This window comes from Lacerta agilis, chromosome 17, assembly GCF_009819535.1.
Source record: "Lacerta agilis isolate rLacAgi1 chromosome 17, rLacAgi1.pri, whole genome shotgun sequence".
NCBI classification, from domain to species: domain Eukaryota; kingdom Metazoa; phylum Chordata; class Lepidosauria; order Squamata; family Lacertidae; genus Lacerta; species Lacerta agilis.
The window spans coordinates 2,001,230-2,288,782 of record NC_046328.1 but is presented as its reverse complement, the minus strand read 5'-3'; the positions used below and the strand labels follow the sequence as shown (position 1 = coordinate 2,288,782).

Sequence of the window (287,553 nt, the reverse complement as noted above, 5' to 3'; positions counted from 1 at the left end):
TCAGCCAATGGGCTGTTGGCGGGGGAAGGGCCAAATCAACCTTTAGCTACCACCGCCATAACAACTCCTTGCCTCAGGCTCAGCCAATTCCCATTTTAAAACAGTGAGCAACAGACATGGGAGTGTGGAGGTGACGGAACAAATCACAGCACAGGAGTTCAACAGAACAACCCGTGGAGAGCCAGGCGAAACCGGGGGGGGGGGGACCGGAGAGAAGGGAGGTAGGAGATCAACACAGTTTTGGAGTGACCATGGAGAGTGCGGGGGAGGGGAACAAATCATGCCGCGTGAGTGGGAGGAAGACGAAAATGGGGGGGGGGACTGAGAGGAGGCATGCAGAAGTTCATTGGGATAAGCTGTGGGAAACCAGACGAAAACAGGAGAGAAAGACTGAGGGGAGGCAGGCTTCAGTTCATCGGGATAACGTTTGGGAAACCAGGCGAAAACGGGGGGGGGGAGACAGAAATGGGGCACACAGAAGTTCGTGGGGATAAGCTGCGCGAAACCAGGCGAGAACAGGGGGGGGGAGCCACAGCAAGGCGTGGCTGGGCCAGCTAGTATCAAATAAAATCATACTCAACAATCCATTGGAATATAATGGTGCACAATAAAATTAACTCTCACTCTCAACAATTACAACAAATCATTGCTAAATTATTTGCAATAAAAATAACAGCAAAATTAGGACAGATAAAAACCAGGTGAAAAGACTGATTTGTGCAGCAAGGTCACGTCACTTATAAAGTTATTAAAATAATTTTGGTTTTTCTTTCTTCACTGTCGGAATACGTTGCACGGATCCGCCATAGGATCCACATTTATTTATTTGTTTAATGAGGTTTTCGGGAACTACTTTTGGTATTACTACGCACAAAAGCAAAAGTGAAAGTAAGAATGAATAGTTTGGTTCACCAATGAGATTAATCCGCCTTTATTTTGTAGTCCCGGTCATGTTCAAAGTTATTAATGAGTGTTAAACTTGCTTCCCGCCTTTTTGGAGGGCAGCAACAGTGGTTTTATTGGTTGAGGCATCGATCGTGATGTCACATCTGTTCCCTAATAAAAGGCTGAGGCTCCCCGCTTGGGCACGTTTTGTTTTAGTTGGGTTTTAGTTGAAGTCAAGTTTTAGTTTAAGGGTATTGGGAGCGGGCTGGATGGGTTGGATGGGTTTTTCCTTTAGTTAGAGTTAGATCGCGGAAGATCATTCGGTTTAGCCTTAGTTAGGTTTCTTTTAGGTTTAGCCTAGGGCTAGGCTTGCGGAAGATATTTCGGTTTTAGTATTATTTATTTAGCCTCACGGAAGATTGGGCGCGCAGGGACTTTGAGCTTAGGAGAACTTAGCTTAGGGGACGAGCCTACGCGGGTTCTGCCAAAGCCACTAAAGATATAACCGGTGTCTGTCTTTCTTTGGGGTAAAAAGGGGAGTAAAAGGTTTAAGGTAATTTTTTTAATTTCCTTGAGTTGATCTATCTATTCAGATTCAGGGTATCCTCTATTTCTCGAGGCAATATTTTAGATAGAAGGCAATTAAGAACTCATGCACCTTTGGAGTCATCACCCGGCTTACTCAGCTTCCTTCGGATTGTGAGACTTGGCCGGCGCCCGTGCTCAAAAGCACGTGGAACGCTGGCCGCTTTCCCCGCTACTGGTACCTCGTGCATGGGCAGTCCAAGTTTGTGCACGAGGAGCTCCAGCACCCAAACCCCGACACTTCACAATCACTCTGCTGTTCTCCATGTCTTGGCCTGCTAGAGGTGGAGGCTCTTCTGCCCTTCTTTGCACTTCCCAGCCGAGGGAGCTGGCAGGACATTGAGGCAGCAGTAGCTGTTAAAGTGAGGTGCTTGTGGTTTTTTGCATCTCAGTGCCTTCCCCAGCTCCTTTCTCCTCATGCAAACCCCATCAACCTTAACACAAATGTGTGCTGCATCCCAGAACTTCCAACACCCCAGACCTATACCCAAGAAAGAGAGGGGGATCTGTGGCCCTTTAAGATATTGCTGGACCACAACCTTGACCATCCTTGACTGTTGGCCATTCTGTCTGGGGCCGATGGGACCTGGGAGTGCAACAACATCCAGAGAGCTGTGGGTTCCCCCTGCCCTACCTTAAGGAAAACAAGGCGCCCCTTGGTTGCAGTTCCAGTCAGACCTCCTCTTCAGACATCATCATCATCATCATCATCATCATCATCATTATTCCCTACACATCTGACTAGGTTTCCCCAGCCACTCTGGGTGGCTTACAGCATATCTAAAAAAAGAGCAGGCCCTATAAAGCCTTTGCAGCCAAGCGTGCACTTCAGAGAGAACAGCTTGCCTTTGTGTGGGGACTCTGCCTCAGAAAGTGACCACTTCCTGCTTCTGATTTTCTCTCTTAGCCATGGCCAGCCCACCCATGAGGCAAGTGAGGCATATAAAAACTGTTCTGAAAATGCTTTTCAAAAAATACATTTAATTTTCCACAAGGCTCACTATCGCCATCTAGTGTCACATTGTATATTGCACTTAAAACACATTTAAAATGTTTTATTTGCAACTGTCTAGCTGAGTCCCATCAGGTGGCAGGCTCCGGCCAGTCATGAGGGGCAGCAGATCTCTGCCCGCTGCCACCCACTGTGTGCCACTGCCGCCTGCTGATGGAAAAGTCAGCTGCCTCTCTTGTTGCCGTATCTCCCTCTTCCCTGAGAGAGAGATGCAGCTGCTGTGAACCAAATCCGCTCTCAGGGGGTTGGCTCACAGCTGCTGTGTTTCTTCACTCCCCCTTTATTTCTGATGCTGATCTTCACTCCCCACTGCCCTTTCCAATATTTTTCAAGGAAAAATCAATGTTGGGAAAATGGGGGGATAGGGCGGGGTGTGAAGTTCAGCATTGCAAAGAAGGGGGGAGTGAGGATTAGCATCAGAATTTGGGGGGGGGGGTCAGGAGCCCTGGCTGTACATAAAAAGCACCCTTACAATTGAGGAGGGGTGCCAAAATGACTGCCTGGCTGCTACAGTTCCTGGGATATGTGGGTCTGCAGGTCTCCAGCTTGCAGGGAGGCGAGTTAAACTGGTTTGCCTCATGGGCAGCTCTATGTGTGTATACATTTGTGAGGGGCAGGAGCTGGCCATGGGGCAAACCCGTCTGAACCAGTGTACATTTGTGTTTGTTTGTTTTTGTTTTTTGTTTTTATTTTTATTTTTGTTGGAAGTCGACCAGAGTGACTGGGGAACTCGGTCAGATGGGAGTGGAAGAAGAAATTTATTACTATTACTATTATTAGAAGAAGAAGCACGTTACTGTATTTTTATTTTGCTCTTCCCTGGCAGCAATTCCATTACAAAAGTTGAGAGATTGTAGCTCATGTTCCCTGAGTCCTTATCCACAAGCATCAGTTATACCTAAAGAATCATGCATAGGCAACTGAAGACCCGGGGGCCAGATCCAGCCCAATCACCTTCTAAATCCGGCCCGCAGACAGTCCGGGAATCAGTGTGTTTTTACATGAGTAGAATATGTCCTTTATTTTAAATGCATTTCTGGGTTATTTGTAGGGCCTGCCTGGTGTTTTTACATGAGTAGAATGTGTACTTTTATTTAAAATGCATCTCTGGGTTATATGTGGGGCATAGGAATTCGTTCATTTTTCTTCTTCAAAATATAGTTCTGCCCCCCACAAGGTCTGAGGAACAGTGGACCCTGCTGAAAAAGTTTGCTGACCCCTGCCTACGATGATCATAGGAATATGATTAAAAACTCTTTTCTCTTACTTAGGGGGTGTGGGATGGCAGTTGGGGAACAACACACAAAGAATTCCCTCAGTACCACTTCCTTTTCTTTTTTTAAATGTGAAAGTGAGGTTGCTGGAGAAGTGGGAGGAAGGTGGTCTCTGAATCCTTTAGACCGTGAAATTATCACACACACACACACACACACACGGGCAGACTGAATTCTTCGACCTCCGTTCTCTAATGGAATCATTAAGAACAACGCAAACCCATTCCGCTAAATTGTCTCCAATTTCTGACGCTCCCTGGAGAACTTAATCAGGTCCTCCATACTGAGAGTTATGATTAAGTATGCGTCTGTTGCCTCACACTTTGCACTAAACTAACAGCTGAGGTCATGTTTTGTGGGGAAGGGGAGGGTTTCTTTGCACAGAAATTAGATCTGTGAAGAGATGGAGGGGGCAGCTGGGCTCCACCTTTCAAAAGACACACCATCTCAAAATGGCGGCTAACAAGTCCCTCACTCTTCATCCCTGATGCTGCTTCAGAGGCAAGCTACACATGATCCTAGACACCAGGGATCAAATCACCCAATGTTGTAATTCTTTACTCTGAAACAGTCTTGGGGGTGCAGACTAATTTAGTAGCATTTCTAGGGCTATTTCCCATTTCTAGGGCTATTTCCCTAGGGCTATCTAAATAGTCCCCATCACCCCCACCATCCCTAATCTTGCTTTTAGCTCTGCTAAAACTATGGGGAGGATATTATTTAGATCAGGAACTCAGTAAAGGTGGGCAAGTGTCTCTCCAACCCATAAAAATGCTATTTTTTGTTGTTGTTTAGTCGTTTAGTCGTGTCCAACTCTTCGTGACCCCATGGACCAGAACACGCCAGGCACTCCTGTCTTCCACTGCCTCCCGCAGTTTGGTCAGACTCATGTTGGTAGCTTCGAGAACACTGTCCAACCATCTCGTCCCCTTCTCCTTGTGCCCTCCATCTTTCCCAACATCAGGGTCTTTCCCAGGGAGTCTTCTCTTCTCATGAGGTGGCCAAAGTATTGGCGCCTCAGCTTCAGGATCTGTCCTTCCAGTGAGCACTCAGGCCTGATTTCCTTCAGAATGGATAGGTTTGATCTTCTTGCAGTCCATGGACTCTCAAGAGTCTCCTCCAGCACCATAATTCAAAAGCATCAATTCTTCGGTGATCAGTCTTCTTTATGGTCCAGCTCTCACTTCCATACATCACTACTGGGAAAACCATAGCTTTAACTATACAGACCTTTGTCGGCAAGATGATGTCTCTGCTTTTTAAGATGCTGTTTAGGTTTGTCATTGCTTTTCTCCCAAGAAGCAGGCGTCTTTTAATTTCGTGACTGCTGTCACCATCTGCAGTGATCATGGAACCCAAGAAAGTAAAATCTCTCACTTCCTCCATTTCTTCCCCTTCTATTTGCCAGGAGGTGATGGGACCAGTGGCCATGATCTTAGTTTTTTGGATGTTGAGCTTCGGACCATATTTTGCGCTCTCCTCTTTCACCCTCATTAAAAGGTTCTTTAATTGCTCCTCACTTTCTGCCATCTAGGTTGTGTCATCAGCATATCTGAGGTTGTTGATATTTCTTCCGGCAATCTTAATTCTGGTTTGGGATTCATCCAGTCCAGCCTTTCGCATGATGAATTCTGCATATAAGTTAAATAAGCAGGGAGACAATATACAGCCTTGTCGTACTCCTTTCCCAATTTTGAACCAATCAGTTATTCCATATCCAGTTCTAACTGTAGCTTCTTGTCCCACATAGAGATTTCTCAGGAGACGGATGAGGTGATCAGGCACTCCCATTTCTTTAAGAACTTCTAACTTTCTCCATAATCCAGCGCATGTTTGCAATTTGGTCTCTGGTTCCTCTGCCCCTTCGAAATCCAGCTTGCACTTCTGGGAGTTCTCGGTCCACATACTGCTTAAGCCTGCTATGTAAAAATTGTTTTTTCAGTCACCCCGCCCTCCACAGGGGGCCCTATCTGCTCCCCAAGGTCTCTGGTCTATGGGGCATGCAGTTCATTCTCTGAGGCCTCTGTGTCTGGGTCAGGCATGAGGAAAGGTTCACCACTGAACAGACATCTAGGTGGCCAAAACAAGCCTCTACTCTGAAAGCTAGATTTGGGTTTCCTTAAGGCCAGATGCAGCCTCTTTTTCCGTCTCTGTGTTGCAAGTCCTGCATTTTATGTTGTCTCTGAATAGTTGGCTGATTATGAGGGAAGGGAAGGGGGGAACTTACCCGATTCCACAGAGAGCCATTTATTTTCATGTTTCCTGAATGGGTCTGGGGGAATCGCTTTAGCATAATCTTTTCTCATAACAGGACCGCTCATTCTTTCAGCCTGACATGTTTATGAGACTAGTACAGGAGCTGAGGACAAGAAGCCCAATTCTGTTCTAGAGAATCAGAAACTGCAGGGAAACCAGCTGAAACCTTCCCACAAAATCCACACACACACACACACACACACACACCCTGTCAGTCGCCTATTTGTCTATTTTGGCCTGATGCCTTCACATGAGTGAGAATTGGAGTTGCAGGGAGGGGGGAGGTGTTGTGTATTTGTGTGTGTGTGTGTGTCTAAGAGAGAGAGAGAGAGAGAGGCCTTCTTGGCAGCTAGTCAAAGGCTTGACTCAATGGAGAAAAACATTTTTTTTAAAGCCAGCTGCTGTTAAAAGAGGGTTATTTCTGGCACCATTTCCCCCACCCCCAATTTGTGCTTAATGAAATCTTTTCAAACAGATTATTCCTTCGAGGAAGAGAAGGAGGGAGACACAGACGTTTTGGGTTGTGTCTCTGGAGTGAAGCAAGGGGAAGCCATCCAATTCATCTCAGTCACACAAGGCACACCTGCATTTCCGAGCTGCCGCGTTTCACCCAGTGCTTTCTTTCTGGGGATACGCAAGGGTACGCAGTACCAGCACCATTTTCTCTAGAAGAAAAGCACTGAGCATCCCCTAACCCCAACACACCAATACGATTTGTGACTCTAAGCTCACCATTCCAACTCTCAACCTACTGTTTAACACCACTAACAAACAGTGGGAATGTCATTTCTCGCACCCCCTTCCACATAACTCACACAGAGCACTCTTCTGTCTCCATCTGCATATCCACAGCTGGCCTGGACTTCAAGTTTGGACAAGAATAATTTAGTCTTGGCAATCTCCACCTCATTCTGGCATAGGAAGGGAGAAGGAGACAAGCTTGAGTTGGCAAGCTGTGAGTTACAGGTTGCAACCTTCTGGGGCTCAGATCACGCAACCAGTTACTGGTGTGACTAGCAAAGCTAGGAGACTTGAGTCAGATGTTGCCAGACTGCCCATCACACACCAGGCTTCAGTAAGCCCTGCCCACAAACCACCAGGTGCCAACAGGGATCCGTCCTAACCTGCAAAATTCCATACAGACAGGGCTTTTTTTCAGCCAGAACACACTGGAACTTAGATGTGTTCCGGCACCTCTGGTGCGTTTTCAGCAGCTCTTTAGGCTGTGATCATAAGTGCACAAGGTAAACACACATATACATAAATCACATGTCTGAAATAGTACAGGAGAGCAACCCTGAAGCCATATTGACTTAAATGACCCCAAATATTTTCTCTGCAGTAGAAGGATCTTGGGGAAAATAATTTCCCAATAGTTCTTTTCACTTGCAGGTTCCCTCAAACACTGTTGATGGATGAACTTCTCGTATGAGGTCTTGGTACAATGGATTTGAGAGCTGAGGTATTTACCATTTCGAAAGAATGGGCCAGACTGGGCAAGATAAGACAACCAGCAATTATTATTATTATTATTATTATTATTATTATTATTATTATTATTATTAATATCCCACCCATCCAACTGGGTTGCCCCAGCCACTTTGGGTGGCTTCCAACATTAACATAACATAACAATGATACAAGCATCATCAGGTATCTTGAAAGACAGTTCTTCTCCCTCCCTCACTACACTAGAACTCATGGACGTTCAATTAAGTTGAATGCCACAAAATTCAAGACAGAGAAAAGGGAGTACTTCTTCACACACAGTTAAACCATGGAACTCGCTTCCACAGGAGGCAGTGATGGCCACCAACATGGGTGGCTTTAAAAGAGCATTAGACAAATCCATGGATTACTAGGCTACTAGCTGCGATGGCTATGCTCCACCCTCACTGCCAGAGGAGTTGTGCCTTAGAATAACTGTGTGCTCTTGCAGTCATGCCCAGCTTGCAGGCTTCCCCCAGGCACCTGACTGGCCACTGTGGGAACAGACTGTTGCATTAGATGGGCCACTGGCTTGATCCAGCAGGCTTGTCTCGTGTTCTCTTCTGAAAATGCTAGCCAGTGGAGCTTATTTCAGGTCAAGACTTGCAACCCTGTCCATGGAACAAGAAGTATTATCATTATTCTCTTGCCCTATTCTCCTCTGAGGAAATTCTGTCATGATGAAAGAATTTAAAAACTCCCTGTTTCCTCTAAACACAAGAACATACACACCCACCCTATAGCAAAGGAATATTTCTTTTCAAAAGTCTATACTTCATGATTTGCGGTCCCAGAGGGAAGAGCCATTGGTTTCCTTAAGCCTGCATGAGTTATATGTTTAATAAGCCACGTGTGGTTTCTGTGTATTTCAAAGCAAACACAAAACCAGTCACTTTTTTTTTAAGGTTGCACGCTAAGCAAAGATGTCTGTCGGCTCTTAGAACCACCACTTCAGTTTCTCTCTCTTTTCTAATACTGTATTTCCAATCTTAACTTTAGCTCACCACATTTCTGCATTCTGCATTAAAGTTAATGCATTTTCTGCATTCTCCATTTTAAAAATCCTCATGAAAATCTGTCAACATTCTAGTGTGCATTTCTTCTTATACACACATTTTTTGTACACAATTTTGTGGCACTGTGCTCTAAACCACTGAGCCTAGGGCTTGCTGGTTGTAAGGTCGGCGGTTCAAATCCCTGCGACGGGGTGAACTCCCGTTGCTTGGTCCCAGCTCCTGCCAACCTAGCAGTTTGAAAGCACATCAAAATGCAAGTAGATAAATAGGTACCGCTCTGGTGGGAAGGTAAACGGCGTTTCTGTGCTTAATGGTTTCACCAGCAGCTGCTTAGTCATGTTGGCCACATGACCCAGAAAAACTGTCTGCGGACAAACGTTGGCTCCCTCGACCAGTAAAGCGAGATGAGCACTGCAACCCCAGTTGTCCACGACTGGACTTAACTGTCAGGGGTCCTTTATCTTTACCTTTTTATGCAACTTTACCATAATATAATGACCCCCCCATGCTGTTTTCAGGGGCAGAGGGAGGCTCTGTGCTGCCCGGGGCGGCAGCGCGGAGGAGGCACCCCCTGGGGACAGGGCGTCCTGACGTTGTGTCCTGACGTCACGATGCAACGTCAGGACTGAGTGCGCACGCGCAAAATGTCGCGCATGCGCACTCCGACACTGGGCTCCTGCCACTGCTGCCACTTCTGCAGGGATGTTGCGAGCCCTCTGAGTGAAAAGTTCCAACAGAATTGAGTTATTATCTGATAGTGTCCTTTGTACAATCTCACTCTTTAATACCCTTGGGATCAGTTCTTTAGTAACCCACATATAATCAATCCTTCCCAAACTCTGGTTCGGTTCTGAAAAAAACGTAAAGTCTTTTGTGGTTGGATGTTTCAATCTCCAAATATCAACTAATCCAAAGTTATCAATCAAATCAAAAAAAGTCTTTGGTAATTTGCCTTCTTTTATTGTCTTTCTAGATGATGATCTATCCAGATCCGGCATTACCACTCCATTAAAGTCGCCCATCACTATCAGTTTCTGGTCCATAAATTCTAACAGCCTCTCCTCCAGTTTTTTTTTTTAATTCAGCCTTGTTCTCACTTGGGGCATAGATTCCAACCAATATAATTTTTTTGCCTTGCAGAGATATTTGAATTATAAGAATCCTCCCTTCCTCATCTTTTGAGATCAATTTCGGGTCCAATTTCTCTTTTATATACATAACCACTCCTCTCTTTGTGCTAACATCAGAAGAAACAAATTCCCTACCCAACTTTTTTTTAATCAGAATGTCTATGTTTTTTAGCAACATGAGTCTCATGTAAGCAAATTATGTCCAAATTCTATCTTTTTAACACATGTCCAGTTCTATTTCTCTTATTTTTCTTGTTAAGTCCATTAACATTCCAAGAGATCAATTTCAAAGCCATTGTCTTTGTTTCTAACTGTCAATAAAGAAAATTAAAGTTGGGTAGACTTATTATTATCAATATCCTCTTTTTCTTATTCGCCTTCCTCTCCTTCTCCTTCTCCTCCTTCTTCCTCTTCCTCTGCCCCTCCTTGGGCCACCACCACCTCCTCCTCCCCCCCTCCAATTCCAGTCCAGTTGCGCCACTAGGTACTGCCAAACTTGGGCCAATCTTTCCCAAATCATTCTCATATCTTCTAGTAAATTTCTTTACTTCCAGGGCATCCGTTAACTTAAATCTTTTTTCCTTATAGTAAAAGGAGACCCCTTCCAGAAATTCCCATCTATACTGTTTTACATTTTTCTTCAGTAAGGCCACTAGAGGTTTGTATCCATCTCTTCTTCTTAAGAATCTCGTGGGGATCTCCTTAAAAATAATAATTGGTCTTCCATCGATAATTAATCTGTTGGTATAGCTCAATCTTAATATTGAATTTCTTATTTCCAATGAATTAAAAATCCAGGAAATTTCTTCGATTTAGCTTTTGCCAATCTTACTTTTATCTTAAAATCATTTACATCCATCCATTTTGCCAACTCCGTTATTATTTTCAATCTTATATCTTCATTTGGTTCCTCAATTATGCCTCAGAATTTCAAATTCATCTGTTTTTGCCTCACCTCCATCAAAGCCCTATTGTCCCAAATTTATTCTTGTGCTTTATTTAATTCTGTTACCTCCTCTTTAACCTGTTCTGTCTCCTTTCTGGTTATCTTCACTTCTTTCTGAGTCTTCTTAATAGATTCCTCCATTGTTTTGGATCTTACAGTCAAGTCTTGAATTTTTGTTGATAATTCCCCAACTGCTCCCTTTATTTTCTTATCCAAAGTTTCCTGTACTTCCTCCAATTTTTTCTCCATTCGCTGCTCATTTTGTTTGAATTCTTTGATTTTTTTGCCATAAAATGTCTAAATCTTTAATCTCCTCCTGTCTTGATGATCTTCTTTCCACTGGTGTTCCTGTACGTTTTTTTAACCTCCCTTCCAGACATTTTCATATTTTTAGATCGAATTGCAGTTACTTAGCTTCACCACTGGGGGGAGCCCTAATTCCAAAATAAAAAAGAATAAATAGATCCAATGCAGTTACAGGTAGGTAGCCATGTTGGTCTGCCATAGTCAAAACAAAATTAAAAAAATCAAAAAATCCTTAGAGAGATTTAGAGAGATCTTTAGAGAGCCAGCAGTGGTGTAGTGGTTAAGAGCGGTAGACTCATAATCTGGTGAACCGGGTTCGCGTCTCTGCTCCTCCACATGCAGCTGCTGGGTGACCTTGGGCTAGTCACACTTCTTTGAAGTCTCTCAGCCCCACTCACCTCACAGTGTGTTTGTTGTGGGGGAGGAAGGGAAAGGAGAATGTTAGCCGCTTTGAGACTCTTTCGGGTAGTGAAAAGCGGGATATCAAATCCAAACTCTTCTTCTTCTTCTCCATCTCCATGCACACGCCAAATGCTTGGAGATTTCCAGTAGATGTGTTAATAGCCTTCTTTTAGTTTTCATCTTCTTTTTTTAAAAAATGTTTGTTTGTTTGTTTTAAAGGGGAATGGTTGCGGTCCAATTTGCATGCAAAGGAAGAGATTGTTACAGTCATTATAATTATTTGCTTTTAAAGAAGTTCTCTATATAACTTTAATTGCAACATAGTTTGTGCATTCTCTGCTTATCAGCTGTTAGTATGAAGTCTTATTTTTACTGGATCCGAACTCAAGGGAGGGTATTATGGGTATGTAGTATCAAAGGCAGGTCTAGCTTGGCTGCAAAAATGCACTGTACATGTGTTAGCATCCAACATGGGTTCATGTCCTTGGAGTCATTATTGTACCTTGATGGTAAAATGGAATGTTTTCAGGAGAGATCAATGTTGGTTGTGTTGCCTAGTGTAATGGTTTTGGGGTTCTTGTTTTAGTGTGTTTGTATCTGGGACAAAATGCATTTATTTGCTTTGAATGGCACATTGATTGAAAACTGCTTTTGAAAACTCTGGCTATACTTTCTGGATGAGACACATAACTGGTGGTTGGAGACTTGCTTTCCTCTTCCCTTCTCCTGCCTCCCCCAGCAATTTATCACAGCTTCTATAGCCTACATATAGTAAAAAAGGTAAAGGGACCCCTGACCATTAGGTTCACTCATGTCCGACTCTGGGGTTGTGGCGCTCATCTCGCATTACTGGCCGAGGGAGCCGGCTTACAGCTTCCAGGTCATGTGGCCAGCATGACAAAGCCACTTCTGGTGAACCAGAGCAGCACACGGAAACACTGTTTACCATTGATGTTAGGTAAAATAGTAAACTAGAAGCAATGTTTATGGATTGTCTATGTTTATATTTTTAATGTAGTAAGATGTATGAGATAAGTTAGTTATTTGAAATTATAGTAAGAATAATGAAGAATGATAAGAAAATAGTTACAAAGTTACTAAAGTAAATTAGTATTGAATGCAGTCGAGTGAACGGGGGAAGTCACCATTTTAGATTTGAAATAAGATGTAACCAATAAGCATAATGTGTTCCAGTGTTCGTGTGCTAGGTATGTATAAGTTTCCTTTCTTCTTTAATGTTTATTCTTTTTTCTTTTTGGGTTGTGTTTTTTTTAATTGTATTTGCATTATGTATTTGTGTATTTGTTGTTTATTTGTTGTCTATTGTGGAAAAATTAATAAAAACTTTATTTTTTTTAAAAAAAGGAAACACTGTTTACCTTCCTGATGGAGCAGTACCTATTTATCTACTTGCACTTTGACGCAGGGATTTGAACCGCCAACCTTCTGATCAGCAAGTCCTAGGCTCTGTGGTTTAACCCACAGCGCCACCCGTGTATATAGTAGAGGTATTTAAAATGAGAGTCGTCATAGGGTCGTCTTTTTTGCTCTTCAAAATATGGCAACGCTAAGCATGTGCAAATCTGGCTTTATTGTAGCTGCATGGAGTAGAGGTGGAGAATGGTCCCACCAAAGCACCCTCCCCTGCTCCTCCTTCTCAAATCTTGGTGCTTGCTCTGGACTTATCAAGTTCAGCATTATTAGGTGACATTTGAAGATGGATGGTGGAGAAAGAAAAAATACAGTTCCCTTGTGCCATATTCCTTGGGAAATTATGTCTGAATGTAACAGCAGAACTCATTCTATGTGCAGCTTAAGGGTTAATTATGTTATCAGTAAGCCAACTAACCAAGAGGGGAGTGGGTGGAAGTGCTGCTTAGCAACCAGCCAGAGTGGCATGGTCTCAACTGAGGTGGCACATGCTCTGATTGGCTAGGTTGTTCTGAGGAACTTTTCCTTTATATGTTTAGTTGAATGTCTTCCTGCCCTGTTCCAGGCCTGAAATAAGAAATACAAAGCCACCATTCCTTTGTTCTCTCACTGTTTTGTTCAGTTTTCATCAGTAAAGTGCTCCTAGGATTTCTCTTCTCTCTGGACTCCATCTAGTGATTTTGCTAACAAATTATTCACATCATAATTCCACATTCTTCTCTCACAAATGTTGTGAATGTTGCTGCATAGACTTTCTTTTTTAGCTGGTGTGTACAAATTGCCGTACACATTGTGCAGCCAAGAGAGAGATTGCTTTCCCATATGGGCTCACAGGGGCTGTGAATTGGAGACACTCTCAGCCAGATGGCTCAATAGCTCCATGAAGTCAGTTGAAAAGAATCTTAGAACCAAATCCAACTTTTTGTGCAACTGCCACCCAGAGCAGTGGAGCTCCCCAACCAGCACTCCTTCTGATTCACCACACACTGCTTCCGGAAGTTTTTCCAGAAGTGCTACTTGCCAGACTTTTTGATGCCAAGATTCCAACATAGTAACACTAAAACTCTTTCAGTGCCTGGCAATAATTGCCCCTGCTGCAAAACTCTCTTGAGTGTATTCTGAATGTTAGTTGCAGTAGTTGTAGCTTTTAGACATAAGCAAAATACTCTCTATGGGGGGAATGCAAGATAAGTGTAACTTTTTAATATTAATGATTTTTTATTTTTATTTTTTTTGTAAAATAATGAACATTCTCTGAGTGACAATCCTGAGTGGGGGGGGACAATTGGCTTTGCTGCTTTTCAATTTATGATATCAGCATCTTGCTGATATACAAGGTGTGACTGGAAAGTTTGGTGAATGGTCACAGAAATCGAACATCGAGAAATATTTGAACATACATACCTTACAGGCCTTCAAAGTAGGCCCTCTCTGATCCAATGCACCATTGACAATGTTTGTAGAACTGTTGGAAACATCTGGAGAAGTATAGGTGTCAGCAACAGCAATTGTGGGAAGGGCAAGACTGATTATTCCTTTCATGATTAAAAGTTGTTAGGAACTCCCCTATTCCTGTTACAGGTGGGTAGCCGTGTTGGTCTGCCATAGTCGAAACAAAATAGAAAGTTCTTTCCAGTAGCACCATAGAGACCAACTGAGTTTGTTCTTGGTATGAGCTTTCGTGCGCATGCACGAAATCTGAAGAAGTGTGCATGCACACGAAAGCTCATACCAGGAACAAACTCAGTTGGTCTCTAAGGTGCTACTGGAAATAATTTTCTATTTTGTTTCCCCTATTCCTCTCACTGAGCTACAACTCCCAGAGTTCCTCGGCAAGAGGGATTGATTGTTAAACCACTCGGGAAATTATAGCTCAGTGAGAGGAATAGGGGGGTTCCTAACAACTTTCAGCACCCTTAACACTTCCCAGGATTCTTTGGGAAAAGTCACGATTGTTCAGACCCTTGAAGTATTCCTATTTTCTAGGCACATTCCTGGATTTACAGAAGCCATCCCAGTTTCTAACTTAATCCCGGAATGTCCCATTTCCCCTTAGGACATCCCTATTTTCATCAGAGAATTGTTGGAGGATATGGCGTTATCCGACTCCCATATAAGGAAGTTTTTATGTTTAATGTTTTATTATGTTTTTATATATGTTGGAAGCTGCCTAGAGTGGCTGGGGCAACCCAGTCAGATGGGTGGGATATAAACAATGGAGTAGGACGTCCCTATTTTCGTCAGAGAAATGTTGGAGGGTATGTTGTTTAAAGTGGTATGGCACTGCTTTAATTTTTTAGTGAAGATTTGGCATAGATCGGGTGCCTAATTTATAGTCCCTCCAGGTATTTTTGGACTACATTTTCCATCATCCCTGATCTCTGGCTAGGCTGCCTGGGGCTGATGGGAGTTTGAGTTTCACAACATCTGCAAAGCCACAAGTTCCCCACCACCAGATTAGATGAAACCACCAGTTTACAGACACTTGTACAGTCAGGGCCACAGTTTTGTCTTTGAGAAGTCAAGGCCAAAGATTTATCGCTGCAGAGCTGTTTCCACTGACTCATCCTGCCACGTTCTCTTGTGGGTGCAGTGCTCTTCCAAATTCTGGTGTTTTTCTGCCACCTGCATGACATTTTTTTTTTGTTTTATTTAGCATTGTTATGAATCATTAGCACACCAAATGCTCCTCCGAAATGATTCATAGAGAAGGAGGTGAAAGGGGAAGCCAGCAGATCAGCAACAGATTAAAAATCCCACACTAACAATAAGAATACATTGAAACGGGATCATAAATCTGTTTGTTCAGAGCGTGTGGATAAATCTTTTCCCCAGAACACTCAACTTATCTGAAAAGGAAGAAGGCATTAAACACAGAAATAAAAATGCCAGCTTCAAGAGCATTGGAAAGAGTGGGGGGGGGGGTTTGCAGGGCGTTGCCAATGCGCTCAGTGTGTGAGTTTCTAAGTCAAAAAGCTATTCCTTTTCAGAGGCATCAAGTTCGGATTTCAGAAGTGTTGACCCGCTGCCAAAGTCTTGATTTTCATTTAATTTAAAAACATATAACCTACTTCTTGAGGAGCTTTGGGAGGAATTCAACGTATCTCTCAGTTTAAGTCCCTTAGCGGTATGCTAGCTGCAAGTGGAATGGTTTACACAAAGAAATGTGAGTCTGGAATTCGAAATTCTCACTAAAATGCTGACAAATTTTCTTCTGGGAAAATGAATTCACAAATTGATGAGGAAATGTGGAGAGTGATTGTAAGATTAGAGTGATTGTAAGAAACCAAAATGGACAGATTTGCCCACCCCTAGTGCCAGGCACTCACCCCCTTTTAAGAAAGGTTTTTACCTTCCTTACAGGGTACCTGGGTGCAGTATAGAGCACAGTGCTGCAGAGATGCCAGCTCACTAGTCATCTTAATTTGCCCAGAAGCCACTGTCCAGCCAAGGTGTCTACATGCAGTTCAGGCAGATGACAGCATCAGTAAACTGGAGTTTGGCATAGGGCAGGGGCGCTGGGCAAGAGGCTTCACCCCCCTCAATATTTTGAAGCAGGGGGCACAGCTCCCCCAATATTGAGGGGGCCGACACCTCCAGCCGCTGCTAAGCACCCTTCACGCGCCCAATCCTCTGCCCGGCAGCCCAGGAGGGGGCTGGGGTGAGCGAGGGCAAAGACGGCCCTCCGCGCATCCCACCCCTGTCTGGCGCATGCCATGGGGAGAAGGAGGCCGAGCCAGCAGTATAGCTAGCCATGGGGCTGGGTGCACCAGAATCCCAGTGCCCAAGCCACATTCTGCTCGGTGCCCTGCAGGCTGTTATAGGAAAATCCCTGGGGTCACTTGGATTGTCAAACAAAGACACCAGCCAGGAATATAGCAGCAAAAGAAGCAGCCTGTAGGACTGGTCTTTATTCACAAGGCTGTTGCAACAGGACTCCCACCCACCACATGGGAGAAGCAGGAAGAAGCCCTGAACAAAGGAAGGTTCGTTCTTTTATCAGTTTCCAAAAGTTACTAGTAATACCCCTAAAACTACATCACACTTACATCATAAGCACATCAGACGTTGGGAAGGTCTGGGCAAAGTAACCTGAGCATCAGGGCTTGCCCCCACCCTTCCCTTGACCTCCACAATACACCCATCAAGTGATACATTTCCCTGTTTCCTAGCCAAGTACTGTATTTTTCGCTCCATAAGACGCAGTTTTTTCCTCCTAGAAAGTAAGGGGCAATATCTGTGCGTCTTATGGAGCGAATGGTGGTCCCTGGAGCTGAATTGCCCAGGGGCCAAAAGAGGATCATGCTTTTTATTTTACAAAGAGAAAAGGGAGTGTTGAAAGGACCCCGCTGAGCAGCAAGAGATGGGAGAGAGATAAGAGTCCCCGGCTCCCTTTCAGCCCCGCCCTCCTTTGTTGAATGTGCTGCAGAGGGAGGTTGTTTGTTTCCCCAGCGACATGTGACTGGCTGATTAGATTATCTGTCTGGAAACTGTAGAAAAGGCTCCCTTTCCTTTAGAAGCTGCAGAAATGCGAGTCGAACCCCACAAAAACGGGGCTTTTCCTCTTTGCTTTTCCCCCTTTGCAAAAGGAGCTTTGCTTTTTCCCCCTTTGCAAAAAAAGCTGCAAAACTTTTAGCTGATCATCAAAAAAACAGGGCTTTTCCCTTTGCAAAAAAAGCTGCAAAACCTTTAGTTGATCCTCAAAAAAACCAGGGCTTTTCCCTTTGCAAAAAAAGCTGCAAAACCTTTAGCTGATCCTAAAAAAAACAGGGCTTTTAGAGGAGGAAAACCAGAAAAAAAAAATTGTCTCCTCCTCTAAAAACGAGGTGCGCCCTATGGTCCGGTGCGCCCTATGGGGGATGACAGAAGACAAGATGGTTGGACAGTGTTCTCCAAGCTACCAACATGAGTCTGACCAAACTGTGGGAGGCACTGGAAGACAGGAGTGCCTGGCGTGCTCTGGTCCATGGGCTCATGAAGAGTCGGAAACGACTAAACAACTAAACAACAACAACAAAGGTGAAAACACCATGTGTGAAGTACATTCTTTTTCAGCAGGTTTGAGGAACCTTTGACCCTCTGGATGCTGCTGAACTGCAACTCCCATCAGCCTCAGCGAGCATGGTCAATGACCATGAAAGGGGCCGTTGGAAAGGGGAATGTTTGCTGTGCTCACAATTCTAATCAGCCCCAACCAGTATGACCGTGGTCAGGGATGATTGCAGTTCTAGCATGGCCACAGCATCCAGCTTATTTTGCCAAGAAAATGGCAATTGTGCTCTCTCAATTGACTCAACACACCTTTTGCTGCTTGTGTGCCAGGAAGCTAATGTGCGAACCACACGATCAGAAAAATCAGATCTGAAGGACCTGTTTGCAATATAAAGCCCCCATCTGGAAGCAGCCTAAGTATTTTTGTAGTTCTGCAAACCTCAGGGCTCTCCCGAGCCTCTGACTTCTCGATATCAGCATATAGGATTACAGAGCTGTCTTGAATTTCTGGTACTGTGCTCCTCAAAAGGAAATCGATCCTTTAAAAGGACAGAAACTTCCTGCCATTTGGGGAAGTGAAGCGGTTGGGGTGTGGCGGCAGCAGGGGAAACCGCCTCACTTCCCTGCCAACTCTTTGCAACAGAGTAAGCTTAGGCTGGCACCAGCTTCTACAGAGCTCCCCTCTGCAGAAACACACATGCACAACACACTTGCTTTCACATGCACTCCATGGAAGGGCACACATGGGACTCAATTACTCAAAGAGAAAAAGAGCACATCCAATGACGTGCTGTTTGCCAAAGCTCTTGGCAGGCTAGGAATGGAGATTATTATACCATATTTCTTGAGCACAGCTGCTGCTGGCTCAGCTCTGCGCCTATATTTTAGTTGTCTTTTCTTCCAGCGCAATTCTCAGATGTGGCAAAAGAAGGGAAACACAAGAGAGAAATTGTCCCCTCTTGAGAGTTTCCTCTCTTTTGTGGGGAGGGCCTGGTGGAGGGGAGGGCAGGGGAAGCACAGCTGAGGGAGACAGCACAATTCTGGCATTCTGGATGAGTTTCAAGTTGAGTAGCCCTTGTTTCGTGGGGATTTCTTGCAGCAACCTTCCCCTGACCTTTTCCACCTCAAAGAGTTGTTTATTGGTTTTTTTCTGCACCCTCCAGTGGTGTTGACAGGCAGGAAAGGCAATTCTGAGGGGTGGGGGAAGAAAAGGGGGGTCCTCCTTTTTGTTGTTCATTTTACAAATTTACAGGAGGAGGAGGAGGCCTTGATTTCAGAGGGTGCCACTTGAAAGGCCATGGTGGACTGCAGTCTTGGTGGCATCCACAATGGCTGGTGTCAAAGTGACCAGAGTGACACCCCACCCCTGACAAGTGGGGCGGGGGAGGGGCCTAGAACAGCCTTCCTTCCAGACTGTCCCTCCCACCCATTTGTATTACTTTTTTATACTGTGCTTTTCATAAAAAATCAAGCATTAAACCCAACAAAAAACACTTCAAGGAAGCTGGTATCTAAAAATGAGTTTACTGGACCTTCCAGGAGAGATAATTTCACAGCTGTGGTGCCACCGCTGAAAAGGTCCCTATTTTATGTATTTGATTTATTTATTTATTAAACATGCATACCACCCTTCATCTGAAGATCTCAGGTCAGTTCACATGTGGAAGAATTTCATACATCATTTATCGAAATCCAAGAATGCTAGGTTTGTAGCAGGGGTCGTCTAGTCCAACCCCCTGCAATGCAGGACTCTCAGCTAAAGCATCCATGACAGATGGCCATCCAGCCTCTGCTTAAAAACCTCCAATGAAAGAGAGTCCACAACCTCCTGAGGAAGTCCATTTGGCACACACATTTCCACAGCTTTTCTAATTCTCTAAAATTACCGTCTCAATGCTGTATACCGGTAGTTTAAGACAGTAGTAACCTCCTATATAAAACACACTCCTATATAAAACACTGATATTGTGTGAACTTACTTCCTTTGGTGCCCCACCAAGTGTCTGTGGATAGCCCACAAGAAGGACATGAAGCCAACAGCCCTCTCAGTTGTTTGCTTGTTCATTATTTTTATTTACTGCATTTATATCCCCCCTTTTTCACCAAGCAGCTCAAGGTGGCGTACATGGCTCTCTCCTCATTTACTTCTCACAATAATCCTGTGAGGTAGGTTCAGCTGAGAGGCAGTGGCTGGCAAAGGGTCACCCAGGGAGCTTCATGGCGTAGTGGGGATTCGAACCCTGGTCTCCCAGGGTTCCCTACTTGGACGCTCTGACCACTACACCACACTGGTGCTCCTGTTGTCCAAACCAACTGTGAGACACAAGGTTTTGGGGAGGCAGAAATAGAAGTTTATTGTTATTATTACCCACTCTTGACCCTAAGTTGCCAGCACTTTTGCAATTTAAAATGCAACTTTAAAAACAGTTCAAAACAACTTACAATAACAAAAATAGGGTGGTGCTAAAAATATACCGGCACATCTTGTGTGTCAAAGGCCCCGGGGTAAAGAGCATTTGCGGTAAGCTGTGAAGTTGCCAACCGCACCTCTGTGGGTAGGCAGCTCCACAATTTAGGGTATGTGTAGTTATTGGATGCTTTTTACTTGACCTATTGACTTCTGGTTTGCCACAAAAGGGAAGAGGGAGCCGGCAACTTCCTGCGGAGAACGCCATTGCCGTTTGTAGAGGATGAATGGGCTCCATGGAGGTTATGTGACGCCAATTCTCTCTGGGGGAAGGCCAGGGAAACTGGAAGAGACTCGCTATTCCTGAAGTGAGCTCCCTTTCAGGGCAAAATGATCTTGTAAGAGGCTGCACTGCTCTGGAAGAAGAAGAAGAAGAAGAAGAAGAAGAAGAAGAAGAAGAAGAAGAAGAAGAAGAAGAGGAGGAGGAGGAGGAGGAGGAGGAGGAGGAGGAGGAGGAGGAGGAGGAGTTTGGATTTGATATCCCGCTTTATCACTACCTGAAGGAGTCTCAAAGCGGCTAACATTCTCCATTCCCTTCCTCCCCCACAACAAACACTCTGTGAGGTGAGTGGGGCTGAGAGACTTCAGAAAAGTGGGACTAGCCCAAGGTCACCCAGCAGCTGCATGTGGAGGAGTAGGGAAGCGAACCTAGTGCTGTTTTCTTCTCAATACAGTGGGTATTAACAAAAGACTCTTGTCTATTCCAACACTACTTCCAGACCCTCCAAGTGTCCCTATTTTCCAGGGACAGTCTCTGATTTAAAGAAGCCATCCTGGTTTCTGATTTGATCCCAGAATGTCCTGCTTTTCCTTAGGATGTCCCTATTTTCGTTGCAGAAATATTACAGGGTATGGAGCTATGTGAACCCCGAACCAAGGATATAAATAGCTATACAACCTCTAAAAGAAACCTGAAGGTGGCCCTGTACAGGGAAGTCTTTAAAATATGTAATATTTTCTTATGTTCTTATATATGTTGGAAGCTTCCCAGAATGGCTGGGGCAACCCAGTAAGATGGGTGGGGTATTATTATTCATTACAGTGGTGCCTCGCTAGATGAAAAACTCGCTAGACAAAGGCATTCGTCTAGCGGAAGGCAGCCCCGCAAGACGAAAAAGTCTATGGGGCTGCCTCGCAAGATGAAAATTTTTCGTCTTTTTTTTTTTTCATCTAGCGAAAGCGCGGCTTGCATTGCCGCTTCGCTAGACGAAAAACCCGCTAGACGAAAATTTTCGCAGGACGAATTATTTTCGTCTAGCAGGGCACCACTGTATTATTTGAATAGGGCGTCCCTATTTTCATCAGATAAATGTTGGAGGGTATGCACTTCTCAACAAACATATTAATTAACCAACTGGGCTTATTTTGCTTAATAGCTTATGGTGATGTTCCCCTGGTAAAGGTCTTGTTAGGACATCTGCTGTCCTATCTTCTGCAGTAGGACAATATTACAGATCATAAATGCTTGTTCATGTGAATTAAAAAATTTTTAAATGATATTTCACATTTGTATGTTTGGCTCTGGGGTTGGGGTCCCATTTAGCCTCCATTTGAAGAGAGGTTTAGAGCTTGAGCAACTAAGGTAGGTTTAAACACACACACACACACACACACACACACAGGCAATGTGTTGCATGGTATGGCCATAGAATGTTACCAGCAACTGAACTGCCCTGGAGCCAGACCAGGAGGAGAGGTTGGGTCAACTTTCTGGAACTCACTAAGACACATTACAGGCACATTTCTGCAGTACATTTAGAATATTTATCATCCGAGAAGCTTTTAAGGAAGCTCTCATGTCTGGAGTAACACTTGGCACTTAATTACATTAGCGTTGAGCTGCCTGAGCTTTACAGTTAGAGACTAGATGTCTGATGGGGTGAAGCATTATGAAGAATGCTTCTAAAGAGCACCTTATTTCAAGGAGTTCAAGATGTTGTCTCCATCCAGGCTAGGCCAGAGTAGAGAACAGTGACTGTCCAGTAAGTAGAATCTTGCAGGGGACAGGTAAGAGTCTCATACATACCCTCCAAGTGTCCCTATTTTCCAGGGACAGTCCCGGAGTTACAAAACACATCCCAGTTTCTGATTTGATTCTGGAATGTCCCGGTTTTCGTTTTTCCTGCATGTCTTGGAGAACAATTAAAAGTGGGTAGACAGCCCTGAGTGCTCACTAGAAGGACAGATCCTGAAGCTGAGGCTCCAATACTTTGGCCACCTCATGAAAAGAGAAGACTCCCTAGAAAAGACCCTGATGTTGGGAAAGATGGAGGGCACAAGGAGAAGGGGACGACAGAGGATGAGATGGTTGGACAGTGTTCTTGAAGCTACCAACAATGCAGTCCTAAGCATTTTACTAAGTCCCACTGAGTTCAATAGGATTTACTCTCTGGTATGTTCCTGAACATATTCACAGTTTCTATTACTATTATTATCATTATATCATCCTACTTTCCCCCCCAGACATGGACTCAAGGCAGCTTACAGCTACAAATTTAATTTCATTCCACTTATCTGTAGAAGGTATTGTGAGGTAGGTTCAGCTGAGAGGTTGTAATTGGCTCAAGGTGACAGATGTAGATGTGTATATGTTGGAGGGTATGGAGTCTGATGGTCTCTAACCAGCCAAAGTAGCTTTGCTAGGTATGTTTTCAGGTTCGCAGGGCAGGAGTAGCCAATATGGTGCCCACCAGATGTTGATGATCTGCAATATGCCATGCTGGCTACCTCTGACAAGCATTAGTGGTTGGTTGCTCCACCCTGCATTGACCAAAGTTCTTCCTAGACTTTTCTTCTTGGTGGTTCAAGCAGTGCTCAGGGATGTCGGGCAATATTCCACTGATCCACCAAACAAACACAGAAAACATTATCTGCGTGGGACATTATTGCAGTCAAACCAACAATTCATGTTTTGTCAAATAGGCACATGAAGAGGCTGTCACATAGAAGAGGGAACTTGTTTTTTTTCCTCCTGCTCTGGAGGGTAGAACGCAAACCAATGGCTTCAAGTTACAAGAAAGGAGATTCCAGCTAAACATCAGGAAAAACTTTCTGGCAGTAAGAGCTGTTGGACAGTGGAACGATCTCCCTTGGGAGGTGGTGGACTCTCCTTCCTTGGACGTTCTTAAGCGGAGTTTGGATGGCCATCTCTCATGGATACCTTAGCTGAGATTCCTGCATTGCAGGGGGTTGGACTAGATGATCCCGGGATCCCTTCCAATTCTACAATTCTATGATTCTATAGGAAGGAAGAGAACCCAGCATTGAAAAACTTTTTAGTGCATAAAGGGTTGTGCTTTTAGGTTCTATTCAAGCCTGCTTTGTGCAATATTTTGCACAACTCTGAAGGGTTTTCTGTGATGAAGTGACCCGTTCCCTTCCCCAGCCATCGCCATCCCTGCCATACGGATCAGCTTAATGGTTAACTGCTTTTTTCCAATTTACAAACTAATTCATTAAGTGCAAAATGTCATTACTGTTAAGTACTACTCATCAGACTATACTACTCCACTGTCCCAAAAGCTGATGTGACCTTTGGAGGCAATCAGTCTCTTCTCTTAATGTACCCCCCACCTGTCACTTCCTTGTGTGGCATTGCAGTTGCACACTGGCCCAAAACTGACTAAACAGGATTGTGAAATTGACACCTGCATAGGTCATAGCAAAAAACAAGTTGCTTACATACCATGGAATCATAGAATTGTAGAGTTGGAAGATACCCCAAGGGTCATCTAGTCCAACCCACTAAAATGCAGGAATCACAACTAAAGCATCTATGACAGATGGCCATCCAATCTCTGCTTGATCAATTTTGGTAACCCTCCTCTGCATACCTTCCAGCTTGTCAGTATTCTTCATAAATTGTTGTGCCCAGAACTGGACACAGTACTCTAAATGGGGTCGGACCAAAGGCAGAAGACAGTGCACCATTACTTCCCTTGATTGGGATGTTATACTTCTGTTGATGCAGCCGACAACAGCGTTTTTTGTTTGTTTGTTTGTTTTGTTTTTTGCTGTGGCATCACACTATTGACTCATGCGAAGCTTGTGGTCTATTAAGGTCCCTCGGTCTTTTTCACATGTACTACCGGCAAGCCAAGTGTCCCCCCCCCCCCAATCTTATATTTGTGTGACTGGTTCTTCTTGCATAAGTGTAGAACCTGACATTTGTCCCTATTGAAATTCTTTTTGTTAGTTTGGGCCCAGTTCTCCAATCTGTTAAGGTCATATCGAATGCCAATCCTGTCACCTGCAAATTTGATGAATATCCCCTCAATTCCTTCACCCAAGTTGTTTTATGAAGACGTTGAACAACAAGGGGCCCTGGACAGAACCCTGTGGCACCCCACTTGTCACTTTTTTCCAGGATGATGAGGAACCATTTGTGAGCAGTCTTGGGGTTCAGACAGTCAACCAGCTACAAATCCATCTAACTGTTACCTTGTCCAGCCCCATTTTACCAGCTTCTCCACAAGAATGTCATAGGAGACTTTTTCAAAAGCCTTACTGAAACATTATGTCCGCAGCATTTCCCTGAGCCACCATGCTTGTAACACTAATAAAAAGAAAGAAATGAGATTCGTCTGGCATGACTTGTTTTTGAGAAACCCAAGCTGGCTCTTAGTAATCACAGCATCCTTTTCTAAGTGCTCACAGATTGACCGTTTAATTATCTGTTCTACGACCATTCCTGGTCGGTAGTTACCTGGTTCTTCTTTTTACCCCTTTTTGACAATGGGGACAACATTTGTCCACCTCAAGCACTCAGGGACCTCGCCTGTTCTCCAAGAATTCTCAAAGGTTATAGACAGGCTCTGAGATTCCCTCTGCAATCTCCTTTAGCCCCCTTGGATGCAGCTCATCAGGTCCTGGAGATATGAATTCATTTAACATAGCTAGGTGTTCCCTTAGCACCTATTTTCCTGTCTTGGGATGCAGCTCCCTTCTTGCATTGTTTGTTCCGTTATCACCAGGTTTATTCTGTTATCACTGCTTTCCTTTTGAGTGAAGATAAGCAATGTAGGTGTTGAGCAATTCCACCTTCTCTGTCACCCAAAAGCATTTCTCCATCTTCTCCACAAAGAGGACCTATTACTTTCTTGTTCTTCCTCTTCCTTTGAACATAGGCCCAGGTTGTATACATGTGTAAATAAACCGTATATCATAAAGACACCACATTCCAAAGGAAACACAAACCCTGGGTAAGCATTTGGATCCCCTGGAATCTCACACCGCTGTGGAGATTGGGGTGGCATGCAACAGTACTTAAAACTGTAAACTGATCAGGGCAGAGATCTGTCTATTGCTTAAATTATGATGTGAAGTAGCATGTATGTTTACAGTGCTGCTTCATTAATATCCATTTTCCCATTGAGCTGTCTACCGAATTTAAACCTTGTCAGCTGATGGAAAATCTGACTCTCAACCAGTTCGCTGACTGTATTTAAATATTTGTGCATATTGGCAAATCATCACTAGGAGGCAGCCTTTCTAAAGTTGTCAAACGAAGGCAAGATAAAAAAGCCCTTAGAGCCTATAATCCAACCAAAAGCTTTACCACTACAACTGCAAAAATAAAATAAAATACGAGTTCAACTTCTGAATAAAATACTGAGGAGGATGCGAAGAAACAGATGTGCTGTTGCAAGCTGCACATAGGCATTATTATGTTAATACCAAGAGCCCAGTCTGGTGGTAATAATGCCCTTATTCTCTGCTACTTCCTCCATGGAGTAAAAGATCACGGAGCATTAAACACAGCGGATGTGCCCTTTGAACCCCAAACTGTTCCTTGAGCAATAAATCAGAAACCTGCCATGGAAGCACAATGGCTCAGAAATTAATTACCTGATAAGGATGTCTGTCTGGTCTTCCCCACCCCCAACCTCAAAAGAGAAGTGACATTGGTGCATGTACACCCAGACACAAAGAAGGAAAGGAAGAAAATAAAAGAAGAAGAGTCAGCAGAAATCCTTCCTGTAACATTTGCAGTAAAACTCAGAGGGGGGCGGGCACTTGGGGCAATTACTGGCGCCATTAACGCCAGTGGCCTTATGTGAATCTGGAGCATCTTCAGGAGCTGAACTACTCAGAAGTTTGAAGGGGGACATTTGGTTGGGAGGAAGTTATCCGACAGACAGGGTCTGCTACCATGGCAATGCCAGTTCCGCTGTCTGTATATCCCTGACATCCATCTTCATAGGGCTGCAGTTCTTTTGAATTCGCCTTGACAGTAAGACTAAGCTTTGGCAGCAGAGGGGCCATCAGTTAGTTCCCTTTTCACCGCAATCCCGCTTCCTGTTCCCCACAAGAAGTGTGAAAATGGGATCTGCAACTGGGCCTTTAGAAGGAATCAGCAGGCACAGAAGTAAGCACAATCAGGTCTAGTATGAAGAGCACAGGAGCAGGAATGGTAAATAATAATAATAATAATAATAATAATAATAATAATAATAATCCAGCTAAGTTTGCCAAGTGTACATTAGGCTGGTTGCATACCCCTCTGTCATCCATCCAGGCAAGCAGGAAGCATTACCAGACAGATCTAGCCAGGCAAAAACACTACAGGAGGAGTACAAAGGTAGCTGTTTAAATGTTTGGTTTGTAAATAGAACATGTTTTATTAATAATTTTTATAATTTATATAAAATACAGTTACATAAAATGGTAGGAACATAATGAAATATTGTTGAAGCAGAAAAACATAGAATCATGTAATCGTAGAGCTGGAAGGGATGCTGAAGGTCCTCTTTCTGGTGCAACCCCCTGCAATGTAGGAAACTCAGCTAAAGCATCCATGACAGATGGCCATCCCACCTCTGCTTAGAAACCTCCAAGGAAGGAGAGTCCAGAATCTCACAAGGGAGATCCATCTTCCATGTATTATAAAAAGTAAACAACACTTACTTGACCCCAGTTATTTGACACAAAGGGGAAAACCTACAGATACAGTCCAAAAGGTGCACAGGGAGTTCTGTAAATATGGGATAATTTTAAGAAGTGGTCCTCACTGATGTGCTTCCACCAGGCCCAGCACTGGCAGCAACAACAAGCAGATCTGGCTCTCCCAGCCATACCCATTGCCACCCCATCACCACACTTACCTAACCTGGGGGTTCTGGATCATGGGCTCTGTTGGTCAAAACAGGAGCCTGAGCGATCGCCCTCTCCCCTCGGAAAAAAACCAGGACTGCTCCAAGAAAACGCACATGGCAAAATGAGTGCTAGGCCCTGGTGGGCTGCCCCCTTACCCACTTGTGATTGGCTAAGTGGACAGCTAATCGGGATTTTTAAAAAAATAAGTGATTATTTTCCTTCACTTCTCACTTCCCTTTGTGGCCCCCTAGATTTATGCTGTGCCCTCCCTTTACACGATTTTCACCTGTGGCCCCCTTGGAATACACTCTGGGTTAAAACCTAGCTCACTTAGCTAGCTCACTTCTCCTCACCGTGAGAGGAAGGGTTGTCAACTTGTTTGCTCTCCCATTCCACCATGTGAATCCTACCTGTAAGGAGGTCTGAGCTGGTTGCTCTAAGATCAGACTATGTGTTTCCATACAAATAACTTAGAAACATTCACCACTTTGGAACCTAAGTTTTATTGCCTGCATTTTCTGACTGCTGTATGGAATAGCACATGAATCTGACCTCTGAATAATAATAATAATAATAATAATAATAATAATAATAATAATAATAATAGGGTGGCTAACAGATTGAGGTTGAATACTGACAAGACAGAAGTACTGTTTTTGGGAGACGGGGTGGGCGGGTGTGGGGGATGCCCTGGTCCTGAATGGGGTAACTGTGCCCCTGAAGGACCAGGTGCGCAGCCTGGGAGTCATTTTGGACTCACAGCTGTCCATGGAGGCGCAGGTTAATTCTGTGTCCAGGGCGGCTGTCTACCAGCTCCATCTGGTACACAGGCTGAGATCTTACCTGTCCGCAGACTGTCTCACCAGAGTGGTGCACGCTCTGGTTATCTCCCGCTTGGATTACTGCAATGCGCTCTATGAGGGGCTACCTTTGAAGGTGACCCGGAAACTACAACTAATCCAGAATGTGGCAGCTAGACTGGTGACTGGGAGTGGCTGCCGAGACCACATAACACCGGTCCTGAGAGATCTACATTGGCTCCCAGTACGTTTCCGAGCACAATTCAAAGTGTTGGTGCTGACCTTTAAAGCCCTAAACGGCCTCGGTCCCGTATACCTGAAGGAGCATCTCCACCCTCATTCTTCAGCCCGGACACTGAGATCCAGCACTGAGGGCGTTCTGGTGGTTCCCTCACTGCGAGAGGTGAGGTTACAGGGAACCAGACAGAGGGCCTTTTCGGTAGTGGTGCCCGCCCCATGGAACACCCTTCCATTTGATGTCAAAGAAATAAGCAGCTATCCTATTTTTAAGAGACATCTGAAGGCAGCCCTTTTTATGGACGTTTTTAATATTTAATGCTGTATTGTTTTAACATGGGCAGGGTACAAATAAATTATTATTATTATTATTATTATTATTATTATTATTATTATTATTATTATTACTATTATACCCTGCCCATCCACCTAACCCTGAGACCTGTGGGTATAGGGCGGTACTGTATATATATTCAATAAATGATGATAAAATAATAATTGATCTGGACACTAGACGTCTGTTGATGCAGCCTAGAATAACATTAGTCTTTTTTGCTGCTGCACCACACTGTTTACTCATGTGAAGCTTGTGGTCCACTAAGACTTGAAGATCCTTTTCACATGTGCTACTGGCAAGCCAGGTGCGCCCCCCCCCCCCAATATCTTATACTTGTGCATCTGGTTATTTCTGCCTAAGTGCAGAACTTTACATTTGTCCCTTATGAAATTCATTTTGTTAGTTTGGACCCAGTTCCCCAATGACTGCCACCATTCTTGGCCATAGGCCATGCTGGCTGGTTCCCCATCCTTTTCATAGTTGAGTTCAGACTGGGTGCCAGGCAAGAAGTCCCAGGGAGAGAAGCCTCAGGGAATGTTTTGAAGTGTGGGAAAATACGGCCTTGGGTGTGTGAGCCCCATTCAAATATACATTTCTTCTTTTTTTTTCTTTTTCTTTTTTGTAAAGAATTTATTGGTTTTTACAAAACAAAGAACAATATAACACAAAGACAACACAAATCCAAACACAAACCCCACAATCAAACCACAACAAAACAAAACACACCAATAATTCTTATTCTTGTTTACACAAAAAAAAACTTTTCTTGTTCGAATCACTACTTAGTGACTTCCCCCGTTTTCTCCCCTTTGGTTCCAATTCTAATTTACTTTAGTAACTTCTCATCTCTAAAATTAAATCATTCAAAAATCTAAACTAAACATACTTCTTAAAATCTTATTTTTACTCCAAAATGATCTATCACTTCTTATTTTACATCAAATCTATTCCAAATATTACTTCATAATAGTTAATAATACAACTTCATAACACAACATATTACTTCTTATATCAAATCATATCGTACATCTTCTTTCACTTAGACTGCTGCTAATAAAGAAAATTCAAATATCTCTTCTCTAGTTCAAAAACTTAAAATCTTAACACACCGGCTTCAGGGTACCACAATAAACCATCCTAATTTTATCCTTAATGTATTTCACCCTATCCCTTTTCTAACCATTTTCTTACGCCATCTCGGGGCCTCCCCCCCAGATATTCCTCCATCTTACACCCAAACCATTTTTCAGAATGTCCTCTCTTCTTATAAGTCCACAGATCCAGACGTAGTCTACAGCAGTCCTTGCAGGGAGCATCAGGGTACACAAATCATCACTTTCCAGCATCTCCGCTTCAAAATTCCGTTCATCTTTTGATTGTAGATAACTTAATCTTTTCCCCATCATTCCTGGGCTCTCACCCCAGAAATTGGATATAAATTGTCTTCTGATCCTGGGACTCTCACTCCAGCAGGACTTTTCATCTCTTCGGAGTTGCGAAAACATTGTACTTTGTACTTCAATAATTCCCTTAAGCTCCCTGCCAAGGGTCTCTTCCATTTTAACAATGTTCTGAATAGTCTTTCCTGTGAGATATAAATTGTCATCCTGATTCAGCAAAGTTAATTTCTGGTACAGCAATTCTAATTTCAAAAAAATAATCCTTTGTTCGTGAGTCAGTCCAGAGTCTGAAACCAGCTTGAGAACAAAGCCCAACATGGTAGAAATGGGCACAGGGTATCAAGTTTCAATATTTGCCATCTTAGTCACAGTACTTTTCCATCTCCGTCTCAAATCTCCGCAGCCATTTTCCCTGGAGTCAGGGCGAAAAGATTACATTCCATCCACTTTTAAGAAGAAATATTTCCACCAACTTAGATCCCCAAAAGGGGTCTAACCAATCTTACTTGTAAAATTCGAAACATTTGTATCCACCGCTGTAACAGCAGTCGCCATCGATACAGTTACTTTCTCTTTCACACAAAGGGAATCAGAACGGGCTTCCTTTCCGTCATATCTCCCGAAGTGCCAAATGTCAAGATAGATCCAATGTTAACGTACTCACGGCCAACGGGCTTCTTCTGTCTTGCTTCTGCCAGGTAGAACGATATCGCTCATCGCGAGCGGCGGCCGCCGCTTCGCCGGTCCGGTTGGGGCATACCTCCTCAGCCCAGCTCCGTGGTCCCTTCACCCCCACTCCCCCTTTACAGGGGGAGCGAGGGAAGGGTTCGGAGCTATAGCGGGCTCGCCGGAGAGCCCTAGCCGCGGGACGCTCGACCCGCGGTTTACCGGAGCCCCGCTTTGCGGTAGCGGGGCTCCAACTTCCGGGCCGGCCTGGGTCGCCTCGCTGCCGAAGCGACCCACGACCGCCCGCGATGGCGTCCTTGCCGGAAGTCTCAAATATACATTTCATATAGTAAGTGGCATATGTGTAAAGGGAGTGCTTCAAGCAGAGGTCGCCAATGTGGTGCTCGCGGGCACTCAGGGCCACAGGCTATTTGTTTGGGTGTCTTGGGTTGGATGTGTCAATCCTCACTCTCTGCTGCTCCCCTTTCCACGAACCCTACGTCCTCAGTGCTTTGTTTTCTTTTCCAGCCATGCTTGCTGCGATTCCCGGTGCATTTCTGAATGAAGGAGCCTGGTCTTTCAGATACGCAAATGTGTGCACATACATTATTTTATTCCCTCAGTCCTACAAAACCAGAAAACTGTGTGCACTAAAAATTTACAATTGCCCGACTGTGTCAGGTTGCCAGAAAAGCCCCTCTGTCTTTTGTCCGATGCTGTAACCAGGCACAGTGCTTGCAGTAATTAACTTTATTGCTCAGTAATCAAGGAGTCAGTCAGCACACGGCATGTCCATCAGATAAGCAGAATTCAGAATCAGAAGAATCTTTATTTGCATCAGCCACTAGCTAAAGCAATAAAATAAAATGTACCAAAGATAGAGGTAAAAACTTAACTATACAAAATACATTTTGGAGGTTTATGTCAATAATCAAATAACAGATCTTGTTCTAATTGCCTTGCTAAAAATCTTGATCTGCTAAAAGGACACAGTAGCAATGGTTGAGCTACCCTACCAGGCATGGACAATAATAGAGGGGTAATAACCTCACTCCTCAAATCTTTATAAAGAGCTTTCGTGTGAATGACACTCTCAATGCTTCATTTGCATGTTGTGGACCAGAGTGAGAACTGCAGCCACGGTGGCCAGAATGAGTACTGCAGTCAAACTTAATACATAACACCTACCATACCCTCGCAACATTTCTCTGATAAAAATAGGGATGGCCCAAGGAAAAGCAGGACATTCCAGGATCAAATCAGAAACTGTGACGGCTTCTGTAAATCCAGGGGTGTCTCTCCAATTGCTTTACAGAAGCACTCTGATTCAAGGCCACCAAATTGTGTGGTAGGAACCACAAAAACAGTCTGGTAAGACTCCCGGGGTCTTGAGGTCCGCACCCTTGCCTTGAAGCAATTTAACTCCAAAACAAGTGTCAAATTCACACCAAGCACCAGTTCCTATTCTTATAAAATATATTTCTCAAAGTGCTACGCAATGGCCTCATTTCTGAGCAACAGCCATTAATGTTCAGGCTTTTGATTTAAGCTTTCATTAACTTTTAAGTCTGAGGGAATGCTGCAAGAAATCAACTACCTTTACCACAAATCACAATGTTATTATGGTAAGAGTCCAAGGGCGATGGAGATGTTGGAAGAGGCGGGGGAAGGAAGCAGGAAGGGGAAAACATATATTACCACAGGTGTCCCCGTCCCGTCCCCCGATTAAAGAGGACATGAATTTAAACTACTCAAGGTTTACAAACCCCGCCAGCAAAATCATATAAGCTTTTTCGTTTATTGATTCATAGTTGATTTTTTTTTTTTACTTTTTTGATAAGTGGGGTGGGGGGAGTATTTCTTCCTGTATTATCCAGTTGGAAAGTCAGACCCAAATTATTATTATCAGAGAAGCAAACCAATTTAGAAGCGCTTACCAAAAAATGTCTGTAAGAAACCTTGATAGCCGTGACAAAAGAGAAATTATTAATAATCCACGTCAGCCGCTTATAATTGGAGCAACATCCTTTTGTGAATTTAAATAGCTTCCATTGAATTACAGCTTCTGACATTAATCTAGACAGCAGATTTATTGCTCTGTTTCGTAGAACATAGAGGGACTAGAAAACCAGCACCTGTTGCTAATTCACAGGAGCAGTGGCGTAGCTGGGGCTTTTGCCGCCTGGGGCGGTCACTGAATTTGCTGCCCCTCCCCTGTGCCTTATCTGGGAGTCCTGCCGACTTGCCACGGTCCTCCCCTCTGCCCCAACTATCCTTCGTTTCTCCCCCCATCCTGCTTCCCAAGGGGTGGGAGGGAACTCAGTTCCTGTCACCTCAGACTCAACCTCTTCTTCTCTTTACTTATTGCCTCATCATGTTATTTGTTTCTCAAAAATAGTGCAAAGTAGCAGCAATAAGGGAGAGTGTAACCCCTCATACCTGCATGCTGCTTCTGTGGACAGCTATAATACTGCTCAAGTGTGGTGGATTTAGGTGGTGTCATAGGCACCCCCACCCCCCACCCCTGCGACAACCCCCGTTGGGCATTGTCGCGGCCTGCCGCAGGCATGGGAAAGCCCAGTGGGTCTTATTGCAGGTGTGGGAAGGCCCAGCAAGGCCTGGCCCCTCAAGGTTGGAGGTGCCCCATCCCAATTTTTTGGGGGGGAGGGCTGAGGCACTGGCGGAGGAAGAGGAGTGCGGGGGAGCGCACCACCCCCGGCAGCGTCATCCCAACAGGGTGCCATCGCCCGCGCTGGGCGCCCTGCCCCTGCAGACGGCGTGCTCTGCACCCAAGACAGGTGCCAGCCCCACCCCCGCCTGCTCTCTGCGCCCTGGTGCTGGAGCATGAAGCTCCGCCACTGGGCTGAGGTCCTCTCAGCCATAGGAATTTGGCAGCTGTGGGTGGTGTGATCAAATGAGGGATGCCATCTTAAACCTTCCCAGAGAGAAGCAGCTCTGTGCAGCTCAAAAGCACTGGTGGGGAGGCTTGATCTCACTTCTCTCCCCCCCCCCCCGCTTCTGTCTCCGGGCAGGGACTGTTAGGGTGCTGCCTGAGCCTGAGTGGGTTCAAGGGGTGGTGGCACAGGCCCACGCTCTCCCACCACTGCTGCCGTTGCTCCAAAGACAGAGAGGGAAGGTGAGGGGGGGAGGAAGAGCAGTGCAGCAGGGCCCCTCTCACTATGCACCCCCTGCCCCCTTCCTCCGCCAGTGCACAGAAGACCAAAGCGTGGCCAAAGAAATTTGGTGAGCAGTACTGCAGGCCATCTTGACTTGCCAACCCAACAGATTCACTTCCAAGAGCAACAAGGAGGAAAGGAGGTGTACACTTGCTGGCCAAATCATGTAGGCAGAATCGTAAGAATTGGAAAGCAGCCCACTGGCCAATCCAAGTCACATTCTCTGACTACATTTGGGTCCAATAAGCTTGCAATTTACGTGCGTTTAACTTGTGCCCATTTAGCTTTAAGCACTTGGCAAAAAGGGGGGGGGAGGACAGGGGGCGAGCATCCACGAAAAAATACTTTGGTCCCCCTAGCTCATTGTTGTCTACCCTGACTGGCAGGAGCTCCCCAGGACTTTAGGCAGGGTCCCCCATGGAGAGGCCAGGGGTTGAACCTGGAACCTTCTGCATACGGCCCTTCCACTGATTCAGCTGAGCATGCAATACCTCCCACCCTCTTGCTTCTCAGTGGCAGAACTTTCACTCCAATCCTGATGGCAGTCAACCAGCTGAGTTTGCTATTAGAAGGAGTGGTGAGCCTTTAAGAAACAAAAACAAATTTAGGGGTGGGGGAGCCCTGAAATCTCTCTCTTCCTAGATTGGAACCAGAGTTCTCTTGCAATCAGAAGTACACAAGCGTGTTTTCTAGCCCACACACCCTGGATTCAGAGAGGACAAACCAGTTTAAGCCAGTTCTGCAAACGGGTGCCACTTAGTGAGTGTTTCAAGGTGTCTTTGGACAAAGCATCCTAATTTGTCCATCAAAGTCAATTGTCAAGATACAATCCACGTCACGTTTAGGGAGGCTTTACACAATGGAACAGCAAGGCTCACAGAAATAGTAATTCCACAGAGTATTCAGATCTTGCTTTTCCTAAAACTGTATGTAAATAGGTCGGTACTTAGAAACTTACTAATTTCAGGGAAAGTATCTCTCTCAGGGGGAGAAGAGAAAAGCAAATCTTTGATTAAATTATGCTGAAGCTGAGATAGTATATGAGTGAAAAATGAAGCTGATGGGTATACAGGGCTTTTGTCTGCTTAAGAACCATAAAGAACTAAGCTGAGGATTAAGAAAGGGGGCGGGGAGAAAAGGAAATTGTGTGAAAGTCGCTGACTAAAGTGTTCTGAAATACTGTTGTAAGTAGTAAGTATTATTACAGCTATTTTTCTAGAGAAAGAGGTGCCGGAACTCACCATGAATGCCTCCCTTGTTTGTTATCTTAGAATGGTAATGGCACCCACCTGAGAGGTGCCGGAACCAAGTTCTGGAGAGTTCTGGCTGAAAAAAAGCCCTGAGTATCATTATTAACACATGATAAAGTGACCTTTACCCCTCTCACAACCCCCATCTTATTATTCTCTACTACTTTAATGAAATTTCTACATAAAAGCTACTTTAATACACTTCCTGAATGCATAAAACTTGGCTTTTCCCCTGCTCGCCTAGGAAAACCACTGCAAAAAATGTTTACAGTACCAGTGAACGCTCTCCCTGCACTTGCAACCTTATACACGGTTGCCATACCTCTGGAATTTCCTGGACATTCCTGGAATGCTGCTGTCGGAAGCAGAGTCCAAGCAGAAAATCTGGACATATGGCAACCCATGTAAGCAGTGTCGTTTTTGCCGATTACTGTAAAAATAAAAAAAAATAAAAAACCTTCCAAAACATTGCCCCCCCCAAAAAAAGCTCAACACCTTATCCCAAAATCTATGTGCATCCATGATGTTCCCATGGGCCTCTTGGGTGCCCAGGTTGTGCTATCCCTTCACAATGGAAACATCTTGCTGATGTAGAGAGTAGTGTGTGAGTGGATCAGGCCCTATCATTAAAAGAAACAGATGACCTTTTGTGCATGAGAAATCCAGCATGCACACAATGTATCAGGCCTCCTGAAGCTGTAAGAACTATCTGGATTGAAGTGGTAGGTACCCAGGATTGCACAATAATGTACAGAAATAGGATCATACAGTGAGCAATTATTTGCAATGTTGTTGGTGTCCGTCTGTTTCGAAAGACGATGGAGTGTGCTTCAAGGGGTGAAACCAAACTGTTGTGTTAGCAGCACCATGAATGCCAGATTAAACCCTGTGGAGGCCCCTGGGTAGTCGAAATCTCAGGGCGCCTTTCACAAATTATCTCCTAATACGTTTTTGTAATTTTCTTTCAAGATCAAATCAATATTATTTTGATCTGTTGTTGCAAGGCCCTTAAAAAGCCGTGGGGCCCGTAGACTGGTGCCTACTCTGTCTATCTGGCACTGAGCACCATAGTGACCTCTCTGGGACACAAGCCTGGGCAGTGTGCATGGAGGTCCTGGGCTGCCCAAACGACAAGACCCAAATGTGGTATTCCTAAGTAAGTCTGTTTACTAGTAGGCCAAAATTGAGAATTACCAAGATTCCTGGTGGTATGGAAGACTTGGCCTCGGTCCCCGGTGGTAAGATAGGAATCAAAGCCACAAAGACAGCTCAGTCTTTAAAGGTTGTCTCCCTGCTCTTTCTGATGAATAAGAGCCAGAGTCACTCAGTCAGGTCACATCTTCCAAACAGGTTATCTGAGTACGGTGGTACCTCGGGTAACATACACTTCAGGTTACAGACGCTTCAGGTTACAGACTCCGCTAACCTAGAAATAATGCTTCAGGTTAAGAACTTTGCTTCAGGATAAGAACAGAAATTGTGCTCTGGCGGCGCGGCGGCAGCGGGAGGCCCCATTAGCTAAAGTGGTGCTTCAGGTTTAAGAACAGTTTCAGGTTAAGAATGGACCTCCAGAACAAATTAAGTTCTTAACCCGAGGTACCACTGTAAATTTTAATACAACTGGAGGGAGATAAGTGACAGCCTGGCTTAGAGAAATGGTGGGACCAAGAGACCAGAGTCCTGTGTGACAAAGAAATTGGGGGGGGGGGGCACAAATAGAATGGGGCAGTTAAGGTTGCAATTCTAACCATGTCTACTTAGAAGTAGCCTAAGTCCTGTTGAATTCAGCGGGCCTTACTCCCAGGTAACTATGGTTAGTATGCGGTCTTACTCTTTTAATGACCACAAGCACTTTTTGTTTAGAACATACAGTGGTACCTCGCAAGATGAATGCCACGCTAGACGAAAAACTCGCTAGACGAAAGGCATTCATTAACGAAAGGGTGAATCGCAAGACGAATTTCCCTATGGGCACGACTCGCAAGACGAAAAATTTTCGTGTTTTTTTCCCTCGTCAAAGCGCGCTTCCCCCGTCCATGCTTCGCAAGACGAAATTTTCGCTAGACGACAGCACTCACAGAACGAATTAATTTCGTCTTGCGAGGCACCACTGTTTTTGTACAGTTTGCCAGCTAGGAAGGTTATTGTCTCTCTTTGCTTTTTTTAAACATGACCCCCCCTTTTTTATTCCTTTACTCTATATATCACATCCTTTGAATGGTGTGTTTCATGGCAACTGCTTTGTAGCACCAGGCAAAAGTTTGGTGGAGCAGAGAGTTATGAGAACAGCAGAATAAAATGTTCCACTGTTAATCTTACAAGTGATTACATCTTCTTTAAAGGACTGGAGTTAAGATAAAATTCCTGTCAGCGGCAGCAGAGATTAAAGATTTAAAAGACTAGAGAGGTGTTTCTTGAGAAAGTGCAAAGGAAGCTTAAAAGAAATCTCTGACACATCTCCTTTCAGAAGCTGCTATGAACCACAATGCACCTGGTACTATCAGCAAGCTCCAGGGTTGCTGAGGACTCATTCACAGATTCATGCACAGCAGTAAATGATTCAAAACTTGATTTCTCACAGCCAAACATGAGAACACAGACTCTCTTGAGAAGCCATGAATTGAAGGTGAGGTGTGATGATCACCACTTCATAATGTTATGAGTAGGGATGTAAGATGAAATTCTTTTCCATTCTGCTCTGCAGCATTGCTTCTGTTCTTCTGCAGTTCATCTTCTGGCAAAATTGTGTAATTATGCAATTTATGCAAATCATGTTGTCATTATGTTATCCCACATCATTTGTTCCAGTGCAAAGGAAACATAAAACAAATTGCAGGTAGGGGAAACAATAAATTATGAGTGGTTTGTATACTGAAAGCAACAACAACAGTGAACACTGATCATATTCACTGGACAAATAAGCAAACATTGCCAACTTCTGCTCCTGTTCCCTGGAGACTGCTTTGACCTGTCCTGTCAAGGTCCCCTTTGCTAGGAAGATTGGCTGATTGGCCTAAAGTGACTATTAGGAAATAGTTGGATAAATATCTGGATTGTGAGAGTCATATTGGCAAAAAGGGGTTTACCTCTCTCTCCTGCACCTGCAGCTAAAGGTGGTGTTATCCAGGGATTCCACAGTACTTTTGGCTCACAGCCTGTTTCACCTGGCTCTTGGTGTCCTCTCCCACCCACCAGCTGTTCAGTAGAGAACAGCTAAGGGGGGAAATGACTGCTGTTGCGCAATGTGTGCAGTTGTAGCATAAGATCCACTGCAAGAAGGTCAAAGGAGAGGGGGGAAATAACTATCTGCAGAGACAGGATTTGTATATTTGCAAACATACAAAAAGTGTCCATGGAATTTGCAATTGCATGCATGCAATTTTCAGGATGCAATTGCATTTTGAATCTTTTGAATTTTGTGGCTTTTAAAAAGTCTATGGAATGTGAAAGTTTATAATCTGATTCTGCTATATGCACAAGCTACTGTTTCTTGACTTCAGGTGCTTAATTCTGTAACTTATTTTGTGGCTTCCACCCAGCTCTCTCACAATGGGGAGAGGGCCAGGGACTGGGTGTGGTTCTCGACTCCAGGCCACACCCCCTCGTTGGCCATGCTTCACAGCCCAAATGTTTATACTTGTCTGAAGTGAGTCCTTGAGCTCTGAGAATGCCTCTTGCTTGTCTGGATGTGGAATGGAGAGTATAAGAATATGTGTGCAGAAACTAGCCTGTTGTACAAAGATAAAATTCACATTAATTGCTACTCCCACTTTTCCCTCTGGTCCTGACCAGCACTGACACGTGGCCCTCAAAAGGTTGCTGAGACTGAGAAGGGAATGCGCTGAGAAGTGCCCTACTCATGTTCTCCTGTGCATTGCATTAATACTGAAAACAGCATGCAACTCAATCATCCCAGTTTAAGCGGGGCACCACAGAATTACAGAAGCCACCCCAGTTTCTGATTGGATGCTGGAATGTCCAGTTTTTTGGTCCAGTGCTCTGCTTCAGCCAGAGTGCTAAAACGAAAAACAAGCATCCACATTTCAGTCAGTGGGATATTGGAGGGCATTAAATAGAAGACCTATTTTTCTTTCCATTTTTTAAAGACCACAAGTATGAGGCTTCTGACAGGGGAAGAGGTCCTAGTACCCTGTCAGAATAGCAAAGAGTGGTGGCCTTCAACTGGGGAGTGCAACCTTGAAAAGCTTTAGGGATGCTGGTCAGGCCACAGATCATAACCAAAGCATTCTCCAAAGCCTCACAATTTCAATAATACAGACAAGGAAGTCAGGGAGCAGTGACTGGAGTACTAAGTGATGAATATATCAGACTTCACGAGGCTGGTTTTGTCAGAGTGGTAAATGCCATTGTTGCCACAGCCAGTGCTGCAAAGGATGGCAGAGGATTACAAATGAGTTAACTTTTGCAATTAAAGGAATCATAACAGGTCCAGTGCTGAAGTACTCCCACTGCAACATGTTCCCACACAGATATTAAGCTTAGAGGGATCGGCCGCCGTGGTGCGGCGATCCCTCTCCGCCCCCGGCGTGCCGCCTCTCCGCCCGCCTCCCTCCTGCGCTGGCCGCCCCTCGGGAGGGGGGTGGGTGAGCGGGGGATGAGGAGCGTGGTGCTGGAGCGGCGTGGGGCTTTGCACACTTTGCACGCCCTTCCCAGCACTCCAGCTGGGGCTCTGGAGGGCGGCCGGCTTCCACACCACCCGCCGGCGCGCGAGCGCCCACCCGTGAGGGCGAGGGCAGGTTGGGGAGGGGGCACCCGGTATGCCGGCGGGCTTGCGGGGGCGCCCCTGGGGGGCCCGGCGCCCTGGCGCGCCGCGCCACCTAGCCCCTATGGCGAGGCAGCCCTGGGTAGGAGCTGGCTTAGTACAGTGGTTAAGAGACTGAGGATGCTTCCAGACGTTTATTGAACCGCCATCCTGATTTGTGTGCACAAAGTTTGCAGGGAGATTAGGTAACAGCAACTATTTATTGAGCTTTGTTTGTGAGGAGGTTCTATAAAGTTGCTCCTGGTTGGCATCCATCTGCCTTGGGAGACAATGGAGGAATGTGCCTTTGGGGGTGAAGTCAAACTGTTGTTTGTGCCTGCAGTAACTGGAGAGACCAACATGGAAGAGACATGTTTTGTTGCAGCTGGGGCAGATGAAGGTGCCCAGTTGTGCTGCTGCAGATGCACCAGGGCATTTCTTCTCTCTGCACTTCTCCCAGCGGTCTTTCCTTCTCTGGTCACTGTTATGGATGCATCTGTCTCCAGGCACTGCAAAGGATTGTCTGCAATGTTGCCCCAAGCAAAGGTTATTCCACACTCTCCAAGTTGCCCAGAAGGCAATATGACTGAAAAGGTTTTGCCAACCTTGGTGTAGCTGGAATATAGCCTACTGTACAGTCATACGGATCACACCAGTTGTCCACTTTTGCCCCTGGCCATCTCTACCACTCAAGGGCACCGATTTCCTCCCACACTGAGGGGGCTCGGCCACATGACACGTCACCTGATGCTGCCCGGCATGTGCTGGGGGCATGGCACACAGAGGGCGATCTTCACCCTTGTCCGTCCCAGCCCCTGCCCAGCTCCTGGGCTGCTGGGCAGAGGCTGGGGTGCGGGATGGCACCCGGTGACAGCGGGGGATGTTGCCCCCCTCAATGCTTGGGGGGGGCTCAGCCTCTTGCCCAGGGGTCAGCAAACTTTTTCAGCAGGGGGCCAGTCCACTGTCCCTCAGACCTTGGGGGGTGGACTATATTTGGGGGGGGAGGTGAACGAATTCCTAGCCCCACAAATAACCCAGAGATGCATTTTAAATAAAAGCACACATTCTACTCATGTAAAAACACACTGATTCCCAGACCGTCCGCAGGCTGGATTTAGAAGCCGATTGGGCCAGAACCGACCCCCGTGCCTTAGTTTGCCTACCCATGCTCCTGGCCACCGAGAGGGCTGAAGCCCCTTCCTCCTGCTACCACTGGCATGCAATCCCCAGAAGGCTGGTCATGAGAGAAAGTTATCCTGCCCCGCCCTGACAACTACACCTTGCTGTTTCTCATCTGTGGATCCTGCCATGGACAGGGAAATGGCTGCTCTATGCAGCACTGGGAGTGGTTAACATCATGCTGTACACATAAATGTTTTTTAAAAATCCATCACAAGCTGTGCTAGAACAGTTTTTGTTCTCCAGTGAAGGAATGAGAGGTAAACAAGAGAGGCTGGTGGATTAGGCAGACCAGCCAGATGGTCCTCAGCAGGTCTGCATGTTCTACAGCTGAACAATTGAATGGACCTGGCCCTGTGTTTTGGTACGCCAGGCATGACAAAGCATTGCAAAAATTTATGAAGCTATATAAATAGCTTTGCAATAATAGCTGATTGTCATTTAAGAATGTCAAAAGCGTTTAGAGGTAGCCAAGCGGGTTACATACGCTTCAGGTTACAGACTCTGTTAACCCAGAAATAACGCTTCAGGTTAAGAACTTTGCTTCAGGATAAGAACAGAAATTGTGCTCTGGCAGCGCAGCGGCAGCGGGAGGCCCCATTAGCTAAAGTGGTGCTTCAGGTTAAGAAGAGTTTCAGGTTAAGAACGGACCTCCAGAACGAATTAAGTACGTAACCAGAGGTACCACTGTATAGCAATACACTCTAAAAGCCAGTATTTGCATAAAAAACCTAAACTAAATGCATTCCCTTCAAACCTTTGATAAAAGAGAAACAATGCACTTCTCCAGGAGGCCATCTTTCATGTGCTTCATCAAAATGAATGGCACCCACTTCACTTATGTACATTGCTCATGTCCCCCACTCCCCTCAAATGCCAGGAAAAAAATCCAGAAAAAATGAAAAAATGAAATGCAGTTAATTAATTATATTCCAACTGTTACAGCAGAAAACAATGGGGTTGTTTGTTTTTTAAATGAATATAGGGGGCTGCAATCCTTAACACATTTACTCTTGAGTGAACATGGTGGGCCACCATGAATAGACATGTGTGCACAGGATTGTAAAGTAGTATAAATAAGGTTATCTGAGAAGTGTAGCTCAGTGAGGATTTTGTACTGTCTCAGATGCAGTGAATGTCATTATGGACTACAGATGTTATGGATCCTCACCCTCCAGTGAGACAATGGTTCCCTGGGAAGAGACTTACTTAAGTCTGTGATGTAGATATGCTCTCATTTCCCAAGTCAAGTTTGAATCCTAGATTCCTCCATTAGCCTTTCCCATCAGTTTACACCCATTGCCAAAATAATAATAATAATAATAATAATAATAATAATAATAATAGGCCTCATTTCCCACATATTGGGCTCATCTTCACTTCTGTTTCTCCTGTGATTTATAGGCATAGGTTCAAGAGTTTTCTTTTGTCCCACAGCTTTCCCTGGGAAAGCCCGCTGTTTACAGCTGAATTGGAACACGTGTCAGTTGGTGTGTTTTTTTTAACAGAATGCTTATTCCAATTCAGAAGTAAACAGCAGGTTTCCCCAGGGAAGGCAGTGGGACAAAAGAACACATACCCTCCAACATTTCTCTGATGAAAATAGGGATGCCCTATTTAATAACGATAATGATGATGATGATTTATACCTCTCCCATCTGACAGGGTTGCCTCAGCCGCTCTGGGCGGCTTCCAACATATATTAAAACATACTAAAACAGTAAACATTAAACAAAACATCCCTATACAGGACTCCATTCAGATGTCTTCTATAGGTTGTAGTGTTACTTATATCCTTGGCTCAGGGGTTGCATATCTCCATACCTTCCAACATTTTTTTGATGAAAATAGGTATGTCCTAAAAAAAAAAAAAGCTGGACATTCCAGGATCAAATCAGAAATGGGGGCAACTTCTGTAAATCTGGAACTGTCCCTGGAAAATAGGATCACTGGGAGGGCCTGAGAAAAGCCTCTTGGATCTGTGCCTTGAAATCAGGAGTGTCAAAAACCCAAACCCCCTGTTAAAATTAATTTTCACTGAAGCAGCTGACAGGTCCCTATTTTTATAGAGGATACAGATTTCCGCTCTTCACTGCATGATGCAGGACTATAGACATTAGTGTTCCCGGGCATCCTGTGAGGGAAACATTGTAATTTAAATCAATGAGTTATTGATCCATTTTTCATGCTCAGGAAGATAAAAGGGAGCATGTTATTTCAGCTTGTACTTCTAATGACCTCAGAACATATAGCATAAGCCCACTGTAAAATATTTTCTCAGCAAGTAAAGGAGGGATTTCAATAACAGCGGGCCTAGATGAGCAGAAGAGCATCTGCAAAACAGCTTGCTGCAATCCACAGCCTACCTGGATCTGCAGCAGGTCCTGGCAAGATCTTGTGCAGCGCACAAGATCTCGTAAAATTCTGGTGAGATCTTGCCAAAAACTGACACTGCCTCTTCAGCTTCTGCTGCCTGAGGTGGGCCGTCCCTGGTCTAAAGACAAAAGGAGGGGGATAACACTATTCAGCCTAAGCAGGGTGTAAAATGAACGAAATTTACCACTGCTCATAACAATGTAGATTAGATATTAGCCATCTCTGCTCCAGGACAGGGTTGCCCCTAAACTTGTCCAACTAGGGGTTCAGAGCAGGACTGTCTTCCCCAGTAATGTAGCAGACAGCTAATTAACAGGAAAGCCAAATCTCCTGCTTCACCACATTAAACCAGGAGATGGTGAGCCAATAAAGCCTGCCAGTCATCAGTCAAAAGGCATTTCAGAGGCATGTGTTGGGGGCGGGGAAGGGAATGGTGCTTTGACAAAGGTAAATGAGAGGTTCCTACAGACGGGTTGCCCTTCACTACTTGATGGCTCAAAGGGAAATGCCATGTGTCAGCATTTAAGAAATTAAACCCACAACGCGTCGCAGTGCCAACTTGCAATGATGGGGGGCCTCTCTGTCAAGAGGATAAATCCCTCTGAATCACTTTGCTTCAAGTGGGTGGCTCTTTCCAAAATTGCAAATCGCAAAGACCTAGTCTATCCAGATGGGAAATACAAGAAAGCCATCTGTCATGGACAAGGAGTCCCAACAAACCAAAACATGTTTATCTTCTTCTAAATACCTTTGAAGAAAGGTTACGCCTTTGATTCCTTTTTTAAAATAATTTTATTTATGAGTTTCAAATGTTTACAAATTAATATATATTTTCCAAATACACATTCCTGTCACATTCGACTTCCCCTCCACCCCTCCATGGTTTCCCTGTAATTTCTACATGTGCTCTATATTATAGACATTCTATACTTTTATCTTTTCCATACTGTAATCCAATCAATATTCAACTGCTGTTCTTTATTCAAATCCTACCTGCGTTTTTACATGTTTACAATAATTCTTTAAATATTCAACAAAAGGTTTCCACTCCTCCTTAAAATCTGCTTCTCCTTGATCTCTCATTTTCATAGTTAAATTTGCCAATTTGGCATATTCCATCAGTTTTAACTGCCATTCTTATACAGTAGGTATCTCCTGGTTCTGCCATTTTTTATGCATAAAGTACTCTTGCTGCTGTTGTGGCATACAAGAATAAGTTCATCTGTCTTCTTGAAACTCTGACCCAGTTATCCCTAAGAGGAATGCTTCAGGGTTTTTTTTTAATGTCATCTTAAACATTTTTTTTATCTCATTATAAATCACACCCCCTAAAGTCCTTAGCCACTTTGCATGTCCACCACAGGTGGTGGACAACCTTCCTTGGAGGTTTTTTAAGCAGAGGTTGGATGGCCATCTGTCATGGATGCTTTAGCTGAGATTCCTGCATTGCAGGGGGTTGGACTAGATGGCTTCTGGGGTCCCTTCCAACTCTACACTTTATGCTTTATTAATTGCCTTTTAAATAACTGTCTCAAATTGATTTACAGATAATTAAAAATATGAAAACAACAAATACAGTTAAAACAAGACCAAATCTCTAAGAAGTAAATACTCAAAAATGTCTTCAACTGTTTACAGGAAGTGCATGTGTGCCGCATCTTGACAGGAATGCTGTTCCACAGAACAGGGACAGCAACCATGCTAAAAGTCCTGAGGAGTGAGCCTCTGAAAGCTTTGGTGCTTGCAGGAGAGACTTTTCTGCAGACCACGGCAATCTACTGGGTATAAGGCAGTCTCTCAAGTAACCTGGTCCTGAGCTGTATAGGGCCTTATCGACTGGCGCAAACACACTGAACTTGGCCTTGTTGTAGATTGGCAGTCAGTGAGAACCCTGAAAGGAAGCTGACATTTGGATGGAAGCAGCGGTTCCAATGCAGCTTTATGGCTTGTGAGGAGAGAAGGCTGGAGGCTTCGACTTAGAGCAGTCCCCACTTGAGCTTAGCGGTGCAACCTTGAAAAACTCTTGCATATTTTACATTTTCGTCACAAGTGTTGGAAATGGTTTTTAAAAAGAAGATAGCTATGAACACCTATAAACCTATGAAGCACCTGTGAACACCTTTGGAAAACAATTTAACATTGTGCTTTACTTGTGCTGCTTGGGGAGCACGATGACAACAACCAGGTCGTTTTGTGTTCGTCCAGCGGTTAGCACACTTCATGTTGAAATATGCATGCGGTAGGTTGGGGGGCATCCATCAGACGCAGCCGCCACCTGTTGCGACAGGCTAACACAACAACTGTCACAAATCCCCTTTTGCCTGCCAAATCTGTGGTCTGTTGGGAATGGTGGAAGAGCCTTGTTTTTAATGTTTTTGAAAATCAATGCAGCATTTTTAGTAGCAATGAAACAAACCCTGCAGAATCTTAAGATACAGCAGAGGGGAGGGGAGGGCACAGGGTCATTTTAGCCTCTTCATGGTGGTCAGGCTACAAAATACGTGGAGCACCCAGTTAAGAAGTGGGCAATTAGAGCATGAAAGGTGCGCCCTGCCATTGCCAATGTGCCCACGGTACTTCTATGAAAGGTTTCAGGAAATAACCCCTCAAAAGCAGCTGGGATAGCTCAGTTGATGGAGCATGAGACTTTTAATCTCAGGGTCATAGGTTCGATTGCCACCTTGGGCAAATAAATCCTGCATTGCAGGGGGTTGGACTAGATGACCCACGTGGTCCCTTCCAACTTTGCAATTCTATGATTCTATGGAAAATCCTCAGTGCTCTTCCTGCTCAACTCCTGCTTGTGCAGGCTCTGCCTCTCCCACATTGAACATGCCCCCATTTCACTGAATGCCAGGATTGGACACCCACGACATAGCAACACAAACAACATAATGCATACATGTTTTGTGCTGTGCTGTGCACCCACAGCAGCCATTTTGTGACTGGTGCCCATGGATTTGCAGCACAGTGCCCACTCTGAGTGAACACACAGGTAGTGTCAGCTCCAGGCCAGACTCTTGGATAAGGCGTCTTCAGTGGAACCTGCCTTACATAATTAGTATGTATGTAATATGTAGTATGGAACATAATTAGTTGCAGTTCTGCAAAACTGAGAAATAAAATGACTTGCAATTTTGCAAACTTAGGTTTCATTTCCCAGTTTGGCAAAGTCAAATAATATTAAAAAAAACAACAACCAACAGAAGTCTAGCAATTAAAGCACTTCCCCTCCTCAAAAAGCTAACCCATCCTTTTTTATTTTGTGTATGTGTGTGTGATCCATATATTACAGCCCTTTGTAGAGAGTCTACTGCAAATATATATAAGACAATAGTTTTGTTGTGATTTGTCATTCTTCTGAGCTAGTTGTCTTTCACTTTTGAGCTTATAGCAAGAGCCTCTGTGCACTTTGTTGCTGGATGTTGGGAAAAGCAATTAATCAAAAGTCCAACTGAGCCCCATAAAGGAAAGGTTAGCTGAGAATTGGGTGCTGCCACCGAGAAGCAGTTAAATGAACTGCATGCCTGCCATTTCAAATGCTGCAGAAATGCCACTTAGTCCATTAACCCCTTGCAATGGTATTTTGGATGCATTTAAAATGGGTTCACTTTCTAACCAGTGGCCTGCGAAGCTAAATCAGCAAACCAGCCATATAGGGCAGCCTGCTGAGGTTTGGGTAAATCTGCCAGAATTGAGAGGGAGAGGGTCTCACCCACAATACACAGCTTGTGTGCTGCACTGGGCTGGGTGGGATTCCTACTCTGTAGGCGCAAAGAGAGCCAGTAGCCGGTCTCAACTTAGGAACACAAAAACAATCATGCTGGTTCAGGCCAACGGCCCACCTAGTCCATCATCCTGTTCTCACAGTGGCCCCTTGGAAGCCCAGTTGCTGGAAACCATGGGAGGGGAGAGGGCTGCTCTTGGGCTCATGTTCTGCTTGCCGGCTTCCCACAGGCATCTGGTTGGCCACTGGAAGAACAGGAGGCTGGACTAGGTGGGCAACTGACCTGATCCAGCAGGCTACTCACAGGCAGGACCAGAATGCAAGACCCCTCTCCTCACTTGTGATTCCCAACAACTGGTATACAGAGGCCTTCTGCTTCTGACCGTGGAGGTACAACACAGGCATCATGGCTAGTGGCCACTGATAGCTTGGGAAGGAGGTAGCCTCATCTACCTTCGTACTGTACAAACATTGAGGTATAACAGGCAAGCGACTCTCCCCTCTGCTACAGACTGTGAATGCGACTTCACCCTGGGAGTGCAACTGGCACCAATGTTTGTGCTACTTTGGCACCAGGCAAAGACTTACCTGTTTGCCCGGGTCTTTATTAGTGTCCCACTGCAATTAAAGAGCCACTGGGTCACTGTGCATTTTCAGTCTATATTAGTGTGAAGAGATGTGTTGCATTTTACCCCCCTGTGTGTGTGTGTGTGTGTGTGTGTGTGTGTGTTTGGATTGAAGTTGTTTTGTGTTTCTAAATTTGCATTGTACTCTGGGCCTGGGATCACATGATGAAAGGCAGACTAAAAATATATTTAATAAATATAAATAAATGCTGTAGCACTGAGGGTAAAGCTCACTCCCCCTCCACTCTCTCTCCCTTCAGAAGTCAATCGCCATCTGGGAGAGAAGGCGATGCGAACATTTATGGATCTGCTCATCCTGAAGATTTACAATGTGCTTTAACCATCCCCAAATGCGCCAGTCAATAGCACGACAGGAAGAATGTGATCACTCAGGAACACAGCCCACCTCCCAGCATTCCTTCTGACCAAAGTGACACTGCAGTAAACCGATCTATCAGCCAGCACTGGGGGGAAATCAGTTGGCAAAATAGCATACTTGGGGGATTAATGTCTTTGGCTAGGGAAACAATCACCTCTTTGCCTTTTGTCTTTTAACAAGCAGCCTTGATTACTGCATTGACTTCGCCTTGACATTTGGGTAGTAGCAGGAGACCATTATCCCAAGAGGCTGTTTTTCACCACTTTCATTATCTCAAAATATAATGAGAATTATGTAACCAGGAGAAGCTGGAGGAGGAGCAGAAGGAAATAGTGGAATTAGAAATATCTCTTGTTTCAGAGAGCTCGGGTATGGGTGGCGGGGCAGGGAAGAATTCCTTTTTCTCAAAAACTGGATGACAGACTTCAAAATGCAGGGGGATAGTAGATCCAAGAAACCTGAGTATCGCCAGTGGGAGCCAGATCCAAAACAGTGGCATAGGGAACGAAGCTCATTACAAAATGGTGGCTCAGTGGCCGTGGTGCAGGGGTCAAATGTTGACATGCAAGAGCTCATCATGACAGCCGCCACTCCTCCACAAGGAGTATCCAAAACTGCCGGCAGCTATGTTGATACGTATCTATATCTATATCTAGCTATCTATCTATCTATATATTGTGTGTGTGTGTGTGTGTGTGTGTGTGTGTGTGTGCATACACACTAACACAAAAGAGTCACCCACAATCTGGTGTCCTCTAGCTATCTCTGGACTACAATTCTCATCATCCCTGCCTATTGGCCATGTTGGCTGGGGATGCTGGAAGTTGGAGTACCACAGAAGTTTAGGAAAAGCCACTTCATATGTGTGTGTGTAATAATCCAGTAGGTCTAAATTGTTTCCAGACCAGAACTGACAGAAGAACTGAGCCTTTCCTTTGCACTTAAATGCATACAATTGCATACTGAGCTTGTTGGACCCCCTTCCTCATCTGTTCCCCCAGTCAGAAAGCACCAGGCGGGTGGAGGCAAAAATATAAAAGGGCAGCGGAGACCCTTTGAGGCTGCTGGCATTGTCTTTCGACAAACCTGTGGCCTGCTCCAATGATTTACAGGCCTGCACCAGCACCTTCGGCCAGCTGCGCTTTTCCAGGGTTGCTTAATGCATGACTTGAAGGCCAAGTGCATGTGGGTGGCACTGAGATGCCAGCTGCAAGCAGCTGTGCCAGGCTGGTTTGAGCTATTAGCTTTCATGCCAAAGCTTTTGAGATTGGGGGCAGAGAGATTAGAGGACAACTTTCTTTTGTCCGTATCACAAGAAGAAACAAAACAAAACAAAGAAGTGTTTACATCTTATTAATAACTGGCGTTTCATGAATAGTCATGATTCAAACAGTACCCTGGCCATGGTCCATTGGCAGGACCCCAGGAGAAAGGAACGGCTGTGTCCCTTGGGCCAGAGAGAGCATGGGAGGAGGAATGCAGAGAAGTGCAGCTCCAGGAGTTTTTCCAGACCAGGAGCAATGACGTCATCTGCCTGGGTGGCAGCCAGCGTAACTGCTGGGCTCTGCTTGCCCTGGCAAGTGAATGAGGGGAAGGCTTTCAAGTCGGGATGACAAACTTGGGCCAGTTAACTTCAATGGGTCTAGACCTAGTAGAACTCAGTTGGTACAAGTTAACCCTCAATAAATAAAATAAAAAAACTACTCCAGGGTTATTTTGGAGCTAAATTGGGGTTGCTGGGGAGGGCGAGAACCAATTTCTACATCACACCATGAGTTCATTAAAAGGAGTGGCAAAATATTCTAATATTGTGAAGCTTTCTGGAACAAAAAAGACAGGATCTTCAGCTTTCTGCTTGGCAGCCTGACAGCCATTGCCTTTAAGTAGAGATAAATAAAGATAAACAACAATATACCGGTACTCTGTACTTCTAGTTCATGGTTTGCTAACACTATGCAATTATGCACGAAGAACATAGCTGCTGGAGGATACTTCTCAGTGTGATACACTAGTTGGGAGTGTTAGGCTAGGGCGACATCCGTCTGGGCATGACTTCCCCCAAAGAATTCTGGGAGCTATAGTTTGGTAAACATTGTTAGGAGATCCCTATTCCCCTCACAGAGCTACAATTTCCAGAGTAGTATATAGTACGCAATTAATTATTTGCAGAATATATCCAGTTTATTATTTGCAATGTTCTAAGTGGCCAACAATTCAGAGACAGGTTGACTTCAAAGCAGGTGGTTGATCACAGCAGGTTAAAGTGACCTGACTTCCTCTGCAAAACACACACACACAAACTGAGGCTGGATCCTTTTCAAATCACACAGGGGAAATCCAGCAATATGCTATTTTCACCGTGCCCAGGTTTATCAAGTGCAGCACTCTTCCCTCACACAGATTAAACATTAAAACTAGGAGGGAGGGGATCTGACTGATGTAACTAAAGCCCCCCTCACTAAACATTTGTTAATTACCATGTGGCAATATCTCCACCCAGTGGCCAAGTGCTAAAGTGCTACTCCCAATGCTCCCAATCCTCTTCCATGGGAATGGGGAATTTGTTGGACTCTAGCTCCCATCAGCCCTGGCCAATGTAGCCAGCAGTCACGCACAATGGGAACTGGAGTCAAACACCACCAGAAGGCCAAGCATAGTAGTCCCCCACATTGCCCCAACACTTTCACTTTGCTTGGCAACGCCACTGCATTCAAGCTGGGTTCCCCCTGAGCCAGGCACTCTCACTCGGCCTCAGCCTAACCCACCTCACAGGATTGATGTGGAGGGTGCAGTGGAGGAAAGGGAGAATGATGGGGGGGTGAATTTAAATGAAAAAATGAACAGTACAATGCATATGAGGACTGAATCTAAACACTTAAGAGTTCACTCATTGAAACTGATGGCCCCCTTATCTATGGCTAACTTAAGTCAGGTTGGTTTCAGCAGGTCTATGTCTGTGACTAAGCAGGGAAGCAAGAGGTTCTCTGGGACCTGCCTGCCAGATGAGGAATACTAATAATGCAGACTTGCCTTACAGGGTAGTTTCAATCCCAACCATTTAATTTATCTCTTCCTTTTTAAAGGAATGGAGTGGTGTTAGTTGTCCCCTATGTAAGAGAAGCCAGACTGGCAGTTTCGTATTGCTGCTTCCATGCTGTGGAAGCCTCTCCTAGCCAAGATTCCCTTCGGCACCCTGGCTACTGAATTTCAGGGGTCCCTTGACTGGCCTGTGCACTTGTTTAAAAACTAGATTAGCCAGTCACACTTTCATTGTTGTTATGGTTCTGTATGGCTTCAAAGTATTTGTTCAAAATTGGGAGAGGAGTACGACAAGGCTGTATATTGTCTCCCTGCTTATTTAACTTATATGCAGAATTCATCATGCGAAAGGCTGGACTGGATGAATCCCAAGCCAGAATTAAGATTGCCGGAAGAAATATCAACAACCTCAGATATGCTGATGACACAACCTTGATGGCAGAAAGTGAGGAGGAATTAAAGAACCTTTCAATGAGGGTGAAAGAGGAGAGCGCAAAATATGGTCTGAAGCTCAACATAAAAAAAACTAAGATCATGGCCACTGGTCCCATCACCTCTTGGCAAATAGAAGGGGAAGAAATGGAGGCAGTGAGAGATTTTACTTTCTTGGGATCCATGATCACTGCAGATGGTGAGAGCAGTCACGAAATTAAAAGACGCCTGCTTCTTGAGAGTCCCATGGACTGCAAGAAGATCAAACCTATCCATTCTTAAGGAAATCAGCCCTGAGTGTTCACTGGAAGGACAGATCCTGAAGCTGAGGCTCCAATACTTTGGCCACCTCATGAGAAGACTCCCTAGAAAATACCCTGATGTTGGGAAAGATGGAGGGCACAAGAAGGGGACAACAGAGGACGAGATGGTTGGACAGTGTTCTCTAAGCCACCAACATGAGTCTGATCAAACTGCGGGAAGCAATGGAAGACAGGTGTGCCCGGCGTGCTCTGGTCCATGGGGTCACGAAGAGTCGGACACAACTAAACGACTAAACAACACCACAAATGGCTTCTATGGTGTTTTATTGTATACACCACTTTGATACATGAGAGTCAGCATATATGTTTTTTTATGAATAAGCAGATACTTTAAAAACCTATAAACGCAGATGATGGTTTGCACCCAGCGGCAGAGTGGCGGGGGAGGGGGAGCAGCCCGAAATCGGGCTTCTCCGCCCCCTCCGCCAGCGGCAGAGTGCTTGATTTCGCTCACAACACATGGATGGGGAAAGAGAGTCCCGCCGACGGGGACCGTACCAAGCCCCGCCGCGGGGGTAGCCTGAGCGCCGCCGCGCGCGCGCTGCAGTTCTTCTCGCTGGGCCAGAGGAGGAGGAGGAGGAGGAGGAGAGCAAGAACGCGCGGGGAGGGGGGCACCTTCCCACCGCTCTTTTCTCTCTCGACTCTCCCCACTCCCAATCCCCTCCTTGGTACGGCCCCCTCCGCGCGCACAACTTGCCGCACTCTTTGAAGAGGAGCGTCACTCGCGGCTCTGCGCAGCCGGAGCGGAGTCGGAGCGGGCAGAGGAGGGAGAGGCGGCCGGCGGGCAGACGCTGCCTTTCACTCCCGAAGCACTCGGGACACCCCTCGCCTGCCCTCCGTCGCCCTATCCTTTCGCCCTAGAAATGTGCTGGAGGCGGAGGGGTTTGCTCTGCAGCGGAGTGGAAGGGAGGGCGCTCTGCATGCGCTCAGAGGCACCCTTGCTCCCCCTCCTGTTGCCCGGGGGCGGGGCGCAGGGGGAAGTGGAGCTGCCAATCGGTGGAAGAAACAAGAGTTGGTTGACCAGTATTCTCCAGATCTCCGATGGGAGCTCATTCAAAAGGGCCTCATCCAAGGATCACAGCAATAAATCCCATCGCGTCTGCCCATTAGCTGTGCTGGTTTGGGCAGATGGGAGTTGTACTCTGAAACATCTGGAGGGCTCCAGGTTGGGGGAAGGCTGCTCCCCTGCATAGGGAGTAACCATTGTAATACCCTTTAGGGGATTGTTTTATTTTATGTATTATTGCATTAATATCCCACCTTGTCTCCAAGGAGCTCAAGTCAGCTTAAATGGTTCTCCCTTTTCTCATTTAATCTCCACAACAACCCTGTGAGGTGGGTCAGGCCAAGAGAGAGTGACTGGCCCAAGATCACTTGGTGAGCTTCAGTGGGGATTCAAACCCGGGTCCTGGTCCTACACTCGTAAGTGCCGTACCACGCTGGCTCCCAATGGACTACAACTCCCATCAGCCCCAGCCAGCAACAGGCCATGGATGGCAGGAGGGGACCAGGTTGGCCAAGACTGGCATATACCAACAGTTCTCAGACTCAGGAGGCAGGAGGAAAAGCGAGAGCGAGACAAGTGGTGTGTGTTTACAGGAAGGAAGCTTTAGTTTAAAATTAGAAAGGGGGGAAAAAAGAATCCTGGGCTCTAATCCAGGGAACTGCTCTGTTATATACAGGTATATGCAAGCTTCAGGCACGCACTGCAGGAGCTTTCTCCTCTGAAGCATCACATTGCGAGCGACTTGCAAGCAGGGGTCTCTGCATGACTCCACAGGCTGAGGATTTCAGCATTTCTTTTAACCAAGAATATATGGGGTGGCCATGGGCCCTACTCTGAGGAGGACTGTTCTCTGTTTGAAGGGCTGTCTGGTCAAAGTCCCATTCAAAGACAAAGCACGGTGATTCCTGCAAGAGGCCTTTGGCGTTGCCCATCAGCTGTGAGCAGAACCTGGAGAACAGGCCAGCATTGCCAGGTCAGGAGAGCCCCAAACCCTGAGATTTCAGGGCCCCAACCTGATGCCTAGGGGTGGCCCCTGGGGTCTGTTCCTGGAGACTCATCCTCTGCATTCCCTTCCACTGCCAAACCCTGGAGATGGAGGTTAATTAGGAGAAGGGTGGAGGGAGCAAAAGAGGGCAGAAGCCCCACCCTTCCCAAGAGACTGCTATAATTTGCTGCTGCCACCTGCCTGCCTGAAGCTTGCCAGTTACACAAATGTGTTTCTCTCTCTCTCTCTCTCTCTCTCTCTCTCTCTCTCTCTCTCTCAGCACTCTTGCCCACCTGAGGAATCAAGCCCTCTCCCTGCCACCTGGAGCGAGCTAGGCAAACCCTGGAGGTCTGGCAAACCTACAGCAAGCATACGGTTCACTTGCTCACTTCCCTGCTATGGCGAGATATTTTGCATTTGTTTGTTTGTTGTTGTTGTTTAGTCGTGTCCGACTCTTTGTGACCCCATGGACCAGGCTTCTCCGCAGGGCTGGTGTTAGGGATTGGCCGGGGGGGGGGCGCCAGGTGATCTCGCCTAGGGCGCAAAAAACCCTAGCACTGGCCCTGTTTGCACCTCACAAGCCTACTCACTGCACACTGTCAGTGTTATCTTCTCAGTCATGTAGAATGCTCTTCCAATGGAGATTCAGCAAGTACTCTCTGTATTAACGTTTAAATATTTGCTGAAAACTTTTTTATACTGTCAGGGTTTATGCAGACAAATAAGAAAAAAATATTCCTGTAATAAGTTGGCTGCTTGATATGTGATTTCAGTTTTTATGAGGTTTTGTATTGTATATATAATAATTGTACGGCAGTTCCCCATCCCAAAACTGCGATTTATAGGCATTTCTATAAATAATCAAACAAATAAAATTTTCTCATCATTTAAAAAATCTTAACCCCACCACACACGCAAAGATTGTTTTGACAGGCCAACACTAAAATGCTTCTCTCCCTCTTCCCCCCTTCACAACCCTGCACTGACACACTAAGAGAAAGACACACTTAATGAAAGACTCAGAGTACTTTAATTTTTCTCTTGAAAAAAGACACACATCTGGAATATTCTCTGTATACTATGGCATGGGAAATATGATGAAATGGTGTTTGGCAACAGTTGCTAAAAACAGGTCCTTTCCAGTAACAAAGCTGGGATAAGGTGGCAAGTCTTAGAAGTCTGAAACTGGAAACACTTTGGTGGTGGTGTGCCGCTTTGGTCCCCAGAATAATCTTAAGTTAAAGGCACTTTCCCTTCTGTCACCCCCAAAATAGCACCAAGTGTTACAACCCTCAGCAGCCCTGATGTGAAGAAGAACTGAGTGTTTCTCCTGTAATGCTCTGCACTGTAAAACAAGTGTAGTTTGTGTGTGCACAAGCAAGGAAGAATGCATCATGTTTCCAGCTGGGTTTAAACATACAAAAATGACAACAGCATTTAATTGCTTGTGGAGTGCAAAATGTTGTGCTTAGGGTAAAATCAGAGGGAGACTCTGACATCTTACCTATGTAGCTTCCACAGATGCAAATTCCATCCTGCTCTCCAAACCCACCCAATTTTAATTCTTACGTGAAACTTTTGATAGGTTGTAATGGGAAGGTGGTGCTGTGGGAGTGAAGGCACTAAAATCTCAGGGCATGGAGATAACCACCTTTACTTTTTCAAAAGGGTGAGCTTTCAGGAAAGCTACTGTAGTGTAAGAAGAGAAGAACCATGTGCACCTATCACTCTTCCAGAGTCAGGTGGAAATACACCTGAGTTTGTTCTGCTGGGCCCACCCACACCCAGGCTACATATATTGGTAAAAGGTCATTAAGGATCCTTGGCAAAGAAGAACAGAGGTATCAAGTATCAGGAAAAAATGCTGGAGTGAACTGTGTTTAAGTCCTTTTGCAGAAGAGGAGCAGTTTCCGAATCCTGAATTTGGCCACTTGGTAGATTTGGCATCTGTGGAGTCTTTGCTTGAGCATCTCTCTGAAACAAGCAAGAAAAGTCTAGTTAAAACCTGGACTATCAGAAAGCAGAGTTTGCATATTCTTCAGTTGGGCTGATCCTTCTTATAAATCCTGGTGTGGAGAGTCAGCTTAAGTCTTATACAGTAGAACCTCGGTTCCCAAGCGTCTCCGTTATTGTACATTTCAGTTCCCGAATGCCGAAAACCCAGAAGTAAATGCTTCTGTTTTCAAACGTTTTTTTGGAACCCAAACTTGCGACGTGGCTTCCGCTGAGTGCAAGAAGCTATTGCAACCAATGGGAAGCCACACCTTCCCATTGGTTTTCAAACGTTTTGGAAGCCGAATGGGCTTCCAGAACAGATTTCGTTCGAGAACCGACATACCACTGTACCACGTCCATTGCAGAAAGTGAACATTTTACCAGCACACCTCCACACAGCAGGAATCTGGCCTGCTTCACATGCAACACTAACAGCACAGCAAACTAAGTGTTTGTGTGCAAGAGCCTCAGGCTTGCGCACTTTCTGTTCCTCTTCAGTGTGGCTGTGAGCTGTCACTTCCATTTTAAACTAACCATAGTTTAGTGTTGTGTCCAGACACTGATTAATTTTAATTCTGTTTTTTAAAAACAACAACAACATGCCAGCTTCAAAGACTACAGTTTTGAAATTTGCTTGTTCAGATGTTCTGAACTACAATTCCAATCATGCCTAGTCAGCACAGTGCGTAGCAAGAGATGATAAGAGTTGACATCCAAAATTTCTGGAGGGCACCAGGGTGGTAAAGGCTGAAGTAAGCCATAGCTGACTAGTCTTGGCTTGCCCAGGTTTGGACATAATGCTAAGCTGCAGCTAAACACAGAAGTGAAAGCTTTCCGTTTCCACCTAGCCATGCTGGAAAAGAAGAAAGGGAAAGAGCAGCCAAGCCTGAGCCCCAGTCACTACACCATAGTTCAGTGTTACATCCAAACACAGCTTCAATCTTTTACCACGCTGAGGTGACTGAAGTTTCCCCTCACATTACCAACCTTTACCACACAAGGGCACATTTGAACAAGATATTGATGAGGCAGAACAGATACATCCCTCCGTCAGGATAATTTCCATTTGTGTAAGAATATGCAAACCGCACAAATATCTAAAGCTCGCATTACCTTCACACCTACAGCAGCTGGTCAGAATAAACCCACAGCTTTATCTGTTTCACTGTCTTATATTTCATCTTTCCAATAACGCTAGAATTTGGGATTGCCTAATAAAGCCAAATGGCGGTAATTCCAGAGAGACCAAGAGTAGGCAACTTCTTAGCACAATACATACCTGATAAGATTCACCACTGTAAGATAATGGGCCTTGTTTAGATGGCATTAAAAACAACAACAGTGAGGCAAATTCCTGGAAGAGAAATCTTAGCAAGGCTGTTGGAAACTAAAACAAAAACCCCATGTCGGAAGGCAGAAAACTCCCAAACATCAGGAGCTGTGTGTAGATAGTTTCAAAAGACACCGTCAAAAACAATGTGGACTAGGATGTCTGATCCGGAATGTATTTCTTACATTGGAATTATAGCAAAGAGTTACTTCCCAAAATCCCAAGCAGGCCTTCATAAACTTGGATCCAGCTTTACCATTATTATTATTTTCAAGAAAAATGGAGTGAGCAATAGCAGGGTATGGGGTGCTGGAGGGAAGGGGTCCCAGGAGGCTGCTGTGAGCAAGAGGGAACTCAAGATGCCCACCATTGCACCTATATCATTTTAAAAGCACCCAACCACTGAAGCAGCTGTTTAAAACCCAGAAGGTTTTGAACAGAACGAAGATACTTTGGTTTTACAATATTTGACATTACCTTTTATTGTCATGTATCCACCTATAGTCTCTCTTCCTTCCGAACTGCTGAGTTGATGTTTTTTTCTTTGGAGATCGGGTCGGTCCCTTTAGGTCCTGACCCCTTATTACTACTCCAAAATAAAAAGAGCTTTCCCTAGAAAACAATCAGTCTGGTTTAAACAGTGTTTTAATGCTCTACAACTAGGTCTGTTTGGTTATTTATCTGAAGAAAGGAGAAGACTATCATTTAAGTGAGGGATGATTTTGTTTTTTAATAAATAATTTCATCTAAAGAATAAGATCAAAGTAATCACTGGAACTAATTTATGGAGTCTAATTTATTCAATGTTTGGTACAAAAGGTTTGGTTTTCTAGATACAAGATGATTTCCATCTTAGATTTATTAAGAGATGTCAAGTTTTGTTTAGGATTTAAAAAAAACAAACGTTGGTTCTCAAGCCAGATTCAAAAATGGTTTGTTCACATCTCTCTCTCTCTTGTTTTTTTAAAGCAATGCTTTAAAAACTCAAATCTTCTCCCTTTGGAAATGTAAGACAAGAGTTATAAGTCTGCAAGCTTCCCCTATGGGTTATACACACCCACACACACACCCTGTATGTTATTTTAATTCACGGGGGGCCTTTTCAATCTGTCTATCCACACAAGCAGCTTACAATACAGGCCACTATTACAGACTGCCAGCCCAACGGCAAGAGAGAGAGAAAGACAGACAGAACTTGGCCATGCATCACGGCTGGCTCAGGCATTTGCACGTCTTGGGGTCTAGGCAAAGTGTTTGGCTCTATTTGTCACTCTGCCACATTCACTTTGCTCAGACTTCCCAATGTGGCAAGAAGCAGCGAGAGAGACAGAGTACTCTGTTTGCATGCCCGGCTTTTTCAGGATAAGGCTTCCCATCTAGGGGGGCTCTTACCTGTGGACCCTGATACTTATAGCCAGGGCCGGATCCAGGATTAGAAAATTTTGTGGCAGACTGGGTCCGCATCTCAGTGGGCCCATCTTTCAATGTCTGTTGAGAGAATGAAGATTTCACGCGAACACCATTCTCAACTGGCTTGAGTGAGATTAGAGCTTCATTTAATTACTATAGTCATATTTTTCACTTGATAATCCAGGCTATGAATCATAGATAGCTGTGCAATTGAGTTGGAAGGAATTATTATTGTTTAAAACAAAGTGGGCTTTAAGGAATCAGGATTCAACCTTCTTATACTTTTATGCCCAACAGTGGCAGCATCTCAGAAGAACTCCAGCTGATAAAAATTAGCATGCTTAAAAAAGTTTAATGAATATTAAAATGACCAGCTAAGGAAATCAAGGAATCCACTCTAGTTGGAGCTGCAAGGCTACTTAACAGCCATTAATAAGCAAACTACCAGCACTATGCCTTCATAGGGGAATTTTGTCCATTGAATCAGTATTGCACAGGATCAAACTGGACACATTATTCACAAATCAGCTAATGCATGACTGTTTAAAACGTAATAGCAGTGGGGTGGGGAGGAAGACAGAAAAACTCTAAATTTAGAGTATAGCCAGGACAGCAGAACATTTAATAACATTCTTGATCAGCAACCAGTAGCTGTTATTACTACTGGAAGGAGGAAGGAAACTGGCTGATTTGTGAACAACAGGAACATCATACGGGTAGAAGGCCACCAGCTTGTTGAAGCTAAGTAGGTTTGGATCTGGTCAGTGCCTGGGATGGGTGCCACCTGGAAATTGCATTTATGGTGCCTTTGGTCACATGTTGGAAGAAAGGTGCAAGCTAAATGTCAACTAAATATTGTTGAACTTAAGAAGCCCCTTCAGCCCCTTCAATGGCCAGATGAGATGTGAGCTGTGGTCCTGCAACTGCTGACGAGTCACAGATTCCCAACCCTGTAAAGAACTATAGTTTGGTCCAAACTTCTATGTCTACTCATCAATCATCTCTTCACATCAAGGATGACATGAATCTAATGGGCCAGCATTTCCCCAAATTTTCAGAGAGGGGAAAGGGAGCTGTGCTGGCTGGGGTTGATGGGCATTGGGGTCAACAACATATGGAGGATGCATTTGTATACCCTATACAAATATCTGTAGATCTATACCTGTAGGGTGGTTCACAACATAAAATTAGAATAAAAAAAATAAAGATGGTATTTTGGATAAAGAATTTGTCAGAAGAGTGAGGGCTGGAGATAAATATAGGGGAAATCCCAGTGTCTTCATGAGAGCATGTTTATTTGGGAATTGCTGAAAGAGGCCATCTCTGACCCCAAGCCAATCATACGTTATGATTAACACACCACTTTTCAAAAACTGTCAGTTTACACATTCAGCTGCCTTTTGTTGAAGACACAGTAATCAAGCGATGAACCTACTTAGAGTTTGTACACCACCACGTAGTTATTTGGAACCAAATTAAGTGTTTTATTCATGAAAAGAGAAGTGGGGGTTGGGGGCAGGTGGAGAGAAATTACTGCCTCCCCCCCCCCCAGCTGCCTGGAAACCCTTCTCCCTGCAAAACAGCCAGGATCACCCTCCGGTGTATTAACTCAAAGGCATGCTGCACATGACCAGAGGCATTCCAAACAAACAATAAAACCACAAGGAATGAGCGAGTTATGTGCTTCTGACTGGTCTCAGTATAATATCTGACCCAGGAATTGAGCACCCTCCTTGTTTCAATAACTCTTCATTCCTCCTCCTACAAAGAAGTTCAGCCTTTTTCATTCTGTTTTTTTTTTTTTACTTTTTTGCCATTCCTGCCTGAAAGTATTTGGGCAGACAACCTGCCCACAAACACATCAAAATCCCAACTCTGATCCTGAGCTGAAATCCTCACCACCACTTCTTGATCTTAAACAAGGAACATATCTACTCACCTATTGCCTGTTCTGACTTCAGTGGCTGCCAAACGTAGGAGGCAACAAAGGGGAAAGACTACAGCACCTGAGATTCTTTTAACCAGAGACTGAACCTGGATCCCTGAGCTATGCACCTTTCCTCTGAATAGTCCTTCCCTATTGCAGCAAGGTGGGCTTCCAACACTGGTCAGGTGGTGGCAGAGTCTGCCAGATTTGATCCTACAGGCCATGCCATACCACACCAGAACCCATGGAGTGAGAATGGATGGGAACACCCAAAGTCTTCAGATGTACCTGAGGGTCGATTTTTACAAATTCCACTAGAAAAGCCCTTATGTCCATGTGGAGATGCCAGTACTGAATCAGTAGCTCATGTGCTTGCATTCTTTATAAAGATTTGAGTTGAGGAGTGAGGTTATTACCCCTCTACTACTACCCATACCAGGTCGCTCAACCATTGCTACTGTGTCTTTTCTTCCAGCAGATCAAGATAACCAGGTGACAGCAAAAACCACAATTTTTTTAGCAGGGGCAATTAGAATAAGATGTATTATTTTATTAACTTCCTAACATTCCTCAGTTGTTTCTTTCTCACATTCAATCCTAGAGTAGTGCCTAGATTCCCTAAATTGGCGAAAACTGGGTAAGATTAAATGAATACAGTTCTGAAGTTTATTTCAGTCGGTAGAGCATGAGGCTCTTAATCTCAGGGTCATGGGTTTGAGCCCCACATTGGGCCAACAGGTTCCTGTATTGCAGGGGGTGGACTAGATGACCCTCAGAGTCCCTTTCGATTCTATGATTCTAACACACTTTCCAACTTCCGAGGAGCATGACCAACTTCAAAGCAAACCTAATGAATAGTAGATACAATGCTATCAATTTAAATGGTTTTAAGAGTCCTGTCAGAACAGGTTGCTTAAGCTTGCCTCCTGCAACATTTTGCAACAATGGGATTTGCAATTGAACAGACTTAAGTCAATTATACAAAGCAGCACAGAACAGACAGGAGCCGGCTCCTTGAGGCAGCTTCAAAGAATGGGGGATGGGCAAGAACAACTTCCTTTCCAACTAGCTCCCCAACCCCCTGGTCACCTCAAATATAGATTGCAATTATTTTTAATTCCACACATGAAAAGGATTCCAAAAGGAAATCCTGGCAACACTGAACTCAACTCAACTGGTAACTGATTTCTCTCATGGCTGTGAACATTTGCAGGCTTTTGAAGGGACAGGTTTTTCTGTTTTCAAAAACAGGAAAATAATTTCTAGTAGCACGGGGCAAGAAAATATACTTGCTTACTAATAGGAATCACATTTGTTGTAAAATTACTCAGTCCGCCATCGCAAGCAGGTAATTTAGTAGCCCCTCTCTCAGTCTTCCCCAATGTGGGGGTGTTTCGGATGGCAACTACCATCAGCCCCAGCCAGTGTGGCTAATGGTCAGGAAAGGGGGCAGTTGCAATTTGATAGCATCTGGAGGGCATCAGGTTGGAGAAAGCTGTCCTATTCCAATAGCCCGTTAACATACTTGTTTGTGTTACCTTCAAAACTCACAGCCAAAAAACATCACTGGAGTACCTTCCAAACAAACTGATTGTGGCACTTCAATCCTGGCATCAGATGGAACATCTAACACACACCTATATCCCTTTGAAAGCAAGAACTCGCATCACTGGTCATCCATCTTTCAACGCTAACAATGTAGCACAACCAACCTTGGCTGATGGTGACCAGGAGATTTGCAGAGTACCTTTAAATCAGGGGTGGGGAGCCGGTGGCCCTCCAGAAGTCATAGAATTGTAAAGTTGGGGTCCTGAGGGTCACCTAGTCCAACCCCTTCAGCCCCAGCAAGCATTGCCAATAACCAGGGGTGGTGGGAGTTATAGTTTGGAAACAATGGGTTCTCTGCCCCATTGCCAGCGAAAAAGGCACCGTTGGGAAAACTCATAGTGACGTCACCCTACTGATTTGGTCACTATTTTGGTACAGCACAAAATTCCAGGTCACATTCTAACAAAGCCACTCAAACTTTGCTCCCTCCAGCGCACTTTAAAAATGTGTGGATGTGCAATTCCCAACTGTGCACGATGTGGGAAATCCAGGAAGTGTGTTGTCAAAAGATCCTTAGAAATGCCTGTGGCCTTTTCAAGTCATGGCATGCACAAGCCTTTTGACAAATCACCTAAGTGCAGATAGGGATTAAAAACTGATGGGCATTTTCTTTAATTTAATTCAATGTTTTTTTAAAAAAAAATACTGCAAATTTCAACTGCAGAATTTGGGCTGAAATGTGTGGTTCTATACCTCCCTTCTCCAGCCTCTGAAAAGTTGAGATCTCATTACTGCCTGTCTAGTGTCATTATATATAGTTTAGTCACAAAGTGGTAATGTATTTGGGTGGAATGAGGAGTATCCTGGGTGTGTGCTTCCTTGTTGGAAAGAGAATAAAGTTCTTTTCAAACATCTCCCTCTAGGCCTTCTACAACAACTACTTTCTGCTTCTCTGCCAGGTGACCTCTTTCATTTTCAAAAGCAAAGCTTTCTATATACAGCTGAACTTCAAGAGTGACAGAATCACATCAGACAGCTGTTCAAGGAATGTACCACCTTTGGCAGCAGGTGTAGAAATAGCATATTTGAATGCACACCATGTTAAATACAAGAAACCTCCCAACTTGTGGAAAACTAGTTTTTTTTGGGGGGGGGAAATATGAGCTTTTTCTTCTTCTTGCCCTTGGATGGCAACCTCAGTTGGTGGTGCAAATCCGTCAAGAGTCACATCATAGAGTTTTTGCAGATTGTATAGCATGGCCCTGAGTTTTGGCCTTTATAAAGTCTGAGAGGATAAAAAAGAAAGTCAAAACCTGCATTCTGAAACAAATATGAATTTTCCAATTTGAAAGCAAGTCAATCATGGGATTTAAGGAGCAAAGATTTCAGGGGTTTAGTTTTGATATGATTTATTATTTAATTGTGATTGTAATTATGCACCAATTTGGATTTTTGTCATAAACTGCTTAGTGCATATTTATATGGAAAAGTGAAATAATAATTTACAAAAATCAATCAATAATGATGTTGTTTTATTCCTACCTTGCTCTTGAGCCCAAGAAGAGTTGCAGGCACAAGCAGGAAAAGTCCCAGGGCGACCAGGATATACTGAACATAGCTCAGCACTGTGGGGAGAGTCACCATAAAGGTACGGTACATTGTGAGTACATCACCTTCGATCTCTCCGCTCTGCGCAAAAAGAAGAAATGGGTGTGCATATTTTAAAATAAATAATGTTATGCATAAACCTAATAAACCAAAGATAAAGAGCATAAAGAAATATGCTATAAGCAGCATAAGGTTGGACTTGCTGCTCCAAAACATTACAAAAAATACTCATTTCCCCATAAACTTGTTCGGCTGGTTTATATGTATTATTTCATAATGTTAGCTTAATCATAGTTACTATGGACCAATTTTTTTCAGTCTATTCATATATAGTAAGATATACACTCCCTCTGCCCCCAGTTTTTAGATATTATAAATTTAGCAGCAGTTATAAGGTTGAGCACTAGTTCTTGGTCATTTTCCAGAATGGCGTCATTTAGATAACCAAGCAGAAATATTTTAGGTTCCAAGGTCAAAAATAAATAAATAAATAAATAAATAAATAAATAAAATCCAGTAGCACCTTAGAGACTGTCAGGTCTGCGTTAGGGTTGCTCATGAGTAATCAGGCATGAGTCTCAACTGTCTTTTCACAGTTTAATTGTGCAGAGAACATGGAAACATGACCGTCCTAGTCACTCGCAGAATCCAGAAGTGCCGGTTTCCGGCTGTGACCCCAACATAAGAATTTTGGCACCCCAAAGCACCGCCTCCCCAGTCTCCTTTTGACCCCTCTGTGCAACTGCGGTGACGGAAGTGGCGTGCTCCCCTCAGAGCGAAACTCATGAGGCGTGCTAGGGCAGCAGCATCTCCAAGCCCTTGTCTCGCCTGGCTGTTTCCAGCCTGCCCCTCCCCGCTGGAGGTGGTGCCGCTTTTCCCGCTTGAGGAGGTTGTTCTTGGTATGAGCTTTCATGTGCATGCACACTTCTTCAGGTATCTGAAGAAGTGTGCATGCACACAAAAGCTCATACTGTACCAAGAACAAACTTAGTTGGTCTCTGAGGTGCTACTGGATTATGTATTTATTTATTTTGTTTTGACTATGGTAGACCAACACAGCTACCTACCTGTAATTAGGTTCCAAGGGTATATGATTTCCTAACATATCAGAGATATTCGCCTGAACTAATTTCTAGAATACTTCTATTTGAGAAGAATTCCAAAAGATACATATGTTACTGGTATATGCTTTATTTGATCCATATGTCCCAACATTTATCCAATCCTAATTTATATATTGAGTTCAATTTAAAAGGCATTACATACCATTGACAGAGGGTTTTAAAATAGTTCTCCTTTAGGTTTGCTGGAATTATATTAGAATGGAAATTGTCGCAAATAAAGTTCCATTGCTTCCTGGTTATTCTTTGATCCAAACCTCACACCCATTTTCTCACATATGTATCCTGGTTCTGATCCAAGTTCAACCAAAGTTTACAGAATCTTGCAGAAGTTTACAGAATTATGCTTTTATCCAAATGAGAGATAAATAGAATTTCCAATTTCCCTCTTTCCTGACTTCCCCATATCAGAGAGGTCACGCCTCTAATTTGAAAATATTGGAAGAGGTTCTTACAGTAGCTAATACTGAGAGAAGAATTTCAAATTTGGATTCCCAATTCTTTACTTTAAAACACAGCATATATTTAAGCATATCTCTTTATTATTAATTCTTCCACCTCCAACAGTGGATCTTCTTTAAAACATTCTTTTAACTTAGTCAGTTTTGTTGTGTACCCTTTCTGCTAGGTACTGTCATACCGCTGCTGCTTGGTTTTTTTTAAATACAGTTTTGGCAGCTACCCTAGGTGATATTTTTCATTCCATATAAAATGCTGTAGCAATCTCTGTCATTTTGACAGTATTTCAGATGGGACAACTAATGGAATGCTAAGCAGTATAATTACAATTTGGGGTAGGGTATTTTCCCACACCATGAGATAGATAAGGAATTCCAGAATTCCAGTTCTTTCTCCAACTCACAAAATAGCTTTTGCTGAATAATCTTTACTATATCAGACTGGAAAACTGAGCCAAAACTAACAAAATGAATTTCAATAGGGACAAATGTCAGGTTCTTCATTTAAGTTGAGAATAACTACTTTTGCTGGCATCCGTCTGTCCTGCAAGACAATGGAGTGTGCCTCTGGGGGTGAAGCGCAAGCCTGGGTATGGAGTTCCTGGGCTGCCCAGACAACAAGATCCCCCCTTGACCTCGTTGATGTGGTCCAAAGGAAAGCAGAGCAATACGTTTGGCACCAGTTTGGCTACAGGAGTTGCCAGAAGGAGGTGTAGAAGGCATTATCCAACCCTGTTAGGGACGCCACCCCAGGTTTTGTAGGGTTTACTCCTTAGCCTTTTCTTCTCCCAAAGAAACGGAGGCTTAGCATCAGAGTTTTCCTTCTCCTAGATGGGGTTGATGAGCCCCATCTGCCCCTCACTTCCCTCTATAGCATGGGCAGAAACTGCCTTCTTGATCTTTGGATCCACTATTGGTCTCGTGTGCTCAATCTGCTGGAGCCTCTTTTCGCAAGCAGGTGAAGTCCTTAACTCACTGAGGGTTTGAGACCCATTGTCTACCCTCACCTGGTATAGGTGTCCAGGCAAAGCCATTCCCGGAATGTGACTGCTGTTGCTGGCTGACAACTTCTAGAGGAGCCACAGGTGATAAGCTGAGTGCAAGGTGGCGACCAAAGGTAGACAAGCTACCCCAGAAGGTGCACAATGCGTCTCCCACAAGAGGTACTACCCATCCCCTAATATAACACAGGGGACACCTGAATTGCCAGCAGTGCATATGAAAAGTCTCTAGTGGGTTAGATCGTAAGTTCAACATGAGTTGATACAGCAGCAAAAAAAGCTAATGCTGCTCTAGGCTGCTTAAAAGCTTTCCTGTGGAGAGCATTATGTAAAGGGGGAGCCATCATTGAAAAAGCCTGTTCTTGTGTTGCCACCCTCTTCAGAGGATGCACACAGGGCTCTGGCCCTGCCCACCACCAGCAGGCAGCCCCTGGAAGGTGGCACAAGAGGAAAGGATTGGAAAAGGTTCCCCTGTCACACGCTGCAGTGCTGGACTCCATGGTCTAGGCAGCATCTCCAAGGGGGGGGCAGATTGGCAGGGGAGGCAATGTTACATGCACATCAGCCTCTTTTGGTTTATTTTGCAGAGCCTAATCTAGACGGTATCAAAAGCAGCAAAAATAGTTGCATTCTCACAACTATTGGGGAGCTTTTTCTAGGAGAGATTACTTTGGACAGAGGCGTGATTCATGGCGAAAAGATTTAAAACTTGAAGCCTAGTGTTGAATAAGCAATTACAAAATTGGCTTATGCAAGACCGACAAATGTTTAAACACCCCCACTTTGAAAAAATAAAAGAGGAAGCAACAGTGTTTGGCCTGATTCAGCCCACTGCAAGCTTCTCACAACTCACCTCTGAGAACCAAATGAGAGGTAACACGACTGTCTTGATTGACCCCGTTTGCCTGAAAGATTAGCGGACAAAAATGAGAACTGCAAGAACATTTGATGGGGTGACCGCTGGTTCAACATTCCTTTCTGGATTTAGGGCCCAGCTGAATGTTACATGCCAAGGCAGAGGTGAGAGGTCTCAGGTCCAGGGCCCAAATGCCTCTGTATTGGGCCCTTGGCACTTTCCCTAGCCACACCCCTTTGCTGTATAGACAAGCTGTAGTTGATCTTATAGATAGTTTTAAGGGAAATGCTCCTCCAGGCATTCATCCCTCCTTGAATGCTGTTACCTGGATGCAGCATGGCCTTGAACTGTGATTAATGCCTCCTGCTTGCGTGAGTAGAGAGGTGTGTGTGTGCGCGCGCGCGCCATGCGCTCATTGAAACCATTGATTTTTGTAAAGGTCATTGGTGGGGAAGCTCAGACCAGGGAGCCAGATATGGCCCTGCATGGCTTGAGAAGTTTTCCCAGGCCATCCCCTCACTCCAGAAACCACCCACTTCAACTGCTCTGCTTTTCACCTCAACTGTTTTTGCATGGCTGGAATATGGTCCCTGAATTCTGATAATGCCTCTTGCTTCTCTGGATGGAGGATACAGGGGTGTGTGTGTGTGTGTGTGTGTGTGTGTGTGTGTGTGTGTGTGTGAAAACTAGCCTAGTGTACTTAGATAAAATTTACATTCACTGCTCTGTCCATTTCTGCCTCTGCTCAACACTGACATATGGCCCCGGAAGGCTGCACAGATTGGAATGTGGCCCTCAGGCTGATAAATGTTATCCATCCAGCAACCTGATCTAGCCAAAGCTGCCTGAGGAAGGGGTGAATCTGGATGAGAAGAACACCCAAGACGGAGGGAGAAGAGGGTCACAGGGTTGAAAATAAGCAAGCTCATGGCACCTTGAGAACTTTGCTACCTACCAAATGCCGGGGACTTTCTTCATAAAAAGATTGAGCTGCAACTTGATGGAGCAATTCATAGGAATGCCAGTCAACTGCATTAGGAGGAAAGAGATGGATTTTATCTTTTAAAAACTTTCCCCCTGTTTAAGTACTTTTACACTGCTCTTCCAGAATTGACAGCCTAAAAAAGCAATTCACAGCAGCAGCACACAAAACCAAATGAAATCCTAAAAAAAGCAATGAAATGAGATAGCAGCAGCAAAACACTAAGTCACTTTTTAAAAGAAGTCACAGCATAGCAAAATAAAAAGTAACCATTAAAAGTTTGATAAAGTCTTTATTTCCAGGGCTGTTGGTTTTATGGCTGGCACAACTGGCATGGAGCGCAGTGGGGGAGAAACACAACACTTTTTATTTCAGCATGACAGAAAGCCCATATACCCTAGATTCTAGCACTTATAAAAACAAGAAAATCTATGAAGTAAGTCAGGCAGAGAGATACTGGCTGGTCCAACATCACTCAGTGAATTTCGTAGCTGAGAAGGAATTTGACCTTGCCTTCTTTGGTCACATTCCTCTACCCCACAGGTAGTAAATGTACAGTGGAAGCCGGTGCCCATGGGGACTGGTAGGGTGAGAGGCAGGGAGCCCAACATTAGGTGGCGCCAAAGCTAATGCTAGGCAAAGCCTGCTATTCTACTTTTGTCCTAATCTTCCTCCCTGCTGAGTACAAGTACAACACTTGGATTAAGCAGGACAAAGCTAATAGGCAGTGCCTCCCTCTGCACTGGGTGGCAGGCAGGTGGGGGCCATTTTGTGGGGCAATGCCCCATTTGCCCTGATAGACCAGCTTCCACTGCCAATGTGGTACCTTCCAGATGTTGTGAACTATTACTCACATTGTACCTGTCCATTGGTCATGCTTGCTGATGGGAGTTAGGAGCGGCTACATCACAGTGGCTCCCTCACTTGTTTGGGGAGAATGGGCCATAAATGAGGAGCCAACACTGAAAAGGCCCCTCCCTGGCTGCCAGACATGTCACCTCTGACAGTGGGGACAGCCAGAGGAAAACCTCTGCCATAGGACTGGCCAAGTTCATTGACCCAGAGTAGTCAAGACACAACTCACCCCCCCCCCCAAAAAAAACATTTTATGCAGAGTAGTTATCTTGTTGAAGCTATATACCTCCTAGCACCAACCACTGAATATCTTATCTCCTTAATTACAGTTACTTCAATAAAGTATTTATTGCTGTGGTGCTTAGTTTTATAGTTGACACAACCAGGGTGTGTGGCAGGGAGAAGCACAATCCTTTTTGTTTTAATATGACAGAAAGTACATATGATTCCAGCACTTGTAAAGATAAGAAAATCCAGCATGTCAAGGGAGGTGCTCCTGATGCTACAATGACGCTCACCTGTGGCCCATCACTATGACTGTGGCTGCAAAAGCTAGAGGGTTTGCAATGAAGCCAGTGGGTTGTGCAAAATGTTAGTCCCACTCTAAGGAGCCCCACTGAAACTAAGGGCCATGACTAACCAGTTTGTTAATTGCAACAGGTCTACTCCAAAGAAAACTCAGTTGGATGCACCTCATTACCTCCATGGGTGAGCAAATTTCCCATAGGCTTCTGGGATTTGTGTGGTGTTTTTCTCAGCTAGAATCCCAAGGTCCACCAACTTGCCAGATGCAAAATGGCAGCCTGGAGGACAAGCCAGAAAGATGGCACAAGGGGTGGAGTCAGTTGCCAGATGGACCCCATGAGTCACACAGCAGCCTTGTTCATGTGACATGCTAAGCCAGGGGTCAGCAACCTTTTTCAGCTGTGGGCCAGTCCACCGTCCCTCAGATGGTGGTGGGCCAGACTATATTGGGGGTGGTGGTGAACAAATTCCTATGCCCCACAAATAACCCAGAGATGCATTTTAAATAAAAGCACACATTCTACTCATGTAAAAACACACTGATTTCCAGACCATCTGTGGGCCAGATTTAGAAGGCAATTGGGGCCGCATCCAGCCCACGGGCCTTAGGTTGCCTACCCCTGTGCTAAGCCAAACCATAACTTCACTGTGAACATGCTTCTTCCCCTCTCCATCTTCCACCCCTTCTCAGGTACCATGTATAACCTGGTTTGTCATGTAACCCCAAATCATGGTTTGTTTCAGACAAGCCGCAACCAGTGAGCTAAGACCTAAGCTTGGCTTTCTTCAGGCTTAGTGTTCATGTGTTGTTTCATACCAATCAGGTCTGCACGACAAACCACACATAAGCTACACAAACGCTTGTTTGTGCTACGCATGGTGGTGGTGAGGAGGAGGAGGCACACTCACAATTAAGCCATGGTATAAAACAAACCATGGCTCAGTTCAGTGTCCTAACCAGGCCACTGAAATGACCTGCATAACAAAGCCCAAACCTAATTCTGATTAAGTACAGATTAAGGATGTAAATACAAAAACTGTCATAAAAAACTGATCAAAGACAACCTATTAATATTCCTATTCTACAGGTATGGAACAATGAGGAAGAGAGAGAAGAAATTAGTACAAGGTGAGCTATGACAAGGATGTAACCCCCCCAAAAAACTCAGAATTGTTGCATACCCTCCAACATTTCTCTGATGAAAATAGACTCCCTAAGCAAAAACCAGACATTCCAGGATCAAATCAGAAACCGGGAATGCTTCTATAAATCCGTGACCACCCCTGGAAAATAGGGACAGACCACTTGGTGGGTCTGTTAAAGCTAAGAGCAAGTCTGAAACCTTTGCCAGCCTACTGCAAAAACCATCTAGACATCTACTCATTGATCCCTGATGGACTTTCAGTCCATGTTTTCTAAATGTTGCTGGGGCAAAGTTGAAACTCCCATAACTCCTCACACTTCCACTTCTGTCCAGGTATAAGAATTACCTGCTGTCAGGGGGAAGCTAGTGCTGGCATTTCTACCTGAGCTGCTTTTCAGGTATCTGCCTTCTTAAAGAGAAGAGGCAAGCAGTGATCAGTGACTCATATATGACAAGAAGCCTCTCCAAAAGGCAGCTACTCTGACTCCATCGGGGCTTTTATTTAACTGAAATATTGCAGCACACTTAGCATACTTTGGCCAATATGCCCTGGCCCATTTTCCTTTTGAGGTGGGGCAACCAGAATGGTACACAATGTTCCAGGTGTGGTTGCATCATCAATTTTTATAATGGCAGTTTGATAATTGGGAGTCTTATTTTCAATCATGAGAGCCAGTGTGGTGTGGTGTAGTGATTAAGAGCGGAGTAACTTCCCAGGTTAGTTTCAAAAGAACAGAAAATATATAAGTTACATAGCATATTTGTTTTAACTTTTCCATTTGTAATTGTTGTAACCTGCCTGCTGGTGAAGGGTGGGTGGTAGTGGTAGCAATAATCATCATCATCATCATAATAACCCTGGTCCACCCATGTAACATAATGTGTTGGTAAATGAACTGTATCACTGCATATTGGGACATTTGAAAATGTGAACACCGCACTCCCTCCTTGCATGTAGAAAACTAGAACAGCAGGAAACAAGTCAGGCTAGAATTCCTCACCCCCACCAACGCTGCTAATTTTCTACTTACAGACCATTACGTTTAACATGATGGTGCATTCAAAGCATGGTATCCCTCCTCGCCTGCCCATAATCTAAAGTGATGCAATCTACTCTTCCATTCAACAGGCCATATTGTGGGTCACAGATGAGGATCCTCATTGTGCTGATAAAATATTATTGTAATCAAGAGGCGACCAGAAGGCTTACATCCAGTGTGGTGTAGTGGTTAAGAGCGGTAGACTCGTAATCGGGTGAACCGGGTTCGCATCTCCGCTCCTCCACATGCAGCTGCTGGGTGACCTTGGGCTAGTCCCACTTTTCTGAAGTCTCTCAGCCCCACTCACCTCACACTGTGTTTGTTGTGGGGGAGGAAGGGAAAGGAGAATGTGAGCCGCTTTGAGACTCCTTCAGGTAGTGATAAAGTGGGATATCAAATCCAAACTCCTCTTCTTCTTTTCCTAATGATCCCTATCATAGAATTCATTCTTTTAATTTAAAACTGTTTTTAATTTAATTTTAACACTGTAATTCCTATATACTTCAACAAGGTGCACAAAGCAGTCAGTATTCAAAGGAAGGAAAAGCCATCAACTAGCAAAGAATAATCTAGGCCTCTCTGTTTTAAAATCTGTATGGTAATTGCGGGTGAGCAAAAATTAGTGGGGGTTTTTGTTTGCTTCTGCTGTATTTATGTTTTGTGTTTTTAAAGGTTTTTCTTATTCGAAACTTGTTCATTATAGCCTCCCAGAGAACCTTATATCATGGGGTAGCATACAAATGTCAAAAATGAATAAACAGTAGCAGCAGCATTTCACCAAAAGAAAGAGAGGGGGAAAGAAAACACAGGTCATTCACCAGAGGGTGTTTTTTGTTTGTTTGTTAGTTATCTTGACACAAGATAACCAAAGAACACTAAGGGCCATGCTGAATCAGACCAAAGTCCCCTGCTGCCCTTCCAGCATTCAGTTCTCACAGCAGCCAACCAGATGCCAGGCACCGACATTTCATAGAATCATAGAACTGTAGAGTTCAGAGGGACCATGAGGGTCATCTAGTCCAACCCCCTGCAATGCAGGATTTTTTTGCCCAACGTGGGGCTCAAACCCATGACCCTGAAGTTAAGAGTCTCGTGCTCTACCAACTGAGTGAAGCCCAAAAGCCGGCCAAGAGCGCAACAGCACTCTCCTCACTTACGCTTCCCAGCAACTATTACTTTTCCTTGTTGCTTATTAACTGCCTTCCACACCTGTCTCAACTGGTATCCAGGAGGATACCACCACAGACACTAGTGTACTGCCATTATAGCTAGAAGCCCCTGAAAGCCTTAACTTCCAGGAGTTTGTCCAACCCCCTTCTAAAGTTGTCCAAGTCTGGGCTTCCTGTTTCCGGTGGTGAGAAATGGCTGACTCCCACACGATCGGACCTCAGCCGTGCCAGTAATTCAGGGTTGATATGGGAGTAACTAGCCCTGGCAGACTACCCAGGGTGGGGGAGGAGTGTCTCATAGACCCGCAAACTGTCCAAGATTGTCAGCTTGCATCAAGGTGCAAGCGGCAGGATGCTGGGTCCCAGAGCAGGACATGGCTGGCACTCTCCGAAGTCACTCTCATAAGCTGGAAATATCTGTTTGATAAAATAATTAGATTTGGACAATAAACAGATAGTCTGGACTGAAGAAGACTGAGAAAAAACCTGCAGAACTGCACAGTCCCTGGTGTTTAAGCTTGGACTTCAAAGCTTGGACTTCATCATGGTGTTTGGATTATGGAGGTGATTGGTACGTTCTTTTTTCTTCTTCTTAATACCTACAATTGTTTTTCTATGCCAAGCCTCATTAAAAAACCTAATTTTTTTGAAAAGTACAGATGGACGTCTATTTATAATTAAGTATTCAATTGTGCAGCTTTACTTAGACTTGAAAGACTTGATAAAGATAAAAGAAGAAACAAGATGGCGCTTCTTAATATGATGCAGCACGGAAAAATGAGAATTCCTCCCTTTTTTGAGGGAAGTGGGAAATACTTGCTAGCTGACTTTATAATGACTTCAGGCAACAATTTGGGATAACATACAATGCATCTGTTTGCAGAATTTCTTCATTATGAGCGAGAGAGAAGGCTAAATGGATGTCCAGCAACCCCCCTTCTAGGGCCCAGAGGCGGGGATTGTGTGGTTTCCAGGAAATGACTTGTATCTCTGGATTGCCAAATGACTTGTATCTCTGGAATATATTGCAATATTGCAAACAGTATGATCAACAATTTAACAATGGAAACAACTGAACAACTTGGAAGTTGCTGTCATTAAACTTCAAACGATAGACTCGGACAACAGCCCAGATTGGAAGATTGGAATTAAGTCAGGAAAAGCTGCGTTGGAAATAGACAGGTGAAAAAATATATATACACAAATAAAGCTGCACTCGATGGATGAAAGGATATATGATTTCTGACATGATTGAGAATCGCATAGCCAGGGACGGAGACCTTTAAAGCATTAAGATCAGAATGTGGAAAATATGAGAACAAGAAGAAGGCAGGAACGAAGATATTGGAGATATACTTCAGAGGTCCAGACTATGGGAAGCCTGGAAAAATTAATAATTTGGATTGTAATTTGGTTGTTTTTTATTTTAGTTTATTGTTTTTAATTGGATTATGACTATGATTTGATGGATATGTTAATTGGCTGTTTTTATTGAAAAATTAATAAAAATGATTAAAAAAAAATAAAGTTGTCCAAGTCTGTGGCCATTATTAAATCTGTGTGATGCGCCAGGTGGAAATGTTTTTCCTTGACCAGGTTTTGATATTTTTTCAAATAAAGAGCTGTCACCTTGTCCAGCTCCGGCTTGAAATACCCTCATTTAGTGCCCAATATATCATGCTGCCTGAGGTGGAACAGCAAAAGCGATGTCCCTCTGCAGGCCTGCCTAATTATTTTGGGATCTGAAACAGACAATCCTGTGAAGCGCCTGTCCTTGGCAGTAGAATACAGCAGTCCATTAACTTAGACGTAATTTACTGCCTCTCTGGAATTCGAAAACCAGCTGCTTGAGGCAACTGCTTCCCTCTGTCTAATGATAGGGCTGGCCGTGGCTGCTTTTATGCTGTTGTATAGTTACTGTTATATCATTGTTCTAAGCTAGCTGTTTTTTAACAATTGTATCCCTTTAGGGGAATCCTCTTGGAGTAGAAGAAAAGAATATAAACGGACATACAAAAGTATGTATTCGTTTGAAATACACATAAAAATACAACTTACTCGACTGACACCACCCCTGATCTTTCTAACCTGACAAAGAACACAAATCTGCCATTTTAGAGCACATGCTCTGAGTGCAGAAGGCCCAGGAAATAGCCCTTACCATTGGCCATGTGCGTTGGAGCTGGTGCAGGGCCGGCCCATGGCATTTCGGAACCTGAGGTGAACTACAAAATGGCGTCCCCTTCCCCGCCAGGGAAGAAGGGGTGAGTGAAGATCTGCCTCGGGAACAAGCAGGGTGCCTCACGGGTGGGCTGTCCCAGGACTAGTGAAAGTTGGAATCCCAACAATATCCGGAAGGCCACAGCTTAGCCACCTCCAGGTAGAGGGGCTGGGAAATACCTTTGGCTTGAGGCCATGGAGAACCACTCACTGCCCAGTTAGACAATACTGTATTGTGAAAGATGGCTAACGGCCTCACTTGGCATAAGTCCACTTGCAATGTTTTACTGTGATGAGGCATATTGTTGTAATAATGTATTTGTACTGTGAAGCTTTCCAAACTATATAGCAGATCCAATGCATGACATTTATATCCTGCCTTTCCTCCAAGGAGCTCAAGGAAGAGTACATGGCCATCCCCAGTTCCTTCATTTTGTCCTCACAACCACCCTGTGAGGTAGGTCAGGCTGAGAGTTGGTGGTCTTTGGTCAGTTACTCTGTGAGCTTTGTGTAACAGGATTTGAACCTGGCTCTTCCTGGTCCTAGTCAGACACTTAACCACACAAAATAGCTGTCCTTCTGCCTCACAAAAGGCCCAGTCCTGCTTTTCTGCAACTGTGAGGTAAAAATTGTTATGAGACTAAAATGCTCTCTCAAGTGCCTTGGGATGCAAAGTGTAATAAATAAGGTAATTTAGTTTTTTAAAAAATCAAACTACTTATCAGAAGCATGTTAAAAATAACCTTTCCTTTAATCTATATTAGTCCAGTGTAAAAGTTCAAAGATCAGGCTTAATGTAGTTCCTCCTGAGACCTGCTATAGCTGCATCAGGCTCTCTGAATGACAAAACTAAATTTAGGCCCCATCTGCACTATACATTTAGTATCATACCACTTTAAACAGCCATGGCTTCTCCCAAACAAGTTCACTAGGAAGAGGGATTAATTGTTCAACTCCTCTGAGAATTGTCGCTCTGTGAGGGGAATAGGGGCCTCCTAACAGCTCTCAGTACCCTCTATAAACGACAGTTTCCAGGATTCTGCATTGCAGGGACAACCATGACTGTTCAAAGCAGTATGATACTACATTAAAATGTATAGTGCAGATGGGGCTTAGAGTAAAAGAAGGAAAGTAAAAATCTAGTATGTAAAATTGGAGACAATGTTTGCTGAAGAAAGCACCATTCTTCTCAAGATCCAACATACCTGACCTGAGATGGTATAATGCAATACCAAATTATGAGTACGGCTATATTGCACTTTCATTTATTTATTGCGATGTTTATACTTCACCTTTCCTCTAGAGAGCTCGGGGGCCAACACAATTCGGGCATAGGTTCAACGCTGTAACCACTAGTAACATTGCCATTTCTTTGTGTTACTTTCTTTTTATGTGGAATTTATATATTGTATTTTTTTAATGGTAATTTCTTTTTTCTTTTTTATGTTTAGAATACTCTTTTGTTCTTCTCTTAATTATGTTGCTTTAAATGTGGGTCTTTACTGTATCACAGAATTGTAGAGGTGGAAGAGAACCTGAGGAACATCTAGTCCAACCCTCTGCAATACAGGAATATGCAGCAGTCCCAGACGGGGATCGAACCTGCAACACTGGAATTATCAACAACATGCTCTAACCAACTAAAGTGATGTTCTAATTGATATTTTAAGATAGATTATATACTTCTTAGAGGTTGGGTTTTTTGTTTTTGTTTTTGTTTTGGAAATGTGAAGCAATCCAAAGCAGCCCAGACCTCTTAATAATCCTCAGACCCTTTGACCTAGTGTGACCTGCTGGGCGAAAGGAAAACTGTTCTTTTGGCTTCTGCTTGAATTTGTGTGTTCAGGCCTTCTTTTTAGCTTCTTTTGAAGTGAGAGATGGCTGATGTAATTATTGTGTGTACAACATGTAGCTGTCTGTTTGTCTTGCGATTGTTCTGTTACTAATAAATAAAAATGATTTGAATAAATAACTTAAGCTAGTTACATAAAACTAAATAAAACTATTGTCGTCTCTGTGTGTGTGTGTTTTTAAAATTGTGTTGCACATAACAGATTTTGTGTTGCAATTGTTTCCCCATTTAGGAAGGTGTTTAGGAGGTTTTCTATTGATTTGTTTTTAACTGTAATCTCTCATCTACACATTTGCTGTTCCAGTTCTCTCCTAACCATCTTATTGCCACACTGGGTGAAATTAAAAATGCTATCACCTTGGTTGCGAAGTAACATTGACAAAGCTGAGTCACACCATTAGTCCCGGGAATGGGAAGCCGTGTTCCTCCAGGTGTAGCAACACTACAACTACAACTCCCATAATCCCTGCTGGTTGGCCATAATGCCTTGGACTGATGGGAGATGGAGTTCAACAACAAAATACACATTTTTGTATGCACTATGTGCACCAGGTGTCAGGAACCTGCCACTCTCCAGATGCTGCTGAACTACAACTCCCCTCTGGCATTGTTGGCTGAGGCTGATGAGAGGCGGAGTACAACAACATCTGGAAGCTATAAGTTCTCCATCCATGTGCCTTTGAAAGCTGTTGCCCATCATAGGCAATCCTGAGCTTGATGGGCTACCTGCCATAGCACTGTCAGCCAAGGAAGGTCCAGAGGAAAGAATTAACTCTTTATTCTCAAAAGTACACTTACACGTTAGGACAAGGTATGTCCCTCAGTCCTTCGTCTCTCAACTGTTCATAGGTGTGCACCCAATGAGGCGTCTCCTGCCTTTGATTCTCGTCTCCTGGCTGTTACAAGCTCCCCCAGATCACTGATCCCTTCTTCCAAGTCAGTCTCCCTTTCTCCTCTGGATCCAGCCTCCACTCCTCAGTGTCCAGCCAGTCCCTGATACCACCTGATGTCCCTTTAACTCAAGAGTAGGGAACATTTGGCCGTCAAAGTGTTGCTAAACTACAACTCCAATCAGCCCTAGGAAGCATGGCCAATGGCTAGGGGTGATGGGAGTTGTAGTTCAGCAACATCTGAAGGACCAAAGGTTCCCCATACTTGTTTTAACTGGACATGCCAAGAAAGCTACAGGTTGGATGACTACAATGCTCAAACCTCTGCCAGGAGGAAGAAAGCAATTCTTGCTCTGTCTGCCACAGATCTTTCTTCCGCCATCCCGTATCTCCACATGCCTCACCTTCAGGTGTCCTGCCCACACTCCCACAAGGAGAGGGAGCCGGCCCCCACCATTTGAGACAAATCACTGCACTAATTGATTTATGATTTTAAAGCTACCTTAATCAGTGCAATAATAAAAAATATCCTTGTACTATGGAATCCATGGCAAGCCATATGCCACAAACAGATGATAGACATGAAGAGCAGATTAGATATAGGTGCAACCGGACGAGATTGTAAAACTGCCTCCTACAGATCAAGGGGAGGCTGTCTGGTTTGTACCAAGAGTAACTTCCCAGGTTAGTTTCAAAAGAACAGAAAATATATAACTTACGTTCATGCCTATTGGAATAGCATATTTGTTTTAACTTTTCCATTTGTTATTGTTGTAACCTGCCTGCTGGTGAAGGGTGGGTGGTAGTGGTAGCAATCATCATCATCATAATAACCCTGGTCCACCCATGTAGCATAATGTGTTGGTAAATGGACTTTATCACTGCATATTGGGACATTTGAAAATGTGAATACCGCACTCCCTTCTTGCATGTAGAAAACTAGAACAGCAGGAAACAAGTCAGGCTAGAATTCCTCACCCCCACCAACGCTGCCACCAATTTTCTATTTACAGACCATTACGTTTAACATGATGGTGCATTCAAAGCATGGTATCCCTCCTCGCCTGCCCATAATCTAAAGTGATGCAATCTACTCTTCCATTCAACAGGCCATATTGTGGGTCACAGATGAGGATCCTCATTGTGCTGATAAAATATTATTGTAATCAAGAGGCGACCAGAAGGCTTACATCCAGTGTGGTGTAGTGGTTAAGAGCGGTAGACTCGTAATTGGGTGAACCGTGTTCGCATCTCCACTCCTCCACATGCAGCTGCTGGGTGACCTTGGGCTAGTCCCACTTTTCTGAAGTCTCTCAGCCCCACTCACCTCACAGAGTGTTTGTTGTGGGGGAGGAAGGGAAAGGAGAATGTGAGCCGCTTTGAGACTCCTTAGGGTAGTGAAATCCAATCCAAACTCTTCTTCTACATCTAAGAGCCTGATAACATTAAATACAGTAGGGTTTGCAAGTTTCATTTCACAAGCCCAATCTGGAGTTCTAGTAAAATGAGAGAGGGAGAAAACCTTCCTTCTGTCCACCTTCTCCACATCGTACATCATTTTATACACCTCTATCATGCCTCCTCTGACTTGCCTGTTCTCTAACCTAAAAAGCCCCCCTCCCCCGTTCCATCACCACAGTGACGCCCACTAGACAAGCAAGCAAGCACCAGAGTTAGTGGATGAATGGTTGACTCACCGAGTGCAGATCCACAAAAAGCCCATGCTGCTCTTCGTTGGGATGCAAGCCATCCACTGTCTCTAACAGTTCTGGGTCAGCATTCAGGAAGTGTGGATGGGACAAGAATACTGGTGCATCTAAAGAAGAAAGACAAGCAGATCAAAACGAAGCTGTTTGAGGCATGGAATCATCTCGCTACCTGTACTCCCCCCATTCCTAATCCTGTGATTATTTTTTTTTTTAAGCCTTTGGAATATTTCAGCCAGTAATGATAAACAGTATTTCACACCATTTATGATCATGAAGATTAGAAATGTCACTTAAAAAACAACCACAACAACTGATCTTCCGCATGCAAAACTGCAAGAAAGGATATTGTGTGACACGCCAGTGGGTGAAAGAAAATATGATTTTGCAGGCAAACAAACATGTAATCAGACATTACCGTGAATAGCATCTTCTGTGCCAAATGCATGCCTTGACCACAGTAAGAAAGTGCCAAAAATCATATTTTGAGAGTAAATACAGAGAGGCAATGTTTTTAGAGCAGTGGGGGCCTTCAGGAAGACAACATAAAATGTAAGAGCAGCCCTGTGGGTTCACACCAAAGGTAAATTCCAGTCCAGCAAACTGTTTTCACAGCAGGGCCATCTGGTGCTGCTGCGTTCTTCTTGTAGGCTTCCCAGAGGCAACAGCCTTCACTGCATTCAATATAGATTGCAACTGTTCCTCCCTGGGGCTGAGCTGGGGCTGGTTTTCCAAGGATGAAGCAAAAAGTGGCTGTGGACAGCAACTTCATTACCAATCCTGGAGCAGCCCCCTCCCCTGCCCCCATTTTTAAGGGAATACATACTCTTTAACCAACTTGGCACCTAACACAGCTGGACTGGGCCACTTCTTAACGACAGCTTGAAAATACTTATCCTAATTCTGAAGAGAATTACAGATTAGGGCAAATAATTGGTGATATTAACACATTTCCAAGAGAGAGGCTGTGAATGGAAAGCCACTGATTAACACAAGTTAACCAAGGATCCATGAACACACACACAAAAAACCCACCATCCAGGTCAGGCTACCAGTATGAATTGTGCAAATGAGAAGTCTATTTTCCTTATGCTAGCTAAGGCAAAAGTGCCAACAGAAGACACACTTGGCCCCTGGAAACCTCATTCTGACATACATGGGGTCAGACCCTAGGTCATCCATCTAGTTCAGAACATTCTACCACTGACTGGCAGAGGTTCTCCAGGGTTTCAGGCAGGGGACATTCCTAGCTCTGCCTCGAGGCACTGTGGACTGAATGTGGCACCGTCTGCATGGAAAGCAGATGCTCTGGGACTCAGCCACTGCCTTTTCTCATGAGATTGCTCCCACAAGAAGCAGAGATGGCCACCAAGTTTGATGGCTTAAATAAAAGGAGGACTAGCTAGCTAGCTATGATGGCTAACTCATCTGTTGGAGGTCGTATGCCTCTGAGTGCCAGTGGCTGCTGGGAGTCTCAAGTGGGTAGATCAGGCATCTGATTTCTACAGGCATACTGTTCTAGGCTGCATCAACAGAAGTCTAGTGTCCAGATCAAGGGAAGACATAGTACCACTTTATTCTGCCTTGGTCAGACTACACTTGGAGTCATTTGTCCAGTTCTGGGCACCACAATTCAAAGAGGATATTGACAAGCCGGAATGTGTGCAAAGGAGGGCAACCAAGATGATAAATGGTCTGCAAACCAAGTCTCAAGAGTAACAGTTGAGGGAATTGGGTATGTTTAGCCTGGTAAGGAGGAGACTGAGAGGAGATATGATAGCCATCGTCAAGTATCTGAATGGGTGTCAGATGGAAGATGCAGCAAACTTGTTTACTTTTGCTTCAGAGGGTAGGATTCGAATCACTGGATTCAAATTACAAGAAAGGTCCTGCCCTTCCTCCAAGGCATCCATGGTGGCAAATATGGCTTTTTCCACTGCATTTTATTTTAACAGCCCCATGGAGGTAAGTTAGGCTGAGAGAGTGAGTAGCCCAAAGTCAGCCTCTGAGCCTGTATGTCCCCAAGAGGTACTAACAATTATATGACATTGAGAGAACATGCCCGCACAATGAAGTCTGCCCAACAGCATTTTAAGTATTACACAATCCCCACAGAGAACAGCACTGCCATTGTTCTCTCCCATAACAGTTTGTGATATTGGGCATTTTGTAAGGCAGAGGAACGATCCAAGTTTTCATCTTGCAGGAAGCTGCTGTTGCACTCACTTGGCTTTTGTAAACTGCTCTGGGGATTTTATTGCAACCAAATCTTGTGAAATTAGAGAAATAAATTAGAAACAAAATGTTAGGGGTTCAAACCCTGGCAAATCCACTTAAAAGCTAGGGCAGGAGGGCTAGAAAAGGAGTCTAGCCAAGATCAACTGGCAAAACGAACCCTGAGCTAGAATGGAAATGCTTCTGACTTCACATCAGGCAAGGCTTTCCACATTCATGTGAGAGGCTATGGCAGCTGTCTCCCAACCTAGCACCCTCCAGCTGTTGCTGGACTACAACTCCCACCGTCCCTGACTGCTAGCCATACTAGAAAGGGCTGGTGGGAGTTGGAATCCCCCAAACACCTGGAGGGAACCAGGCTAGCAAAGGTTGGGTTATAGTACCAGATTTTCCTGCAAAACAAACAGCAACAGAACAATGAAGGAGATGTCTAAACACTTCTAGCCCCCCACCCCAACAAATTGGACAACCCTGATCATTGCTAGGGGGTGGGAACCAAAATACTTTGCAGACGTACTTAATCGACAGCTGCTGACATTCTGGATTCCAGACTGGCGGCACGGACAGAAGCCTTCGTTGGGAGGATAGTCTGTACCATTGTCAAATAAGTTCTTTGGAGCCACGTAACGCAGCGTTGGTATTCCCTTGAAGTCCCCGGATCTACTGTAGTTTAATTTCATGGACCTGAAAACAGGGGTTTCAAGAGATGAGGGGCACCCAAGCACCAGAAGAGATACTTCAGAGATGAAAGCTGAACATGCTGAGGCCCAGTACAACATCTGCTGAAACTGGGGTCCCTTTGCACACCTTCTAAGGTTTCTAGAACTATCTATCTGGCCACTTTTGAACAGAAGTGGGTCGTGGTGTCTGGTGCCCATTTGGACTGGTAGGACTGATAAGGAGGAGGTCAGAGAAGCTAACAGGAAGTGGAGCCAAAGCAAATGCGGGCAGAACTAACAAATTCTAATTTTGTCTGACTGACACACACACACACACACACACACACACACACACCATTTCTCCCCTCCTACTTTATGTTAGATGTTTTGGTATTAGTGATGTAAACTCTAAAGCATCAGACAAATGGGAAGGGAATAAATAATCATATAATAAATATATAAATAAATGCAATAAATGTAATAAAGTGCTTTATGTTCAAAAATAAAAAGAGCAAAGAACTACAAAAAACAGTACTTTGAACTGTGCCTGCAAACAAGCTAGAAGTTGTGTCGTTTACTTTTGCAGAGACAGCCAACCTGGCTTCTAGGATGTTGGCCCATCCCATACAGAGCAGCCTCTAATAGGCCACTGGGAATACCAAGAATCCAGTTTCAACATCCTCAACGGACCACACCTGATTCAACCGTTCACACGGGAGCAGCCTTTTCCGAGTGCAGCTGCAAGAGGGACATTGCCAAGTAAGAACAGGGACTGTACCTTCTCCTGTATGAGACTACAACCTCATCAAAGGATTTCCTCCCCCCCCCAAAAAAAACCATGAAAGCACACGCCGACCTCAAATTTCGGCCAGGAGATGTTTCCACGACTCCGCTTCCCAGCAGAGACTCAGACTTAGCCAACTTTTCCCATGGGCAGCTGCTGACAGGCCTAAAGCCCATTTGCAGATGATTCAAGGCAAGTTTTTAATCAATTTCTGCCTTTTCGGAGAGCATCAAGTTCTGCAATTATGTATGTATTCACCCAGTGCCCAGAACTGTAAGGGTACATCAGGATTGGGGCAGCCAGTGTGTGAGGCAAGGTGAAGCCATTTGCCACAGATGGTGGATCCAATCCCCACCATGCAGCCAACACAGTGCTGCTGCCCTTGCCCTTGCCACTGCTGCTGCGTCATGGTAGCAGCACAGGTGCGGCTGCAGGTGAGGGTACAGTTGCGATGACAAGGCTTGTGGCAGCGTGGGCACGTTGGTGGGTGGGGGCAGCAGCCGGGCATTTTAACTACAGTAGCAAAATGTCTCAAGCCAGCCCTGATCAGGATATATATTCTAAATAAGCTGAGTCAGAGGCAGGGATCTCGCACCAGAGGCCAGAAGCCTCAAGTCAGCCTCTGCACTGCTTCTTCTAAAAGGGGGGAAGTGGTGGTGGGGGGTTGAGATTATAAGATATAATACAGAGATGGGGGATGAAACTCAAGCAGACTAGAGGTGGGTGCAAGGGAGTGTCAAGCCCCCGCAAAAAATAAGCAAACTTTGGTCTCTGTCATCTGACAAACACTGCAATGTGCCTGCACTGACTGGGAATGGCTCTCCAGGCTGGGTCTTTTCCAGGCCTACCGAGAGATGCCAGGGATTGAATCTGGGGCCTTCTGCATGCATGGTAGATGCTCTACCACTGAGTCATGGCCTGTCCTCTTGACAAGTCCATCTCCTGGTAGGGCTAGGAATGTCTCCTGCTTGAAAGCCTGGAGTCCCTGCCAGTCAGTGTGAACAATACTGAGCAAATGGACCAATAGTATGGCTCAGGATATAATGCAGATTCCTATGCTTCCAGTTTAGAACTGGGGGGGGGGATCCTGTGGCTTTCCAGGTATTTGTGGATGACAGCTCCCATAATCTCCAAGGCATGGCTTTGCTGGCTGGAGCTGATGTGAAGTCCAGCAATACCTGGAGACGTATGCACTGTCCCTGCTGTGCAAGCAAGGATTTCTTCTCATCTTACCTGCAGGCATCAGGGCTGTACAATTCCACAGGTGAGGAAGGGGTCATAAATGGAGGCCAGATCTGTCCAGCCGTCCCATTGATCATGTTGCATTGATCAGAGTTCCAGTAGGACACCTAGAGGGAAAAGGGATCCCTAAGAATAACCAGAAGCTAGGCTGAGTCTAGCAAGAAACCCTTCTCTGCCAAAGAGGTTAGCCTGGCTTTCATTACAAACAGTGGCCTCCTCCTCCGCATGCCAAACACTGAAGAATTCCCCAGACCTTTCTGCCACACAATCTTTCCTTCAATTCAGTTACACAACTTGACTTGAAGCTTTCTTTGCCAATCACAAACTGTACCAGGAAACTCTTCAGAGGTCTGAATCACTAGGAAGGAAAAGGTCTCTGCATAAAAGTACCATACAGAAGCTGTAAAAAAAAAAGCGCAGCATTTCTTTTCTTAGCTTGCGTAAAACTAAAGCAGCCACTCTAGATACAGTCTAAAGTTATCTGAGCTGAATACATCCATTTAAGAACCTGCAGTCTTATCAATTCAACGAAGAGAGCAGTTTGCCGTTACCTCTTTCAGTCCATTCCAAGAATCTATCATATGGACTTTGCTGATGTTCTCCATGCCTGTGTACACCGTGAACAGCCCCGTATTTGAATTGTTGAACTGCAGCGAAAGAGAAGATATGTTATTAACATGCCTTGCTCACCTGCTTTTCAGAAGGGTTAGGGTTAGAGCAGAGAACAGGAAGGAAGGCCACTTCATACATTGCCCTCTTAAGAAGGGTTTGCAAGGAAGGCTGGCCATAGCTCAGAGGAAGGGTATATGCTGCACCTCTGAGCTGTGCATAATGTTCCAAATCCCTGACACCGCCAGCTAAAACGATTTCAGGTTGCTGGGCTGGGTGAGATCTTGACCTTAGGCCTTGCCAATATCATTATCATTACATTTACATTTACACTCCACCTTTCCTCTCCATTTTGCCCTCACAGCAATCCTGTGACTCAGGTGAGGCTGACATATGGTGAATGGCCCAAGGTCACCCAGTGTGCTTCATGGCTGAGCAGGGATTTGGACTTCAGTCTCCAAGGTATGAGCACAACACTCTAGCCGCTCTGCCACACTAGCTCCCAATTTGGATGTTGCCTATGTGAACAGAGCAGCCTTCCCCAATCTGGTGCCTTCTAGACATTTTGACCTCATTTCCAAAGGTTGGCCAAGCTGCCTGGGGTTGACGGTAACTGCTATCCAACTTCTGGCAGGGACCGGGTTGAAGAAGTTGGAAGAAACACTGTTAAGCTGGATGCACCAAAAGTCTGATTCTGTACGAGGCGCCCTAGACTGAAACATTGAACCAGTCCCTGCATTGTTGCCACTGATACCCGCCATAGCAGCCAACAGAAGGCGTTAGTAGCTAGGATATGGTTACCAGATTTTTTTCAATGAATCCAGGGACACTTTTTTGTTGTTGTTGAAGCTGAGTAGCAACAGGGAGTCAGTAGTGGGGGCAAAAGACCCTGGGCCCAAGCACACATGCATATTGTATAAAGGTGCAAAGCCCTTCTTTCGCACCCTGTGAAACTTAAATGCCCAGAGTTTTTGAAAAACTGGGCAACGGCTGCCCGCCCGCGACTCGCAAGCCTCCCCTGATCAGTCAAAACAAAGGGTTCCCCGGTTCCCCTTTGGCAGTGGCGATGGCAGAGGCAGTCAGCAGCCCGGAGCCAGCCTGGTAGCGCAGTTGGCTCTGGCTGGCTTCAGGAGCTGCTCGCTGCCATGGCGCGCGCCATTTTACCTCGCCAGAAGTCCCCTTATGATGTGTTGTGACACAGCAGCGAGCAGCTCCTGAAGCCGGCCAGAGCTACCAGGCTGGCTCCGGGCTGCTGAGGCTGCTGCTGCCATGTTTCCCGGAGACAGATTTGCTAATCTGGGGACATTCCGGGGATGGAATTTGTCCGGGGACAGATTTGCAAATCCAGGGACTGTCCCTGGGAACCAGAAACTTCTGGTAACCCTAAGCTGGGACCAAACCCTGCCTTCCAGAAATTCCTTATCTGGAGATGTCTTGCAAAGCCGGCTTTACTTTTGCACACACTGCCATGGACTGCTTCAGGAAGCAATTCTTAAGTCTTCAATTACATGTTACTGGCAAGACCTACAGCCTTCCTCTCATGCTAATTTGTTTTACCACGGGCATGAAACTGTGCCCAATTATATTTTGCCTTAAATTCCTGACACCTCTGCTTGGAAGGATTAGATGGGAGGTGACTGGGGAGAGCTCTCTTCGAGGCTGAGCAGGGCAGGCAAATAGTTTGATCTGGAGCGAGGCAACTTCCCACACCTCTCTTGGCACCTGCTACAGAATTGTTGCACCTATCCTCTTCTCATTTCCGCCTTGCCCTTTATGACTTCCCCCGTGCCCCTCCATCACTAACTTCAGAGACCCAGGCTCCCTCCCAAGGGTTTTACTTACGTCAGCAAACAAGCCAAATTTCCCTTTGAAGGGAAGTAAGCCAGGCTTGATGCTGTTCAGGAAGTCAATGAGCGGCTCATCGTAACCCCACAAGATTTCTCCCACCGTCCGGTTCACAAAAGCACCCTGTCCAAAGGCAGCAAAAGTGGCGCTGACAAACAGCCGAATGCCCCGCGGCATGTCCTCCAACATGACCGCTGCAGCCTGGTTGTGAAAGATGGAAAGAAGAGGGAGCGAGAAGGGCAGACAGGTTATCATGCATTGATGCTTATAAGCAGAGCTCATGTTGTCTGGCACAGATACATATTGCTGGCTAGTATTGGGAACTGATCCCCAGGCAAACTCTCTAATACACAAATCACCTTCTATGTATGTCTCATATTTAAACACACACTGCAACAACAGCTAAACATGCCATGGAAACAGCACAATGTTAACCATCTCTACTTCAGAAGCTAGTCTTACTGAATTCAACAGGGCTTACTTCCAGGTATGGGAAGCTAGGATTGCAGACTTTTGCAATTTGTATGTATATATGAGAACAGTCAATATGGATACAAAATGAACAGGAACTTATAGTCACCAACCCAGGAAATATAAAAATTAAAACAGGTATGAAATCATTTGGGTATGTGGTAAAAATATGTGAGAGGGGATGTTAATTTTGTTTAAGGCAGAGGTTTAATATGTGATAGGAAGTGTCTCTGAATTTGCTGGTGGATCTAAAATGATGTGTTTGTATTGCTTTGTTGTTTTATATGTTATCCTTGGAATGTACAGAATAGTAAGTAATTTAAAATAAAGTAAATGAAAGTAACTGGGAAACCTACCTCAGAAGAGGCAGTTTGTCAGATCTCTGTATGAGTCAGTGTTCTTGGCTCATCTCATTTCAATCAGGAAACCCAGAATAGTGACTCATTCAGATATATTACCTTTAGAGCAGATATGTCTTACTCTTCAACAACCTACAAGTAAATTTTATGGGATGTAAGTCAGGAGTGTGCCTCTGGTATTACCGTATATACTCGAGTATATGCCAACTTTTTCAGCACACTTTTTGTGCTGAAAAAGCCACCCCCGGCTTATACTCGGGTGAGGCGGTCTGCGGTGGAGGTGAGGGCTCCTCCCGCCGCCACTGCTGCCACCCATAAAGCAAAGACACGCACAGGAGCCACAGTTTGAGGCCCCTGTGTGTGCCTTTGCGAGCAGCAGACGCGGTGGAGGGGCTTGCCCCGACGCCGCTGCTGCTGCTCACGTACAGGAGCCGCTGTTTGGAGGGGCGCACCGCAGCGCCCCTCCGAACTGAGGCTCCTGTGCTTGCCTTTGCTGACAGCAGCAGAAGCCGCTTCTCCCTTCCCCCCGCCCTGGTGACAGAGGGGAAAGGCACAGTACCGGGGGATCGGAGAAGCACTGCGCTGCGACTCTCCAATCTTCCGGCCCTGTGCCTTTCGCAGCTGTCGGCGAAGCGGTGGGGAAGGAGAAGCTACCCTCGCCCCGCCAACAGAGATGGTGGCAGCAGGAGCAGGAGCAGGAGGAGCTTCGAGCAGGAACGCGAGCCGGCTCAGCCCCGAGAGCCTGTTGCTTTTGCCCCCATGCCAACTCTGCCCACCCTAGAAACTGCCCACCCTGAAACTACCCACCCCTGAAACCTTCCCAGAATCTGCCCCCTTCCCCCCTTAATCCTTCCCAGAATCTGCCCCTGCCCCTGAGCCCTCCCTGTAAGAGACTCTTTCTTTCCAAGCCTTCCCTCTTAACCCCTGCTCCCATCCCAGCTCTGCCCACCCTAGAAACTGCCCACCCTGAAACTTTCCCAGAATATGCCCCCTTGCCCCTGAAGCCCTCCCTAAATATGTTCCACCCACCCCTGAAAGCTTCCCAGAATCTGCCCCCTTCCCCTTAATCCATCCCAGAATCTGCCCCTTTCCCCCTTAATTCCTTGCTGAATATGCCCCCTCCCCCTGAAACCGTACCAAAATATTCCCCTTTGCCCCCTGAAACGTACACACAATATGCCCCCTTGCCCCCTGAGCCCTCCCTGTAACAGACCCTTTCTTTCCAAGCCTTTTGTTGGTATTTATTTTTATTTCTGAAATTTACCAGTAGCTGCTGCATTATCCACCCTCGGTTTTTCCCCAGTTTTTGTGGTGAAATTAGGTGCCTCGGTTTATATCCGGGTCGGCTTATACTCGAGTATATACAGTAATTCGGGGGGGGGGAGAAAGGTTGAGGGCAGGGAATGGGGAAAGGGGGGGGAATCAATTTTAAGTATGCAATCCATGACTATCCCTTGATTTCCCTACATGTAACTGGTGGCGTTTCTGACTTTTTCCAGTGTAGGATTATCAAAATTCCTGCAGCCCTTAGTAAGCAATAAATCTATTCAACATGCTGCTCTGAATGGGCTACACACTTTCATGCATCTCTTCTCAGCCATATGCACTAGATGTTTGGGTGTTTCTTTTTATTTCTTTTTTTAAAAGACAAAGATGGAAAGCCAGTATTCAGGGAATTGAAAACCTATAACCACATTGTACCCTTTCCGTTTCCTCCCACTGCACAGCATATGTTTAAACCCAGGTAAACAAAAACAATTAGAAACTAGAAATAAATATCACAGCAAGTGTGAGTCGACTTACCGACACCAAGATGTTTGGTATGACAATGTAGTCAGATTCTAACCCAATTGACAGCTCTGGCTGAAAGTAGAAACTCCGATACTCTAAGAAGGAGATTGTATCATTGTCATGGAAAGTTATGTTTGTTTTCTCTCTGTACTCCCTGTAGAAGAGAGAGGCATAAAGAATTTAAGTGATCTTCAGCAGAACAGTCTACTTCACCTTTACAACACCTGTGCTACTGACTCTCAAACTCTGGGATTGTTGAAATATATGCAACAAAAAATTAATCAGTTTGAGTCGTGCAACTCAAACTGGGTCCACTTGACCCAAAATTTAAAAGCAATGTGGACTAAAGTCGCTTCTGGGGCTCCTCTGGGAGCTTCATTACTGATCTGCCCCAGAGGAACAGCCTAGGGCCCACTCCGCAAGGAAGCAAGTGCATGCACAGTAGGACACCCCTGGTTCTCTCTCCTCTCCCCTCTGGACACTTGCACAAACCATGTTCTTTGGTATGTTGTTTGTGGGTACACTTTACAAGCAGCCCAAGGTGGTAGTGGTGTGTGCCTCACTTTGACCGGCAGCAGCGGCGGCTGCCCCTGCCAGTGGAAGCCGGGGGGGGGGTCAGAAAGGAGGCTTGGCAGAGGCTACTGGTGCTAGGCCTGGGTTGATGGCTGAGCGTGGGTCCCACCCCTCCCCTCCCAGTGGCTTGGAGGTGACTGCAGGGAGGGTGCATGTGGCGATGTCACACTTACGTGGACTTTGTAACATAGCAATACAGTACTGCCCAAGTTATGGCTGACTGGGATAAAGGAGTTATCCATATTGTTTTTCTGAATTCTGAAGGGCTTGTGATATAGCTAAGAATGGGATGAAGTCTTGTGTTGTCATAAAACCCTGTTTGCTTTTTGTAAGAATGATGCTTTTGGGGCGGGGGCATTTTCTGGTTTGTCTCAGGCAACAAAATGCTGTGGGCCAGCCCTGATGTTTAGGTACAATGATAATGTTCATGTATTTGTACTTGTATTTGTGTTTATGTTTATTTGTGTCTATTAAGTTTTTGTGGAGGGGGTATGTGTATTGCAAACCACTTTGAGATCTTCTATTAGCAAGCAATTAATGGTAACAGTAACAGCAGCAGCTTCCTGTGTTCATTTAAAAACTGACTCACTATTCATGTCAATCGAATAAAAACCCCTTTAAATCAATTTTTTTAAGTGTCTTCCAATTGGGCAACAGATTTTTTTAAAAAACAACAACATGATTTTTCAATAAAAAGTACTCCTAAAAACTATAGATGGTAAGCACAGTCTTAAGAGGCACCCTTGCTTTTTCTCACATGGTAGAGAATGACACTTCCAGATACAGGTGAAACTCAAAAAATTAGAATATTGTGGAAAGGTTTATTTCTTTCAGTAATTCAACTTAAAAGGTGAAACTAATATATGAGATAGACTCATGACATGCAAAGCAAGTTATATCAAGCCTTTATTTGTTATAATTGTCAAAATTATGGTGTACAGCTGATGAGAACCTCATCAGCAGTGCGCCATAATCATCACAATTATAACAAATAAAGGCTCGACATAACTTGCTTTGCATGTCATGAGTCTATCTCATATATTAAACTCCAGGAGCTAATGAAAACAATTGCTTACATAAATGGACTTTTCCACGATATTCTAATTTTTCGAGTTTCACATGTACAGTGGAACTTTGGCTCCCAAATGCCGCAAACCTGGTTTACAGTTTACAAACGTTCTTTGGAATTCAAACATCCGACATGGCTTACGCAGCTTCCAATTGGCTGCAGGGGCTTCCTGCCAATTGGAAGCTGTGCCTTGGTTTCCAAATGTTTTGGAAGTTGAATGGACTTCTGGAACGGATTCCGTTTCACTTCTGAGGTAGTACGAGTATACAATACTTATTTGCATCTAAAAACTGAGTGTGTTTCTTACTCCAAAACATTTTTTTTCATTATTAAGATTTTATTGAAAGGTTTTTTTAAGAGTTATACACATACAAAGTGTCCTCATTTGCCCCCCAGTCAGGGATTAGGGGAACTGTAGTCCAAAATTTCTGGAGGGAAGACCAGTTTGGGAAAATCTGGCCCAGAACAGAAAAAACCCAGTGAGAAACTCAGTAAAAGTCATTAAATTGTAGAGCTGGAAAGGACCACGAGGGTCATCTACTCTACCCTCCTGCAATGCAGAAATCCTTTGTCCAATGTGGGGATCGAACCCACAATCCTGAGATTAAGAGTGTTGTGTTCTGATCTCCCTGGTTTAGGAGTTACAATGTTTTGAGACAAGAAGGCTGGATAGCACCATTATAACGGACTTCAGCGATTATCATCATTATTCTCACCTCTCCTCCAAGGAGTGCAAGGTGGTTCTTCCCCCACCCTCCCTATGTTATCCTCACAACCACCCTGTGAGGTAAATTAGACTGAGACGCAGTGACTGGCTGAGCGAGGATTTGAACCCTAGTCTCCTAGGTCTTTCCCCAGCACTACAGTTCACTACACTGGTTCTTTAGGGCCATTTTTAATGTTATGTTATCTGCTTTGTAAGTTACAAGGCTTATTTCATAACCGCCCTTGGATGTCAGCATCCATTAATTCTGCCTTTTTCTCACCCTGACACTTCTAAAACAATCATAGGTGTGCTGCAGACATACCTATGGGTGCAGATTTCGCTCACTGGCCTCCCAACACTTTCTATTTCAACAGAGAGACTTATCAACACCTCACACAAAAGCAGCCATTGATACTGAAACAAATGAACAATGATTATGTAACCTTTAATACGTGGTCCAGCCCAATCCACATGCCAAGGGTGGAGAACTAAAAGGGAAAGCCAATTATATATTTCAACCACCAACTTCACAGAGGATGGTGCAAGACTTCTGAAGAAGTGTTCCGTTCAGACCACAACCTATCCTCGGATGCTTCCAATGCTTTTGCACATGAGAGCCACCTGTTAGTTTTAACAGAAAAGTGTGCCAGTCGTGTGCAATTTTTTGCATGCACATGCATACTCACTGCATTGAAAGGCCAATGAGACACATGCAGGGGCTCCACCTGTCAGCATTGGTAAATTGCCAGCTCCTTGCTTGACAGAGGCTCCTGTGCTTTGAACAGTAAAGAGCAATTCAACTGGTGGGGGTTCCTGACCTCACATCATGCAGCTGACAAGCCTGCCAAGAGCTGTCCAGTAGTTCTCAAGAGGAACTGGAGCCTCCGAGAGCAAGGGAAGCTGGCAATCCTAGAAGGGTGACACAAGGATGGTGGATTAGGCAGATCAGCAGAAAACCCTGCTTGCTATGCGCCATTTAAATCCAATCTTGGGGCCTGAGCAGGAGAAGGATAAGACTCTAATCTTGGGCAAAGGAGAAACAAAGACATTTGTGCTAAGAGGCTTTTGCTTCATTCCCTTTGCACAGAGCCACAATGCATACATTCAGCCCCCGCAAGTGCACCAGGGTGCCACTATAGACACAACGTACGCAGAGGACAAGCTTGGCATTATACTGGTAGCTAAACCCAGTGGGGGGAAATTGTGCATGAGATGGCAACAGACCTTGCTGAGTGCTTTGCAAAAGATTTGGATAAGCTTTCAAGAAGGTCTTCCATCACTCCCTCCACTAACCTGTTCCGGTGGGTTTCAAACTCTGTTCTTGGCTTAGAAGGTCGTCAAAGGAACTCCAAATTATAGGAACTTTGAAAGCTGCTTTATGCGGAAAGACCACTAGTCTTTCTTGCTCAGCACTGTCCCCACGAACAGGCAGTGGCTCCAAGGTTTCAGACAAAAGCCTCGCCCAGCCCTACTGGGAGATGGCAGGAATTGAACCTGGATCCTTATGCATGCAAGGCAGGTGCTCTGCCACTGAGCTACGGCCCTTCAATGATCACTCCCCAATGGGAAGCAAAATGCCCCAAGGAGGCAGCCGGGCCACTGCTACCAACCTCCCCCTGTATAAAGGGCAGCTGGTGGGGGCACTAGTAACACCCTAGGCCTAGGACACATATTCTACCACCAAGAGCCAAAAGGCCTGAATTGATTATAAATGGTCTGGACTTGGGGGTGAGCAAGGAGGTGTACTGGGGAACATGCATTAGGGAAGCGCAGTGGATCAGTGGCACAGCATCTCCTTCAAAGGCAGAAGCATCTTTGGGTAGGGCTGGGAGTGCCTCTGGCTTGGAAAAATAGGTTTTTTAATTTCACTCCATTGAGCTAATGCTGGCAGTCAGAATGGGACGGGGGTCAGACCAAAAACAAAATAAATTGGAAATATTTATTTTAAAACAAAGCTCAGAGATGATTAGCATATGCAAGCTTGGCAATAAGTGAAATATAAGAATAAAGGGAATGTTTGAATCAATATATAAACGGGGGGGATTAGACAGACTAATCATTTTTAATTGCTAAGCAGTAAGACCTGGACATCATGTTCCTAAATCTTCCACCAGTCCAAACTATTTAAAAGTTTACTAAATTCCCAGCCTTACAGCAGCTGAAGGCAAAGATTAATATGAAAACTGGATTATCACTACCTGTCCCAGCAGCAACCCAAGGAACTGGCTTCTGTGGACTAAGGGGCAATGGTCAGAAAGGTGAGCCCAGGATCTAGAATGGCCCAAACAGGCAGTAAGTTCAGGCTGAGACTGAGGTGCAGCTGCTTTTTGATCTGGCACCTCCCAATAGACCTGTTTTCTCCTCTGCTCTTATCTCTCTCTCTCTCTCTCTCTCACACACACACACACACACACACACACACACCCTTTTTCTCACTTAAACAATTCTGTTATGGTAAATTATATCAGGGGCAAGCTCCTATAAAATGAGCTTTATTTTCTACTTAATTGTTTTTGTGGATGGACCTATTTTCAAGCTTTAGCAGAGTGAAAGGAGTTTCATGAAGGTTACTCAGAGCTCCCAGCAAGTCTTGTATCTTCTTCATTCACTCTGGCACATGATCTCAGCTGAACTAAAGCCTCTCCAAGCCTCCCAATTTCTCATATTCCAGTAGACAAGAGACACTTCTGCCCTAAAAGCAGACATTCAGGCTGGCTTAAACAATGGACCAGAGTTTTCTTGACCAGCTTGCTTTGCATTGTTTAGTTTCTGGGGTTGTCACCTTAACCCAGTGTTTTTCAACCACTGTTCCGCGGCACACCAGTGTGCCGCGAGATGTTGCCTGGTGTGCCATGGGAAAATTACTTTATGTATAGTCAATATAGGCACAGAGTTAATTTTTTTAATATTTTCTAATGGTGGTGTGCCTCGTGATTTTTTTCATGAAACAAGTGTGCCTTTGCCCAAAAAAGGTTGAAAAACACTGCCTTAACCATGCATGCAGGTTTCGTTGCTCATCAGGGAATGTGGTCTGCAGGCTAAAAATGCTTGTTCACCACCAGTTAGACAAAAATCAGGTGTGGTAAACTTTTGCTCCTCCAAATGTTGCTGAACCACAACTCCCATCAACCCCAGCAAAGATGGCTAATGCCCAGGGATGATGAGAGCTGTAGTTCAGCAAGATGTGGTGGGCCAAAGGTTCCTCATGCCCAACATGCAGGATAATTGACAAGAAAAATATTAAGATATTTACATGGGATGAAGCAGAGAGAAATGAGCTCAAACCTGTATACATAAGGGCCACGTTGGGTCACTACCGGCTTTCCTCCGAGAAGAACTTCCTGTGGATTCAGCACCTCAAATAAATAGACTGAAAAGAAAAATGGCACCGGGAGGTCTTTCCACAAGTTGAATGCCATGCCACTGGGATCAAGGCGCACATTCTGTAATGACAAACATGTGCTCCATCAGAGGTTGTTGTTGTTCATTACTTCCCCTTCTCCCTAGGGTCTCAGGGTGGGTTGCAACCATTTAAAAGACAACATTAAAACCAACTTTTAAAACCTTACAATTACAAAAAAATTACAAACATGAAAAACAACATTTAGTAAAGATAAAAAGTAATAATAAAAAGAAACAAAAATTCATATGGCTGGGGGAGGAAAGCCCTGAGTGTATCTTATGTGCCACGTAGCCAATATAGCGTTTAACCAAAAAGTAGCAGAGAATTAGGCAGATATGCCAGTTTCTGTAAAAGGAGGGCAACTGAGTAATAAAGAAAGGAGGGGATATTAAAACAAAGAAGGACAAATGGGAAGTAAAAGACAATAACAACAAACTTTATTTATTTATTTGCATAGCCCACAGGCCATTGCATAAAAAAAAACATATTACAGATACTGATAAAAACCATATATAACCAATAAAATGAGCTGAATCGGGATTCGGCACAATTAAAACAAGAATAAATGAGATCTTAATTATGAGGGGGCACTGTTATTCAGCTGGCAGCCCTCAATTTCATGGCCCTCTCAACAAATCTGGCTACCTTCTCCGTTGTCTGGGTATTCTGGTCTGCCAGGAGGAAAAACAGTATGTCCTCGGACGAGTGGCCTGGAATGGCGAGTATAAGCGGCGTGACGATCTCTTCCCTCAGGTCTTTATATAAGGGGCAAGACAGGAGTACATGTGTTACAGTCTCCACATTACCGACTCCACAGGGGCAGAGTCGATTCTGGAATGGTGTTTTTGAGAATCGGCCTTCAAGAACAGCGGAAGGTAGCATATCTAATCTGGCCAACATAAAAGCTCGTCTATATTTTGGAATAGTTAGATTGGACAGGTATGCCGCCTGGGAGTCCAGGTAGGAGGGGGGAAGGTGACTGTACCATGCACTGAATTTCTTAATGATGGCCAGGTTATTTTGCTGTTCAATATTCTTCAGGCGCTGGTTTATGAGGAAGTAAAAGAGAATACAGTTGTTTATTTCTCCTGGAACACATCAGCAGAGCATGAGTTGCACCATATTTACATTCTTTGGCACATATTCTGGGAATTTTTGAGCTAGCATCTGATCTAATCCCAAAAATAAGAGGAATGCACTGCCCAAGTTTTGAGATGAGGCAAGCCACAACCCAAAATTTTGTAATTAATGAGTAACTTTGTCTCTGAACCCTGAAGGGCCAGTCCCCCACCCCTGGGAGCTGGTGTTTGTGCCCTGTGTGCAACTCAGGCTAGGCTGCTTGGAACCAGCTGCGAGGAACCAGTGGCCATCCAGATGTTGGGCAGCATGACCAATGTCTAGCAACATCTGGGGGGCATATGTTCCCTATCGCTGAACCAGAATGCAAAATTACATTGATCGCTTATCAGTTCAGTTAAAGTGTATTTCAATCAGTGTTTGAACAACTCTGCAAATGCACAATCCTTTGCTGGAGAGCCATTTTGGCATCAGCTGCCTGCCTAGGTCAGGCCTTACAGGGTGGTCGTAAGTGGCCTGCTGCAAGAAACGTCATGGTGGGGGAGCAAGGAACCATGCTAGAAGAGAGAATAAATGTATAAGGACACAAGGAAAGCCCTTTTGGCTCAGGCCAAAGGCCCATCTTGCCCAACATCCTGGTCTCACAGTTTCCAACCGGGCGCCTCTGGGAAGTCCAAAGGAAGAACCTGCGTGCAACCTCCCCCCACTTGTGATTATTCCCAGCAACTGGCATTTATTGAAAGGAGAAACAGAGCTAAAGGGGAAATACAGAACCCCTAAGTTACTGAATCACTAACAATATCCATATATAATTTTATTTATACATTAAAAAAAAAAAATCAGGGTCTAATTCACATCAGTTATCCTAGTGCCTTTGTAGTAAATGGCTAGAACACTGGGAGAAAAAGTTTACTTCTAAGCAAGTGAGATAAAATATTGCCTGTATCATTCCACTTATTTCTCTGCAAATAAGGCCTACTCTGCAGTATGCATTTAAAGCAGTATTATGCCCCTTTAAAAACAGCCATGGCTTCCATCAAACAATCCTGGGAACTGCCGTCTGTTAAGGGTGCAGAGAGTTGTTGGGACATCCCCTATTCCTCTCACCAAGGGACATCCTCCCCCCACCCCCAGCTATAACCACCTCCACAGAACACTTCTGACTCCCAACTGTGCCAATCACAAGATGTTTTCTGGCATATGTGCCATAATAGCACATGATGTTCTGTCAGGGTTCATAACTATCCAATGCAGGGGATTGAACAAACAGCCTATTGAAAATGGACATGTTACGAGCCCTGAGATGCTACTGCGGGTTTTCTCCACACCAGATTAAATCCTCAGCTTCAAACAAAGTTCCATGTAAAAGGGTGCTTTCTGGGGCGTAACACAACTTGCAAGGACAACTTGAGCAGAAGCCTGATCTTTTGCGGTGGGAGAAGAACTTGGAGAACTCATTATATATGCTCCAGTTAGAACAGAAATTGTTTGTAGTGCCATCAAAATGAGGTTTCTTGAGAGTGTGACAGCTCAGAGAGAGCTTGGAGAGGCAGCTGGTTCCCTTTAGAGCAGGGGTGTCAAACTCAAATTCATCGGGGGCCGCATCAGCAGTTTGGTCACCCTCAAAGGGTCGGTTGTATCTGTTCACTGTTACTTGTACGGGGACCTGCCGCCTTTGCTCCCTCTTTTGTAGCCCTCTGGGAGCTGGAGGGTGTGCAAGGCACAGCTCGCTTCCCCTCGCCTCGGCGGGTGGGGGTGAGAGAAAGGCCAAGCTAGCAACAGGCAATGGCCTGCTCGCCTATCCCCTCTGGGTGGCTCACAACCTTCCCACCGGGAGAGGAAGCAGCCGCCGCCGAGGGGGCATCCAGCGGGCCGCTGGGAGAGACGTTTAAATTGTGGCTGAACTTCGCCAAGAGCAACCCCCACTTGCTCGCCTCTTCATAGGGATCGGCAATGGGGAGCCTGCGGGAAAGGCGCTTCCTCCACAGCAGACGTGCGATCTCGTTGGACAGCCCCGCCCGCGAGCCCCAGCTTCCCCTGCCACGCGTGGCACGGAGGATCGGGGCCGCCGCTTCCCAGCCCCAGCAGAGAGCGCGGACCCGCAAGGCGTGCAGGAGCAGCCGCTGGCATCTCTCTCTCTGGCTGATGGGAGGCATGCTCCTGAAAATCACCCATAACTTGGGAATTCCCTCTTCCCACTCCTGCTCTCCGCCATCCCCTGGCAGGGAGCGAGCGGCACTTTCTCCGCCGCACCGGGCCGATTCTCTCTGAGACACGCGCCAGGCTGAGGTTCGCTTCGCTCGCAGCCTGAGCCCGAGGCTGCCTTGCCAAAGAGAAGCCTGTGCAGCCTATACCGGCTCGGCCAAGCGCCGAGCCGGATTTTCAGGAACAATAACAGCGCTGGGGCTGAGGGAGCCGAGCCGCGCGGCCCCCTCCCTCCCTTGCTTGCCCGCCCCGCCAGCTCGTCGCCAGGCCGCCTCCCCCCCCTACTCGCCCCTCGCTCCCCCCACAATAATGTACGCCTTCGTGCGGTTCCTGGAGGACAACGTGTGCTATGCGCTGCCCGTGTCGTGCCCAAATCCCGGCTCAACTTCAACAACCAGAAGGTCTACACGGCTACACGGGCCACATGAGGTCTGGCGGGCCGGATTCGGCCCGCGGGCCTTGTGTTTGACACCCATGCTTTAGAGTCAGTCATTTGGTTATCAGAAGATACTTGGCTAATTGATCGATCAAAAACCACAGCAGGAATCAAAGCAGTTTAAGAATTGGGCCCAGCGACTGAGTGGGCAGGGAGCCAGAGAGAATGCAGTGGTAAGAGTTGGTATAACAGAGACCAAAGAGACTGAGCTACAAATTATGAATTCCCTGACTTGAAATTTGTCTGCTATGAACTCATTAGGCAGCCCCAGGAAAGCCACTCTCTTAAATTGGTCCTATCTGCAATAGGTTTTAATCTGAGTCACCCCAATGGATGCAGAGCGTGATGTTGCCTTGGACATTTTAATCACAAATGTAGTCTCTGTCTTCCCAACAAGGTATCATTTAAACTTGCAAGAGATTGCATTAGAGGGAGCAAATGTAATATACAAGCGTGATGTTGGGAAAGTATTAATGAAGCTTCAGAAACCAAGGATTACAACAATTTGGTCCTCAGGAAAAGTAATTGTATAAGGTGTCATTTCACGGTTAGGCAACCTAACAAAGCACCTTTTATAAGACTGCTGCACATTGGACTAATAGCAAAAAAAGAAGGGGGGGGCAACACAGCTGAAGAGGTGCAAACTCTTGGCCATGGTGATAAACTCCAGTGCCTTTTGGGTTTTATTTGGAACAGTGCTGCACTGTAAAAACAAATGTTTACAAGATACAAAATTGCTGCTTTTTACAAGACATTCTATTTCTGCAGTAATATCCAACTGTTTTAGGAACTCCACTCTGGATTTGTCAACAGTTTACTCCTTGGTCTTTCTTTTCTACTGAAGATGTCTCACAAGGCAGCGGGCACAGATTGTTCCTCAGGGTTTACTCCCAAAGCCTTTCTCACGAATGAGCATAGCTGCAAAGTAGCGGAGGTTTAGCATCAGAGTTTTTCTTCTGCTAGATGGTTTACCTTCCCAGGTTGATGAGCCCCATCTGCCCCCTCTACAGTAAGTGCAGAAACCACCTTCTTGATCGTTGGACCCACTATTAGTCTTGTCCACTCCATCCGCTGGGGCCTGTCTTCACATGCAGGGGGTGTCCCTAACTCAGTGAGGGTTTGAGACCCATTGGCTACCCTCACCTGGTTTAGCCAGCCAGTCAAAGTTGTTCCTAGGGTGTGGCCACTGTCACATGCTGACAGCTTCTAGGAGCCACAGGTGAGAGCTGAGTGCAGGGTGGGGACCAAAGGTGGACAAACTACCCCAGAAGAAGCATGACATGTCCCCCACCAGAGGTACTACCCCTCCCCTAAGACACACCTGTGACCATGTAGTTGGTGCTTTTAAAAGGCATTGTGCTACTGTTGCTCTTTGGTTTCTTGCCTCTCATAGTTGTAATGCATATGATGTTTTAATACAGGGTTAGATACATGTAGAAGGTGCCAGGCTCAATCCCAAGGTAGAGCAGAGAAAAGCCCAGTTGGAACCCCTGCAGAGTTGCTGTTGCCAGTAAGACCAGTAGACAATGATAAACTAGAGGGAGTCATGGTCTGACTGGGAATAAAGCAGCTTCCCATGTTCTTGGGGTCCTCCAAATATTGCTGGACTCCAGCTGCCATCAGCCCCGGCCAGCATGCCCAATGGTGAGGGATCGTGGGCAAGCGTTCAAAATTAGCTAGGTGCCAGGTGCATTTTGCACCTTGCTTCTGACCACTTGTGAGCAAGTGAAGATGCCTGGGCCCCAAGATGGCACCTGACATTTCCACCACCTGGGGATCATTGGATCTGGACTGTTTGCACACACCAATACCCCATCCTGTAGCAGCAGTCACCATAAAGAAAAAGAGGTCAGAATAGACCAATATATATGTGGCTGTCCCTGGATCAAGTGACTTTCCTTCTCTAAGTTCTCAACCTGGCTCAAGGTTGTCATCTGAACTAGCCACATGTTTATCTGAGAATCAATCACACACAGTCCATCATTTGAAAAATAAGACTTTAGAGCCATCTTGCCCCCAAAAGGCAACTAGACTTTCCGTTTTGGTGACTGTAGCCTTGGTTTAAGGAGCCCTTTGGCGCCTAGCTTATATATTTGAGTTTCTACCACTGATCATGGAAGCTGTAGTCCAACTGTGTCCGAAAGGCCACAGGTCCCCTATCTGAATGGAGGATGTGTCCAAGAGGATTGGAGGAAATTCAAAGACTATTTGAAACAGTATGCAAAGATTGCTATCTAAGAATGGAATCAAAGGACATATAAGGTTACAGTTATGAAATTAGTTAGATTAGGAGATAAGAATTAGGTAATAGAATTATGTTTGTAATGAGAAATAAGATTAGAAGATAATGATGATTATATAATGTTTCGAAATTACTAAAGAGGTTATGCAATGAACGCAGAAAGAGAGGATGTGAGGAGGTCCCCCAATAATGTTAAGGAAGAGTATGAGGATAATCAAATAAGTGTTTTTGTTGAAATTTTTAGTGTTGTATTTTTCTTTGTATTCTTGTATTTGTATTTTTGTTTCTTTTGTAATTTTTGTAGTGTTTTGTTTTTGTTGTATTATTAAAATTTAATAAATTCTTATGGGGAAAAATGAATGGGGGATGTGTTATCTCCCAAGTGTGAGGAACAATTTTTAGATACAAAAGTGGCCAGAATGCAAGGCAAGGAATGTCTACTGCTAAGTGGAGAGAGACTCTGGCAGGCAGAACAAGAGAGAGGTTTTCCTACCGCGAGGCAGGAAAGCACCACCTGCACAAGGCCATTCTTGGATTCCTAGAATATTTGGTTGTGCTTAAATAGACCAAAACTGAAAATATTTGATCAGTCATAATCATGCGGTCACTGCGATAGCTCAGCAGTGCCTTCCAACTCTACAATTCTCTGTTTCTGTGTCCCCAAATTCCCTTCACAGGAATGTTTTTCTCAATGTTGACCAAATTCATTTAGGCTTAGTCCCTTTGCTCATTCTACAGCCTCAGCAGATAAGATCCAGATAACAGAAGGCAGGAAAGGGCGGGAGGAAGCCAACTCCCCCTTCCCTTACCTCTAGGAATATTTTGCAATGAGGCTCCTATTTGTGCATTAGAACAGGAAGTGTTTCTGCTGACGCTTATGTAAGACAATGTCAGCTGCTCAAGCCCAGGCCTCCTGCCTTAACACGAGACTCTGACCACAGCTGGACCCATGGTCTATTGCACCACCTGCCTGAGTCTTGCAGCTTTCCCTATCATTGTACCTCCACTTTTCAGATGTCCCTTAGGCAGTTGCAAAATGCTTTCTCCTAAAAGTCCTCCCTACTGTATTTATTTAGGGCTTGACTAAGGCAGTTCCTGTTTATTTCCTGAAAAGCAGAAGTAAAGGATAGGGTTGCCAATAATTGGACTATAGTTATATTAAATCTACAGCTTATTCCTTCCACAAACAGCATTGCCTTTTCATCAGTAAACCTCATGAGGTTTTCCAAAGGTGAAGGACTGTTCAACTGAAGTCCCCCCAGATTATGGTTTGAGCCAACCCCTTGGCCACGCTGGTGGTGGCTGATGGGAGCTGGCACCCAGGCACCTCTGAAGGGCCACAGGTTCCTCATGCCTGGCTTAGGCATTGGAGTCGGAGTTTCCTTTAATTACAGCTGCCAAACCTCTTTTCTTGGGAAACTGTTGTGGCCATCTTTAAAACAGTAAAAAGTCTAGCTTTGTAATCCAGACATTGCAAGTGTATGGTCTCCCCTCTTTTTATAGGAGCTGGACACATTCATTATTCTGTACCAAACAATGTAATAATAATAATAATAATAATAATAATAATAATAATAATAATAATAATAATAATAATAATAATAATAATAATAATAATTATTATTATTATTATTATTATTATTATTATTATTATTATTTGTACCCCACCCATCTGGCTGGATTTCCCCAGCCACTCTGGGCGGCTTCCAATAAAAATAAAATACATTAAAATATAATCAAATACATTAAAATATAAATAAATTAAAATAAAATGTAGAAAAGCATTATGGCATAAGCTCTTTTTGGAAATAGAAGCAAGAAATGTTATCATGAAGCTGCAGTCTTATAACTTATGTACATTTACCTGGTAGGATTACATTCCACTCTAAAATTGAGTGGGACTTCTTCTCAGTAAAAATGCATAGGGTTGCATTGCCTTCTTTAAGATGTACACATACTCTTATGCCAAGGAATTGTGGCCCTGCAGAGATTGTTGTGTTCCAACTCCCATCAGCCCTAAGCTAACACAGCTGGTGATGAGAGCTGCAGTCCACCAGGGTACCCCGCCCCTGCCCTCCAGAGATCACACGCGCTTGTGGTGGAGTCAGGAGTCCATAAAACACAAGAACAGCCTGTGACATTCCAAGGCAAAGCTCAAGTGTCTACAAGATAAGATGAGTGGCTCCACTCACAGCAGCAGAAACTGGTATCAACAATTTAATACAACTTTGCTTTATAGAACTGTAACATTACAAAGGACCCCAAGGGTCGTCTAGTCCAACCACCTGCAATGCAGGAATCTCAGCTGACATCCATGACAGATGGCCATCCAGCCTCTGCTTAAAAACCTCCATTGAAGGAGAGTCCACAACCTCCTGAACAACTCTTACTGTCAGAAAGTGCTTCTTGATGATTAGTTAGAATCTTCTTTCTTGTAAGTTGAAGCCATTGGGTTTGAGTCCTACCCTCCAGAGCAGGAGAAAACAAGCTTGCTTCATCTTCCATCTGACAACCCTTGAGATATTTGAAGATGGCTTTCATCTCTCCTCTTAGTCTCCTCTTTTCCAGGCTAAGCATATCCAGCTCCTTCAACCATTCCTTTTGTTTCCAGACCCTTGATCATCTTGGTTGCCCTCCTCTGCACACATTCCAGCGTATCAATATCCTTCTTAAATTGTGGTGCCCAGATCCTTCCAGGTGTGGTCTGACCAAGACAGAACAGAGTGGCACTGTTGCTTCCCTTGATCTGGACACTAGACTTCTGTTGATGCAGCCTAGAAGAGCACTAGCTTTTCTTTTCTTTTCTTTTCTTTCTTTTTTGCTGCTGCTGCTGCTGCATCTCATGTGTGACTGTGTGTGGAGTTTTCAAAAAAAATATATATACAAAAGAAAAAGAAACACAACCTTTAAATATCTCCCCAAAATAAGATGGGTATAGGGTCAAGAATAAATCACTACACTGGCACTTTGGCACAAAGAGGAAGAGAAAATAAGTAAAAGGACAAATTCCATTTATAGCGAAGACAAAAAATATATATAATGTAATCCAATCTCTGTTTTACGTAGCTAATGTGTAATTGGCATATGAAAAAAGTTACACCATACAGCTTGAATGTTTGAAGCTTCTCTTTCCCTTGTAATAATTGTAACTTTCTCCAATATTCCAAAGATTGTTATCTCTGTGTATACTTTGTTGGAAGCCGCCCAGAGTGGCTGGGGCAACCCAGTCAGAATGGGAAGGGTACAAGAAATATATTATTATTAGTAGTAGTAGTAGTAGTAGTAGTAGTATAAAATAAAACAACAACAACAAGTTTACCAAAAAGAAATACAAGGTCACTCCCACCAAAGGTGGAAGTATGTGCCTTTAACAGGAGACGAGGTTACAAGCAGGCATAATATCTACCAGCTGTGCCAAAGTTCTGCATCAGCGGTGCAATATTTTCATTGACATTTCACAAATACCTGGTGACACAGATTTAAATGAGTTTTTTATCCACTCGCTCATTCAGACAGACTTCTCTACTGCTATATGCAAGCCATCTTCCCATATTTTCATCAGGCCCAATAAGGAACCTGTTTGACATAGCTTTGCAATGCTAATTTAACATTTTTGAGGGTGGTGCAGGGAATAGCCTGAACTCAAGTGAATCCTACATTAACTGAATGGGTCTTGAGGACAAATAAATGCCAGGCCCTATCTGCACTAAACATTTAAAGCAGCAATCCTACCACTTTAAACAGTCAAGGCTTCCTCCAAAGAATCCTGAGAACTGCAGTTTGTTATGGGTGATGAGTTTTAGGAAACTCCCTATCACAGCTGTAGCTGGGGGGGGGGTGTCTAGCCATGGCTTCTGCCCCCCACCCCCAAGCCTCCAGAGAGGCGCCATTGAGGCTCCGAGCCTCCCAGCATGTCTGGGCTTCAACCAGAGAGAAGGATGGGAAATGGAGGGCAGCCACAAACTCCACCTTTCCCCTTTCCCCAAGAAGCTGAAGAAGGCTCATTTACAACAGAATGCACGCATGGAGAGGGAGAGTTGGGAAATCTGGAGAGGCTGTGTGGTTCTCCCCAGTGAAGAAGAAAATGGGATCCCCTGTGGGTTTTTGCTACATGTGAGAAAGAAATTCTGGAGGAACAGAGGGAGAGACAGGAAGCTGAGAAAGAGAATCAGTTGGGCTAGATGATCCTTGGGGTCCTTTCCAACTCTACAAGTCTATGATCCCTTCAGAACTTTGAATGTGTTTAAATAGCTATGGTTGAGTTATTTCACAGACTATGCATGATCTACACACAGGGAAGTAAGGGGTGTGTGTGCATTTTTCCTGCCAGAAGCAGTTCCCTGGCAAGCTCTGGTCAGCCCGGCTGCATTAGGAATGCAACAGAAAGGCACCTTCTACCTTAGACTTGCAAAAAGCATTTATTCACCTCACATGGAACCTAAAATCATTACAAAATTATCATTTCCTAAAATGAGTAATCAAACAAAAATAAAATTGAAAGGAATCTTGTTGAAGCTTACTCAGGAGTAAATTTACATGTCAAAACTCCTTGCACAGAACCAAGAGGGTTGGGCTTTTTCCTCAAAGAGGGGGGGGGAAACATTTTAAAAGGAAACACCAGAGGGTCTTGGCTGATCTTATGGAAATGCAGTCTTTTAATGATCCTGTGACCAAATAAATCCAATTCAAAACCTGACCAAATAGACAATTGCTGCACGCAGAGTGGGTGGACTTTGACAAACAATTTGCTTTTAGTGGAAGGGATACTCATTTTCCCTTTGTTCATACAGTAATAATACTTCCTAGGATTCCTTTGTATTCAAATGATATATTGCCTACTTTTATGTCCTTTACGAATAAATGTACTGAGGGGTGTGTGTGCTTCTATGGATGGATGGATGGATGGATGTGTATGTACACAAACATGCATCCGGGGGGGGGGGGGTGGAGTGCCAAACTGGGTCTTTGGCCCAGGTGACAGATAGCCTAGTTTCCGCCCTGCTCCCTATTCCCCTTCCAGAGCTACAATGTCCAGATTGGTTAACACTCAATCCCTCTTCTCAGGGAACTCTGGGAATTGTAGCTCTGTGATGGAATAGAGTCTCCTAACACTCACAGCCCCCTTTAAAAACTACAGGTCCCAGGATTTTTGGAGGAAGCCATGACTGTTTAGTGTGATGTGATGATGCTTCAAATGTCTTCACTATATATTTGAAGTAAAACAAACTTTGGCATTGACTCTTCACACATACATAAAAATGAAAGTTCCAAGAGGACAGGAGAGTGTTCAATCTACCTCAGAAAGTTTTTTCACGATTTCTCCCCTTCTCAAAGAACACTGCACAACGCAAGTGTCTTTATGCTCTTCTTCTCTTTTGTGGCACACAGTCATTGCACTTTGCTACTGCATAACATGTTCGGAGGTTATCGGTCAGCTCAACAACTGGTCCCCACCTGCCCTTAAACCTCTTGTAATCCTCAAGAGTAGGAGGAAGAAATGTCAGCTGACACCAGACAAGACTAAACAGTGTCCTAGAGTGCCTTGCATGTGGGTTTTCTGCCTCAGTGACCTGACACAGCAATTTAATTCTTACAGTTCTGCAGTGCAAGTTTGTTGGACCATCAACTGAAAAACGCCCACAGACATAGCACTTCCTGTTTCCAGAAAACGGAGGCTGCAGTGGGAAGAACAGAAGCATGACCTCATATTTTCAAATGTATGTTCAGCGCTATTTCTGCAAATGAGGACCCCAATTCTGCAGCAGAAAGCCAAGATTCTGAAAGTTTTGGATAATCATAGTTACAGGTAGGTAGCCATGTTGGTCTGCCATAGTCAAACGAAAATAAAATAAAAAATTCCTTCCAGTAGCACCTTAGAGACCAATTAAGTTTTTTCTTCGTATGAGCTTTCATGTGCATCACGAAAGCTCATACCAAGAACAAACTTAGTTGGTCTCTAAGGTGCTACTGGAAGTAATTTTTTTATTTTATTTGGATAATCATGTTTTTCCTAATTGTTACTGCTTCCTGCTCCTTCCTGAATTAGCCAATGAGGGATCATGAACACTTTTGCAGAGTGGGTGGACTTCCTTTGAGCAGATATTAACGTGATGAGGGAAGCACGAACAGAAGCTTAGTGAGAGGAAGCTCACAAAGAGCAACACCTGTGGTGCTCTTTGCTAGCTTGCCCTCTGACCTGCATCAGATATTCACGGTAGCCCTCCCTCCGTCACAGCACAGTTGAAATCACAGCATTTGCTGTTTACCAGTTGAGGACCCCAAAGTGATTTGAGAGCTGGTTCTTAGCCTCTCTCTGCCTTGGCCTCAAATCCCAAATACACACACACACACACACACACACACTCCCACCTTTCAGGGATAAATTATAACAGCCCAGCAAAGCATCTTATGATAGGCATTTTAGGTAAGGAACCCTTTCCACATCCCCTCTACTTCTTCAGATTTGCATCGCCTTATTTTATCCTTTTAATTTTAATGGTAGGTGACCTTCCTACCAGTGAGAGCCAGTTTGGTGTAGTGGTTAAGAGCGGCAGACTCGTAATCTGGGGAACCGGGTTCATGTCTGCACTCCTCCACATGCAGCTGCTGGGTGACCTTGGGCTAGTCACACTTCTCTGAAGTCTCTCAGCCCCACTCACCTCACAGAGTGTTTGTTGTGGGGGAGGAAGGGAAAGGAGGATGTGAGCCGCTTTGAGACTCCTTCGGGTAGTAAAAAGCGGGATATCAAATCCAAACTCTTCTTCCTAGCCTGATGCTGATTTGCATCCATGATTTGTTGCTTCATGGAAGATGCCCAAGCTGCGTGCACAGAGCAGAGCAGAAATCACACCCACCCACACTGCTACAGGGTGTGCCTTTCCCCCACAGTTAAAGGAACCATTACATGAGGTATGTGCCAGATTTCCAGAGTGAAGAGGAACTGTCTATTCTATCTGGACAAGCTGTTGAGTACAGAGTGGATAGCATATAGCAGGGGGACCCCACAAGCCAGCATCCCTAATCATTACCGAGGACATCACAGCTCAGCAGTAGAGCATCTCCAGCCAGGGCGAGGAAACTCCTGCCTGAAACCTTGGAGAGTAACCATCAGTCTGTACAGCCAATGCTGAGCCAAATCCTGCCCTCATCACACATCCCAAACAGAAATAAGCACCAGAACTTCTTAGATCTTGGAGAAAGGGTTTTAAGAGGAAGGTTTCATAAGCAGTTCACTTCAAAGGCTATATTACAAATACAGCTGAACTAGAGGTTATGCAAAATGTGCAGTTAAATAACATCCTTCTGGGCCGTCTAGAGGGGCTGGGAGCTGGGGGCACTGTTATACAGTGGTTCCGCTCCTTCCTCCTGGGCCGTGTTCAGAAAGTGGTGTTGGGGGATGAGTGTTCAAACACCTGGGCTCTCACTTGTGGGATACCTCAGGGTTCTGTCCTCTCCCCCATGCTTTTCAACATCTATATGCAGCCGCTGGGAGAGATCATCAGGGGGTTTGGACTGGGTGTTCATCAGTATGTGGATGATACCCAGCTCTACCTCTCTTTCAAATCAGAACCAGTGAAGGCGGTGAAGCTCCTGTGTGAGTGTCTGGAGGCGATTGGAGGATGGATGGTGGCTAACAGATTGAGGTTGAATCCTGACAAGACAGAAGTACTGTTTTGGGGGGACAGGAAGCAGGCAGGTGTGGAGGACTCCCTGGTCCTGAATGGGATAACTGTGCCCCTGAAGGACCAGGTGCGTAGCCTGGGAGTCATTCTGGACTCACAGCTGCCCATGGAGGCGCAGGTTAATTCTGTATCCAGGGCAGCAGTCTACCAGCTCCATCTGGAATACAGGCTGAGACCCTACCTGCCTGCGGTCTGTCTCGCCAGAGTGGTGCATGCTCTGGTTATCTGTCGCTTGGATTACTGCAATGCGCCCTACGTGGGGCTACCCTTGAAGGTGACCCGGAAACTACAACTAATCCAGAATGCGGCAGCTAGACTAGTGACTGGGAGCAGCCGCCGAGACCACATAACACCAGTCTTGAAAGACCTACATTGGCTCCCAGTACGTTTCCGAGCACAAGTCAAAGTGTTGGTGCTGACCTTTAAAGCCCTAAATGGCTTCGGTCCAGTATACCTGAAGGAGCGTCTCCACCCCCACCGTTCTGCCCGGACACTGAGGTCCAGTGCCGAGGGCCTTCTGGCGGTTCCCTCACTATGAGAAGCCAAGTTACAGGGAACCAAGCAGAGGGCCTTTTTGGTAGTGGCACCCACCCGGTGGAACGCCCTCCCATCAGAGGTCAAAGAGAAAAACAAATACCAGACCTTTAGAAGACATCTGAAGGCAGCCCTGTTTCGGGAGGCTTTTAATGTTTAATAGTTTATTGCATTTTAATGTTCTGTTGGAAGCCGCCCAGAGTGGCTGGGGAAACCCAGCCAGATGGGCGGGGTATAAATAATATATTATTATTATTATTATTATTATTATTATTATTACTACTACTACTACATGCCTAAAAAAAATAATACTACTAGATGCCAAGGGAATCAGTTAGCACTGGGCCTGTAGCACATGAGGAAATGAGCTCAATTCCTTCCCTCCTGTGATGGATCTGGGGAAAATTTCACCTATTGGGGGCAATCTTTTTAAAACAGCTCTCTCATATTAAGTGTCATGGACTGGCTGGATGCAGAGGAATGTGGGAGGCACCAACTGGGGAATGTCCAAGAGAAGAAGGCTCAGAGCCAAGGATTGATGGTGGGGTGACAATAAGTGGTCAGAGGGAGAAGAGAGAGCAGACTGGGAGTAGGAGGTGTTGGAAGCTCAAGAGGCAACAGGGATTGGTGAGCAGGGGGACTCTGCAGCATAGAGAAGTCCAGCTGAAGCAGGAGAGGAGTGTGGCCAAGAGGCAAAGATGAGATAGGAGGTCTCCCCCTCCTGCTGCGACCAGCTCCCCTCCTCCCACTTGTGTCTCAGAACCAGAAGAGGTATGAAGAGGCATTGCTTGGGAAGGACCCAGGAAAGGAGATGATTTAGGCAGCTGTGGGAAGGCAGGGACCTTCAGTCTCCACAACTGCCTCATGGGGCAAGACCTATCAGATTTGCTGTGCTCATTACGCCTGGCATTCCTGAGCAGACCTTGTTTCTTCTAATAAAGAGTTAACTTCACTTAGTGATTTATTGCTGGCTGGCTCCTGACAGAAAGAGATCTGCTTGATCTGCTTATAGAGTTCACCACACCTCCGGAGCTGTGATCATAACAGAAATCTCTCCCACAGACACAAACACCAAACATACTCCATTTAGCCTTTGTGGGGAGGAGGCAGTCATTAGGAGCATTTTAAATAAGGCTGATTACAACACTGAATATTAAAATGTTTAACACTCAGGCATAGTCACTAACGTGCATTTACGATAATTAACTATGCTGTCCCAATTTCCATTCAAATGCACAGGATGTATAAGATCAGCATCCTTCCCAGGACAGGTAAACAAGCTACCTCAGGTGCATGCTGGTCAGGCTCTCTTCCCTCTGCAGCCCCAACCCAGACCAGTTGGGAACTCTATTTTGAAGGCAGGAGAAGCATAAAAACATAAAAAGCTGCCTTATACAGTACTGAATTGGATCATTGGATCATATGTAGATAGCTTAGTGCTGTCTACACAGGCAGCTTAGTGCTGTCTACATACGGCCATGACCACTACTCCACGCAAGAAGTTTATCAAGTTATGAACTGAAGAAGACATACCCAGAATGCTGTCTTTGACATGATAAAAGTTTGCTGTATATTATTTGACATTACAAGAAACCTTTTGCCCTATACATTGGTCTACGTGTTGCCTTTTTCATATTCATAGTCTACATGGGCAGGCAGCAGCTCTTTCAGGCAGGAGTTTCTCCCAGCCCTTCCTGGGACCTTCTGCTTGTAAAGGAGCAGCAGCAGAAGAGCAGTTGGGTCAACTTCAAAGCAGGGAAAACTTTTGTTATGATCTTCCTGCTATGCTACTGCTCCCCCCTGAAGGAGAGGAGAGACACTGGGCCATCCCTGGGGGATGCTGGACCCACCAGCCACTGATTTGCAACAGCTGGCCTTGACACCAGACTTCTGGAAAGGGGAAATTGTTGGTTTGATGTGCATGATTTTTGGACTAGGGGGAGGTTGAGGTTTTCTTTATTTGCTAATTAGTGGGACAGAGTAGTACTGCTTTATTATTTGAGTATTGTTAATGTTGTACACTACTATTTATATAGCTGGTGTTTTTTGTCCTCCATGTATGTTATATGAAAAATTAATATATTATATTATTCCCCCATACTATTATGTATTGTACTTTATTATTATTATTTAATGTAAGCTGCTTGGGGACCTTCAGGTGACAAGCAACTAATAAGTATCTAAGAAATTAAATACTAGCCAGGACAAACAGCCAGCATGGCATGACCACGAAAGTATTGGGTCCAGGTTCACATCCCTATTTAAATATGCCCCTCACTGGGTGAAGCACCTTTCTACTGATCACTGCTCTCTGAACCTAACCTACCCTGCAGGATTGTTAGGAAGGAACAAGGTGGACGTGAGCCACTTGGAGGAAGAACACGATACATTCACAAGTATCATAGGTACTGTAATCGTTAAATGGATCCTCCATATTCAGATGCGACAGTTGGCAGAGATAAACAACTGGAGGGGGTTGTTGCTTTCATGCCCCACCTGGGAAGCAGGAGGTTGGAACAGATATTTCCTCTGATCCAGAAGGACTCTTTGGTAGTCAAAAAGAGAGCCTCCATGGTCAGGGTTTGTATACCTCAGAAGACCAGTTGCAGAGAAGCAATATTGAAAGCAGACAGTTGCTTCCATGCCCTGTTAGTGAGGATTTAACAGAAGCACCTGGTTGATCACAATGGGAAACAGGAGGCAGGACAGCAGGACCTCTTGGACTGATCTAGCAGGTCTCTTCTGAGGTCCCTAGAAGAGCCTCCATCTGTCGAGGCAGGGTGTCTCCAAGCGCCATATGCAGGAGGGTCAAACAACGAGGAAGAGCCCTCCATGTCACACCACTGCTGGGACCCTCGACTGAGAGGAGCCTGTTGTCTGCAGCTCTTCCGAGAGAGACACCAAGATGAACCCAAACTCAAGTCCTGCTCGGAGTCTCAATTTGGTGTGTTTGTTTACTAAATGTCTACCCCACCCTTCCTCCCAAATGAACCCAGAGCGACAAGCAAGATGTCGATTCGCATTTTTTAAAGCACCTTCAAGAACATCTAGCATAGTTTTGAAAAGGAGACCCCCTGGCCTCGAGAGGACCAACGTGAAGCCCCTTCTTTCAGCGTGTCTGCTCGAAGCCCAAAGAAGTCGGGAGCCGACGCGCGCCTCCGGTTCGGCCAGCCAGGCGCCACGCGGGAGCGCGCCGTGCCCACCTCGCCAACCCCGCGGGAAGGGGGCTCCCCCTCCAGCGCCCCTACCTTGACCACCTGCTCCTCCATGATGGCAGGCAGCATGACGACCAAGAAGACCCCGAAGCCGAGGCACAGGAGGCCGGTGATGGCCAGCCCCACGGCCGCTCGAAACGCGGTGCAGCAGCGTGCCATGGCGAGAAAGTGCCTCCTGGGGATCCGCCGACAGCCGCACTCCTACTCCGGCAGAAGACGCCGCGGCCGCCTGGCTAGCCCCCATTTACGGTCCCGGATTGAGGCCGGTCCCTCCCTGCGGGACCGCCCCTTCACGCTGAGGAAGACCGGCAAGGGCCGCCCCTTCACGCCGGCAAGTGAGGGGGAGGCGCTTTGGCTTCAGGGACCCGCGGAGGCGGAGGCGGAGGCGCAGACGCGATGGTGGGAAGGGTTGCTCGTGTACGAAGCCGGCCCGGCTCAGTTCCGCGGGGCTGGCGAGCCGCTCGGCGTCTTGACGCCGGGGGTTCGCCTTGTGGGACGTACTTACTCGGGAGTAAACATGCTGCGCGCGCTTTCCGGCGAGTATAGTTCCCTGGAACGCAGTGGCGCTTCTTTCCGAGTGGGCTTCTTCAGGGTGGCAGGTCTGCCGCCACATACCTGAGCGTAAAGCCCCAGTTGAACCCACTTCAACCTGCAGTGGATCGTGTAAAACGCCTTGTAAACACGTAGACAGATTGGTGGTAAACAGAACATGTAACAGGAGTTCTGTAGCCTCTGAAAGCCTGCACGCTTCCAAGTCAAGTTCTGACTCATGAAGCTCTTTAAGGTGAAGGATCCCAGTATCTTCTGGAACCTATCCAGACCCTTAGTTCTTCATCTGACGCCCCGCTTGAGGTCCCAGCTCCTTCAGCCTGCACCTTCTTTGACATAAAAGCCTGCCTACCTCCCCACCCCACTCCTGGTTTTTGGTTGACTAGCGTATCATACATTCCCAACATTTTATGAAAATAGGGAAACATGGGACATTCCGGGATCAAATCGGAAACTGGGATGGCTTTTGTAAATCTGGGACTGTCCCTGGTGAAAAGGGACACTTGGAGGGTCAGGTATTTATCCAATTTGTCTGCTGCCAAAACTTACTGCTGCCTTTATGAGGTGGCTGTTTTGTGTATTTTTGTAGGAGTCCATTACTACATCTATGTTTTTAAATACAGTATGTCAGAAGCTGCTTGTAGGCTTCTAGGTAACAAGCAGCTAACAAGTCAACTTACTATTACTATTATTTTAAGTTAATATGCAACAGAGCAAGTTCCTTCAATGTTACTTTGGACTCTGATGGCAGGGCACAGCACACACAGCTGCTCCTGATTGCAGGCCCCTAGCACAGGTGTGGGGGGACCTTTGGCCCTCAAGGTGTTACTAAACTACAACTCATCAGCCTCAGCAAAGCATGGCCAGTGGCCAGGGATGATGGGAGTTGTAGTTCAGCAACATCTGAAAGGCCAAAGATTCCTCACACCTGGTTTAGAGATCAGCCCTCAACCCTACAATAGAGCAGACTTCACTGGGCAGGGGACTACAACTCCCTGAATGCTTGCTTTTAGAGCCAAAAACTGCCCCTTGCCATTGCAGGGGGAGAGCAGCTGAACCTTGAGAAGCTAAGACAGAGAGATGTGGAAAAAGTGGGTATGAGAGCTGTGGTTTCCCCCACCCGGAGAAAATGGGAACACTGTATACGGAATGCATAAAACCGTTTATTATAGACAAGAGAGGAAGTATCTGTGCTGTGTGCATACATCTACACATAGGAACAGACATACCCCATCAATTCCTGCATTCTACAGAAGAGTGCCTCCTGTCAAAACCATTTGCCATACTGGGCCACTAGGGTGCAAGCAAACTGCCCTTTGGAACTCGGTCCTATTACACATCTAGCAAGTATTGCCTCTGTTGTCTTGTTAGTGCCTAACCCTCCCTGGATTCGGAACATCTAAGTAGCTAATGGCCAGTCTCCCCTTCTTGGGTAAGGTTCTGGAGCACTCTTGGAGGAAACTGAATTTCTAGATTCATTTCAATTGTTTTGGCACAGAAACTGCTTTGATCACCTTGTATGATAACCTCCGTTGAGAGAGACAGGGAAAATGGCACAGTGGCACAGAGTGCCTTCCATCAGGGATAGCCTAACTTCTGTTGTCTATGCTCTGGTAACCTCTGTTAGATTACCGCAACACATTTTCAGCAGAGCTGCCTGTGAACACAGTTCAGAAACTTCAGCTGGTGCAGAATTCAGCGGCCAGGTTGCTCACTGGGAGCATAGAACACCAACCCTGGCCTGACTTCACCAGCTGGACCACCTATCCCCATACAAACCAACCTAGACCCTGTGATCCTTTGTGGCCCTCCTTCGTGTGCCTCCTCCACAAAAGGTCTGGAAGGTGGCAACGCAAGAACGGGCCCTTTCTGCAGTAGATCCATTTGTGGAATGCACTCCCTAGGAAGGCTCGCTTGGCACCTTGGTTATGTATCTTCAGTATCAAGTGAAAACATTTATCTGTAACCAAGCCTTTGGCTGATTTAACATTCTGTGGCCTTTCAAATTATCTTTGTGGGAGGGGGATTGATTTATTTTTATTATGTATTTTATGTATTTTGTATTTTTATGTTGGGATCTATCAATGAAGGTCAGTACACATATTTAATAAAATTTCAACAAGCCTTTCAATTGGCTATCCAAATGTTATCCTTATTACATGTGAAAGTGTTATTACATATTTTAAAGTATATTTTTAATCACTTTTAAGGTATTTATAAATGGAATCAAATGAAATGTTTCTAAATTTGGCTTTAGCTCTCGATCCTAGTCACAGGTCACAAAAGGCTTTAGAGCAGGCATAGGCAAACTTGGCCCTCCAGATGTTTTGCACTAAAACTCCAATCATCCCTAGCTAACAGGACTTGTGGTCAGAGGTGATGGGAGTTGTAGCCACAAAACATCTGGAGGGCCAAGTTTGCCTATGCCTGCTTAAGTTAAAACCAGCACCTTAAATTGAGCAACTGTAACAGTATGTTTTCATAACTCCTAACATAATCAAGAGGGAATTGGCTTCCTATACATCAGCTGAACTTTCTGGGTCTTTTGGATGTAGCTTGCAAAGCCAGTAACGTATTGGTTACCTTTTATGATGGGCCAGGGGCTATCATCACTTTTATCTCTTAAATGCAGTTTACCCTTGAGCCTGTTAAGCAACACATTATTTCACTGGTCCTTTTGATAGCACAAATTAGCTCAGCTACCACCTTTACTGATGTTTTAAGATTTCATTTACTTGACTGGCTACAATGTCTAAAGGTTTCAAGCTCACATGATACTGTGATTGACATATAAAGCTTGAACAAGCCTTATCACAGCCGTATTATCTATTGGTAGATTCATGGGAGATTTGCAGTAAAAAAGGGCTTAGCAGTAACTTTAAGCTGCTAAACTTAAGGTGGCCTCTGACAAGTGACCTTGTGTTGCAAGCCAGAGTAATCAAGAACACAGGCCAGACAGCCAAGGATCCTAACATACCCATTATCTCAAGAGTAGAGCTCTTTTGGCCATTTCTGCAGGCCATTGCTGCAATCTTAAGCAAGTCTCACATAACTGTGTGATTGGTGCAGTAACTCCTCCACTGATTAGTGTTGGGCTCAGAATAGGGCCAGGGACACCAGGGTTCAATTCCTCCCTCCACATAAAGCTCCCAGAGAGACATTGGACCAACCAGGATCCTCTTTCAAGTATTTTTCCCCGATTTTGTTGTTGTAAGCCACTATGTATATTGTTTTAATGGAACTGTACACCACTGAATGTGGCAGCAGCCTGGCTGCAAGGAAATGAAAATTTCCATCTACACATGCTTCACACAATAGAACGCTTGTTAAAAGGTTTTACCTGCAGATTAGTGTCAAACTGTATTAGAGCTCAGCAGCCCACATTACCAAAGAGCTATTTTCCAGCACAAGAAAGAATTGACCTGAGAGATGTTAGCACCTAAACACACAGAGCCAAATTATCACTGTATGATTTTTCAGGCAAGGAACAAAATTTGGACTGCTCATGAGGTATCAAATGTTGAGGTCTGTGGTGCAGGAGATTCCGACTAAATTTCAGCAAGAACTTTGATAGTAAGAATTGTTTTGACACTGGAACAGACTCCCCACGTGACAAGACTCTCCTAGCAGAAATTGGATGGCCATCTGTCATGTATGATTAGTTAGTTGAGATTACTGCATTGGACTAGAATGATCCTGGGATCCCTTCCAACTCTACAGTTCTGATTGTGACTGTAGCAAGAGCTACAATCAGTTCCCTGCATTCTCTTAGGTGGGACAACTGCAGGAAAATTCTACAATCATAGGTAACTTGTGATGTCAGAGTTCTGATAGCAAGACCTCTACTGCATATTGACACTCCTGTATGCTCATTTAGGAAGCTGCAGAGGGTCAGTTATAACAAGTATATCCAGATATCCGCGGAAAAGTATTTGAAAATAGTGTAACTTTGTGGTAAACCAACTTGCTTTGGATAGTCCCCCCCCCCCGCTACCCAAGTGGCTTAGAGACTCCAAACCAATAAAAACTTGTCAACTTGAGAGCTTCTAACAATTCACCTGGTACTGTTTCCAAGCCCAAATTGTCTTGCTTTAGATCGTAAGGCACCATATTCAGCATTTATGCCCAACAGGCATATGAACCAGCTTTCCTGGATTAGCTTACTTTACTGCACTAGTAAGCTCGTAGAAGTTAGCTAAATGAATTACAGACATATGTAATGCACAAGTGACAAACAAGGGAATGAGAACCTACCAACTGGAATAAAAGATACTCCACTTTGAGCTAGTACCTCAAGATTGCAATTGAAAAACCTATTTAGTGTCACTGTTGTTTATTAAATAGACTGAAACAAAAGTTTGGGGCATTTCCCCAAAGGCCATCTTCCAATTTACTTCCATTGAAGCAGGGTTAGAGATTAACCACAACTGTAATTTAACAAGAGATTGATTCCAATTGCTTCCCAGTTTACACCAGCTATTTGTAATCCCATCATAGGAGCCAATAGCTGTTAAATGGCAAGAACCAATGCCAGCTTCAATAGCACTAAATCTCAAATTCAATTTACCTGTTAAGTTCACCAGTTTGGCTGAAATAAAAACACTCCACATAAGCGAGTCATTAGTGAACTCTTAATGCTTGCATGTATGACTTCAGCAATGCAATCTCATTTGCTGAGGCTACCTTAGCTTCTCGTTTAAGGCAATTGTATAAGTTAGTCTACATGATTACCTTCTCCCCCTGCCAAGTATTTGCTAGATATTGTTCAACGGAATATTCAGCACAACCCCCCCCCCCAACACATACTGATGCTAAATCACCAGCCACCAAAAATGATGAAACAAGTACATTTGGGAATGCAACAGCTTTAATGAAACAAAGTGCAGTGAGGTTTACTTGGGTGGTGGTAAGTAGCAAGTTTAAATGCCACCCCTTAAACGTAGAACCAGGTGCAAGGTGGATTCCTTCTGGATGTTGTAGTCAGACAGGGTGCGGCCGTCTTCCAGCTGCTTGCCAGCGAAGATCAGCCTCTGCTGGTCAGGGGGAATGCCTTCTTTGTCCTGAATCTTGGCCTTGACATTCTCAATGGTGTCACTTGGCTCCACCTCCAAGGTGATGGTCTTGCCTGTCAAGGTCTTCACAAATATCTGCATGCCTCCCCTCAGGCGCAGCACAAGATGGAGGGTGGACTCCTTCTGGATGTTGTAGTCAGACAGGGTGCGGCCGTCTTCCAGCTGCTTGCCAGCGAAGATCAGCCTCTGCTGGTCAGGGGGAATGCCTTCTTTGTCCTGAATCTTGGCCTTGACATTCTCAATGGTGTCACTTGGCTCCACCTCCAAGGTGATGGTCTTGCCTGTCAAGGTCTTCACAAATATCTGCATGCCTCCCCTCAGGCGCAGCACAAGATGGAGGGTGGACTCCTTCTGGATGTTGTAGTCAGACAGGGTGCGGCCGTCTTCCAGCTGCTTGCCAGCGAAGATCAGCCTCTGCTGGTCAGGGGGAATGCCTTCTTTGTCCTGAATCTTGGCCTTGACATTCTCAATGGTGTCACTTGGCTCCACCTCCAAGGTGATGGTCTTGCCTGTCAAGGTCTTCACAAATATCTGCATGCCTCCCCTCAGGCGCAGCACAAGATGGAGGGTGGACTCCTTCTGGATGTTGTAGTCAGACAGGGTGCGGCCGTCTTCCAGCTGCTTGCCAGCAAAGATCAGCCTCTGTTGGTCAGGGGGAATGCCTTCTTTGTCCTGAATCTTGGCCTTGACGTTCTCAATGGTGTCACTTGGCTCCACCTCCAAGGTGATGGTCTTGCCTGTCAAGGTCTTCACAAATATCTGCATGCCTCCCCTCAGGCGCAGCACAAGATGGAGGGTGGACTCCTTCTGGATGTTGTAGTCAGACAGGGTGCGGCCGTCTTCCAGCTGCTTGCCAGCAAAGATCAGCCTCTGTTGGTCAGGGGGAATGCCTTCTTTGTCCTGAATCTTGGCCTTGACGTTCTCAATGGTGTCACTTGGCTCCACCTCCAAGGTGATGGTCTTGCCTGTCAAGGTCTTCACAAAGATCTGCATGCCTCCCCTCAGGCGCAGCACAAGATGGAGGGTGGACTCCTTCTGGATGTTGTAGTCAGACAGGGTGCGGCCATCTTCCAGCTGCTTGCCAGCAAAGATCAGCCTCTGCTGGTCAGGGGGAATGCCTTCTTTGTCCTGAATCTTGGCCTTGACATTCTCAATGGTGTCACTTGGCTCCACCTCCAAGGTGATGGTCTTGCCTGTCAAGGTCTTCACAAAGATCTGCATTTTCTCTGCAAAGGGGGGGGGGAGAAGCAGCACAATTCAGATTTGGAAAAGTCTCACTTCATTTAAGATGCCCCCGTCTTAAAACAAGAAGCCAGCATCAACCCACTGACTAAACAATACCAACTCCGCTTGCCTAAGGCAAGGAGCTCCGCCCCCTTCGGACCAACCAGGCAGAAAGAGCGCAAGGATGCGCGCGCAGCCCAAGCCGACGCCTGGCTACGTGACCTCACAGTGCCTGGCTGCGTCACAAGCGCAGGCGCGTTAACGGCCTTCGCCGTGTTGTTTTTCGTCTCTTCCTCGAAGCGGCCATTTTTGGCCGCAGCTCCTTCACGGTTTTTTGGCCATTTCGTACACGAACTGGCATGCGTACACGTCGAAATGACAGCAACTCTTGAGGAATATATTGTAACCCCTCCCTTAAACGCTGATGACCCTTCAAGTACCAACTAAACCGGATTCCCTTCCCGTCCCACCAAACCACGCCCTCCTCTCACCCACCCCGCTCGCCCGACCTCCGCTTTCGCCCCCTCAGCCTCTCCAAAGTATCCCTCACGAGCCCAAACACCCTTCAGTAAACAGCCCTTCCTCCTAGCCTGAAGGTAACTTTAACGAAGAAGCCAAGCGGCGGAGGGGAAAGGAGGAAAACAAACCATATTTCCCAACGAAAAATATCTCACCTCAGAGCTCGAGCCGGTCCAAGCAGACAGCAAATTCTAAGCGAGGAGAGGCGATTTGTTCTAACTGCGCAGCTGGCCGCGACCTCCTTTTATACAGGTTTTTCGCTGAACAATAAGATCACTCCGCCAAAAGAAAAAAAAACCCACCCAACAAGCTGACGTAAGAAGGACTACTTTTCCCGCTCTGCGCGTGCGCTCTGTCAAATCGTATGCCGAGAAGGGAAAAAGCAATAAAGAGGTGACGTCAGGAGCTGTGACCCCGCCTTTTTCGGGGTTTTTTTTTTTAACTAGGAACGCGGAAGGATAAAACTGCCTCAGCTGCGATAAGTTATAATTGGCAGTTGGGGGAGGGGGAAAGAAAATAATGTGTGAGGGAGCTGAGGCAAAGACCCGGACTGGGTTGTTTTTCGCAAGCCTGGAATTGTTTGCAATAAATACTGTATAGAATAATATTGTTCTTGTTATTACATATTCATTTATACCCTGCCTTTTCCCCTGACGGGACTTAAGGCAGCTAACAGGTTAAAAAAAACCCCGCCAAAAACAGAGAAAAATCAGTTCATTTAAAAAACTACACAATTAAACAATGATAAAATTAAAACTATATACTGTACATAAACTTATGCCTGAATGTCAGTAGCACAAGAGTCTGTCTGATCACTTGGAGGAGCGAGGTTGGGCCAAATTATTCATCCCTCGGCCATGGGCCTAGCTAGGATTTTTGTGGTGTGGGGGAGAACCAACGTGATTGGTCAGTTAGATAAGCATTTCTATGGTTATACTTGATGGGGGGCAGCTGCCCCCTGCCCCCGCCCCCCCCCACTAGGCCCATGCCCTCAGCCTAACCTTCCTCGCAGGTTTGTTGTGGAGGAAAAAAGACACAGGAAAGAGACGTGCCTCTCCACCATCTCAATTGTTCCTCTAGGAAAAGTGAGGTAGGAAGGAGGGAGTAGTTGAGGGGACCTCTCTCTCTCTCTCTCTCCTTCTCACTTTCAACGCAAAGTTCAAAATTAATTTCTTTCTCCAGTCACGTCACAGTTGTGAATATAGGTTCACATGAATATCGTATTCTGCTGCACCTCCTCTCTCCCCAAGAAAACCATAGCAAGGGGTAGGGTTGAGACAAATCTGTCTCCACCATAAGCCAAGTGAAGGCCTTCATCCATCTGTCACTTGCTCCAGTGCTTTGCTTTTCCTCCTTCTTCCCAGTTCCTTTTTCCTTTCGTGCAATGAGTGAGCCTGGTTTGCCTTTTAATATATGCACAACACTTAGAAGGGGGGAGTTGCTTAACAGAAATGAACTTATATTTAAGAAAGACGTTTGCACTCTCTTACAATACTAGCTTTCAGGCTGCAGGTGCAGGTGTTGGTTTTTTAAATCATAACCCACACTTGAGAGAGATGGAAAAACAAGCAAGTTTGCATGTAGACCAGCCAAACCAAAGTGAAAAATTTAGCTCAGCACAGCCCTCTCTTCCCGATGTGCAAGCTTTTTAATATACGGTGCTCTTCTTTTTCTCCCATGGGAGAACTTTAAAAAAATAGAACCTCTACCTGCAGTCTCAAGTGATACAGTCTTGAATCCTACCACCAACTGATTATGGCTACTGTGGCTCCTCACTTGCCTCAGAATGGACTTATCCACTCCAGAATGTGGGTTGAGATCATGTTTTTGAATTCTTCCCTTCTGTAAAAACTCCATGCCAACAAAAAACCAGCACAACTGTCTAAAGGCTGAGTCCAGTACACTTTCTCCCTCGGGATGACAAACAGCAAAATGTCATTATGCTCTTCTCCTGATTGTGGGCTTCCCATAGGTGACTTGGACCACTGTGGAAACAGTGTGCTAAACTAGAATGGCTTTTGGTTTGAGCCACAGGGTTCTTCCTTATGTTTTTATGTCCCTAGCACCCTACATTTGTAGTTGCGGGAGCAGACATTCAAAAGCTAATTTTCCTGTTTGTAATTTGAGTGACAGGGATAAGCTTCTCTCCCACTCTCAGGGCCTTCCGATGGAAGCTGAATGTTGGAGGAAGATTGAGGACAGAAATGCAGTGCAGAGTTAAAACTACAGAATTTGACCCCATAAGATGCAGCAATTGACACCAACTTGGATGACTTTGCAAGAGGATTAGACTTATTAATGGAGGATAAGGCTATTGAAAGCTTCTAGCCACAACACTTATGCACTGCTTCCGCTATTGGAGGCAGTGTGCCTCTGAATATAATTTGTTGCAAGTCACAAACGGGGAAACACTGTTGTGTTAATCCCCTGCTTCTGGGCTTGTGGTTGGTATTGGCTGCTATGAAAACAGAATGCTGGAATAGATGAGCCTTTGTTCTGATCCTAGAAGGATCTTCTGTGTCTTGAAAATGTGGGGCTCCAATTTCAACCATTTCATGTTGCTGCACACGTGTAAGACTCAGACATGAAGAACGGAGTCTGGATCCAGAATCTACTCCTCCTCTTATTCATGCATAAGCCATTTCCTCTTGCCTCCTTTTTGTTTATGCCCAAAAGGAAGTAGCTGCCTGAACAGCTGACTAAGCCTGAAAAACAGGATCAGCTGAAAAACAGGATCAGCTGAAAAACAGGATCAGCAGCAGTCCCAGCAACAGCTGTTTGATTGGATTGAGGGCTGGCCAAAGAAAAGTTCACATGACTGGTTGTATTGTTCTCTTTGTAGCTCATTGGGGTTTCCTTTGGAGCCTGTGTGAATTGGAGGCCAGGGCTATATTAACAAAAGCAGATGCAACCTTCCAAAGTTGCAACAAAAAACCCAAAATACTTCTGAGACTAACTGAGATTAACTGAGCTTCACACACATGTCTGGTTTTGAAACTGTTTTCCTGTTGACAGATTCTAGCCATGTTGGCTTGTTGTTGTTTTTTAAATAATTTTTATTGTCAATTCTTTAATCTTTATTCAATCAATATTCAATATTCAATATTCAATCTTTATTCAGTTTATTCAATGTTATGTGTTCTTCCACATTTACCTATATATGCTCTGCAATAAAACCAACATATTTCTGAACAAGATCTACCACACCATCCCATACCCTAATGCAGGAGTAGGAAAAGTTTGCTTGGAATCCATCTTGTACTCTTCAGTTGAATTTCCTGAGAACTGGGTTGGAAAGTGGTAAGGCAGACCAGATAATGGAAATGGATAAGGTGGATTTTGGAAGGGCTGATACTTGCAGCCAGGAGAATCGGGCCACAAAGCAGGATTTGGCTTATAAGGTAGAATGCTTTGGGAAGAATACATGGCAAACTCATCAGGCAGGCTGGCTGGGATCCTGGGCTGACATAATCGACAGCAGGAAAATGAAAGCCAGAAGCCTCAGCGATAGTCTTGTAGCTGTTCATCCTGCAATTCTGGAACCAGTTTTTAACCTGCTCATCCGTCAGTTGCAGCTCCGCGGCCAAGCCTTTCCTTTCCCACTGCTTCAGATAGGTTTGCCGCCGGAAGGTGCTCTTCAACTTGCAGACCTGCTCTATGGTGAACGCTGTGCGCAAACGGGAGTAGTGCCATCGATCCTCCCGGTCCAGGTTCATGTCAGAAGCGGCGCTCTCGCTCGCTTCACTAGCCTAGACTGGCGCGCTTGCGCAGGGTCCTTTGCGGGTCTTGCTTGGCGAGCCATCGGCGGCAGTTTCCCGGGCCTTGCTGCATCCCTCTACTCCACTTCTGACGGCGGTGGCGTCTCCTCTGTGCAATCCTGCAGAGGGCTTTGGCTTCTTGGGCTGGGCCTTCCACAAACTGGGAGCGCTCGGAGCGGACACACAGCTGATATGGGGCTTGCGCTTAATCCCCTGCTGATCGCAGACCCACTGACCCATGTGCGCACGAAACACACCGACCTCCACGCCTCTCCTCACCATGTTGCCTTGTTATAGCAAACATACAAACAGTTTAGTCTTTGAGGTGGCATAAGACTCTCACCACGTTTTTGAGATTTGCTCATTTACAAATACAGGTTTGGGTCTAGGTCTGAACATGCAGCACCAGTTTCCCCAAATGCTAACACCATGTCCCACTGTAGCCTTTTTGCAGACCTTTCCGTTAACCTTGGGTTCTTTGTTGCACCCGGGAGGTGAGGGAGGAAGGAGTCAAAAAAAGACACTGAGGATTTGAAATAGAGAAAGAGTTTATTATTCCTGTCATTTAGAATGGCAGGAAGGCACCCGTGTGATAACTCACAGCGAACTGCAACTAATGGAAAGATACACACAGCTTTTATCCCTTTTCAGGTTCCTCTTCCCCCCCCCTAGGAATCCAGCTTTGTAATGCTTTACAACCTTGTTATTGGGTGAAAATTCCTGTCTCGCACTCTTATCTCAAAGTGGGGGTTAAGCAGCCCCTGGCTGCTCCTGGTACCTCCTGCCTTTCCCTCTAATTGGCAGGACCATCCATCAAAGAATTATCCTGTCTCTGGCTATCTGGCAACATTCACATCCCTCGGCCAGGAATTCCTGTGCCATCCAGGGAAGGGGCGCTCCAGGGAAGGGGCGCTTTTCATTGATTAATGATATGCCAGCGAAGAAAGGTATGCACTAACAGAATAAGTTTCACAAAGAAAAAGCTAAATATTACACCAATAACATAAAAATATAAAAAGGCAAAAGGGGCTAAAGTTTTACAAACTCAGGTAAAGCTAAATATCATTTATAGAGAGGCTAGGAATGCTACACATCAGTAATACAGAGAGGCAAATAATTGTAGAAGCTACATATCAAACAAAAGAACTTATAAAAAAATGTTAGAGAGAGAGAAAGAATATCAGTTTAAAAAGACTTAAAAGGGAGAAGAAGGAAGGTAAAAAAAGGACTTAAGAGACTTGCATAGAGAAAGGAAAGTCAGTTAAAAGGACTTAGTTGCATAGAGAAGAAGGTAAAAGGGGCGACTTACATAGAAGAAAGAAGATCAAACTATCCAGGGGAGGCTTCCAGAACTCCAGAGAAGGCTTTCAGTCTAAATATCAGTTAAAAAGACTGACTTTCAGTTCAGAAAACTGAGAACTCCAGAGAAAGTTTAAAAACTCCTATTCAGAAAAAGGCTTGAGTCTGTATAAAAGACTGTCTTTCAAAGAAAGCTGGAAGTTCCCAGTTATTTAGTCCAGTGCTCCCCTTCCACTCAGAGCCAGGTAAGAGATAAGGAGAAGAGGAGGAGGAGGAGAGGCCCCCTTAGCTGCTCACTTCTTGATTAACAGTATGTTAGTAAAGAATGCATGAGGTACAGTATAGAAAGCTTAAGAAAGCTTGGTTACAAACAGACTTATAAACTTATAAACTAGAGAATTAAAACTCTCCCTCTTCACCACCTGCAAAAGCTCAATACTTTTGTCTCCTTCACTAGCTACAGTCATATCCACGCCATACATTTAAAACATGTTGTTTTGCCAAATAATGGTGAGAACTGTAGTTTAAATGATGCTGGAAATTATAGCTCTGTGAGGGGTAAACTACAGTCTCCCAATATTATTTGGGAGAAGCCATGACTGTTTGGGATAAATCATAGAATCTTCTTGTCCAACCCCCCAGGTGTGGTTGGTTGGTTGGTTGGTTTTAAGTTCCTAAGGGGTTACTGACAAGAAGATCAGAAATGGCAGGCATGCTTTAAATATATGGTGGGTGGGTGTGCGTGCAAGAAATGCATCTTTTTTGCATTTCAGAAGTTTGCAGTCTGCTAGTGCAATTTGTTCTGTATTGTGCCCGAAGAACTGACATTTAAAAAAATCAACACAAAACATTTATGGAAGAGCAAGAAGCCTCACAAATCCACCACTGTAAATATGCTTCAGTAGTGTCCACTTATCAAAACAAATTAATGTTGCCAAACCTGTTTCCTCTAGATAAATTTGTGAATGCAGGAAATCAGGAGCATTTTCTGGAAAGTTTAAAAGAGAGGAAGAAAAACTGGAGATGCCGGGGATTGAACCCGGGGCCTCATACATGCAAAGCATGCGCTCTACCACTGAGCTACATCCCCTGGGCGGCAAAATTGTTTCCTACGAAATGGGATAGCAAAATAATTTAATATCATGAGCTGTAATTTATGACATAATCGCAAAAGCGCCTAGGATTTGGTAGTGGTGAAGAAGATTATGTCGAAAAATGAAGGGGCGGGGGTGAAAGCGGCGGAGGAAATAAAATGTACATACCCGAATTAAAAGTTTAAGCGCTCACTGTGTGCGCCCAAGCTTTGCAACGGTAAAGACAAGCAACGTACTGCAACGCATCTGCAACGCAGTGCAGAACATGCAGCACATTAAATGCACAAAAGCCCTTTTCAAAAAGTGCTACGAAACAGTGCTCATGTTGTGGAAAATAATGCAAGCAAGCTAAGGATTTGCTTGCAATCCTTTGCACCTCACACATGTCACTTCTTTGTGTCCGCGCATGCAAATCGTAGCATTTCATGACTGAGCAATGGAGGCAAAGGAAGAAAGCACGCATTTCAGCAAACAGCATATTTTAACTTTAAAAAGGGCGAAAGCATGCATTTCACCAAATATTGAACACCCCTCCACCCAATTTAATTTTTAAAATGTGACAAATAGTGTTGGGGAAGGAAAAGAAGCACAACCTCCCCGTCGGGGAATTGAACCCCGGTCTCCCGCGTGACAGGCGGGGATACTTACCACTATACTAACGAGGAAGAGCTTCGCTTAGAGTTCAGAAAAACGTCACTTGAGACTACAGTCAGTTCGATCTGTGTGCCACTCCTTGGCAGTGAGAGTTCCTGTTTGCAAAGCAGAGGGGCTTGCAAACACTAGGAGCGACTTAGGAGCCGCGAATGCAAAACCTGTAGTTGCATTCATTCATTCATTCATTCACGCAAACAAAACGTACAGTTAGTTCGTAGCAGAAGAAAGGATGAGACAGTTGCTGGGCTCACAAACCCTCTGCAAAATCTAAATCTCACCAGTCTCTTTGTTAAGCTGCTCACCCCGCCGTCATAGGAAAACATTGCAGGGCGGTGCGAGGGGTGCTTTAATACTCCCGCTCCGGCCAACCTGAAATGCAATGATATTCAATGTGAAAAATATGCAGTTGTAACATTCAGCTCCTTCTTTCTTTCTTTTTTTGCAAGGGGCATGCTTTGCGCTGCACAATACATTTCTGATCTCTGGAAAATGCCAACCGGGTAGGCAAGGAGGTTTTTTAAAAAAGAAAAGCCTGCCGAAACCCGGGATCGAACCAGGGACCTTTAGATCTTCAGTCTAACGCTCTCCCAACTGAGCTATTTCGGCTGATAAAAACCACTTTTACCCGGCTGGTACTACTTCACTATGATGTGTTTATTTTGTTGTTAGTATTAATTGGCCCAATTCTTAACCTCGCCACGAATTTACCGCGCTGCCTGGGGGGGTGGAATATAACTTTGTAAATATTTTGCTGTAAAATGAAAGTCTAAGCCTATTTCTCACATCTCTGTGCAGCTAAGCAAGTCTCAGCTCAGTTGCAAGGGGGGGGGTGGATATGAAAGTAAGATTCAACTGCCTGTTTGTTCAGGTTTTTGTACATGAATGGCAGGAGGAGTCATCCTGCCCCTTGCCTTGGGCAGCAAAAGATCTTGTACAACCCATGTTAAGAAGGGAGGGTGTGGATTCCCTTAATAACACACTGTTACATGCGTGTTTATTCAGAATGAAGTCTCACCTACCCTCCAACATTTCTCCAATGAAAACGGACATCCAAGGGAAAGTAGGACATTCTGGGATCAAATCAGAAACTGGGACGGCTTCTCTAAAACTGGGACATCCTTGGAAAAAAGGGACACTTGTAGGGTGTCTGGTCTCTTTGAATTCAATGGCACATAATCCCAGTTACAGGTAGGTAGCCATGTTGGTCTGCCATAGTCAAAACAAAATAAAAAATAAAAAAATCCTTCCAGTAGCACCTTAGAGACCAACCAAGTTTGTTGCACACGAATGCTCATACCTAGAACAAACTTGGTTGGTCTCTAAGGTGCTACTGGAAGGATTTTTTTATTTATTTACATAATCCCAGGTGAATATCAGACTGCAGCCTTACACAGGAGTAAGTCCCTTTGAGCTCAGTGAGACTTACCTCTGGCAGAGGATATGCATATTCAGTCGTACCTCAGGTTACGTCTGCTTCGGGTTACTTTTTTCGGGTTACATACTCTGGTAACCCAGAAGTGTCCCGTCCCCCGCCCACGGTCTGCGCATGTGCAAAGTGCAAAATTGCATTTTTGTGCGTGCGCGATATCGCCGTTCAGGTTACGTACTTTTCGGGTTGCAGACGGCACCCCGGAACCAATTAAGTATGTAACCCGAGGTACCACTGTAGATAGAGGGCTAGACACACTGCTGTTTTATAGGGAAGGAATTCAAGCATGAGCCATCATACTGCACCATGTTGCACATGTTCTAGTAGAAGGACACAAAAATGTCTGCAAATATGACATGAAGTCGAGCAACATCAACCCGGCTGTGTGGGAATCCCTTTCAGATGACTGCAGTGCCTGGAGACAGACAGTCACCTCATAGCAGTAACCAGAGGAGGAATGATCGCTGGGAGGAGCGCAGAGAGAATAATAGAACCACAGAATCACAGAACTGTAGAATTGGAAGGAAGGGACCACAAGGGTCATCCAGTCCAACTCTCTGCAATGCAGAAGAAACGCCATGGTACGCCTGCAGCAGCACAACTGGATGCCGTCATCTGCCCCAGTTGCAACAAAACTGGTCTCTCCCACATCAGTCCCTAGAGCAGTGGTTTTCACTCAGTGTGCTGTGGCACACTGGGGTGCCTTGAATGATGGTCAGGGGTGCTGTGGGCAACACTGGCCTCTGTCCCAATTTCCTTCTATCCTTCTTCTGTTGCTCTCTCGCATCTCTGCCTCTCAAAGGCTTGCACAGCTGGTTTTTTGTTTGTTTGTTTTTTTGCAGCAGCAGCCCTGGCTACAAGCTCCCCAGGCGAAGGGTGCCTCTGGGGCTGGCCAGGGGGTGCTTCCCAGGCCCCTGTGGAGCAGACAGCAGTGTGAGGAGGCACCTCTCTTTGGGGCAGCTGCGGCTGACCAGAGGACTCCCGATGAGAGGGGAGAGGGGAGGAGAGGAGGCTGAGGGAACCCTTCACAAGGGAGGGTATTAGGAAAAGGGTGAGAGGCTGCTAGATCTGCATGTAAGGGGTGACCTAACTGGGCTCCTGAGCGCCACAGGGGTGCAGCAGAAAGGATGTAGTTGGTCAAGGGAGCCGTGGGCTCCGAGAGGATGAAAACCTCGGTCCTACAGTCACAGCAGTCACTGTAACCTTCCAACAGTTTGACTTCACCCCCAAAGGTGCACTCCTCCATTGTCTCCCAAGACAGACAGACAGACAGACACCAACAAGAGGTATAGATAGATATATGGCCATGTGTGTAGAGGGAGAAAAAACGTAAACACTGGGGTCAAATGAAAATGAAATACATAGAGTCTGTGACAAATTAAAGGTTAAACGTGTGTGAAAGGAGAACAAGGGAATGCTGGGGACGTAGTGTATCTTGATTTCATTATGGCTTTTGACAAAGGCCCCCATGATATTCTTGTGAATAAGCTGGTAAAATGTGGGTTGAATGAGATAACTGTTAGGTGGATTTGTAGCTGGTTAACAGACATAATCTAAAGAGTACTAATTAATGGGGGGGGGGTTATTGGGTTGTTGTTGTTTTGACCACGTATCTTGTGGTTTTACATTGTGGTTTTATTCTGTGACCTGCCCTGAGACTGCCAGGTATTGGGTGACATATCATTTCAATAATTAATCATAATCACAATAATCCTAGGAAAAAGTGATATGTGGGGTGCAGCAGGGTTTTGTCCTGAACCCATTGTTGTTCAATGTCTTCATAAATTACTTGGATGAAGGAATAAAGGGGATACTCATTAAATCTGCAGATGACACCATCTGGGAGGGGTAGCTAATGCCACAGAAAACAGAATCAGGATTCAAAATGACCTTAGCAGGTTGGAGACCTGGGCCTGAACTAACAAAATGAATTTTAATAGGGACAAATATAAAGTTCTGCACTTAGGCAGGAAGAGCCAGATGCACAAATATAAGATGGAGGACACCTGGCTTAATAGCAGAAAAGGATCTTGGCGTCTTGGTGGACCACAAGCTTAATATGAATCAACAGTGTGAGACAGCAGGAAAAAAAGTGAATGCTATTCTAGGCTGAATCAACAGAAGTATACCTGGAATACTGTGTCCAATTCTGGGCACCACAATTTAAGAAGGATGTTGACAAGCTGGAACGTGTGCAGAGGAGGACAACCAAGATGATCAAGGGTCTGGAAACCAAGCCTTATGAGGAACGGTTGAAGGAGCTGGGTATGTTTAGCCTGAAAAATATTCAAATATAATAAGGGCTGTCACATGGAGGAAGGAGCAAGCTTGTTTTCTCCTGCTCTGGAGGGTAGGACTCGAACCAATGGCTTCAAATTACAGGAAAGAAGATTCCAACTAAACATCAGGAAAGAGCTGTTTGACAGTAGAACAGACACCCTTGAGAGGTTGTAGACTTTCCTTCCTTGGAGGTTTTGAAGCAGAGCTAAATTTTCAATTAAGCTTTCAATAAATGACTTCCATTGCTAAATACAATGTTTCGTATTTCTAACATCTGAGATTTCACCTGTCATTTTCTTGCTAACACCAATCTATACATTTTCTAATTCCATCTTCATACATATTCATATCATCACAAAATTATTCTAAACACAACCAATATCTCTCATTTACTCCTTGTCTACCTAAATAATCATTAAAGCATTTCAATTGTTTTTGTACTATCTTTTTTGGCTTTTGTCTTATTAAATCGGTCAACTTTGCGAGTGCCAGATATTCAGATAATTTACTCTGCCACTCTCCTTTCGTTGGAATATGATTTCCCTTCCAATGTTGTGCCACCAAAGTTCTCGCAGCTGTTGTTGCATATAGGAAAATATTTACTTTTTCTTTTGGGATATCACCATTTATTATGCCTAATAAATATGCCTCCGCTCTTTTATTATGTGATGTTTTAATTATTTTTTTAATTTCTTCATGTATCATGTCCCAATAATTCTTAATTTTCGGGCACGTCCACCGCATATGAAACAATGTTCCAAACCTTTTTTATTTCTTGCACAATAATTAAAAGCTGTTAATTTGCAGTAATTATCTTCCTTATAGCTCCCAGGCACGTCCAACAGATAGATCGTGATCTACCGGTAGATCACTGGTTGTCTGTGGTAGATCATGGGTAGATCACTGGCTCCCCCAAAGAAGTCCAACAAGTTTGGCTCCCCTAAAAAACCCTCAAAACTTTTGCCCTGCACCCCCCCCCAAAAACAGGGATTTCCTCCTTCCCTAAAAAAGCTCAACAACTTTGGTCTGAATCCACCAAAAGGGGGGTAGATCACTGCCAGTCTTTACTCTGTGAGTAGATCGCAGTCTCTTGGAAGTTGGCCACCCCATTTGAGGCCTGAGTGCTGGCGCCAAGATCCAGAGCTGCAGTACAAGAGGAAATTTTTCTGATGCTTGAGCACCTTCCCTAGCTCAAATAATTATAGATTAGTTAAAATTAGCGGCTTGCCAGGGCCAAATAAGTAACAATAGCTCTGGAAAGAAATTGCAGCTAAATTCCCCAGGACTAAGCACAAAATGCACACACAAAATAAAACAAACCCAACACACTATGATTTCATGTCCCCATAATCTACTACTTTTATCTTTTTTGCAAATTAAGCAATACTTTTTATTTTATTTTTCAATTTTCCTGCATTTATAATCTGTTTTGCAAGCCAATGCTTCCTATGGAAAATTAGAAGAAAAACATGACTCAATAATATTACTTATGGCCAGCCTGTTTTTTAGTAAGAGAGGAGAAAGATGATAAACGCCATAATTCTTAACCTGTTGCAGGGCAAGGCAGGAAAATTATCAGGAGCCTCCCCGTCGGGGAATCGAACCCCGGTCTCCCGCGTGACAGGCGGGGATACTTACCACTATACTAACGAGGAGCTACACAAGTAAAAGTTTTCACAAACCGCAGATAAAACAAGCAAGAATATTTTCAAGTCCTTTTCTTTGTTTTGGCACCTTTGCAAGTAGAGGAAGTTACCCCAAAGTGCTGGCCGACGTGGCATATAACTGCATACGGTCCATATGCAGTTGTTTGTTTGTTTGTAACATGAAACAACAAACCCTGCAAAGACAGGAAACAATTTGAAAAGCATTGGCATAAATTGCATTAAATGGAGGAGGAGGGGAACTTTGCTGCATCTGCACTGGAGCTTCTGTGCATGAGATGACTTCTGCAGCCTTAGATTCCTTCTTGCTCCTTGAACAAAACTCGGTAGTACCTTCGAGGTTAGAGGACGTAGCGTAAAGCGTCCGGGCCTCTAATTAAAATTGAAATACCAGAAATGAAAAAAGGAAACGAAAAAAGATAAAGAGGAACCTTTTGGAAGAGGGAAACAGACCGGTGGAATAGTCCAGTTTACATTGTAAAACCTTTCTGAGCACAGCTTGCTAGTCATGGGGATGTAGCTCAGTGGTAGAGCGCATGCTTTGCATGTATGAGGCCCCGGGTTCAATCCCCGGCATCTCCACTTTTATTTGCCTTCTATTTGCCACATTTAATTTATGAAATAGAATGTGTCTTCTGCCTTAATTTGCACGCAATTGATTCAATTTCTTTCAGTACTTACTATCTCTCATGTTGGTTTTTTATTTTGTTTTTTTGGCAATGCTCCAAATATGCCATCTCCTAAACCAGGGAAATTAAAATGCAGTCAGAGGCAACCCAAAAGGGTCTTCAAAATACCCACATCATTATAACGATTTAAATCTTTTTTTATTCTTTTATTATTATCAACAAATAATGGGTGTTGGTCACTAGGTAGCACAAAATACAGTCACAATGTGTTAAGGCAGGAAGTAACAGCAGCATGCAAAATGAAATAAGGAAGCCAAGATGCATGGCTTGCAAGGACTCTGGGTTCCTCCAGGTGACAAGTCATAAAATAAAGAAACATAAACCAATCAGCATCAAAAGTATTTTGATTTTTATTAGCTTTGCTACATATTTCTCTACAGCTTGTGTAAGTTTTATCTGTGCAAGCCACAGACCACATCCTAGCATGTGTCAAGGTGTTCTCAGTGGCTCCCAGCTGGTTGCCCAGTAAACTATAAAGACAAGGAAAAGTTTCTTAGTGATTTTTTTATTTCAGACTTTACAGAGAGAAGCTATAGAACCCAGCCTCTTGGATAATGGCGTTGCCCCAAGTGAATCTCCACCCCCCCCTTCTCTCCCACTTCCTCATTCATCATCACCTCCTCTACGGGTGCTGCTATGTGCCCTCTGCCTTTGAGCTCTTTGCTCTCTTACTTTTAAGGCTCGCCGGGTTCTGGGAGATGGAGGGTCTGGAATGCTTTCTAGTGACGTGTCAGCCAGCTGCTGCTCCGGTTCTGCCTGCTCCTCCTCTCCTATCATTTTCCACCTTTTCCCCTCATCTGCCTCTGAGCTGTGACCTCCCGCAAACCCCTGTTGTAAATCTATACTATCTTCCTCTTCCTCCTCCCAGGAAGGGTCAGTCATCCAGGAATGTGCAAGTGACCTTGGAAGGGACAGCACATGGAAGAATCTCAACCAAGCCTATGAGGAGGCATGTAGTGGTGATAGGGGATTCCCTACTGAGGGGTACAGAAGCAGTGATCTGTGGGCCTGGCAAGACGTCTCAAGAGATGTGCTGTCTCCCTGGGGCCAAGATCCAAGATGTAACAGAACGGCTGCAAGGAATCATAAAACCCACTGACAAATACCCCTTCCTTTTAGTCCATGTGGGAACCAATGACACTGCAAGCCATAGCCTCCAGAAGATCGAAAGTGATTATGAGGCTGGGCAGGAAGTTGAAGCAATTAAATGCACAAATTGCCATCTCATCTGTCCTCCCAGTTGAATGACGTGGCCCAGGGAGAGGGAAAAATAGGGGAAGTGAACAACTGGCTTCGCAAATGGTGCCAGCAGGAACGGTATGGATTCTTAGAAAACAGTCTGCGGTTTCTTGAAGATGGACTTCTGGCAAGTGATGGGCTGTACCTCACAAGGGTTGGGAGGAATGTTTTTGCCTAGAATCTCAAAAACCTCATCAGGAGGGCTTTAAACTAACTTATGTGGGGGAGGGAGACAGTGGTCCTGAAGGTAGGAGTTTATCAAGTGCTGAAGATGATCATCCAAATGTCAAGGACCAAATGGAGCAAACAGCACACAGACCTAGTGGCGGGAGGAAAAAAATCTTAAATAAGAAACTAGGGGAAATGATCATGGGAAATCAACAAGATGAACTTGAGCTCTTGGTAAAAGTAAAGGGACCCCTGACCATTAGGTCCAGTCGAGTCCGAGTCTGGGGTTGTGGTGCTCATCTCGCGTTACTGGCCGAGGGAGCCGGCGTACAGCTTCCGGGTCATGTGGCCAGCATGACGCAGCCGCTTCTGGTGAACCAGAGCAGCGCACGGAAATGCCGTTTACCTTCCCACTGGAGCGGTACCTATTTATCTACTTGCACTTTGATGTGCTTTCGAACTGCTAGGTGGGCAGGAGCTGGAACCGAGCAAAGGGAGCTCACCCCGTCGCAGGGATTCTGTATACTAATGCACAGAGCATGGGAAATAAACAAGATGAACTTGAACTCTTGGTACAGCAAACTAAATACGACATAATAGGCATCACTGAAACTTGATGGGATGAGTCTCATGACTGGAATGTAGTAATAGAGGGATACAATCTATTTTAGAGAAATAGACCAAACAGGAAAGGAGGAGGAGTGGCGCTATATGTCAGGGGTGTGTATACCTGTGAAGAGATCCAGGATTTAAAACCAAACTGAGAGTATCTGGGTCAAAATTAAGGGAGAGAAAAATAACAGTGATCTCATTGTGGGAGTTTACTACAGATCCCCAAGCCAAACTGAGGACACAGATGATGCCTTCCTGGAACAGATGGCCAAGCATTCAAAAGGAAGTGGGATAGTAGTAATGGGGGATTTCAGCTATCCTGATATTTGTTGGATGTCAAACTCAGCCAAGAGCATAAGGTCGAACAGATTCCTCACTGGACTTGCAGACAATTTCATTGTCCAGAAAGCGGGAGAAGCAACAAGAGGATCAGCCATTTTAGATCTGGTCCTAACCAATAGTGATGACCTGGTTAGTGGGGTAGAAGTGGCAGGATCATTAGGTGGGAGTGATCATGCTCTTCTGGAGTTTATTATACAGCAGAAAGGAGCAACCAAGCATATTAAGACTCACATTCTAGACTTTTAAGAAAGCCGACTTCAGAAAACCCAGGGAAACGCTGGGTGTGATCCCATGGTCAGTAATACTAAAAGGGAAGGGAGTTCATGATGGATGGGAGTTTGTTAAAAGGGAGATATTAAAAGCACAACTTCAAGCAGTGCCAATGAGAAGAAAACATGGAAGGTGCCTAAAGAAGCCAGGGTGGCTATCTAAAGAACTTTTAACTCAGTTAAGATTTAAAAGGGATATGTACAAAAAAATGGAAAAAGGGGGAAATCACCAGAGAGGAATTCAACAAATAGCCAGCCACGTGTAGAGACAAAGTCAGAAAAGCTAAAGCACAGAATGAACTCAGGCTTGCTAGAGAGGTTAAAGCAATAAAAAGGGCTTTTATGGGTATGTCCGTAGCAAAAGGAAGAACAATGAAACAGTGGGGTCACTTAGAGGAGAAGATGGTGAAATGCGAACAGGAGACAGAGAAAGGGCAGAACTCCTCAATGCCTTCTTGCCTCAGTCTTCTCCAAAAAGAAAACAGTGCCCAATGATTCAGCAGCAGAAACACAGCCCAGAATCAGGTGGGAAAGCCCAGAATAAATAAGGAGGTAGTACAGGAATACTTGGCTAGTCTGGATGTATTCAAGTCTCCAGGGCCAGATGAACTACATCCAAGAGTATTAAAAGAACTGGCAGAGGTGATTTCAGAACCACTGGCAGCAATCTTTGAGAATTCCTGGTGAAGTCCCAGCAGACTGGAGGAGGGCAAATGTTGTCCCTATTTTCAAAAAGGGGAAAAGAGAAGACCCAAACAATTACCGCCCAGTCAGCCTGACATCAATACCAGGAAAGATTCTAGAGCAGATCATTAAGCAAACGGTCTGTGAGCGCCTAGAAAGGAACGCTGTGATCACTAAAAGTCAGCATGGGTTTCTGAAAAATAAGTCATGTCAGACCAATCTGATCTCATTATTTGACAGAATTACAAGCCTGGTAGATGAAGGGAACGCTGTGGATGTAGCCTATCTTGATTTCATCAAGGCCTTTGACAAGGTGCCCCATGGTATTATTGTAAAGAAGCTGGTAAAATGTGGGCTAGACAATGCTACCATTCAGTGAGCTATTATCACCCATAATAAACTACAGTTCCCAGGATTCTTTGGAGAAGCTATGTGTTTTAAAGGTACGGTGCACAGAGAGTACACACTCAGTGGTTTAGACCACAGCTTGTCAATCTTGGGCTTGTCAATCACAAGGTTGGTGGTTCGAATCCCTGTGACAGGGTGAGCTCCCATTGCTCTGTCCCAGCTCCTGCCAACCTAACAGTTCAAAAGCACACTAGTGCAGGTAGATAGTTACTGCTGCGATGGGAAGGTAAGCGGTGTTTCCGTGCGCTCTGGTTTCCATCACGGTCTCCTGTTGTGCCAGAAGTGGTTTAGTCCTGCTGGCTACATGACCTGGAAAGCTGTCTGCAAACGCCAGCTCCCTCTGCCTAAAAGCAATGAGCGCCACACCCCATAGTTGCCTTTGACTGGAATTAACTGTCTAGGGGTCCTTTACCTGAACTACCCAGTTTCTCTTGCTGGGGTTGCCCATAATATTTAGCAGAAAACTTAAGAGGAGACAGGAAATGATGGTTTCAAACAGTTGCACCATAAAAGTTCACAAAACCCAAGCATGAATAAGAGACTTCTTTTTGCTGTGAGCACTCCCTTAATCCACGGATTGGGATTTCTTTAACTCTCCTGATGCCCCAGCCAGGATGGCATACGGTCAGGGATGATGGGAATTGTACTCCTGCAGCATCTGGAAAGCCCATTTCCACATATTTGCCAGCTTCTTTTTCTCCTGACTCTGGTGTTTTATTTATAAAATATTTTTCACCACAATGTGGTTCCAGTGGGTTTCAGCATGCAAAAAACAAGTGTGACATCTTAGCAGAAGCACCATGAGACATCCTGTTAGTGGCTGTACTTCAGCAGCAGAGGACCTGCTTTTCATGCAGGAGGTCCGTCCCTGGGCTCAAGTCTTCCAGGGGAGGCTTCGGGGGAAGGCATCATCATAGGCCTTTTCAGCGTCCTCCTCTCTCCCCTTTGTGAATGCTCTCCCCAGGGAGGCACACATGGCATCACCTTTACATGCTGGTCCCGCCAGCCAAATGCTTGTTATATGAAAATTCACTTATCCAAACCCGAGGATCTAGTGCCCAAACCAGCTGAACAGGCAGACCTGAGCAGAGTAGAGCAGCAGCCTTAAATCAACCTTACTTTTCTGTGTTTTGCTGGTCCACGGCAGTCCTTTCACCAGAAGTTATGGTGAGAGATTAGACAAATAAGAGCATTTTTTACTTCCTTGTTTGCCTTCTGCAGTTTCAGAGGGTTCCCCAAAGTTTCATCATTTGGGGGGTCAAAGTTCCAGTGTCAGCAACACATTAGAAATTTCCCCATAGGAACTGATGGAAATCATTGACTCTTTTCATGAATATTTGTCTAACAAACCATTTCCCGAGAATGCACTTAAGATAGCAGGACCTGCAGGTAAGTACTTCTCCCCCCTCGATGCTGCCCAAACTGTACACCTTTAATTTGAAAGGAACTGCCTTTTAGTGTGACAGGACTTGTACTCCTGCATTTTTGTTTAACTGTGTGAAAAGCTGCTGTTCAGTGTCCCAGCCAGCCACAACCTCCTCCACAATATCCCAATCTCTCTCTCAGCTGTTTCTCCATTTTTCCACTTTCATCACTCAGCATTCTGTGGTAATCAAGAACATTGTTTTGGGGATAAGGGGAACCACCTCCTTTTTCTCCAGGCTGCTCCAGCTACCTCTTGTGTGCTGTTCTGGCCTATGTAAGAAACAGCACTTGCAGACTTGAGAATCAGAAAGAAGAAGAGCAAATAGGGAAACCTACAAGAAAATGTTGTAGCATGGAGCTGAATCCCTGTTCAGTATTTCAGACATTTCATTCCACCACCACCCCACCAGCTTTTCCATTCCAATTCTTCAGTCACTTAGAATTAGGGCCGTCTTTAGCATATGTGGCGCTGGGGTGCAAAGATCCGCCCGGCACCCCTAGGTTGTCCAAAGTTGTTGACCTTTTTGTCTAAGGAAATACTTGTTTTACCTATTCGTCGGGTTTTGTTGCTGCCGTTGGCGCTGTCAGTGCACAGTGGATCCCACCTGGAGATGTTTCCTCTGCTGCTGCTTGCATTCCCCATCGTTCTGTGCTGGCACCCCACGTTGGGCAACAATGGGAGCGTGTACCGACAGCGGAAATGCCAGCAAAGGAACCCACAGCTCAGCGCATGCAACAGGATGCGTCATGCAGCGTCCACGATGTTACTCAGTGCTCCGGGCCCGGTGCCGAAACAGTTAGCCGCCATGCAGCTGGGACAAGAGCCGACAGCCGAGCGGAGCAGAGCTCGTCGGAGCGCCACAGGCTGTTCTGCTGAGGGCAGCTCGGAACAAGTTTGGGGGCGAGCATTGGAGTCCGTGGAAGAGCCGCCCCAAAGCAGAAGAGCCTGTCAGAGGCTCTTCCCCGGACTCCAGTGCTCAGCCCTGGACTCTCGGCCTGGCACCCCTGAGAGCCCGGGTGCCATGCACCCCTAGTGCCAACGGCCCTGCTAAGAATGCTTAATCCTCACTGGGATGGTCTGACGATTGTCCCTCAACCCTTCACACAGGGTTCTCTCCTGCCCACACCTACTCATAACTTATCTTCTTGGATGTGGGTGGTGCCGTTTTGGCTACATGAGCACTCACAGCCTGAACTAGCCTTGCCCTCCAACCTGGTGGCCTCCTTATGTTTTGGATTATTACTCCTATAACCCCTCACCATTGGCTGTGCTGGCTGCGGCTGATGGGAGGTGTATCCACACCTGGAGGGCACCAGGTTGGTGAAGGCTGGTGCCCTCAACATCAGGAAGCAGAGAGGGGAGACAGAGAAGATTTCAGTGATGAAAACATTTTCTGCAGTCAAGAGATGGGAAAACACAGAGTGGAGTAGAAAAACCAATGATGAGGCCAGGCTTTCTCCAGAAAAATTCATTGATATCACTATTGCACAATTATTATTTTTTACATACATGGGGCAATATATAACACATACACACAAAGCTCCCATAACTGTGGCTTCAACAGAAATGAGGCACAGTAATGGTGGCTCAGCAGTTTTCCAGAAATAAGTCATGGAATCATAGAATTGTAAAGTTGGAAAGGACCTTAAGGATCATCTAGTCCAACCCCCTGCAATGCAGGAATATGCCTCTGTCCCATATGGGGATCAAACCTGAAACCTTGGCATTATCAGCACCACCAACCCTCTAACCAAATGAGCTACCCAGGATGGCGGGGGTTGTTGCTATATATTAAATTTCTATACCATCCTTCATCCAAAGATCACAGGACGGTTTATGGTATAAAGCTGTTGGATGTCCAACTCCCACCCACCCCAGCCAGGATGACCAGCAGTCAACGATGATGGGAGATACAAGTCCAGAAACATCTGGATATCTGATTCCCACCATCCCTGGCCACTAGCTTCCTGAAGGATAGGGGAAGGCAACTTGACAAGAGCTAAGCAGGTGGTGTGGGGAGAAGTGACTGGAGGGGGCAGCACTGCCTCTAAAATCCAAATGTGCCTGTGGGCCAAAATAAGTTGGGAATTCCTGTTACAAACACACACCCCCCCACCCATGACAGCTTCACAGTCAATCCAACCCCAACCCCAAATCCTTTGCATGTGGGAGTCAAAATGCAGTGGGCCTGCATGGATCATGGGCGGGGGTGCTCCTTAAAAGGAAGGTGATCCTGTTTGCTGCTCCTTGAGCAAGAACCTTCTCTTTCCATTCAAATACAGACATCGATTTTCCTTGTGTTTTCACAGCCGGTGCTGGTTCCAGGACGGGGTGGATGATTTGAGCTTGCATGGAATATCATGGTGGCAAGGGTGGCCAGATTTTAGATACCTGTTGGTGTGTAACTTCCGGGATCCACTGGCAATATTTGACAACAAATCTTTAAAAGAGAAAGGGGAGGGGGCAACCATCAAGAGTGAACACTTAAAAAACAAAATTTCAGAAATAGAGTGCAATTTTATGGGTCAAGGGAAGTCTGGACAAAAAGAAATGTCTTCACATGACATTTGAAGCAACTAATAGATGATGCTTCATAGGTGTCCGAGTGTTGTTGTGCAGATTATTCTGTTTTTCAAACTTCTATAAACCAATTTGGAATGTTCTGATGGAAGGAGTGGGGGGCTAACAAATATTATAAATAAATCATTAAAAAAACCTGAAGCCAGAGTAAATTGTACTGTACTTTGCAAAATCCAACTGGTGTGCGGCAGGCATAACAATGCTGTTGGCTGGATAGTCACAGCAAGGTCATGCCAGGGTCAAACACCAAGTCTCTGCCCCCACTGTCTAGTATGGTGGCATATATAGCAATAATCTCTACTATTGCCTATAAACAATGAAGGCCTGCTTCTTGTGCTCCAGGCAGACAGGTAACAAATTCCTGTGCTCATCTTCAAAAACCACAAGTAACTGATTGCTACTGCGACGTCACCCGGACTCCAAAACCATAGCAGAGTACTATGGGTGACCTACCTCCATGAGCTGTTCTTAAAAGTTGCTTTAGAAATTATAACACTGGACACAGAAATATTTGGGAGGAAATAGTTTTGGATTGTTTGTTTGGAAGCACCAAAGGGGGGAACCAGTTGCTGTTGGCCTACAACTCCAGAAGCCCTAGTGGGCATGGGTCAATGGTCAAGCACGAGGGGCAGATGTAGTCCCAGCACATCTGCAGGACCACAGGTTTACATTCCTGGGGCTAGAGCCCCAGGCTGTTGCAACATACTTCCAAGGGAGAACCCAACAAATCATCTCTCACACAGAGTTTGGGTAGAAGGTTGACGTGGCTCAAAATAAAGTTAACATAAATCCACAAGAATGGTGAAGGGTGCTCCTTGTACATCTAAACAGCTTACATGTTGGGTTCTTCTTCCAGGCAGCAAGTAAAGCATCCCTGTTATCCACATTTTCAGAGACAAGAGCTTGCAGCAGTGACTCTGTCCTTGGTTGGAGCCTGCAGGGATTCCCAAAGCAGACAGGCAAAAGTTAGCACATAGATTAATTAAACGTATGCTCAAAATTCTGAATAAGCTCAAATGGCTCAGTTCTCAGTAAAACTCTCCCCCTGCTCAGATAAAATATTGGTCCCTGAAGAAATCTGGATTTTATTTATTACTGTCAGCCTCATGTGCCGTGTCGCTCTAGGAGCAACCTGCCTTCCCCCCAAAACAGTGCAGTTTAAATCAGTGCGGTTCTGAAAAGGTCAAGTCTGCTATCTTGATTCAAATGATGTCTAATTGTAGCCAACAGGATAATCTGCACCTTGACCTTGGGAACATCATGCAAATTAGATTATCTTAAGAGGTGTCCAAATGCATAGTAGACTGACAAAGAAATACATTGAAGACTATGTGAAAGTACCCAGCATTGTTTCAGTTATTCTAAGAAACCAAAAAATACTGAGATCTATAAACAGGTAATGCAATTTCTTAGTTTCTATGGTGTGTACGTCCCTGACTCCCCCCACATCTGAGTGACTTCAGGAATTCCTTACGCAGATCCAGCCCCAAATATATTTTTTCAATTCATTATAAATCATTCCCAATATGCTTTTACCTTTTACGTCCACCACATGTGAAAAAGGTTCCCTCCACTTCTTTACATTTCCAAAACATATCTGATTCTGTTTTATAAATCTTAGCCAACCTACTTGGAGTTAGGTACCATCTATGAATCATTTTCAAATAATTCTCTTTCAATGAATTACATGCTGTAAAATTCAGGTCGCTTTCCAGAGATTAAAATCTATATTGTATCCTATATCTATTGCCCATTGTGTCATTGAAGCGTTAACTAGCTCATTTTTTGTTTCTGATTCTAATAAAAATATATACATTTTTAGACAGGAGTTTATCCTTTTGTAAGAGGTTCCCCCCCCCAATTGTGAGTTTTGGTCCAGAAATCCATTCTTTCTATCTAATTTAAACAATATCTGGTGATATTGCAACCAATCCGTAACATGGCTCCTTACGTTTTCCATTGATTTCAGTTTGGGTTCCCCCCTGTAAAATCCAGCAGTTTCTTGGTAAGTTGCCCATTGTCTATCCACATTACTCTCTTAATTGTAATTGCTTCAATGGGAGATAGCCCATAAGGGTGTTTTATTTCCAGCAGATTTTTATATTTCCCCCAGACACTATACAGATTCTTCCTAAGAATGTGGTTCAATAAAACTCTTACAGATTTTTGCCTTCCCATACCAAAGACATGCATGCCAGCCAAATTTTAGATGATGACCTTCTACCATAAATCTAAAATGTCTGCATTGTCCAATACAATCCATTTTTTTCAATCAACACAAACAAGCTGCCTCATAATACAATTGCTAATCTGGCAGGGCAAAGCCTCCTCTCTCTTTTTGTATTATCATAATTTTATATTTAATTATTGGCTCCCCCCCCCCGCCAGATGAATTTAGAGATATCTTCTTTCCATTTTTTGAAGCAGCTTAAATTGTTTATAAACGGGATTGATTGGAATAAAAATAACATCTTTGGGAGTATATTCATCTTAATGACTGAAATTCTACATAACAGGAAAAGTTTCATTCTCCCCCATATCTCCATTTCTTAACTTCTTTCCACAATTTAGTATATTTTTAAGTAAGTTAAGATTTCTTACTGTCAGCCAGATTCCAAAATACTTAAACATTTTTGTCTATTTTTAAACCAGATATCCTCTCTAAAGAAATTTTTGACTGCACATACATTTTGGTTTTATCTGAATTATTTTGAAACCCACCCACTTATCCAAACCTTTTAATTTCTTCTAATGCTTTGGGAACACTCTCCAAAGGTTGTTCTAGGGCAACACCACATTATCAGCAAATGCCCTTAATTTGTAAACTCTATGTCCCACTTCAATACCTTTAATTTCCCTGTTTCTCCTATATTCTAAAGCAGTATTTCTAACATCATAACAGACAACAGTGGAGACAAGGGACAGCCCTTGTTTCGTTCCTTTTTCTATTTGGAATTTGCCTGAAAGAACATTATTTAATAATATATTTGCAGATTGAGCAGTATGGATTGCTTTAATTCCTGCTAGGAAAGAATTAACGTATTTCCATTTGCTCTAAAACCCTGATCATAAATGACCATGAAATATTATCAAAAGCCTTTTCTGCATCTAGAAAGATTACTGCAGCCTGTTTTTGATTTCTTACTTCCAGGTACTCTTATTAAATTAATTACATTTCTTATATTGTATTTCATTTGTCAACCTGGTAAAAACCCGGCCTAGTGTCTGTGTACTGACTCAGTCAATGTCCTTTTCAATCTATTAGCCAATATTGTAGCAAATAGTTTATAGTCATAATTCAATAATGAAACAGGTCTGTAGTTTTTGGTCTTTGTTAAGTCGTCTTGTATGGGGGTCAAAGTAATGAAATACCGCATTTTTGCTCCATAAGACAACACTTTTTTCCTCCTAAAAAGTAAGGGGAAATGTCTGTGCGTTCTTATGGAGTGAGTGCGTGGTCCCTGGAGCTGAATTGGCCTAGGGGCCAAAAGCAGATCATGCTCTCTATTTTTTTTACCAAAGAGAGAAGGGGGTGTTGAAAGGAAGCCGCTGACACAGCTGTTCAGCAAGTGATCAGGAGAGAGATAAGGCTCCCTTTCCAGCCCCGCCCCCTTGCCCAGGCCTCGATTGTTGAATGCATAGGGAGGCTGTTTGTTTCCCCAGCGACATGTGACTGGCTGATTAGATTATCTGTCTGGAAACTGTAGAAATGGCTGTAGGACCAGAAGCTGCAGAACTGTGAGTTGAACCCCATAAAAACGGGGCTTTTCCTCTTTGAAAAAGAAGCTGCACCACTTTCAGCTGATCCTCAACAAAACAGGGCTTTTCCCTTTGCAAAAAAAGCTGCACCACTTCAGCTGATCCTATAAAAAAACAGGGCTTTCCCCCTTCCCTCCTCTAAATACTAGGTGCGTCCTATGGAACGAAAAATATGGTACAACTTTCCATGAAGCTGGGACTACTCTTGTCACCAAGATTCTGTTCATGGTGTCCTTGAGTGGTTCTATAAGTGCATCCTGAAACTTTTTATAATAAATTGCAGTAAGTTCATTTGGCCCCAGTGCTTTTCCCATCTTCATTTGATTTATTGCCATTTGCAGTTCCGATATCAATATGGGTGCATTCAAATTTTCCAGTTTTCCTTAGATACTTGGGGTATGTAAACAGTCACTTAAATAAGAATCCACTTTCTTAAAGTCCTTCTCATAACAGTGTAATAAAGAATAAAAAAATTCCAACATTTTCCTTATCTCTTTGGGCTAGTCAAATGCTAATCCTCATCAAATGCTAACCCTCATCTACAATATTATTTATTCTCCTATTCTTTCTTTCTGTTTGGAGTTGCCATGCTAATAATTTACCAGGTTATTAGAAAATTCAAAAATTTTCTGTTTCATTAATTTAATTTTCATCTCAATCTCTTGTTTAACTAACATCAAAAATTGTGCTTGTAGGAATTTAATTGCCTTGATATACATCTTTATCCTTTGGTTTTGCGATAAACTCTTCCATGCTCAGTAGGGCATCTAACACCTCCTACTTCTTTTTTTCCCTTTTCTCTCTCATTGTCTACAAGCTGCCCCCAAACTCCTAAAACAGCAGCTGGTTCGCTGTGGTAGCAACACCGGTTTCCTTTCCCCCCTTGTGGCAAACCAGGTCCTGTGTTAATTATGTTTGGTTTGAATGTATACTTTGTATTTGACTTTCTTCAGTAATGTTTTATTCTGGATTGTTTTATTCAATGCTTTAATGAGGTGTTTCCCCCCCTGAAAATATAAACAGTATAGAAAACAACAACTTACTTGGACCACATTTTCAGCATTGTCACTGGACTGGACAACAAGCAGGAGCTGTAAGCAGCCAGTTTTTTAACAACCTAAAAGAAGGAAGAGCTTTACATTCAATTTTAGGGCCACCATGCATTCAAGGAAGCTTAAGGCAATGGGCTGTGAAACACCGAGGCTCTGTTGAAAATGGGCATTAGATTCATTGTTTCATTTCAGGTACTCACAGCCTACCCTTCAATAAGATTCACAGGATGTCTTGCAAAATCCTCATTGGACATTTAGGTGCAACTCAGCACCCAGAGGGGTTTGTGTGGGTTTAAGACAGATATCGAGGCAGGGACCTCCAGCTTCCCAAACTATCCCTATACCTTCATCACTATGCTGACTTCTCATTATCTCTTTGATGTTTAGACTGATAGTCTTAGGTTGCAACCTGTTTACAAGTTCCTACACTTGCTCTTCCTCTCACTCTGGACCTCGAGGCGGAGGGTCATCTTGGATCTGTCTTCTGAGAACAAAGAGGCAAGCATGGCTTCTTTGTTTCTCCAACTAGGTTGGAGAAACCTAGCTAGGACTATATAACTGCTTCCTGTCAGTAATGCACTTCCTTTAATAAACGTTAAGTTTTCTATTTTATGCCAAGTCTCAGTCTGAATTACATTTCAACTAAAGGCGTACTCCAAGCAAGGAGTTGTTTAACTAACAAAATCTATACATTAAGAATCATAACAACAGCAATGAAATACTGTAAGATATATAAACACAAGGAATTAGGTGGAGAAAAATGTTCTTACCTTCCCTTCCAATAAGAACTTAGTGAAATATTTGTAGCACTCAAGGCCTTCTGGGTAATCCACTTCTACAGCAGGAAGCGGCCAGCCTACCCGATCTGCAGAGAGGTTATAAGACTTTGTTAAGGCACTAATCCACACTCATTCTCTTCATTTTGTTTCTCAGCAGAAGGCTAAGCAGGAGGGAAGGAGAAGGGTGGGTGAAGTCTCCAGATTGCAAGCTGGCTTTGTTTGCGTGCAGGGCCAGCCTAAGACATTTGGCACCTAAGGCAAACCACAAAATGCCCCCCCCCCCTGCACCGTTGCCAGGGAACAAGGGTAGAGTGAAGATCTACATTGGGAACAAGGGGAGCAATCAAATCAACCTTACCTGATGGCTGAAGTTGGAATCAAAGACCATTGCAGGGAAGGGCCCTACTTTGAATCATGCTAGGTAGGCACAGACGCCAAAGGGCAGTCTTGCCATTTCCTTCCGGGGGGGGGGGGGGAGACAGCAGCGCCTGCTATTTGCTGGGAGGCTGTTATAGAGGAAGGGGGGGGGCTGTTGAGGCAGCGGCAGATCTGGCCTCCAAAGACCACACCGCAGCTCTTGCTGCCCCCGTGGCGGCTGTAGCGGGCGATGCCTTCCTTGGAGGCTGGACCTGCTGCCCCTGTGGATCCTGCTGTTTGAGGCTGCTGCCTCACCTTGCCTCCTGGGTGGGCCAGCCCTGGCACTAACCCCCTCCTGCATATGGGTGAGATAGGAAGGACATGAACGGCAGCCAGAAATACCTAAGTGGGAATCCTCATAGCAGAACTTCTATTTCAAATGTATATTGTTAGCAAAACCTTTGTAGCACAGGTACTTTCTGTGCAACAGCAATAAATTTGGTGAGTGCCAGCCAATTCTTTGTTTTCACAGATGGGAGCTCAAGTATTATTTTGCTTCTTGTTCCTAGCAGGCTGAGATGCAACCCGATCCAGATGCTCTTGGACTCCAACACCCATCATCCCTAACCCCTGTCAATGCTGAATGTGGCTGATGGGAGCTGGAGTACAAGAGCAGTACATTGGCTATCCCTGACCTACCCTGGGAAAGGGTTGTATGCAACTAAGTTTTACTCAAGAGTAGATGCACTGAAATACCGAACCTAAGTTATGCCATGTCCATTATTTTCAGTAGGTTTGCTCTGAGTAGAATTAACCCTGGCTGCAACTCCAATGACTCCTGGAGAATGCAAAAAGCTTGTGATATTGTGGTTGCCATGATGACAGTATTCTCCTAATGCGATTTAGTAACAAATCCGCTTCTTCCCATAAAAGCCAAGCTGTTCTTGAGAAACTTACAGAAGACACTTGGTCTGTGGCATCGAACCCTACCCGTTTCAGGGCAGTAAAAAGGAGGAGGGCTTTCCAGAGGTTTTTCAAAGTGGCAGTATGGAGGCAAAAGGAGCGGGATCCATTCTGGTTCAATGGCTGAGACACCTTAAGGAGAGAAAAAACAACCAGTGAAAGAAGGTTCTGGGGAGCCGTGGGGACCTTAAGTGCTGCAGGTTTACCTGGCAACAATGGTGGGTGGTCCAGGAAGCTGCTGTTAACGTTTCCCACAATGTCCTGGAGAAACACCACCAAACACCCCAGGGCATAGTGGGAAATTTAAAATGGCAGTATCTCAGAGCCAGCCGCCTGGTGTAGGGCCCCCCACATTATTATTGCTTAACCCCTATCCCATTTATTACCTGCCCCAGGGCAGGTTACAACAATTTAAAATACAGTTTAAAACCTTGCTGTTAGAGAAACACGATAATAAAACACAGAAGGCCCCATTAAGGTCCCTGGCTGTTGCCTAACGCTGTAAAGTGCTGAGTCCAGGCCTGTGAGCACTCTCTCACAGCTATGTGCTGGGACTACTGGCAAGGGCATGTGTACTATTCTTGTGTGCCGCTTGTCTGCTCCCACTGATCTCTCTTATTGAAGAGCCCATGATAAAACTTTTAAGGCTCCTCTAAGAGTCTGTAAGGACACTGCACAAAAGCCACTAAGATGTACTTCATACAGTCTCAACTTTAAAAGGAAAAATAATTGTCAGTGCATTTAAGCCACTGCAAAGCTGTCGTCTGCATCTGAGAAGCAAAAGGCAGCTCCTTCGCCTGAATCTCACTGCTCATTTCTGCAGGCATGCCATGTGACACACAAGTAAGGTGATGGGAATCCTTTGGCCCTCCAGATGTTACTTGAACTACAACTCCCATTGGCACCAGGAAGCATGGTCAATGGCCAGGGATGGTGGGAACTGGAGTTTAGAGACACCTGGAGGGCCACAGGCTTCCCACAGCTGCATTAGAGCAACTCCGGGAAGAGGAGGAACCTTTCAATGACTATTGAGCCATGATAGGTAAATAAAACCTCCATTTTCAGAGGCAGTATATCTCCAGAACAAGTTGCTAGGCAGTAACAGCAGGGAGCTTCCTGGTAGAGGCATCTGGTTGACCACTGAGGCAAACAGAGTGCTGGGATAAAGGAACCTTTGGGTTGATCCTTTAGGATTATTCTCAGGAGGAGAGCAAGGGGAAAGGAGTTGATTTCACCTTTCATGTACATTTTGGTGGTTTCAACAATCTCCTGATACACCACAAACTCGGGGAGCTGCTTGAAGAGGACGGAATTGGGGTGGATGAAGACTGGATCGTCCAGAAGAGGAGTCTGGGTTGGCGAGGTGCGGCAAGAGATGGCAGTGTGTGGAGAAGGAAGAAAGCAAAACAAATAAAAACAAGCTCAATACTTTAGAGACCAGGTAGGTTCCAAAAGTAGGAAGGCACAAGGTCCATTAATGGAACAAAGACGTTTTGTTCCTCTGCCCGGACACTGACAGATCGAGCAACTGTGGCCAATGAAACAGCACAGCTTCTCTGGTTGCATCTTTGCATGAGTCGCTGTTTGGCCTCGCCTCTTATCAAATCAAGCACTATTTTGTACTTGGTTCTAAAGTGGCAGACCTTTGGGCTTTAGCAAAAAAAGCCACAAAAGTAGATCTGGTCAGGCAGAGCGCACACAAAATCCCTCGCCAATTCAACACACAAAGCTGACTGGATTAGCTGTTGACTCTTACTCCACCAACAGTTATGGGGTACCTTAAGGGGCACAAAGTATTCTACCCTCTGACAGGGACAACTGTGGAGCTCAGCAATCACAGAACTGTAGAGTTGGGAGGAACCCCAAGGGTCATCTAGTCCAACCGAAAAGAACAGAAGGGGGGATAGTTTTTGCTATCGCCTGCCACCTCAACCCCCCCCCCCCGACAGCACTCTGAAATCCTTAAATTACATAAGTAACATATGTAAAATACCTACAGGGTGCCTTTGAGATTAAACACTTTCAAGGCATTTAAAAAGAAATACAGTTACAAAAAACTCCTCACAAATAAATTACAAGGAGACCAGTGATTAATGAAACAGGCAGTCCACCCAAAATTACTAAGATATGGTTGAAGACAATAGTAAAAGCAGACCAAAAATAAAAATAACTTCACATCATAGGAAAGCCACCAAGACAGAGTCTGAGGTGCTTGGTCAGGTGAAGAACTGACCACCACTGGCCTTGGCCCTCAGACCAAAAAGGGCTCCCAACTCTTGCCATAAATGATCCAAAGGGAATAAACTGAGCTGGGGGACTATTATTAACACTGCACGTACTTTGTAACCATTTTTCCATTTATCATCTAGGAGCTCCTCAGCTTGGATCTTCCGGGCAACGTGGTCTCCCAGGCCGGCCAAGACTATCTGCCTCAAGAAAGTCACCTGTGCTTCTGATGGGGGCTTCATTTTGGGATCGACAAAGAAGCTGGTGTCCGAGCAGACTGAATTCACTTTCCGCAAAAGGAAGAAACAGGTCAAAAATCAGGAGAATATTGGAAAACTGAAGGAGGCCAGGCTGAGTTAACATGGCCTAGGTTGTGGCTGAGGAGAGCCTCTGAACAAAACTCAGAAAAACAACAAATGGGCAAAAGCAAAAGGCAATGGAAGGGAAAGCGACATTACTTCACAACAGCTTATGCAGCAACTCAGCACTGAAGCAAGACCTGTCTTCAAATTTGGAGACTCTCAGGGCAGGAGATATCCCATGGCAAAAATATATTTACTTCATAAAATGTATAGAGAACTTTAAATAAAAGAAACTAGCTTCTTATTTATGAAGCTTATATATTTATAAATACACAGGTACACATGCTGTAAGTACTGGGTTTGACAACATTTATAGAAGGTATTAATAATGTACTGCATTTGCTTTGTGTATATGTGTGTGTGTGTATGTGTGTACACACACACACACACACACACACACACACACCTGATTCTTTGGCTTCCCCCCGACAAAGGCCAAATGTGGATTATTCCGTAGCGGCAGAAAACAACAACTGGCTCCCAGGGGTATTTACCTGCAGTTGTTAGCTGCCCACGCAAGCGCCTGATTTCAACCATGGCTTTGTAGCGCAGGCCATTTGCCTCACAGAACTTAGGCGTGCACCCAGCATACTCACAGGCACCCACAGCTCCTGGAATAGAAGGGCAACATCCTGTGAGGAATTCAGCCAAACCAATGCACAATTAAAGGTAAAGGGAGAGCAAAAGAACATACCTAGCATTACCATGAGGTCTCCCAGTTTCTGAGAGGGCCCTTGTCCAGCCCAGATCCGTTGCATCTGCACCACACGTGCCCCTTTCCCCTTGAGCGTCTCCTGCTCTTCCTCGCTAATGGCAGGCCTGTAGCAAATGTAAGGCACAACCCAGCATGCATCAGGATCCCTCAGCGTAGGCTAATTTCGGAAAACTCATCTCCCATTGCGAGGAGATGTGTGTGAACCTGAACTTATGATACGGTTTATCTCAGTAGATTGTGGCGTAAATGTAAGATTGGCAGAACTCTCATATGACATGAGACACTCTCTGATGAACTCCAGTAACCATGAAACAAGCCTGATTCCAGCCACTTGCTGAAAAGCATTCAGGAATATCCTGAGTTCACACATCTGACTTAAAGGTTTACACATACTAATTTGTTTGTCAAGTACAGGATACTGCTCAATGGTCCTCAATGGTTGTGTGATTTGAGGGCAGGTAACAGGGGTGCCCAGGTTCAGAAGGTCACAAGTCTTTCAGCCTTTGGTTAAGCAAACACAATGGCCCATTTTAACCATTTCTCACATTTCTGAAAGGAATTATGGAAATTGTAGGAATCCCTCAGTCCACAGCCCCCTCCCCTTTCCACTGGCATGCCTTGGCAAAAAGATTCAAAGGTTAGTTAGCTCTCATGCCTTCAGCAGGACAGAACTTACCCAGTGCTCCCAGGACTCAGCACATGTCTGCTTTGCCTTAAGGACAGGTAAACTGCCCCCTCCTTCTAGTGTGGGTTTATGACAACGTTGTCATGCCCATGCTTCTTAGAATAGCTTGGGAATCTTTTACTCTTTATTATTCTTATTTTTGGTAGATCTTGTTTATTGATTTTTCACACAAAAAAAATCCCAAACAAAAAAAAAAGACCATATATTACTTTATCCGTGAACTTCTGTGAACTTCCCACCCTCCCTTCCATGGTTTCAATATTTACCCTTAAAGGGTAAAGGTAAAGGGACCCCTGACCGTTAGGTCCAGTCATGGACGACTCTGGGGTTGTGGCGCTCATCTCGCTTTATAGGCCGAGGGAGCCGGCGTACAGCTTCCGGGACATGTGGCCAGCATGACCAAGCCGCATCTGGCGAACCAGAGCAGCGCACGGAAACGCCGTTTACCTTCCCGCCGGAGCGATACCTTTCGACCTGCTATGTTGGCAGGAGCAGGGACTGAGCAACGGGAGCTCACCCTGCCGCGGGGATTCAAACTGCCAACCTTCTGATCAACAAGCCCTAGGCTCTGTAGTTTAACCCACATCGCCACCCTTAGATGCTGCATGTTTCACATAAACTATTCAATACATCCATTTTAACCTATTTATCTTAACAATTAATGCTGATGCTCATATTTCAAATCCTGCTTGTGTTTTCATCTTGCTATAATAGTTATTTAAATACAGTACTAATAAAAAGGTATCCAGTCCTGGAATCTTTTACTCTTTAAGGTATGCATGTATTTTGCTACCTGTTTAGGCTGTAACACTGCTGTCTAAAGCAGCATTTTTATAGTTTTTCTGCTACTCCTGTTTTATATAATAAACCAAGCTTTCTTCATTTCTTTGTGAGCTTCTTGTGGGCATAAGGTTAAGGGTTAATACACATCCATAACAAGGACATGGCATAACTCCAGCAAAAGACCCTAAGCTTCTGGGCAGTGTGTATATGAACGTACATGAGTGCTGGCTGCGCACATACTTTCTAAGGTTTCAATCCTATACATTCTTTCCTGGGAATAAGCACTTGGTTTCAAATAAGGATGGAGGGCAAATTTGGTAGATATGCATTTGGGAGAAGCAAACTGAGCAATTCAATCGCTCCAGACTTATAAGTGGATTGGAACACAGCTATCAATCAGATCAGTACTTCTACAAATTTTGCAATGCAAAATAATTAGTTCGGCATTCAAAAAATGCATCCGAAAATGAGTATTTTATCAGAAATACATATTTTGGGGAGAAGTGCAATGACAAAGCCCACAAAATGCATTACTTCATGGAAAGAATGCATACAAAGTGTGCACTTTAAGGAAACTGTGTACAATTTAAATGCATGTTTTTCATGCATGCTTTTTAAAAGCTGCAAAAAAAGGACAGAGCTATGCTTGTGTGCATGTAGAACTGACACTGAACAGAAATAGGCTGATATACTGGTATCTTTCCAAATTTATGGGTAGACATGCATAGGATTGCAGTGCAGGATACTGCTGAATCTCTACCACATATACCTGTTTTATTAAATTTGTGACTTGTACTAAAAAAACAGAGAGACAACTTATGTACGAATTATGTGCTCAGCTGGTAAAGGTAAAGGACCCCTCCCAGTTAAGTCCAGTCGCGGATGACTCTGGGGTTGCGCGCTCATCTCGCTTTACTGGCCGAGGGAGCCGGCGTTTGTCCGCAGACAGCTTCTGGGTCATGTGGCCAGCATGACTAAGCCCTTCTGGCGAACCAGAGCAGCGCACAGAAACGCTGTTTACCTTAACACCGGAGCGGTACCTATTTATCTACTTGCACTTTGACGTGCTTTCAAACTGCTAGGTTGGCAGGAGCTGGGACCGAGCAACGGGAGCTCACCCCGTTGCGGGGATTCGAACCGCCAACCTTCTGATCAGCAAGCCCTAGGCTCTGTGGTTTAGACCACAGCGCCACCTGCGTCCCTGTGCTCAGCTGGAGGTTACCATTATTCATCACAAGGTGACCATGGGCTGTGTGTCCTCAGCAGTACGGCGAGAGGAATTGCAACGACTTTCAGAGGTGCAATTCTTTACTGCCAATGAAATACCACCAATGTGACCACACCTTTGGGTCACCAGTTCAGAGAGTGGCAAGTTTATTTATTTATTAATTTCTACCCCACCATTCTTCCCAAAGGAGTCCAGGGCAGCAAACAGCAGACGCAGACATGGAGCCCAGCACTTTGTTGGGGGAACCCTCACCTGTTAAACTCTTCAAAGAGCTCCCGAACCGTCAGGGCTGACACCAAGGTGATGACATATGGGAGGCAGTCCTGCTGTTTGCTCAAGGCAAGCATCTTCGCGTAACGGGGAGCCACAGGAAAGGCCGCCATTGTGGCCCCGAGGGGGCTGATGGGGCACGTCAGCTTTGCTTCTTGCAACTTTTTCAGCCTGGAAGAAAGGAACAGGAGTCAATTCCTAGACCAGGCCTCTCTTGACTTTGTGCCCTTCAAATGTTGGTTTTAGAATTTGTATTTTTGGTATGCTATTTATTTCTTTTATCATGTTGTACACTGCTTTGATGGCCTCAGGCAATGGCATGATTTATACATTAGTGAAACAAAAACAAAAACATTATTTTTCTGCCCTTTCATGGCAGCTCAAAAGAACTGTGCAAGATGGCCACCCCACTCTATCCAATGGTAGGGATGGTTCTACATAGTGAGGAGAAAAGAGAGAAAGCACAGTCCAGTCCACCAACCGGCATAGTTCAACTTGGTTTTTCAAAAAAGCAACAACAATCAGTAAACAGGTCTGTACAGTCTACCTTCCAGATTTGGAGGGTTCCTGCAAGGCTCCAAGTGCTATCAACAGCTCCTCAGCAGCAACTAGCGCTTCCAACGGCGGGGGTGTAGGAAAGGGAAAATTGACCACCTGCGAACACAAAGAGAATGACACACCCAGCATGAACAGGTGAGATGCCAAAGAACTGAGTAAGATGGGCATGGAATAACTTCAAGCTTGTGGCATCTACTCACATCATCAACACCACTAGAACCCAGAGATCCACTGACCAGATCCAGGTGCAAAACACTGCTTAAGAAATGGGGTGCCTCAGTGTGCATGCATGCCCAGTGCATAAATTTGTTTTTAGTACCAGAACTTAGCACAAGCTCCTGCGACACAAAAATGCACCCCTGGTTCTTCCCCCACCCTAACAGACTCCTACCTTAACCTCACTCTAGATTTCTTCTTCCCAGCAGCATAATTCAAAAGGGGAGGGAGGGTAGATGCTGCTATTAATCAACAACTGTCCATCCCCATCTGTTTGCAAGTCTACCTTCCAACTTCAGCAGTGCTGGAATTCACCAAAGAGTTGGGGGCAGGGGCAGGCTGCTGACCAACTTATTTTAGAGGGTGGGCCAATATTACCTGTGGGCTAATTAACAATAGCAATCTTTAGAAAGTTAGCTTGCTTTCTTCTAACAAAAAGAAAATTAAATATTATATACACACAAAATCATTAAATAGGCTTTGTCTCTGAGGCAGTTTCCAGGTTTCAGAATGATGGCCTACATAGAGTCGCAATCTAACATAAATCTGTAGAGGTCTACTTCCTCCTTGACCACTGGTGACGATGGGCTAATTTAACCCTTTGACTTGGTCCTTGCACCTGCAATTTGCATGGTGGGAAAGCTCCCATAGTGGGAACAAAGGGTTAATGCTCCCCATACCTGCAATCTTTTTTTAAAAAAAGAAACTGGGTGACTGGTGGGGAAGGGATGTAGCTCTGAGGCAGAGCATCTGCCTTGCGTTAAGGAGATCCCAAGTTCAACCCCCAATGGCATCTCCTGGCAGGGCTGGGAGAGAACCATGCCTGAAACCCTAGAGAGCTGCTGTCAGTCAGTGTTGACAGTCCTGGGATAGATGGAGCAATGGCCTGATTCAGTATAAGGCAGCTTCCTATGTTGGTGTCTCATTTAGTTTGAAGCTAGATCAGCTCCTCCCCCACCATGCAGCGCCCTCTGGTTTTGAACTACAACTCCCATCAGACCCAGGCGGCACGACCAACTTAGACAGGAATGACATAGGCCATATTGCAGAAGGAAGGCAGCCATAAATTGACTCCCACCTTTTCAATGTTTAGCGCTTTCATTTGCAGGATTAAATCTTCAACAGGTCGCCTGGTAATCTCAGGAGAAGAGAACTTCTCAAAGTCACTGAAGACAGCCGAAGAGTAAAGCCTAGAACAAAACGAGAGGGGGAAGTCGGAGGTGGGGGGTGGCAATTAGCAGCTGCCTAGAAGGCTTCAGAAATACACTAGTGCACAGCTGTTGCTCCCAACTGTCGAGACCAGCTGGAGATGTGAACCTCCTGGATTGCTGCAGGAGTGATATGACTTTCTTGGGGGCTTTTTTTACACAGGGACATAGGAAAGGGCCTTCTACTGAGGCAGACCAAAGGGTCCACCTAGCTCAGGACTGTCTACATGGACTGGCAGAGGCTCTCTGGGGTTTCTGGTAAAGAGTCATTTCCATCCATACCTGGAGATGCCGCTAGGCACTGGACCTGGGATCTTCTGCATTACCCACTGAAATTAAAGCCCTTTTACTTTGGGAAAGGCCCATAGCCCAGTGGCAGAACATCTGCTTTGAGTGCAAAAGGTCCCAGGTTCGATCCTTGGGATCTCTGGACAGGGCTGAGAAGGGCTCCTGTAGAGGAAACCTGCTGCTGAAGAATTTTGTATTCTGAAGAGATAGGTTAATTGGTTGTACAATTATTCCTCCATGCTTATTCTCAAGGGTTTTTGGTTTGCTTTATGCTCTTGATTTGCTGCTTGCGCTCCTGGGATGTGGGAGGATCCACTTGTAGCTGAAGCTTGAGTGCCTGTCAGCAATGGTGCAGCTGCAGGATTAACTAACAACCCTGGCCCTGTATATTTGCCTAGCTTAACAGGTGGGAGGAATTTAGATATTAGGCCAGCCACTAAGGATTTAAGGCAGGCACAGGCAGGCTCGGCCCCTCAGATGTTTTGGGACTACAACTCCCATCATCCCTGACCACTGGTCCTGTTAGCTAGGGATGATGGGAGTTGTAGTCCCAAAACATCTGGAGGGCTGAGTTTGCCTGTGCCTGATCTAAGGGGTATAAATCTCCCTGGGGGGGGGGTCTGATCTTCAATCTTGGATCTTGTTGCATGCTGTGTACTGCGCTGCTGGAGTCTCTCTCTCATCATTCCCTGATAACTGAATGGGGAAGAATTTTAACTTGCATATGCTGTATTATTCTGCTTAAAGACTGTTTCACTGCTTTTTATTCTGCATCCAAGCCTGCTACTTAATAAAAGTGCGGAACTTCTCTCCACTTGTGCTACTGCCACTGAATCCAAAAGAACTTTCCTGGCTGAAACCTTGGAAAGCCACTGCCAGTCAAATCAAATATTTATCGTTACAGTCAATGATCAGCGTTGCCACTGCCAGTCAGTGCAGACAATATTGAGCTTGAGGGCCCAGCAGTTTGACTCAGTAGAAAGCAGCTTCTTACGTTCCTATGGTCCACCTAACAGAGAAAGGAAGTCAGCTGACCTATAACAGTGGCCGGGCTCTGTGCGCCCAGCTCGGCCGGCCCGCTGGTTGGCAGATGCCTGAGACGTCCAGGTGACTCTGAAAGATGAGACTCCAGTGACTTTGTCGTAGAAGCGCTTCTTGACCTTCCCACAGTCCACCACGTACTTGATGCCTGGGATGGTCAGGGATGTTTCAGCCACGTTGGTTGCTACAACACAGAGCCTGGTCCCAGGAGGATGGGGCCTAAAAACCTGGAGCACAGAAATAAAAAGGGGGGGGGAAGATTCTAGAAAAATCACCCAGCAATATGGCAGCTGGTGCCCACAACCTATAAGTTCTGCAAGTGAGGCATGCAACAAAATGGTGCAGCATGCAGTGTTCAGGGCTCTACCCAGCCAAGCCCTCTTTCCAGAATATTCTGTATTATTCCCCTCTCTACCAGCTTCCTGCCAATTCCTTCCACTCAGCATTCTGTGCCCACTGAGCATGCTCAATCCTCACTGGGCTGGTTCTCAGGTGTTTTTTGGGCTTCTGCAAACCTGCCCAAACCACTCACTTGTGTATGGATTTATGGATGTTTTATAAAGGATTTACTGGGAGAATGAGCTCATGGGTACATTTTCTGAGGAGCCCAGTATTGCCAGGGAAATGAATCATTACCTTGGCTTGCTTTTCTGGTGCCAGCAAGGAGTAAAGTGGAAGAACATAAAGTGGGAGGGAGGAATCTGGGTTCTCACCTGTACACAAAATTAAAAACACACACACACAATAGTATTAAGCAACAGTCTACAGGTCTGTTGGCTGTCCAACTGACTTCACCATTTGAATCAACAGCCCCACCTACACTCTACATTTAAAGCAGTATCACACCACTTGTAACAGTCACTGCTTCCTCAAAGGATCCTGGGAACTGTAGTTTGCAAAGTGCTGAGAGCTGTTAGGAGGCCCCTATTCCTCTCACAGAACTACAATTCCCAGAATGGATTAACTGTCAGTTCCTCTTCACAGGGAACCCTGGCAAAACTTTGCTATGATTCATACCATCTTTGCAAAAAGGTTATGATTTATTTGGAGTGAGAGAGAAAACACAACAAACAGAACAGAGATCAGGATGAATTAGGGCACATCAGCAGAGCATGAGACTCTTAATTGAGCCCCACATTGTGAAAAAAAAAAATATTCCTGCACTGCAGGGGGTTGGAACTAGACAACCCTCACAGTCCCTTCCAACTCTCATTCTATGATTCTAAGCGCCATGACAGCTGAATGATAAAGTCTGGTCCCAACATGTATAAACACAAGCCAGTGTCAGGGGTTGATATATTTGGGCATCTTGCCAGCGAGGGACATCTCTGGCAAGGGAACCCCCTAAGCCTGCACCTGTTCCTCATCACTGCAACCCCCTAGCTTGCTCACCAGCCTCTTCCTCTGACCTGAGCAACTGTGTTGGGGAGGAGGAGGAGCAGAAAATGCCAATGCCCACTTGCTCACTGACTTCCTCCCCAGCAAGCTAGTGGCAGGGTGGGGAAATCCACGAGGAAGAAGTGCAGCGGCAGCAGATGATGACAGGAGCAATGAAGGCTCACTGAGGAAGTCTTGCCCTGCAGAAACTAAAGCCAACACTGCCTTAACATATTTTCCAAGAGGCAAACCTTCTTCCAAACCATCGTCTCCATATTCTAGGTCAAGATCTGAGCAAGCAGTGTCAGCATCCTCTTCAGCTCCTGCATCTCTGTCTTCATCTCCTTCGTCTACTGGCATAACGGAATAGTTATCCAGATCTATTTTGGGCAGCACCTGAAAGGATCGGGAGAAATGCACAAAGGGATCATGGCTTTCTAAGGCTTAAATTCAGAGCACATACAGGCACAGAGAGGCAGTGGTTTCTGAAACACTATTGCAAAACAGCCATGTTTCTGGTCACCTGTGTTTGGCATGAGCCCCATGGAGGTGCCATGGAGGGGATGGTCAGATCCTGAGGAGGAATGTGAGGAGCTTGGAGAGTTGGAGCTGGAAGACCCTCGGAGGGTCCAAGTGGGATGGGGGAGGTGGACTTGCATCAGGGACTGGCTGGATGAAGAGGAGTGGTGGGAGGCACCAGCCGGGGAACCCGAGGGAAGCCTCAGAGGAGGAAGGTTCAGAGCCAGGGTTGTGATGGGATGTAAAATTTCCGGAAATTTTGAAGCTCGGGGGGGAAAAAACAACCGGTTTTTTTCTGGTGAAAAAACGGAGATTTTTGGGGAAATTGAAAAAAAAATGCTACATTAGCATTTCTTTTTTCTTTTTAATGGGCATAAAATTATCACAACTAGCATATTAAAAATATAGTGTATCCAAACAATTATTACAAACAGAATTTGCTGCACACCCACACACCCCAGGTGTGGGGCAGGGAAAGAGATGGCTGCAAAGGAGCCTTGACCTGCTCCTCGGTGCCTTTTAAATTTGGTGCCAAATGCAAGCCCCGCTGGGGTTGGTTCCACTTGGGAGCCCTCAATCAAAGCATACCACATTCTTTTTCCGTTTGGATTTCTTAAAGCTTCGTATTTCTTCAACTGAATCCTCCTTGTCTTCATCGCCGCCTGGGAACAAGAAAGGAAGCAGCATCTACATCAATATTTTTACTTATGAAAAATGCATACACCTTTTGGATTGTAGTAAAACGGTAACTAAAATTGACAGTAAAAATGATTAAAACACCTTTAGGTTTTAAACAAAAATGTTTCAAGCTGGTGCTGAAAAAAGTACAGTGACAGCACCTGCCAAAGTATTAGGTTCTGCCAAACTGAAAGATCCATTGCTCACAACTGTGGGACGAGTTTTGTGTGGCAACTGTTAACAGCAATAGCCCAAAGGAGGAGGTCCCTCAATAACACAAGCAAAATAACTAAGTCACAGACCAAATACTGTACAAAATTACCGTATTTTTCGCTCCATAGGACGCACCGGACCATAGGGCGCACCTCATTTTTAGAGGAGGAAACAAGAAAAAAATTTTTTTTCTGGTTTTCCTCCTCTAAAAGCCCTGGTTTTGTTGTTGTTGTTTTTTTGAGGATCAGCTAAAAGTTTTGCAGCTGTTTTTGCAAAGGCAAAAGGCCTTTTTTAAAGGATCAGCTAAAGCTTTTGCAGCTTTTTTGCAAAGGGGAAAGCCCTGTGGGGTTTTTTTGGGGTTTTTTTAGGATCAGCTAAAGGTTTTGCAGCTTTTTTTGCAAAGGGAAAAGCCCTGGTTTTTTTTTTGAGGATCAGCTAAAAGTTTTGCAGCTGTTTTTGCAAAGGCAAAAGGCCTTTTTTAAAGGATCAGCTAAAGCTTTTGCAGCTTTTTTGCAAAGGGGAAAGCCCTGTGGGGTTTTTTTGGGGTTTTTTTAGGATCAGCTAAAGGTTTTGCAGCTTTTTTTGCAAAGGGAAAAGCCCTGGTTTTTTTTTTTAGGATCAGCTAAAAGTTTTGCAGCTGTTTTTGCAAAGGCAAAAGGCCTTTTTTTAGGATCAGCTAAAGGTTTTGCAGCTTTTTTGCAAAAGGGAAAGCCCTGTTTTGTTTTGGGTTTTTTTTTGACGATCAGCTAAAGGTTTTGCAGCTTTTTTTGCAAAGGGGGAAAAAGCAAAGCTCCTTTTGCAAAGGGGGAAAAGCAAAGAGGAAAAGCCCCATTTTTATGGGGTTTAACTCACATTTCTGAAAAAATCTTAAGGAAAGGGAGCCATTTCTACTGTTTGCAGACAGATAATCTAATCAGCCAGTCACATGTCCTGGGGAAACAAACAACCTCCCTCTGCAGCACATTTAACAAAGGAGGGCGGGGCTGAAAGGGAGCCGGGACTCTTATCTCTCTCCCGATCTCTTGCTGATCAGCTGCTGAGCGGGTCCTTTCAACACTCCCTTTTCTCTTTGTAAAATAAAAAGCACAATCTGCTTTTGGCCCCATGGCAATTCAGCTCCAGGGACCACCATTCGCTCCATAAGACGCACAGGTATTTCCCCATACTTTTTAGGAGGAAAAAAGTGCGTCTTATGGAGCGAAAAATACGGTACATCTCCCCCAGTGATATTGTGAGGCTGCCTTCCACCACAGAAATTTCTTAAATTTCTTAAATTCATCACAGAAGTACTTAAAAATATATATATTCCAGAATTTTCAGAAGAAAATTCATTGCTTCATTGGATGTCCGCAAGTTCTAGAGTTAAGGGATAGGGAGAAAAACATACTCTTTATCCACTTTTCCATGCTATGCTGAATTTTATCTCACTCATCTTTCCTCCAAGCTAAAAAGTACCAAACCCTTCAGCTTTTCTTCATAGGGGAGTTGCTCCACCCCTTGATCATTTGGGATGCCTTTTTCTGAAGCTTTTCCAGCTCTACAATACCCTCTTTGAGTTGAGCTGGCCAGAACAGTACACAGACTCAAAATTTGGTCACACCATAGATCTCTGTACCAGCATTTTGAAATTGGCAGTTTTATTTTCAATAGAGCAATGTAAAGGGGAAGTGCAACCAGTTCCAAACAAGTGTGCTGTGTGAAACTGGAACAAATGCCTAGATCTGTGCTTCGCTGCCCTTGGTGATGAACCATGGAGCATTGCAGTGTGAAAAGTTCCCTAGCCGAAGGTGTCCTCCCAGACTTTCAGGGTGGCTTCACCCACCTCCGCAACCCACTGGTTCTCCCTGACCTGGAGGATATGGAAGCTTCCAGGCCAGGTTTTGGCGCTGCCAGGTTAACAGCCAGTCTTGGTCTGGCCTGCCAGGGTGCTATACTCAATTCTTGCTCAAATGCAGGCTTCACACCCAGGGCGCAAAATCATTCAACTCTGGGATTGCTGTTTTCCCTGCCACCGGACAAGGAAAAGCAGTGGCTGACAGAGAAGTAACTTCTCACGTAAATTCTGTCCCCCAAGGACTTGAGGCAGGCCATGTGCAAAGGCTTGGAGAGTGCTTTTAACCAATATGCTTTTAGGAAGAGTTGCAAGACTGCATTTATTGAGTTGGTACCATGCCAATTATTTGGCGTTTTAATACAGGACTACCAATGCATTTCTCTGAGAGCATCAGAGTTACCTTGGGGTGCATTTTTGCGGAAAGGGAACGATTTCCTCAGCCTCCTACACAGTGAATGTACTTCAGCCTGGCCAGTGAGGAACACCAGGATGCCCCCTGCAAGAAGAGAAAATATCTTAAAATTGTGGGAGCGGGAAATGTTGCAAGAGGCACCAATGTCTATGCTTTCAAATAAAACATTATTCAATGTCTTCTTCATAAAAATTGTCACAAATGATTTTTTTTTAGTCACAGAATTTTGTCAAATCAAGGCAACATCTGTACTATACATTTAAAGCAGTGTCATCCCACTGTAAACAGTCATGGCTTTCCCCATAGCATTCATCCCCATAGTTTCTTATGGGTGCTGTGGGTTGTTAGGAGACCCTCTATACCCTTCACAGAGTGGTTTAATTGTCAATCCCTCTCCCCAGGGGATTTTCTCCAGTTCAGTCAAGTCTCTAATTTGGTTGGGGCAACTAAAATATTGCAATTCAGAAAGAATTTCAATGTACTGAAACCATAAAGCGTTCTTTCCTTCACCCCCCTCTTAACCTTTAAGTATGTAAGCATACGCCTCCGGCTCACTATTTATCTAAATTAAAAAGCCCCAAATGTGGTAAAGTTCCCTTTTGGGAGAGTTGCCTTCAGCCCCTTGATCATTCTGCCCTTTTCTCAACCTGCTCCAGGACCAGAAGTCTGTGCCAGTCAGCTTACCCGGTGGCAACACTCGGTGAATTTTACAGACTTTCCGGAAACATTCTCCATTATAATCATCCAGTGGGGTCCTTTTGTTAAAATGAACTGCCACAGGAAATTGCCTTGCATCCACCTACAGAGAAAACAACACAGGTAAAGAAAGAGCAGTTGCCCAGAACGACAAAGCAGGTCTGTTTAGACCTGGGGAACCTCTGGCTCACAGGTCACGTTTGGCCTGCTAGGGGCTCCAATTTGGCCTGTGAGGCCATTTCCCCCAAACCACACCCACACACCCACCTGCTGGCACCACTGGTGATGCCAGCTAACGGCCAAGAAGATGGGGTTTAATCCTGCATTGGCTCTATGCCTTGTTCCCAGCAGGGAACAGGATCTTGAAGCCAAGGCAGCAGGATTTAATCTCTGCTCTTAAATTGATGAGCAGAGATTAAAGCCTTCTCGAAACAGGAATATGGTGGGAGCTCTTTTAAAATGGTTCTCAAAAGTGTTTTTCTTTAAGCTTGTGCATCCCACCCTGCTGTTTGCCCACTCTCAGGAGAAGCGCAGGAGCTGCACTTCTGAGAAAGCTGCAATCTCCACTCCTTAGCTGGAGACCGCCGTGCCTGAGGGAATTATTATTATTATTACTACTAAAAAGATTATACTGCCCTATACCCGCAGGTATAGAAGGAACCTCCCAGACTGCCAGGGCCCACAGGGCCAGACACTGACACCTTCCTTGAAGAACCAGGTCCCTCCTATCACACATCACCAGCCCTGATACACACCAGGAGGGAGGCTACGGGAGGAGGAGGAGGAGTGCCCATGTTCAGGCCTTTTAGGGCTCAGCAGTTCTCTCAAGGGGGTGGAGTCTGGAGGATGCAGTCCAGAGACAGGAGGCATCAAAGGCCTCTTTCTGCTCCCAACCTTTGCCGGAGCAAGCGGCAGTCCAGCATCCTTGGACCAGCCCTGCTCCCCTCTCCAGGCTTGCCACTTTCCCTGGGGGCTCTGGTGTTGGAACAAAACGTGACACCAAATCTCTCCAGCAAAGTCCAACCACTATCACCAGTTGAATGTCACACTGTTACCTGTATAACAGGAGGAGGACTGGCAAACAGTTTCTTGTTGGTGGTGAAATCTTCCACACGCAGTGTGGCAGACATGATGATCAGCTTCAGTGGATGCCCTTTCTGTGAATGTGTAAGAACAAAAACGCAGGCAAGAAGGCAGGAGTTTTGCTTGGTGGAGATAAGATGTAGCCAAATCTGGAGGAACTTCTTGTAAGATCTCTGAAGACTGTTCAGAAACTGCCCGCAGTATTCTAGCAGCTGAATGTCAAATTAACTAGGCCTATGAACTATGAACACATTAACGCTCAAAAACTATTTTTGAGATTTCCCCTCCAAAAGCTCAACAACTTTGGCAACCCTACCTTATCTGTTCCTAGACCAAATTCAAACTCTTACTTTCAGCATCAATGTGCCTCTTTTCAGGCAAAGTTTGCACAGGAGTATTAAATAGTAAGTATCAAATGGAAACTGTGAAATATTAACTGCTGATATTACTAGTGCCATTTAACAGAGAAAAAAGGCTTCAAAGATTTTTCTTCCTCAGGGGAAGATTATCACTGAGGAGTCCTGTGGTGTGGGTAGGGAAGAGCCAACTGGAAGCCAGAGAGCAGGCAGTTGTTCTGCCTTTCCTCCCCACAGAGTAAGGTGGTCCCTATGTATCTCCATGGTGGTGGCTGGGCCCACTCCCTCCTGTGGGAGACAAAGGAGAAGTTCATTCCTCCCATCTTTCCATTCTCTCTGTGTCTCTCGAACCCCCCTTCTCTTCTCTCCTGCTGACCGATCACTCCAGGGGCAGCTTTTGGACTGAACAAAATAATTTTTTAAACAGATAAAATCTAACCAATTCCTCATTAAAAGAGCCCTGTTGGACCAGGCCAAAGGCTCATCTGGTCCAGCATGCTGGTCTTACAGTAGCCAACCAAATAACCACGGGAAGTGTGTAAGATGGCTCTGACAGCAACAGCACTCTACACATTTGTGGTCCTCAGCAATTGGTAATCAGGGGCATATTGCTTTCAACAGTGGAGACAGAACACAGCCATCATTGCTAACAGCCACGGATAAGCCATATCCCCCATGAATTTTAAAGTCATCCAAGGTGCCTCTTGTGGAAGTGAATTCAATAGTTTAAGGAGCACTGCAGTCCTAGTATTTTCAGTACGCGAATGTAAGATCAAGCACATATGACTATTTGTAAAAACCCAAATAATCAAATGTTTGAATGCTACTGATACGTAACCACCCCTTCCCTCCTTACCTTGGCTCTAAGTGGCACAATGCGTGATAAAAGACCAATCAGGATGTCCGTATAGACGCTTCTTTCATGGGCTTCATCGAGAATAATGACCCGGTACTTGGACAACAAGAAATCCTGGGAAGACCAAAAGGGTGGGTGGGTGGGTGTATGAGGAATACTACAACCACACATCAAAATTCAACCAGACTTATCAACTGATCAGCTGGGCTGATGGGAGTGGTAATCAAAAACATCTAGAAGCCTGAAGATGCCCCGGAGCCACTTCTTCATACTGAACATGGTTCTGAGGACCTCACAAGGAAGTGCAAAACCCTTCTCTCATTCCTGAATCTGAATTCTGGTTGTTGTTGTTTTGCGGGGGGGGGGGGGGAACTGTTGCCTTGTGACTCAGTCACTGACAACCCATCCAGTTCAGCGCCATCCTGAGCTGTCTCTTGGTCACCCTAAACCAGGGGTCTGCAACCCGCGGCTCCGGAGCCGCATGCGGCTCTTTTACATCTTTGCCGTGGCTCCGGGGCGGATACGCCCGTCCACTTCTCCAGCTGGCCAGCGGCCCGCCCTCCGGAGGCTGAGGGCGCTGCTGCTGTGCTGCTCTGCTCATGCGTCATGCCTCGTTTCTGCCAGCGCAGGTGCAGCAGCAGACAGCAGCAGTTTCCCTCCGGAGGTGTGGCTGCTACTGCTGGCGTGGAGCTGCTGCTGGCTGCTGCGTCGAGGCGACGATGAGGTAGGCAGCTGCGGGCTGGGCCAGGGGCGGCGGGCGAGGGCGAGGGGGGAAGCCCTCTTTTTAAAAATGGTTGAGGAAGTGGCGCCTGTTTCCCTGCCGCTGCCTCCTTCGCTCCTGGTTCCGCTCGCAGCCTCAGACCGCGGCTCTCGCGGGCGCGCGGCTCTCTCCGCCCCGGAGCAAGGCCAGGACGCCCCAAAAGGTTGCAGTTTTTCCTCTGTCCTGAGTGTGCGTTAGGGGAGCCTTGACAAAGCACCTGTTGGCGTGGAAGAGAGGAGTTCTAACTTGGATCTGTGTTCATGTGCAAAATCTATCGCCATTGTCATTAAGGGGGCAGGGAACTCCCCTAAAAAGGTTTGAACACTATGAACTACTACAGCCACCTGTATGCAAGTCAGCACAAACATCACAGGCTTCTCTGGTGCAATTCTGTGCTTTATTTAGCAAGAGAGGAGGTTGGAAGAGGTGAGCATAGCCTCTGGTCTGGAATATTAAGGGTAAAAGACACTAAGATTATTGTAAAAGCCAGCAGTCTTCAATTAGACATGGGACAAACATTTAACACAAGTGTGCAGTTGAGGACTCATTTTTTTTAAAAAAAACAACAACAAATCAAATATTTGTATGCTGTTGCAACCCACCTTGGATCAGGCTGTGACCTGGTGGTGGTCCCCAGGGTGGATAAAAATGAATGATTTAAAAAAAAAAAAAATTTAATGGATTTTTTTTATTTAAATCAGATTTTTTAAAAAAATTTAAATCGGATTTTTAAAAATAAAATGCAGTGTTATATTTGTTTTAAATGTCGCAATGGTTTTGTGGCTCCCAGTTTTTCTTTCTTTCTTTGGAAACGGGTCCAAGTGGCTCTTTTTGTCTTAAAGGTTGCAGACCCCTGCCCTAAACCCAATCTGGTGCCTTCCAGATCTTTTGGACTCCAACTCCCATCAGCCTAAGTAAGCGTGGCAAATGGCCAGAGTAACGAAAGTTGAAGTCAAATAGTGTCTGGAGGGCAGCAGGTTGGGAACTGGCTGCATTAATGTATGTCAACATGTTAAGAAGTGGCATTACACAGGCACAGCCGCCTCTCCAAATGCGCATTTCGTTTCTGAAAGGAAGAAACACCACCATACCTTCTGGATTTCCTTCAACAACACACCATCTGTCATGAATTTGATTTTGGTGTCATCTGTCACGTTTCCTTCGTAACGGATTTGGTATGAAATCACACTGAGGAGAGAGGATGAAAGGAACTCTGGGATCAACCCAACCCAACATCAAACAAACCAGCACTCTAGAACCATAGAATCGTAGAGTTGGCAGGGACACCAAGGGTCATCTAGTCTAATCCCCTGCAATGCAGGAATCTCAGCAAAAGCATAAATGATAGATGACCATCCAACATCTGCTTAAAAACCTCCAGCGAAGTACACAGAATCCACTTCCTTCTGATGGAGTCTGTTCCACTGCTGAACAGCTCTTACCGTCAGAAAGTTCTTCTCGATTTTTAGTCGGATTCTCCTTTCTTGCAACTTGAGTTCGACCCTCCAGAGCAGCAGAAAACAAGCTTGCTCCCTCTTCCATGTGGCTGCCCTTGAGATATTTGAAGATGGCTATCATATCTCCTCTCTGTCTTCTTCTCTAATGTTTGGAAGTATGACCTGCTGAAATATTTTAGGCCCGGAGCGAAGAGCCTCAAGCCTGAGGGTGAAATGTGACCCTCCAGGTTCCCGTCTGGCCCTTGGCTCTCCCCCCACCCCAATTACTGGTCTTGCTTCAGATGCTCCTGGAGTGTATTTGCCTGGCTGGACTGCGTCCTTGACCTCTGGTAATGCTTCTTGCTTGTCTGATGGGAGGATACAGAGGGCTGTGTGTGTAGAAACTAGCCGACTGTGCAAAGGCTAAATCTGCATTCACTGCTATGCCCACTTTTGCCTCTACCTCCATCCACCTCTGACGTGTGGCCCCCAGAAGGCAATGCAGTCCTGAAGCTGAAAAAGGTCCTACACCTGATTTAGACCCATGACATTTGCATTCTCAACATCAAAAAGAATTGCTACGCCACTGGGACCTTGCTACAATCCCCTTCTAACTCACTCCTCCTTATAGCTAAAGCTGCCTGCCACATGGAAACAACATCCCTCCCCACAACATAGCCCACTGTGTAGCCAAGCATTTTGAGTTGGACCACAGGCCTTCAGCCAGTGGGTTGGGACCCACAGGTGGCTCACAAGGCCATCCCAGGTGGGTCGCAGCAAAGCTGTTGCTGCTTCATCAGACCCCAGCTAAGGCTGACCAAACCAAAGGAGCACTGCCTGGGCTGGAACTCATTCTTCTGGCGAGACATTCGTTTTATCAATTTCCCTTGGCGCTGCAAAGTGGTAGGAGAAAGGCAGGAGCATTTTCCAGTACGAAATGTATTTCTGGCCTGTTGTGTGTCCCACCTTCATGGGACTAGAATGGAAGTATGTCAGGCACTAGAATACACAAGTGTCTACAGAGGTGGGAAGCTCAACTGCAAAGCGGTTGCCATTATGAGTCTGTTTTAAAAAACTCACTGGGTTTCAATAGCTCCTCAGCCTTTTGGCTAAGAACAAGTATACAAATCACCTGTTTTCATTTACTAGCAATGCTAAGGAAACACTATGTACCGTATTTTTCCGTCTATAAGACGCGCTCATGCATAAGACGGCCCCTATTTTGGGGGGGACTCTGATTTAAGAAAATGGGGGAAGATGTATCCGTGTAAAAGACACCCCAAAATTTTTGACATTCTTTTTTTAGGAAAAAACCTAGTCTTATACACAGAAAAAATATGGTATATTGTTCTGTGGATTGCCATTTTACAGCTAATAATGTGCCGTATCAGCGCTATTATGTATAAATCAGAGTATGTGAACATGGGTCCCATGTGGCAGGAAAGGAGTTACGAGGTGGGTCAGCTGATGATCACTGAGCCAGAGTAAGAGCTCCGGCCAGGAAGGAAAACACCTATTATGCATGCTCAGACCCTGACTCCTGAATGGCTGGGGTCTGTCCTAAGAAAAACCATCTCAGTAAAAACACCCGTTGGGGCCAAAACTCTCACATAGGACAACATCTCTGTACTCTGGTAGGCATACTGACACTTGCCCCATGTTGTTCACAATGTTCCAACTCTGGAACTCTGGAGAAGGGGGAACAAGCAAGGTGATGGATGTCAGGATATGGGGTGACTTTATCACTTGGTCAAGGAGCAGGGGAATAATCAGAACTGGGATGCAGTGAATGAGCAGCTCCACCTTGTGATAGCTCATTTTCCTGAGTTCTGAACACGTCCCAAGAGTGGGCTGGCCAACATTTGTTCCCGGTTTCTCAAAATCTTTTCTGATGCCACCTGAAGCAGAGGCTTCCCCCAACCATCACTTGGCTGGGGCCAAGGAGAGTTGGTAGGCCAAAACACATGGAGAGAAGGCTGAACTAAAGCACACTTTCTGGAGTCTGTGCAAACACGCTTACCCATGTGATAAGTTCATCTCCTTTGCAACACGCTGGGACATAGAAATTGCAGCCACACGCCGTGGTTCTGTGATTCCGATGATGCCGCCAGGGCTACAAGAGCAGCAAGGAAAGAAAAAAGGAATTGGGGGGGGGGGGGAGAGAGAAGACGATCATGTTGCACCACAACCCCTGTTCCTCCAGTTCTACACAGAACTGAGAAGAAGCCAAGGGAAGAACTGTATTTTATCTTACTAATAGCCTGAACCCAAAGCATAGTGTAGTGGTTAGTGTCAGGCTAGGACCTGGGAGACCAGGGTTCAAATCCCCACTCGGCCATGAAGTTCACAGGGTGATCTTCAGCCAGTCAATGTCTCTTAGCCTAACCTACCTCACAAGGTTGTTGCAAGGACAAAACAGGGAGGGGGAGAGGCATGTAATTGCAACCTTGAGATTCTTGGAGGAAGGCTGGGATAGAAATAAAACAGCAGCAACTGCTGGCTGGCTAGTAAAAATTAATGTTTGAGATTTAGCCTCACGGCTGTCACGCACTAACTCTCACTGAACCCACAAAAAGTTGGTAGGTCACAATGCTAAAAGTAGAGGCTGCTACTGATGAGTTCCACTCTCCAATACCAGCCTTGCCCAGCCTGATGCTGCTGGACTACAACTCACATCAGCTCTAGCCAGTGCGGCCAATGGTCAGGGATGATGGGTGTTGTCATCCACCATCATCTGGTGGGCACTAGGTTGGGCCAGGCTGGTCTAGGCATAGCGATGCTCTGCTTTCTTGACCTGGACCATGCCCCTCTGCCACCTTTTGCCTGCACAATTCCTTTCTGCTCATAGCCCGTCTTCTTCTTTTCTCTTTGGCTTCTCCCATGCTTTCTAATTCCATGACCCCACCCGATATTATTTCCTCTTCTCCCTGCTTTCCAGGCTTATTTTGCCCCAGGTCATTTATAAAAGCAACTGAAATCTTCGTAGTGCCATACATATATTTAAAGGTAAGACGGTCCCTGTCCACAGACTCAACATCCAAGAGGCACAATACAAAAGAGAATGGGAATGGGGAGAGAAGACAAGAGCCAGTGTTGCGGCATCTGCTCCTTCACTGGCTGGGCCACTCGCCCTTGCCATGATGGTGTTCCTGGGAGCGGAGGGATGCAGCAACCTTGCTGAGACCAGAGTGCACCTCCCTTAATCCCTGCAGTCCCAGGGCAACAGGTTAAACCAGCCTGCTTCCTGAGCAAAGAAAACATAAGAAAGGGGCCTTATGTTTAAGAAAGGTCCATTTGAATTCAGTAATGTCTACACCGACTGGCAGCAGCTCTCCAGGATTTCAGGCTGGGTTCTAAGACCTACCAGGAGGTGCCAGGGATTGAACCTGTGACCTTCTGCATGCAGAAGCAGTCATTTCTGGAATCTCCTAGCATTCCTGTTTCCCTTCCAGTAAAGCATATAAACCTTCAGAGCCCCCTCTTTGCTTAATCCCTTCACTTGCTCATCTTCTTCACAAGTTTCCTTCAGCCTCACTCTCTGCACGCCCTTCTCTCACTTTCCTCTTTCCCATGGCACTGCCTACTTGTCACCCTTGCTCTGGCCTCATCACTGCTCAGATGTCCTGCATCCTGGGACCTCCTTCCAGTTTGCAGTCTTCCTGTGTGCAAGATTATAATCCCATCGTAACAGACAACTTTCTTTTCCAGCACAGAAACTGGGCTACAAACGGGTTTACTAGCTCCCCCTGAACAACCGGACATTCTGTGCCATCACACCAGCTCAGCCAATCACTGTCAGAGTACAACTGTTGTTTTTGGAGGGAACTCCATGGCGAAGGAGAAGGCAATTTGTGAAAGCACAAAATCTAGGAACACTGATTTTTTTCTCTTGGCATAAAATAAGTGGGTTTTTTTTTAAAGGTGTAATACCTGGCATATCCCGCTTCGTAGAGAAATTGAGGGACTTGCGTGGTCTTCCCACTGCCAGTTTCTCCACATATGATAACAATAGAGTTCTCGTTGATGGCTTCCATGATGACTTGTTCTTCGGCAAGGATTGGGAGCTTCAGCCTGGCTTCCTTTCAAAGCAAAGTTACATCTTTACATAGGCAAAGGCTCAAATTACTGATCTAAACTAAACTAAAATGAACTAAAATGGCATCAAACAATTAATTTAAATTAACTTCCAGTGGTGTAAGCTTAGGGTGCAGTCCTCTGCATGTTTACACAGATGTATGTCCCACTGTGTTCAGTGGAGCTTAATAATCAGTTAGTGTGTTTAGGGTTGCAGCCCTACGAATCAACATACAGTGGTACCTCGGGTTACAGATACTTCAGCTTACAGACTCCACTAACCCAGAAATAGTACCTCGGGTTAAGAACTTTGCTTCAGGATGAGAACAGAAATCGTGCGGCACCAGCGGGAGGCCCCATTAGCTAAAGTGGTACCTCAGGTTAAGAACAGTTTCAGGTTAAGAATGGACCTCCAGAACGAATTAAGTTCTTAACCCGAGGTACCACTGTATCTTACTGCAATGGGAATCTAATCCTCTAAGGAAACCAGTAATCTAGTTTTTTTGCCATGCCCAAGAATTTTAAACACTACCGTGGGTAATGTCAGATTTCTGACATTAGGCAAGTGCATAAATCTGAGGTAAAATTCACCTCATTACTTGGCAGAGTGTTACCAAAGGATACACAAGTGGTAAGCTTCCATGGTGAAAAGTGGGAGACGTATATTTAACGAAATAAACAATAATCATAACCACTTGGTGAAACAGCTGCCTGTCCCATCCTTCAGAGAGGCTTTAAAAAAAACTGCTTTCCTGTTTCTCTGTATATCTCTGCCAGAGGTTCAAGTGTGAAGGGGGAAATTCTCCTCTCTGTGACAATAAATTTAAGAGGCCAAAGAAAGATGGGCATACCATTCTGAGAGGGTGGGCATAACCACTAGGCAAGCTGGTCTTCAGCAATGTGTGACCATGTAATGAGGAGAATTTCAGCTCACATCCGTATGCAGAAGTTGAAAAATTTCCTTCACCATAGTGAACGGTGAGATGGGCAAGTCTGAGGGCACATGGTGTAGACACTTTGATAAAGCTAAGCAGGGCCTAGTCTGGTTAGTGCCTGGATGGGAGACAGTTTGGCAACCCAATGCCCACAACCCTAAGTTTCATGATGGATGGATGAATGACAGGATATATATGCAGCAATACAGGCAGTAGCCACTGAGGTGCCTTCCAAATCGTGTTGACTATGATTTCCCATCTTTCCAGCTAACTATCCATGCTGACTGGGGCTGATGGGAGTTGGAATCCAACAACACTTCGGAGGGCACCTGCACTAAATAAATAAAAATGAGCTCTTTAGGTCCAAATTTTGACCTCCTCTTCAGCATCTGTTCAGCTGCAAGGTCACAAACATCATGTGCCCAAGAACAATTCAGTCAAAAGATTCCACATCTCAAAACACCCCCAGTTTAGTTAACACAAATACTAAAAGGCATTTTGTGCGTGGAATCTGCATGCACTTCTGCAGAGAAAAGTGTCATGAATCTCACATGGGTGGTCAACTGTTGCTGCTGCTTGTGGCGCAACAGGGTGCATTTTTGGCTTGTTCGCATTCAAAACTGACCTGAATTTCGGGGGATCTGTCCACTGGGATGAAAACAGTAGGCCTCAATGATGGCTTGGGAGCATGAAAATCTTGTTTTGGTGTGCTAAGTGGAGATGCAATGTCTTTCTTTGGCTCCTCAGGCAGCAGGATAGTGCTAGGACCCTCCGGGGCTGCCTTTTCTGCCCGCTCTTCTGGCTCCTTTTCCTCCTCCTCTTCCTCCGAGGAAATCTCAGCCTCCTCCTCAGACTCTGCCTCCAGTTCAGGTCTGCATCTTTTTCTGTTTGCACCACCAACGCTTTTAATTTTTTCCGGATGGGAGGCACTCACTTCTTGGATTGCCCTGAAACACCCGTGTCACATTGACACATGAGACAAGTCCACCCCAAAGCACATCTAAGATCCTCAGATGCAACACAGCAGGGATAAGGAACTATTTTTCTGTCAGGGGCCACAAGCCAAAGCCAAATGTGGATGAAATTGGAGCAAGAAGTGGGTGGAGTCTGCAGCATTGCACAGCTCTCTCTCACTCTCACTCTCTGCCACTCCATCACTCACTTTCTTTGCCACCCTGTCTCTTTCTCTCACTCTCTTTCTCTAGTCCCCTCTCTCTTACTCACACCCTCCGTGCCATTTCTCTCTCATACACATACTCTCTCTCACTTCACCCTTCTCTCCCTCTCTCTCTCTGTGTGTGTCCCCATCTCTCTCCACCTTACCCACCCCCCACTTTCTCTCTGCAGCATGTGGGGGGGGGGGCATATGGAACTAGGCCAGCAACTGCACGCAGCCCCTGGGCTACAGGTTGCCCATCCTGCTTTATAGAACCAGAGAACCAGCTAAGAAGATGCACTCTGAAAGCTGGAGATCTCAAGGGAAGCTGCAAATCACAAAAAGGCCAAAGAAGGGAAGAATATGTCCACACAGCAACAAGAGCAACAAGCTGGGCATACCCAGAACTTACCGTTTAGGCTGGTACATCCGGTCCCCTGTCCCTATTTTGGATGTGGTGTAAAACATCTTCATCTCGGCCTCTGAAGCCTGGACTTCACTCAGCTTTCTCAGCAACTCCGCTCGCTAGGATTAGAAAGAGTTGTATGAAGTCCTAGAGTGCCCTAGGAGGCGTTCACACTAGGATAGTGCTTTAAACAGTTATGGCTTCCCCCAGAGAATTGTGGGAGCTGTAGTTTATTAAGGGTGCTGAGAGTTGCTAGAAGACCCCCCTGCATAGAGCTACGGTTCTCAAAAATGGAAGAGCAGAGTTAACTCCTCTTCCCAGGGCACTCTAGGAATTGTAGCTCTGAGATGGGAAGAGGGTCTCCTAACAACTCTCAGCACCCTTAAAAAACTACAGGTCCCCAGATTCTTTGGGGAAAGCCAAGCAGTATCATATGCTTCAAATTCTGAAACACTTCATCATATAGTGTTTATATGCCCTTTATACTGTGCTGTCTGGAAGAATTTATTGTTACCATTAATTCACAAATTGTCTGGGCACCTGGCAGATTTCCAACTTACTTTCTTATTGCAAGATACAGATCAGTTTGTAACTTTACAAATGGCAAAAAATTTAACTTCCGTTTTTACATACAAGAGACGTAATGGGCTGCTGTTTAGGAGCTGAAATCTCCTTATAATGTTTATCTAATTTTACAGGCTTAATAAGTCTTTTATTGTTACCAATTTTAAATCAAACAGTACGTGTGTATTTGCCTTTGTTTTTCTATGAGCTTAAAGCTGAAATAAAATTGATTGACTGATTGATTGATATGCTTCAAATGTATGGTGTGAATACAGGCCTCGTTAATACCAGGTGGTATGTCAGATTTTCCTAACAGTTTGAATACAGTGGGAAGCAAAATGAAGAGGCACCCAGGACACTCCTGTGAGTGCTTGGGAAGACCGCTCCCTCCTCCGGCCAACTCCATCGGGCCTACACTCACCACCACATCTTAAGAGGTGCCGAGAAGGGCAGCCTCGGCTCTTGCCCTGTACATTGCCATGTAGCCAAAGCAAATTCCAAGTATGTTGGAAAATGATCAATAAAATTACTCCTTCCTTCCTATATGCTGTGACGCCACAGACTTCCCCCACCCTGCAAAAAGTGGAGCAGAGGGAGAGACTGGCAGAGGGGCCTGATTGAGATGCCAGCTCCACTGGGTTCCTCCTCTCCCAGAACTGTTTACATTCTAGCAGGGCATTATTTTAAAAATTGCATCTTTAAGAACCAATACCAGTGTTCGCTTGGTTTCCTTTTCCTGCCTTATCCTAATTTTCTTTTATGTTGTATGATCCTAGAACCGCTGGTCCATCTATCTCAATAATGTCTACACTGACTGGCAGGAGCTCTCCTGGGTTTCAGACAGGGGATACTCCCAGCTCTACCAAAGGATGCCGTGGGCCACATGTCTCCTTGGTGTTCTCTTGGCCTCCACACTCCAAAACATACCTTTTCCTTCTTTGCTTTCTGTTCCAAAACCTTCTGCAGGATTTTCTTCTGCTTCTTGGTCAGCGGCTTCTTTTCTGGGCCCCTTTCAGAAGTTACTTTTTTATCCTTGGTTTTCTGTGATGGGAGGACCAGGGGGTTACTCTCATCCACCCCTTTTGAAATGGCTTCATCTGGAGAAACAGAAAGAAGGGCTTGTTTTGGTCACCACAATCTTTAAACGGGGGATGGGGGACCTGTGGCCTTTCAGACGCTGCTGGGACTGCAGCGTCTGGAGGGACATATATCCCCCATTCCAGCTTGAAGTATTTTCAGCACAATCTTGTGCATGTTTGCTCCAATGTGGGCCCTGTTCAACTTTGTGACACAAGAACATCAGGACAGCCTCCTGGATCACGTCAGTCGCTCATCTAGTCCAGTATTTTCTCAGTGACCAGCTAGATTACTGTAGGAAACATGTAAGCAGGACCTGAGCACAACAGCACTCTCCCCTCCTGTGGTTTTCACCATCTGGTACGCAGAAGCGTAATGCCTCTGATACTCTGAGGTAACTGTGTGTAGGACTGCAGTGTTTAAAGGCAGCATCTGTTGTTGGCATCTGTCTGCCTTGAGAAACAATGGGGTACGCCTCTGGGGGTGAAGTCAAACTGTTGCATTAGAGGTCACCCCAAGTGACTTCTCTGAGGGGCAAGCCTTGGCAGTGTGTATGGTGGTCCTTGGCTGCCCAGACGACAGGACCCCCCTCTCAGCCTCACTGATTTGGTCCAAAGGAAAGCAGAGCAACACGTTTGGCAGTAGCTTGGCTGCAGCAGTTGCCAGAAGGAAGCATACAAGGCACCACCCAACTGTCTTAGGGACTCCACTCTGGATTGTGTAGGGTTTACTACTTAGCCTTTCCTTCTCCAAGATGGGCTACCTTCCCAGGCTGACAAGCAGCATCACACCACTTTAAACTTCTGACCTCTTCTTGGAAACTTGCAACTGATCAATGTACCATTCACAAGGACATAATAGGGCAGCTGAAAAAGTGTCTTGGGAACGTGGGCATATGCACAGAACATGATCAGAGCATCCAAGGGGGCAAAGCATAACTTTTATTCATCATATTTATAACCCACCCTTTCATCACCACCCCAAAGCCTTTTTACACCACTCTTCAGCCAAAAGGACTCCCAGAGTGAATGACACCAACCAACAGGAACCATAACAGGGTGCTGCGTCTACGATCCAGCTCAGTATTGTCTGAACTGACTAAGGGCGACACAGGGATCTTTCCCAAACCTACCTGGAGATGCAAGGGACTAGACCTGGCACCTTCTGCATAACACTGAGCTATGAGCCTACCCCAACTATGGACTCTCATGAGAACATAGAGCCCTGCTGGATCATGTCCACAGCCCACCTAGTCCAGCATCATTTTCTCAGTGTCCAACCTATGGTAAGCCCAAAAGAAAAAACCTGGGTACAACAGCACTCTCTCCTGCAAGCTTACAGAATAAATGCCATGACAAAAGAGGGCGGGAAATAGGCGGAGAGGGAGTTAAGAGAGGTGGGGGGAAAGAAGCAAATTCAAGTTATTCAGTCAAACTGAGCTGCTCTCCTAGCAGGCCATAAGAAATGTGTATTCTACTTATAGAACTCATTGCTGCAAGAAGCAAGGAGGGCCACTAGTTTAGACAAATTCATCAGAGGGGGATAAAGGCTATCAGCAGTGATTATCTATGACAACTAGATAAACAAAAACAACATACGCTACCCTTGGATACCAGATGGTGTTTGTGGACTCTTAGAGGCAAGTTCTTAAAGGGCTCCATAAATTTCATGACACCCTAGTCTGGTCAGCTGGTGCCCTCCAGCTGTTGCTGGGCTGCAGCTCCTGCCCCCCCCCCCAACCTGCAGGGCCAGTGGTGATTATTATTAATAAAAATTTATTACATTTCTAAACACCCGAGGATCACAGGGTGGTTTACAATACAAAAACACATACACCACAGTACCAGTAAAAAAAACAACAACAGCCATGCACCACCCCCAGCTAGCAGTACCAGTGGTCTGGGATGATGGGAGTTGTAGTCCAACAACAGCTGGGGACCCAAGGTTGAGAAACACTGCTTTAAAAGGCCAGAATTCTTTAACCAGCCAAAGGCCTGGGAGAAGAGGGATGTTTTTGCCTGGCACCTAAACATATGCGAGGAAGGCGCCAGGCGAGCATCCCTGGACGATGGGGCTTGGGAGGTCACCAGCATGGGGGAAAGAAAGGCCGTCTGTTGCTGGAAACGGGACCCTGGTCTTTCCTCCTTCCCTATGCAAGCCTTGCGCGCGGCCAGCAGCCCCTGCGAGAGAGCCACGGGTCGTTGGGGCGCGCACGAAAGGCTCCCGTTCGTTCCCGAGGAAGCACACTCACCCCCCAGCTCCAGCTGCACGGGCTCCTGGGGCGGCAGGCCCCGCGGGCCACGGCTCTCCGGGAGGCGGGCCTTCCAGTTGCGCCTCTGGCGCGCTTTACCCATCGGGGCGACTCGGGGGGCGCGCGGGGGCCGCCCACGTGGACCGCGAAAGGCAAAGCAAGCCCGGCGCTTCCGCCTCCTGCGAGCGACGGGGCCGCCCAATCTCGCGAGAACGGGCACAAAGCGGAGGGGGCCGCGGAAGGGGCGGGATTTCTTTACGGTGTTGTGTAGTGTAAAATTCTCCCTGGTTTTTTTGCCATCAATAAATAAATCACAAACATTAGGGTGCCTGTTGCTCCCCCCTCCCCAGTGCTTGCAGTGGAGCTGATTGTTTGTAATGTTGGTTAATGAGTGGTTCTCAAACTTTTTTTCTCTGGGCCACACTTAGCCTACAGAACAAAAATTTGCTTGTGCCACACCGAATTTTTAATTGATGAGGCTGCGTTGGAAAACACAACTAGGATCGTCCTCAGTATCACTTGATGCTCTTTCTTTCATTTTGAAATGTTATATCCTTCCTGCCCGGAGACTGTCTCGCCAAAGTGGTGCATATTCTTGGTTATCTCCCGCTTGGACTACTGCAATACGCTCTACGTGGGGCTCCCTTTGAAGGTGATCTGGAAACTGCAATTAATCCAGAATGCGGCAGCTAGACTGGTACTGGGAGCGGCAGCAGGGACCACATAACACTAGTCTTGGAAGACCTACATTGGCTCCCAGTACATTTCCGAGCACAATTCAAAGTGTTGGTGCTGACCTTTAAAGCCCTAAACAGCCTTGGCCCAGTATACCTAAAGGAGCGTCTCCACTCCCATCGCCCAGCCCGGACACTGAGATCCAGTGCCGAGGGCCTCCTGGCGGTTCCCTCCCTGCTATAATTGAGGTTACAGGGAACCAGGCAGAGGGCCTTCTCGGTAATGGCATCCACCTTGCGGAATGCCCTCCCATCAGATGTCAAGATGAGTAGTTACATAACCTTTAGAAGGCAGCCCTTGGGGTGGGGCTTGAAGGAAGGAGCATCATGTTATCAGAGTGTTGTGAGAGATGAATGATTTTGGCAACTATGTCAGCAAGGGGAGACAATAGAAGGTCGGGGTGCAGAAGTCTTCATCTCTGTTGCAAGGGATGACGACAAGGGCACCCCACCAACTCATTCACTAGCAGTGGGGACAAACACCACCCCCTTGGGAAAGTGCCCCAGCTCAGTAGGAGAGCACCCACTTTGCATGCAGATGGTCAATCCTTGGTACGTCTGGAAGCAATGCCTGTCTGTCCCCCTAAAACACTGCAGATGGTACTGTGATAAATGGATGATAGGCAGATTCCTATGTCCCCAGGAAGTTGTCCTGTGTGCAGAAGCACACTGTTCCAAATGCAGGTCTTGCTCAGCACACCACTTAATTTTACTTGAACCCCACTTTTCCTCCAAGTTATGCTCAAAACAACCCTGCAGGGTAGGTCAGGCCAAGAAACAGACTCATTGAAAAGGGAAGCTGTAGGCCAACAACAACAACTCACATCTCAGAATACTGTGGTTTTGTTCCCACAATGTTTGTCACTAGACATTGTAACATTAGTGGATGAATTGCTTGTGTGAATCAGCTGTCTTGCGTTTAAGCTCATATATGAGACTTGCTAAAACAAAGGAAAGACTGTGATTCTGTGAGCAGGCCCTGCATTGTTTTAGAAAACTTCAGAGAAAATATTAGACACTTTATAATTACAATAAAATCCCTCTCCATAATTTTGTTTCTCTGCATTTACCTGTTGAATGTGCAAACTGATTTCATTGAGAGAAAACAATATTGCATTTGAAGCGTGGTAAAAGTCCAGTCCGTGGTATCCATTCACAGGTGAAACTTATTGCTGGGCGTTGCAGTGATCTGGTGATGAATATTTGTGTGTACCAGTCCTTAAAGCAAACTATGAAACTAAATACTTGTGTCTGCACTAGTAATTTCTGAAACGGTCTTCAAGGATCGCCCCACTTACAGTGCATGGCAGTAATCCCACTCTGGAGGTTACCAAAGCATGGATAACTGGGGCAACACTATCCTGGTTCAGGAACAGCAATGGCTGGCGAGAAGCACTCTTGGGTCTTTTTACACAAGCACAAACCCAGGTTTCAGCATGCATGCCTTCAAGAGGGAGCTGTAAGCTGCATTATGATTAGTGTACCTAACAACAAATGGCAAACAGAAATTCAACTGGTGAAGCTTTCACCAGAATGCAAAGGTAGCGACAGAGGTGGGGAAGTTTTCCTTGCTGTTTAAATATAGGAGCCCTGCCAGAAAGAAGGAAAAAAGAAAAATCTTGCTATATAAATAGGACTTGCAAGGCCACGGCCACACCATCCGTTTTGGCTCCTCTGCCACTTGGCCTCTTCCTCATTACCAGCTATTAACTACTTTCCCCTGGTGGCAAGAGAGACAGAGAGATGCAGCAATGGGGATGGGGAACCTGTGTCTCTGCAGATGCTGCAAGGACTACAACTCCCATTATCCCTGGGCCATGCTGGATGGGGCTGAAGAGAACTGGAGTCCAGCAACACCTGGAGAAACACTATGATTAAGATTTTGCTTGTGTCTGTGTAATTGATTAATCAATATGGTGAGCCAGCTGAAATATATTTAATCAGTTAACACATGCAGACTATGAAATAAAGTACCCTGGATAATTTATTAGAGCACCAGATTCCATGTACTTTTGTCTTATATCAAAGCAGTCCCAGGCTTGTCTGCTTCTCAGCACCCAAAATCTATCAATGTCCAAGAGTATCTGGGAGCAAAGAGTTCCCCGCTGGCTGCAGAACACAAAGCAACATCTTGGCTCTAAGGATGGCATGTTCCGGGCCTCCTCTGACATCAGTAGCCCAGAGGCAAGTCCAGAGTCAAGACTATTGGGAAGCTTCCTGTTGCAACCATCTATCAAGCCACAGGAGGCCCAAACAGATCCATTGTTTCCACCACCATGGAAAGATGCTCCAGGAAGGAGCTGATGGACACACGCAGAATCCGGGCTTCATCTGCTCTCCATCGACTGCAATATATATATATATATATATATATATATATATATATATATATATATATATATATATAGCACTACACTTCACAGTCCAAGGAACATGCCACTCCTTCTGCCAATATCCTCATTCTATTCCAGTCCTTGAGCTTCCCTTTTACTCGTGGCAGACACTAGGCACCTGGTCCAATACATTTTGATGCCAGAAAATATACTGTTTTCACTTAATTACCAGTAATTTATTCTTATCATATCACCACCTGAATGCAAAGTACTCAACAGCGGCTGTTGTTGCCACTTGCACAAGTTGTTACCTATGTTGTTGTTTTTTTACTTGTATGGGCCTATGGCCGTAAATAAAATTCTATTCTATTCTATTCTCAACAGAGAGGATGGGAGGAATTATTATTCTCCTCTATATAGTATCATCAGCATGTATAGCGCTTTACAGAAAATATGAGGGGATAGATCTTTGCCCTGACAGGTTTACACTTTAAAATTTGGCACAACAGAGGAAGGAGAGGGACGTGGGGGCAGGCGAAGGAGGCGGTGACTTGACTGACAAGTGCTCAGCTTTAGTTAGAGGCCTGGCTGCTGTAGTGGCCCTGCTCCAAGGGGTTCATGTGAAAGGGGATTGGGGGTGGGGCTTGAAGGAAATAAGCGAGGAGGATGCACAGAGGGGTTCTGAGAGGTGGTACCAGGCATATGGGGCACCAGGGAGGAAAAGACAGAGTTGTTTTGGGGCACAGAAGACATCTAGAGGTTGAGGAGCAAAGATCACACGCAGAGATGTATCGGGATACAAGAATGCTGTCATAAGGATGGGAGGGCTCTGAAGGCAAGAGCAAGGAGTTTGTGATGCATCCGGGAGCAGGCAGGGAGGAGGATCATGTTACTGGAGTGCTGTGAGAGATGAATCATTTTGGCAGCTAAGTCAGCAAGGGGAGACAACAGAAGGTCGAGGTGCAGAAGTCTTCATCTCTGTAGGCAAGGGATGACAAGGGCATCCCACCTACTTCCATTCACTAGCAGTGGGCACAACCCCAGCTCAGTAGGAGAACAGCCATTTTGCATGCAGATGGTCAATCCCTGGTAGGTCTGGGAGCTATGCCTGTCTGTCCCCCGGAAAAACTGCAGATGGTACTGTGGTAAATGGATGATAGGCAGATTCCTACGTCCCCAGGAAGTTGTCCTTTGTGCAGAAGCACACTGATCCAAATGCAGGTCTTGCTCAGCACACCACAACCCTGCAGGGTAGGTCAGGCCAAGAGACAGAATCATTCAAAAGGGTTCAGCTCCAAGGACCTTCTGGCAGTTCCCTCCTGTGAGAAATGAGGTTACAGAGAACCAGACAGAAGGCCTGCTCGGTTGTGGCACCTGCCCTGTGGAACATCCTCCCATCAGATGTCAAGGAGATAAATAACCATACAACTTTTAGAAGACATCTAAAAGCAGCCCTGTATAGGGAAGCTTTAAATGTTTTATGTTTTTATACAGTATCTATTGGAAGCTGCCCAGAGTGGCTGGGGCAACCTGGTCAGATGGGCGGGGTACAAATAATAAATTGTTGTTGTTGTTTCAACCCTGGTTCAAGTCCAACATGCCATCCATTACGGTGCCACCTTGTCTCTCATCCTCCTGCAGCTTGTGCAGGAGACCTTCCAGCAGGCTGCACCCCAGACTCAAGAGCCCACCATCTGCCCCAACTGCCGCCACACCATGCCTCTTGTAGAAGGGGGCACCTGGCCAATACTCACACCTGCAAGACATCCTCCGTCACGTCCAGTTCCTTGCTGATCCCTTCTTTGCGGGGCTCAGGGTCAGGGGCCAGGGAGCCCAGCGCAATCTGGGCCAATGATGATGATGGGAAAGGGATCCTCAGCTCACTGATGTTGGGGGTAGCGATAAGGAGCATAAAATGTACAAGAAAATTCCCCCCCCACACACACACAGGGGTGCACACTGCCTACCTTTCCAACAAGAGACACTCTATTCAAGGTCACCTTTGTATTCTGTGTTTAATATTTCTGGGAGAGCTTCTAGTCCCTGGTTTTTGACTGAGGAGCTCTGACACGGATTAGAATTCCTGCTTATCCATGACTGTGGATGGGGGAAAACTCAAGACCAATGTTAAAATTGCGGGGTGGAGGGCAGATTTTGTGCTGACCTCTTTCACCTACTATTTTTAGAGGGGGATTTTGCATCAGGGAAGCAGGGGAAGATATAACTAGAACAGGGCATGTGGATTTCATTAAAGGCCTTCCTGCCTCTTTCCCTTCACCCCACTGTCACCATTCTGTCCTACAGTATTTGCAGTTAGTGGTCAAAAAGCATTAAAGGGCAATTTATCCCCATTCAGGGGCGTAGCAAGGGGGGGGGCGAGGGGGGGCCGCCCCGGGTTCCATAATGGAGGGGGGTGACAAATTAGCAAGATTTTTTTTGACACTTTTTTGATTTTTTTTTTTTAAATGCCTGCTCCGAAGGTTTTATCTTACTATACTAGGGATTATATAGCTATATATGAAATTTCATGCATATCGGTTAATATCTTGACCCTCCTCCACCAAAATTCAACTTGGCTGTTTTCCTATGTCATGAAGGCTGAAATTTCAGTTCAGAGACCACTTACTGTTTGATTTTATACCAATGTTATGTTTCTGGTTTTAGCCACCATGAGCCCGACTTTGGCAGGGGAGGGTGGGATATAAATAAAAGGTTTTTTTTATTATTACTTGTTATTCCTTTGTAAGAAAATATGAAATAACGTAAAACCATTTTTGCGGGGTGGGGGTGGTCAATGGTGGTTGACAAGAAATTTTCCGCACCGGGTACCACCTGACCTTCCCATGCCTGGGGTGTGTGTGTGACAATTTATTTATTTTTTGCCCCCGGGTACCAATTTACCTAGCTACGCCGGTCCCCATTTCTCTCCCTCACAAAGCTACAAAGTGCCCATAATACTTTGTGGGGGAAACCCTAGCAACCCATCGCCTTGATTTCCCAGAAGCTCTAGAAATGCAACTTTGCACACATGCATTTTATTCAAATGCATGTGGTGGGTCTGTGCTTAGAGTCCCTTGCAAGTGACCACGGACTCCGGCCCCCTTCCCACCCTCCCAGCAACCGCGCTCAACCTTCGGATCCAAATCGCACTTCTAATCTGAACATACAGCACAGGACCCGTTCCTATTTCATTTTTACGGCGTACATCCGGGTTTCCGTTGCAGGAGTGGGCAAGGCTTCTGCACTTCTGGCACGTCAAAGGCGCGGGTATTTTGGCAGGAGCTGAAATCCCTCCTATTTCCTGAAAGGCGGTTGCCAGAGGCGCTTTCGGTGCCAGAGGCGCTTTTACGCAGAAGCAAGTCCGGATGCGCCCAGCGGAGCTTGCTCCAGGCAGGATGCGGGTGCACAGGGGCAGCCGGGGGCCTGACCCCCCCCCCCACTCCCCTCCTTCTTGCTCCGCGATCCCGGCGTTTTCCTCCCCCGCAATCTAGTCCGGGAAACTACTGTCCCTCCCACGCAGGAAAGGAGGACCCGAGCAGGAATTCCCGCCCCTCTTGAAAACAAATAAGGGAGGGGGGGACCGCGATACCTCCCTCCAAAGGACCCAGGCGTCCGACAGCCCACCCCGCACCCTCCGCGGGTGCAATGCTGCCTCGTCCCGCCTGCTTCTTTCCCGCCGGATACAACGCGAGGCCTGGCCCCGACGCAGCGCTCCCTCTGGCCGCTGCCCCTCCTTCCATCGCCGCGGCCGCCTCCCGCTCTTCCCCGCGTGGGCGCCGAGGGGTGGATCCCAAGGAGCTGCCGGCCCGCGTGGGTGGATCCTTCCGAATCCCCCAGCATTAGCTGTAGCGTTGGAGATGAGGTGGCGGCGAGTACTCTTCATAGTCATTGTGACTGGTTTCTCTTGTACACACTTTTAGGATTGTCAATAAAGTACTATAAAAGAAAATCTGAGTACTTCCAGACAACCTGCTATCCCAGGCACGCGCAGGAGTGCCCAGGCACATGCTAATGTTTAGAAAAACCAGGGATCAAGGCAAACAGGCAGAGAAAGACACGGGCAGAAGAAAAAAGCTGGAATGGATCTGGAATAAATTGCTCCTTCCTGTGTCTGTCTCTGGAAGTCGTGATGGGGGGATGGATGGTGGGTGGTGGCAGTAAGGGAGGTCGAAATTGTACATTCACCCCAGCCTTTTTATGCTGCCTGCATCTGTCTCATGGCTCTGTATCCCTCAAACTTTTGTGAAAAGAGATCTGTGGTGGTCAGGGGCTGTTTTTTATAGTCCACAAGCAAGGAGGACTCATTCTGCCCGTGGCCCTCCAGATCTGCCCTGCCTCTGGTCAGCTTGAAAACAAGTCTTTTCTTCCGCAGGAAAAAAAACTCGTTTTGGCTTCTTGATTAATTCTCGTGGTTGTTGTGTTAGCTATTTGCATTTTTTACCTCCTCGCTTGTTTTGTCATCCCCACCCCTTTATTGAAATAATAATTTAAAAAATCCCAGGGTGCACCTGCTAATTATGTATGCTGTGCACACCTATGCCTATTATTTATTTTGAGCATTTGCCCTGATTTGTTCATAGGGAGGCTTGACAGTGAGGTTGTGTCCAGGAAGTTATTATCGTGTCACTGGACCATTGGTTCTTGCAACCACTGATAGAAACTTCGTTACTGCTAATGTTCTGGCATTTGTCTGGTCTTCCAATAGGAACCTGACATAGTAATCCTCTGATTTTCCTGGGAGCAGAACTAGCAAGGGTAAAATCAGTTCAGCTTGCTCAAATTTCACACAGTGCAACAAAATATGTTTTATAGAATCTGTCTTGGGCACATGAGCACAGTCTTTCCTGGTAGGGAACTCCTTTCATCCTGCCCTCCAACACTGCAGAGGGGGAAATGTTTAGTCTGGCTTTTGTGAATAACCTTCGGTAATTTGGTACAGCCAGGTTTTTAATGTAAGATGTTAACTTAAAAACAAGCCCATATTGTACTCCTACTGCCAACGGACTGCATACTGCGTGTGATCGATGTCGCAAGTCACTGTGTGTATTATCCCAAAGTCTTTGCTTTAAAGTCTTTAGGGCACCTTCATAACCCAGGCAGTAGAGTCGGGGGGGGGGGTGACAGGCCAATAGGCTTTTCTAGCCATGGTTTTCTGCCAATTGCTGACATATTCCTCATTGGTCAGGTATTTACTCAATCCTCAACCTCAGGATTTTTGTTTATTTCATTATCAAGATGGCGTCATTAGTAGTAGCACTGTTTTGAGCTCCGCATTAGTAATGTGGTTTTATCAGTTTTTATCAGTTTTTACCAGTTTTATTAGTCTTTTAACGCTTACCAACAGTATTCTTATCTAAACGTTTGGTTTGGCAACTTGTCCTCAATTACTATATTTACAAATGAATGTTTTTATTGTTTTCTCACCTTTTCCCACTCTGCGCTCCTTTGTGAGGAAGGGGACAGCGTATAAATTTAATAAATTAACAAACATCAACAATTTTTTCCAACCAGCCAATAGTGCAAAAATTAATATATAAGGTACTGCCTTTATGATGTCTATGATCTCCAAAAGTCTTGGATGAAGAGGCAAGTTCTATTTTTGTTCAGATTTTAGTTGCCATTTTGATGCCACGGTCCTGGTTCCTAAGGAGGAACAAATGCCTTTGCACTTTGCCTGCACCCTACCCATCTGTCAAAGTTTGCTCTGGGAGTGGGGGTAGGTTAGATGGCAGATCCTATTCTGCTGCAATAATGGCTACCCCTTGATGGGGAAGCAGCATAAAACTGAAGGTGCAGAAACCCCAAGCCTCCTGCAACTTGAGCTTTCTGGGTGATCTGGTGTTAACAAGGATGCAGACATAACCATTCCTACAGCCTCCAAAATTATGGTTTGGAGAACCTATAAAAGAGAGAAATCAAATAGTTACCTAATATAGACAAAGATTTGGGTAGGTGGTGATGGCATAAGTTGGTTATAAGGTAGCGCAGGAGAGCAAACCACTTTCCTTACACAAAGGAAGCATTTCTTTCAAATAGTTCCTTATTTATGAAATTCATTACTGTGGGTGTGGCGGAGAGGGGGGGGGAATGAATGATGAGTTGTGTGTGGATAGAGACAATGATGAGTTGTCAATGCAGAGATTGGTAAAAAGGAAATGGCCAGGTTCAAAGGTTCTGTATCTTGGATTACCAGAAGCTGGATATTACATATAGCATCCAGCTAAGTAGACCCACTGAAATTAATGAACCTAAATTAGTCATGCCCATATTCTGAGGACTAACACTGGATACAACCTAAAACAGATTGGTGGTAGCTACTGCCATCCCATTTAGCTTGTGAGTTTTTGAGTGAAAATGTATGGGCAATGAGGGCTGGGCTAGATAGACATGATCTGACCTCCACAAAGAACAGAATCTCTCTCAAAAATTCAAGTTCTAGGATGCTACTAATCTAGTGTGCGGTTTGTTGTTTTTATACCAAGGGTGGGAGAAACACAACAACCCAGTGGTCTTAAAAGCCTCAGGGAACCTTTTCCACAAAGCTCATGTGTGGCAAAGCAGTCTGGAACATGCTCTATGTTGCCTGTTAATGCAGTGCAAGCACTAGACCTGTTGTGCTCACTCCTTTCCTTGCCACCAGAAAGAGCACACAAGAATGCACCAGACCAGGGGTCAGCAAACTTTTTCAACAGGGGGCCAGCCCACTGTCCCTCAGACCTTGTGGGGGGCCGGACTATATCTTGAAAAAAAAATTGAACAAATTCCTATGCCCCAAAAATAACCCAGAGATGCATTTTAAATAAAAGGACACATTCTACTCATGTAAAAACACACAGATTCCCGGACTGTCTGCGGGCCGGATTGAGAAGGCGATTGGGGCGCATCCAGCCCCCGGGCCTGCACCAGACTCTCCTGCAACTAGGCACCGTGAAGGTTGATAATGATGGGCACTGGCCACCTGTCACGTAATTGTGCCCACCTTTACTGCTGACATTCTTACTGATGAATCCATGGTAAGCTTCCAAAGTGCGCCAGGGTTCTCTTCAATGCATCCCCAAAATCATGGGAATAAAATCTTCCAAGACACTGACCAACCACTGCATTGCAAAGCTACAGTAAACATTTAAAGTTTAATTGGTCACAACACCATAATTCAGTTGTGAAATCAGTCTACAAATAGTCCACTATATAGTAGTACATTGAGCTGGTGGTCAGTTAATAAATAATGACATGAATAGCAGTTTCTTTTTTAAAAAAAAAAAAAAGCTTGAGATCATTTTGGCTACTCAACATTATTGTGAGCAAAACCTAGTTTCCCTAAAGATCATAATTAAAAGAATACACACATTTTCTTCAGACCAATACAAAAACAAACAGAACACACAATTTTGGTATATAGACTTTTTAAAACTACCTAATACTTAAGACCAAAAGTCCAAACAGGATACAAGGTCACTATATTCAGTGCTGATAAACAGTGTCACAATCAACATTTTTTTCCCTTGCTTTACAACAGAAAAAGATTTCTAACATGGCAATTGTCATCATAGCTTAATGGAATCATCCAAGTTTAAATTCACATGCAGAACACAGTATAACTTCATGTTCTCCAAAAGGGGGGAAATAGATAGGTCAAGATAGATCACTAGCTGCCAAATACAGATTATTGGGATGGTCCATGAGTCACAAGGAAACAAATTTACCTTCATCAAAACAAAGCTACAGCAGAAGCAGAGGAACTGTCCACATTAACTATGCAAATAATTTTTTAGAAAGCAGATTACATCTTGGGAAAGCAGAATATGCCACCAAGCTACAGTAGTTTCGGTACACAGTACTTGAACATCCAATATCACTTCTTAAAAAGCAGTACATTCAGAAAACAGCAACTCTGTTCTATTTATCACCACAGCTGATACACAGATTGACGTTTCCACTACATTTGTGAACCACTGGTAGAGTAAAAAGCATGAGGTTCTCTCATGTAGTAGCTTCCAAGGAATTTAGTTCATTTATCAAGCTGAAATCAAACGGGGACACATGCACAATGGTTTCTTCCACACTGGGAGTGCAAATAGCTCAACACGCGTTCACATTCATTGTGGTGTTCTCACTGAGCCAAACTTCTAACCATAGGCAAGAAGTGCACAGTGTCACCTTGACATCATTTGCTCTAGGGTGTGAATTGCCCTCTCTCTTCTGCAGTTTGCTTTAGCCATGATGTAGCACATGTGGCCCTCTAGATTCTGTTGTTCTCCAGCTCCCATCAGCTTCAACCAGAATGGCCAGCGGTCAGAGATGATGGGAGTTGTGCTCCAGCAACATCTGGCAAGCAACAAGTTCCCCATCCCTGGCACTGTGCTTTGTCTCCCTTGGCCCTAACCAAGAATGCCTTAGAACCACATGCTTAGCACAGATGTAGTTTAACAGCCGTGGAAGGGAAAAGAATATTAACACACCATTGAAGTGCAACAAGGATGAGGAAAGAGGGAGGGCATATGCAAGCCTCCTAGTTAAGACATCTGGAATGTTCTCCCTACACTTACTCATTATGCCTTTATATGGTCTTGGCTATTTTTAATTTTGACCCTAATAGGCTCCTTTGTGAGGACCTTCTTGATGTGAATGCAAGAAGACAGCTTGTAGAGGAATAAGCAAGGCAGCCCAGCAATTCCAACCCAAGTCCATGCTGAAGGAATCACAGTAGGCAGCAATATCAAAGCAGTGTTAGTGATAATTGAAAAGTGATTATGTGTATTTAAGCCTATGATTTTATTCCTGCCAATGACTGCCTGCTCTGCCTGCTGCTTGCCCCTTGAACATTCTTGTCTCTCAGTGTATACACTGGTTAAATGAGGATATAGGTGCTTTCTCTTCTATTAAGTGCCTCTAGATATAGCAGCAGCACAAAGCAGAGAAGTCTGACACATCCCATGGGATGAGATTAGAAGAAACAGAACAAAGGAGCCAATTACAGGAAGAACAATGCTTGTATCCTATAGAACTTGAGAAAACTGTTAATATAACATCACATTTACCTTCAAAAGTGTAATAGCTGCATTTTGTAATAATGGTCAGAACATTTTTCAAGTACACTGGACAATAGTTTGTGCTCCTCTCTAATTTAAAAACAGACCATACATAAATGGAGAAGGGGGGAAGCTAGGAAAACACACACCCAGTTTTACTTATACTGTCCAAGCTTAGTGTGCAAACTATGTATATCAGTATTTCTCTCAACAATAACCTTATATAGTGAAATGTTTTTGTGTATAAAAATATATACATTCTTCTTGCATTTACTATAGCCATGGTGAACTAATTTTAAGCAATTGGTAACTTTTATAGAGGTTTTCTCAGCTAAAAAGAAATCCAGTTTTTATACCAAGGGTATATTTTCCCAAAAGTAGTTATGAGCATTTGATTGCAGAGACTGGCTGCAGTCCTTCATATACTTATTCAGAATCAAGTTCCATTGACTCCAGAGTGAATTGCCAGCAGGGGATGGGAAGACACACATATGCCTGTAAGTCAACTATCAGTAAGTTGCAAAATCTTTATTTAAAAAAATGGTATCTGGTGGCTCTTTGTGGTTTTCAAAATCTGAAATGCCAATAATTGTTTCAACATAAGCAGCAAGATTTTAAATATCGATCTATCATGTATAGTTTGTTTACATACAAAAACTTTTAGCAACTCTAGTATTATCCAGCTAAAGCAATAGGGTAGCGTAGCCAAATCCTACTCCGTTCTATATCCATTCTACGAATAGACACATGTAGGCAGGATTTGGCAAAGCACTTTCCAAGCTTTCCTGCTTTTTGTCTAGCATGCTATTTAAAAACACTATTTTTACAAACAAATGCTAAGGGTCAGTGGATAGAACTTGGTTCTGAGGCAACAGAAGGTCACTTTTTTGTAGAGCACTTGACTGCTGCATCACTATTTCATAGGCATATTTCACAGCACAAACGCCATACCATCATTCTGGCAAACTATTGCTGATCCCTTGGTTGTGATCTTAGCAGTGAATGCAAGCATCCTCACCAGAGACCCACTGTGTAGAAGCAGATTTCAAGCAAAGAAAGCACCAGATCTTCCTGAAAGTAAGTTATTATTTAATTTAATTTATTGCCGCTCAATGGTCCTGAGAAAGATTTCAGCAGCCAATGTCTTTGTAATATCATTTTATACACTGCTCCCCACCCCAACAAATAAATAAACCATGTGTAAAGGGTCCTGAGGTGATCCCCCACCCCACCCCTCTTTTAAAGACAGTGGTGCATAATTTCTGTTTAACATTCCTTCTGCTTGGAAAATATTTTATCGCAAAGGCCAACTCTGCACTGCCACCACTATGCACAATGCCTTCCTTTCCAGTCACTTTTATTTAACTAAAGCTGATTTTTGTTTGCTAGCTATTTCCAGCTTAAAGGTAAAGGTAAAGGTACCCCTTTATTTCCAAATTAAGTTGCATTAAAATGGGTGGGGATTAGGTAGGAGCAGTGCTTCCCCCCAAGAAAATAAGGTGCTGGTACTCACTGCCTAGAAATAGCTGGAGGAAGGAAAGTCAAGTGGGCAAAAAGGGGAGGCGCTCTACACATGCTAAGGGAAGGAAGCAGCAGGGCTCCAGAATCCTGGTAGAACTTTGTGCCTCATTCCCCCAAGCCCAGGAAGCACTTGCCCAGCTTGGGAATGAGGCACGAGACACAAGGCTCTGTCAGGATCCTGGTGTCCTGCTCCCTACTTCCCAAAGCCAGGCAGGTGCGGGGAGCGAGCGAGCAAGCAAGCAAGCGGGGGGTGGGGGTGGCTAGCAGCAGCAGTGGCAAGATGGTGGCTGGGAAACAGAGATCGTGGTACGCTGTACCGGCACATACCACCTCAAAAAAATGACTGGGTAGGAGTATTAGGAATGCTTTTAATTCCCATTGTATTTGTGGCATGAGGGCTTTTACAAGAGGTTCTGGAGGTGTGCACCTTTACACATTGCTAATGGAGATCCTACATGGGTGGATCCACTGCATTCACTACAAAGGAGCAAGAATGCAGCCTTCTCTCTGCTGAACTCCATGGGAGAAACTCTTACAGCAGGGATAGGGAATCTGTGGCCCTGCTGATGTTACTGTATGTCTACCAGACCCAACTATCATGGTCAATGGCCCACCAATGTCTGGAAGACCACAGGCTCCCCATCCCTGCTTTAATATGGCCAGCTAAAGGAACCCCCCCCCAAAAAAAACCACAAGTTCTTCTTTAAAGGGCACTTTGTGTCCCACAGATGCCCTCCTTTGCCACTAAAACCCATGGTGTGTGATCTTCTGTTCTAATTAGAAGAAATTCCTTCCTCTGCAATCATACAAAAAGGCAACTTGAGGTAATGAAAGTAAGTCATCGGTGAGAGCAGGAAAAAAAATAAATTATAAAAATGAGAAGCTGACCCCCACATTTTTCTTAACAAAAGCATTTGATAGAATTCTTTAAGCTTTCTCTCTTCAAAATGTCAAATCTGCATAAAGCTCATTTTAATTTTTAATTAATTTTAAATAGACTAATCAATATGCCTTTATAAAAACCTTTTACAAAATATGTTCTAAATGCCTGGAAAAAAGTAAGCGGATAAAATTCTACTCATGGAGAAAAATCTCTGAATATACAGCTAAAGAATCTTATCTTACAAGTGCATTTTTTTCTTTCAGTATATTGTCTAGATAAACTAATGTTAACATTTAACAGCTTAATGTTGCACATTGTTTTATCCATGTTGGCTTGTTGCTTCACTAACTTTTTATGAACTAGAGACAGTGCTTGGTGACTTCCTAGAGAGCTGGTGTTGTAAGTGGGATAAACCATTTGTTTCATTGGTCACCTCCTCTATCCATGTTTTCAATCACCCTAGAAAGACGTATGTTCAGGAGTCGGATCTGGCTGTCAAGATGGTCAATCTTCTCCTCAAGAGTGCTGTGGCTGTTCCTCCTCCAATAGAAGCCAACAGGTCCAGTCATGAAATAGACAGCAACTACAAAGCACAGCGGAAGGACAGCATGTTCTGGCTCACCTTCATACTTCTGAAGGATGTACACGCAAGAAAGTGCAAAGAGGCCGACCCTCACGATCCAGAAGAAGCGGCCACACAGCACATGTAAGAGATAGAAGAAGAACCCAAGGAGGAGAGAGACAAACCAATAAGCAAGTAAGATGGCGCCAATCAGCAAAAGAGCACGGGTGGGGTTGTTGGCGAGGGACCCAGGGCTGAAATAATGGGTCAAGTTGGAACCTGAAAATTCAAACAGAGAAAGCTTTATTTGATATAGTCATTACCTTTGTAGATACAGCTATGAATAATACCATAATTAAAAGCATAAGGAGAAAACTCCTAAATGATGCTTTAAAAGCAAGAAATGATTTCACCAGAGGAATGAAAGAGTTGAACATATAGTTTCTAAAGGTGGCAGCAGGGGAATAATACACTGGCTCACTTCCTGTAATGCTTAGCAACAATACAAAAGAAATTTATTATTTATATACACCAAAACTTTGCAGAAAACACATTTAAAAAAGAGGAAAAGAGAAAGACAGATTTCTGCCGCAAGGAGCTTTCCCTCTAATTTTTGATAGTGAGGGAAACAACATGAGTGAGTGGAGGAGGGAGAAAAGCAAGGAAATGAGATAAGAAAATGCTGGGTTTTTATTTGGTTTTTTACAGTGAAGGGAAAGGACTAAGGGATTAAAACCAAAGTGTTCACAAGAAAAATAGGTTTGAGGAAGGATTTGAAGGGGAGCAAGGAGGTATTCTGGGCGAGAGCTCTTGGAATGGAGATCAGCGAGGGAGAAGAGATGGATCTTAAGGGACCTTACATCAAGTCAGACTATTGATTCATCTAGATCAGGCATCCCCAACACTGGTCCTGTTAGCTAGGGATCATGGGAGTTGTAGGCCAAAACATCTGGAGGGCCGAAGGTTGGGGATGCCTGATCTAGATCACTACTGCCTACAATGCCTAAGAAGTATTTCCCATCTCTACCTGGAGATACCAGGGATTGAATCTGGGACCTTCTGCATGCAAAGAATGTTCTCTACTACTGAGGTACAACCCATTCCCACTTCCCTGGTAGTACTCTCCTTCCACTGAAGCAATCCAGGAAACTAAAATTCCTAATTTTCGACAGGGCAAACATAAAATGCCCTTCCTCCAACCCTGTCATGGGATGGCACAATCAATCTCTTAAGGAGATGCATTTACAGCTGGCTTTAGTTACAAGCAGCATTCCGCACCCCCTAACAGAATTTCTTGTGTAATATTTGTATTTACACAGGAAGGGGTTAAAGTAATGAGTCCCACTAGTGGAAGCCAGCACAAATGGCCTTTCCCCCTCTCTGCACTTAGCTTGAGGTGGGGGTAGGGGGAACCCCCAGAACAGTGTGTGGGGAGGAGGGGAAATTGTTCCACCTGGCAAGCTGAAAAGCTTATGCTGATGGAACGACTGCCATAGCTCAACTGAATCCCTCCCATAAAGTCCTATTCAAGTCGCTTACTTGTACACTATCATTGACGGGGAGTTGTTGTTACATGGGTAGTTGTAACTACTGGCCCATAGTTCCTGTAGGAGAAAGTCAGGCAAAACAACACTCTTATAATGAAGCTTATTTAGGCTGCTGTTTACATTTACTTGAGAGAAAGCTCCAATGAACTTAATGGGACTTGCTTCTCAATGGATATGCACGATTGCACTGTTAAGGCTTCTATCCCAGCTACATATTTTAACTATGTGATCCCCGCCCCACACCACAACATCCATATTTTGTTCCTAACACCTATACCAGATAAGGACTGTCATTTATGTTTTGTACTGATATGTATAGGTTGTGTAGTTCTAGCATTAGGTAGTCTTTGTATATGTATTAAGGGTTAATTGGATCTGTAACTGTTAAGGAGTGTAGGTAGCTGTCTTCAGATTGATTGATGTACAGGTGTGTTAGTAGATGTGTGTGCTAGGCTAGATCTAGACACGTCAAAGCAGCAGTTCAGTAAACTCATACAGGGAAATCTGATAGGGAAAGACTGGACTCCACAGTGCCATCTGGTGTCACAGTGTTATATCACATATACAACATATATAAAACACTTTTTCTTTACCAATCTAGCAGAGTTCTTAAAAGTGTATAAAGTGAGTGGAAATTCTATGTTATGGAATTTGATGTTTTACAGTTTGCACTATTTTTGGATTTTGATGTTTTCCATTCAATATTTATTATTTCACATATTTTTCATTGCAAACTACTTGATTTTTTTGTGATGAAAATTACTACTGCTGCTGCTGCTGCTGCTGCTGCTGCTGCTACTACTACTACTACTACTAAAACTCCACACATAAAACTTGAGAGAGCTTGGAGAATGCTGTGTGGTCCCTGTTTCTGCTGTGAATGTAGCTACAACTGAATGGAGCAACTGTAACTGTCCAAGGAACAGGATGACAGAGGTTCATGCTATGGTTTGGGGCAGCTGCTTCCACAAGTTGCAGCAGTACTGCTGATCATTGCTTGGCGTCTGGGCCATGCAATGTCCCAATTCCAGCAGCCCCAGCTCTGACCAGGGAGGAGTGTGTAGGAAGTGTTGGTGAGCTGGGTATTGGGTCTCAGTGGTTCTACCTGTTAAAATATCGGCAGAACCAACTGTCCCATCCTTGGAAGAGAGTGGGCTGACTGCAGGGAGGGAGATGCTCTGAGGAAGACTAGGGTGAAGTCCTACCCCAAGTATAAGAAGTGGTAAATGAAGGTTAGCTGTGTAGAAGAACAGGGTCAAGTTAGGAGGGATATTGCAGGAGCTGATCCTCAGCAGACCAGGATGAAGGGCTCAGAGTCATGAATGAGTAGGAAATAAAGAATGTAGCAGAGAAGAGGCCAACAAACCCAGAAGAGCGTTTCCAGTGAGCCCTGTTCAGGCATTCTCTCTTCATGCGTGAAGAAACTTTAAAACTGCATTCGCATGCCCTTTTCCCTTGTTCCTGCCAGCCTTGCCTCCATGCTGTCCAAGCACTGAGGAAAGCTCTGATGAGAAAAGCCTCCCCAACACATGGAGGCTGCTCACTTCAGCTGAAACCATGAGCCTATGGGGGCAGTCTATGCTTGATGTTGAGAATAGGGCTCCTTTTAACACACTTCCCCCCTTCAAACAAATTAATGTGTGAGGAGTGACAACGATGTTACAGCATCCAGAAATAACTTACCATGACTGGAAACTGGAAGCTAATAGCTAGAGCACCAGTCTCTCAAAAATGTAAGACCATACACTAAGCCAGGGAAGGCAACGACTGCCTGGATTTTGCAATAATTAACAGGGGAACAAGGTGGCTTTTTGCACAGTATGGCAAAGTGAGAAAGAATTATCAGAAGTGTACATAGCTAGAAAATTATATTTAGACAATAAGTGGAAAAATCCAGGCATTATAATAAAAGAACTGGGGACCTTGGGGCTCAAATTATGACACAAAACCCATTGCCCAAGTAAAAGCCTTTGCTCACTTTCTACTTCCCAACAAATGCGGATAAACTAGGACTAAAGCTACCTAGACAGAAAGACTGGCTGCCCAGCTAATTGAAGCATGTAGAATGTCCCGACCCAGGAGAAAGTTCAGGAAGCAGGGGAAGATAGAAGTTCGGATTCTGGGCTAAGCTTTGCTGGGAAAGGTCCACCCAGAAGAATATATAATAACCGAAACAGAAGCGGATGAACCTTCTATAAGTTTCCCCCACCCCAACACCAGTGCATTATTATTAAAATCCCCCATAGCTCCAAGTAAGCAATTTGACATAGTACACCTACAAAATGCATTGCCTTAGGAGAAGGGATTATATATAACATATATATATCTCAATGATTTTTATCACAACAATTATTCCGTAGGGACTACATCAATTTACTTCATCAAGTAAGGGGGAAAGGGTTTTTAAAGGGCTTCTTCCTCTTTTCCCTTGAGCAATTACAAGAAGCAAATAAACCACAAGGCAGTTTTCTTTCCTTTGCCCCTTTCAAAGGGAAAAAGGATGTTGCCTAATGTCAAATTGAGTTATGCTAACTGTTCAGAGAATGTATTCAATCCTGCATCTTAGACAAGAATCCATCTCTAGGCATAGTATAACTGACAGCATAATCCTATAAATTTCTACTTAGAAGCAAGCCCCGTTTGAATCCAATGGGGCCCATTTAAGTATTGCAACCTAAGCCACAAGCCCACTTTCCACCCATACCATCAATGACTTTTATCAATCATGTGCCTTCAGGGGATGAAATTAGGTATCTTAAGAGATGGCCTTGGTTTCTGCTTGCCCTTTTATTTATTTATTGCCCCAGCCTTCCCCCCAAAGAAGACCAAGGTGGCAAACAAGATATCTTATGGATGCTTTTCATCATGCACAGTGTGATGGTGTGAACAGGATCTAAGGAGATGTGAAGGTTGACACTTGGCTCTTTTGACCCTCAACCATCCTGGTTAATGCCTGAGTGAGAACAACTGCCTTACAGCAGGGGGAGGGAACCTTTCCACCTGGCAGACCAGATCCCTACCTTCCCCCACCCTAGCGGGTCAACTTTAACATGTTGGTGCCCATACTTACCACTGTTGAGAATCAAACTTTTTATGTTTCTTCCATTGAATTAAGGAACTGTACATACCATTTTGCTTCAAAACTACTTCATATTAAGAAAACCTACCTTAAAGTTGTTCCAGAACCTATGAGTTTATTAAATAGAAGCACTGATGAGGGAAAAACTAGTTCTGCATTTCACACGTACCATCAATCCCAAGGACATCCAGAAGATCAGTCCATATTCTCCAAAATGTATCTACTAGAACATCCACACCATATACAAATCGCTCTGTCAGTTTGGAGAAAAACTGGAAAAACAGAGCAGAGACAAACCTTAGAAGTTTTATTCCATTTACAATACTTGAAGAATTTATCACCCCAGCTCTTACATACAGTTCTTAACCTTAAATCAAATGTGCAGATGCAAAGGCAGGCACAGTATTTGAAAGTGGTAGGAGAAGTGTTCTCTGCACTTGATCAGAGGCATACTTATTCCAGGTTTGGACTCAAGTTCTGAAAATAAGTTCTGGGGCTGAACCCAGAAGCTGTTTTACATAGAGTCAAACTGATGATCAAACTAGTCCAAAAGCAGTGTTCCCTGACTGGCAGCTGCTCTCCGAAATCTTGGGCAAGTAAATTTAAGCTGGTCCTGCTGCCTGAGATCTTTTTTAAATGGAGATGCTCTAGACAGAACCTAGGGCCTGATGCAAGCTAGCATGTGCCACTGAGATAGGAACCCAGATGTGGGTTGGGAGACAATAACTGATCAGTATTTTGCACATTAACCGCTCAATACTATACATGACTTAGGCATGCTGAAATCTGTAGATTATAATGGACTGAAGCAAAGCTAAGATTAGACTTTAAATATTTGCTTTTTCTAGTCTACAACTGAAACCATTCCCCCCAAAAAACTTTCAACCAATTCATTACAGGTAATTTGAGAAATATGCACTCTTGGGATTCTCACATTCACAGAAATACCTGACATTCCAATGTGCAACTGTCAATATTTTTAAGGAAGGTTAATGATATGCACATGTCACTATTTTATTTTGCAAATGAGAGCAATTTCAGGCAAACAGCACAAAACTGTGAAGTATATTAGTGGGGGAAAGTGAAATAAAATTATAAACATGCTTTATTCATTACCAACCCAACCCAATGGACTCCCATCATTCTTCCGAATTAAATATGTGTCATCAAGGTCTCCAGTATCTTGTGACCTATGGTGGAGATTAAATGAATGAACAACTAACAATGGCTGGTAAGCTTCCTGCATGCCACAAAATCTTGCCTCAGATTTTTCTTCTTCCATCACAATTCTTCGAGATTTCTCTTGGAAGGGCTACACTATGCTTCACTTAAACCACTCTCCTAGTGTGTGTGTGTGTGTGTGTGTGTGTGTGTGTGTTTTAAAAAAGAACCCTTCTGTGCACACTAGCTACTGCTCAAACATGACCCTGGTAAATGACCTAGAAGAAAGCCTTGTGAAAATTAGCCAAGTATTCAATGTCTATCATTCCCATGTTACTGTTAGATGAACCAATTATACCATGTCTGGATTATGGTCTGGTCCACATACGCAAGATGAGCTGATACCACCGTACCTACCAATTCAGGGTACTATTTAAAAAAAAAAAAACCACCCAGCAAGTAAAAACAAACAACTATGCAACAAGGAAAAGGTGTCCAAACTAGTTTTTTTCCAGATCTGGAAAAAACAGTTTTTAACCTAGGAGAGGCCTTTAGCTCCTCCCTCATAACCCAATTTCCATTGCCCTCTTCTGCCCTAGCTCATTTGCCATATTCTACTCTGTGATATAAAGATGTCTGCAAACATGACATGAAGGCCAGCAACATCAACCCCGCCATGTGGGAATCCCTTGCAGACCAAAGTGCTTGGAGATAGTCAAGTCGTGCATCTGCAGCAGCACAACCAGATGCCTCCATCTGTTCCAACTGCAACAAAACATGTCTCTAAAGCCACAGCAGGTGTCCTTCTAGCAGTTTGACCTCATCCTTAAAGGCACACTCCTCCATTGTCTCCAAAGACAGACGGATGGCAACCAACGAACTGTAATTTCCACAACTGTTCGCTCCTCCTTCCCGCTTGTGCATCTCCATGCAGCTGAGAATAGCGTACAGATCAGCAGCAGCAGCCTTCAGACACAGGCCTTTTCCAGCACTACCCAGAGACCAAATCTCAGACTTTCCACACGCAAAGTATGTGCTCTACCACAGATGTTCATTTTATAAACTGCATGTATCCCGCTCCTGCTCCACCAGATAGACAAAGAATCTGACTCGCTATGAGACAGCTTCCTAAATTCCCAGGATTGCAGCATCTCTTCCTCCAACCATGTCTCTCTCTTACTGCCTTCTTCATTTTCAGCTTTCTCCATCCTTACCACACAACCCGTTTTTTAATCTCTGACCTCTCCATATTACACCTCAATTTGCTGTCTATGAAGACTGCAAAGTCTTGTGGTTAGGGGCTGCATAATCCCTACATCTATCCACCATGCCACTGGCAGAATATAACTATGTTGCACAGTAACTATTCAATAATAAAAGTACATGACTTCAGATAGAACATGCTAGAGATTACAAACTACAGAGCAGTGGTTTTCAAATCCTGGGGCTCCTTGGTGAAATTATCAGCTATGGCTAACAAGCTCCCCCTGCCCAACAATTTCTGATGTTCCTCTGCAATGCACAATCACAGGGAAGTGTTAGAACATTCTGTGTACACACTCAGTTGCCCAAGATGAGATGCCTGGATAGTACCTCACAAGAACTGGCAGAATTCCTTACATGGGATTAACACACAGGAATTCCTTGGCAGAGAAATCAATGTCAGTTTAACGATGGAAGGTCTGATAAGCAATTCTTCAGAAGCAGCAAGATGTAGGACAACTCCTACAAAATCCTGCTTTCTGGGTTTAATTTTCGAGCATCAAAATCTGTCTCCATTATATTCTTTAAATTCATGCTTTAAGTAGAATATCATTTAAGTGGAAGACAATGCATTTACGTTTATTTAAATCAAAACTAAACTCTTGGGCCACACACAAGTTTGTGCAAAGGAAATGCAACACCAGACTCAACACAGACATCAAATGTCTAGAACTTAAATTCTGGGACACAGGGTTGCCACAGGCTTTCAGCCGTGAAGACCGATTCTTGTGCTCGAGGGCCTCCCATTAAATTACTGAGGCATCAGTTTGAGTTTTTTCTTCCTGAGCTGGCTCAGTGCATCTGGCTGTTAACCAGAAGGTTGGTGGTTCGAGCCCATCTAGGGATGGCTGTGGAACGGATTCTTGCATTGCAAGGATTGGACTAGAGGACCCTTGGGGTCCCTTCCAACTCTTCAAAACTATGATTATGTGAGTTGGTTTTCAAGACCCGCACTTTGAAGAGACTCTCAGGTTATCAGCTTATGATGAATAGGAAGGGGAGGCGGCACATTTTCCATTTTTCTAAAGGCACAGAAGGAAAATGAATCAGTGTGTTCCCTCGCGTAACAATAAGCACAATTTCATTTAAAGGATAAAATGTATCCCTTATTTCATAATATTTCCAATACACACTACCCTCCGCCTATCTAATTTCCCTTCCCCATAAAGAGGTTTCATTTTTGGAAACATGACCTTTCTGCTGTGGTTTTCCGTGGACAAGAGAAAGAGATGGTGACAGCATCTCAGCTCCAACGCTAAGCTTTGCAATCAAACAGCACCTTCACGCAGAAAGGGAGGTCATGAAAGGAAAAGCATCAATTTCTGTGCTGCTTTGGCAGGATGTCAGGCAAGTACTGCCAGGAGCAAAAGGACAAATAGCGTAGGGATATGTCAAAGACAGAAACAAGCCATCTAGATTGAGGCAAGGGCCCCCTTTTTCCATAGTGTCCTAAACACTTCAATTCCTGTCCTCCAGGTTCAAGCTCAAAGGAATCCTTCCTTTTCCTATAGGAGCAGCAGGCTTGGATGTTCAATGCCTCCACCTATGTATTTATTTAAGGGATTTATATCTTGCCCTTCAGCAAAAAAGGGGGGTCCCCCAGAATGATTTACAAAAATTGTCGGTGATAATAAAGTACCCCTTTTTAAGCTTACAACCTAAAAGGCATGACAAAAATGGAAAAGGAATTGATGGAGGAGAAACTTTTACCGGTATGTGCAATTTCACTCAAAAACAGCACATTCCAGTCAAAGAGATTTCCATTGGTTCCTTAAAGTAGCAATCCAGGAAGCAATTTCAGCAATCATTGCTGAGAAAAGCAGCATCTACAGACATTCTCCATTCTTACAGAGAACCGATACAAAGCTTTGCTGTCTGCCTTTCACAATTCAATCTCTAAGACTAAGTCATGGATGCAACCACCCAGGGCCATCTTTACCCGGGGTGCACAAAGCCAAAAGTCCTTTAGTGAAACAGTAGGTATGATTTCGGTAATACCTAGGTATATATATGTATTTGTTTTTCTAGCTTGATCAAAATTATTTATCATTTCATAACAGGCAAATAGTTAAGAGCTTAGGCGGCTTCAGCAGTGGGCACCTGACAAAATTTGGCGCCCAGGTGCCCCGAACCCCTTGCACCCCGGGTAAAAACAACATGGTCGAAAAACATTCCTGTTCCTTTCTTCTTTCATTATTCCTTATTCCCATTGCTATTAGTCAATTATTTTAGCAGTGATGGTGTCATAAAGGCATTCTTATTCCTTACTCAATTCCCCAGTCCTATTTTTACTATATTCTGCCAATGACAAGCTCCAACTCCAATAATCTCCAATAATCTCCCCCTACTGCTCACCCCTACCCATCACTACTGCTACCATTTTAAACAAAATTTCATTTTATTAGCCTACAAAAACTAACCAAATACGAAGAGCATAAACAAATACTGTTACAGAAAGGCTGAAAGCATTTGCCGCGGAATTCTTTGCGCGCGCGCGCGCACACACAAATACCTGCTTTCTCCCCCGTAAGCCTGATTTACACGTGTTATTTGTGTTCGTTAGGCTGTTTTCATATGTATTATTTTGCAAAGGAGACCGCTTAATTGTGTTTTCTATGGACCAAATTTCCCCAACCCATTCAGACATTGTACGAGCTACCGGTACGCTTTCCCTCCACCTCATTTTTCAGCTAGTATAATCCTTGCAGCAGCTGTAAAGTTGGTGCTTTCCCGTTACAGTATTATTATCTTGCCATTAAACAAACCACTATCCTTACTGACAGCAGAAACCCAGAGGACACGGATATTGCCTATCCGGGTCATTGTCTGCCCCCTCCCCCTCCCCGCGCCTCTCATCTCAAAGGCAAGCAAGCCTCCCGCCCCCGCCAGCACCTGCCCCGTTAAACTGGAATCCGCGCGACCCCCCGGGAGCGACGGGACTGCCCTCCTCAGGCCAGGCCAGGCCAGGCGCTGCTGCGGCCTCCCCGGCGCCTCACCTTCTGCAGGGCGCGCACGTTCTCCTCGCCGAAGAGGCCGCTCACGCCCTGGTAGACGCCGCTGGCTGCCCTCCGGAGGCTGTTCTGCTTGTCGGCCCCGCGGCCCCGCGCCGACCAAGCCCCGGGCGCCGCCAGCAAGAGGAACGAGAGCGAGAAAAGGAGCAGCAGCAGCGCCCGCCGGCCGCCTCTCGCCGCCATCTTCTCGCGCGCGCCACCGCCGCCGGCAACCAGCGCGGCCTACTCGTAGCGGCGAGCGCCGGCGAGCGTGAGGGCGGCCGAGGCCGTGGCGGTGGCGGTGGCGGTGGCTGTTCAGAGCCGCGCTCGCCCCGCGTCGTGGCCCAGCCGGCTTCCTTCCCGGCGGGGCAGCGCCCTCTCATGGCGGCCGCCTTCTCATCGCCTCGGCTTCCCTTCCAGGTCGTCAAAAGGCGTTCGCTCCTTCCTCAGAGAGTAGTGGACCCATGGAAATAAACGGGCCTTGTCCCTTGATTGCAGCAGGCCTTTTCTCTCAGCGCATGCTTTGCCGTTGAGATCCCGACCGTCCTTTTATTACTTCACAACTCTCGTTTCAGTTTACCTGTTTTTTCCCCCACGGTTCATTTCACAACAAAACATCTGGTTGTTGTTGTTTTAATGTGTAATTTATAATAGGCAGAAGTGTGTGTGTGTGGCCACCAGCCAGGTTTTCCCAGCTTACATTGCAGGGGGTTGGACTAGATGCCCTTTGGGTGCACTTCCAACTCTACCATTCTATGAGTCTAAATCTATCTTCTGTGGGGCTTTCTCCCTGGTAACTGTATAAAAATTCAACCTAACTACTAAAAAGTGAATCCTGGGCAGTGCTGGTGGTGTCAGGCCATTTTGCGCCCTAGGCAAGGCTACCTGCTTGCACACCACCAACTCACTTTAATTTTCAAAAACGGATGGCTTGTAGAAAAAAATGAGAAGTGCAAAGGTTAAAACTGCTAAGCTTATTTTAAATTTCAATAATATGTAACACAAAAATCTTTGATTATCTTCAAATACAAAATAAAATGTTTTTGGCACACTAATCATTTTGAATAATGTGAATTGTGATGTTAAAATTTAAGTCTCTTAAAAGTTTTGATTTCAGGGGCACGGAAATCTCACTGTGTGTGCGTTTTCCTTTACTATTTTTCTTACTAATTCCTTCAGGTCAAGTGCTGAAATTTGCAAGTTATTTATAAGCATAGCTGTCAATCCTCCCTGCTGTTTCCCAGTGCTATAATAAGGGAATTTCCCGCAAAAAAAGGAAAGGTGACATTATAAGACACAATAAAAACTATTCAGCTGTGTCCCTCAAAGGTCAGTACTGCATCCCTCTGAGGTCTTGAGCTGTAAGCTGCTGCTAGCAGGCAATAATAGCACTGGCCCTGCCTATTTACTTCAATGGGCCTTAGCATTTCAGCCTAACATGCAGTCCTGTGCATGGCTATTCAGAAGGAACCTAAATTGACTACAGTGATACATATCCTCAGGTAAATGAGTACAGGATTTTATTGATATGCTGCAGTCCTGGGAACATAGGAAGCTGCCTCATACAGAGTCAGATTCTTGGTCCACCTAGCTGAGTATTGTCAGCACTGACTGGCAGAAGCTCTCCAGTGTTTAGAATGATAGGGTGAACCAGCCCAACTCCCTCCCAATGCAGGAATCTCAACTAAAGCATCCATAACAGATGGGCACCCAACCTCAGGGGACATTCCCAGTCCTAACTGGAGATGCTGGGGGACTGAACCTGGGACTTTCTGCAGGCACAGCAGATACTCCATCACTGAGCTTCCAGCCCTTCCTAAATACAAAACCTATACTTATAACTATCTCAGAATAATGGTACTTATTTTCAGATAAGTGAATACAGTAGAGAGTAACACTAGAAGTTACAGGTTACATGTTACCAGAAATAAACCCTGCTGATATATTCAGGGTTTATTCCCAAACAAGTGGGTACAGGATTTCAGTGCAATTCTTTGCATGTCTACTCAAAAGGAAGCCCCACTGACTTAATTGACACACATTCCCAGATAAAAGGGTATAGGACTGCAGCCAATCCATGCAATATTACATGACTCAGAAGTCAGCCTCACTGATTTAATCAGAACTTACTCTTAGGTAAGTACATGCAGGATTTCATCTTAACAGTGAGATTCTAAACACGTCTACTCAAAGGTCTGAATTACCGGTACCTACTTCAGTTATTGCTTATTTAATTTAAATGTGTTTTTTAATTTAATAAGTGTGTGGAGCATAACAGAATATAAGATATCAATAAAATTACCAAAATAGCTGGTGGTAGGTAAGTGAAAAGGCTTCAGTGCTATTTATTCCTAGGTGAGTATAGGATTGCAATTTAAGAGTACAGTATAATCCTATGCACTTCTGCTCAGAAGTAGACGTGCAGGAGTAGGTTTGCTGCTACAGTATTGATATTTTCAATATTTCAAACACCACCTCAAATCAGGCAGAATGAAGCTTCAGGCAGCAGATGGTTGTTGATTTAATGTATTGTTTTTGTGGTGCTACTGTCCAGAGGGGGACTTCTGAAATTTTCTATCTCAGTTGCCAAAATTATGTGTCTGGCTTTACCATTCTATCCCCTATCAGCATCGCCCAATGTGGGGTATAATAGTAATGCGTAACCATGCACACATGCTTTTGGCTGCACATACACTGACAAAGCTACTTTCAGGGGGTTAAAAGCTATACTTGATCATCTGTTAATGTCCTGCTGCTTTGGTCAGGGAAGGATTTTATACTTCGAACTTCAAGTGCTACAGATACATGTGAGATACAGATTTATTATTTGTTTATTCAATTTATATCCTGGCCTTCCAAAGGAGCCCAGGGTAGCCACAACAAGCAATAAAATAATAAAAGTATCTTTAAAACAATTCCAAAACAGATGCAGGTGGCATTGTATATTTAAAAATATTACATACTAAAATATTATATGCTTTCTCATGATGATAAAAAATATAAACTAGATTACTGACAATTTCCTGCATTTTAATAGTACTCCAGCAATTAAAAGGTAGAAAATTGTCAACAGTATAGTAGTAGCTATGTTTTTACCATTCAGGAGATGTCCACTTTGAGATGTGCTGCAGCCAACCTTTCTGCAATTCTACCAAGTCTATGTGTAGTAAAACCCTGCTTGGGTGTACAGAGAGTAATGGCTTCAGTATGTTTTATGGGCAGCAATTTGTAAAAAGAATTAAACAGACAGATGCAGAGTTGTTCCTCAGCAGTCACACATATGTGGAAAGTGTTCCTTGGAAAGCTTAACATGTTTTGATTAGTGCCAAAGAGACACAGGTTCAAATCCCATATGAAGCTCATTGGGCGACCCTGAGCCAGTCACCAGATGAGGTTGGGGGTGAACCATGTATCCTGTATTGAGTTCACTGGAGGAAATATAGGATCTAAAAATAAAACAAAATTCTGTTCAGCTTCTTTTTTTTTTAATAAAGAATTTATTGATTTTTTCAAAACAAAGAACAGCACAACACATATACCAACACAAACCCAAACACAAACCCAACCATCAAACCACAACAAAGCAAATACAAATACACCAACAATTCTTTTTCTTGTTTACAAAAAAAAACTTTTATTGTTTGAATCATTACTAGGTGACTTCCCCCGTTTTCTCTCCTTCGGTTTCAATTCCAATTTTACTTTAATAACTCTCATCTCTGAAATTAAAATCATTTAAAACTCAAAACTAAACATACTTCTTAAAATCTTATTTTTAGTTCACAATAATCTATCACTTCTTAACTTAAATCAAATCTAATCCCAGTATAACTTCATGATAATTAATAATACAACTTCATAACACAACATATTACTTCTTATATCAAATCATATCATACATCATCTTTCACTTAGACTGCTGCTAAAAAAGAAAAATTCAAATATCTCTTCTCTAATTCAGAAACTTAAAATCTTAACACACCGGCTTCAGGGTACCATAATAAACCATCCTAATTTTATCCTAAATACAATTCATCCTATCCCTTTTCTAACCATTTCCTTTCGCCATTTCGGGGTTTCCCCGCAGACATTCCTCCATCTTACACCAAAACCCTTTTTCAGAATGTCCTCTTTTCTTATAAGTCCACAGTTCCAGGCATAGTCCACAACAGTCCTTGCAGGGAGCATCAGGGTACACAGATCATCACCTTCCAGCATCTCCGGTTCGATATTCCGTTCCTCTTCTGATTGTAAATGTATAAATCTTTTCCCCATCATTCCTGGGCTCTCACCCCAGAAATTGGATATATAAAATCTTCTCATCCTGGGTCTGCCACCCCAACAGGACTTTTCATTTTCTCGGAGTTGCAAAGACATTTTACTTTGTTCTTCAATAATTCCCTTCAGCTCTCTGCCAAGGTTCTCTTCCATTTTAACAATATTCTGAACAGTCCTGTGGGATATAACTTTTCTGCAACATCCTGATTCAGCAAAGTTAATTTCTGGTTTAGCAATTCTAGCTTCAGAAAAATAATCCTTTGTTCGTGAGTCAGTTCAGAGTCTAAAACCAGCTTGAAAACGAAACCCAACATGGTAGAAGTGGGCATAGGGTATCAAATTTCAGTGTTTTTCCATCTTAGTCACAGTACTTTTCCATCTCATTCGCAAGTCTCCGCAGCCATTTTCCCTGGAGTCAGGGCGAAAAGATTACAGTCTATCCATTTTAAAAAGAAATATTCACCACCAACTTACTCCCCCAATCGCGGACTAATCAATCTCACTTGTCAAAAGTCGAAACATTATATCCATCACTGTAGCAGCAGTCACCATCAAAGCAGTTACTTTCTTACGACCAAAGGGAGAAAAACGGGCTTCCTTTTCGTCGTATCTCCCGGAGCGCCAAATGTCAAAGATAAATTCAGTTGTTCAGGTACTCACGGCCAACGGGCTTCATTATTTTTCCTTCTGCCAGGTAGAACGATATCGCTTACCGCGAGCGGCGGCCGCCGCTTCGCCGGTCCGGTTGGGGCATGTCTCCTCAGCCCGGCTCCGTGGTCCCTTCACCCCCACTCCCCCTTTACAGGGGGAATGGGGGAAGGGTTCGGAGCCATAGCGGGCTCGCCGGAGAGCCCAAGCCGCGGGACGCTCGACCCGCGGCTCAACGGAGCCCCGCTTTGCGGTAGCGGGGCTCCTACCCCCGGCCCGGCCTGGGTCGCCTCGCTGCCGAAGCGACCCACGACCGCCCGCGATGGCGTCCTCGCCGGAAGTCCTGTTCAGCTTCATATTTAATAAAATAATTGCCTGTAGAAGTCGGCTTGCTCCCTTTTGGTGCGGTGGCGTTGCGGGAAAAGGAATTGTGGCATCGGCTTCCTGTCCTGATAGGGGGCGTGGGCCCCCACCACTTGTATGGAGCTGGATCCTAGCCTGCTCCTGGGATCAGCAAATGGGGTGCAGGCTCAGACACAGGCTGGGCCAGGAGGCAGAGTCAACGGAGCAGGAATGTTTCCTACACTCCCTGGCCATTTAAACAGCCCACACCTAGGGACCTACCTGCTTTTCCTTCACTGGGGTCTCCCCCACCCTTGGTTCAGGCTCAGGTCAAGGACCTTGCTGTGGCTACGGTGGTCGCTGTATTCTGGGTCCGGGTAGAAATTGGCTCCAGCCTGGTGTTTTTGCCTATCTAATAGCAATTGTCACAACTGGGTTGGGCATTGGGGCAATCCTTGTCTTGGATGGAGGGGAGGTTGTAGTCTCTGCCTGCCCTTCCAAACGCTGGGGTATCCCATTAAAGGGATCTGGGGGGAGTTGCCATGTCCTCACGCCCAGCCGGGGATCAGGGCCAATGACACTCCCCCAGACAATGGTCCCTGCAGGAGTCACCCTATTTGATATAAATCTTAGGAACCCCTGTCCAGATTGACCTATGCGTCACTTCCTGCAGGCGGGCCTGAAGTGTTTAATTGCCCCATGCCCAAGCCAAACCTCTTCCATCTGTGTATTCAATAAAGTTGTGGCCTGTTTTGATTCAAACTTTTAATTCTCTGGGGTTGGGGACTGGGGAGCACGATGCCTGGACCGGCAAGTAATTGGGAATGGTGTTAAATCCTGCAGCAGACAATGGGCAGATCCTCACTGGGCGGATCCAATGGGCACACATGACTTTCCCCCCAAAATCCTGGAGACTCTCTATTTCCCCTCACTGAGCTATAATTCCTGACATCCTCAACATACTACAGTTCCCAGTAATTTTGGAGTGAGGGGAACTCGTGTGGCTTTAAATGTCCATTGGATGTGCTTTAAAGCTATAGTGTGGATCTGCAAAGATTAGCAGTTAACATTTGTTTGGCCCCTTTGGATCGGGATTCTAAAAGAACCTTAAAAATTTTTGGCTATTGCTTTTCCTTAAGGAAGCCTAGGTGATATCATTCTGTTTTTTTTTCTATTTGCCTGTATCCACTCAACATATCATTTTCTGTCTGATATTCTAGTGTTTTTATTTCTCTCTGTAAGTTTTAATGTAAAGGCTTGGACTTGAAGGCACTAATGAATGGAATGAATAAAGCCTAAGACTGCAATTGTATATATACTTCCCTGAGAGTAAGCCACATGTATTGGAACTTAGCTCTGAGTAGACATGTATATGCTTGGGCAGTAAACTACCAAGATTCTTATTATTTAGGACTTTCCCCCCTACCCTTCAACCAAGAAACTGAGGGCAGTGTGCATGGTTCTCTGCCCTGTCCTCCCATCTTATTCTCACCAACCCCCCACCCCCACCCCATGAGTTACCGGTAGCTAGAATGAAAGATACTGACAGTTCCAAGGCCACCATACAATTTTTTTTTAGTGAGGTTTGTGACTGAATGTGGATCAGAATTTGTGTTTCTCTGACTAAAGCTTCAACCATTATGTCATACTGTCTCCTTTGTCAGGCACAACCTTGGTCATCCTGCTTTATGATAAAGTTTATCTTTATTTGACTTCAGCTGGCTGTACTTTCAATCAGTAGCCACTGAACGGTGTTTGCTAATACATACCCTGTTGGCCCCCAATACTCCTTTCACATCCACCCATCCACCCACCTGTGTTGTGTTGAAATGAAAGTCTATTGCTTCCCTCTGTCTTCAGTGGGTTGTGTGTGTTTTGTAGCAATCAGTGGCTGCTGCCAAAGTGATTGCAAACACCTCCCTGAGTGCTCAGCCTTGCCTTTTCACATCCGCCTATGTGGGAACCAAAATACATGCGCTTACCATCCTCTGCCCGAACATCAGCCTTGCCTCTCTGATTGGTCACACCTCCTTCCAGCTTTCGAGCTCATTGGTCTTCCCGGGGTGAGTTTCTTCAACATCTCAGGCAATTGGCCAGGTCTTGTGTCAGCTTCTGCCTTGCTCCCTAGATGTTGCATGCTCCTGGCGCTGGGCTGATGTGGAACCAGTCAAGCGTCAGCCAATGGCTGCTTAATCTGACTGTGGTGTGCTGAAACGGGATTAATCTGCCCTCCCACCAAATGACTGAGCTGTTTGTTAAGAGAGCTGTGCTAAAAGGATCACAGTCAGCAGTGATTCAAACACACAAGCCATTCAATAACAAGATAAAGCAAATTTAATAACAAAATTAACCAAATGATCACTTTGATCATGACATGTGCAAGAAAAAGCCTGATCTGTCAAACAGCAGGTAAATATATTGGCCACATTCTTATATGAAGTTGTTACCTAGCCAGAAGTTTATTAGGTCAACCAGAAATACAGTATATCCTCTTGGCCAAATGTCAGAATTGGAGCAAGGGGGGTATTTGAGACAACTGCTTTGCTCTTATGCATGTGTTTTCTGCCATGCTGCACATCTGTGTACTAAGGCATCACATGCGGGGGTGACATGAAGGATGTCTTGCAACATGATAGGAGAAACTACACATTAAAATCCAGCTAGGTCACATTAAAAGCTTCCAGAGTTATTAGCTGCAGTTTCACTCCATATCCCTTGTAAGTAATTATTGACTAAAATTTCATCTATAGTCTAGGTGCCACTACCATAGAGCATTGCTTAGTTGCTTCCTAGAGAGGAAGGGCAGTCTGACTTATTCTATAGCAAACAGGAGGAGCATGGAAGGGAGTTGTCAAATCATCCTGGAAACCTCATTCCCTGCCTTTACATTCATCACCCTCCCCGCTTAAACCACTTAGATGTGTATGAGAAGGTACATATCTGTGGTGTGGGAATGATACTCTGTGCATGCTCAGAGGCTTGGTCTCCAGGTCTTGGTTTTAACATAAAATTTCAGGGCTTTTGCATCTTCCTCAGGTTCTTCAGGGGAAGGAGTTAAATCTTATAGAAAGGAGCCAAAAGTTGGCATAAGCTAATTTGTTACAGATCCCATTCATGAGTTTTGTATCCATGGTTGATGGCCATCTGTCACGAATGCTTTAGCTGAGATTCCTGCATTGCAGGGGGTTTGACTAGATGACCATTGGGTCCCTTCCAACTCCGCAATTCTATGAGTCTATGATACTCTCCCTATTTTCAAGTTTGAATCACCCAATTTCTCAGCACACTTCACTTTGTCCTGTAGGGCCAAGTGAAAGTACAATAGATCAGCAAAAGGAAGAGGCTCAATATCTATTAAATTACTGGGGCCACCAAGCTCTGCTGCCTCTCTCAGTGTGCTCATAATCTCACCTCCCTGTGGTCAAGGATTTGGGTTTCAGGAGATTTGGCAGCTGCAGAGATGCACTATTTCTTAATATTGCTTCACCTTTACACTGGCTGTAACCCAGCCTGGAGCCTGAGGGCACATCTGCGGGACAGCTGAGTCATCATCAATTTATTTATTGCATTAGCCCTATGGCCATAGCACATAGTAAAAGACCAGGCAGTAGCCTGACACGATTATGCAAATAATACACCAGATACAGTTAAAACAATTGGAAGTAAAATCGTACAGGATAAAACAAATAAAATAAAAAGCACTAGCAGGCGTGACGACAGTGTCCATGTTGGGAATATACATAAGACTAAGGCTAAGGGAAGTTGGCCAAAAAGGTGGTCACTCCTGAAGTCACTCTTTCATCTGAGGAAACTCTGGGAGATGCATTTACCTTGGAAAGTTGTGATGGGCATGTATGTATGTGCATGTGCGGCTGAAAATGTGTTTTTTGTTTTTTGACTTGTTTTTAAGGGATGACATTCAATTTGGTTGCACTTGTACAACGTTGTACTTGTACAATGACAATAAAGAAATTTTATCTTATCTTATATTTACAAGGGAAAGGAGACACTTAAGAGATCTCTAAAGCTGCATTTACTTAGGAGTCATTTCCAGGGGGTAAAAGTGCAGACTGTTGCAGCAAAACCAACAATGTTCTTTGTTGTTTTCAGTTAGGAATAGTAATTCCCAAGTTGCCACTGTCCTTTCCTCATGGAAACAGAAAGGCCATGTACATATATAGTACAAACACACATACATATAGGTATGCGCTCATGCACGCACGCACACACACACGCACACACCCGGTTCTATTTATATTCCCATCTCTTTTTTGTGGAACTCTTGGTGTAGTAGAGTGGCTTGGAGACTGATGCTACCAATCAGGAAGCACTCAGTTTGAATCTTACACCCACATTAGGTGGTCAGGTTGCTTGAAGGGAGCCACTTTCTATCAGCCTTGGTCCCTATTATCTTAAATATGTGGGCTATTAATACTGACTTGCTTCACAGGGCTGCTGTAAGGATTCAAACCAGACAAGCCGTGCCCATTAACTTCAGTAGGTCTACTTTGAGTAGAACCAATACACACTCCTGCCTGGCTTACCGTGCCCCATCCAGGTAAGCAGCAGTGACACCTGTGTCAGGAGGCTGGCTCTGCCTCACCACCCAGGCTGCCTCTGATCCCACGTAGCATATTTTCATAGGATTTTTAAAAATTCTGTTTGTGCTCCATCTTTCAAGGGTGGTCTCCCATCCAGGCCTGTTTCACTTCAGCAAGGTGGCTGCCTCCATCGGAGCCCTTTAAGCATCCCTTCAAAGCTACAATCCCTATAATTATTTTGGGGGCAGAACCTTGACCAGTTAAACTGGTCCAAAGCCAATGTAAGCATGGAGTGCAGAAGAAATGCCCTAAATCAGGCAAAGGCAAACTCGACCCTCCAGATGTTTTGAGACTACAACTCCCATGATCCCTAACTAACAGGACCAGTGGTCAGGGATGATGGGAATTGTGGTCCCAAAACATCTGGAGGGCCGTGTTTGCTTATGCCTGCCCTAAATAAAGCTTCCTTGCCTTCTTTAATTCCTACCTCCCCAATTCTGTGGTGTGTGTGTGTGCGCGCGCGCGCCGTGCTTGTATTTACTGTCACTTTGGCTGTAGCTATCTCTGATAACAGTTAAGGTAGATGCAAGCTAAAATCTTTTGCACCTCTCTTTCTATACACATCACACATACAGAGATGTACATGAGATGCACAGGCATATGCATGTATATAGCCTACACATTGCATTGCACATTTTATATACATACAGTCATAGATCCGGTTTTATATACGTACATACATATAGACAGATTTACGCCAACCCCTTTGGCAGCAGCTGCTGCTGCTGTCAATGCACCTCTTTCCTTATTTGCATTGATAAACAGACCTAGTTCCATGCGTGCACTCTTTCCTCCTCCATCAGCCCTGGCGGAAGCTTACCGGAGGAAAAGGGAGGTGAGCTGTCCTTGAAAAGCTGCTTGCAGGAGGCGGAGCCCCACAGTCACTCTCCAAGCGAGGAAGCAGCAGAATTTCAAACCGGTGCGTTGCAGCAGCAGCAGAGCAGTTGCCTGAGCTAAGCCCGACCTCGCCATGTCTGGGGAGCTGGAGATCATGGAATCGCAGGTGATGTGGGAGCCGGACTCGAAGCGCAACACCAATATGGACCAGTTCCGGGCAGCGGTAGCTGCTGCTTACGGGATTCCCCTGGGTGAGTCTTTGCTGCTGCTGCTGCTGCTGGGAAGTCACAGCAAGAAGAAGAAGAAGAATGGTGATGGCAATGGTGGTGCCTTTGCGCTTCGGTGCAAGCTGCTCGCCAGGGAATGTTCTCCTCCGCGCGCTTTCCCTGCCGGCGCCTGCCTTTCGCACGAGCGAAGCCCCCAAGGGGCTTTTGCATCAGGCGGGGATGAAGGAGTGCGGCGTTTGTGTTGCAGAGCCTGGGAGGATGCGAGGCTTGGATCTTTGGGGCTGCCGCCGGAGGGATATAAGGAAGCGTCCGGCAGATTAATCGTTGCACCGGGGAGGGTTGCTTGGGCATCCTTCCTTCTCCAAGCGCCGAGGGAATTCTTTGGGCGTTGGGTCTTTGCCACTGTGGTTAAATGGAGCCTCCGCGTTCAGAAGAAGTCTATCTCTCTGGGTAGCTGGTGCTTGAGGGTGGGGCGTTCACAGGGGGAACGGACTGCTGCCCTTATGGCTTGTTTAGGGGTTTTCCGTGAGCTGCTGTGGAGAGCAGTGCCCGTCCACCTGGTGCCCGTCCAATGTATTGGACTATAACACCCATCAGTGCTGGCGGGGGCCGATGGAAGGTGCAGTCCAGAGACATCTGGAGCGCATCTCAAGGCTGGCCTGGGTGGACCAGTTGGCTATGGGTGCTCTTAGGTCCAGTGACATTTCTGCGTTTGGCCTTGACAATTTCACTTTAATGGTGCTAACTTAGCATCTCTGTTCCTAGCTCAGACCCATGCCCCTTTTAAAGAAACTGTTGTGAAGTATTAAAAATAGGGATTATAATGCTCTGAGCATGTGCAGAGTATTTTCCCATTTCTGCTGAGCAACCGCCCTCTTGCACTTCAGTGCCTCATGTAGGCCTGAGGCCCGGCAACAGATTCTGAGAACCCTGTCATTGTTGAAAACCCAGCCTAGCCCTTGACTTGCAGCAGTTCCCCTGTACTGTTGCTCAGTCATGAATGTGAACCCTGTACCTGTCTGCATTTGTTGGCTTCAGTAAAGGGTGTGGTGCAGGGAAGCTGGACACTTGAAAATATTTATTTATTCAGGTATTCAGTCTCCCTCTCCAATTTTCTTTGGAATTTTTTAAACATTTTATTTTTTCAAAAATAAGATTCACGGTGATAAATGTAGATGTGTTACCAGGTAACTGAAAAGAGAGTTTCCTTGAGCAAACAGTTCTGTTCTGTTTTGCTGGTGATGGGGAGGTTAACTTTAGTCACCAATGGTCTTGCCTGTACTGAAGGGACTCACAATACATGGGCCAATATTTTCAGTATCTGATAACAGTGATATTTAATTTTAATTTTATTTATTAAATTTGTATTTCACCTGAAGATCTCAGGGTTCATCACGGCATATAAAATAATAAGACCACAAATTGCATAATAAAAACAAGAACAAAGCAAGCCAACAACAACATCCCCCTTATATAGACCTAAGCTATGGTTTAGCAGGACTATGTGAGCTTTTGCGTCCCACCTTGGCTTTTTTGCTGCCCTCTTGAGCTAAGCCAAGGTTTGACTGAATGTGCTGTCCTAACGGGAGCTGCTGGCTAAGCTGTCATCTCGCTCAACCTCGGCTGCAGCTTTGGGTCGCTCTGTGAAAAAAGCAACCAACAAAGTGGGGGATGCAGTTGCCAAAGATTCAACAATGATTTTGTAATAATGGTGGAGGGAAGGTCTAAGCACCTTTGCTCCGTTAACTTTCATGGGGGAAGGTGGCTGATCTTGTCATGGCAGGGCAACACTCACCCACAGTGTTGGACTGGGATCTGGGAGACTTGGATTCAAATCCCCACTCACTGGGTGATTTGGGCCAGTTCTGCCTCATGGCCTAACCTACCTCACAGGGTTGTTGTGAGGATAAAATGGAAAGGGGAAGAGGTGTTTACACCACCTTGAGACCTTTGAAGGAAAGGTGGGATATACATAAAATAAATATATATACATATATATATTTAATTGGGCTATCATCTCCTGTCCTTTAGTCCTTTTTCTTTTTTTCCCTTGTCCCACAGAAATAAATCGACTATGCAGCCCCAAAGCAGTGGATTAATGGCATCTGTTTACCTTAATAAAGCCTTGTCTTACCTGTGAAGCTTAGAATGAGGTGGAAGAGTAGAGCGTGCTGAATTTTTCAACTTTCAAATTCCCAAAATGAGCAGTGCTAAAAAATTCTAACATGACTTAGAATTCAAACTATATTTTGGTTAAATTGATATGATTTAGTTTTGCTTGGTAAATTAAATTTGTGTAAAATTGCATCAAAATCATTAAAAAGGATTGTCAAGTACTCACATATGTATTATATATTAATATTTTTATCTATATATTATACATATTTTATATTACCTGACACTTTCAGAAGGTAAAATTAAAGTTTTTGGGTGTTCCGAGAGCAGTTTATATCCTTTTTAATCAGACATAGATATAGCAAACTAAATGTTGTCCAGACACAAACGTAATAGCAGATTTGAATTCCTCACACCCAAAAACATATTTTTAAGATTCCCTTGCTGAAGAAATTTGCAAGAATTAAGTTTCTCCCCCTGAAATGACACACCCTTGTGGAAGAGTTCTAAGGTGGTGGTATGGGTTGTTTCACTTTGGGCTGCAGGATGCATTTCTGAAGCTAAAACCAAAATTCTGCATTACAAGTAGAAAATCAAGTGGGTTGAGGTAAGACTTTCTCCTCGAGGAGTTACTTCTTTTTTTACATACTAGGATGTGGGAGACCAGTAAAAAAGGAAGGAGAAAGGACATTCTTTACTCTGAGTCTGAAGTGATCTAGTCCATTCTTCCACCTTATTTATAGACCTGAAATGGGGACAGTAACAGGAGCATAGGAAGCTGCCTTATATCAGTTTGGGTTACTGGTCCATTTAGCCAGGTACTGCCCACACTGACTAGCAGCAGTTCTGCAGGCTTTCAGGGAGCAGTCCTTTGCAGGCGCTAACTTGAGGTGCCGGGGATTGAACCTGGCCCTGGGACCTCCTGCTTGCAAAGCAATTGTTCTGCCATGGAGCTACTGATGCTCCCAGTGAATATAGGAATCAGTCTTCTACAAAGTCATACTATCAGTCCATTTAGACCAGTCTTGTCTCTACACTAAACAAACCTTTGGTCCTCACCCTGCACTCAGCTCTCACCTGTGCCTCCTAGAAGCATGCAACAGTGGCCACACTCTGGGAAACGGTTTTGACTGGCCGGCTGATCCAGGTGTGGGTAGCTGATGGGTCTCAAACCCACAGTGAGTTAGGGACTTCCCCTGCATAAGAAAACAGGCTCGGAGGGTTGAGTGGACGAGACCAAGAGTGGGTCCAATGGTCAAGAAGGCAGTTTCTGCACGTGCTGTACAGGGAAATGTGGGGCAGAATGGGGCTTGTCAACCTGGGAGGCTTAGCCCACCTAGGAGAAGGAAAGGTCTGATCCCAAACCTCTGCTGCCTTGTGGGATATCTTTGGGAGTACCGGTAGCATACACTAGTGAGTAAACCCTACACAAATCCGGAGTGGAGTCCCTAAGGCAGTTGGATGGCACCTTGTACGCCTCCTTTCAGCAGCTCCTGCAGCCAAGCTGGTGTCAAATGTCTTGCTCTGCTTTCCTTTGGACCACATCAGCCAGGCCAAGGTGGGGGCTTGTCATCTAGGCGAGCCAGTGTGGTGTAGTGGTTAAGAGCGGTAGACTTGTTATCTGGTGAACCGGGTTCGCGTCTCCACTCCTCCACATGCAGCTGCTGGGTGACCTTGGGCTAGTCACACTTCCCTGAAGTCTCTCAGCCCCATTCACCTCACACTGTGTTTGTTGTGGGGGAGGAAGGGAAAGGAGAATGTGAGCCGCTTTCAGACTCCTTCGGGTAGTGAAAAGCGGGATATCAAATCCAAACTCTTCTAGGCAGCCCAGGACCTCCATGCACACAGCCCAGGCTTGTGCCCCAGGTAGGTCACCTGGGTGCTGCTACTGCAGCAGTGTGACTTCACCCCTGGAGGGGCACTTCATTGTCTCTCCAGGCAGGCGGCTGCCAACTCACAGTGGCTCTACACTGACTGGCAGGGTTTCAAGCAGAGGATATTGCTAGCCCTACCCCAAGATGCTGGGGATTGAATCTGAGGCCTTCTGCATGCAAAGCAGATGCTCTCCCACTGAGCTGCAGCCCTTCTCCTCACAATCTCGTGGGAACCTCTTCTGTGCAAGCCCTTTTAAAGTGAGTGGAATCTGCCAATACTGTAACTTGCTCTTCTTCCAATGGGTTTTGCAGTGGATTCTGCTCTGGACCAGATCTGTCCATATGCCACATTATTATTGTATTATATCATATACTGCTTACTTGCCAAAGTGGCTTCTTAGAGGTTTACTGGTTTTAAAACCAATTAAGAGAAAGATAAGCATGCATAATTGGAATACTCAATAAAGCAGTTCCACCATAACATTAAAATAAACACCCACGATTAAAGTGTGCAATAGCACACTGCCATTAAAACAGTTCAACAGTTAAAACAGCAATTAAAACAGGAAGTTTAGGTCAGGAGAATGCTTGTCTAAAGTGGTGTGTCCTCAAGAGCCAATGCAATGTCAGTGGCACCCAAAACCTGCCATCTGAGGTGGAGGGCTGTTGTTTCTCTCCGCTTCTCCATACACTCATCTCCATTAAACTGTGGCCTTACAGAAATGTGGAGGTTTGCTCTTTGGCGGTCCTGGGGGGGGGGCATATCTCCCGGACCATCAGAGCTGAAGATTAATTGCCCTGCCCCCAGCTGCCCGCAATCCACATTCTCCAACATTTTGCTCCCTAGGAAAACAGCAAAAGGGTTGTTTGTTTGACCTCCACCTTTTATACTGGCTAAGGACACACAGTCCTGCTTGATTTCCATAAGATCCTCAGGTGTCTTTACGGGAGAAGGCAATATTAACCATTTCTCAGCAAGCAAATATGGGAGCTAATGACTTATTGAAGAAGAGAGAAAGAAGCAGGTGGCTTTCCCAGTTCAGCCAAGATTGGAATTGTGAAGTGGTGGAGTCTTGTGGTGGCCTGGCATCTCCAGTTAGGACTGGCTAAAAGCTCCTATTTGAAACTGGAGAGTTACCGTAGAGACACCATGGACCTAGATGAACCAGTATTCTTACGCAGCATATGGTAACTTCCTATGTAACTCCTTGCCCAAAGACAATTAGCACCTCAGACTGTGACTTGGGCTAAGAGTTCTCTCAATGACTAATTGCCCAGTTATTGCGGGCTATCATAATGCTCTATATCGATCGGCTCTGAGTTGGGCAGGGAAAGGTCCTTCTCACTAGCCACATACATTTAAAACAGTATGTGCACTTGGGATTTGTGTAGGGTTTGTTCCTGAGCCTTTTCTTCCCGCAAGGCAGCAGAGGTTTGGGATCAGAGCTTTCTTTCTCCCAGGTGGGTTGATGAGCCCCATCTGCTCCTCACTTCCCTCTACAGCACGTGCAGAAACCGCCTTGGACTCACTCTTGGTCTCGTCCGCTCAATCCTCCAGAGCTTGTCTTCTTATGCAGGGGAAGTCCCTAACTCATAGAGGGTTTGAGACCCATTGGATACCCTCACCTGCTTTAGCCGGCCAGTCGAAGCCATTTCCCAGGGTGTGGCCACTGTTGAAAGCTTCTAGTGCAGGGTGGGGACCAGAGGTTTGTTCAGTATAGAGACAATACTGTACTAAATGAACTAAACCAGGGTAGACAAACTACCCCAGAAGGAGCATGGCATGCCCCCCACCACCTAACACCTCATAGTCCCAATAAGAAGTAAGATTCATATTTATATCCTTCTTTTCTGTAGGATAGACAAAGCAGTTTATAAGAAGATAGGGCACACACACATTATTTTTGTGTCCTATCAAAATGAAACAGAATAAAATTGGAAACAGCCCAATAACAACAACAAAATGGCAAAATCTGAAACAATTAACCTTAGGCAGCCAAATCTTAGGCTGCAGATCCCTTGCATGTTGTGTTATAGATTATCATTGAAATAAAGATGTCTATATTTACCTTACAGCCAACTACAATGAATTGTACCATTGGTCGGTGAATCACTATGCAGATTTCTGGGCAGAATTTTGGAGGTTTAGTGGGATCGTCTTCTCCCGCCTTTATGATGAGGTAAGCCATTAGGGATCTGGTCCTCTTGCTGTATTCATTATTATTTGGAAAGATTTAGAAGCCACTCAGTCAAAAGGCTCTTGGAAGCCGTGCACATAATAAAATTGTAGCTAAAGCACAGCTAAAATACACCAAACAGATATACATACACCAAACAGACACACACACACACACACACACACACACACACCAGTATACAATAATGATTAAAGCACAGTTTTTAATTTCTAAGATTTTGCACTGCATCCAGCATTCTCTGCTAGTGCAAGTGTAAGTCTGCATGCTGCACGACAGAGAAATCCAGTGCAATCAAATATGGATTTAACATATAAACCTTTTATTTTTTTCTATTAGTAACTGCTTGTTTGACCATATCACAGGTCTGGAAGAAGTCATCAGGCTTTTCTGTAAATATTTTGTTCAATAATGTAAAGTTTATTCTCATTTCTGAGAGATTGAATCATAAGTTACTTGCAGGTTGTGGTACAGCTAAACTTCTGGATTTTGCCTCCATTTGGCAACCATTTGTTACTTATATGACAGGCCAAGCACAGGGATGGCAAGTACTGATGAAACATGGCTTTATTTGGTATTTATAATTTTTTTGGTATTCTCTCTGTATCAGGTTGGTTTTTTTGCTATAGCATCTAATTCACTGGGTGGTCTTTGTTTTATGAGGTAATGGATGTAAACCTTGGCTTTCTGTTTTGTACAATTTTCTTTTTCTTTTCTTTTTTCATATTTAAATTACGTTCATGATACAGTTTTGAAAATTTAATATCTCTGAGCCGAGCTGAGCCAAACAATCTATAGAATCTAATTAAACAGTTCAAGAACACAGTTTAAAAGCAGCAGTAAAGTAACCACTAATACAGTACTAATAAAACAGTGTGACCTTTAATTTTAAAACAGCATCAGATCTGCTACAAGCAATTTGATGCAAGTGGATCTTCAAACCACATTTAAGAAATGGGACATTTTTCTCAGTGGAGAGGTTACATTAAGTAATTTGTTTGAATGCTGAATGTGCAAAGACAATGGATAAAACAAGCACCCTTAGATGTACTGGTGGTTAAGTGTTTAATGGTTATTGTATTTGTATTTGAAAACCAATAAAAAAGTTTAACAAAAGAAAGAAACAGGACATATGGGGTGAGCCCTCTATCCTTTTGGGGACAGGGTTTGAGTTCCCAAAATGAGGGAGGACATGTAGGTGAGAAAGTCCTGTCTGTGGAACTGGTTTTGCAGGTGAGCCAGTGAGCAATTTGGGTTAAAACGATGCCCTGTAGCAGGTGATGTGGGAGATTTTTGCCTGACTAAGAATGGAGTCAAGTTCATCCTTCTGTCTCAAGCACCAGCGCACTCCTGGCTTGCGCTGGCAGCAAGATTAGGTGGTGCATTGCATGTGGAGAGATGCCAGTTGTCAATCTGGTCCACCACGTCAAAGTGAAACACAAGAATATTGGGGAGAGATGGGGAACCCTTTTCTCCTTTTCTGGGCTTATGCAGGAGAAAGAAAGCTGAAGTGGAGGCCTTTCAGTTGGAGGCTGGGGCCCTCTCTGCACTATACATTTAAAGCACAGGTGTATAACCTCAAAGAATCCTGGGAGCTGTAGTTTAAGGGTATTGAGTGAGTGAGTTAGGAGGCCCCTATTCCCTTCCCAGAGCCACAGTTGCCAGAGTGATGGTTTAACAGTCAACCCTCTTCCAGGGACGAAACTGTCACCAAAGACCCAGTTTGCCATACACCCCCACATGTGTTCGTGTATGCACACACACACACACACATACACACACACACACACACACACACACACACACAAGCACAACTCAACACGTTTGTTGATAAAGGGCATAAAAAGTAGTTTGAAATAGGCTGGAGAAGAGATAGTCTCTCCAAATAGTAAAATTGTCTGTGTATATCTATATCCTTCAACCTTAAGTAGATCTTCTCAGAGATCTTCTCAGAGATCATTTGATGAATTCTAAGAAGTATTATGACTGTATGATATATTATTATTATTATTATTATTATTATTATTATTATTATTATTAACAACAATAATTATAATAGAAACTGTGATAATGATCAGGCACATGCCAGAGAGTCCTATTGAACTTAGTGAGACTTACTTCTAAGTAAAAATGCTTAAGATTGCAGTATAAGACTGCAGAATCTTTACACAGTTACCTGGGAGTAAACTCCATGGAATTCAGTGGGACTTACTTCTGAGTAGTAAAGGCATGCAGTTTAAGGCTCTAAGGAATAAAATGAATAAATACTTCACAAGTTTCCTTAAAAAATGCTGGCTGCTGAGCCATTGCAATTAAAGAATTTAAAGCAGATTGGCTACATTTTCCTTCCAAATTACAAGAAGGGATAAATACAAAGTGCTTCGTATATCAGCATCACATTTCTTTCATTACAGGTATTTTATTTTCAGTATAAAGAGGACTCAGTTTTTGTAGCTGATTGTATGCAGCAGTGCCCTCTTTATGTATTCACATGGTGTAAACATGTATGTTGTCCTCTAGATCCAAACACACACACACAGAACACACAATACTCCAAAGTGCTTCTGTTCCCAAAAAGGGCAGGAGGTGGTGTTCTGATATCTTCACCACTTTTAATTGATCTCTGAGATGTTGAGGGAAGCAAAAGAAGAAGAAGAAAGCAAGCAACCAAACTTTCCCTTTTCAACTTTGCTTGGAGAGCAACCTTCTCCAGGATTTCTCTTTCACACACAGTTCCAGAAGCAGACAGGGGGAAAGAGGAAGGTTTCCCTGCTTCCCCATGCAAATGAGCATCCCTCTGGTGCTCAGCAGCCACAAGGAGGGGCATTGTCGGAGGACCCCCTCCCAAGCTGGGAGCCTCACTGCTGCCCCTTGAGGCTTCACCCAGGGCTGAGAACCTGGCTAGCCCCCCCCCCTTAACAACTTTGGCCTTGCCCTCTTCTCATGGAACTCTGGAAACTGCAGCTCTGTCAGGGGAATAGGGTGGGGGGTCTTCTAAAAACACTCAGCACCCTGAACAAACGACAAGATTTTTGCTTGGTTGGTGGCGGGAAGCCGTGACTGTTTAACTTCGATCCACCAGTACACGTTGACTCTTAAGACTATCTGCTAAAGAAGAATTTTCGAAATGGGGCCCTTTCCTGGTATATATACTTCATCTGACGTATAAACCTGTATAAATAAACCATCTACAGAAGAGATTATTTTGAAGCAATTGTATCATTTGAACTACTATCTAGTATTATTTTACTTCTGTGGCCTGAGTTCTTGCCCTTCTACCATTTCCGTGTGACTGTTTAACATGGAATATGGGGCCCAAGCTGTGGGTCAGGATGAGCCCCATGGCTGGTAGTGCCCAGTTCACAGCCTTGAAGGTTGAAACTGAAGTGGGGCTTTGGTAATGGTTGCTTGCTATTCCTCCACAGCAGGGCAAGCAACCATTTCCATGGTTGGGGCCAAACAACTGTATGCGAGATTTAAAAAGGGGCAACTTTGGGACGAGACTTTTTAAGGGGATGAAGCAACCCTAGACCAGCCTTCTTCCAACCTGTCAACCTCCAGATGCTGTCAGAGTGAAACTCCCATCATCTCTTGCGGAATTTATATTGCTCTGTTCAATTTTGAAAAGGCTTTGTGTGTTTTAAATAGAAAGCAGTATTCTTTTAATAATCTCTTTTAAAATGGTAGTTTTTGTTTAAGCTGGCCAGGGACCTCGTGTGAAGGGCAGGTAAGAAAACTTACTAACTAGACAAATAAAGCTTTGTCCTGTTGGCTTTGCTGGCTGCGGCTGACAGGAGTCCCCCAACGTCAGGAGGGCCACCGACTGAGAGAGGCTGTGTAGCAGTGAAGAAGATGCCTGAAGCAGTGTGGGCCTTGAGGCACTGTGGTCTCTCATGTGGGACTCTGGTAATGGGGAAACAAGCCAGCCTGCATTTTGGAATGTGCCAACTCTTCTGCACCCCAGTAGCAGATATGACTGTGAAGCTCTTCTTTCCTAAGGATGCCCGCCATTTTTTCCACCAGGTGATTGACCCTTCCAAGGGCATTGCAGATGTTCCGGAGTGGTTTAAAGGCAGCAGGTTGAACTATGCAGAAAACCTCTTAAAGCACAAAGAAAACGATAAAATTGCGCTCTATGCTGCACGTAAGTAGTCATTGCGAATCTTTGCTCTTGTGACACCTGTGATACTTCTCTCTCTCAATTTTCTGCCCGTCTTTTTATTGCGCTTTATTGATAATAACACACACATTCATACAATTAAAGAACAGTAAATATTAGCAACAGTCAGCCAGCAGTCAACTTGCGGAGTCAACCTTGTGCTGCTACCAATATTTCTCTTCATTGCAAAACACTTCTTTCTATAATTTTTGCCTCTGGAAGACTCCTCTTTGTGAATTTGTACTCCCCTTTCTCTCTTTTTATCTGCTTGACTTGCAGCCCATTTCATAAGGAGTACCGGGTACTTAAACAATCATGCCATTTTTTTGGGTGGGGAGGGAGGCAGAGTATATTGATTAGCCTGGCAGTGAGTGTGTCTGTTGGGCAGACTTGCTCTGGGCTTCCTCTTGTTGCCAAATGCTTCTATCTACCATGCTGCCATAGAGACTCTTTCCTGCCACTGCAGCCTTTGCAGAGAGATTGCAATCGTCCCAAACTAGTTTGTCAGGCAGCCCTTTGCCTAACCTGCTCTCCCCTCGGGACTTTTCCTCCCGCCTGCTGGAGACTGGTTGTCTTAAGTAAACCAGACTGTTTGCAGAACTCCTGGTTCCCACAGTTTCTTGGGGGCACTGCTTCCTTTTTCCTTCCTGCAACCTCTGTGTTTCCTGGCCTGGTGCCCTTCAGGTGCTGCTGAACTCTGGCTCCCACCAGCTCCCTGCTGCCCAGTGGAGGGCACACATCCGGTTGGCGGAAGGCTGCCATTGACCCATCATGGATGGTGACAGGTTTTTTGGATGAGTCTTCATCTTAATGCAGACATGCAAATAATCCAATGAAACCTGCCTAAGCACGCCAGTTCCGATCACTTAAGCGTTGCAGCCCAGCAGATGACCACTTACCAAGGTTTTGCTGCAGGATGGTGGCCTTTCTGCACAGGGGCTTGGTCTAGATGGCCTTGTGAGGACCCTTCCAACTCAACGATCCTACTTCACAGGGGCAAATTGGTGGCAGTCAGGCCGTATGTCATGTCTCAGCTAGGGGGGGCTCTCCTGAGAGGAAGACCCAAGCAGGCTAAGGACAGGCGCCATCTGGGGGTGAGGCGCTGGGATCCTGTGGCGAGGCCCATGAGGGACCACCCCCACCCAGGATGGGTTTGGCTTCTGACATCAAGGCCAAATGGGGTCCCAAGCCGAGGGGAAGGTGGAAACCTGCCCCATCTGGAGAAATGTCCAGTCCTCTGTTTTGGTCTGCTAGCTTGGACCCTGACTATGGACTGTTCTGCCTCTTTGCTGATCTTTAGTTTTGGACTCTGACCTTGGGCTGGTCCTGGATGCTACCTATTGGTCTTGCTGCTGGCAAGTCTCCCTGCTGGCTCAGGAGCCCAGTGGGAGCTGGAGACTGTGCACCCTGGGGTGGTAGGTGGAGTCACACAGCCTTGTGGGACTTGGGTCACCTCTGCATCACACACTTAACGCATGCGGCCTTCCCCCTAAAGGATCCTGGGAACTGTGGTTGACCCCTCACAGCACCTATAACAAGCTACAGTTCCCAGGTTACTGGGTGGGCTTGTGGCAGGTAGCCACGTGCTTTAAAGTGTGGTGTGTGGAGGCAGGGGAACAAGAGAGCTTTGCAAAAGGAGCTGGGTGTGTTGTAGTGCAGATTTGCATCATGAGCAGGTAACAGGATTTCCCACAGGCTCTCTTTGATGCCAGGTGTACCCATCCCTCCTCGAAGTGTGCAAGATACAGGGGTGTATTGCTAGGCTGCGTCGTTCCCCTCCTCCTCCTCCTCCTCCTCCACCTCCTGGTTCTTTATTCTGCTTAAGGAGATTTAAGGGCTAAGCTGGTGTGGGGTTTTTATAGCTCCTGGTTTAATGTCAGAGCAGGGCTTAAGCGGTCTGGCACCCAGAAGGACCAGTGACGGTCCTTGCCATGTGTTTTGAGACTCTTTTTTGGGGGGAAGCTGGAGACCTGCAGCAGCCCCCGCCAATTCCTTTGAAATGCCTGCACAAGCAAGGTTTTTGTAGCGCTTCTGGTCCTCTGTCCTCCTTGTGCTTAGAAGAGCAGCTTGTTGCTGGGCTTTGGGGCCGGGTGTGTGGAAGCTCTGGCCCTCCAGGGGTTGCTGCCTGCCCTGGTCAGAGTGGCCAGTGGTCAGGGACGGTGGGAGCTGTACTTCATCTGTTTGGCAGTGGAATGGGCTACCTCAGAAGGTTTCCAAGCTCTATTCAAAGTGTTGCTGCTGACCTTTAAAGCCCTAAATGCCCTGGCCCTTTGTAGCAGAAGGAGCATCTCCACCCACATCGCCCAGGAGATAAGGAGATAATAACTACTATGCAACTTTTACAAGACCCCTGAAGGAAGCCTTGTATAGGGAAGTTTTAGTGTTTGGGTTTCATATAGTTTTTTATATGTGTTTGGAAGCTGCCCAGAGTAGGGCTTTGACATCGTGGTGTATCGCCAGCCAGACATCGCGCTTTGGCGATAAACGTAATGTTGAAAAAAAGCTGCATTGTCCCCAGCCGGTGAGGTGCCAGGTGAAACTGCCAGCTCTCACCCATGGGAGCTGAGGCGCTTTCACCTCAGCCCCTCGCGGGCTGCGGCCAAGGCAGCTGTCCCCTGCCCCCAGCTGAGCGAGCCCCGAGTCCCCACTGCTCACAACGACTCCTACTCTTGTGCAAGTAGGGAGCGGGTATGGGGCTCTCTCAGCTGGGGGGGGCACTTTAACGGAGCTCCTGTGAGCTGGTGGTGGGCCGGGGGCTCCGTAAAACTGCTTTGCTGAGGGGAGGGCAGCAGTGCACCCCCAAGCCAAGAGGTTTAAGGAAGCAGAAGGAGGAACAAGCTGCATCGGCAACTAGAGTGATGGCAGTTTTCACCAGCGGTATATCTCTGGTGAAACCGTCCCTGCTTGAGTCCCTCTAACTCAGCTCCCGGCTAGTTTGGTTCTCCCTCAGCGCGGTGACGGTTTCACCAGTGATATACCTCTGAGTGAGGCTGTCATTGTGGTCCCCCTCCCCTCATACCAGTCCTGGGCAATATATTGATATATCAACCAGTGGTTGGGGCAACCTCCGTCAGATGGGCAGGGTACAAATAAAATAATAATAATAACAAACAGTTTTTAAGCAGATGTTGCAGACACACCGTCAGAAACTCTTTAGCTTGATCCTGCATTGCAGGGGGTGGGACTGGTTGACCTTTGGGAGGGCTTTCTACTACAGTTCCATGATTCCAGCAGGTTCACATCCCTGATGCAGGGAGAACTATTCCCCTCCATCCCGTGTAACAGGAGCCTGTGCATCTCCCACATTCCTGCCTCTCAGCTGAAGGGAGCTGGGGTCCAACGGCCCATGCCAGGTCACCGCTCTCCCAACTCCTTCCTTACTGCACTCTGGCTGGCATAATGGCTGCCAAAACCAGAGTAGCCCTGGCTTTTTTATTCTGCAAATAAAAAATACTTTGATACTATACTGTACTGCAGAGGTTTTCCACCTTTTTGAGTCCATGGCTCCCTTGACCAATTACATCCTTTCTGTGGCACCCCGTGGGGGCCGCTCAGGAGCCCAGTTGGGTCACCCTTTGCCGGCAGAGCTGGCAGCCTCTCACCCTTTTTTCGAACACAGAGACTGGCCAAAAGTGAACGTGAGGCCAGCACCTTACCTTGGGAGGCAGCAGCAGGTGCTGCTGGGCCTGCAAGGTGGAAAGGCTCCCAGGCAGGCCTTGCATACAGCAAGCACAAGAAAGACCAGTGCAGCACCTGCCTGGCCAGCCCCAAAGGCACCATTCGCCTGGGGAGCTTGTAGCTAGGGCTGTTGCAACAAACAGCTGTGCAAGCCTTTGCAAGGCAGAGATGCGAGAGATAAGAGGAGAGAAGAAAGAGGGACAGAGGCCAGCATTGCTCACAGCACCCCTGACCAACATTCAAGGCACCCCAGGGTGCCACGGCACACTCGTTGAAAACCACTGCTGTACTGTACTATACTGTACTAAACTGTATAATTATTTTTTTTAATTTTTTTTATTTTCCAATAACACAAAGCAAAAAACAACATTACACAAACACAATAAAAACATAATACATACTAGACAATAAACAGCATAAAATAAAAAAAACAACGAAAAAACATATACAAACCTTAATAAACACCTATCTTTGTTTTCCTTCTTATTTTTAACTTCTCTCTCAGAGGACTTCCCCTGTTCCCCCCACTGCCTTTAAAATCACATATACTCTTTAGGTAGCTTTATTTCTTTTCCTTTTAACATTTTCCAAATTTCTTAATGCTCTCTAAATTTGAATTTGCTTAATCCAATATAAATCATCGTTTATATTCTATATCTTAAAGTATTCTTATACCATTAAGTCTACCACATCAAAAATTCCTTTTAAACCATTTTATCTAACATTAAACTGCTAAAGCCGATTCTTCTAAATAATTCTGCTCAAATATTCAAACATTCAATTTAACACAATTAATTAAATAGTCCTTAAATTTCTTCCAATCATGCGACACCTTCTCCTCCCTCTGGTCTCGGATTCTAGCGGTCAGTTCTGCGAGTTCCATGTATTCCATTAACTTCATCTGCCATTCTTCCTAAACTGTATAATTATTTTGATACTATGCTATACTACACTCAGTGCTATTTTTCTTGAAAAAGGGGTGCCAGAGCTCAGCACGAACTTCTCCCTAGTTCTCTTAGAATGGCAATGGCACCCGCCTGAGAGGTTCTGGAGTTGAGCTCCGGTGAGCTCCAGCTGAAAATAAAGTCCTGACTACCTTACACTGAAATGCTTAAATGTTTCTTTTATTGTCCTTGAACCTTCCTGCCACACATGCCATCCTCTCCTGCCACACCAGTGTGGTCTGGCATCTCCAGGTAGGGCTGGGAGCCCAGGAGAGCTGCTGCCAGTTGGCGTAGACAATACTGAGCTAGATAGACCAATGACCTTTCTGGGCATAAAGCAGTTTCCTATGTAAACTAGATAATATTTTCAGTTTGTTCAGGTGAGAAGGCACAATCCCAAACTAGGGAAATCATTTCCACAAGGTGATGCCATGGCCACTAACTTGGACTTCTTTAAAAGGGGGGTTAGACAAATCCATGGGTGGTGAGACAATCAGTGACTACCCTCTTCTGTTTCTAAACCAGCGCTCTAACCACTGCACCTCCCTGGCAGTCTTTTGCAGCTGCTCATTGGACGCTGCCCAAGTCTTGCGAACGAAAACTCTTTCCTTGCAATCGCCTCCCTCCCTCCCGCCTGTCTGGTGTTCTTTGCATCCTAATGTAAACTTGCCAATGATGGGGCTTGCCTCCTTCAAACTTTCCCCTTCTCCTTCCACAGAGGAAGGCAAGGAAGAGATCGTGAAGGTGTCTTTTGAAGAGCTGAGGCAGCAGGTCGCTCTCTTCGCAGCAGCCATGAGGAAGATGGGTGTGCAAACAGGAGACAGAGTTGTCGGTGAGTCAGCCTCCCTTTTTGAAACGCCCATCCTCTAGGTAAACAGAGGCTGGGTACTTGGGATGCTAAGCTGCAGGCACCCCTGATTTTGTGCATACATTCATATGAAGGAACCTTTTATGCCTTGTGTTTACCTTGGGATGAAGTGAAATCTTGGAGCCCTGGCTCTTGGAGGGTTCTCAGACTTCCAGCTCCAGAGGGGAAAAGAGTGAAACCAGCATCTTGGAGCAGCATCTGCAGGCAGCTCTCCAGATGTTTAACAAACTCCAGCTCCCATCAGCCCCAGCCGGTGTCTGATGGGAGTTGTGGTCCAGCAATGTCTGCAGGGCCACAAGTTCCCCATCCCTGCAATAGAGGAAGATAGTGATGCTTTGACAAATCGCGCTCTTTTGCTGCCTGCCATGTTCTTTGCATCAGAACCTGACCCCTCTTGACAAGGCCAAGGACCATACAAATCTGTCTGCACTTCCAAAATTTGTCAGCATGAAACAGGACTGCTGACTGGGTTACAAAGATCGACTAAAAGTCTTGCTGACTCTTACTTGCATCTTATGCAGTTCTCAGAACAGGCACCTTTCTCCCCTGCCCCACTCACTCCTTTTTGAAGTGTTGAAACTACTAATACAGTTACAGTTGCATTTGTTTATACAGCAGGGATGAGGAACCTGTGGCCCACTAGATGCAATTGGACTCTCAAATCCCATTTGCCCCAGTCAGCATGCCTAGTGGATTGCGGATTATGGGAGTTGCTGTCAGGGCCATCTTAAGTAAATCCGGCGCCCTGGCGCGAAGATCCCTCCGGTGTTCCTCGCGCTCTGCTGGGCAGCCGGAGGGCACGGAGGGGCGTGTGGGACGCTGCCAGGTGTGCTCCGCCTCCGCATGCTCAGCCGAAGTGGCGGCACGGCGCTGCCGTCCAGGGAGCCTTGGCTGCAGCACCGACAGGAGGCTCGCTGACGGCCTCCCTGCGTCTGCAGCCCGAGAAGAGGTGTGCGAGAGCATCGCTGCCGGCGGGGCTGGAGGGTGCAGGCACCCTCCTCAGGCCATGGCGCCTTGCACCAGTAGCCTCAATGGCTAAGACGTCCCTGGTTGCTGTGCAGCAACATGTGGAAGACCACATACTGTATCCGCTTTCTTTGCTGTATATGAATAACAGCCTCAGCCTCTGTGTGCTAAACCTTATGTAGCCAAAACAGCACCATCCACATGCAGCAGGGAGGTATCAGCAGAGTTGGGTGAACCCCTAAGTTTGCAGAAGGAGCCCCAAAATAGCCCTTTGGCAGAGCTCAAAGCATCACAGTAGCCTCTTACAGACGTGCCTCTGCCTACCAGGTGCCCTCCAGATGTTTGTTTGGGTTATTTAAGAAATTAATATGCCTCTTGATTACAACCATCTATGCAGAAGATGCAATGCAGAAAAGGGCAAAAATCTGTTAAAACTATAAAATCAGATTTCAGTTAGAATGTCTGTTGGCTTTTTAAAAAAAACCTTCAGTAGGTACTGGAATTTCAACAGGGAGGGGAAGCTGTCTGAGGTCAACTGGAAGAGAGTTCCAAAAAATTGATTTGATTTGATTTTGATTTATTACATTTTTTTATTCAAATGAATCCCAAAGTGGCTTACAAACAATAAATAATAACATGCTAGAACATGTTGTAATAAACATCACAAATACAGAATAATTAACAAATCATCCATGAAACAATTACTCTGTTAACAAAGCAGTGACTAAAAAATAAGCGAAACAGCACAATTAAAGCGAGTCATATTATCTGATTAACAAATCAATGCAGTGTTTATAATCCATAAAACAATATTAAGAAAATAGCAGCCAAAAGTTAAACTAAGTGCTGTTCAGTTTCATACACGCATTCTCCACACCCTCATGACTCATAATCCCCCACTCAGTTCAGCTCATTGAAATACAGCTCATTAAAACTGGACACGTGGCGTTGAATGCACAGCTCCTGGTGGGTTTGAGCCATGGGGGACCACTAACAGTGGCTCCAGTGAAGACTAGGTGATCAGGTAGGGATAGATGGCATCAGGTGGTCCCTAAGGTATCCTGGACCCAAGTTACAAAGGGTTTTGTAAACTAATACCAGAACCTGGGACTGACTCCAAGTAGCATATGAACACCTGGGAAGGCGGAGGTTTCGTCACCACCTTTCCCTTGTTCTTCCTGGGGTGCTGGCATGCCTGTTGCAAAAGCCAGTTTAAATGTCCTCTGTTGTGTGAGGCAATGTGGCTTTCGATGCCCCAGTGCTGCAAGCATTTCTGCTGTTCCCTGCCTCCCTCGCAGCACTTCTTGAGCAATGCAGGTGGGTGAAGAGGAGCGCAGTTGCACAGCGCTCTCTGGTTGCGCAGAAAAGGTTTTACAACTTCTCTCCTCCTCCTTCTTAAGACACATTATTTTTAATTCCAAATATTACAGAAAAAAAAGAAACTGGTTTGGGTCACATCAACAATGACCTGTCAATCCAGTCCAATTGAATTGAATTGCATTGAATTGAATCGAATCATACAGAGACCATGTGTCCAAATAAATATCCAAGCACCATTGAGAAATGGATGGTGGGTGTTTATCTCTCTTGAAGTATAAGTATCTTTGCAGGCATAAGTGCTCTCAGGATCCACTTTTGTTGCCCTCTGACCAACTTGGTCCTGATTTGGGGTGGGGGGTGGGCTGAATGACCTGGGACCCTTTCAGTCTGCACACCCAGGTCAAGTTTATTAACAGTTCAGATTCACAGCTGGGGTGGGGTTACATTATTTTGCCTAGTGCCTTTCGTGGGGAGGGGGCCCTAGATCTGGAATGCAAAGTAGTGGACCTCCAGCAATCTTGCCAATTACCTAAACACACACAGAAATCTCCATACAGAGATTCATAACTTACATGCAAGTAACCTGCCGGAAATGTTGGCTTGCATTTTTACCACTACAGTAGTTGGATTAGTGTGCAAGTTGGGTTAACATTTTAGTAGTACTCTGCATAGCTTTTTCTGCCACGTTTCTTGTTCCGTTGACCCTGTTCCAGATGACTGGAAAGCTCCACCCCAATAGTTTAAAAACCTACATGTCCGATGAGCCATTCACCCAAATACCATTTGGGGGGGTCTGTATCATTACCATGCCATAATTCACCATAAGGTGTGCTTTTAAACAGTATTCAGAAAACTCCTCCAGCTGTCTTCTCAAACTTGCTTTTGTTTGGGACAGATGTACAGTGTCGTTTGCATATAGTAAAACAGAAATACTGTATTGGCCCGAATATAAGCCGCACCTTTAAAATTGGAGGGGGGAAAGAAATAAAGAAAACCCTCCTGAATATAAGCTGCTCCATTCCTCGCTGCTCCTGGCTGCATACTGGGCGGGGAGCCGTGCTGGTGTCAACATCCCTTCCCCTTTCCCGGCCTTGTTGCAGAGGGTGGGGGGGGGGGCTACGCACAGGGCTGGCGCTGCTTTGCCGCACTCCTGGCACTGTTTGCCCCACGCTCCTGGCTGCATACCATAAGGTTGCGAATATAAGCTGCACTTTAACTTTTCACAGTCAGAATTTGGGGGGAAAGGCAGGCTTATATTCAGACCAATACGGTAGCTTTTAGGGAAATGGTAAGTTGGAGATGTTATCCTGACAACATCGTTGTGTAACCTCTTTTACTGGATGGCACAGAATCCATAAGATACCTATCTTATTGCACCTTTGGTCAGGTTTTAATGAGTACACCTTTTATGAGAAGAGGAGGTCTTTTCTCTTGCATGGGAAACTGCATCAAAAGGCTGTCAACTGCAAGCGATTCCAGGCCATTGCTATTTTGGGGTGGGATTCTGTCACATACTGGCAAATTCAGGCTGCACAATTATAGTTGACTGGGAGGTCTTCAGCAGCAAACCCCCCCCCCCAATATGTGGGAATGCATTGGGAAGTGTGGGGTGACACTTGCTCTGATGCAACATTGTTTAGCCTTCCTGGAAACTAAGAAGGGTGAATGCTTCTTAACTAGCCAGAGGGTCATGGCTGAGTGTCAGAGAACCTGCTTTGCCGAATGTCCCAGGTGCATTGCCCAGCAGCATCTCTAGGTAGGGCTGGGAGAGAACCCATCCTGAAACCTTGGACAGCCACTGCCAGTCTGTGTAGGCATTGCTAAGCTACAGGGACCTTTGTTCTGAATTTGTATAAAGCAACAACTTGCATCTGATTTCCCTGCTAACAAAGATGGACAGTGAAAGATACTCGGAGTCCAGTGTGACTTTCATGCTCTTTATTCAGCTCATAGTAGTGAGGAATGTAGTTCCCCCAAAACGTTTGCTTTATATACACTATTTACACAATGGGCCCCATGTGATTGGCTAATTCCGGGATACTCCTGTATGCCAATCAGAGTGCGGATTCACTTCCACCTGGAGCTGGATTGGGTGGCTCCTGCAGACCAATCAGACTGCTGCAATCTCAATCCTGTTGTTCTGGGACCAGTCAGACTGCTGCAATCTCAATCCTATTGTTCTAGGACCAATCAGACTGCTGCAGTTTGGATCCTATTCAACTCAGTACATAACAGACAGGTTGTCCAGAAGTGTACTCAGTGTGCTCTAGGGCCAGCAACTAGGATTGGCACCATTGGGCCTGATCCCTCAGCAAGGGCATCCTCCTGGCCCCCAGAGCCTCTTGCCCTGCTGCTCACTGGCCCAGAGGGAGAGAGCACCAGGGATGACGGGCTGAGCCAGAGTAACCCCAGACTCCATTTTCCTGCTTTTGGTGGAGGTGTCAGGGAGTAGGAGGAGAGGGGCCCACAGTAGCTTGGCATGCAGGTGGTTTTTTTGCGCATGAAATATTATTTATCAATATTTTATTTCTCAACTCCCCCAATAAGATACAAGCCCCTCCCAAAACCCTTTTGGAGTGCAATTTGAGCATGAAAAGAGCATGCGTTGTCATTAACACCTTACGTAGATGTTGACAATCATCATTCAGGATTTGCTTTGTATGCAACCTCTCCACATGGCATATGGGATGCTGGTGGCTGTGTCAGACTTACCCCTTCTGCAACATCTGCATCAAGCATTCAGGGAGCACCATTTCAAAGCTGGATGTGAGGGCGATCTGGCTGCGACATCTGTCACCCCATTGATCGCCAGGGTGGATTCGGCTGATCTGGCTGGCTAGGTGGGTGTCCCCTTCCTCCCTCACTGCTCCATGTGCGTCCCTCCCGAAGCTGCGCGCTCGGTGGAAGAGGACGACCATCCCAGATAGAAGGAGTGTACCGTTCTTCGGTCAAGGGTATACGATAGCTGCGCTCCCCTGCTAGAACCTCCAAACAAAGACCTCACCCATTCAGCCATGCGCACAATTTTCCAAACTCTTGAGGCCACTTCCAACCTGTATTGCTGAAGCTGTGCAGTTGTGGGCGTGACAAGACACCTGGAGGGCAGCACTAAAAAGTAGGCACTGGAAAGGGGATTCTCATGCCTGCTAGCTCCACTTCCTCCCCAATGAGGCTAATTCCCCAGATTATAGGTAGAAGAGTTGAAATGTACCTTGGGGCCTGAAAGAACATGTTTTGTTGCATATTTACCCCTTAAGTACAACACATACCCTCACTGAATGCAGCTAGTTCCTGCTCTAGGCAGCAATTTTGCCAATGCCTGCAATCTCACAAAAGGAAGTCCTGCAAATGAATTCACCATGCAACTGGTTTGGAGATTGAACTTTAAACTGGAAGTGCAGGAAATGGTACTTTCCCAGTTTGTCCCCCCCCCCCCGCTAGCCTGCTCCTCTTCCAGATGACACTTTTTTGAGGAGGGTTGGCTGTGCAGGAGCCTCTTTCCTGCAAACTCATCTGGCCCCTGTAATTCCCCCAATCTGCCCTGGGAGAAAGAAAAGGTGTAATTTAGGCATAGGTGTGATGTCAACACATCTAGGATGTAGATAGGGGTGTGACTTAATTCATCTCCTGCCGTGGGGTAGGGCCATAGCTCAGTGGCAGAAGGTCCCAAGCCTGTCTCCAGGTAAGGCCGTGAGACTCCCCTGCCTGAAGCCCTGCATAGCTGCTTCCAGTTAGTGTAGTGAATATGGAAATAGATGGAGCCCTGGTCTGACTCGGTTAAGGCAGTGTGGGCTGCTCCCCTGCACAGGGCATACCTGTAACAACAACAACATTAACATTAACAGAACATTTATAAAGGTACTGACTGGAAAGTTCCTTAAAAAGCAACTGTACCAAAAGGAATTACTGTGAAAATAAGAAATATTGGGAACACACACACCAAATTTTGTCCTCACTCAGGGTGCTGAATTACTTGGTGTAAGAGAGCCTTCTACTTTCCATCTAATTCAACTACCCCAAAAATGGAATTATGAACTGACCTACAAAACTGCACAAATTTACCCGCAACCCCCACTCCCTTCTAAAACCAATATATTTGTTGGTTTATTATCACTGCCTCTCAGCCTAACCTACCTCACAGGGTTGTTGTGTGGGGAGCGGGAGAACCATGTACACTGCCTTAAGCTCCTTGGGAGAAAAAGGTGGGATGTACCGGGAAATGGAAAATAACTAAATACTATTTTATTTATTAAATTTGTATCCTGCCCTCTTCCCAAAGGTCTCTGGGGCAGTAAATGCATCTGTGAGCAATTCAGTACCATTAAAAATAAAGTAAAATAAACATATTTAAAACAACTACCGGTATAGGTACCCAAGACCATTTAAGAACAATTAAACAGAGTAAACCCTAACAACTTTAAAACCACATGTAACTAAATCATGGGTCTGGATAGACCCACTGAAACAAAGATTTTCAGCAGGCATCTAAAACAGTACAGGGAAGATGCCTGCCTAATTTCAAAAGGCAGGGAATTCCAGAGCACATTAAAGAAATGACTCCTCGCAAAAAGGGAGTTGAGCAGCGTGTCACCCTGGCAAAAGTGAAAGTTCTGCAGATGGAGGTGGTAGAAGAGGCACATAAGAGGCGATCCTGGGAGTAAACGGGCCCTAAGTCATTAAGGACTTTATATATCCATAGCAACACCTTGAACTTGGCCAGGGAGCATATTTTGCAGCTATTTGTACACGCAGTATTAAAGTGACTGAAATGACAACAATAAAATGAAACTTAATGGTGCAGCTCAGAAATGAATGACTGGAAAACAAGCATCCTTTGCTAAATTCCCTAGGAAAATAGGAAGCTACTTTTCTAGTCAGTCATTCAGACCACTGGTCCATCTAGCTCAATATTGTCCACACTGACTGGCAGCTGCTCTCCAGGGTTTTGGAGGGAAGGACATTCCCAGCCCTTCTTGGAGATACCAGGGATTGAACCTGGAACCTTCTGCATGTAAAGCAGATGATCTGCCTTTAATCTATGGCCTTTTTTGCATGCTATGCTGTTTGAGGTGCAGTGATAGGCTGTGGAAGGAGGGGAGGATGAGAGGAAAAGCTTGGGATCTGCGCCTCTTGGGCCAACCTGCCTTTTGCTTGACAAACATTGGCCAAGATCCCTTGCTGGAGCTCTGGGTTTCACATGCCACCTTGGCTCCCTCCTGCCCACCGGCGGCTGTACGTGGGGGAATGTGATTCACCAAGTTGGAGAAATGACAAAAAGTGTTCTAGCACGATGGGAGGAGGAGGAGGATGAGTTTGGATTTGATATCCCGCTTTATCACTACCCGAAGGAGTCTCCAAGCGGCTCACATTCTCCTTTCCCTTCCTCCCCCACAACAAACACTCTGTGAGGTGAGTGGGGCTGAGAGACTTCAGAGAAGTGTGACTAGCCCAAGGTCACCCAGCAACTGCATGTGGAGGACGCGAACCCGGTTCCCCAGATTACGAGTCTACTGTTCTTAACCACTACACCACACTGGCTTCTTTGAATGTGGGCTTGTTTGCCATCATGCCACCTGGGTGCAGGTTTCCTCCAGTGTTGTAACCACTGCAATTCCTAAAACTGTCCTAGGCTACTTGCCCAATGGCATCCATGCAGTAGAAGCAATGTTGGCCGCAGCGAGCATTGGCGCCATCTGGAGTGCGACGTCACCGGACTTTGGCATCAACGTAAGTAACTCCTTGCAGCTCTTGTTCTGAGGAACCGTGTCGCCCCTTCCGGAATGCTGCTCCCGGGAAAAGGCACCTGGTGCTGTCACAACCAGTTTTTAGGTGCCAGCCTGAGACACTGTTATTTTGCCAAATTAGCCTCTGCTGTACTGCTCACCCATAAAAGTGTTGAGGGCAGGTCTTTTATTCTTAATTTGCCTCTTAGTTAATTTTGCTTGCTTGTATTTTAACTTGGTTAGATCGTTTTGAGACTTTTATTTCTGCATAAAGCAACCAACGAATGCAGTGAATAAAAGAGGGTGATCATCTTCTGTTACCAACTGGCACTCTGCTACACTGGTTCAAAAGTGATGAATTTGTTTTTATTTTAAAATAAAGGCCTTTGCGGATGATTTGATAATAACTGTGGAAAATACAGAATAAAGTGTAGAAAAAATATTAGAAAAAATTGTTGAATTTGGGAAAGTGGCAGGATTTAAAATAAATAAAAATAAAACCAATATGTTAGCCAAGAACATGTATTTACAAGAAAAAGAAGAATTACAAATAAATTCAGGATTAATGATAGTTTTTTTTTTTTTAAAAAAAGAAATAAACCTTTTATTGGCATCACATACAAACATACTCTGGTTTCTCTTCAGATCGTATAAATCTTTCTCCTTTATATAAGGTAAATAAGGTTAAATATCTGGGAATCTGGCTAACGAACAAAAACAGTAATTTATTCAATGACAATTATTCAAAAATTTGGGGAAAAAATTAAAAAGTTGGAAATTTGGGACAGGTTGAAATTATCATTCTATGGTAGAATCTCAGCAGTAAAGATGAATGTACTTCGCAAGATGATGTTTTTATTTAAATGATACTGGTGATTGGTGGAATGGGATGCTTTAAAACCTGGGAAAAGATCTATCAAGATTTGGCAATATAAAAAACTGAGAATTAAACACAAACTACTAATAGATAGTAAAAACAGAGGGGGGTGGCATTACCTGATTTGAAATTGTATTATGATTTGGCCTGTCTAAATTGGTTAAAGGAATGGATAACATTGGAAAATGCTGACCTATTGGATTTAGAAGGTTTTGACAATCATTATGGGTGGCATGCATACTTGGGTTATGAAAAGGTGAAAGTCCATAGAGGCTCCCTTAACCATATTATAAGGAAACCTTTTATAAAGTGTGGGAAAGATGTAAGGATTTAGTAGAACCTAAAACCCCTTGGTGGCTATTGCCTTCGGAGGCCTTAGCAGTCAAGAGGAAAAATATGGAAACCTGGGCTACACATAAATACGTGTTAGAAGAAAAAGGTAACAAATTGAAACTGAAAGATTATGAGGAAATAAAGCACTACCTGACAGGATGGATTCAATATCATCAACTAAATATTCAAGTTAGATAAAAAAGAGGTTTTGCAAAAGAATCGTCAATGATAGATAAAGAATTAATACAGAATAAGAGGAAATAACAGCAGAGGAGGGACAAAATTGGCTGTTGCTCATGCACATCATTGTAAACCAGGGAAGGAGAATGGGATCTGTAGTCCACAAGTGGAGGGCGCCATGTTAGTTATTCCTGCTTTAATGTTATATTTGAAAGTGCTAAGAAAATAGTGCTTTTGCAACAAGGATAACGTTTAAAGAGTCCCAGCATTTTGCAGTCTGGGGGAAACTAATGTTCTCACTTACTCCTGTTAATGGCTGTATTAATGTCTGTCTGTCTCCTTCAGGGTGTACTGGACAGATTTTCCCAGATTCAGCCCAAGTTGATCTTTTCTGTTGAAGCTGTCATTTACAACGGGAAAAAACACAACCACTTGGAAAAGCTTCAGAACGTCGTAAAGGGTACTGGCCGCCTTGTGCACTTGTGGGAATTGTTGAATATGGGGCATTGCTTCTCTCTTCCATCCCTTCATTAATGTATTAAGGATATTATTAGCTTTGCGCCTGAGGTGTGCAACACTGCCCAGCCCTCTGATGCCTGAAAATGGCTGCATATGTACCACTGCTGAAGTCCTAGTTGCAGGGCCGGCCCTATGATGAGGCAGAGTGAGGCAGCTGCTTCAGGCAGCAGATGCTGAGTGCCATGGGGCCTGCCCTGTGCTCCCTACACAACCTGGCTGCCCTCAGGCACAGGGAAATATACTTTTCTGCCAGCAGTGTTGGGGTAAGGTTCAACTGCCAATCCAGTTGGCTTCTGCATGTGCCTTGTGGGAGGCTGCTATCTTGTCCTTTGCCTCAGGCAGCAAAACGTCTTGAGCCGGCCGTGCCTGGTTGGTTTCTTATGCCTTGCTTGAGTTGTCGGACTTCAGCACCTAGTGTTGTGCAAAGCCCTGGACTGCAGACCTTAGACAGGTTTGTCCTTTGGCCCACTGGTGAGTCAGAGCTTGGGAGACTGGGCATACTAGAGCACAGCCAGCATGGGGAGCAGAAAGGGGTCAATGTGGGCTTCACAAAAACAGATTGCCGTGCAGAGCAGTGCCTGCTTGTGCCCTTGGCAGCAACAAGCCTCCTGAATAATCTAAATAACATTCACCATTTGCTCTATTGGGAAGGAGCGATCCTAAACTGTGGAATCATTTCCACAAGATGTGGTGATGGCCACCAACTTAAATTGCTTTAGAAAGGGATCAGGCATGACTGTCTTTGATTGTTGCGAGGTAGCAGTGGGGGAGAATTATTGCACTTGCGTCCTGTTTGTGGGCTTCCCATAGGCATTTTGTTGACCTCTGTGGGAAGCAGGATCAGCCTTTGGTCTGATCCAGCAGGGCTCTTACTATGTTCTTAATGATCACAGGTGCCCCCCACTTTTCTTCCTCTGCTCCTCTTGCATGTCTGGCTTCAGCAGACATTTTCTGGTTTGTTAAACCTGAGTTCCCTGTGACATCAAGAGTCGAGAAACAGCAAACTAGGGTCAAGCTGGCAATCGTGGCTGGTAGGCAGTGTGGAAATCAGTTTCCCAGTTCTGAAACCATGGAAAACAAGGAACTCTCCACTGAAGCACATGAGAGGTGGAAAAGGAGAAACTAAATTCATTACTACTCCAGTAATATTTAACATGTGGTCTAGGTCACTGTCGAACAAACTATGGTTATAGGAAGACACTAAAAGTGGAAACAGTTGTCATTTCTCTCCATTTAACCCTTGAATTTTTGCTTTCTTTCAGGACTCCCAGATCTAAAAAAAGTTGTGGTGATCCCATACGTTTCCTCGAGAGAATCTGTAGACATTTCCAAAATTTCGCACAGGTATAAAGTGGGCTGGACAAATGTACATCTATTTATCTATTTTTTAAAAAGCAGTTGGTGTCATTGAATCCAGAATATATTTACTTTATATTAATTGGAGGTTGCGGTATGTAGTCTTCTGGTTGTGAATCTGACTGGTGGGCTTCTCGGTATTTACAAGGGGGGTCATTTTGTGTGCCCACTCAGAAGCCAACCAGCAAGAGTTGCAGAAGGGACATGCTCTTGAGTGTTTGTTTGAGAGAGAGTAGAAAACAATGGATTAGTTAGAAGTGCTTTTTGGAGCAGCAAAAGGCTTGTTTAGCTTGTTCCGTTACCAGGGTTGTGGCACTTACCGGTAAGTTGCCAAGAAATTGAGAGAAAAAGTGTGTGTGTGTGTGTGTGTGTGTGTGTGTGTGTGTTATAATGTGTTAATAAATTATTACTATTACTAATATTTGATGTTTAATGTGCTGCAAGCCACCCAGAGTAGCTGTTGACATACATATTATTATATATTATTATTATTATTAGCTTAATGCCCAGATCCAGATGACTTCTGAGTGGCTTACAAAACATGAAAACCAGATGCACAGTATTGTTAACATACAGAATGATTAAAAATACACCATGGGCCCCAGAAAATTGCTCAGAAGGTAATGAGCCCTCAGGTTGAGGCAGGTTCCCCCCTCCTGGGCTAGAGTGTCAGTTTAGGACAGGGAGACCAGCATTCAGATCTGTTCTCAGCCATGGAAGGCCCTGGGTAACCTTTGCCAGCCACTGTCTTTCAGCCTGGCCTACCTCACAGGGTGGTTGTGATGATACAGTGGGGAAGGAGGAGAAGCATGGGTGCCACTTTGAGAAAAGTAATAATAGTTAAGAAATACAAAAAATGTCACAAAGGTTTGATAGTGATATTAATTCTCTCCTCCCCTCCCCTCCTTTCTTTCTTCTTCTTCTGTTCAGCGTCTTTCTAGAAGACTTTCTTGCAGCGGGGAAGGGAGACCAAGCCCCCAGCTGGAGTTCGAACAGCTTCCTTTCAGCCACCCCTTTTTATCATGTATTCATCTGGCACAACAGGAGCTCCGAAATGCATGGTTCACTCAGCAGGGGTAGGTCATGTTGCTGTTTGGGGTTGTGGAGCCTCTGCACAGTAAGCTGTCGGTTAGCAAGTGCAGGAGAGGCATTCCCCCCACCTTCCAAGAGACTGAATTTGCTTGGTGGATTTTGCTAAGGTACTTGTGCTGCACCTACACACCTGGGAGAATTGAGGAGTAAGAGGCCTGTGGTGACAGAATGGGCTGTACCACTTTAGACTCTGGACGGGGGGAAATCACAACTTCGAAAAACTCCCTGCAAGGAGAAAATCTGCACAGCAAGGGCTGGGATAGAATTTCTTTTCCCAAAGAAATCTAACAATAGTCAGGCTCTGGAACTCGCTCCCTCTGGAGGCAGAGATGGCCACCAATTGGGAAGGTTTTAAAAGGAGGAGAGGGCTTTCGATTGCTGCTAGCCAGTATGCCTGTGCAACTTCACAAGCTCCTCAAAAAAATCTGGGAGAGAGGAGGAGGAGGAGATCCCAGCAGACTTTTGGGATGCCAATATTATCAATCTCTTTCAAAAAAGGTGACAGAATGGATTGTAGAAACTATTGAGGCATCTCTTTATTAGCTGCAGCCGGCAAAATTCTTGCAAGGATCTTAGCAAACCGTCTCTTAACAATATCCAAGGTGACCCTCCCTGAGTCCCAAAATGGTTTTAGACCTTCTAGGGGGTTTTAACAATGAGTCCGTAAGTGACTGTGGAGGTCAATTCTGGCTCCACACTTCCTTCCACAGTGGAGACATTGGTTTCTGGGCGGGAGTTGATCACGGTGTGGATTTGCCAAGCGTGCCTTCCTCTTAGCACGTTTCTCCCTTGCGTTCTGAGTTCAAGCGTCTTCAAAGTCTACGGCTGTTCTCCAACTGGAGTGCTTGCAGGCCAGTGTTTCCCAGTTGTCAGTGTTTATACTCCATTTTTTAAGATTTGCCTTGAGACAGTCTTTAAACCTCTTTTGTTGACCACCAGCATTACGCTTTCCATTTTTAAGTTCGGATGTCAGCACTGTGACACTCAAAAACAGAATAGGAGTTAGCTGGTTTTTGCAATAAACTGGCTGAACATAAAACTACTGCAGGACATTCCTTGTTTGCTACTTAATTCTCCCCATCCCATTTACATTCTTTGTTTGAAAAAGGTCCTCTCACACACCCCAATCATTGTAGACCATATTTTTTACCAGCACATATTTGGATTTGCTTAAAATCCCCTCCCAATACTTCCATCAGAGGTGAGGTTGTAAAGAGGATAGGTAGGAAGCCAAACTTGGATATCATATAGTCTTAGAATTGTAGAGTTGGAAGGGACCACTAGGGTCATCCAGTCCAACCCAGCGGTGGAGCCTATGCTTGTGCTGCCCGGGATAGGTGCATGGGGTGCGCCCCGAGGGGGGAGGGGGCAGAAGATGCCCTCCCACCCACCACCGTTCAGGGTAGGAGAGGCGCAGGGAAGCTGCTGCTCACTTGCCCCCGCTCTCCACTGCCAGGCCAGACATGACCTGGAGGTGGAGCTACTGCAGCTGGGCGTGAAGCGCCAACACCAAGGAGTGTGTGCAGCAGCATTGCCACCGACTCTCCTGCTCTCTGCCACAGGGTCAAACCTGACCCGGCAACAGGGCCCACTCACAGCCGCATTTCGTTGCATTTGTTGACTGAACTAAAAAGTTTCAATACGTATTATGTTGACTTGTTGAGGTTAATTAATTGTCAGATTAAGTTATTAATATTATTTTTCAAAAAAGTGTTGCGAGCCCCAAATTTTTATTTATTTTAAAAACACATATTTTGGCCCTTTTGTTACCCTCCTCAGTGATGACCCGGGTCGGCCCGCACCCCCTTCCTACGCCAGTGGTCCAACCCCCTGCAATGCAGGAATCTCTTGCCCAATGTGGGGCTCGAACCCACAACCCTGCAATTAAGATGCTCGGTGGCGATATCGAAGTAAGCCATACCCGGAGTAGACCCTTGGCAGTTGCTGGACTTACTCTGAGTATGGCTTGGATGGATCCTACTCACAGGTCTCCAGCTTGAGTTTGAGTTGCACAAGCTCTGTAGCTGCGCCTGAGGAATCTTTTGGATAAAGCCAGCCCTGTAAGGTGGGGGTTAGGCTGAGAGATAGTGGCTGGTTCATAGTTCACCCAGTCTAACCTACACTCTGCTTTGTTTCCTCCTCCCTCTCCCTATATGTCTGTCTTTTTTCTTTTAAACCAGGGGACGTTAATTCAGCATTTGAAAGAGCACCTCCTCCATGGTAACATGTCCAGCAGTGACAACATCATGTACTACACAACAGTAAGTGCTGTTAATTGTATTTTTGCTAAAACTTTCAACACAGCATGCATGGGGTTTGCCATGTTTATTCTTTTCTTGAAGAATAGCATGACTTCCATGACCCAGAGAAGCAATAATGATGCAAGTGTGCATAATTTGGCTTATTTTAGGTAATTTATTTGGCAGGGGAGCGCAAGTGTGGGGAAGATTCACCTGGCCTTTTGATCCTTCATGCTCCAAATAAAATTGCTCTTGCATGGCATGGCTAACCTTTCAATCCCAAAACTTTGCTTTTGAAATCAGGCAACAGTCTTATTTTGTCTGAGTTGACCGATTCTGAGTCTTGACCGATTTGATCCATTAACAATTGCCTTTGCATATGAGCGAAGGGCACCTCACAAGCAAAGAAGCACATTGGTTTTCTGAGCCACCCGTGTGGATTGTGGCCGGCAGGGGGGGACATTCCCTCTTGTGAGAAATGGTGCCTCCTAAAATAGTATTTGCCTCCTGCAGCGTGTGAGCTGTTGCCTGATGAATTGAGGCACCTTTTTGGTTACACCTTTGGGAAGCTGCTTTATACCGAGTTAGACATTGGCCCACCAAGCTCAGTGCAGCCTACCCTGACTAGCAGCAGCTCTTCAGAGTTTAGGAATCTTTCCCAGTCCTTCTTGGAGATGCCAGGGTTTGAACCCAGTGCCTTCTGTACACAGAGCAGTTGCTCTACCCCTGAGCTACATCCCTTGCGAATTTGGAAGCCACCAGAAAGCTGACCATTCCATCTAGCTCAGTATTGCCCACACTGACTGGCAACGGCTCACCAGGGTTTCAGGAGAGCTTCATTACCTACCAACCCCAAAATTTGGGATCCCCTCCAAAGTTGTGCCAAAGTTTGGCAGTCATTCTGAAGTGGAAACAGCACATTTTGCAGCACCCTCCAAACCTGGTAATTGATATATCAGACCGGCTTTGTTGTTAACACCCCAGAATCCAACATTTTCCAAATAACTTTAAACCGGTGCCAAAATTTTGCAGTTGTTTTGCAGTGAAAACCTTGCATTTTGCAGTGAAACCCCTGCGTTTTGCAGTGCCCCCCAAACCCAAGTAATTGATACTCAAACCAGGGGTCATGGGTACCATCCCCAAACCCAACATTGTCTGATTCACTCCAGACTAACAGTGTTGGATTTTGGGGTGTTAACTATAAACCTAGTCTGATGTGTCAGTTACTCAGTTTGGGTGTGTGTGCTGCAAAATGCAGGGTTTTTCACTGCAAAATGACTGCAAATCTTTGGCACAGCTTTGGAGGGGACCCCAAATTTCGGGTTTCTAGTTAATGACGCTTTTCAGGAAGGACATTCCCAGCCCTACCTGGAGAAGCCTGGAATTGAACTGGGGGGCCCTCTGCATGAAAGGCAGACACTCTGAGCCACGGCCCTCCCCATTGACTGGTTATTGGGGGAAAGACTTAATTGATTTAAGGGACCGCCTCTCCTGGTATGTCCCATGTAGGACCTTAAGGTCCTCAAGTGATAATCTTTTGGAGGTCCCGAGCAACAAAGACGTTAGGTTGGCCTCAACTAGGGCCAGGGCCTTCTCAATATTGGCCCCGACTTGGTGGAACAGCCTATCACGGGAGACCAGGGCCCTGCGGGATTTGGCATCTTTCCGCAGGGCCTGCAAGATGGAGCTGTTCCACCTGGCCTTTGGGTTGGTTTCTGTTTAATATTTATGCTTCATCTTTATTGGTGGGTTATTTTGAAATTGAGACCTGCAGTTTTAATTGAATTTTAAATTTGTATTTTAATCTGTTATTTTAAATTGATCGTTTTTATGTTTTTTGTTGTGATTTTAATTGATGTTAGCCGCCCTGAGCCCGGTTCTCTGGCTGGGAAGGGCGGGGTATAAATAAAATTATTATTATTATTATTATTATTTATTATTATTATTATTATCATTATCATTATTATTATTATTGATGAAACATCAGAGCATGGCACAGCCAGTCTTGAGTGCCCCCTGCTTTGCATTTAAACCTGGGGTGTGCATTGCACTTGGAATATTACCTGTAGGCAGGTCACATGATGGCACATCCATGTTACATACCTGTGTCCTTGAGAAGTGCGAGACTAGCTTCACAGGTCTGGAAATAGGTGAGGGAGGTGACTATCTTGGATAAAGCTAACGTGCATTTCCCCACACTCCCTAGACTGGTTGGATGATGTGGAACTGGCTGGTTTCTGCTCTCGCTGTTGGTGCATCTGTGGTTCTGTATGACGGATCGCCGCTCGTTCCATCCCCCAATGTCCTCTGGGATTTGGTTGACCGACTAGGGTAGGTAGACGTGGGTTCTGCTTTAGACAAAAAAAACACCCGTAAGTTATCCTGAAACAACCACTTGTGGTTTGCTTGGTTTTTTTTTTAAAAAAAAAGATGCTTCGGTTTCTAAGCTTTTACAAGCTCCAGAGGTCAATCAGAATGTTTGATGCAGCAGAAACATGGGGGGGGGGGGAGATAATAAGAGCTTACAATGGTAATTCCAGGAAGCGTTATATTTAGGTACTGTATTTAAAGTTTTTAAGCCTGTTTTACCCCTTTGTTGGCAATGATTTGGGGGGTTAGCATCTCACCTGGCAGCATGTGCAGGTGTACAGTTTAGAAGAACACTTATTTGACCCCAGTTTTTTGACACAGGGGGAAACCTACAGATACAGTGCAAAGGAGCATAAGGAGTTCTGTATAGAGCATAGGGAGAATTTTAAAAAACAAGTGGTCCTCACTGACCTGGTGCAAAAAGAACTTGTCATCTGGAGGAGCCCTGGCTGCCTAGATAAAACATTATAGCCTCACACACTCTTATTTGGGAGTCAGGCCCACTGAGTAGAGACTTAGTTATTTACTAGATGCAAGTCAGCAGCACCAGATGACCCAGTTTGGCTAGGCACTGGGGTGGATTGCATCCTGCGCCTTGCAGAGTCAGGCCCAGGCTGCCACCGGGCCCAGAACTGGCAGCAACAACAAGCAGCTCCACCTCACCCAACCCTACCCATTGCCACCCCACCACCGCACTTACCTGACCTGGGGGTTCTGGATCATGGACTCTATCAGTAAAAACAGGAGTCTCAGCGATCACCCTCTCCCCCTGGAAACAAACCAGGACTGCTCCAAGGAAACCCACATGGGAAAAAGGAGTGCTAGTCCCTGGTGGGCCGCCCCTTACCCTTTTGTGATTGGCCAAGAGGATAACCAGCCAATCAGGATTTTTCTTCTCACTTCCCTCTGTGCCCCCTAGCCTCATGCCATGCCCCCCCCCTTCATGTGATTTTCACCTATGGCCCCCATTGGAATATCCTGGAAGTGAGATACTTAAGGAGCCTCAAGCTCCAGGTGGCTCCAAGATAACTTGACAAAGCCTTTTTAATGGTTGCATGGAAAATTCTCCTGCCTTCATTCCACTTTCGCTCCACTTGATAAGAACCCGTGAAAAAACAATGCTGTGAGTTACTTCAAAGTCACGCTGCTTCTTCTTGCGTGGGGGCAAGGAGTGGCTGGGACATAGCAAACACTTCCTAAGAAGGGAATGACTTCCCTCACTTCCTGTGTTTAGGCAGAGCCTCATTGAATGGTTGTTTTTATTTCACCTGCTGCCGTTATTAAAATTACCGGTCAAGGTCAGGCCAAACATTGATTGCTTATGGGGAATGGCCTTTGCAAAACTTCATACGAACTCCAAAGAGATAATGACACATCTATTCACTTTTACAAATAGCTAAAAATACTGTGTCTGAAACACAGAAATAAAAGCCAGAAGCAAGGATTTGAAAAACAAAACAAAATAAGCAAGAAAGGAAATAAAATAATGGTCTGGTCAGGCTTTTGTCAGGACAATTTATGGCTGTCTCTGAAAACGCTTTTGCACAGATCCTTCTGCAAGCTAGTGGAGAAAGAGACCCCAAAAGTCAAAAGCTGACAGCTGGTAACATACTTTGTTTTGAAGCAAGGTGACGTGCCAGGTTTCGTATGGGGTGGAACTATGTGGCTAAGAAGACTCTCTGATTGTGAAACCTGGTAGCTTTACAGTTTAAACTACTGCACTTTGACCCTCTTCAACACACTCTTTTTAGGTTGCATTTTACTTCTGTCTTATCTATTTTATGGATACTTTGGAAAAGTACACATTTTGGCATAGTTTCTTGGCCCACCGCAGTTCCGTGATTTCTAAGTTATTGAATCATAGCTTCTTAAGTCCTGAACTGGCAAAGTATGGATGCCAGGATTGGAACGAAGAGCTTAAAGCCAGGGCTTTTAATTCCCAGGTGGTTCTGATTCCACTAACCATAGTTTGCCAGTTCAGGAGTACAGGAACTATTGTTTATTGACCAAGGAAATGCTTATTTGCTGCTTACAACAAAATGACTTACAATAATTAAAAAAACCCTAAATTAAAATACATCAAAAGATTTGTAAAAGAATAGTTAATAGTGCTCATATTGCACTAACATAAAAAGGACACATCCTGCCCCACCCAGCTAAAAGATGAACTCGGGTTTAGAGCAAAATGCTTGGGTAAATAAGGACACCTTTGCCTGGCACCGCAGGGTTAATAGGTGCATCTCCAGAGAAGCGATTCCATGGTTTGAGATCCCCCACTGAGAGAGGGTCTGATCACATGTTGCCACCCTCCATTATTATAAAGTAATAAATAGCAAAATGACCATAAAGGAAAAGGGAGCCCTGACTGTTAGGTCCAGTCGCGGAAGACTCTGGGGTTGCGGCGCTCATCTCGCTTTATTGGCCGAGGGAGCCAGCGTACAGCTTCCGGGTCATGTGGCAGCAGACTAGCCGCTTCTGGCGAACCAGAGCACGGAAATAGCGTTTACCTTCCCGCTGGAGCAGTACCTATTTATCTACTTGCACTTTGACGAGCTTTCAAACTGCTAGGTTGGCAGGAGCAGGGACCGAGCAACGGGAGCTCACCCCGTCGCGGGGATTCGAACCGCCGACCTTCTAATCAGCAAGCCCTAGGCTTTGTGGTTTAACCCACAGCGCCACCCGTATTATCACGCGACCATAGTGAGTGATAATTGTTCCTTTTTTACTTGCAGTATCACCATCCTTGGGACAGGTGCCAAATGGCTGGCGGTGCTGGAAGAGAAGAACCTTAAACCATGTAAGCACCAAGATACTCTTTGAATTCTGTTTGGCTCTGGAACTGGACCACTTTGCTTCCCTCCCATTTCTAATTAGTTCCACAAAGGCATTATTGTTCCCCAAAGGGTTGTCACTTTGCCCATGGATCGTGGAAACACAGGAAGCAACCTTACACCAAGGCAGGAAGTGTGTCCCTTTAGCTCAGTACTGTTGCATCAGGGGGGGAACCTGCAGCGCCCAGATGTTACTGGACTCCAACTCCCAGCAGCCCCAGCCAGTGTGGTCCATGGTAAGGCTTGGTGGGAGTTGTAGTGCAGCTGCCTGTGTTGGTGGCCCATGTTCTAGAAGTTAACAGGAAACTTGGGGGGCGGTGGCGGTGTTGATAATTGGCCAGGAAATAACAGTTTAACTCTGCTTGGTAATGTTGTTCCAAGGTGAAACGCATAACCTCCAAACGCTCCACACCATCCTGTCAACTGGCTCACCCCTCAAGCCTCAAAGTTACGAGTACGTCTACAAACACATAAAGAGCAGTGTTCTGCTGGGATCCATATCAGGTAGGGGTTTTCTGAACCTGAATGTTTAGTGGGGTACAAGTTAGAGGGAGGAGGATGCAGTGGTTGCTAAGCAGTCACCATTTTGGGTACTATTCTGCACCTCTTACATTGATTGTCTTGTGTGGCCCATGGTGGGCAGAAGGCAGGTGTGGATCTACTGGTAGATCTCTGTGTCGATTGACAAGGATTCCCGATTCCCAGTTGTTTTAACAATAGCAGCAGCAACATTTGGAAGAAGATTTGAGGGGTAAAGAGCAGTTTAAAAAAAAAAAAGTTTTTCAAAAATTTACAGACATACGAATTACAAAAACACAAATCACATACATTTCTAATACACATATATTTGACTCCCCCCCCCTTTGTGGTTATTTGAAAGTTTTACTTTTTATACTACATTTTCCACATTACTCCATCTTTACTCCATTTCAGCATAATCCATTAATTTAATTAGCCACTCTTCCTTGGTTGGTACTACATCTTCTTTCCATCTCTGGGCAAAAACCATTCTAGCTGCAGTTGTAGCATGCATAAACAATTTTTGGGGGGTCTTTTGGTATCTCAGTGTCTACTATCCCTATAAGAAAAGTTTCTGATTTTTATTAAGTTACCTTCAACATTTTCTTCAATTCATTGTAAATCATTTCCCAGAAAGCTTTTACTCTCTTACAAGACCACCACATATGATAGAAAGTACTGTATTTACTCAGGGGCGCGGGTGGCGCTGTGGTCTAAACCACTGAACCTCGTGGGCTTGCCGATCAGAAGGTTGGCGGTTCGAATCCCCGCGACAGGGTGAGCTCCCATTGCTCTGTCCCAGCTCTTGCCAACCTAGCAGTTCAAAAATACGCCAAAAAGTGCAAGCAGATAAATAGGTACCACTCTGGTGGGAAGGTAAACAGTGTTTCCATGCACTGCTCTGGTTTCAGTGTTCCATTGCGCCAGAAGTGGCTTAGTCATGCTGGCCTCATGACCTGAAAAAACTGTCTGCGGACAAACGCCGGCTCCCTCGGCCTGTAAAGCAAGATGAGCGCCACAACCCCAGGGTCGTCTGCGACTGGACTTAACTGTCAGGGGTCCTTCACCTTCACCTTCACCTTGACTGTATTTATTCAGATCGAATGCTCACCTCATCTGGGCTACAGGGCCAGTTGTCGTGGTGGGCTGGGGGTGCAGCCCGTGACGGGGTGATGCTGGTACTCTCTGCTAGTGCTCTCTACTGAAAGCCAGCCCATACTAGTGGATGTGAGAAACATAGACGCTTCCCTTATTTACTTGGTTCCCTTACGGATCACTTCCCACTAAAGCACTTCAGAGAGATTTCACAGTGAGAACACCAATAGAAACAATTAGGAAACAATTCCCTATGTAAAACAATGACAAAGAGTTCTGTCTATAAAACAGAGTTTCATATCCAGTGCAAATACAGTCGGCATCTGTATCCTTAAACCAGTGCTAGACTCTTGATCCATCTTGCTCAATATTATCTTCCCTTGACTGTCTGCTGGCTGTTGAGTAGAGTGGAGTCTTAACCCATCATCTACTCTCTGATCCGCTTATTTATTTATTTAAACTGTGGAAACCAGGTTCTCTGCCACTGGGTTTTAGCCCATCAAAGGTTACCAGCCCAGCTGAGGACAGTTCTGATCCATCAACCTCTGGGCTTCAGGCCTAGCACACTTTCACAGTCTCAATGATCTGGGAGTGGGGTCAATTCCAAGCGTATGCAGATTGATAATAATCGAACCATCATTTCAGAGCAATTGCACCACTAGTGTGTTTTAAGCATGAGGAGAGTTGCAGTCCAGCAACATCGAATGGATGTATTTGAAGAGGTTTCAACCCTTTTGAGAGATGGGCTTATGGAAGTCTGTTCTGCCCCCCTCTCGTTTCAGGAGGCACAGATATAGTTTCCTGCTTTATGGGTCAGAATGTGTCCATTCCAGTGTACAAAGGTGAGATCCAGGCACGGAATCTGGAATGGCAGTGGAAGCCTGGAACGATGAAGGTATTTCCCCCAGCGAAAGCTCTTGCTGTTACTTTTTCCAAGTCAGAACTGTGGTTGGAGGAGAAGGGCTTCTGACAGCACAGACAACTGAGGATCTCAGGGCAAATGGGGGCCCTTTTCTCATCCCCGCTGTTGGTTGTAAGGGGGTGGGCTGGGGAAGGTTCTTTGCAGACCCCACGTAGTTAATTTGGGTTAAAAAAGAAAGGTATCACCAGAATTTATGGAGAGCCTTATAGCAGGGATGGAGCCCTGTGTGTGGCCCTCTCTGGCACTCAGGACTCTCCCAAGGCTGCCCACCTCACTTGTCCTTCTCTTCCCTTTTGGGGTGTTTTTGCCCGGCTGGAATGTGTCTTGGGATGACGATACCGTCTTACCTTGGAAGTCAAACAGAATCCGTTCAGGAAGTCCGTTCGACTTCCGAAATGTTCGACTTCAAAAGCGTGGCTTCTGATTGGCTCCAGGAAGCTCCCTGCAGCCTATTGGAAGCCGCGGAAGCCCCGTCGGACATTCGGCTTCCAAAGAACATTTGAAAACCAGAACACTCACTTCCAGTTTTTGATTGTTCAGGAGCCGGAACATTTGACTCCCAAGGCGTTTGGGAGCCAAGGTACGCCTGCAGTGCCTCTTGCTTGGCTGCCTGGAGGGGTGTGTGCATTTCACCCTCTGGTTGGAGTGAATCCTTGTGCACAAAGGAAAGTGTCTGTTACTCTGCCCACTGTTGTTAATGGCTCCTCCCATCACTGGAATGGGGATCTTGGAATGGGGATCTTTTTCTGATTCAGACTGCTGGCTGAGATGAGCTAGATTGTGGCACCCCAGTTGCAGAATTCCCCCTCTAGAGAGGTTCTCCACATACTGGTGATTTATTTCTAGTGCTAGATGGAACCCTCTTTATTTATCTTCACCTTTTAATTTTTTATCTGTGTTATTTGCTCTGCTGCTGTGGTTTATTTTATTTAATTTCTTTAATCGTTAGCCACTTTATCTTGCCCAAAGTAACCAAAAGCAACTTACAACCAACCAAATAAAAAACCCACATTGGGTGGGAGAAAAAAATCCACCCACTGCTTGTTACTTCATTTTACTGCTTTTTCTCGTTGCAAACTTCTCCAAGAATTTTGATTGAGCAGCACCCAATAAATAGCTTAAATTATTCCTGTTACAGGTAGGTAGCCGTGTTGGTCTGCCGTGGTCAAAAAAATAAAATAAAAATTAAAAGATTCCTTCCAGTAGCACTTCAGAGACCAACTAAGTGTGTTCTTGGCATGAGCTTTCGTGTGCATGCAGACTTCTTCAGATACACTGAAACAGAAGTCACCAAACCCTTATATATAGTGAGAGAGTAGGGAGGAGTATTACTCAGAAGGGGTGTGGAATGGGGATTGGCTGATAGATGTGGAAAACCTGTTGACGACTGTTAACGACTGCAATTGGTCTTACAGGAAAAAGCAAGGGGTGAGATGGCTAAAAATAGCTTTGTCATGTATAATGAGATAAGAATCCAATGTCTTTGTTCAGACCAGGTCTCTCCATGGTTTTAAGTTTGGTAATGAGTTGCAATTCAGCCACTTCTCTTTCCAGTCTATTTCTGAAATTCCTTTTTCACAAGACAGCTACTTTGAGATCTTGTACAGAATGTCCTGGGAGATTGAAGTGTTCTCCTACTGGTTGGGGGTTGTTGTGGGGCACGTAGAGAGAAAGGAGTTCTCCCATTTTGCCTTTGTTGAATCCAAGGCCCCATCTGCACTACATGTTTGGAGCAGAATGATTTCACTTTAAACAATTGTGGTTTTCCCCCAAAGGCTCCTGGAAATTAGTTTAAGTGTGCTGCTGAACAGTGTTAGAAGACTTCTATTCCTTTCCCAGAGCTACAGTTCCCAAAGTGGCTTAACAATCCTCCTTCCCAGAAAACCTTGGGAGCTGTGGCTCTGTGAGGGGAAGAGGGGTCTATGGACTCCCTGCACCCTTAACAAAATACACTTCCCAGGATCCTTTGGGGGGTGCTGTGACTGTTTTGAAGTTGTATGGCCCTGCTTCCCAAGTGTAGTGCAGATGGAGCCACAGTGGCTAGGCTAAGTCTTCTTCAACCTTCTGATGTCCAGAAGTTGTTGAGCTATAGCAGTGTGGCCTGTGGTCTCTGGGATGTTGAAAGGTAGTCTGTTAGGGTGCCAAGTTGGGGAGGGCTGGGCAAAGTGATGACAGACAAGGTCATATTCCCACCTGCAAAGAAGCTGTAACAGGGAAGAACTGACCAGTTGCGTGATGAAATACTTGAGCTACGCATTCAAAGGGCTGGAGAGGGGGAAAACAAGCCGCCTTTGTTCTTGATCCTTAAAACAGGCAAGCCAGTTTTGGGGGAAAGTGGAGAGCTGGTCTGCACCAAGCCTATGCCCTGCCAGCCAACACACTTTTGGAACGATGAGAATGGAAACAAGTACAGGAAGGCTTATTTCTCGAGATTTCCAGGTATGTATTGAGGTAGTGCTTTTTGTGTGTGTTGTGGGGGCACATTGTTGGTCCTGCACTTACAAAGCCTGCAGAACTAATATTTGAGCATGGCATTTGAGAACTGCTGTGGGTACCAATATTTGCTTGTGAAATTGTAAACCCGAAAGTGTACCCATAAGTGTTGCGGGGTCCCTGCTTGTTTGCCCACCATCCCTCCCCCTCACTTTGCTCTCTGCAAGGGCAGGGTCGGACCTCTTCATCTTTCTGGGGTGCTCCTTTCTCTCAACTTCAGAAACCATCAGGGATCACAAACACATTTGAATTCTTTAAAAAAATGGGTCTTCATATTTGATTTGATAACTGAGGCTGCAGTCCTGTGCCCACAACCCACAAACAGTGGAGTGCTGCAAAAATGGTCTTCTGGGGTTCTGTTGTTGCTACGTTCTAGAATATGGATGGTTAACCTGTTGTCCTTCAGATGTTGCTGGATTGCATCTCCCATCGGCCTCAGGCAGCAAGGACGATGGTCAGGGATGATGAGAGCAACATCTGGAGGGTGACAAGTCCCCTTCCCTGTTTTAGAGGCTTGTCTGTATTAGTCTGTTAAGCAAACGTGCAAGAGACTGATAGTCTTTAAGGTGCTGCAAGACTCTTAGGGGTTTAAACACACACACATGTATTTAAATATCTGCAGGTTCTCCTACAAGGGAAGAAGTTGTCACTGCCCACCTCTCTGCTGGCAGGAAGCAGGGGCGTTTCTAGCCCCTTGGCTGCCAGGGGCGGCAAGCCAAGAGGCACCCCTGGGGGCGGGGCATTGCGGCATGTGCATGCGTCATGACGTCATGACGCACGTGCACAGCGCGATGCCACGCCCCTGGGGATGCCCCCGCAGGAGGGAAAAAGGAAAGCAAAGCGGGCGCTTGAACGCGCCAGCTTTGCTTCCTTTTCTCTCCCTTTTGGTGCCCAAAGGGGCGGCCGAAAGGGGGGGGGAGAAGCAAACAGGCGCGTTTAAGTGGCCTAAAGGGGAGAAAAGAGCCCGTTTGCTTCCCCCCCCTTTTCATTTTCGGACGCTTCTTTCGGCGCTGGCTGGGCTGCGGCTCTGCAGCCCAGCCAGCATTGAAAGAAGCGACCGAAAGGGGAGAAAAGCGCCAGTTTGCTTCCCCCCCTTTTCCCTTTCGTCCGAAAGTGAAAAGGGGGGGAAAGCAAACGGGCGCTTTCTCCCCTTTCGGTCGCTTCTTTCGGTGCCGGCTAGGCTGCAGAGCCGCAGCCCAGCCAGCGCCGAAAGAAGCGTCCAAAAGGGAAAAGGGGGGAGCAAATGGGCGCTTCCCCCCCTTTCGGCCGCCTAAACGCGCCAGCTTTGCTTCTCCCCCCCCCTTTCGGCCGCCCCTTTCGGCTCCGCAGCCCAGCCAGCGCCGAAAGGGGCAGCCGAAAGGGGGGGGGGGAGAAGCAAAGCTGGCGCGTTTAAGCGGCCGAAAGGGGGGGAAGCGCCCGTTTGCTCCCCCCTTTCCCTTTTGCCGCCGTTCGTTCCGTCGCCCCAGGAGCAGCAGCACCGCACACACTGTGCGCTGCTGCTCCCACGGCGACGGAGCGAGCGGCGGTGAGCAGGGTGAGCAGCGGCGGGTGGGGGTGTCAAGCGGTGGCCCCTCCCACCACTCCCCACGCAGCACCGGTCACCCCGGGAGGAGCAGCGCTGCACGGATGGGCGAGCACCCCGTCCGTGCAGCGCTGCTGCTCCCGGGGTGACGGAGGGAGCGGCAGCGCGTGGGAGTGGCGGGAGGGGCCGCCGCTTGACACCCCCACCCGCCGCTGCTCACCCTGTCACTGGGGGCGTACCGCCCCTACCGCCCCTCCCCAGCGACGCCCCTGGCAGGAAGTCAAACTCTTTAAAAGGGTCAGTCAAGTGGACTGGACAACCCCTTCCACTGCAGCACGTTCTTGCCAGCAGCTCCTAGGGCTCATCAAAAGGAAGTGGCAGAAAACTCCATTTTAAAATGGCTTTCCTTTGCTTTCCCCTCTTCTCTGCTCCTTCACTGCAAAAACTCTTCAGTCTCCTTCACTGCCTACATTCCAGTGATGCAAAGATTTTCCCCTTTCAAATCCTAGCTGTACGCATCCTGTGTGTAGTTGCCACCATTCATCAGAAGCACCAGAGCTCATCTTCTAGCTTTTATTATTGAGGTCCTTAGTTTTCCTGCTGCGTGGCCGGGGACAGCTAGTAATCAATAAAATAACATTGAATCACAATGCATAAAATTCTACAAAGTGTAGAAAACAATGTAAAAGGGTCAAATTGAGAAACAAGACACAACTTTAAAATTTATTTTTTAAAACTATCCCTGAACTCCTCTCTTTCCAGCTGTTTCTGCTGTCTGGGAAAGGCGGGGGGGGGGGGGCAAGGCAGGTAGAAAAGCCTTTGCCTGCAGAAAGTCTCTCTCCCCGCAGTTATTCCCCTGGAGCAGAGCAGGTCTCTTATAAAGGCTCCAGGGCTGGAGGGTGTGGCAGTCACTGCCGGACGAAGGGGGGGGGGTGCGCCCCGGGTGCCATGCCTAGGGGGGCATGGCGTGGCACCACTTGCACCCCTGGTGGGCCAATCCTCCCAGGGGTGCCAGCTTTTGGTCTTGCTTTTGTTTAATTTGAATCCTGCTACTTGACCAAACTCCTGATTTTTTTCTATTACTTTTGGGAGAGAGTCTTCTGCCATGATTACCAGATCATCTGCATAGGCTTTCAATTTATATAACTTTTTCCCTATCTTAATTCCTTTAATATTTTCATCTGCCCTAATATTTCTCACCAGGACTTCTAGTACCAATATAAATAATAAAGGTGATAACGGACATCATTGTCTTGTGCCTTTTTGTATTCTACATTCCTCTGTTACCACCTGATTGACAGGAGGGCAGGAGATATAGCAGCATGATAAGCTGCACCAACAGGTTAAAGAACACTTTCTACGCATGGGCCATGAGGCTGCTGAATGGAAAACAGCAACATTGCAGCTGACGTTCAGCGTTGGTGGTCTCATGACAGCACATAGAGTGTAACAAGGACTGAGAGATTGTGGGGGGGGGGGGGGGGCTCATTTAATCTCACTGTAAACATGTGGTACAGTGACAATAAAGTATTTCTATTTCTATGTTCTGTGTACAATTTCTTACCAATTTTTTAAGCAAAAATCCTCATCTTACACACGGGAAAATACGGTATATTTTGGGAATGACTTGTGTTCTTATGCAGTTGCATTGTTTTTTACTTTCTGGATGTCCCATGATCATATTACAAAGTAGTTGTGTTCTATGTTATGAATCAAGCACTGCTAGGAGTTTCTTCTTTTTGTGTTCCAATGTATTTCTTATCAATAAAAAAATCAGTTTGGCATGACCAAATATTTATTCTGAAAGTGTGGTCCAGAGGAAAAGGTTTGAGAACCACTGGGTTATTCAGTAAACACAGTAAATTAAAAGGAGGGTCACTTGGATCCCTGAATCCCCCTACAACCCTTCTAGTTTTCTGTGTTCTTGTAAACATTTTTTAAAAATTGAATTTATACACTGCCCTATATCCTATACCCAAAACATTGTATTGTTTGGTTTTTTAACCTGTTCCATCAATTTCCACTGTTCTTGTGAATGTGAAAACAGATTTGTGTGCCACACAGGCCTGCATTGTTGATAATTGACCTGGTTGCCCTCCATGTGGGTTTTTCTGGACAGGTGTCTGGGCTCACGGTGACTATTGCAAGATCAACCCCAAGACAGGAGGCATCGTCATGCTTGGCCGCAGGTACGCCCATCACTTTGGCGTGACCGTATGTGAGGGATGCTTCGTGGCAGTTAGCAGAGTGGCATGCTGCACACTTGTTGGCTGGGAATACAGGGACACATTGTCAGTCTGGCTCTGCTGGCTGGCTGGCTGACATTTCTGAGGCTGGGCCAGGAAATTTCAGAGACTCCCCCACTCTTTTCTTCCCCTCTCCTCTGTTTCAGCGTCCCATGGTCTTCGTCAGGTGGCACAAACTTCCCTTTGATGCAGGGCTTGCTCATGGCATACTGCTGCCCGAGGCAAAACAGCAAATGCCTCCTTCTCCCCCTAGTCAAGTTGCATGATACCCAATCCAATGCCAAGCAAGTTGCTTTGGCATCTAAGGCAGGCTCCCAACTGTCATCAGCCCCAGCCAGGGCAGCTGATAGTCTGCTGTGGCCCTCCCCGTGCAGCAGCATCTGGGAGGGCTGCAGGTTCCTCATCCTGTCTATAAAAGGCCCTTGGGTGTAGGAATGTCGGAAGCTGCCTTAAAGTGAATCAGGCTACTGGTCCATCATGCTCCGTATTGTGTACTGGCAGTGGCTTGCCGTGGTTTGGGGAAGAGTGCTTGAAGAGTAGCCCTGCTTGGAGATGCTTGGGATGGACCCTGGGACCTTCTGAGCACAGGGCAGATGCATCTCTTGCTCCTGCTGCAATACAGTCCTCAGGGTTCTTTGGGTAGAGACCACAGTCATTAAACCTATTGAGATTTATACAGTCCTTGTGGGCCTGTTTGTTGTTTGTGCCTGTATAAAACACCGTTCTAATGGGTAGGAATCTCTAACGAACAGCGGTTTCTTGGAATCCTAGCCTAAGGATAATTTTTTTGTTGCATATTTGACAGTTTTTTAATTGAGAACCATGATAAATTCCCTATGTTTTGTCTCTTTTCATCAGACTGTGATTATGCTTTAATGATGCTTTAATAATGATTATGCTTTTCCTCTACGGCTTGTTCTTGTTTTCTCCCCCCAGTGATGGCACTCTGAATCCAAGTGGTGTGAGGTTTGGGAGTTCTGAGATCTATAACATAGGTATGCAATTTAACATTTATCCACTCTTCTTCCTCCCGTTAATTACAGTATTGGCTAACTTGATCTCTCATTTTTCTATCGTGACTTCATTCAACAACAACCCTGTGAGGTAGTTTAGGCTGAGAGCAGTGTGTGGGTGCTGTAGGATTTGAAGAGGCTCAAACAAGTCAAGTTACCATTGGCCTCAACTGTAAGGCATAGAGTACTGGACCCTGCATGCACTCAGTAAGTCTCTTAGTCTCTAAGAGTACAGCTGCCATTTCTTCACATGCCCTACACTGTGGCTTGGTTCACACACAATGCTATGTTGTTGTTCATTTGGAATTTGCAAACCCTAACTATGGCTTGTATTTTGCCAACAAATCACAATGTGAAGCCAAGGTTTCTTTTAGTTTACAAACCGTGGCTTGTTTGAGCTGTGGTTTGACTTTATGTCCAACTCAACAGTTTTGCTTAATAATGGCTTTTTTGGGCACCCCACGCCAGGCACAAAGCAATAGCAGCTGGAAAACAAACCAAGCTTTGGAGAAACAAGCTTGTAAGAAACTACTCATGCTTGGTTGCACAAACCATGGTCAAAGTGTGCAAACAATGGCTTGGTATTATGTGTGAGTGCAGCCATTGAAACTTCCCCTGAGTCAGTAGACATTTGGAAGCTCAGACTATTTGAGTGGCATTTTCAGTGATGGCTGCTTGCTTTTGGAATGCCCACCCATAGGAGGCACAACTGGCACCATCTATTTTTAGGAGCCAGGCAAAGATGTAATTTGAAGGGTGGCATTGTGCCCTCTTTTAGCAGGCTGGGATCTGCAAGTCCTGCCTTTTACCTGTATAGCTGCATTTTTAGATTTCTGTTGGATGTCCTTAATTGGTTTTAATGTAAGATACTTTGGGTCGCTTTGTAAAAAAAAAGCGACTAACAAATATAATAAATCATCATCAGAATTTGTCCATCTCTGTATTGTCTGCTCTGACTGGCAGCAAGTATTGAAGGCAATGGGTTGGGAAATACAAATGTTTTTGGGCTTCCATCAGCCCCAGTCAGCTTGACCCAAAGATCAGGGGCTGCAGTCCAAAACATCCAGAGAGCATCAGGTTGGGGAAGGCTCCTTAATATCTTAGACAGACATTGTTTCTTATCATTTGCTAGTTAAGCAATACTGTACTTGGAGATGCCATTATAGATTATTTCACGAAGGAACACCTGAGATACGTTTCCAAGGTCTCCTGAAACTTGGGTTTGAAAGCCACTGTGCTGCACAGGATAACTTGCAAAATTGCTTAAGGGAAACTTGTGTTTTTGGTAAATGAGAGAGGCTTAGTGATTTACTGTATTGTGCAGTTTACACCCTGCCCTTCTTTATGAAATGATCCCAGTGCAGGTCACAGCAACAACCTGCAAATACATTGGGGTCAGATTGAAAGATAAAACAGGGATTAAACACCACAACAAATCACCGTTCGATAAAACTACAGTAGTTCCTCATTTGTTCCACTTCAGGGCACTGGCCTGACTGTTGCTCAAAGAGCCTGGAAAAATCTGGTCCAAATGCTTGTGGTTTTAAGGTCCAGAATTAAATAGCCTTATGTTGTCCCTTTAGTTGGCACTCCTAAAGGAGGCTTGCTCCATTACAGTGAATGGGGCACTGCCCCACTCGGCTAGTCTGCTTTCAGCACCTGCCTGCTTTCTTAGAGGGCCGGCACTGCCTGACAGCTGCCTCCTCCTTGGGCTCAGTGTTGCCCTTGGAGAACTCAGCAGGGAGGAGAAGGAAGGTGGGGACAAATCTAGAACTAGTTGCCTCTGCCTGCCGTTGCCTCTGGCGCCACCTGCTGTTAGTCTCCCCACTTTTGCCCCACCAGTAGCAGCCACCATTCAGCAACACTGAGTCCTTTTTTGAACCACATTTTTTTTCTTTTAAGCCACATGGAATGAAAACGCAGAGACACATTGTGGTTGATATCTATCAGCAAATGTGTGTAGCAAATCCTCATTTCGAGGGTTGCCTCGAACCATCTGGCGTGCCCAGTCCCGAGGCAGTTTGCTCTTTGCAAGAGTCCCAGCGGCCACAGTGGCCTGGTTGTCTCTGGTGATGCCCTGTCAGTGGATTCCTTTGAGGGTGCTTTGCCGTCATAACTCTTGCCTGGGCACAAAAGAGGTTGCCAGCCTGGTCTGTGAAGTCAGTGGAGGGTCTGCAGTAACGAAGGCAGGGCAAGAGGGAGGGCAGAAAAATCAGCAGATGAGTGAACCAAAGGACTGTTTGGCTGCAGGCCTGGTCCTCCAATGTGGGCAGCAGCTGAACTTCAACAGCCTTCCTTTCTCTCTCAAAATCATTCCCCCCTTTATTTTCTTGGAATGGTCTTTCTGCTTGGCTCCCCCTCCTTTTCTTTGGAGAGGGGAGATGGTTAGGAGAAACGGCAATTGAGAAAATATAATATCAGTTTCCTATCACAATCACTGGCTATGCGCATGGGATATGGATTCCAGCAATGCCCAGAGTGCCCCATTCATCCTCTAAAGCTATGCAGCTGCCCAGCGGGAATCTCATCTGAGGTATTCTGAGATTCTTCAAGAGGAAGCAGGATAAGCGTCAAAGAAGCTCCTACTTCCAATTCCTGCTTCTTTGGATTGGCATTCAGTTTGTGTTATAATTTACTTTATGAATTCAATTCTGTTTTTAAAGTCTGCCTTTATTGCTATTATTAAGAAAGGCAGCATTTTATGTAAATCACTTTTAAAAATATGAAGCAGTATATAAATCTAAATAAATAAATAAATAAATAAATACCCTGTGTTCTACCACTGGATTTCATACTGCACCTATGACCAGCAAATTAATCATTATTGTATTCTGCCCAGCCAGTCAAGTTCGTTGCATGGTTTACATAAGTAGTTGAGGTCTAAGCTGGAAACCACAGCTTAAGTGACCAGAATTACTTCTTACTGTGAATACGCCTTATTTTAGTCTTGTTTCATAAAGTAATAACCCTTTTCCTCCAAGGAGCTCATACATGATTTCCTTTCTCCCCTTGCCCCACCAATATGTTCTCCTCTTAACAAACTTGTGAGGTAACTGAGAGATAGTGAGTGGCAACAGGCCACCCAGTAATGTTGCCGAGTGGGATCTTTTCAGGCCTAACCAGACTCTCTAACCACTGCTCCGCACAAATTCAGAATATAAAAGCCTCATCCGCACTATACATTTAAAGTGGTACTATCCTGCTTTCCCCCAAAGAATCCTGGGAACTGCAGTTAGTTAAGAGTGCTGAGACCATCCGTTCCCTCTGTACTAAGGAAAATGGGGACAAAACGAGACCAAGTTGGCTGTGCCTGCCATTGGCTCTAGTGCCATCTACCAGGCTTAAAGAGTGCCAGCTGCCCCTGCAAGCCACCATGGCCTGGCTTTATGAACGGCACATATTTACTATTCCCTGTCGCAGGGGTGCAAATAAGTCTAAGCCAACATTTCCTTTGTCTCTTCAGTGGAAGCTTTTGAGGAGGTTTCGGACAGCCTCTGCGTCCCTCAGTACAACAAAGACGGTGAAGAAAGGGTGATCCTTTTTCTAAAGATGGCCACCAACCAGGAGTTCAGCCCAGATTTGGTGAAACGCATCAGGGAAGCGATCCGCGTTGCACTCTCTGCCCGGCATGTTCCCAGCCTCATTCTGGAAACTGAAGGCATTCCGGTATGTCAGCACAATCCTTTTTTCTTACTACTTGCTGCCGCTATATATTTATTTCATTGTCACCTTTGAATAGTCATTAAGGAGCCCACACATGCCTGCAAATTTTAGTCTCTCTATTTTTTTAATAAAAAAAGTGGAGTGGAGTTTTATAGTTTGTCTGTGTTGCTTAGCAACTTGTGTGTGCTTTTCTTCCCAAATAATCCTTTTCCTCCTTTTCCTCCTTTTTTTAAACAGCAAAAAGGGTCCCCTAATAAACACCTCTATTCAGTTTATAAATACAGTATACATGTGTCCTGTTGATATACTGAGAACTCTTGGGCATTGTTGATAAGTTTAAAATGGGATGGTTGCCTTTCTGGTGTGCCAAAAAGCTGCTCCCACAAAAATGCATTTTGGATAGTTCTGTTCTCTAAAATGATAGGTTTTTTATTTGTTTTGCAAGAAGTCTCTCTTAAAAAAAACAACAGCCTCAAAATATATTGCAAAGCTTATGTTTTTCACAACTGAAGCGCACAAGTAAGACAAGTAAGGCCTGTGAAGAAAGTTTTGATCTACTTCTGACTTTCATGTGCAGGAACATAGGAAACTGCCAGATCACTAGTCCATCAAGCTCAATGTTCTCCACACAGACTGGCAGCTCCTCTCCAGGGGTTCAGGCAGGGAGTCTCTCCCAGCTCTACCTGGGGATGCCGAGAATTGAACCTGGGACCTTCTGCATGCAAGGTGGATGCCGTGCCCCTGAGCCATGACTTCGTCCAATTTCCTTTTAAAGCTGTCCAAGCTATCACTGCCTCCCGTGGAAGCAAATTCCATAGTTTCAATTATGCACTGTATGACAAAGTACTTCTGTTGCCTGTCCTAAATCTCCTAACGTTCAGCTTCATTGGATGACCCCGAATTTCAAGCTGTGTACACACTACACCTTTTAAACCAGATTCAAAGCACTTTCCCCCCTCAAAGAATTCTCGGCATAGAATTAAAATTCTCACCGATCCTTAACTAATTACGGGGTCCAGAATTCTTTGATTGTGTTTTAATGGTATAGTGTGTATGGAGCCCTAGGGTAATGAATGAGGGAGAAGAGCAGTATTGGACAGACTTTAAAAATGATGTTGAGTAAGTCACTCATGGCTTCTCATATATATATATATATATATATATATATATATATATATATATATATATATATATATATATATATATATGTGTGTGTGTGTGTGTGTGTGTGTAAGAGAGGCAGAAATTTCACAAATGGCTGAATCTCCCTGCCTTCCCCAGCCTGTTGCATTTGGGAAGTTGTTGGACTGCAACTTGCATCCTGCCTTCCCATTGGCCTGTGGAGTAAGTTTGTTCGTTTATAGAAGCATTTAATATACTGCCATATCATTAAGGATCTTGTACAACAAACAAAACACCATTTAAAAGTAATATAAATAATAATTAAAGTGGCTGGCTAATTAATCAGCTGCAAAGGCCTGTCAGCATGAAAAGGTCTCCAATAGAGGCCTGGAAGTCAAAGAAGCGAGGACGCCTGCCACACCTCTGCATGAACAGTGCTCCACACCGTGAGGCCAGCAGAACCAAATGCCCCACTTCCAGTTGAGGCCAATTGGGCCTCTTTAACATGGAGGGAAACTAACAGCACTCCTCAAGATGATCTTGGTGATCCAGCAACTTCTGCAGGGCAACACGGTGGTCTAGCCAGTAGGTACTTTAACGGGGTTGTTACAGAGTCTTGCCAGCCTGGGGCGAGCTGATGAGTGTGGCAGAATCGCTCACCCACATTATAGAAGCCACTGTCTTCAGCTTTTTGGTACCAGCATGTTTTTATTAAGCCACACTTTGCCCCAGCCTGCCTCCCTGAAAAGCAGCACCATAAGGCCCAGTGTGTGGGGTGGGTCTGGTCCTGATCTCTGGTTGTGTGCTCCCATCCCCTGCAAAAAAAGCTGTGGAAGGACAGCTTCAAATGGCTCCATAAACTGAAACGAAAAAGTAAAAGGAGGCTTTGGGGTGTTTGTATGACAGCTGGTTACCCAGGAGTCCTAGTTTAGATCATTAAGTAGCCAGCACTCTGAAGGTATGTATAACTGAATTCTAATCACATTTTGAGGTAAAACATATCACTACAAGAAAGCACTCAGAGCTGCATTCTTGCTTTCCTCCCATTCTTTTTTTTGGTTTCCTGCCTTTCTCCTTTGACCTACACTTTTTTGTCAAATATAACTCATGGAACTGCAAAAAAGTATTTACCTGCCACTGACCTTCTTTTTGGGAGCAGAGAGCTTACTGTTTTTTTTTGTGAGCCAGTGTGTAGGAAGAGTGTGGACTTTCCAGAGGCATCAGGATGGTGACTGGGAGAGAACAGGATGCAGAACTTTTAACAATCTTCATCCCAAGCAAGCACATTTATTGCTGGTTAGCCAGTCAGGCCTTTTGCATACACAGGCGATGCGATAGCTATTACAAAACACTTGGAACCATAATAGAGTATAATGAAAATGATACCATTACAGTAACTCAGTTACATATGCAGTCATACCTTGGGTTACGGACGCTTCAGGTTGCGCGTTTTCGGGTTGCGCATTGCACTGAACCCGGAAGTACCGGCCTCCCGCACGGATCACGTTCGCAACCCAAGCACCCACTGCATTAACTTGTGATTTGGTGTCTTGGAGTCATGAGCACAGCGTCACTGTTTACCTAGCAGTGGCTACTAGGCATGATGGCCAAATTCTCCCTCCGCAGCTGGAGGCAGCGATGCTTTAGAATATTTTCCAGGTGCTTTCTGGAAACCACAGAAGGAATGAGGGCTCTTGTGGTCATGTTCTGGTTTCCCACAGGCATCTGGTTGGCCGCTGGACTAGGAGAGGCATTGGCCTGATGCAGCAGGCAATTCTTATGTCCTTATCTGCTTAATTTCACAGTACACAATAAATGGGAAGAAAGTTGAAGTGGCTGTCAAACACATTATCGCAGGGAAGGAAGTGGCTCAGCGGGGCATCTTCTCCAATCCCGAGACCCTGGACCTTTACCGAGACATTCCTGAGCTCCAGAACTTCTGAAGGAATCTGCCTTTTCCCCATCTCTGTGTTTGTTTGTGTGTGTGCGTGTATGAGTGTATGGTTTTGTACTGTGTATATAATATGTATATGGACACTGTATGCAAAAGAAACTATTTAAGCAATGGTGTTTCTTTTGAAAAAGGAGAAACACTGTTTTGATCTGCCAAGTGCTTCATGAAAAGGATCTAGCTTGCCTCTTTTCAGATGCAGCTGGGTACAGAGACTTTTTAAATGACCTACACTAAAAAAATGTGTCTTCTGGTTTGAATTTTATCTTTTAAAATCGAGGAAATAGGGTGGTAGGCATATATACTGTTTGATTATGGTTGGAGGTGGGGCACCTGTTTCCCCCAAGATGCTGTTAGACTCCAACTCCCATCAGCCTCAACCAGCATGGTTAATTGTCAGGGATTATAGGAGTTGTAGTTCAGCAACATCTGGAGGGCTGCATGTTCTCATTCCTGGTTATGGTTTAAAACTGCTCAAGATTCTAGGAAACTACTGGTGGCTTTTCAGTGGGAAGACTGTTTTTCATGCTTGCTTTACTGCTACTGTTCTTTACTTGAGGTTTTTTAGGCAATGGGGATGTTGAGTGTGATAGAGAGAGTGCATTCTCAGTGGTGATAGTGCCCAGTAGGCTTAGATAAGAGCATTCTGAAGAACCGAGGGTGTTTTCCTTAGACCACATCCCCCAATCCTCAACAAGAGACAGGGGACTGATCTGTCACTGACAATTGCATGTGGGAAGGTTTCCCAGATGCAAGGAAGTGTTCACAACAGCTGGATTCAGTTTATTTTTACTTACTCTTTTTAAATAAAGAGATTGTCTTCTGGGTCTGTGTTTAAAACTTTTTTATTTTTTAGAAATACCTCTTTTTAAGATTACCTTTTAAGACTACTTTTGGACAACTGCTTCCATCGGAACCAGCCAGAAAAACATCTGGAGAGCATCAGTTTGGCAAAGGCTGTTCTGGAACAGAGCACAGATTTGTTGCCACTGTTCGAAATAATACAGTGGTACCTTGGGTTACAGACGCTTCAGGTTACATACTCCGCTAACCCAGAAATAACATTTCAGGTTAAGAACTTTGCTTCAGGATGAGAACAGAAATTGGGGGACGGCGGCACAGCAGCAGCGAGAGGCCCCATTAGCTAAAGTGGTGCTTCAGGTTAAGAACAGTTTCAGGTTAAGAACGGACCTCCGGAACGAATTAAGTACATAACCAGAGGTACTTGACTTTCCTACTAAAATATGAAAGGTTGCAGCCCTCATTTAGATGCATCTTTCAACCAGTGGAACCAACTAGCAGTGACTAGCAGATAGTTCCATCATTTCCCCGGGACTTTGGATTGGCACCAGGAGTTCAATGCCTCATCTTCCCAGCCCTCAAACAGTCTATTTTGGAGAAAGGGGAGATGCTGGAATTAGAAGCATGACTATGCACTTAGTTTCCTGAAACAGTTTTCCTGGTTTAAAATTTTATACAGATATGAAGAAAGCAGGTCAACTTGATTTTCATGCACAACCTGTTGTGGATCCTGAGCGTGGAAGTAAACGGCAAAGTCACTGATCTTGTACATCCCCATTTTTAACCGTGTGTGGGCTAAAGGAGGACATTGTCACCCAGTGAAGTTCAGTGTGGTGCTCGCTTGATGCTGATGGATGCCAGCTCCCATCAGCCCAGCCTGCGTAGCCCAGTGGTCAAGGGTGATAGGCACTGTGGCCCTTGCAACACCTGGAAGGCATCACATTGGCTCTTGAACCTTTTCTTCCACCGTGCCAACAGCAATGGTAGCTTTGGCAGAACACATCCCATACAGACTTTAGACACTTAACCCCCATTTGCTTGTGTTGGTTTACAAGTAGGGCCCAGGAAATTGGGGGTGTAGGCAGGAGAGTGCTGGCAGAACCTCTGTTCCATTAGCTGCTGGTGGACTTGGAAAGGAAGTTTGAGAGCCCTTTATCTTAAAATCAGGTCACAACTGCACCATACGTTTAAATCACATGGCTTCCCCCAAAGAATTTTGGGAACTGTAGCTTTGCAGGGGGAGTATGTGAATGCTCCTGGGATTACTTGAGCTGGAGAGAAGCCATGAACTTTAAATGTATGGTGTGGTTGTGACCTTGGCTTTTGTGGGAGAAAATGGGAGAAGAGAAAAACAGGTGTGGAGAGTCCTTGAGATTAAGGCTTAACACCAGGGCTAGAAGAGAAGCCCCTTCGTGGGCTGGATTGAGTGTACAGGCTGCCAGCTGCCTATCCTGTGTCCCAGAAACTCCCAAGACCTTTGTGTTTGGTGGCCAATATGTGTAACTTCCTTTCTTTAAAATAACCCTACCATGTGATCTTTTGGGGGTGTGAGGGTGGAGGTGGAAGGAACTGTTTCTTGGTGCTTTGTAAAGGGATCCCCCCCCAATAAAACAACTTGTTACTTGTGTATGGAGAACAACTAAACAGATTTTTTATGAGCCATTGTGTTTTTCATAATGGAAGATGGAGTTGTGTGAACTCTGCAGGAAAGAAAGGTTTGGTGCTTCAAAAACTCCTGCGTTATTTGGAATGATTGGTGGACAAATTCTATCTTGGATCCCTCCCCCCCTTTTTTAAATCACGTTGAGTGATCTCAATGATGCTTTAAGGAATTTAAACTTAATAAAACTGCAGAATAAATTCTCATCTTTATTGTGGAGTGAATTGATCATATTAGTGTTACTTTGTAAGGAGCAGAGGTCAGTAAATCCAAAACAGTTTGCTGGCATAGTTCTTTTAAAAAGTGGGGCTGCCATAGAACCTATGTACATACATATATACTGAAAACTGAACAAAAGTTGGTGTCTTGAGTATTTTGTTGGCACAGAAGTGGCCGCAGGAACAGGATAATCAACCCTCCAAGCAAAGGTTAAACAGTTGAAAATGCAGGGAAATTATTTTCCTCTTCCGTCAAAATCAGGCACTAGAAATTAGGGGCCAAGGGTGATGACCTTGCACAAATACAAAATGATCGATGATGGTGCTTCAAATACCCACAGGTGAACTGAAAATTCTGGAAGAATACATAGATGTGTGTAGCATATTTCAACAGAGGCTGGTGCATTAGGGCAAAGGTGGCACTGCCCTCAGTCTACTCTCAGCTAGCCCCAACCTGTGATTTACATCGGGATTGGATTGGATTTAAATCCAATCCGCCCTGCACAGAACGCTTGCAGGAGAGGGGTGTAGCCCAAACGGAACTTGAACAAGACACTTCTCCTTCGAGGTCACCTTACACCATATAGCATGATAGATAGATAGATAGATAGATAGATAGATAGATAATCTTTATTTTCATTGTCCCCTTGCGGGAACAACGAAGCCCCTCAACAACTTTGATCTGCGCCAGTGGCACTGCTATAGGTGCAAAATAAGACCCATTTCGTATTCGTAAGGACACAATCTTTTTGTGTGGTGGCATCTACACTTTGGAACTCCCTGCCACTTGATATCAGGCAAGCACCTTCACTGTTCTCTTTTTGGGCTGTCAAAAATGTGTCATATAGCCCAGGGCCACCATGACCCCCGAGACCCTGACCATAGGGTGTGTTGTTTTAGGGGGGGAAATTTCCTCAATGAGGAGTCTTTAAAATATGGTTTGGGTTGTGAGGAATTAAAATCTGCTGGGGTTTTTTTAATTGGACAACATTTAGATTGGTAAGTCTATGTTTGAGGAAGAAGCACATGAAGCGTTTTGGGGGAGAATTTAATTTTTACCTTCTGAAAATGTCAGGTTATGCATAATAATAATAATAATAATAATAATAATAATAATACACTATAACTGCAGGTACTTGACAATCGTTTTTAATTGTATTTCTATGCAATATTATAGACAATTTACATTTAGAGGACATCTGAAGGCAGCCCTGTTTAGTGAAGCTTTTAATGTTTAACGAACCATTGTATTTAAATATTTTGATTGAAGCCGCCCAGAGAGGCTGGGGAAACACAGACAGATAGGCGGGGGTATAAATAATAAATTATTATTGTTATTGTTATTCTAATATCATCATCATCGTCATCACCAAGCAAAACTGAATCATACAAATTTAAACAAAATATCTTAATTTTAATTGTTTTTAACTTTACCTTCTGAAAATAAATTATAAAAATAGTATCAGTATATAGTATAAGTACTTGGCAGTCCTTTTGAATGATTTCTATGCCATTTCACACACTTTTTACTTACCAAGCGAAAGTGAAATAAATATTAATTAAGCCAAAATATCTTTCGAACTCCCAAGTGAAGTTGCAACTTTTTAGCACCCCTCCTTTTGGGAAGTTGACAGCTGACCAGACCCTTTCGGCTCATACCAACCTGGGATTTGGGAATCCTCCCCTTCTGCCCTGGCAGTGCTGGCCGCTGTGCCCAGGGGGACGGGGTCTGCCATGTCTCCCAAAGGGAGCAAGCTCTCCAGAGGATCTTCTCTTCTAACTGCAAGAACAAAGGAAATGGACAGATGATTTACGGATCACGAAGGGATCCTTCCCTGGAACATGACAGGGAGAGCTGAACACAGGGTCCGATTCTGCCTTGGTCAGAGCACACGTGGCGTCCTGTGTCCAGCTCTGGGCACCCCAGTTTAAGAAGGATGTTGACAAGCTGGAAGGTGTGCAGAGGGGGCCACCAAGATGATCAAGGATCTGGAAACCGAGCCTTATGAGGAACGGTTGAAGGAGCTGGGCATGTTTAGCCTGGGAAAGAGGAGATATGAGAGCCATCTTCAAATATCTCAAGGGAAAAGGGAGCAAGCATGTTTTCCCCTGCTCTGGAGGGTAGGACTCGAACTCATGGCTCCAAGTTAAAAGAAAGGAAGTCCCAACTAAACATCAGGAAAAACTGGGGGTAGGAGGCATTTGATGGTGCAATGGACCCCCCTCAGAAGGCAGCCGACTTTCTTTCACTGGAGGTTTTTAAACATGAGGTTGGATGGCCACCTGTCAGGGATTCGTTAGCTGATAATTTATTTATATCCTGCCCATCTGGCTGGGTTTTCCAAAGCCACTCTGAGTGACTTCCAACCGAATATTAAAAACACTACATCATGAAACATTAAAAACAATCCCTAAACAGCGCTGCCTAGAGGTGTCTTTTAAAAGGAAGATAATTACTTATTACCTTGACACCTGATGGGTGGACATTCCACAGGGCGGGTGCCATTACAGAGAAGGCCCTCTGCCTGGTTCCCTGTAACTTCGCTTCTCGCAGTGATGGAACCACCAGAAGGCCCTCGGCGCTGGACCGCAGTGTCCGGGCTGAACGATGGGGGTGGAGACGCTCCTTCAGGTATACTAGACCAAGGCCATTTAGGGCACCAACACTTTGAACTGTGCTTGGAAACGTCCTGGGAACCAATACAGATCTCTCAGGACCGGTGTTATATGGTCTTGGCAGCCGCTCCCAGTCACCAGTCTAGCTGCCGCATTCTGGAATAATTGCAGTTTCTGAGTCTATAGCTAGGAGAGAGTCCTGCAGAGCAACTGATATGATATATCATTGCACACTAGGCCACTTTCTATCCATGCAAAAGTCAGAGAATTCTGCCTATCTCTTGATTCTTCATGAAGACAGGCCAGAAACATGATTCAAGGATTCAAGGATTGAGACTTTTGTGTAAAGGAGAGGGAATTGGAAAGTGTAGAATGATATTTCAAATGTTTCATTGGCTCTCTCTGCAAAAAGTTGTGAATGGAGGCCAAATAAACTGTTGATTTGCTTCAATTTTCTTGCAGACTAATCAGGATGAATGTGCAATAAACAGCAATCCTGGTCCAGTACTCTGATCCTCATGGCAGATTCTCTTGAACTTTCCCACTATTTGCTGCTTGATATTTTTCTTTTTAACTGGGATACCAAGGATACCTTCCTTATGCAAATCACCCCCTTTGCCACTAAGCAGGATGCCTCTGCCCAAGCCAATGGATGTGGAGTGGACCTATTTGCATGAGAGATCATTTGTCATTTCCAGGGGATTTAAGGGAGGAGGAGGAGGAGGAGGAGGAGTGAAAAAGCACCTATGCATTGCAAACATTTTCCTGCCATTTCCTGCACCCCAGGTGCAGCGGGAACAGGAGGTCTGTTGTTATAGAATATTAGATATTGATTGTGGGAAATTAACGAACGCAATGAACAGGATAAATGAAAGGGAAGGCCCCTTGCCATGCCTGAGACTCCCATTTTTATTGAAAACTTACAGCTAGGTTAACCATTAACATACAGAGAGCTCCAAAGCACCAAATAAGGTATGGTGTGTCCCCTGGCACTGCCTCTACACCAAATATGGAAAGCTCCTTTGGCTACACCCACATGACATCTTCATGGTGCATGTGCTCTCTCTCATGCTTACTCCTCTCTCACTCACCCCCCCTCCTCTTAGTCTTGTGACTTCTGTTGTTTCCCTGCCACACCTTTGTTTATACCCGGCCTTGCTGCTTCCTACTGGAATCTCCATCTTGGTGCCCACAGAGCCATATGGCGTGCTAAATGAAGGCTCTGTAGCTTACCTAATTACTGTGGCATGCCAACACTGTACATGAATTATTCTACCTTGATAGAAAGGTGTGACATGCCAGTGCCTGGCTAAACTATAATTCCCACACCCAGCACGGCCAGCCTCGCTTCAGTGCGGTGGCCGGCCGGGCTGGCGGGCAGTGGCGGGGCAGGCTGGCTACTGCCCCCTCCATTTTGGCGCTCTAGGCAATTGCCTAGTTCACCTTAATGGACGTGCCAGCCCTGACAGCAACATTTTGAATTGTGCTTGGAAGCTGCTGGAAACTGCGGTAGGGGAGAGAGCTCTTGGGCTCGGGTCCTGCTGGAGGGTTTACCACAGACATCTCTTTGGCCACTGTGAGAAGAGGATGCTGGACTAGAAAGGCCTCGGAGAGAGAAAAAGAGGATGTGGGAAAGAGTGTCTTTCTTCCCCACTTGCTCCTTCACCTCCATCTACTTTTCAAGAGGAAAAAAAGATAACCTGCTCAGCCCTTCCCAACTAAAGGGGTGATGTAGGTGCTCAGAGGCTTTCCAGGCACTGGTGCCATGTTAGTAAGCTCTGATTTAAATGTACACCAGGAAGGTGCAAGGCAGGTGACATCAAAATTTGTTGTTGTTGTTGTTGTTGTTGTTGTTCTTGTTGTTGTATATTTTTCTTTGCTGTAAGTCACTTGGCAAACAACTAATAAGAAATAATATTTTTCCTCAAAAAAATTTATTGGTTTTTACAATTTAAGCACATTACATACTTGTTAAATTTATTCATTCCCCCCCCCCCCACTTACTGGGGGGAGCAAATTTCCACTCCCGTCTCCCACAGGGGAAAACATTAAACATTTTCAAAATTTAACATTTTTAACATACAAAAAAATCATAGCTTGTGTCTGGCCTATTTCCCTAGGTCAAACATTCATCTTTTCCTTAATTTCATTGTTGATCGACTTCCCCGAATCCCCCCTATCAAATCTATTTTACCCACCTATAAAAGTTTTACCTTTATCCTATTACACAAAATCCATTAATATATACTCAAATCCTTATATTTCTTACCAAACCTCGGCTCCTAGACACTTTTGAACCTTTCCTAAACCCTGCCAATTTTTAACCCACTCCCACCCTTGCAAATTCCCGAACCCAAAAGCCAAAGCCCACCCCAGCCCTCCCCAAATCTTTGGCCCTTAATTTAGTCATATCTATCTTTTGTTCTCTTTTCATCTTTTACAAGATGTTGATCCATAAGTCCTGATATTTATAAACAGGCCAGACTTCTTGTATCCTTCTTCTGTCCATTTGCAGAGTGGAGTCTTTATTTTCTTTCTCATTTTCTCCTGCTCCCTTTATAGGTAATAAGAAATAATATAAATAAATAAATAAACCTCTTTTAAAAGAGTGTTAAAAAAAACTCCCTTAAAAGAATCATGTCTTTTTGTTCTAAGAAAGTCTTGAAAAGAATCCTTATAAAAAAATTTTTTTAAACAATTCTTCAGAAGCACATTACAGACCAACTAAGTTTGTTCTGGGTATAAGCTTTTGTGTGTATGCACACTTCTTCAGATAGAATAATAATAATAATAATAATAATAATAATAATAATAATAATAATAATGGAATTGTAGAGCTGGAAGGGACCCCAAGAACCATCTAGTCCAACCCCTGTAATGCAAGGAAGTCCAAGCGTGGACCAGAAGGAACGGCTGGGCATCCTTAAACCGGAGTGTGTTTTTGCCCTGTGTTCAGACCCACCTTGGCCATCAGGAGACGCACAGCTTTCTTTCCTCATCTTCTGTGGCACGACTGGCTGCTGGCTGCTGTTGCGCTTCCTGCGGAACATGTCAGGGGGGTGGCGGGCAACCAGTTCTTTCAGGCCCTTCAGCACCCCTTTCAGGGGCTTCTTCTTTACCGCCGTTTCTGAGCAAGAAGAAGAACAAGCCATGTCGTCATCTGGGGAAGGGGCACCAAGCCAGGCTGGGAAAGGAAGGTGAAGAAGACTCGGGAATTCCACTGCTATCCAGAGGGGCAGTGCAAACTGGTCAGCCTCTGTGCGTCCCAAATGGGACCCCGCCAGATGTTGTGGACTAGAACTCCCAACAGTCCCCCCCCAAACAGCTGTCTTCAAATCTCTGAAAGGCTGCAACACCATGGAAGATGGAACAATATGGGTTCCTGCTGCTCCAGAGGGCAGGACCTGAACCAATGGATTCAGCTGAGAAGGACAGGTTGGGAGAGGCTACGGAAAACAGATCTGAAATTCACGGCATGTTGTTCACTAAAAGAAAGCTACATGAAAATGATGTACCAGAGGTATTTGGCTCCTGTTAAATTAGCAAAAATATACAGAACGAGTACAAATACTTGTTATAAATGTAAAGAAAAAGAAGGTACCTTTTATCATATCTGGTGCACATGTAAAATAGTAAAGAAAAAATTGGGAGATGATGTACAATGAAATGAAAAAAAGGTTCAAAATAATAGGAATTACAGGTACCAATTTCCCAAAGGATCAGAAAAGATTGTTTATGTAGGCGACAACAGCCGCACGGATGCTACAGGCCCAGAGATGGAAGGAAGAGACAACCCCGGCCAGAGAAGAATGGCAAATCAAGATGATGGACTGTGCCAAAAGGGCTAGAATAACTGGGAAGCTCAGAAATCCACAAGGCAATAACTTTAAAAAAGAATGGGGAAAGTTTATCATTTATAAACGAGACCACTGCAAGCAGGTTAAAACATTGGCAGAAATTTAAACACACTTGTAATGTAAAGGAAACTATGGACAATTCAGAAGGAAAAATACTTGGATAAATACTGATATGCAGTTGTATTTGTATTCATTAGGACCCATGGAAGGGATGGGGGAAAGTTAGGAGATTCAGAGTAATCTGAATATTTGCATTTTGAATCGTTGTTTGTTGTAGGTTTATATTTTTTAAAAAAAATCAAAGGAAAAAATTATTTAAAAACTAAAAGAGGGAGGAGATTCTGATTCAGTCACAGAAGCAACTTTGTGACGAGAAGAGCTCTTTGATGGTGGAACAGGCATCGCAGACCTCAGACAAGAGAACAGGTCCGTTCCTTCGTCCCAAACCTCCCGAGTTTACGAACCTTCCGTCAGGCTTGAGTACGAGCAATGCGGAGTGTCTTCTGGGCAGGCTGTCGGATCCAGGGACTCGGGCACAGCAATATCTCCCCCAGCAGGGCAGCTGGACTCTGGCAGAGGTGGGTCTGCAGCAGCTTCTGCTGAAAAACAAGAAATCAAGGAACGCATTGCATCAGCGTTTGGCCTGTCCTGCTGGAAGTTCAGTTGTAACTCTTTCCATTAGATGGGAAGAAGATAAACCCCCTCCCAGAGAAGAATGGCGGATCAAGTTGATGGATTATGCCAAAATGGCCAAAATGTTGGGTATTGATAAATGAAGAATGGAAAAATATATATCCTAGAACTGCAAGTACTTGTCAATCATTTTTAATTATTTCCATGTGCCATTTTACATACCAAGGAAAACTAAATTGTATTAATTTAAACAAAATATCGGTTTTGTCCAAGTCACATTGCAACATTTTAGCACCCCTTGTTTTTGGAAGCTGGAAGCTCAAGAAATTCAACATGCCCTAATGGGTTAATGGAGTGGGGGACCCCAAGCTCCCCTGGAGCTTTTCCTCTATGCAATTTTGGGAGAGGGGAGGCTGCCTGCTGGGGAGCAGGTGGGATGGTGAGGCCCCCTAGTTTAGAGGCCCTAGGCTCCAGGCTACTTAGCCTATCCAAATATCCATCCCTGTTCACGGGACATCCCTGTGCGCCAGTGAGGGAGGGGGGGAACTCTACCCCCTCTATCCATGCCAGGCATCAGTTTATTCATTTCTACCATGTCGCCTCTTTGAATTGGACTGTGGGGTTCCCTCTCTCCTTCGCACCTCCATGGGGGGATACTCCAGGACCTCCTCTGTTTGGCTCCGCCTCTCCTGCTGCAGGGTGGTCCAGAGGGTCGGTGGGCGTGGCTTGAGGAGGAGGCTTGGTTTGGATACATTTTGGCTTTTTACCTTGCCTGCATATGTTGTGAACCTACCGGCAAGGTTGGCCATGAATCTTTGGAGGATGGGTAGCGGGGAGGTCGATGAAGATCGGCTGCCCATGCTGAGAAGCTGTGGATCTCGGGCAGAAGGGAGCCCCCTTTCCGCCTTCTGCCATAAAGTCCAATCTACCTCTGATCTTGTGTCTAGGGAGAAAGAAAGTACTCCAAATGAAGGCGCTGAAGGATGGAACGCCTCTCCTCTCCTCTCCTCTCCTCTCCGCTCCTCTCCAAGGCCCCCGCCCCCGGCTGATTTGGGACTACAGTTCCCATCATCCCTGACCACTGGACCTGTTAGCTAGCAATGACGGGAGCTGCAGTCCAACAACAACTGGGGATAAAGAACTATCTGACTTCTGGAAGAAATCTGAAGGCAGCCCTGTTTAGGTAAGCTTTTAATGTTTAATGTTTTGTCATGTTTTTCATATTCTGTTGGGAGCCACATGGAGGTGGCAACCCAGCCAGACGGGCGGGGTGCAAATAAATAGTTGTTGTTGTTGTTGTTGCTGTTGCTGTTGTTATCTGCACACAAACTTCGCTTTTCCAAGGGATCTGAGTCAGATCCAATAGAATCTGCACCTTGAAAACCCCAGAGAGAGAAAACAGGATGTGGGAAAGGGTGTCTCTCTTCCCCACTTGCGCCTTCAGCTCTGTCTACTTTCAGAGAGGAAAAAAAGATAACCTCCTCAGCCCTTCCCAACTAAAGGGGGGGGTGTAGGTGCTCAGAGGCTTTCCAGGCACAGGTGCCATGTTAGTAAGCTCTGATTTAATTGTACACCTGCCCTACCAAGAAGGTGCATAGCAGGTGACATCACCTGCCTCCACCACCATTGCCTGGCCTTCCCACTCCCTTCCTCGAGGTGCAACCCCAGAGGCTCACCTTCCAGGGCTGGCCTCAAGGCCTCCACCTCCTCGATTGTCCATGGATGATTCCTCTCTGGAGAGATGTTCCCGGAGGAGGTGGCAGTTGGATCCTGGGACTTTGGATCCCGGGACTCAGGCCTCAAAATATCTCCCTCAAAAGAGCAGGTGGAATCTGGCAGAGGGGGCTGGCAAGTATCTTCAGCATCTTCTGCTGAAACAAAAGAAATCCAGGAATGCACTGCATCAGCATTTGGCCTCTCCTGCTGGAAGTTCAGCTGTAACTCTTTCCATTAGATGGGAAGAAGATAATCTCCCTCCCAGAGAAGAATGGCAGACCAAAATTTCAATAAGGGATGGGAGAAATGTTTAACCTATCTTCAAAACCATTCCCAACAGTTAATCGTTAGTAGGATTGGAATATCACTTGCAGTTTAAGGGTGAATTTTGGACACAATGGAGATGTAAAAGATGTGGATTATCATAAAAGATGCAGAAGCAAATAGTTAATGGCAGCTCCCACAAAGGGGAGGATAGAAGCCCAGGAGATTCCTGGGAATCTTGTTTCTATGTTGTATGTTTGATATGTGGCTGTAAAGTTTGAATCTGAAAAACCAAATCAATAAATGTATGGGGGAGGGAGGAAGGCTTGGTTTGGATACTTTTTGGCTTTTTACCTTGCTTTTATATGTTGTGAACCTCACTGAGAATTATGGAGGATGAACAGCATACTAATGAATTGATTAAGGGCAAGGTGCAGGCACCGGGTCAAACCTACCGTCATTGTTGTCCAGGAATCTCATGGGAGGGGAGTTTGACGACTCTCGGCTGCTTATTAGTATAAACTCTGGTTCTAGGGCAGAAGGAAGAAGAGTTTGGATTTGATATCCTGCTTTATCGCTACCGGAAGGAGTCTCAAAGCAGCTAACGCTCTCCTCCCCCCCACCGAACAAACACTCTGTGAGGGGAGTCATTTGGAACAATCTCAAGGCAACTTTCACTGACTGAGCCTGCTTCTTGGCATATAGAGATCACGGCTGCTTTAGATGCATTTGGGCCAGAAAAGACCTACCGGTATTTGATCGAATTACTTGCCCCCAGATATTTAAAACAATTAACCTGCTCCAATGTAGTACCATTCATTGACCACAAATGAAGTTTTGGTCGGGCGGAGAAGACCATAATCTTAGTCTTAGCATAGTTGAGTTGAAGCTCATGCTGTACACAATATTCATGGAGAGCTTGTAACATTCTCCTCAGCCCAATGGGAGATCTAGCTAGAAGTGCGGCATCATCCGCATACAGAAGAACATTTAGTAATCGACCAGCAAATTTAGGGGGATGGAAAGCATTATTGGCCATGTTGGTCACCAGCGAATTAAGATAAAAATTAAACAGTGCTGGGACCAAGAGACATCCCTGTCTTACTCCCCTGGAGGTGGTAACAGGGTCAGACACTAGACGATTGTTGTCTAGCCTAACTCTCAAAAAGGTGTTCGAATGCAGGTTAATAATCAGATGGAGAAGGAGACGATCAATTGTTGCAGCAGCCAATTTCTAGCCCTGAGTCTTATAGTTGCTGGGCCTGAGTTGCCCTGCCCTCGCATGAAGTCTTGGGTTTGCAATTTTGGGAGAGGGGAGACTGCCTAATGGGGAGCAGGCAGGCTGGTGAGGCCCCCTAGATTTAGAGGCCGTAGGCTCCAGCCTACTTAGCCTATACAAATATCCATCCCTGTTCACGAGAGATTCCTGTGTGCCAGTGGAGGGGGGGGGACTCTACCCCCTCTCTCCATGCCAGACATCAGTTTATCCATTTCTACCATGTCGCCTCTTTGAATTGGACTGTGGGGTTCCCTCTCTCCTTCGTACCTCCATGGGGAGATACTCCAGGACCTCCTCTGTTTGGCTCCGCCTCTCCTGCTGCAGGGCGGTCCAGAGGGTCGGTGGGCATGGCTTGAGGAGGAGGCTTGCTTTGGATACATTTTGGGTTTTTACCTTGCATTTATATGTTGTGATGTGATCCCTGCTGAAATTTATGGAGGATGAACAGCATACTAATGAATTAATTAAGAGCAAGGTGCAGGCACCAGGTCAAACCTACCGTCATTGTTGTCCAGGAATCTCATGGGAGGGGAGTTTGACGACTCTCGGCTGCTAATTAGTATAAACTCTGGTTCTAGGGCGGAAGGAAGAAGAGTTTGGAATTGATATCCTGCTTTATCACTACTGGAAGGAGTCTCAAAGCAGCTAACATTCTCCTTTCCCTTCCTCCCCCACAACAAACACTCTGTGAGGTGAGTGGGGCTGAGAGACTTCAAAGAAGGGTCACCCAGCAGCTGCATGTGGAGGAGCGGAGACGCGAACCTGGTTCACCAGATTACGTGTCGACCGCTCTTAACCACTACTCCACACTGGCTCTTTCCTCCACACTGGCTCTTTCCTTGATATCCTGCTTTATCACTACCCAAAGGGCTCTCAAAGCAGCTAACATTCTCCTTTCCCTTCCTCCCCCACAACAAACACTCTGTGAGGTGAGTGGGGCTGAGAGACTTCAAAGAAGGGTGACTAGCCCAAGGTCACCAGCAACTGCATGTGGAGGAGCGGGGAAGCGAACCCGGTTCACCAGATTACGTGTCGACTGCTCTTAACCACTACTCCACACTGGCTCTTTCCTCCTCTGGAGCAAGCAATGCGCTCCGAGGCCTGAACTCCGTCCCCTTCTGCCTCAAAGTCCAATCTACCTCTGATCCCATGCCTAGGAAGAATGAAAACACTCCAACTGAATGCGCTGAAGGATGGGGTGCCTCTCCTCTCCTCTCCTCTCCAAGGCGCCGCCCCTGGCTTTTTTGGGACTGCAGTTCTCATCATCCCTGACCACTGGACCTGCTAGCTAGTAATGATGGGAGTTGCAGTCCACTGCCTTGCTAGAGGTGCAACCCCATAGGCTCACCTTCCTGTTCTGGCCTCAGGGCCTCCACCTCCTCCCTGCTCCATGGCTGCTGCCTCTCAGGGGAGGTGCTCACGGAGAAGCTGGTGGTCATGTCTGGTAATGCTAAATGATAAAGAAGAAGGGAGAGGCTCAGGGAGTGTGGACTGCTGGTTACTCGAAAACCTGAATGCTGCGTCCAAACCATTTCCCCCTCGATGGAAACAAAACCCACGGCTTACACATGGCAAAGATTTTCCCGTCCTCCGCCTCTGACCAGCTCCTTTTCCTGCTTCCTCCAGTCCGGAAGGTGGAAGCGCCAGCGGAGGGAGCAACTGGAGGGCTGGATCCGCCTTGTGTATCAGCATTTTCCAGGCTAGGGGCACGCAGCTCCTCCTCCACTGCATCAATTTTAGCTGTGCACAGAAATAAGGAATCAGACTACCAGTCTCAGACCACTTCCGCCCCAATCCAAAAAATAACCCATCACGGTGAAATTGGGTCCCTAACTCCCCGAGGGTTTGAGACCCATCAGCTACCCTCACCTAATTTAACTGGCCAATCAAAGCCGTTCTCTGGGTGAGGTAGTGTTTATTTGCTAATTACCGGTAGATAGTTTCGTTTATTATTTGAGTATTGATAATGTTCGCTCCTATTTATATGGATGGGATGCTTTTTCCACCCTATGGCTGTTACGCTATACGATTTCCCCCATTCCTCTGCCCCCATGGTATTATGGCTGCCGAGACCATATCACACCGGTCTTGAAAAACCTGGTCCAACCCCTGCAACACAAGGAAGTCCAAGCTAGGTGTCAGGGTGGAACTGCTGGGCATCCTTAAACCGGAGTGTGTTTATCAAGATTAAGTATCACGGTGTCTGGATAGGCTCTGATAAACAAAAAAGGGGCACCCGAAAGGAATACAGCGAAGGCACCTGCCTAACAGCTACAAGCAGCGAGTTTCAAAGTTTAGGCGCTGGCATAGTAAGAATGATTTCTGGCAAGTGCGGAATGACTCTTGCCACTCTTGCCAATGAGGCTGAATGGTTAAGCCACAAAGCCCTTTCTCCAGGTTTCCCCCCCCCCCAAAGGGAATGCAGCGCTGAGAGGGGGATAGGGTCCTTGGTCAGGACAGAGATGATCCAATATTCTGCCAAAGGGAAACGATGGAAACAGTTGTTAGTGCTTGCTTGGCGGGTGGATCTGGGCCGCGACCACAACTGCCCAGCCTCACCGCCTCCCGACAACATCACCCAGCTGAGTCTCACCTTTCTGCTTCCTCTTCTGCCGGGAGAGCCTGTCTTTGGAGCTGCCCATGGAGGAGGTGGTGGTTGATGCAGAGGGCTGGCTCTCCAGGTCTTGCATGTAGGTGACACGTCCTGGGGGTGGGGAAAGAGGGAGAGAACGGTAAGCCGGCTCCTAAACCACAAGGCCTGAAGCTCAATAAGAACATCCAAAGAGTCTGCTGGATCAGGCCAGTGGCCTGTCTAGTCAGGCATCCTGTTCTTACAGTGGTCAACCAGATTGTTATTATTTATTCAATTTGAGTTCAGCCTTCCATCCATAGATCTCAGGGCAGCTCACGACATGAAATTGCATTTCCACCATTCTGTGTGTTTACCTTGGTGAATCCTGGCACACACGGCACACAGGCAGGAAAGCCGAGGCTGCTTCGCAGGTGTTTCAACAACGCAGGTCTCCGGCCCTCGAGGGAGCAAACTCTCTGGAAGAAATGAAAACAGGAGGCCATTGGTCCCTGTTCAGACGGCCATCGCTGCCCCTCAAAGAATGAGTGGGGGTGCCTTTTTATTAGGTTTTTCACATTAAAATTTTACAATCATAAACATACAACATAAAGACAAGATTCCCTTGGCGGCTGATAAAACTGAAGGCTTTCTTATTTGGGAATCCAGCTGGATACTCTGACCATTGCTCCTGGTCGCCCTTTCTGTGCACACTTAGCAAGACTCTCTGCAAGCTTGCATTCACCCCATCATCGGGTGCGATTGCCCAGCGAGGTCAGGGCAGACCTTGTGATGTGGCTTGAATTCATGAGGGAGTTCAATGGGGTATCCCTGCGGCAGGACACTTTGAATCTGCAATCTGATTTCCAGGTCCATTCGGACGCAGCTGGATCCTTGGGTTTGGGGCATTGTTTCCATGGCCGTTGGTGTGCTCAGTCATGGCCTGAGCACTGGGAGGGCACAGCCATTACCCGTGATTTAAGGTTTCTGGAGTTCCCTCCCGCATTATAGTAGCAGTGCACATCTGGACCATGGAGTTGAAAGACCGGTGGGTCTCTTTCTGGTCCGATAATCAGGCCGTTGTGAGCGTTTTGGCAAAGCAGTCGTCACGCTCCAGTAGAATCTCTGCCCTTTTGTGCACGTTTCTGCTGCGGTACCTCAGTTTCAACATTGTGTTTTCTGCCCGATTCATTCCTGGCGCTTCTGATGATATTGCTGATGCTCTGTCCCTTTTCAGATGGAGCGCTTCAGATCACTGGCTCCGGATGCCCAGCAACTTCCGGAATATTTGGAACCTCGGCAGCAGCTAGTCCTTCAGGGAGTAATAGCTTCTGTTTCCCCTTCCACATTGAGGTCTTATAAGAAGGCCTGGATGGACTTTTTAGCGTTGAGATCACAGCATTTGACAAGCGCCAGTACGGTACTGATTTGTTTCAGGCACAGTGGTGGAGGAAAGGGAGTGCAGTTGGGGCCGACTGCCCCGTGTTTCACCACTGAGGGGGGTGACCAAATCCCGGGTGGCACTCAGCGTGGGGCCTGCAGTGCGCCCAAGCCACGCGTCTCTCCTGGGAGAAGCATGGTGGCTTGGCATGCACAGGCTCCACATTATCAAAGCACCCCACTGCCTCCCCCCCCCAGTTGTAGGGCGGCTGAGTGGGAGGTGGCAGGCAGACTTCGCCCCTGGGCACCCAAGCGGCTTCCTCCGACGCTGTTCAGGAGCGCCAGTTTCCCCCCTCGCTACGAACATGTTAGATCCCTGCTGTGTTAGGGCCCGGAGACAAGAATCCTCGTGACATAGGGCCCCCGATAACTGCAGGTGGACCCATCCCTTGGTCCCTCCCTGGTGTCCCTCCCAGACACCTCGCTTCCTTCCCTGAACACATCAGTTAACAAACATGGATACATATGCTATAATGTTATTATTTTAGTTATATAGCTTGTTTAAATTGTTATTAAGGAAAATATGGGTTTTTCTCCTTCCGATACGGTATAGCAGAAAAGTTGTCCAAATAGAAACAGTTAACTTATTAAACCTCATGATAATTTCATAATTATTCGTCTATGTATTCATTATCATCATCATCATCATCCACTATAACTGCAGGTACTTGACAATCGTTTTTAATTGTATTTCTAGGCAATATTACAGACAATTTACTTTTAGAGGACATCTGAAGGCAGCCCTGTTTAGGGAAGCTTTTAATGTTTAACAGACCATTGTATTTAAATATTTTGTTTGAAGACGCCCAGAGAGGCTGGGGAAACCCAGACAGATGGGCGGGGGTATAAATAATAAATTATTATTGTAATAATAATAATAATAACAACAACAACAACAACAACAACAACAACAACAACCAAGCAAAACTGAATCATACAAATTTAACCAAAATATCTTAATTTTAATTGTTTTTAACTTTACCTTCTGAAAATAAATTATAAAAATAGTATCAGTATATAGTATAAGTACTTGGCAGTCCTTTTGAATGATTTCTATGCCATTTCACACACTTTTTACTTACCAAGCGAAAGTGAAATAAATATTAATTAAGCCAAAATATCTTTCGAACTCCCAAGTGAAGTTGCAACTTTTTAGCACCCCTCCTTTGGGGAAGTTGACAGCTGACAAGACCCTTTCTGCTCACACCAACCTGGGATTTGGGAATCCTCCCCTTCTGCCCTGGCAGTGCTGGCCGGTGTGCCCAGGGGGACGGGGTCTGCCATGTTTCCCAAAGGGAGCAAGCTCTCCAGAGGACCTTCTCTTCTAACTGCAAGAACAAAGCAAATAGACAGATGATTTACAGATCACGAAGGGATCCTTCCCTGGAACATGACAGGGAGAGCTGAACACAGGGTCCGATTCTGCCTTGGTCAGAGCACACCTGGAGTCCTGTGTCCAGCTCTGGGCACCCCAGTTTAAGAAGGATGTTGACAAGCTGGAAGGTGTGCAGAGGGGGCAACCAAGCTGATGAAGGATCGGGAAACCGAGCCTTATGAGGAACGGTTGAAGGAGCTGGGCATGTTTAGCCTGGGAAAGAGGAGATATGAGAGCCATCTTCAAATATCTCTGGAGGGTAGGACTCGAACTCATCGATCCAAGTTAAAAGAAAGGAAGTCCCAACTAAACATCAGGAAAAACTGAGGGTAGGAGGCATTTGATGGTGGAACGGACTCCTTCAGAAGGCAGTCGACTCTCTTTCACTGGAGGTTTTTAAACATGAGGTTGGATGGCCACCTGTTGCCGGGGTTCGGTGCTGGAGCTCCCCGTGCGTGAGCCTAAGCTGCCCACGCACGAGGTACCAGTTGCAGGGGAAAAGCGGCCAGCGTTCCGCGTGTTTATGAGCACGGGCGCTGGCCAAGTCTCACAATCTGAAGGTAGCTGAGTAAGACGGAAAATGACTCCGAAGGTGCGTGAGTGAATGAATGCCTCAAAACTAAATGGATGCCTCAAAAACTAATGGATGCCTCGAATCTGAACTGGAACCACTTGTCATTTAATAATAAAGGAAACCAAACCAAGGATGTTATCTAAGTTCTGATTGAAATTAAAAATTCTTGAAACCTTTGCTCTTTTCCCCAAAGGACGACAGACACCGAATCTATCTTTAGTGGCTTTGGCCAAACCCGCGTAGGCTCATATTCTTGCCCTAAGCTAAGTTTCCCTAAGCTCTCAGTCCCTGCGCGCCCAATCTTCCGCGATACTAAACTAAATAAAACTAGACCGATAAATCTTCCGCAAATCTAGCCCTAGGCTAAACCTAAAAGCCTAACTAAAACCTCACCGAAAGATCTTCCGCAGGCTAAACCTAAATAAAAGAAACCTGTCCAGCCCGTCCAGCCCGCTCCCAAAAAACCCTTAAAACTAAAGCTAAATGAACTAAGCTTCAACTGAACAAACGTAAAAGAACGTGCCTAAGCGGGGAGCCTCAGCCTTTTATTTAGGAACAGGTATGACATCACGACCAATATTTTAACCAATAAAACCACTGTTGCTGCCCTCCAAAAAGGCGGGAAGCAGGATAAACGTTCATTGATAACTTTGAAACATCACCGGAACTACAAGTTAAAGGCGGAGTAATCCTAATGGCAAAATGACTCTTCATTCTTACTTTCACTTTCACTTTTAAGTGTAAGGATACGAAAAGTAGTTCTCAATAACCATTAAAATAAACAAATAACCGCGGATCTTTAACGGATCCACGAAGTGTATTCCAACAACCTGTCAGGGATTTGTTAGCTGTGATTCCTGCATTGCAAGGGGGTTGGACTAGATGACCCTGGGGGAGCCCTTCCAAGTCTACAGTGATTTGATTCCAACACGCCATTTCTCTTCCCACTCTTACCGTCCCGGTTGGTAGCTGGGGTCAGGCACCTCTCTCCCTCCTCAGTCACGACCTCCAGAGGGACCCTAAAACACTTCCCCTAAAACAGAAAAGAAAGCTTCAGGGAGCTTGCCCCAGCCTGGTGTGTTTCTGATGTTTCTGATGTTTGCACTGCAGATCCCCTGGCAGCAATCTGGGGCCCCTCTAGGTCTGTCCTTTCTACTGGGCAGAGGTGTGTGTGGGGGGGAGGCTTTAAAAAGCAAAGTTTCTGGTCCTCAATATTTCCTTCTGGCTTGTTGATGAAGGATGACAGCTCCACCAGAGGAACAGAACGGCCCGTTTGCAAAGCAGAAAGGGGGTGCTAAGTTTGAACCTGGGAGCTCAAAGCCAAGTTACAGCTGTGGACACCAATAAGGTTTCTGGGGGCAGGAATTGTGTGTGTCCACTGAGGGCTCTCCGACCCGCTCACAAAAGGGGACGCTGCAGGGGGTTGGACTAGATCGGGGGTCTGCAACCCACGGCTCCGGAGCCGCATGCGGCTCTTTTGCAATTTTGCCGCGGCTCCGGGCAGGGCCGGTGCGTTTAGCACCGAAATGTAGGGGGCGCTGCGCCGCGCTGCTGGCCCGCCTGCGCCCACCCACTTCTCTACCTTGCCGGCGGCTGTGCTGCTCATGCGTGCCTCGTTTCGTGCCAGCGCAGGCGCAGCAGCAGACCGCAGCAGCTTCCCTCCTTGGCGCCTGTCCCAGCGCTTGTGTTTGGCTGCTGCTGGTGGAGCTGCTGGCTGCTGCGATTCGACGAGGCGCGACGACTCAACGAGGTAAGGAGGCAGCTGCGGGCTGGGCCAGGGGCGGCGGGAAGCCCTCTTTTAAAAAAGTGGAAGGGCCCGGCTCCAGGACACGTGGCAGTCTGGGAAGGAAAAGGAAGCCCGGCTGTTCAGCTAAGGGCGGCCCAACAGGATGAGATGGGCGCGGGAAAAAGCTCAGGGGACGACTGGTCCCTGGCTCTGTTTCGGGGGCACGCAGGAGACTTCCCTTAAGCAGCGTGGCGAAAGGGGCCCGAGCATGGGCGTACCGACGGGGGGGGCAGGAGGGGGCAGCGCCCCCCCCTAGAAGCCCCCTGCCCCCCTAGAAGCGGGAGTCCCATTGACTGAAAGAAGGGTTTTATCCATTCTGAAGGAATGTTTTCCCGCGCCTGCAGGGGGGACGTGATCAGCCCCCTGCTTCAGCCCCTCTCAGCTGCCTTGCCCAGCCCCTCTGCTGGCCAATAGTGATTGGGGCAGTGTGCATGCTGTGTGCTTTTGCATAAGTTTGCTAAACTTTTAGGGTTGCATTTGTGCTGTTCATGGGGCGGAAGTATTCTGGGGGGTTGGATTTCCCCTTCTAGATTTGCCCCTGCAGCGTCAGGCGTTCGTACGGTTCCTTTAATACAGTGCTTGTTGTTTGGCTGGGGGGGAGCGTTTCGTGATATTTTGCCATTTTGCCTTCATTACCTGCTCTTCATTACCT

At 45.3% G+C, this 287,553-nt stretch overlaps 6 protein-coding genes and 5 non-coding genes across 16 annotated transcripts; 2 read left to right on the top strand and 9 right to left on the bottom strand.

Annotated features, from left to right (window-relative positions):
• Nucleotides 1–54,992: 54,992 nt before the first annotated feature.
• SCARB1 (scavenger receptor class B member 1) lies at nucleotides 54,993–112,993 on the bottom strand. 4 transcript variants are annotated; one of them, XM_033174533.1, is made up of 14 exons: nucleotides 112,794–112,993; nucleotides 95,252–95,409; nucleotides 89,631–89,772; nucleotides 86,995–87,198; nucleotides 85,095–85,190; nucleotides 84,535–84,650; nucleotides 82,376–82,542; nucleotides 79,615–79,733; nucleotides 68,195–68,268; nucleotides 67,237–67,288; nucleotides 63,738–63,884; nucleotides 58,703–58,798; nucleotides 57,788–57,922; nucleotides 55,869–55,959 (listed from the first exon to the last, which is right to left on the bottom strand). In XM_033174533.1, exons 1-13 carry the CDS (start codon nucleotides 112,917–112,919, stop codon nucleotides 57,809–57,811), a joined length of 1,611 nt encoding a protein of 536 aa, XP_033030424.1. In that variant the 5' UTR covers nucleotides 112,920–112,993; the 3' UTR covers nucleotides 55,869–55,959; nucleotides 57,788–57,808. The 4 variants fall into 4 exon arrangements, with proteins under 4 accessions (XP_033030423.1, XP_033030425.1, XP_033030424.1 ...); XM_033174532.1 differs by lacking the exon at nucleotides 57,788–57,922 and having other exon boundaries at nucleotides 54,993–55,959; XM_033174535.1 differs by lacking the exon at nucleotides 58,703–58,798 and having other exon boundaries at nucleotides 112,794–112,990.
• Nucleotides 112,994–118,158: 5,165 nt separating this feature from the next.
• Nucleotides 118,159–120,418, bottom strand: UBC (ubiquitin C). 3 transcript variants are annotated; one of them, XM_033174240.1, is made up of 3 exons: nucleotides 120,280–120,418; nucleotides 119,597–119,607; nucleotides 118,159–119,368 (listed from the first exon to the last, which is right to left on the bottom strand). In XM_033174240.1, exons 2-3 carry the CDS (start codon nucleotides 119,600–119,602, stop codon nucleotides 118,229–118,231), a joined length of 1,146 nt encoding a protein of 381 aa, XP_033030131.1. In that variant the 5' UTR covers nucleotides 119,603–119,607; nucleotides 120,280–120,418; the 3' UTR covers nucleotides 118,159–118,228. The 3 variants fall into 3 exon arrangements, with proteins under 3 accessions (XP_033030131.1, XP_033030132.1, XP_033030130.1); XM_033174241.1 differs by having other exon boundaries at nucleotides 118,159–119,346; nucleotides 119,575–119,607; nucleotides 120,280–120,408; XM_033174239.1 differs by having other exon boundaries at nucleotides 118,159–119,607; nucleotides 120,280–120,397.
• Nucleotides 120,419–126,199: 5,781 nt separating this feature from the next.
• TRNAA-UGC lies at nucleotides 126,200–126,271 on the bottom strand. Its single transcript has one exon. It is a non-coding gene; the product is annotated as a tRNA-Ala (tRNA).
• Nucleotides 126,272–126,868: 597 nt separating this feature from the next.
• Nucleotides 126,869–126,940, bottom strand: TRNAD-GUC. Its single transcript has one exon. It is a non-coding gene; the product is annotated as a tRNA-Asp (tRNA).
• Nucleotides 126,941–127,462: 522 nt separating this feature from the next.
• TRNAF-GAA lies at nucleotides 127,463–127,535 on the bottom strand. The gene has a single exon. It is a non-coding gene; the product is annotated as a tRNA-Phe (tRNA).
• Nucleotides 127,536–132,221: 4,686 nt separating this feature from the next.
• On the bottom strand, nucleotides 132,222–132,293 carry TRNAD-GUC. The gene has a single exon. It is a non-coding gene; the product is annotated as a tRNA-Asp (tRNA).
• A 519-nt stretch (nucleotides 132,294–132,812) lies between these two features.
• On the top strand, nucleotides 132,813–132,884 carry TRNAA-UGC. The gene has a single exon. It is a non-coding gene; the product is annotated as a tRNA-Ala (tRNA).
• A 6,708-nt stretch (nucleotides 132,885–139,592) lies between these two features.
• DHX37 (DEAH-box helicase 37) lies at nucleotides 139,593–178,034 on the bottom strand. Its single transcript, XM_033174529.1, has 27 exons — nucleotides 177,893–178,034; nucleotides 175,492–175,661; nucleotides 174,007–174,119; nucleotides 173,064–173,385; nucleotides 171,360–171,508; nucleotides 169,450–169,542; nucleotides 167,085–167,181; nucleotides 165,234–165,347; nucleotides 163,994–164,095; nucleotides 162,927–163,041; nucleotides 162,231–162,326; nucleotides 159,694–159,767; nucleotides 158,838–158,982; nucleotides 157,846–157,922; nucleotides 157,204–157,436; nucleotides 155,751–155,862; nucleotides 154,446–154,552; nucleotides 153,881–154,069; nucleotides 150,912–151,036; nucleotides 150,712–150,828; nucleotides 149,969–150,141; nucleotides 148,865–148,979; nucleotides 147,624–147,761; nucleotides 146,301–146,395; nucleotides 145,522–145,595; nucleotides 141,556–141,653; nucleotides 139,593–140,579 (listed from the first exon to the last, which is right to left on the bottom strand). The coding sequence occupies exons 1-27, from the start codon at nucleotides 177,993–177,995 to the stop codon at nucleotides 140,443–140,445; spliced, it is 3,483 nt and encodes a 1,160-aa protein (XP_033030420.1). The 5' UTR covers nucleotides 177,996–178,034; the 3' UTR covers nucleotides 139,593–140,442.
• A 2,567-nt stretch (nucleotides 178,035–180,601) lies between these two features.
• On the bottom strand, nucleotides 180,602–184,712 carry LOC117061718 (EKC/KEOPS complex subunit LAGE3-like). Its single transcript, XM_033174660.1, has 3 exons — nucleotides 184,644–184,712; nucleotides 182,714–182,842; nucleotides 180,602–180,971 (listed from the first exon to the last, which is right to left on the bottom strand). Exons 1-3 carry the CDS (start codon nucleotides 184,697–184,699, stop codon nucleotides 180,860–180,862), a joined length of 297 nt encoding a protein of 98 aa, XP_033030551.1. The 5' UTR covers nucleotides 184,700–184,712; the 3' UTR covers nucleotides 180,602–180,859.
• Nucleotides 184,713–192,453: 7,741 nt separating this feature from the next.
• On the bottom strand, nucleotides 192,454–203,209 carry BRI3BP (BRI3 binding protein). Its single transcript, XM_033174355.1, has 3 exons — nucleotides 203,001–203,209; nucleotides 197,750–197,852; nucleotides 192,454–193,233 (listed from the first exon to the last, which is right to left on the bottom strand). Exons 1-3 carry the CDS (start codon nucleotides 203,196–203,198, stop codon nucleotides 192,815–192,817), a joined length of 720 nt encoding a protein of 239 aa, XP_033030246.1. The 5' UTR covers nucleotides 203,199–203,209; the 3' UTR covers nucleotides 192,454–192,814.
• A 10,558-nt stretch (nucleotides 203,210–213,767) lies between these two features.
• On the top strand, nucleotides 213,768–267,107 carry AACS (acetoacetyl-CoA synthetase). The gene is given in 21 exon segments (XM_033174703.1): nucleotides 213,768–213,951; nucleotides 219,993–220,096; nucleotides 224,135–224,255; nucleotides 229,611–229,724; nucleotides 237,676–237,773; nucleotides 239,505–239,619; nucleotides 240,941–241,022; nucleotides 241,965–242,005; nucleotides 242,008–242,046; nucleotides 242,049–242,110; nucleotides 244,307–244,387; nucleotides 246,573–246,697; nucleotides 249,469–249,533; nucleotides 249,949–250,071; nucleotides 251,964–252,041; nucleotides 252,044–252,076; nucleotides 254,417–254,542; nucleotides 258,238–258,307; nucleotides 259,301–259,359; nucleotides 262,841–263,043; nucleotides 265,968–267,107. Coding segments are annotated over 21 exon segments (1,995 nt in total). The 5' UTR covers nucleotides 213,768–213,833; the 3' UTR covers nucleotides 266,106–267,107.
• The last annotated feature ends 20,446 nt before the right edge of the window (nucleotides 267,108–287,553 follow it).

What these genes read in the sequence shown, in the direction of transcription:
- SCARB1 (XM_033174532.1), bottom strand. Translation starts at nt 112,919, where the DNA reads ATGGCACGCTGCTGCACCGCGTTTCGAGCGGCCGTGGGGCTGGCCATC. An exon ending in TACCAAACATCTTGGTGTCG is followed by an intron (nt 87,199 to 89,630) that starts GTAAGTCGACTC and finishes TTTCACAACCAG; the next exon opens with GCTGCAGCGGTCATGTTGGA. An exon ending in ATAAGTATCAGGGTCCACAG is followed by an intron (nt 55,960 to 58,702) that starts GTAAGAGCCCCC and finishes TGCTTGTTTCAG; the next exon opens with AGAGATGCTCAAGCAAAGAC.
- UBC (XM_033174239.1), bottom strand. Translation starts at nt 119,602, where the DNA reads ATGCAGATCTTTGTGAAGACCTTGACAGGCAAGACCATCACCTTGGAG.
- DHX37 (XM_033174529.1), bottom strand. Translation starts at nt 177,995, where the DNA reads ATGGGTAAAGCGCGCCAGAGGCGCAACTGGAAGGCCCGCCTCCCGGAG. An exon ending in CGTGCAGCTGGAGCTGGGGG is followed by an intron (nt 175,662 to 177,892) that starts GTGAGTGTGCTT and finishes CTGTTTCTCCAG; the next exon opens with ATGAAGCCATTTCAAAAGGG. An exon ending in AGAAAGCAAAGAAGGAAAAG is followed by an intron (nt 174,120 to 175,491) that starts GTATGTTTTGGA and finishes TTCTAATCCTAG; the next exon opens with CGAGCGGAGTTGCTGAGAAA.
- LOC117061718 (XM_033174660.1), bottom strand. Translation starts at nt 184,699, where the DNA reads ATGGAAGGAGGGGCAGCGGCCAGAGGGAGCGCTGCGTCGGGGCCAGGC. An exon ending in TCGGGGCCAGGCCTCGCGTT is followed by an intron (nt 182,843 to 184,643) that starts GTATCCGGCGGG and finishes CCCCAACATCAG; the next exon opens with TGAGCTGAGGATCCCTTTCC. An exon ending in ACGGAGGATGTCTTGCAGGT is followed by an intron (nt 180,972 to 182,713) that starts GTGAGTATTGGC and finishes TATATATTGCAG; the next exon opens with TCGATGGAGAGCAGATGAAG.
- BRI3BP (XM_033174355.1), bottom strand. Translation starts at nt 203,198, where the DNA reads ATGGCGGCGAGAGGCGGCCGGCGGGCGCTGCTGCTGCTCCTTTTCTCG. An exon ending in ACGTGCGCGCCCTGCAGAAG is followed by an intron (nt 197,853 to 203,000) that starts GTGAGGCGCCGG and finishes CTGTTTTTCCAG; the next exon opens with TTTTTCTCCAAACTGACAGA. An exon ending in GGATGTCCTTGGGATTGATG is followed by an intron (nt 193,234 to 197,749) that starts GTACGTGTGAAA and finishes TTGAATTTTCAG; the next exon opens with GTTCCAACTTGACCCATTAT.